Source organism: Sceloporus occidentalis, unplaced genomic scaffold, assembly GCF_023333645.1.
Source record: "Sceloporus occidentalis isolate IW3139 unplaced genomic scaffold, rSceOcc1.0.p SCAF_3, whole genome shotgun sequence".
Taxonomy (NCBI): Eukaryota; Metazoa; Chordata; class Lepidosauria; order Squamata; family Phrynosomatidae; genus Sceloporus; species Sceloporus occidentalis.
This window is the reverse complement of record NW_028316983.1, coordinates 73,477,008-73,765,365: the sequence shown is the minus strand read 5'-3', so window position 1 is coordinate 73,765,365 and position 288,358 is coordinate 73,477,008. Positions and strand designations below refer to the sequence as shown.

Sequence of the window (288,358 nt, the reverse complement as noted above, 5' to 3'; positions counted from 1 at the left end):
GTAGTCTCAAGTCCGCTGTGGCCATCGGTTCAAAGGGCTTGAGTTGGAGCGCGGACAGTACCGCCTCCAAACTCCAAGCCGGAGTCGGTACCGACACAGGAGGATACAGGTTGGCACAACCTCTGAGGAACCCCTTCACCAAGGGGTCCTTGAAGAAGGAAACCCTCCCCCCGAACTGATATTTGGCACAAATGGCAGACAAATAGCACTTGATGGATGCAAGGGATAGCCCCTCATCCAAAAGTGCCATCAAAAACTCCAGCACCACTGGAGTGGACACTTGAGCAGGAGACAAACCTTTTTGGTCCAGGAACAGGCCAAATTTCCTCCACTTGGAGGCATAGGACCGCTGGGTGGAAGGTTTCCTTGCAGCCAGGATCACCGTCCTCACCGCCTCTGGCAGGGCAGTCAGGGTTGTATCCTCCAGGCTACCAGTGGCAGGCTCTCAATGTCCGGGTGGAGAATCCTCCCGTGCTGGATCGACAGGAGGTCCGGACGAGGATCGAGGCGGAGAAAGCATCTCCTGGAAAGGTGAAGAAGGGATGCAAGCCAGGGCTGTCTCGGCCACCACGGGGTGATCAGGATCGCATGCGAGCGGTCCGTTGTCATCTTGGACACCACCCTGATGATGAGAGGGAACGGAGGGAACGCGTAGAGAAGCTCCCCCGTCCAGAGGAAGGCGAATGCGTCTCCGAGGGATCCGTCCATCGACTTCCTGGAGCAGAACTGGGGACAGTAGGTGTTCCACCTGGTCGCGAAGAGGTCGATCCGGGGAGTTCCCCACCGGTCGAAGAGGTCGCTGACCGTCTCGGGATGGAGCCTCCACTCGTGGCACACCGACGGGGATCTGCTGAGGCGGTCTGCCAGCTCGTTGTCCTCTCCCGGAAGGTGAATCGCCTGGAGGAGGATTTGTCTTCGGATGCACCAGTCCCAGATGCGGAGCGTCAAGTCGAGCAGGGTCTTGGATCTGGTGCCACCTTGTTTGTTGATGTAATACATCACGGTGGTGTTGTCCGTCCTCAGGAGGACCACCTTGCCTGTGACGGCGAACTCGAACGCCCTTAATGCCCTCTCCACTGCCAGCATCTCTAGGGCGTTGATGTGGAGGAGCTTGTCTTGGGCAGACCACTTGTCCTTGACGACCAAGTCGAGCAGGTGGGCGCCCCAGCCCTCCAGGGATGCATTGGTTGTGAGAGTCAGCTGCGACTGGGGCTGATGGAAGGGCATCCCGGTGCCGACGTTGTGGAAGTCCAGCCACCATCTCAGGAAAGCCGCTACCGGTCTCGGTACCGTGAGCCACTTTGACGGGGGGTCCTCCATCGGAGAGAAGGCGGAGAGGAACCAGGATTGCAACGGTCGGAGGCGAAGCCTTGCCCAAGGCGTGACAAACGTCGTTGATGCCATGTGGCCCAGAGCGACTTGGACATCTCTGGCCCTCACCCTTCTGTAGGAGATGCAAGGCCTGAGCGACGCCGTCAAGGCCTGGAAACGGTCTGGAGGGAGAAAGGCGGAGCATCTCTCGGAGTCGAGAATGGCCCCGATGAACTTGACCTGTCTGGTTGGTGTGAAGTGGGATTTTTCCCTGTTGACAACCAGTCCGAGGGAGTCCAAGAGGTGCAGGGCGAATGAGACTGCCTCCTGCAGTTCGGGTTGTGACTCGGCGGCAAACAGCCAGTCGTCCAGATAAGGGAAGACCATGAAGCCCTTTTGATGAAGGTATGCCACCACCGGTGCCATGCACTTTGTGAAGACCCGGGGAGCCGTGGCCAAGCCGAAGGGAAGGACGTTGTAGCGGTACGAGGTGGAGCCGACCGCGAAGGCGAGGAATCTCCGGTGGGACTCCCGGATCCCGACATGGAAATAGGCGTCCTTCAGGTCGACGGTCGCGAACCACAGGCCCTGGCGGAGCAGAGGCAGAATGGAAGCCAAGGTTACCATCCGAAAGCGACGGTATTCCAGGAACAAGTTCAATTGTCTCAAGTCCAGGATGGGCCTGATGCCCCCATCCGCTTTCGGTACCGTAAAGTACCTAGAGAAGAATGCTCTGGGACATTGGTCAGGTGGTAAAGGGGAGATGGCCCCTTTCCCAAGCAAGGTGCGCACTTCGTCGAGAAGGGTGTCCGAGGGGGGAGTGGACATGAAGGCTCCAGTTGGAGGGAGCTCTTGGAGCTCGAGGGCATAACCCCTACGGACGATGTTGAGAACCCACGAGTCCGATGTTATTGAGGCCCAGGTGTTAACAAAGGGCCTCAAAATGTCCAGAAAGAAGGGGGGTGAGAGGGAGGCGAAGTGCGCTGCGTCCCTTCAGGCTCTCTTCTTCCCCTGGTCGGTGTGCTGCCGACGGGACTTGCGGTACCGAGGCGGGAAGTTACGGCGGCCAGAGGAGGAGGAAGACTGCGAGGGGTAGCGACGTCTCTGGGAGCCCTGCTGTTGGGACTGTCGATCCCGAGGGAAGGTCCCCTGAGACTGACCTTGGGGCTGCCACGGGCGCTGACGCCTTCGAAATGGAGAAGCAGGTGCAGAGGACATGCCATGCTTCTTAGCTGCCGCCTTCATCCTGAACTTCCTGTTCAGGCGGTCGTCGGTCTCCGCATGGAAGAGTCCGGTCCCGTCGAGTGGCATATCCTCGATGGCCGCCTTGACGGTCGGGTTGAGGTCCGAGGCCCTCAACCAGGCGTGTCGCCTGAGTGCCATGGAAGCAGACATGGCCCTCCCTGCGCAGTCAGCCATATTTCTGGAAGTGGTGATGAGCCAGCTTCCGATGGAATGAGTCTCGTCCCTGACCTCGACCAGCTGCCTCTGGACGTCATCCGGGATGTCCGGGATGAGAGGGGAGATACGTTCCATGAGGGTTTGAACGTATGCCCCCATGCAGGCAGTGTAATTGCTGGCCTTTACCGCAAGGGCCGCTGCCGAGTAGGCCTTCTTGGCCAGGCCATCCACCTTTTTCACCTCCCGGTCGACAGGGGAGGTAGCCTGCTTCGGCACGAAGCTGTGTTGAGCTCCCTCAACAATAGCCGAATTGGGCCTGGGGTGGTCAGCCAACCAGGGACAGCTCGCCGGGGCGACTCTGTAGAGAGACTCCACCTTGCGGGACGAGGCAGACAGGTTGGCCGGAGAGTCCCAAGACCTTTGAACTATGGTCTGGAGAGATGGCAGCAGAGGAAGGCAGGGCGGTGTGGGCACCCGTCCGTGAACCCGGCGTTCCACCGGATCCTGAGCATCATCGTCCAGGAAAGCAAGCTCGATGTCGAGGGCCCTGGCCATCTTGACGACGTGCTCACTAAACGAACGGACGTCGTCCGACGGGGAAGCAGGCTCAGGATTGTGCATCCTCTGGGGCGACGCCGACACCGAGAGGACATCCTCTTCCTCGGATGGCACCTTGGACGGGGGCACGGGTTCGTCGTCGGAGTCCAAGTCAGAGGAGAGGACATCAACCGCTCCGACTTGGGATCTCGGATGGAGCGAGATAGGATCAGCCGAAGAGCGTGGGCGCCGTCGAGGTGGGGATGGAGGCCTCTCGAACACGGAGACGGTCGGAACCGATCTGGCCGACGTACCCTCCTGTGGGTCAGCTGGACGAGGGTTCAGTCTAGTGAACTCCCTGAGTGCCACTTCCTTCGTGACCGACATGAAGTACCGGCCCGACTGGGTGTCAAGGAACAGATCCGGTGCCTCTTGAACACGGGGCGGCTGCCCGTCGTCTTCGTCCTCGGAATGGGGAAGCGACAGTGCTCCAGACGGAAGGACAGGAGCGGTATAGTCGGTCCCGTGGACGAAGTCCATAGTGGGCTGAGGCGGAGGCGTGTCCGGTACCGGGGACCGCTGTACCTCAGGCGCAGTTTGCTCTGGAACAAGAGGAGTTGCCGGAGTGGAAGCGCGGGCCTTCTTAGAAGGAGAGCGTCTCTTGTCCTTCACCTTAGGCAAGTCAGTCCCGGCCTGCTCCCTGGAAGGCTTGGACTTCTTAGAGGCCGAGTCACGGCCCACCTTGTCGTGACGCCTCTTCTTACCCGATCTCGGGGTCTCCTCCAACGGAAAGAAAGGATTTTCCGGAAGGTCCAGGAGGAGGGCAGTCGCTCCAGATGAAGAGGGCCCTGGGGACCGTGTCATGTCCGAGGACAGGACATGGGTCGCTTCCGCAACCGAAGCCGACTCCCTCGGCTTGGAGGCGTGACGAGCCGCCTTGGATGCCTTAGAGGATGAAGGCAAGGCGAGTTGGACCTCCGTCCCGGTCCCTTTGCTCGGCTGCGAACCGTCCGGTTTCCTCGCGGATTTAGGCGCCGGTTCGGTACCCTCAGTCCCCGATGTTTTATGGGGGCGCTTGGAGGGCTTGTCGGTGGCACTGGGCGGTTTGGAGCCACGGGCCACATCGGAGGTGGTGGGAGGGACTGTCCCGGCCGGGACACACACCACGCTGGAGACGGTGGCGATCGCCGAGGTGAGCCGGGACTCACGGTTTTTCCGGGCCTGGGAAGAAAGGGACCTGCAGAGCGAGCAGGACTTGGTGTCGTGGTCCTTGCCGAGGCAGAGAAGACAAGAAGAGTGCGGGTACTGGACGGGCACCTTGCCCCCGCAGATGTCACACTTTTTAAAAGGTGCAGGCATCTTGAGAGGACGACACAGCTGAGGGAGAATCCGAGAACAAAGTCAACAGTCCGAAGTTCGAAGTTACCAGGGGCGGGAGACAAAGAATGGTCAAGAGTACAGTCCGAGGTCAAAAACGAAAGTGATTCCAAGCAAGCAAGAGCAAGCGAAAGTTCCCTGAAGCAGCTAGCGCGGCGGAAAAAAGGAACTGGGGAAAAGAGCGGGAAGGCAGGGGCCTTATAACGGGTGGGCGGAGTTACCGCCAAAAAGTTTCTATATGTTGCAAAGTGAACTTTGCCCAGTGATTCCAGAAGTTTCCGAACAGCACTGCGCAGGCGCAGTGAAACCCATTTGTATGATTCGCAGAGACCACGAAGAAGAAACCAGAAATACCAGGGATCTGGTGGATGAACTACCTTGCCCAGTCTTTATGGTGAAGTGAGAAGAAAGCATCAAGCCTGGATCCAGGGCAGATGTCACTATGGTAGAACAGTTCTTTTGGAAGCAGAGCCCATTCATGCTACAGAATGATAGCACTAGTATTCCACTTTAACTGCATCATTCTGCCCTATGCAATCCTGCGGTTTGTATTTTATGCAGGGGAATTTTGAATTCTCAATCAGAGAACTCTAATGTCCCCCATCATACTACAAATCTCAGGATTTCATAGCAGCCATAGAACCCTGGCAGTTGATATGGAATAATAGTGCTATAATTGTGTAGTGTGAATGGTCTCTTGACAACCACACAATGGACTTTATTACATGGGGGGAAATCGGGGGTTTAAACAGTGAAAACCATGTGAAAATCATGCAATCGCATTTAACATTTTTGCACACATTGCGATTAAAGAGCCATTATCCAGGGAATAAACAAGCAATAAACAAGAAATAAATAGCAACAAATAATTCATGGGACTTCCTCATGAATGATTTGTTGCTGTTTATTCCCTGTTTATTCCCGGGATAATGGCACTTTAATCAAGACATCATGTGAAAATGGTAATTGTGATTGTGCAATTTTCACATGATTTTCGCTGTTAAACCTCCCAATTTTCCCTGTGTGATAAAGTCCTATATGTACTTATCTATGTGCCCTGAAGCTGCCTGTTGACTTACAGTGACCACCATGAATTTCATAGGGTTTTCTTAGACAAGGAATACACAGAGCTTTCCTCTGAAATATAGTCTACAGCACCTGGAATTCATTGGCAGGCTTCCATCCAAGTAGTAGCCAGTGCTGCCCTGCTAAGCTTCCAAGATCAGACGGGACCTGGTGCCTTTTGGGTATTTGGGCCTTGACAATCCCATTATGAATCAAGAAGGTTTACATGGGACAGTTAATAATAAGAGAGTTAAGTCTTCCCCACCTCTTCCAACTATCTAGCTCTTCCTCATCTCTTACCTACCTCTTCCAACTATTTCTCTACCACTGTGATTCCCAAACTTTGGTCCTCTAGATGTTTTAACTTTCATTTCCCATAATTCCTGACTGATGACCAACTTGGCTAGTGCTTCTGGGAGTTGATGTCCAAAACACCTGGAGGACTAAAGTTTGGAAATCCCTGTAACAGTCTAGCACATTGCAAGCTTAGCCTAGTTTCTTAAACAACTTTTCCTATTCTTAGACTGCATTCCTGTAGTAAATCTTGGCTGCAATTCTCTATCATGGTGTACATTACGTAATTTTATGTATGCTTCGCTATATAGCAGAGGTGCCAAGAAACCTGGTTAGTGAATTATGAAGATATGTAATGGAACACCAGTAAACATGTCCCAATAAGCTTTGGGCTCTATCAATGCAGACTGGCACTCCTTAGTCAGTGTCTCAGTATACAACAGGACAAGTGTGCATGTGCATCAGTACCTCTGTGCATTGATCCAGTCTATATTGAGCACTTCCCATGTTACCTATAAGTGCAAAACAGGATTCTGGCCTTTACTTATTTTAATGCTCCTAAATCAGGGTCTTTGATCCTCAAAGCTGGGTCTGTGATGCCACAAAGAGATCCGACTCATATTCCTTTAAATCCAGAGCTCAGAAATTTTATTTATTGATTTGCATACTATCAGTGTGCCAATGCGGTGTAGTGGTTTGAGCATTGGAGTATCACTCTGGAAATCAGAGTTTGAATCCCAGATCAGCCACAAAAACCCACTATATAACTTTGGGCAAGCCAGATTCTCTCAGCCTCAGAAGATAGCAATGACAAATCCTGTCTGAAGAAACTTGCCAAGAAAACCCTGTGATAGGGTGCCATAAGTCAGAAACAACTTGAAGGCACACAGAACACACACAGAGACACACAGTACCATGTGTGCATGGCACTGTATGAAAATAAAACAATAAAAACAGACATCTCTAGCTTGGGGATTCTAGGCACTGTAGTCTAAGGCAGTAACATTTTCAACATACCCATTTCTGCAACATATTGCCGCCTTTTCTTGTTTTTTTCAGCAGAGACCACAAGTAAGCCAAGCCACTCTGGACAAGTGCCCCCTTTCACTTCTCTGCAATTGAGAGTTCCTGCATGGCAGGGGGTTGGACTGGATGGCCCTTGCAGTCTCTTCCAACTCTATGATTCTATGATCCCAACACTATCTTTCTGTTCTCCTGTTCTGCCTTTGCCAGTTTGATTAAAACCAGAGATGATCCTGGAGACTAAGCCGTCAAAGGGATGGCATGGAGGGATATTGAACTCTGTCATTCCCAAACTCTGGCCTTCCAGGTGTTTTAGACTATAGCTCCCAGAATCCCACATCATTAGCTAAGATGGCTGAGGCTTCTGGGAGCTGTAGCCCAAAACTGCTGGAGGACCAGAATTTGAGAATTACTCTAAAAGAATCAAAGCCTCAAAAGATTGGGGGCAATGTATTATTTTAAAATTGGCACAAATTTACATAAAACAAATATAACCAATTAGGGTGACCCAACTGTGAAGTTCACAAAAGGTGGGCAACACCTCCGAGTGTGATGGAGGCGTCTCCTCCTTTGGAGGTTTTAAACAGAAACAGGATGGCCAACTGTCAGGGATGCTTGGATTGTGAGTTCCTGCATGGCAGAATGGGGTTGGACTGGATGGTCTTTCAGCCTCTTCAAATCCTATGATTCTATGAACCTACCAAGAAAGAAAATCCTCCAAACCCTTGTTTTGAATGTTTGTCTCCTACTGAGTGAGCGAAGGCAGTTAACAGTGGCTGTTCTTCCAAAAGGCTGCATCCACACTGCAGAAATAATCCGGTGTGACCCCACTTGAACTGCTCTGGCATAAGGCTAGGGAATTCTGGAACTACCATGCCCAGAATTCCATAGCAGTGAGCCAGGGCAGTTAAAGTTGTATCAAACCAGATCATTTCTGCAATGCAGATGAAAGACTCTCTGGTCCAAGACACACTGCAAAAGTAATTCAGTTTGAGACCGCTTTAACTGCCCTGGTTCACTGCGGGGGAATACTGGGAACTGTAGTTTGGGGAGACATTTAGCCTTCTCTGTCAGAGAGCTCTGATGCCACAATAAACTACAAATCCCAGGATTCCCTAGGCTTGAGCCAGGGCAATTAAAGTTGTATCAACCCTGATAATTTCTGCAGTACAGATGCAAGATTTCATCTCACCATCCTGTTTGAGATTTATGGTCCAGGAGCTTGGGGCTTCTTATCCAGCCAAGGGTTTCTTCTTCCTTGGTTTGGCTTTGTCCTTTTTCACTGCTGCACCGTACTCCTGGAACTGCCTTCCAGAACATCTGTGGACTATCTCTTCACTTGCTAGTTTTAAATCTGAATGAAATACTTGCTTGATCTCTAAAGCATTCGGAACTGTATTTTAAGTTTTATAATTTTATAGTTGATTATATGTATTACAGTGTTATCCACTGGGGTTTGGTTCCAGGATCCCCTGTGGATAACAAAATCCATGGATACTCAAGTCCGGTTAAATATAACAGCATAGCAAAATGGTGTCCCTTATATCAAATGGCAAAATCAAGGTTTGCTTTTTGGAATGTATACTTTTCCGAAGTATTTTCAAGCCATGGATGCTTGAATCCGTGCATTAAAAAAAAATCTGTGGTAAGGAGGGCCGGCTGTAGCTGTGTCTTTTTAGTTTGTATTTTAACTGTGTAGCTTGCTTAATGTGGTAGAGTTTATATTTTATGACTTTTAGATGGTATGCCATGGGCAGGTTATACGCTGTTTTGATGATGCCTGTAAAGCGCCATGCAAATGTATGGAGCTCTAGAAATAAATAAATAAATAAATAAATAAATAAATAAGATTCTCAGCCTTGCTCAGGAAAGGGAGGCTCCATCACCTCTGTATCTCTGAAGCCTAAAACCTTAACACCAGGTTTGAGATTCTCCTTTGTTGTTGGGATCCTTGGTGCCTATTATAGCTTGCCTCTCCCTACAGATTGAAGTAGTTACAGTGAAAAATACAACACATAATACAACCATCACCAACATTACCCAGTCCCCCACCCCTCCAACCTCAACATAACAATCAAAACAAGTTAAAAGATAAAATAGATAAAAGAGTTTTAAAAAACATCAAATGGGAGCGGAACAAGGGGGGGCCGACGGGGCAGTCCTTTTAATGGGAGGTCAGTCTGGGAAGGCCTGCCGGAAGAGGTCCATCTCCATCGCCTTTTTAAAGGCGTCAAGAGGTTATATTCCAGCAGGTTATTCCAAATTTTTGGAGCAGCAGCTGAGGGGGTCCTCTGGGAAACTGCAGCCAACCTGGTCTTCTCCAGCCCCACATCTCAAATGCATGGGATTTCTTCCTATCTTCTCTCTGAAGTGCCCAGCTCTCACATCCATAGAGGGGAATAGGGAATACAGTGGCTTGTATGGTTCTAACTTTTGTGCTCAGTTGTCTATCTTTGCATTTGAGAATCTTCCCTAGCTCTTTCATAGCCACCCTCCCCATTCTGAATCTTAAAACAGTGGCTTGTATGATTCTAACTTTGCATATCTTTGCATTTGAGAATGCAAAGCCCCCCCCCCCCCAACCTCCTGGCCCCCCTTAGGATGCCTCTGAGAATGCAAAGCCCCCGTGGCTCCCTGCTCCTGTCTCCCAGTTCCCCCATCGCCAGCCCAACTGGGAGGCCAGTCAGGGAGGAGGAAGGGGAGAAAGAGCTGAGGCAGCCCCTTCAGCCCCACCAAGAGAAGGGGAGGCTCTTCCAAGACAGCATCTCCAAAGCTGCTCGGCAACCTCTCCTGGCTGGAGGCTGGGCTTGGGCCTCCTCCTCCTCCTCCTCCTCCCTTCCTGGGCTTAGCAACCGAGGCCGGCAGCCAGTGGCAGCTCCAGACGCCGCCACCAACCCTCTTCTCCTCCGGTCGGATCTCCGGCTCTGCAGCATCCAGGCAAGGCCTCCCCCGCCCCAGTCTCCGTGCGAACAAGGCGAGGCTGCCATTGCCATTGGCCGAGAGGGAAGGCAGGCGCAGGCAGCCATTGGCTGCAGCAGGGCGACCACTCCGAGGGCCCTGGCAACTGAGAGGAGGAGGAGGAGACCCCCCAGAAGGACCACCAGGCCCTCCTCCTTCCCGCCAGAAGGGAGGAGGGGGCTCTCTCTCCCCCCACTCGCTCTCTACTAGACAGGCATTCATTTCAGGGGCTTCTTTTTGCAAGCTGTGGACCACAAGCTCCCACTGCAGATAGCATCCCACTCGAGGCTGCTTGCCCTGCCCTGGCTCTGGGCTCTTGGGGATGGGGCTTCCCTCTTGGGGCTCCCCAGCCCCAAAAACAGCTCTGGTCCTAAGGATCTCAATCATGGAGACTCACACCTGGATGATAACAGGGGTGAGAATACAGAAACATAGGCCCAAAACACTGTGTGGAAACAGTCCAGGTTGAGGCTGCTTCTACTGCCTCCTTGGATCAATGCTAGGGGATGCTGGGAATGGTAGTTCCTGGTGGCACCAGAGCTCCAAGATGATGGTATCTTTTTATGCGCATGCAAATGTTTGGGGGGGTTTGTTTTTGTTTAATGATCCCAAACACTTCTGGTCCCAAGCCTTTCAGATCCTGGAGGCTCAAGCCTGGATTATAACACTCTTATCCTACAGCACCTGACACTCATTGGTGGTCTCCCATGCAAGTACTAGCCAAAGCCAACCCTGCTTTAGCATCCAAGATTCAACAGGATCTGGTACCTTTCGGGTATTTAAGTTGGTTTATAATAAGCAACGCATGGCAAATTCCTGCTGTTTGTAATATCACCACTGCTGCTGCCACCATCCCGATTAATCCCTGATATTATTTAATTATATGATGAAAGCTAATAAATGCATGCCAAGCCCTGTACCACGGGTTCAGACAGACCTCTCTGTCTCGTCCTCCCTCCAGCTTGGTGACTCCAGTTCCCAGGCCTGGGTTCTGTTACACTGCAGCAGAAGCAAGACCAGGAATGCAGCAAGGGGCTTTACTGAGTGGGGCAGCCACTGGCTCAGGCTTCAGAGCAAGTTCACCATGACCTAGTAAACTATAAACTGCAACACAGTTGTTAGAAAATAAAATTGGCTCCAGACACAAGAGGAGGCTTACCTTGCATCCCAAGGATATTTATTTATTTACAGTATTTAAGTGCCCCCACCTTCTCTGTGCAAGTCTTATGGAAGGTAAATAATGCTTGCCACCCAGTCCTAAGTGGAAAATTAAGATTTACACTTAGGGCCACTAGCTACGCTTCCCCATCTTCTTTCTGCGCCGGATACCAAATGACTCAATCCTGCACAGAATCTCAATTTTAACAGAGAAGGAAAGAATTTCAAAGGCTTTCATGGCCAGCTTCCATAGCTTTTTGTGGTTTTTTTGGGCTATGTGGCCATGTTCTTTATTCCTGAAGATGCCAGCCACAGATGGTGGCAAAACTCTTCTAGAACATGGCCACATAGCCCAAAACCCCCACAAAAAACTAAGAAAAGAATTTCTTATTGGAAACCGATGTTAAATAAATGTATCAATTCAATGGTTCACCCCTTTCGCTTTTCAGAGAGGATCATACTTTAACCTTGCATGTACCTTAAGATTCATCCGTTTATTTATTTGGACACACAACAGGAGAGGAATTGGGGTCCCTGTATGAGTGAAAGATGGTGTTAAATCTTCAGCTTTCTTGGGAGTTTCTGGTCTGTAAAACTCTATGGAGGGAAAAAGAACTGAAACTGAACTGCCTTGACCCAAATGATGTCTCCATTTTGCAGGCCCTTGGCATTTATAATTCCAGCTTTCTTAGGAGCTAGAACCAGGTAGAAAAAAATACTGCTAGCAATCCCAACAGGGCTAGATCCCCCTTAGAATTAAATATAAGCTTTCAGACATTTAAGTTTCACCCAGGAAAATGTTGGCTGTACCCTACAGTCTGTGCCTCTCCCCGCCTCCCAATACCTAGGAATTTGGTACAATTTTAGCTGGGTCGTCTGTACCCGTTCCAGGGACTGACTAATGAGGTAGCATTACAGGAAATGTGTCAGTCACTAATTGGCTAATAATGTTCAGGGCTTTGACAGCTGAGTTATGAAAGCACTGCAGGGGAAATGGGAGTGGGGAGGGAGAGTTATGTTTGGAAATTTCCATGCTGTCGCAGGCTCTAAAACAACTCGGCTTCTGATGTCCTCTCCCCCGAAAGAGCAAAGGCCTGGTGTGTTTTCCATTCTGGCTTCTTGGAATCTCTAAGGCCATGGCATTTCACAAAGTGTAAGGAGCTTTAAACCTATGAAGGTATGCAGGGCTTAGTAGTGTGTAGTGGGACTGATGCAGAGTCGAGCTAAACCTGAACTCAGACTTAAAGGATTGTATGTATATGTGCGTGTATATATCTATATATATATATTCAAATGGACTGGAAATGGTTCCAACAAGAAGAGCTAAACCCTTTCCGCCCAAAATTAAAAAAACCAAACCTAGTTCAAAATAAACAATTTGATGGAGTAGCCAGCCGTACATCTTAACTTGGGGGTAGGGTCAGAGAGAGATGATCTGGAGCTAAATGTAGACATAATGCGGTTTGACACCACTTTAACTGCCATGGCTCTATCCTACAGAATCCTAGGATTTGTAGTTTTGTGAGGCACCCTTTGGCAGAAAAAGCTAAAGACCTTGTAAAATGACAATTCCCAGGATTTCATAGGATGGCGCTACAGCAATTAAAGTAGTGTCAAACTGCACTGTTTCTACTGTGTAGATGCGCCCTCATTCTGTACTCCCTTCCTAATGCTGTCAGTAGATATCATTGTAGATAGTTAAGCACATAGATTGTCAACAACAATATGTTTGCATTTCGGTTGGCCCATAAAGGTATTGCTGTTCCTTGGATTGTAGATTTTGTTACATTTTGCTGCATGGCAAACACAGCTACCCCTGAATGTGTTTCCTGCATTTGAAGATACCAAATTTTGCCACAACACGGGAAATTTTAATAAAGGGACTGAGACTGAATTATTTGAGGTTTTTACCTTTGCCTTTAAGGATAAAATGTTTTCATTTGGACTACAATGGACAAGTTTTACCCATACAGCACCTAGCCTTTTTTTCCAGATGTAACAGTACAGGCCGCATCTTGAGAAATTCATTGTGCTTTGCCTAATAAATGGGAAAAATTCAGAAACACAGCTGTGTTAGTCTGAATAATATCAGTATGCAAAGGGATCTTGGAGTACCTTTGAGACTAACTGTGTAGAAGCAGAAGATTTCGTAGACATGATCTACTTCATCAGGTGGATCTGACTGCAAGCAAACTTAAAGTAACCTCAGGCTTTGCAAAGGTACAATCCAATCTTAAGATGGGGGAGGGGAAACAAGAGGGCCTCAATAAGAAACAGCTGGATGGCACTCACTCTTCACTGTGGGGGGAAATTAATATGTAACAGGGCGAATAGAGTGGAACATCTCAGAAGAAGGATAGAAAAATTGATACATAGAGGGTTGTTGTTGTAAGAGAAAACCACCTCTGTTGCTTCAAATAATAGAATGAGAATCAATGGATTCAAATTACAAGTAAAGAGATTCCTCCTAAACATTAGGAAGAACTTCTTTGCTGCAATAACTGTTTCACAATTTGGAATAGATTGCTTGGAGGGTGGCAGACTCTCTGTCTATGGAAGTCTTTACACAAAGGTTGGATGACTATCTCTTCAGTTGTGTTTTAGATGTGCATTCCTGCCTTTGCACCCCCTCCCAGTTGTAAGATTCTATGATCGTATTTTCTAGACAAGCCATTTCCTAGTTCACAATCAGGATCTAATTTTAAATTTACCCAGAGACAGAAGCAAGAGCTGTCCATAGAAACTGATAAAACCAAAACAAAAAAATTAATGCCACTTTGTTTATTCACTAACCACAGCCAGTATGAGCCAATCTATTTCAGGCCCTCCAGCTTCTGGAGCCTTGTGGCATTTTGTCCCTAGCTACACATCTTTGCTTGGTGAGTAGCAAAATATCTTGGCCAAACCATGTGAGAAAGGATTCTTCTTGGGTCCAGCTACAAGAAGATCCAAGTTCTAGTCCTCATGACAGGTTGAACACAACCTTCTTCTTCTTCTGGAAATACACACCTTTCTCTCTTGGCAAAGGCTCATCCTCAATAAATACACATCTCCCCTTCAATAAACCATTTCAGACATTACACAAAATACAACATCTATGGCATACATTCCTCTAACTTCCTGCTACCCTGCTTCCTATACATCCAAGCTACTTTCTGCTTGTCCTCAATGGTCAAACACAACTGGAAGGAGTTGTGAAATAATCACATAGGAAGCAGAGCCAACAAATTCTACTAATTCAGACAGTTGCCAAATTCCACCAGTCATAAGGTATGGCAATAACACAGACCAAATTTCCCCTTTTGTGAATTACAAGAAGGTCTAGCTAGCACCGTGGTTATTTCTTGTCAAAAGCAGAATACTGTTCATTGTTCAGAGCAAGCATTTTCACCAAAACATGAAAGATTATTTTTGCTCCTATTGGTTCTATAGCGTTTATTCACAATTTCAAGGGTTGATTATATAATTGGCTTATTAAACACATATTTCAATGGGCATGTCAATCTTTTTTTCTAAAAAGGAAACTTGACCTAAAGATGGAACATGTGCAGGTCAGTTCCTCCTGGACTCTATTCATCATTTGTAATATGATAATGAAGTAATAAATTACTAAACAACACGCCAATGTCACAAAGATCTTGTGAGACTGAGTATTCTGATCATGCATGCATAAAATGAGAAATGCCTGTGCTAATAATTTCCTTTCATTCTACAAGAAGGGCAATGCATCTTTTTTTACTTCTGTGAAGCCTGCTATGAAAACTGTGTGTTCAGCTCATTTCACTGTCACATGGCAACCACATTGACAGTCAGAGAGAAGGCAGAATGAGCAGATCCATTGCCTCTGATGTGCCAGGAATCCTGTAGACAGCGCTGTGCTGATGGTGTTACATAAGGCTGAGATGCTGCTTCAAAGGTTCCATTATTCATCAATAAATAATTGGTGAGAAACACGGTTAAGGGCACATGAAAACCTTCTCATGCCATCAACTTTTTTGCATGCAACTTCCAAGGAAATGAAAGTGTTTATAGGAGACATATTGCTCTGACTCCTGCATAGAAACTGCAAAAATACAAATGCCAGGAGCTAAGACATCACAAACAGGCTTATGTGTGAATTCAGAAGCTATGGTCCTTTGCAGTTCACACTGGGAAGGGCCTCTGCCCATTGAACTCTCCTAAGAAGTGAGTCAACTGGGAACCAATGTAAGTAGTAGTCTCCTAGGACAACAAGAAAGACTTTGTGGTACATATGCCATTCACAGCTCTGGCAGACAGTCTAGGAAAAGTTGTTATCTCTCAATCTCCTTTCCCCATCATATGTCAACATAACTGGTTTTCCTCAAAGGAAGATATGAGAACAAATGATATAAGAACATATTATCACCCATTGTGAGCTTTAAGCTTAATATTTTGTCCCTGAATATTTCAGTAAAGAGACAAACTGGCCATTCCTTAGGAATCTTTTCAATATTATGCCAAGTGGTAGCTCCATTCAGACACTGAAGTTGGGGGGGGGGCAGACATTGAAGCAAATATGCAATCCAACCAGTTTCTCAATTGCATGCTGATTTAATTCAGAGCCCATCTTACCACACATTTGCTGTCCCCTAACACTTATCTCTTGGATTCTGGCGTAAAACTTTGAAAATCCTTAGCCAAATTTTACATACAAGGCCTCATGTGATGGCTTATAACAGGGATGGGAAAACTGTGGTCCTCCAGATGTGGTACAGAAAGTTTCATCCGCCTTAGGCAGCAGTTCTGGTGAATGATAGGAGTGGCAGTCTGGCAACATCTGGAAGTTCACAAGTTATTTATCTCAGGTTTATGAAGTCTAGGCAGTATTTAACTGTGAGAGGCAACTCTCCAGTACAATACATACCTGGTAGCAAGCCCTACTGAATCCAAGATGATTCAGTTCACAGGGAACGTGTTTGAGCTTTGCATGATTAATTTTCATCTCCTGAAGATGGAATCTGCAGCAGAATTTCATCAGATCTTAAATGCTAGGAAGGGCTCAGACAACTGAAGCTCTGCCACCTCTACTTTCCAGTCCCTAGTTGTGCTGACAGAACATCAGTGTTAGAGGTGGATCAAAGTAGGCAAAGAGACATGGAGAAGATTTAATGAAAGAAGAATGTGAAGGATAGCCCCACACATACTCAGCTCTGTAGTCCTTTCATGTTCTCACTGTAGAGGACCATGGCTAGAATTCACTAAGGTAGTTAGGAATGTGTAACCTAAAGTTATGCATTTGTGTCTGATTGGTATTCATGAATCTCATGTATTCACTAGTTTTGGGAATATGTAGGGACCATGAAAATCCTCCAGTCCTCACTTACCAAGCAGCAGCCACTGCAAACAAAAGGAGCCTGTTCGCCTGTCAGTTGGGAAGCAAACGACTGGAGTTTCCATCTAGTGTGTGAGCAATCTCCAGTGTGAAGGGAAATTGTAACAGGGATCCAGATTCTGACTGTTGCACCTGAGATCGCTCATAAGAAAGGCTAGAAATGTCAGTCAGTTGCCTCCCAGGTCAGGCCACAGCTGCTGCCCAGTAGGTGAGGATTGGGGTAGGCAGGTTGGGAGACACTACTTAGCTACATAACTAAGGTGGTTACAAAGCTAAGTAAGTGATACCGAATTGCAGCCCATACTTATAATCTATATAAGATCATACCTATAATACTATTTCTTTACTATAAAGAAACTCCAGCTGCCCTCATAGCCTGTGAGCTGTGTCATGTTAATGGACTCCATCAATTCCAAATGCAGACAGGTGGTTTCATGCTGGCAGCAATTCCAGAGCTGAACTGTGTGCAATGATAGTTCAGCTCAAAGCTTGGTAAAATTCCTTTTGGGGGAAACTCAGAATCTCCTAGCCATCATGATCACTGGTTGGACCCTTATGGTTCAGCTCCATATTCAGCATTTATATGACATGCAATATTTGATTGTGTTCATTTTTTGTTTTAAAAAAGTTTCTGCAAGCAGTCTCCCAACTCCTGGAATTTGATAGAATTCAAGAATTCTGTTTCACTTTGCTCCTGGTTTCCTTTGCTTTTTGACAATGTAAGGCTCACTCTGTGCATTCACTAAAAATAGATTCCAGAGAAAATGAATTAAACCAGGGATGGTGGGATTGTTTGTTTGAACAATGTTCAAAATAGCTGACTCAGTCCAATTTCTCCTCCCGATGCTAAATTAACCATTTGTAACTCTACAGAAAAGCTAAAAGATGGTAATTGTAACATGAAAAAAATCATAGGCAACTTTGAAATGAAGCATGTTTTCTTACAATTAAAAATGACAGAGAAAACATACACAGGGCTCACCTCCTCTGGCCTTCAACACCACCTCCGGCTCCCATTCACAGATAGGAGCCTTTCCTGTTTCAAAAATAGCAAAGCCAGACAGCAACACATGGCCTGGGAGATGGGGCAGCAGCCACTTTTCATGAGTGGAGGATGCATCCACAGCTGACACACTTTCCTTGAGTTGTCTTGCAGTATCCATTTAGATGAGAGCAGGAGCTATTTTGGGGAAGCTGTAACAGCATCCATGGAGACTGCCTGTCACCTTTTTATCCATCCTCAGAAAGAAAATTGGCTTTTATTTATTAAGGGTGGTAGGGAGGGATAGCAAACAATGACAAAAAATCCCATCATTTTCTGTGATTTGGAGCTTGAATGTGGGGGAAAAAACGGTCAAGCTTCGTTGTGCTCACTACCAGCGTGGTAGTTAATTTTGAAAAGCTGGGGATCATTCCAGACACTCCCCATAGCCATATCCCCACCCTAACCCTATAGCATCCAAAAATGCAGGCAGCTCTGCTCATATCTGCCCACCCATGTGTGTATATGCAACACACACACAGTCACTATGAAAATCAAATCCCAAGCTGATGGGAGGCTTGCAAGCAAACTGAGAGGCAACAGGGATGTTGGAGATGCAGAGGAGGGATGGCAAACTGGCCAATGATGTCACTGACCCTGCTAATGAAAAAGCCCTGGTGCTTTGACTCTGCAGGGATGGATGCACTGTCTGCAATGTCAGGGCCCTTTCACACTACACAGAATTATAGAGTGCTATAATTCCACTTTAACAGCCATAGTTCCATTCTACAGGATCCTGGGCATTGTGGGTGGTTGTTGTGTGCCTCCAAGTCATATCTGGTTTACAGTGATCCTAAGGATCCTATCATGGGGTTTTCTGAGGCTGAGAGTGTGTGACTCTCCCAAGGTCACCAATTGTGTTTCCATGGCTGAGTTGGGAATTGAACCCTTAAATTGACACTTTAGGGGTTTCCTTTATAAGCAAGTAATCTCATGCTAGGCTGCCTTGGGACCTATACAATGGTACGGGAAAAGTGGAATAGTGGTATAGTGGTTTGAACATTGGAACAGGACTGGGAGACCAGGGATTGGATTGCTGCTCAGCAATAGAAACCCATTGGTTGATCTTGGGCATGTCACATATTCTCAGACCCAGACAACCCTGTGATAGGGTCTAGGGTTGCCATAAGTCAGAAACAACTTGAAGGCACACAACAGCAATATTATATTATAATATAACAAACCAGAATAACTTTTTTAAAAAATTATAAAACTTGGGTCCAGACTATTACAAAGGCTTAGCAAAGTAGAAGACGGTAGAAAAAGAGGAAAACCACCTTCCAGATAGACTCAATAAAAGCAGCCGCGGCCCTGAGTCTGATGATAGGATGGAAATCTCTCATTGATAGAGTCTCCACAGATCAAAGTCGACTTGACAACAGTTAACAACAACAACGAGGAATTTCCAGAGGACAATTATCTACATATCCCATCCAGGTTAGTATGAATCACTCTACACCCTGCTTTACCAAAGGTTCAAATGCTTGGCCTGCAAGTAGGGTAATCAGAGTATTCTCCAGTACAACAGAAGGACTATCGGAAACTGAAGATTTTTTCACTATGCTTCGGTCCACACATGGGCCCAATCCAGACAAGCAGATTAGCAAGTTTGAAGATTTGTTCTCTTGTCTATATTAACTGAATCTTGGTGTGATACCCCTGCCATCAACCTTAGAAAAGTTACCTTTTGGATAACAACTCCCAGAATCCCAGCATAGCATTTGGTATATTGCAGGGGTAGGCAACCTACGGCCCATGGGCCACATGCGGCCCGCCGAGGCCTAGGATCCGGCCCCAGCCTGGCCCTGCTGCAGATTGCTGCCGGGGCCTTTGGCTTCCCGCGCAAGCACGCGGGGCCTTTGGCCTCCGGTGCAAGCGCGCGGGGGCCTTTGCGTGCGGGGCAAGCGGCAGGCAAGGGGGGCAAGGAGGAGCAAGGGGGGGCAAGAGGTGGGCAAGGGGGGCAAAAAGGAGCAAGTGGGGGCAAGAGATGGGCAAGGGGGCTAAGAGGAGCAAGCTGGGGCAAGAGGCGGGCAAGGGGGGCAAAGAGGGGCAAGTGGGGGCAAGAGGCGGGCAAGAGGCGGGCAAGGGGGGCAAAGAGGGGCAAGTACGGGGAAGAAGCGGGCAAGGGGGGCAAAGAGGAGCAAGTGGGGGCAAGAGGCGGGCAAGGGGGGCAAGGAGGAGCAAGTGGGGGCAAGAGGCGGGCAAGGAGTAGCAAGTGGGGGCAAGAGGCAGGCAAGGGGTGGCAAGGAGGAGCAAGTGGGGGCAAGAGGCGGGCAAGGGGGGCAAGGAGGAGGAAGCGGGGGTAACAGGCCGGCAAGGGGGGCAAGGAAGAGCAAATGGGGCAAGAGGCGGGCAAGGGGGGGCAATTGTCTATAGAAGCCTCAGAAACATGCATTTATATTAAAAAAATTTAAAAATCAGCAGATTTTTTTGCGTGTCCTTTTTTTTAATTAAAAAGTGTCCTCCATTTTAAATTTTTGTCCTATATTTGTCCCGGTTTATTTATTTATTTAATTTTTATCTATCATCTATCGTCCTCCTGGTTCAGCGTCTCAGTTTTTCACAGATTTTGAATCTTGGTTGACATTTTTTCTTTCAGATACTGTCCCCTCCCTGATCTTAGGTGACTTTAACATCCACCTCGACGATCCCAAGAATTCCTCAACCTCTCGCTTCAGCTCTCTCTTAGCTTCCTTCGGTCTCCAACCCCATTCCAACTCTCCAACCCATTCCCTTGGTCACTGTCTCGACTTAGTTCTCCCCTCCAAGTGTGTCGTGTCTGACTACTTGGCTTCTGATTTCCCACTATCTGACCATCACCTACTTTCCTTTACTCTTACCTACATCCCACCTCCCCGTCATACTGTCCTTCGCCAGTTCCGTGATCTTCATTCTATTAACCTTAACCATCTCACTCAGTCCTTGGACTCATCCTTCGCTTCTCTCAATCTTGGGGACTCTGCTGACTCAGCTATGTCTTTACTGAATTCTACTCTCTCTTCAACTCTTGACAGCTTTGCCCCAGTATCTACGCGCGTGTCCTCCTCTTCTTCTATGACTAGGCCTCAGCCCTGGATCACTCCCACTGTTAGATTTCTCCGGTCCTGCTCCCGAGCAGCCGAACGTCTCTGGAGAAAGTCCAGGGAGTGGGCTGACTTTATCCATTTTAAGTTCATTCTTTTATCTTTTTCACGCACCCTGTCGATGGCAAAACAAGACTACTTCAAATCATTGATCTGCGCCAACGAGAGGCGCCCGCAGCGCTTGTTCTCCTGTTTCAACACACTGTTAAAACCCTCTCCTCCCTCTGTCTCTCCACTATTGTCTCCCTCCGACTTCGTCAACTACTTCATTACAAAGATCACTACCATTCGTTCTGAGTTAACTCTTCTTGATTTGGCTCCCACCACTAATCTCCTCGCCCCTCCTACTAATAAACTCTCTGTGTTTCCTCCTGTTTCTTTGGAAGAACTCTCTTCGCTGCTGAACTCATCCAAACCTACCACCTGTTCTCCTGACCCACTTCCTTCTCGTCTTCTAATCTCTATAGCCCCCTCTTTGTTACCCTCCCTCCTCTATATCTTTAACCTCTCTCTCTCTTCGGGTTCCTTCCCCTCAGTCTTCAAACATGCCTTAGTTTCCCCTATCCTGAAAAAACCCTCTCTTGACCCCTCTTCCTTGGCTAGCTATCGTCCAATCTCTCTTCTTCCTTTTCTCTCCAAGGTGTTGGAACGAGTCGTCTATTCACGCTGTCTTGAGTTTCTTGAAACCAACTCCATTCTGGATCCCTTCCAGTCTGGTTTTCGCCCACGGCACTCCACAGAGACGGCCCTTACTAAGATCTCAAATGATCTTTTGCGGGCCAAGGCGAATGGCCTTTATTCTATCCTTGTCCTACTCGATCTGTCTGCGGCCTTCGACACCGTGGACCACTGTCTCCTAATAGATGTACTCTCTGACCTTGGTTTCTCGGGCCTTGTTCTCGATTGGTTCACATCTTACTTGTCAGATCGATCTTTTTCAGTGGTCTCAGGTGGTCAGACCTCGTCTTCTGTCCCCTTATCTGTTGGAGTTCCTCAGGGCTCTGTTTTGGGTCCCCTTCTGTTCTCTTTATACACACTCTCCCTTGGCAAACTTATCAGTTCTTTTGGTTTCTCCTACCATCTTTACGCCGATGATACCCAGCTGTACCTTTCCACCCCTAATCTTTCACCAGAGCTAGAGCAGCAAGTGTCATCCTGTTTAACAGCTGTCTCCCACTGGATGCACCATCGGCGTCTGAAGCTCAATATGTCCAAGACTGAGCTTCTTGTTTTCCCTCCTAAGCCCACCCTTCACTATTCCTTTTCTATTTCCGTCAATAACATCTCGATCCAGCCGGTCCAGGAAGCCCGCAGTCTCGGTTTCATCTTTGACTCCTCTTTGTCATTTATCCCACAGATCCAGACTACAGCCAAAGTCTGTAGATTTTTTCTCTATAATATCGCCAAAATCCGTCCATATCTCTCAGCTTCTACCGCAAAGACACTGGTCCATGCCCTAGTGGTCTCACGACTAGACTACTGTAACCTCCTCTTGGCAGGGCTTCCCCTCTCTCATCTCCACCCATTAATTTCTGTTCAGCATTCAGCTGCACGCATTATTTCACTCGCTCGCCGTTATGATCATGTCTCCCCTCTGTTGTCTTCCCTTCACTGGCTCCCTCTTCCTTTCCGCATCAGGTACAAACTTTTGCTACTCACCTTTAAAGCCCTGCATGGGCTGGCCCCTCTTTATTTAACTGATCTTCTCTCTCCCTACATCCCTACTCGCACTCTCCGCTCTGGTAGCCAAAGTCTCCTCTCTCAACCCAGGATCTCCTCTGCCCCATCCCGGATCCGTCCCTTCTCTCTAGCTGCCCCTCATTCCTGGAACCTTCTTCCTCTGCATGCACGGCTCATCACTTCCCTAACCAGCTTTAAAGCTGAGCTGAAAACCATATTGTTTAGGGAAGCGTTCTCAGGGAATTTGTGATTGTTATCTGGCTGTCTGACAATATTTGATGTGATGTGATTTGTTTGATATTTGATGTTTTTACTCTGTTTTTTCCTTTCTATATGGTAATTTTATCTATTCCTCTTTTAATTGTTATTATCTTAGAATGTACGCCTTGGGCAGGCTTTTATTTACTTCTAATTTTACCGACTTTGTACAGCGCTGTGTATAATTACAGCGCTATAGAAATAAAGTTTAATAATAATAATAATAATAATTTAATTATTTTTTTTGGCTTCAGCCCCCCGAGTTGTCTGAGGGACAGCAACCCAGCCCCTGGGTCAAAAAGGTTGCCTACCCCTGTATTGTTTAGGGGACTCTGGGTTGTGTAATTTTGGTGCCCGATAGACAAGCCCTATGGGGCGCCCTCATCACATGCGAGGGGCAGCGCTTTCAGACGCCCCTCACACGTGACAAGGGCGTCAAAATGGCAGCGCCCTGTGTACATACGGGCGCCACCATTTTGACGTTACGGACGCCTAGTGTCCGCAAATCTTGGTGCCTTTATGACACTGCAAGTGCACCATTGGCACCTTGTGGCATCACAATGGCGCCGCAAAAATGAACCCAATTTTTTGCTGCGCAAGGAAGCCGCGTGGTTTGTCTGCTGCAGTTCCCTCGCGCAGCAAACTAGGGCGGTGGCAGACTGCCCTTTTGGGCAGTCTGTATCCCGCCATAAAAAACGTTTCCACATTCTGGCTTAATCTAATGGTAAGCCTTCCCCAAGCTGTTTGGTCAGATCATGGTTGTTTACATTCACCCATCGTCCTAGGACCAAATAAAAGAGATAACAGGAAATCCCTAATTTCCCATCTTTTGATTTTAAGGACAAATGCAAAGCAGGATGAGGGACCAGACATTTGGTTCAAATGTTCAAACAATCTGGCAAGAAGCATTCTATAATCTTCCCTCTGCACCATTTTTTTTTCTGGTGAAGATTCTGGTAAGAAATAAAACAAAGCCTCTGTTGCTTCTGAGTTTTGCATCAATGTGTTTAGCACATTAGCAATATAAGGTGACCTCAGAGGCAGAAAGAGGGAGGAGAAGTTAATGTTCCATGTTCCTGAAATGTCTTTCCTTGTGAGAATTTTCAAAAGGATAGAAGCAAAAATGACCAAAAAGCCATTTGGCACCTTAAATGCTAACACATTCTATTATATCTTGAGCTTTCCTTGATTTGTTTATCAGAGGTTGTTGGCCATAAGGGTCATCTTATACCCGAGAGAGATAGAAGCTAAAGGCTTTCCACATGCATTGTTTCATCCTACTTAGATTTTTCTATCTCTGCTGCCCTTTGAATCCATGGTCAGGAATGTCTGGAGGACTGAGTTCCTTTTTGTTGCTTTCTGGGCATCATCCAGGGTGTCCCTGCCACTCTCTATCATCTGAGGAAAGACAAACCCTCCTTGGCTCAGCTAAGATAATGCTAACATACCATCAGGCCAGCCAGAATCCTGGGCCGCAGCAGCCAAGGATCCTTTCCAATAGGGAGGAGTGTGGGTGGGCTGCATAGGTGTCAGATCCAGTCATTCACAGATTCTGGCTTCTCTAAGTATGCAGATTGTACTAAGGCATGAAGTTGTGGATGGGAGCAATGATAGGCACAGTGTGTTGGTGGGACAGTCCTCACCTTTTAAAGAGTAAATTAAAAGTCTAATTTCTAATTCTGGCTCAAAAAATTGGGCATGCAGGGATGTTACTAAAGGGTTGAATGTGTGTACAGAGAATATAGGATGGTAATATTACTAATAGCTGTAGCATGGGTAGTTGAAGAAACCAAAGCAAATGCCTATATCGCCAGACCTCTCCAGAGTGTTATGATTGTATTGAGAAATACTATAGTTCTCACTCAACTGCTTTCTAGGTCCCCTTCAAAACATATGAATTACCTTTACTGCCATCTGCTTCAGCCACTAGCCCTACTGTCAGTGTGCAAAGAACAGAATTTGCTAAAGTGGCAGAAGAAGAGGAATTCACAAAGCCCAACAGCTATGCCTTTAAATGGCTACCCACCCAGTGCAATATAATGAAATGGTGGATGGGAAGGTTGTCTGTTGCATTAATCTTGGACCATATAACCCCAAGGATCTTCCAGTTGTAAACCAAGTTACTGGGGCAAATCAGGGCAATGGGGGTAGTTCCCACATTGAACTTGCACAACAATAACTCCCTGAAGGCAGGAAAGAACTGGGCATGGGTCAAACTCCTTAAATACTTACCTTTTTAATTTGAGGACAAGTGAATGTTTATATTGACTATATAAAGCTACTTTACACTGCCAGACCACAGTTCCATTGTGGCCAGTGCTATCTGATTAGATTAGTAGCAGTTCTCCAAGTGGGACCAGGAGAAGACAGGATTCCATGATTTCTCTTTTGCATATGGAAGCCCATAGACTTTTGTCTTCATTTTTCCATTTACATCCACAGCCAATTCCCTCTCCCTTCCTTCCACTCAGTTATAAAAAATAACTCAGCACATCCAGAAGCTTTGGTTCTTTCACCCCCCCCCCCCTTCGCTCCTCAGTTGAGTATGTTCTCTGAATTTTAGAATATAAATTTTAATTTATTGGTTTGATCAAAACTGGTTGCAATAATGCCATAATGAAAGCATTTTAATTTTTAAAAAATTTGTTTCCAAAGGGATTGAGTGGAACGCCCACCAAAAAGTGCAGGAGTTCTTAAAAACTGAAGCCAAACTTGGGTAACCCACACATACACACATAGAGACTGCAGGAATAACCTCTTGCTTGAAAATTCCAGTTCCTTCTCTTAACCTGGCCAAGGACAGCCAAGGGAAGGCACTGGTTTCCAGCCAAGCCTAAGTCCATCAGCTGACTCTTGGTTCCCATTCACTCTTTCTTCTCTCCTGGACAGAAGGAGAATTGTTGGTGTCCTTTCACCAGTGCTCAGCATACTAGGAAGGCACTGCACCTGTATACATAAAGCTGCCCAACAAAGAGTAGGTGCGGACAGGGAGCCTGCTCAGGGTGGGCCAGCAAAAGCTCTGCACACTCTCCTGTTCACGTCCTGAATAGTTTTGACTCTCACTCAAGCTAGCAGGAAATGAGACTTGCAGTCATGCCAGTAGAGAGGGATTGGTGGAGATGGGTGGAGGGAGAAGGAAAAGGGAGAAAGGCTGAGAGGAACTACTATGGAACTTCTGTGCTGCAAATAACCAAGCAGAGGAATGAGATACCAAAAAGCCCCTCCAGGCGGATGTTGGCTTTGGAGTGGAAGCAATGTCAGGCCACAGCTGCTGGTGCAAAGGCAATGAGAGAAGAAAAGCACACACACATCTCCTACGTCACTGGGGACATCTGGAATTAATTGGCAGCGCCGCCTCCTGCCAAAACCCCATTTGCTGTTCAGTGAAAACACAGGCCTTTGCCCTAGGCAAAATGGCAATATAAGCAGTTTGCTTTCCAGTTGGCGGTGGAGTAGTGCCCAGTTCCCAGTCTCCTGTGCCAAGACAGACCTGCAAAACCAACATGGTTCAGGTGTAAGCTTCTGTGTCAAGCCCATGCCAGATGTGTTTGGGGGTGTTTGAAAGGGAAGGGCCTCACTGTGTTAGGAGTGACAAGACTCACTCAAGTCAGAGCACCTCCATGCCCAGATTAAATGTAGCAAAGCACACATCTCTCTCCACTCTACTGCATTTGGCTAGTACAATTTATCTTGCATGGCTGCAATCCATATTTTCCCATCAATACTGTGGGCCAGACAGGGGTGCTGAGAGGAGGGAGGGAAGGAAACTGCTCTCCAGTGGTTTGATCTTGGTTTCTGTTCCAATGAGGAAGCTATTTGAGCTGATGGGATTTGTGGTGCTTTTTTTGGGGGGGGGGGCAATATATGCATCCTTCTCAGCAGTCCCCCAAAACCAGTGCTGAGGGGGCTGTGGAACCTGGGAAGGAAGGGGAAAGGTCAGGCAACTGGATTCCAGTCTGAAATGGTGCTCCTTTGCAATTCCTCACTTTCCATGATGTAACCTCTCTCCCTTGTTTGGTTCTGGAAATGGGAAGTAAACGAATTTAACAGACATAATCATAACCTGTTAGTAAGCAAGAGCCAGAGATGAGGGAACAAAAAGGAGAATGGACTACGATTAATTATCTCTTTATTAAATAGACAACCAGGCAGAACCTCTGAATGGTACCTGAAGTTTTCACTGGCAGATGAGGACAAAAAGATCACAGAGGAAGTCGCAAAGTTTATTTTCTCTGCTATAAAAATTTGTAAAGTGATGTGCTGTGAAGGCAAGTAGTGATGTTCTCTTCCAGCTCAAACACTTATGGAAAATTGGGGTGGGTTGGATTATGAAGTGGCGAGTCTGTTAACAAAACCAGTTATAATGTATTTTACATGTTCGTTTATATCAGGGGTAGGCAACCTGCGGCCCGCGGGCCGGATGCGGCCCAGCGAGGCCTTGGGACCGGCCCCAGCCTGGTTCTGCCACCGATTGCCGCCGGGGCCTTTGGCCTCTCGCGCGCAGGGGCAAGGAGGGCAATTGTCTATAGACGCCTCAGAAACATGCATTTATATTAACATTTTTTAAAAAATCAGCAAATTTTTTTGTGTGTGTTCTCCACTTTTTTTAAAAAAAGTGTCCACTATTTGAAAATGTTGTCCTACATTTGTCCCGGTTTGTTTATTTATTTAATTTTTTAAAAAAATTATTTAATTTTTTATTTTTGGCTTCGGCCCCCCAGTTGTCTGAGGGACAGCAACCCGGCCCCCAGCTCAAAACGGTTGCCTACCCCTGGTTTATATGCTGTGTATGTACTACTCTTGTTCTTATTTAATTTGTTGCTGTTGCTGTTGTTGTTGTTTTTTATACTGCCTATGGTTTGTTAACTGAAATAAAGGCATTCATTCATTCATTCAAAAAAGAATGGAACCTGGACAGTATTTGACAAGCATGTTTTTTTAATAATTATTTTGTTCTATTGTCTTATTTCATTATGTTTTTACTGTTACAGAACCAACACGCACCTATTTACATGTCATAGGTTCTGAGTGACATAGGAATACAGGGAATGCTACCATAGTATCTAGATGTGTGGTCTTAAAATAATGCATTTCATATTCTTTTTAACTAATAACCAGTATTCTTACTGAAATATTAATACTTCCACATTATACAGCATTCTCCTCAACAGAAAAAAGTACAGAATTATTCTGAACAGGAGCACAGTGGTAAGGCCCACCCCCTTTTTAAATCTATGCTGAATGTTTCAAATTTAACCCGATGCTACAGTAAACTGACAGAACTCAAGGAATCCTTATTTCCCCGTTTGCAAGTGATCATGCCAGATCAAGTCCACCATTCTGGATCAAGTCCACCAAACATCTCTCTCTATCCATTTACTCCTGAATGGATGCTATAGGCTGGCAGAGAAAAAATAGGGGGGAAACTGCTGGGTTTAAAATTTCTGTTACCCATGTGGGGAGAGCAGGGCTCCATGGGATTATTTGCAGTTAATTTCCTTGTGTTCCTTCAAGTCATTTCTGATTTATAGAGGCCATAAGGCAAACCTATTACAGGGTTTTCTTGGCAAGATCTTTTTTCAGAAGAGATTACCTTTTGCCTGACTCTGAAAGAGTGTGACTTACCCAAGGGCTTTCCATAGCTGAGTGTGGATAGAATCATAGAATCATAGAGTTGGAAGAGACCACAAGGGCCATCCAGTTCAACCCCCTGCCATGCAGGAAATCCAAATCAAAGCATCCCTGACAGATGGCCATCCAGCCTCCGTTTGAAGACCTCCAAGGAGGGAGCCTCCACTACACTTCGAGGGAGTTTGTTCCACTGTCGAACAGCCCTTACTATCAGGAAATTCCTCCTAATGTTGAGGTGGAATCTCTTTTCCTGCAGCTTGCATCCATTGCTCCGGGTCCTGTTCTCTGGAGCAGCAGAAAACAAGCTTGCTCCCTCCTCAATATGATATCCCTTCAAGTATTTAAATAGGGCTATCATATCACCTCTTAACCTTCTCTTCTCCAGGCTAAACATCCCCAGCTCCCTGAGTCGTTCCTCATAGGGCAAGGTTTCCAGACCTTTCACCATTTTAGTCGCCCTCCTTTGGACACGCTCCAGTTTCTCAATGTCCTTTTTTAATTGTGGCGCCCAGAACTGGACACAATATTCCAGGTGGGGCCTGACCAGAGCAGAATATAGTGGAACCATTACTTCCCTTGATCTAGACAGTATACTTCTATTGATGCAGCCTAAAATTGCATTGGCCTTTTTAGCTGCCGCATCACACTGTTGACTCATGTTCAACTTCTGGTCTACTTGGACTCCTAGATCCCTTTTACATGTTGCCTCCTTAAGCCAGGTGTCCCCCATCCTATATCTGTGCATTTCATTTTTTCGCCCTAAGTGCAGTACCTTACATTTCTCTCTGTTGAAGTTCATTCTGTTAGCTTTGGCCCAGCTTTCTAGTCTATTCAGGTCATTTTGAATTTTGATCCTGTCCTCTGGAGTATTAGCTATTCCTCCTAATTTGGTGTCATCTGCAAATTTGATAAGTATTCCCCCAATTTTTTCCTCCAAGTCATTGATAAAGATGTTGAACAGTACTGGGCCCAGGACAGAGCCCTGTGGAACACCACTGGTTACTTCTCTCCAGGATGAAAAGGTGCCATTGTTGAGCACCCTTTGGGTTTGGCCGGTCAACCAATTACAAATCAATGTAACAGTTGCCTTGTCCAGCCCACATTTTACAAGCTTGTTTGCGAGAATGTCATGGGGAACCCTGTCAAAGGCCTTACTGAAATCAAGATATACTATATCCACAGCATTCCCTTCATCTACCAAGCTGGTAATTTTATCAAAGAAAGAGATTAGATTTGTCTGGCATGACTTGTTTCTCTGAAACCCATGTTGACTTTTTGTGATTATGGCCTTGCCATCTAGATGTTCACAGATTCTCTGTTTAATGATCTGCTCCAGAATCTTTCCTGGTATTTTTTTTTTAAATTTTATTATTAAAAGTACAGCTTATATGTAATATATACAATATAATACAATAATGACCACAAACAAATATAAAAGAAATCAAAAGCAAAACAGACCAACAGAAAAAAAAACCAACAAGCAAAAAACAAAAACAAAATAATAATACAAACCAAGACATACAAAAATAAACATATAATGATTAACTATACATTAAGCTCTAGTTTTATTGCTCTATTACAAGAGTTTACTCGTTACTTCTCTCTCTATTCTCTATATCCCATCTTACACCATCTCGTCTTACCTGAAACTCTCCCTTTCCATTTCCCTTCCTCTATCACTTTTCTCTCCTATCTCTCTCTCTTATCCAAAAACTCTACCTACTCTTACCTTCCTCTACACTTACTTTATCTTTCTCTTATCCTAAACAACATTCTTCTCTTCTAATCTCTAAACTCTTCGTAGATTATTTCTTCTTTTCTTCAATTCACTAGTAGCTTCTTATATAAACAAGTAATGACTTCCTGTACCAATCTTGATCCATTAATGTATGTTTTGACTTTCTGATCTTTTATCTCTTTAAAAGTGGATCCTACATTCCTTATTCTATAAACATATCATAAACAACACCCATCAATATTATTAGAGCCGTAAAAATACATATAGATAAATTCCTTTTGCTAATCTTATATTTCATCCTAGATTCTAATTTCAGGTTATAAAAACAATCGCGGTTCGACCCCATTTTTGTTCCAAAAATTTTATAACCTTGTCCCATTCTTTGTTTATTTGATTCCCTTGTCCATCTCTTAAGGCTAAAGTCAACTTATCCATTGCCATTGCTTCGTATAATTTAAACATCCAATCTTCCATTGTTGGGCAAGTCTCGTTCTTCCATTTCTGGGCATAACAAATACGTGCTATGGTTACCATATAAAATAAAATCTTTTCATCTTTCCCTGTCATTTTATTATCAAAAATACCTAACAGATATAATTCTGGATTTAAGTTTATTGATTTCCCTAAAATTTCACTAATTTGGCCATTTATCTCTCTCCAGTAATTTCTAGCTTTTTTACAAGTCCACCAAAGATGGTAAAAGGTTCCAATTTCTTTTTTACATTTCCAACACTTGTTATTATTTAATTTATAAATTTTTGCTATTTTTTCCGGTGATAAATACCAATGATAAAACATCTTATAGAAATTCTCGCGCAGTCCTTGAGAAACTGTGAATTTGAAATTATTTTTCCAAGTTTTTCCCCATTGTGATAGTTCTATGGGATGGCCTATGTACTTTGCCCACTTAATCATATGCTCTTTAATTACTTCTTCCTCCATTTCGTATTTCAATAATAATTTGTATATCTTCCCGATCGAATTATCCAGGCTATCCAACATTAATTTCCCTAGTTCTGACTTTCCTTCCTTAATCTCTACCTTTCGTTGCTTGGTGTCTTCTTTATACCTACTCATAACTTGTGAATACGCAAACCAGTTGATATTCCAACCATCATTATTTATTTTTTCCTTTGATTTCAAGTTTACAGTATCTCCATGATTTTCCAAAAGGTCTCTATATCTATACCATTTTCCTTCCCTAACCATCTCTTTTCTATAGAAGGCTTCGTGGGGTGACACCCAACCTTCTATGGTGGGGAATATCCTATTTCTATACTTATTCCAGACTTTTATTAAAGCTTTCTTAATACAATGTTCTTGAAAGGATTTGTTTTGTCTATCTTTTTCATAAATCAGGTAAGCATGCCAGCCGAAGGTCATTCCTTCTGCTTCTATCTCTAATAGATTGTTATTTTCTAAATTTACCCATTCTTTAAGCCAGATCAGACTGCATGCTTCAAAGTAAAGTTTGAAATTGGGCAGGTTTAATCCTCCTCTATCCCGTGAGTCTTGCAGTAGTTTGAATTTAATTCTAGCTTTCCTTCCTCTCCAAATGAAGTTTGCCAAATCTCTATCCCATTCTTTGAATATCTTCTCTGGGATCAAAATTGGTAACATCTGAAACAAATGTAGAATTTTTGGGAGTATCATTATTTTTATCGTGTCTATTCTGCCCATAATAGATAGATTTAATTTATTCCATCTGATCAGATTTTGTCTTATATTGGCCCATAATTTTTTGTAATTATTTTCAAAGAGATCTGTTGTTTTACTTGTTATTTGTACCCCCAAATATTTGGTTTTTTTTCCAGTTTTGATTCCGGAGATCTCTTCTAACAGCTTCTCCTCCCCTGATTTCATATTTCTAGTCATGATCATTGATTTGTTCTTATTAATTCTACACCCGGTCACTTCTCCGAAGTTCCCTAGAATTTCCATGATTTTATTAATATTATCAATTGGATCTTCGACAAAAAGAATTATATCATCCGCATAAGCCCGGATTTTATAGGTTTGGTTTTTTATTCTTGTCCCTTTAATTTTGTCATTGGATATTATTCCTTTTATCAATTCTTCCATTACTAACAAAAACAACAGCGGGGATAATGGACAACCTTGTCTAGTTCCCCTTTGTATATTGAAAAAGGATGTCTTCTCCCCATTTACTCTAATTTGAGCTTTTTGATTGTGATAATTTTTTTTAATCCAATTGATAAAGTTATTCCCTATTTTAATTTTTTCTAATAGTTTTAACAATAGCTGCCAATTGACTGAGTCGAAAGCCTTCTCCAGATCAATGAACATTATACCAATTTGTTTATCGTTTTGCTTCCCATAATATTCCAAAATGTTCAGCAAGATTCTTATGTTCTCCCTCATGTATCGTTTTGGGAGAAAGCCCCTCTGATCTTTGTCAACCCAATTATTTAAACATTTTTTAATACGTTTGGCTAAAATGAAGGTGAAAAATTTATAATCATTATTGAGCAGTGATATTGGACGGTGATTTGAGGGTTCTAAATTGTCCTTGTCTTCTTTTGGAATCAGGGTTATTTCTGCTTCTTTCCAAGAGTCCGGGAAATTACCAGTTAAAGCTTCATTCATGACTTTTTGTAGTAGACCAACCAATTCCTTTTTAAAGGTTTTATAAAACGTCACAGTTAGCCCATCGTTACCAGGGGATTTCCCAGATTTACTTTCACTTATTGCTTCCCATACTTCTACTGTAGAGATTGGCTGATTCAAAAATTCCCTTTGGTCTTCTGCTTTGGGACTCAACTCGACTGTGTCTAAAAGACCTTGAATTTTTTCCAAAGTTAGAGTTTGTTCAGTATAGAGATTTTCATAATATTTAGCAAGGACTTTTTTAATTTCTTCTTCTTGTGTAAATATTTTCCCATCAGCTCTTATACGGTTGATTGTTTTTTTCTCCCTCTCTTTCTTTAATTTGTATGCTAGCCACTTCCCTGTCTTGTTGGCATGCTCAAAATGGTTTTGTTTGGTTTCCTTTAATTTCTTCTCTATTTCTAATGTTGCTTGTATTTCTAATTGTTTACGTATGGTTTTAATTTCATTCTGAATTTTCTTATCTTTCGGAGTCTTTTGGAGCTCTCCCTCTTTCTGTTTAAGAATATCGTCCAAAATTCACAATTTTTGTTTATTTTGTTTTTGTAGTTTAATATTCTGTTGCGTAAAGAACCCTCTAATTACTGCCTTCCCGGCATCCCATACAACTGGCAGTTTAACTTCTTTATCCATGTTTTCTTTTATAAACAATTTAAACATTTCCCTAAATTCCTCTACTATTTTGTCATCCTTCAAAAGTTCCTCATTTAAAAACCATTTTTAAATTTTAACAGTTTCTTTCAAAATCAGAGTTATTGGGTTGTGGTCCGAAATTTCTCTATTAAGAATTGACATTTCTTTTACATCTTTAATTAGACTTTGTGATATCAAAAACATGTCAATTTTGGAAAAGGACTCATGGCTTTCCGAGTAGAATGTATACCCTCTATCTTTTTGGTATAGGTGTCTCCAAACTTCTATCAACCCATGGCTATCCATGAGTTCAAAGAATTGTTTAGGTAATTTACCTTGTGTTTCCTTTATCTTTTTCTCTGAAAGTCTATCAAGGTTGGGTTGGATTACACCGTTAAAATCCCCTAGAATTATAATATTTTCATATTCATAGTTTACCAATTTTTCTTGGATCTTGAGGTAGAAGGCATTTTTATTTTCTAGTGGCCCATATATACCTAGTATTAAGCATTTTTTACCTTTCCAGGTGATTTCAACACCCAGATAGTGGCCGTTTTGGTCCTTAAAAATTTCTTTAGATTCAATGTGTTCTTTCACATAAATAATCACCCCTCTTTTACTCTTATCAATAGCCGAGATATATTCTTTCCCTAATTTCCTGTTCTTAACTAGTCTTTTATCTTTATTCCTAATACGGGATTCTTGTAGACAAACCACGTCTGCTTTGTTTTTTTCTAAAAAAAGAAAAACTCTCCTTCTTTTCTGGGGTGTGTTTAATCCTTTTACATTCCATGAAAGGACTTTCATACTAAATTTCTATATACACCTTATCAATGATTCAATCACACACCAGATTATCACTATTATATAAAGAGCTTTATTTATAGAGATTTCAAATAAAATCGTTGTACAGCACCTAGTATTTAATTTGTCTGTTTGATTTAAGTGTCTAACTAGGAGTCACGTATTGGGTAGGAGAAACAGTTATCAATTGTTTAGATTACTCTAAACAGATACGGGGGACAGGGATTGTAGAGTAACAAATTTCTAATAGATGTACTTTCACCCCTCCTTTGTTGACCCCTCTCCCCCTTGTCCTTGTTTCTTGAAGTCTTCTTGTATATCATTTAAAAATTCTCTAGCCTTTGGGATCGAATTCACTTTTATTTTCTTCTGCTTCCACGTCACCTGCAGGCCTTCTATTTCATCCCATTTGAAAGGAATATTGCAATTTTTCAATTTGTCCACCAAGAAGTTGTAATCTTTTCTCCTTCTCAAAATTTTTCCGGGAATGTCTTTCAAAATCATGATTTCTTTATTATCGATTATTAATTTGGATTTAAAGCTCTGCTGTAGAATAAGATCACGAGTTTGTTTACGTACAAAGTAGGCCACTATGTCTCTCGGCAATTTCCTGGTCTTAGCTATGTGTGAATTCAATCTGTATACACGATCAAGTTCCCATGGAAATTGGGCTTCTAGTTCTTCAATAAATCTTGCAAGGATAGATGAGAGTTCTACATATAAATTTTCATTCATTTTTTCGGGTAGTCCTCGAAGTTTCAAGCAATTCTCCCTTTGTTTTAGTTGAAGTCGCAAGATCTGCTCTTGATCTTCGATTTGTTCCTTTTCCATTGCTTCAATCTTCTTTGCCATCTTACTTGATTTATCTTCTAGATCTTTCACCTTCCCTTTAGTTTTATTCATATCTTCTTCTAATCTATCCAAGCATGCCCTTATCTCTCCCAATTCTGTCTTAAATTCCCGCTTCAGGTCCTCTCCCGACTTGTATATCTCCGCATTTGTCACCGCGTTCAATCTTCTTATCTCTTCAATGAGTGTTTCATTTTGTTCAGCCAAATCAATTGGTTTTGTCAATTTTGATATTGTCTCTAGTGAAGGCCTTCTGCTCGTTGGGGCCATTACTTGTGCTGTGGCCTGAGCTGCAGCTTTCCTAGTCCCCGAAGCCATCTTTGAAATTAAACGTAAGAGAAGGGGATCAAGAATCTTATACTATATCGATGTCCAATTTATTATTAATTATCTTTTTTTAAAAAAATAATTAATTTTGAACTATAGGTATAATTAATTGGCAATGTTGTCTTGATTCCCCTTAGCTATTTACCTTTAAATTAATCAAAGGTTAATTACTGATTTTCACTTTCCTCAAATCGAAGTAAACCCACTAAATATTTATAGTCGTTTTAGTACCCAGATGGATTTCCTTACATTAATTACTCAGTTATTATTCTACAAAAAGGAAAAGTGACAGATTCAGTCAGATAAGTATTCAAAAATATCAATGTTACCTTACAGATTGGAATCAATGAATTCAGTAAATTCACCAAATTGGAATTTGCCAGGTGGGTATCCTTTAGCCTTCACAGTTTCTCAAGTCTACAAGGAGAGATAGGATCGAAAAAAAGAGAGGGGAAAAAAAATTGTACCACATTTATTAAGATTTTTGCCTATCTAACCTTCCTCACCCAAATGATTTAAATTATTACTCTTTTTGCTCCTTCCACTCTCCCTTCGATTATATACTCTTGTTATCTTAGCTGTTTAGTATCACTCACAATGAACCAGTATACAAATGTAATAGTTTTTGTAACAGTATCAGACTACCCAATTAAATTGTACAATGTTACCGTCAAATAAGCTGATACAGTAGGCAAAGAAACAAAGTATTTCCTCAGTTTCTCCCTAATGGTTCTGAGAAGGAAGATAAAACGTGGTTGAATGAGAGGTTTCTTTTGTTTTTACACGTTCTTCAAAAGCTTCTCTCCTCCACAAGTCAAAAGCAAACAAACTTAAGCAGATTAGACCGCCGCCATTTTAAGTCCTCATTCCCCACTCTATCCCAAAAGTATAAGCAAGAGGGAGTTCCAAAATGGCTCACTCCAAATGTCTATTTCCCACTGTATCTTACTTCAAATTCAGTTACCATTAATAAACAAAGGGAGGGGAAAGAAAGCGAAAAGATAAGAAGAAAAAGCCCAATGCTCCCATCAGTTCTCAAAAGTATTTTTCTTCTTGATATTGTCTCTCCTGGTCCTCTTAGTCTTTTTCAGTTCTTCTTAAATCTCCCCCCTTTGGGCACCGCTCTGATCTGGATTCACCTATCTCTTTTCTCCACCCAGGACTGAAGGGAGAAACTGCTGGATCCAAAGCGCTCGGTCCGCCGCCGCCGCTTGTCCTCCACTGGTGCTTGATATCCCGGACCTAAAGGGAGCAAAGGGTGGAAGAGAAGGAGGGGGCGGCTGGGAGGGCAAGAGAGGAAAGGAAAAAGGAAATAGCTGGGTGGGCAAAGGAGAAAGGGAAAAAGGGAACGGCTGGAAGAGCAAGGGAGGAGGGAAAAAGAAAAATGGTTGGGAAGGCAGGGAAGGGAGGGAAGAAAGAGACAACCAGGAGGGCAGGAAGGGAAAACAAACAAACTCCAAAGAATGGAAGGACCAACGAGTAAAGCAAAAGGGAAAGTCCTCCTCTGCTTTCTCCTCTCCAGCGGACCCGCCGCTCTCTCCGTAAGTTGTACAAGTCTACAGGGTTACTTCAGTTGAAAAAACTCGTTGGTTAAAGTCAGCTTCTCTTCACAGAAAGGATCCTCATGCAGAAATTTATAAAGAATTGGTAATACCTTCAATCAGGCTAGATTCTTCCAAGTCCAAAACAAAAGTGGTGGCGGCGCCTCCGTTCAAGCCGCGGCTTGAAACAGCTTTATTGTGGACGTGGCTGCTCGCAGCCCTCTCTTTCCTACCAGCGTCTGCAATTGTTTAGCTTGGCTTTTCACTTCTCTTTTCGCTGGTAGGGGGTCTTGCCGAGCCCCTCTGCCTCCCCCTTTCCTAGGAGGATCCTTTTGGGCAGAAGGTACCTCACCCCAACTGCCCCCGACTCCACAAATAGCAAGCGTCCTCCGGAGCCTTTCCTGGAGGCTGCTTCTCACGCCGCCATAACCACCGGAAGTCCAAATCTTTCCTGGTATTGATGTCAGACTAACTGGACGATAATTGTTGGGATCCTCTTTCTTCCCCTTTTTGAAGATGGGGACAACATTTGCCTTCCTCCGGTCTGCTGGGACTTCTGTTCTCCAGGAGTTTTCAAAGATTATTGCCAATGGCTCCGATATTTGCCAGTTCTTTTAATACCCTTGGATGTAGCTCATCTGGTCCTGGAGACTTAAATTCATTTAGGTTAAACAGGTATTCCTGTACTATCTCTTTACTTATTTTGTGCTGAATTTCCCCTATTCTGTCCTCTGCTCCATTATCCTCAGGTTGGGCACCCTTTGCCTTTTCTGAGAAGACTGAGGCAAAGAAAGTGTTGAGTAATTCTGCCTTTTCTCTGTCTTCTGTTAGCATTTTGCCATCTTCTCCACGCAGTGGCCCTACCGTTTCCTTCTTCTTCCTTTTGCTGCGGACATATCCAAAAAAGCCCTTTTTGTTGTTCTTAACCTCTCTAGCAAGCCTGAGTTCATTCTGTGCTTTGGCTTTTCTGACCTTATCTCTACACTTGCTAGCTATTTGTTTGAATTCCTCTTTGGTGATTTCCCCATTTTTCCATTTCTTATACATGTTCCGTTTAAAATTTAGCTGAGCTGAAAGTTCCTTAGTCATCCATCCTGGGTTCTTGCGACACCTCCCATTTTTCTTTCTCACTGGAACTGTTTTAATTTGTGCCTTCAGTATCTCCCTTTTGAGAAACTCCCATCCATCTTGAACTTCCTTCTCTTTTAGTATTCCTGACCATGAGATTACCCCCAGTATTTCTCTAAGTTTACTGAAATCCGCTCTCCTGAAGTCTAGAATGCGTGTCTGACTATGCCTGGCTTCTCCTTTCCATTGTATAACAAACTCCAGGAGAACATGGTCACTTCCACCTAAGGATCCTACCACTTGCGCTTCATTAACCAAGTCATCCTTGTTGGTTAGGATCAGATCTAAAATAGCTGATCCCCTTGTTGCCTCTTCCACCTTTTGGACCATGAAACTGTCTCCAAGGCAAGTGAGGAATTTACTAAACCTTGAGGATCTGGCTGAGTTTGACTTCCAACAAATATCAGGGTAGTTGAAGTCACCCATCACTACTACATCTCTCCTTTCTGAGTGTGTGGTCATCTGTTCTAGAAAGGCATCATCCAATTCCTCCGTCTGACTTGGGGGTCTGTAGTAGACTCCCACCATAACATCCTTGTTGTTTCCCTGCCCTTTAATTTTTATCCAGATGCTCTCCACCTGGCTTCCAGGATTGATGTCCTGGATCTCTTCACTGGTGTAAATATCTCTGACATATAGGGCTATTCCTCCTCCTTTCCTGTTTGGCCTATTTCTCTTAATAAGGTTATACCCCTCTATTTCCACATTCCAATCATGAGACTCATCCCACCAGGTTTCAGTGATGCCTATTATATCATATTTGCTTTGTTGAGGATTTGAACCCTCTTCTGCAAAGTCATATACAAAACTCATGCCACAACACCATGTTGGTTCTCAGGTATACCTTGCAGACACTTGTTTTGCTGAACATACAGAGTTTGTCATGACAAGCCACAATGGTTTGGTCATTTTGACTTGAATGTATTATAAATGCTAGGTTCCAACTTTGAGTATTGTACTAACAGGAGGAGAGAAAAAATACCTGGAAGCATGTGCAAAGTACCTTTCCCTTATTGGGAAATTAAAATTAAATTAATTACAGTATTAAACACTTCAGAACTATGCATTAAAAATACAGTGTAAAAGATAAAAAAGCTATTAAAAATAGTTGAGGTTTACCTCACATGGGTGTTTCATTTCAGATGTGCATATTATTTAGTTTTGAATTTAAATGTTTTCTGAAACATGTTGACCTACTCTTCCTTTTTGTAGTGCACCAACTCATTCCTATTCTTTTAATGTTATTTCTGCCTGTGGTACCAATTTTTCTGTTGAAGAAGTAATACCCAGGAACACATTTACTTTGTTAACTGAAGCGTAGCTGTATTTTCAGTACCAGATGACTACTTTTCCTTCCACTATCACTCCTCCAGCTTTTACCAAACTTTTATCTCTGAATTTTCATACTTGTTGAATATTACATTTTTTGCTACTTTGTTATTGTAGTTGCATGGAATTGAATTTTTATGTTATTTTAATTGAATTTTATATGAGCTGCCCCGGGGGTTAGAATAGATACAGATGCAGATATATTTAAATATAAATAATGAACAAGTGTACCTCTCCTATGAACAGCAGTTATGAGACATTTCCCTCTCCTTGCCTACCAGAAATAACCTCCAAGCTAAATACCCCTCTCACAGTCACTTAGGCCTATATATCAGTAAAAAAAACCAAAGGCAAAAATGGTCTGCACCTCACTTAATTCTCATCTCTCTACCAATAAAAGTATTGTCTGCACCTCACTTAATTCTCATCTCTCTACCAATAAAAGTATTGTCTTCTCTTGCATGCGAGAACCAAACATAATCTAATTTAATGTTCACTGACATGGTTGCATTCTCAGTCACCTATTTTTTAAATGGGTGTTAGAATTTAGTATAATTGGTAGTTTAATATCTTAAGCAGGGCAGCAGCATGCCCCAAAATGAGGGGAAAGAGAGAGAGAGAGAGAGAGAGAGATGCATATATATTAGGCTGCAGCTGCACGGCAGAAATAAACCAGTTTGACACTACTTTTATTTTAGCAGAGCTCTGGTACTACAACAAACTACACATTCCAGAATTCCATATTGAGTCATGGCAGTTAAAGTGGTGTCAAACCAGATTATTTCTGCAGTATGGATACAGCCTGAGTTACTGGTAATAAACAAGATATTCCGGTAAGGTAAAAAAAAGGACTTATTTTATTGCTACAAATAATCCATCTAGGAAAGCAGTCAGTCATCTATACTTTGGTACCAGATTCCGTAATCTTGACACTCATGAGTGGAAGAAGAAAGAGAGGCATCTCTAAGACAGAGCCTTGCATCTGCATCCATCTTGGACTCAGGAGAGGAAGGAGAGAGAATAAAGAGTCTTAAACAACTCTTCACCATTAGTAGAAAACAGGAGGAGATAGGAAGCAACCTCTTTACACTGACTGAAGGAGCAAAGAGAGATAGAGAAGTCGGGCAACAAAGGAAGTTATCTCTCTACTCCCATAGAGACAAGCATTGATGCAAATCTCCACTTCCAACATTGGGAACTGTCCTGAACCATATGGATAGCAGATAAGTAGTCAGTGGACCATGATCAACCTTTGTTAAAAGTGGGAAAATTACCTTTGGGGACTATAGCAGCAGTGGCTGTATTGTCTGGTGGATTCTGGGGTTCAGTTGTAATTTTTAAAAAGTAACTTTTCCAAGTTTTGAACTACGTAACATATACACACAGAGAAAGAGAGACTTGTACTATGGCTCCCCCAGTGGTCTACACCAATTTTTCTTAAGCTGTCTTACATAGGGGACCAGCAATTCCATACACACAAATGCCTGTGCAGTAAGGTCAAAGCCATAGCCATGTTAGTCTGGAAAATCAATATGCAAAGGCATCTTGTAGCACCTTTGCGACTAACTGAAAGAGAAAAGTTGGTAGCATGAGCTATCACATGCATCTGATGAAATTGGCTCAGGTCTCAAAGGTGCTACAAGATACCTTTGCATGCTGATTTTGCAGAGTAATACAGCTATGTCTTTAAACTTACTGGATAGGTACTCTCCAAACTCTGAGAGAAACATGTTGGCCTTTTAAAATTAATTCAAGCATCCAGAGTACTTGCTCTTCTTTCTGCCATAAATTCATATTGGATTATGCCTGCTGCATAATATAAACATCAGATATTCCTACAACGTAGTAAAACAGTTGATATAAACCTCCGGTTTAAGAAATACAGTTGGCCCTCTGTATCCGTGAATACTTTATCCACTGATTCAAGAATCCTTGGCTTGAAAATATTTTTAAAATATATAAATTCCTAAAAGCAAACCTTGTTTTTTCCGATTTATATAAGGGACACCATTTTACTATGCCATTGTATTTAATGGGACTTGTGCATCCACAGATGTTGATATCCATGCAGGGGGACCTGGACTCAAACCTCAGCAGATACCAAGGGCCGACTGTAGTCTGTTCCAAACACAGAGACCACAGAGCAGGGCCTCTAAGACAGACATCTTTATTTCAAGGACATCTTGACTTCTAGCATTATTAGAAATTAACCCAGGCTGCTGCCACACTGCAGAATTAAAGCAGTTTGACACCACATTAATTGCCATGACCTAATGCTATGAAATTATGGGATTTGTAGTTTTACAAGGTCTTTAGTCTTCTCTGCCAAAGAGTGCTGGGGCCTCACAAAACTACAAATCCCAGGATTCCATAGAATGGAGCCATGTCAGTTAAAACGGTGTCAAAATGCATTAATTCTGTAGTGTGGCAGCAGCCCAAGATTGTTGTGTGGCTCTCAAAATGGCCCTGAAACGGTTGATCCACCTGCAATGGTTCTTCTCAAAACATTTTTGTTTTGCCTTCTGTTCTCTGAACCATCAGAGGTAAAAGAACAGTGTAAACACAGCTTGCTTTTTTTAGCCTTTGCATGGGGATTCAACTGGACTAGTATTTCAGGCCACATCTGTAGTAAATGGATTGTGGACTCCAGCCATTGTTTTTATTGCAAGGGCACCAGTATCAAGAGAGTAAGAATTTGCTTGACCAAAGGTGTGGATGTGTCTTATACATGTCCTGAAGAACAACTTATCCTTCTGCTGAGCAGCCCCTAGGAAACAGGAAAATAACTCCCTAGCAGTTTAGTTCCAAGTAAATGTACCTGAAAACTGAGAGCAGGATATGCATGTGTTTGTATCTGGATTCTGGCAGGGCCAGGGAGCTGACACAGAGCTGTGGAAAAAGAAATACAAACCCAGCCCAACATAGATTGAAATCTTACACCTATTTGCATTGCCAAACCAAAGCAGTCCCAAAGCATTCGTACAGTTTCCTGAGCAGTCTAATAGCATTTGCTTCACTTTGACAAAAACAGTCCATTCTGCTTTGGAAAAACTTGCACCAGAGTTATGAAGACATGTGGAAGATTCAGGCATGTTACCCAAACGCTGGAGACCAGAGTTCAATTCCCAGATCAGACATGAAACCCACTGGGTGACCTTGGGCAAGTCACACACTCTCAGCCTCATGAGAAGGCAATAGCAAACCTCCTCTGAACAGATCTTGCCAAAATAACCCCATGATGGGTTCACCTTAGGATCACCGTAAGTCATAAACGACTTGAAGGCACACAACACACACACACAAATTGATATAGTGAACTGTTATCTTTGATGTGCTTCAGTAGTCTCAGCTGAATATGGCTGATGTTTGTTTTAATGTTCCTACTAGATTTTGCCACTAGGAATTAGATTTTCTCTCTCTCTCAAAGAACAAACTATCTCTCCATGGGCAACCACAAGATTTTTTTCTGCAGGAGGGCAAATAATACAGTTGTGTATGAAAATAATTTGTAATAACATAAATAACACAGGCTGCTCACAACCTATCTATGCATTTTCCTTATTTGCATGTGTCTGTACTCTTTGATCCTCAAGGAAACTACAAAGACTTGCAAACTGTGAGAGGACACTCCTCAGAACTTAGAATTTGACAGCATTCATGCAGAACCCAAGAAACATCAAGAACTGCAAAGGTCTATATGCAGTGAGAAACATTTTTAAAAAAAACATTTAAAAGAAGAAGGAGATGCAAGCAAACATTAATAATAAAGTATTTTGGCACCACCACCATTGTTATAACATTGAGAACTTCTTAAGACTTGTCAGGAAAAAAAGTTCCATGATCTAGATCTAGAATGATTTCTTCATCTTGGAAACATTAGTGAGCCCTCCATAGTGACAAGCACTGAGATGTGTGGGGATTATGGCGGGTTATAGACCGCCCAAAAATACATATTGAATATGTATTAGGGTTAGGAAGGGGCGGTGCTTCCGCACCCCCCTAACCCTAATACGTATTCAATACGTACAATATGGCGGCGGCCGTTCCACACGGCCTCCGCCATATTGACGTAACGGACGCTCTGCGTCCGCACGTGGCGCACCGGAAGTGACACCGCGAGTGCGCCCTTTGGCACTTGCGGCACCTCTTCCGGGGCCCGAGAAGGAGCGCGATTTCCGCGCTCCTTCCTCTGAGTGTCCGGGAGCCCCGCGGTGTGGCAGCTGCGGCTCCCGGATGCTGCAAGCGGCGGCAGCGGGACAGCGCTGCTTCTCGGCAGTATGTAACCCGCCTATATTTGGTTGTGGGAGAAGAAAGGGCTAGGTTTGAGTGGGAGTATTATAGAGGACTGATTGTTACTCATTTCACACCATTGTCAGCCCCCTTTTTCATTCACCTATCATGAAATAATATTTGTACTATTTTAATTTTAAACTTTGAACTTTTCTGTTGGTTCTGCACATTTTGTGTATGAAAAAGGTCCTAACAGTTTCTGGTAGCTTTAATACCATGGGGGCAATTTCTGCCTAAACAAGTAGACTTGGGGCCCTTTCACACTAGGACTTCATTATAAGTGCCATGGTCCAATCCTATGGAATCCTGGGATCTGCAATTTAGGGAGGGAAACTGAGAATTCTCATCCAAAGAATTAGTGACTCACCCAACTACAAAGCCCAGGATTCCATAGGATGTAGCCATGACCATAGGACACAGCCACAATGAGATCTGTAATTGTCTAACATGAAAGGACCCCAGGTCCCTGAGAACTCTATACTGTACTAGCTTTCCTTCTCTGTACTTCTCTAGGGAGCAGACCTAGTATCTGGAATGTGTTTTTCGACCCGTAGCTGATACGTTCAGTTGCCCTCCAGATTCCTTTCACCTCATATAATGGCCCTCTATCCTGTAAGAAAATGTTACCACTGTAAACCTTCCAGTAGTTCCCAACTTTGGTCTTCCAGATGATTTGGACTTCAGCTCGCATACTTCCTGACTGTTGGCCAAATCGGCTGGGGATTAGGGAGTCCAAAACAAATGGTGGAACCAAAGCTTGAGAACCATAGCTTGACCCATGCATTTTCTCACAAAACAACCAACAGCCAGGAAACTGAATAAAAACAATGGACTTACAGTTTTTGTAGAGTGCATCAGATGTTAATCTGTCTGCATTCACTATAATATATAAATATATGTTATAGAGGGGGAATCCTTCTTCCCCCACATGCTCTGACATTGACATATTTCAGTTGGTGTTGACATACCAAACAAATCACATATAAAATCACAGACATTTTCTCTTCATCTTTGCAATGGAATAAAACTGCTAAATAGTTATTGTTAGGGTCCTCCCCGCCCTGAGCAAAACCTCCTTTGCAGGCACCCTTTCTACAAACAAGGGGTGGTTATGGGGAAAGTGCCTGGATGCAAAATTATTTTGCCATGTTTATTTAAGATTCTGAAGAATTAACAGCAAAAATAATACCCTGGACTGGTTAAGGCAGGAAAAGAAGCACAGCTGAAGCTGGATCTCCACAAGTGGCTCTACCCTCTAAGCTGCCTAGTGCAGATGTTGGCAGCTGCCACACTGCAGAAATAATGCAGCTTAACACTGCTTTAACTGTTGTAGCTCCATCCTATGGAATTCTTCAATTTGTAGTTTGTTGTGGCACCAGAGATCTCTGACAAAGAAGGCTAACTATCTCACAAAACTAGAAATTCCAGAATTCCATACCACTGAACCATGGCAGTTAAAGTGGTTTCAAACTGCATTAATTCTGCAGTGTTGATGTAGCCATCAATTTTCTCCATGTTGATCCTGTGCAAGAGGACTTGGGAGGGCAAGCCCACACCAGAAATTGCGTCACCATCCCACATCTCCATTTTATAAGGTCTTGGACCTCCTTTCCCTTCTTGGTTATATATTTTTAAAATCCTGAGCTTTTATAATTTTATGTTTCAGTAAGTTTTTAAGGATAGTTTTTAATTATTATTTTTTTAAAAAAGTACAAGAGCCACAATGGCACTTTCCCTGACTAGAGCTTCAAAAGAACCCAACTCCTCTCCAAAACTAAATAAAATATATGTCAAAAGCAAACTCTGGGAGTTGATACGTGTGATTCAGCACTTGGTTGGAGGGGAAGGAGAAGGAGGCTAGAGAGGTGGACTGTTTTTAACAGTTCTGTATTTCCTGAATGTACAGACTGGGCCACTTTTGAAAGGTGTTTTGCCCCCAAGGTCCTTGAGGAATGCCTAGATCCTGTGGATTTTGAGGGGTGGAGGGATTCCTTTCTGCCAGAAAGCCTTGGGTGGAATGTGCTGACTCAGGAAGATTTTGGACAGCAGCAGCACCACCATAGAGGCACAAAAGGCTTTGGGGTTGGGGAGGGTGAAAGGGCTACTGAGTCTAATTAATGAAAGTTTTCAAATGAATATCTCTATGCCAAGAGTGGAGGAGGAGCCGCCTTGCAAGTGCCTTGAGGTTTTGGCTCTGCTGTGAAAAATGCAAGGGCTTCAGGGCTTGGCAGTGGGACCAGAGGAGAGGTGGAGGGACTCCAGGAAATAAAAAGAAAACGCAGTGGCCTTCTGACAAGATTTAGCCAATTTCAAAGTGCAGAAATTACTGAAGGATGTCTATTTTTTTTAAAAAAAAAATTGAAATAAAGCTTGCCAGACTCATGAAAGCGGTATTTGGATCCCAGTGAAAGAAGTACAAGGAAATGGATGTTTAATGCAGTCATCGTCTTTGCAGAAAAAATGTTTTCCTCCCCGCTACACAGCTCCAAACTGTGGGGACCTTCTTCAGGGTCTAATATAAATTGCTTAAACAGTAAGAAACAGAAGCCCAGTATTTGCTGCTGGAAGGCAGGAGCAACAGTTACCAGGCCGTATGCTGTTGCTATTCCACATATCTGTGTTTTGGAAGCTTGTGGTGTTTGGGTTAGCTTCTCATCCTAGTGCTTGGATTCACAACAAACAGAAGCATGGCTAGAAAAGAGTCTTTGGTGTCAGGCCCAAAGCCCCAACAGTCTGTGCACTTTGTATCTTCCAGGTTACCAGGGCAGGGGGTGGTGGTGGAGAGAATGAAACTGCTGGCTAGAGCATCTTTGGCTTTATTTACCAAAGGGAACCGGCTGGACAGTGCATTAAGTTTAACACCAGCAAGAGCTGTTTTATCCAGGTCATATACTGGTTGCTAGGAACCCTAAGGACAACTAGTATATACCCCCCCAACTGTCCTGATTTTACAGGGACAGTCCTATTTAGTCCTCTGTTGTGCTACTGTTACAGCTGCTTTTAAAATGTCCCTCTTTCCCCCTTTGTCCTCAGCTTATTTCGGTTGTCACAAACGTGAATTCAAAGTGAAAAAACAGTTTGTACTGGATTAACTCAGCAGCAGGGAGAGGACAGAAGGGGGAAGAATCTTGCCCTTTCCTGTAGACCCAGGCAAAAGCAAATGGCTGCAGCCTCTTCTAGCCTGTCCTTTTCTCATTAATTTTGCCATCTTGGCCACACTGTTCCTTGAATAGATTTTCATCCGTGAAATAGTGACGGGTATGCTAGTATATAGCACATACGGCATCTGTAACTAAATGTTGCTGCATGGCATGCTCCTTTTCAGCATGTCTGAAAAGTCTGTGGCTTCTTCTGGAATACGCCATTTCATTTTTTCTCCTACCAACATTTTCTCTGCAGCAAATGGCCACTGTTTTATGGCCAGTGAGCATGCATCATTTGCAATATGATCCCTAGTGCCTCTTACTTTCCTAAATCCAGCCTGGACATCTGTCAGTTGTCACTATATACATGGTAAAAATCTTTTTGTTCTTTGAGGACTTTTTTAATGCTTATCCTTGCCCTTATGCTTGCCGCAACTGGACAGACAAGGACTGGAAGTGCTCTCCTCGGTCATAGCTGAAGCAGGCCTCAAAGTTTGTTGGTACAGGGAGGCCTTAAACCTTAAATCCTGATTTTTACGGTCCTGTGGAGTCATGGAGTTACAATGGGCACAGGACTGAACATTGTGTCCCTTGCTCAAACAAACAACACAAGAAGTATGTGGATCCTGTCCAGGAATCTTTCCTCCACATTTATCACACCGCTTGAAGAAAGCCGAGCGCATAGCCATTCTAACTGGATGAGGGTAGCCAGAACGGAAGACAAAATCGAAGTCAGAGACGGTAATTGGCCAGTCGATTTGCAAATAGAGTCCAGTTCACAAGCTAATAGAATAGTCTTAAACAATCTGTAGTCAAATTTCTCTTAAATAATGAGCAATATCAAGAGCGAATTTCTCTCTATGTTGCTAATGCAGCGGACAAAAGGAACTAGGGAAAGAGTGGGAACGCTAGGGGCTATATAAGGATGGGCAGAGCTACCACCAAAAAGTTGCAAACGGAGTTTTGCCTAGTGATTCTAGAAGTTTTTGAGCTTTGCTGCGCAGGCGCAAAATAACCCATTTGTGTGATTCGCAGAGACCACGAAGAAGAAACATCAATACATTTAAATAGTGTCCTTCCTTTTCTTTTCAAATCTTCTAATATTTATACATTCTATCATTGCTCCAGAAAAATAACTAAAAAATTGTTTATCCACGTAATTCATATGTTAGTAAGGCTTATTCTAGTATTTATTCCAGTTTCTATTTATTTTTCTTTTAAAGTTATTTCATTCCAAACCTAAAATAATGTTAGCTCCCCATGTGTTCTTTAAGTAACGGATCAAGTCTCTCTTTAAAATTTCTAAAGATCTTTTAAAAAGTAAATGTGTTAATCTATCTGTTTTTATAAAATCATATAGTTTTATTAACCAATCATTTGTATTTGGTAATGATTTTTCTTTCCATTTAGATCTGCATAGTAGTCTGGCAGCTGTTGTCATATAAAATATTAATTTACCATATTTTTGTTCCAACTTTTCATCTGAGATCATACTTAATAAATTCATTTTGGGTCCATATCCACATTAATATTTAAAATATTTTTCATTATTTTGTTCCAGTATGTCTTTGTGTGTTTATATCTCCACCACGTATGATAAAAGGTGCCCACTTCTTTTTTACATTTCACACATACATTCTCATATTTTTATTCATCTTAGCCAATTCGTATGGAGTAAGATACCATCAGAACCTCATTGTGTAAAAGTTTTCTTTCAAATTGTAATTTAGAGTATATTTTAGTCTCTGACTATGTCTTTTCCTTGTTCTCATTTTATACATTGTCCAATATCATGGGTCCATTTTATCATATGTGATTTTATTAATTCATCTTCCATATCTAATTTCAACAACATTTTGTAAAATTTACTAATCTGATAGTTATTTTCTGATTTTATTATTTTTTCTAATTCTGGGTCTGCTTCACCAATCTTATTTAATTAGACATCCAAGATTCTGAGTGCAGCTTCCGTGCCACTTCACTTTCTAAAATTGTAGGTTCATCTTCAAATGGTTCTTACTTGAATGAAGCTATCATCTTTTCATTTCTTTTACATAGTTCTTCAGTGTATTGTTTCCATCATCTCGTTATTTCTACTTGGTCCTGTAACATGTTCCCCTGCTGATCGTATAGCATCCCCATTCTTGATGTAAATTTCCCTTTGACTTCTCAGGTTGTGCATTTTTCTTTTTCTTGCCATCTTCTATTTTTCTGCATTGATTATTGTAGTAGTTCTCTTCGCTCCTGTGCACAACTAATTGAACAGTTTCATTCAGGGTTCTGTCACTTTTTCCTTTTGCTTCTCATCTGTCCTGACAGTTTCATCTGTCATCCGTTGAGGCTTCTCTTTCTTCTTCGATGTAGACAGTGTCTTTTTGCATTCCTCCCGGAGAATTTCACTTCAGTCCAACATACTCCTGGCTCCCGATCAATTAGGCTTAATAATGCAAATCTATTTTTTTACATTATTTTTAAATTCTCCAGGGAAGTTCTTCAGTGGTTGGTTTAGTGTTCTTCTTTAGCTTTACTCTCATTTTTTATATTAGCAGTTTATGATCCATGCCACAATCTGCTTTTGGTCTTGTTTTTGCAGAGAGAATGATGCTTCTCCAAAGTCTGCTTTGAATGATGTAGTTTATTGCATTCTAAACTGGACATCAGGTGTCTATGTATACAATCACACCTTTGGTTGCTTGATGAACAAAGTGGGCCTTGTATTATATCCTTTTACTGCTCTCCTCATGATTAATATTACCACATTTCTTCTTAGATTTTAATTAGCTGAGTGACACACTATGTAATTATCTGACTCCAATTGTCTCATTCCTGTACACTTTAGCTTATTCACCCCAAGTATTGCAATATTTCTATGTACCATTTCTTGTTTTACTATGTCTAGCTTCCCCTGATTCATGCTGTTCACATTCCATGTTCCCATAATGTGTTGTGGAGCTCCAGGCTTTCATTTCATATCTGAACACATCAACAGCTGAATGCCCTTTCAGCTTGAGCCCAGCTGCATAGTGAGCCACAGCTAGGCTTGCCATATCCCGCCTGGGGGCGGGACTTTCCCAGTTTGGGGCAGGGCCACATGGTCCCACCCCAGTTTAGCCCCTCCCCTGGGACCTCCCCCCCCCCAGCAAGGCCCTGGAGGCAGCTCCAGCCCTCCCCATGGCTGTGTGCCACCCTCCCCGCCTCCCTGCCTGACTTAAGCCTAGAGAGCAGGTCTTCAAGACATCTGCCACTCAGAGCTATTGCCAGCCCACTTGGTATATATACCCTGCAAGAGGCCTTACTTTCCAGGTTACAGTGAGAGAAAGAAAAGGCCATCAATCGTTCCTGTTTCCCTGGGAGTCTAAATGCCTCATCTTTTAGATGTCTACCACTCAGTATTGTTGTAATTCTTTATCACAGGATCGTTTTTGAGGCCCTAAACACCTTTCCTTGTAATATGCAAATTTCTCCCAAAGCTGACCAATGGGAAAGAAGCAATCAGCCCTCCATTTGGGTTGGTTTTCAATGGCTTGGAAGGAAGAGATTTTGCCTTGCAAGTTGCTGGTAAATAATAGAAGGCTTTGGGGTTGCAAAAGGCTGCAGAAATAGTTTGACCCCCCCCCTTAAACATCCATGGCTCAGTGCTATGGGATTCTGGGAATTGTAGTTTCTTGTGGCACCAGAGCTCTTTTGACAAAAGGAGACTGAATGGAGGCGTTGCCTGGCTGGGGGCAGAGCCTCTTGCCAGCAGTGAGAAGGCTGCGATGATGAGGAAAAGCAGGGGCTCCTCTGGTGGTCCTGGCCACTTCCCTTGGCTCCCTCCCTCCTCCTCCTCCTCCTTCTTCTCCTCCTCCTCCTTCTCTCAGAGCTCATTCACACTCCCTGGCTTTTCTCCCCCCCCCCCCCTCTGCACTTTGAGACCCCTTTAACTGCCAAAGCTCAATGCTCTGGAATTCTGGGGTCTGTGAGGCATTTGGCCTTCTCTGTCAGAGAGCTCTGGTGCCACAATAGACTACAATTCCCAGGATTCCATAGCACTGAGCCCTGGCAGTCCAAGCAGTGTGTTTTGGACACAGAGATCCTCCAAATGAATCCAGTCCCTAGCCTTTCTATCTCTCTCACACACTGCAGGAATAATAACCCACTTTGAGACTGCTTTAACTCAGTGCTAGGGAATCCTGGGAATGCTAGTGTTTGGGAGACACTGAGACTTCTCTGTCAGTGATGGCTCTGAGGCCACAATAGACTACAATTCCCAGGATTCCCCAGCACTGAGCAGTCTCAAACTGGACCATTTCCTCAGTGTGGATGCACCTGGGGAGGAATTCTGGGCACTGCAGTTCAACTACGTTTGGAGGGTTATGGGACTCCCTGTCAGAGATAGCTCTGGGGCCACAGTGTACTACAATTCCCAGCATTCCCCAGCACTAACCCAGGACAGTTAAGTCACTCTCGAACTGGATTATTTCCTCAGTGTGGATGCAGCTTTGGTGAGGAACTCTGGGCATTTCAGTCCAGCTATGTTTTATTTCTGCAGTGTATTTTGGACCAGAGACAAGGTGACCAGGCATCCTCCTCCTTTTCCAGGACATGTCCTCTTCTGTCACATTTCAAAAGGTCCTCCATTTGGATCATGGCTAAGAAGCATGGATTTATAATTACATGGGTGTTTTTAGCTTTTATTTTTGGCCATGTCCTACATTTTTTTGCTTGGGTGCCCTACATTTTGGGGTGAGGGCATTGGTCACCTTGGTCAGAGAGCTTTCCAGGGGTTAACTGCCATTCTGCTGTGGTGCTGGAACAAACCACCATTCCCAGAATTCCATAGCATTCAGCCAAGACAGTTAATGTGGTCTCAAACCAGATTATTTCTCCAGTGTAGATGCAGCCCAAGCCTTTTGCCTCTCTTATGCCTGAGATTTCAAAGCCCAGCCTTGGCACCACAACAAACTACAAATCCCAGTATTCCATAGGATGGAGTGATGAGAGTGAAAGCAGTGTGGCAGCAGCCTAAGTATGCTTAATGCATTTCTTAACATGGTGCACCTCTTGCCTACAGAGTCTCACAAGACTTTTTTGTTGAACAACTTGTACCCATTAACTCCATTTCATGTCTCCTTTATTTAGTGGGGAGGAATACAGACAAAACAAGTCAAAATGAAGAAAAACCAAAGTCCCTTGACCAAAGGGTTTGGTTGTGGAATAAGCCTCTGAAATATGCAAGAGGCAATGTTAAAATAAAGCCATGTTCAATGCTCAAATGTATTGTTTGGAATGGGGAGAGGGGGGTGGCCAGAAAGGGAAGTCCATTTCCGTGATCTGTCTACGAATAATGTCAAAATGTCCTCCATTTTGATCATGCCTAAGAAAGATGCATTTATATGAACATTTCTAAAAAAGCCTCAATTTTTTTGTGTGTCCTCCATTTTTAAAAATGTGTCCTACATTTGAAAATGTTGTCCTGCATTTGTCCTACATTTGTCCCGGTTTGGAGGTCCTCACTTATGGCAACCCTAGCCACAGCACTACTCGTAGTTGCCCTTTCTTGTACCCCAGTAGCTTGCTGAGTACCTTCCAACCAGAAGGTACTCAGCAACCGGAAGGTACTTTGGTATCTTCTGGTGCTATCTCATTTTATTTTGCATTGTCTCATCATGGAGTTTTCATGGTAATAAACATTCAAAAGGGTTTTATTGTGCCTCCTTTTGCACAATAATAACAAGCATTAGCTATGTTACCATTACCATTGTCTCTGAGAGATCCTCCACCAGTATCACCCCGACTACTACTGCTGTACAGTAGTTGTTTGGCACATTTAGTCTGGCTCCTCGACAAAAGCTTGTCTGACATAGGAGATTCTGTTAGCAGCACTGCTGCCATCAGCTTAGCCTTTTGCCTCATAGGAGCTTACAATCACATCACCAGGGGGAAATAGTGCCATGTTGAGGGGGCTGCTTGTACCCAGTAGCCTTCTGTGGTGACAATGATGCACATTAGCCTATTATAAGTAACATTAATTGAAATGTGGTTTCTCCTTCTACACATGCGTCATTTAATGTATGATTTTTGCAGTACATCAGCCGTTATTTCTAACTGGGGCCATTACATGAGTTAGACAGTGGAGGGCACTAGAACTTTACTAGAAAGAGTAAAACAGGCACAGTAGGGCTTTTGCAGCAGAAGCAGACAGCTTGTGGGATATACTTTATTTTTCACTGGAACCCTATCGTCAAATTGGGATCAGCTGCAAAACAGCAGCTCAGGAAGGCTGACATAGAAACACAGAAGAAGGTGTGGATGAGTGGATGCTCATGTCAAGGTGTTTGTAGCACAAAACTGGAATTTGTACACAAGTACTTTCATTTGCAAATCAGCTCTATTTTTCTCCAACCTTTCTTGATTTCAGAAAACTAATTTAGGCAGAAGAAAGTCTTGTTTGTTTCTTTGTTTTGCTGCTGTTAAGACACAGGGAGCTGGAAGCCTTTGCTGATCCACTGCAAATCACCCAATGTATCTACCAGTAAATTCCACTCTATTTTCTGTCCAACTCTGATTTACAGGAACCTGCTTCAAGATACAGGTTTCAAAGTAAAACATTACTGTTTTAAAAATGAAACAAACAAATGAACACCAATACAATTAATTAAAACAAACACAAAACATTTTAAATAGCTACTTTTGTCATTCTAATATAAAGAGTTATCACTGCTATATGTTTCACTATTGTCTGTTATATGGGATTGCAGTTGGTTTTTATTAGACTTTGAGCCTGGAATATTGTCAATCAGCTCTACAGACCATTGGTGTTTTGTACATGACCTGGAATAGTATGCCACCTAGTGTCTCAGGTTTTCCAAATGACTTCATTTCTCTAGGTCAAGATGGTGAGATAATCCCACATTTGTATGATTCCCACTCCCTCACTTTTCGGTAGAATGCTAGCACTTTTCTTTTCATCATAAGACTGTTATTGGCTTAAGAAAAAAATGTATCTCTGAAAAAAGAATCTGGGCTGTAAGTAGATTAAAGTTTCCAATCAATTTTTCTTTAAGGAGACGCGGTGCCAAAAAAATAAGGGGAAGCATAATAGATGCAAAGGCAATGCTTATGCCTTTGCATCTATTATGCAGAGACCTAGTTCTAAATAGAATCCAGTTGTGACTCTGTGGCAACAATCACAGTAATCCAAAGAATAAACCAGTTTCTTTGGTAACTCAGCATATGAGAGGAGGAGATTTTGCTGTTAGTAGCATGTTGATAGCAAGCTTTGCTAAGACACTTTAGCTGTCATGGCCATGTCAAAATCCTGGGATTTCTAGACTGATGTACTTAAAGTTCTCTAGCTGAGACATCTAAATAGCTGGTCAAACTACAAATCCCGGGATTTCATAGGAAGGAGCCATGGTGGTTAAAGCAGTATCAAAGTGCTATAATTGTGCAGTGCAAAATAGATGTAAATTTCCTTTCAGCCTGTCAACATTCTAGATGAAATGAAGTGTCACAGGCAGCTGACTATCCTTCCTTCTCCAGAGTTTGGGAAAGGGATTTTTTGAACTACAACTCCCAGAACCCTGCTAGACTAAAACTCCTGTGCTAGGAAATTTTGGGAACTGTAGTTTATTTTAGCACCAGACAGAGAAGGCTAAATATCTCACAAAACTACAATTCCCAGAATTCCATAGTACTGACCCAGGGCAGTTAAAGCGGTCTCAAACTGGATTATTTCTGCAGTGTGTTTTGGACCAGAGTCAAACTGTATACAGTAAAATCAATTTAAGATAGTAACAATAAGTTAAATGGCTAAAAACATATTAAAGCATTTATAACTTAAAACCAAACAATTTAAAAACCAGTTGAAAAAAAGGATTAGAAAAAGGAATCCAGGGCCAAGCCCTTCTCCTCTTACAGTTCCTAACTCTTGTTTTTGGTTCCATTCAAAAGGAGCACCAAAGCTTTCCTGCTAGTTTCCCAGTTTTGTGGGCCAGCTGAGATATCAAAAATAAGCCAGACGTTGCTGCCAAAAGAGAGAGAAAGTAGTGGTGATTCCAAGAGGTCTGGTGAATGTCCAGGGCATCTGGACAGAGTCGGAGGCAACCATCAGTATTTGGCTCATGGTTTACAGACCATATGTCCAGAGCTTAGGAAGATGCATCTGGTCATCCTGAGCTATTGTGGCAGCTGCCACCTTGGCCTTTATATGGGCATGCCTCAGTTAATGAAGTCTCTGACAGTTAAAGGCTTCTGGACACACATGGCCATTGACCAACAGAAGACTTAACTTTTTAGACTGCTTACAAAAGATTCACTGGAAGCAAAACACATAGTGGATAAACTCATCTAATGGAGAGAGAGCTAGGGACAGAGAGAGACTAGAAGTGGATGCAGGAAATTCCCAACCCCTCTCCCAACTTGGTAGGATATAGGTTAATCCTTAGCGTTGAGGATTTCAGGGTCTCAGCCCCACTCATTCAACAGAACAACAGTCCTCATTTCGACTCCTACAGCATGATGCCTAGAGTTGCCAGTTTGAAAACTGGAGGCTGCTCCTGTTTTTTTCATTATTGTGTAGAAGAGGTAATTTGAGCAACACCTGCTGAAATTCCCTCTTCTGCACAACCTTTGAAGAAGCAGGAGCCATTTTACAGGGGGTTTTTTAGGGGTAGGAACCTATCCCCATCTTTCCATGTTATTTCTACTTCTGTTTAAGGAATGCCATGGAATAAATCTGCTTTGTTAACTGAAGTACAGTTCGCCCTCCATATCACAGGTTTATTTTTTATCCATGGATTCAAGCATCCGGTTTGAAAATATTACACAAATATAAATTCCAAAAAGCAATCCTTCATTTTGCCATTTTATATCATGGGACTTGAGCATCCACAGATTTTGGTATCCACGGAGGGGTGCAGGAACCAAACCCCAGTGGATATCAAGGGACCACTGTACACTGGTATAAGTGGCAGTAACCTTTAGCTCTTTTTCTTTCCATCTAGATTCTAACACAGTGATCTTCAGAGTGGAATAGTGCCATTTTACCATTTGGTAACCAAACAGTGCAGTACCACATTTTCTGGTGATAAAAAGAGACCTACAGCTGAGGTATCTTCCATCAGTCCTCATTACCAACTGGTAATTATGCCTCTGTGTTCCCAGGCCCAGAGAATGACTGCTGCACCCAGCCCTGCCGTTTGGAAACCGAGAGTGACAGAAGCTTGAAAAGGCTCCTGAAAGCTGCCATGAGTGATCAACAAAGTTCCCATCACAGCTCAGAATTAATGTCCATGGCATGTGGCTGCTTCACTCCTGGGCATTTGGCTAATGCTTCAAGGAAAAGCTAAAGCCAGAGTGTCCAGAATGCCATGGAAAATAAACTGTCTGAAATTAATGACAAGAAAAAATAGAACATTGAAGGAGCCCTGGAAATATGCTGTTGATGATGTGTGCCTCCAAGTCATTTTTTGACTTAAGGTGACCCTTAGGTAAACCTATCATAGGGGTGTCTTGGCAAGTTTCTTCAGAGCGGGGTTGCTATTGCATATGTTGATGCCACCCAACTTTCAAAGAGAATAAGAGAGTGTGGGAGAGAAGGAAGTGGTGGTGAAATATGGCAGAAGTACCCACTGACTCCAACACTTTCTCCAGGTGAGGAAAATTTTTTCCAAGGAAGGACAGCTGTGATTTGCTGCCTCCTCTCCATTTTCTGTGCATCTACTCCCAAATCTACCAGCAATGACATCCTTCACTATTTGATTAGAAATAAACCAGCAATGCTTTTCTAAGATCCCAGCTAGCCAGACAGCCCATCCTCATCTCTTCCCCCAGTTGAAAAATGAAACATTTATAGGAAGAGTAAATGAAAGTTATGAAAATAAGCTGCGGCATGGGATTTTGCCCCTGTCTTATCGTCTGTTTATTAGTCTGTGCCTGAAGGCAAAAGTCCTTCATAACACAGTGTGAGAAACCAATACTTGCATGATTCTTCAGAACATTCTGCTTGGATGTTTTTTTTAAAGTAGCAAATAAGAACGGGGAAATGAGGAAAAGGTTTTTTCTGGTGCTTTGGGAATGGCAGACTGTTTTGCTTCGATGATTTCCTGTCTTGACACACTCCAAGTGACGATTTGGAAAGTTGCTGGGATATGAAAGGTATGGCTTTTTAATCTGAATTATTGACCTAATTGTTCCTTTCTTTGTAATGGCTTTTGAATCTTGGGAGACTATGACTGCTTCCAGAGAACAAGGCAACAGTGGTTTCAGGTATGTGGATGTGTGTATTAATATTCTAGATGATCAACTCACATCCTACAAGCTGTTGGTGGACTGCAGGCCCCATCAACTCTACTCAATATAGTTTATTGCTTGTCCTGCCTCAGTGGTAACTGAAATGTGAGGCAGTCATTGTGACAGTAGAATTCACAACAGTTACAATATTTCAGTAAGAGAGCTGGGTTGAGGAAGGAGCAGTGTAAGCAGGAACCAGAACACACTGTGTTGTGTGTTTGTCTAGGAGGAAGTGGGTCTGTGGATACAAGCAAATGAAGCATGGGGACACTTGTAGGCAAGGAACTGGGGCAAGCTTGGGTACATTTCTATGCAATTCGCTTTCTTCCTTCTCATCTCTCTCTGCTGCTGGACTGTTGTGGACAGAATGGTCCACCCTACTGAAAAAGATGAAGGACAAACTTTCTCCATAATAGCCAAACACAACAGAATGAGACTGAGATTCCTCATAGGTCATAGGGTGACTGCTTGCCATATATGTGGCAAAGAATACCTGATGTACTTAGACCTTGCACGAGAAGATATTGGATATCAACAGAGGGATTTGCCTTCTGCCCACCGACCCATTTAGAGCAAGAGAAGAAAGAGCTAGGATACGATTCTACAACATTCTTCTTCTTCCCCCTATTCTGTCTACATGAATTTTTTGGACTGTTGGTCCACATTCTTTCAAAGGCTGGGGAAATGCGACAAACTTTCTACATATAATCAAACATAATATTTAGATTTCTAACAGGAACCATCCTCTGCCTTCCTGGGACTTCACCTTACCCCTTAAGAACATCCTGTCTCAATTCCAAGCTTCCTTGTTTAGTCCTGGTTGCCTCCCTCTCTGTTGCTGCCCATTTGCCTCCCTCCCAGGAGGTGGGATGTCCCCCCCAGTCCTGTAAAACAAGCTTCCTCTCAGCTCATGCTCTACTTCAACTGGGTTGAGGAGACTAGAGTGAAAGCCCTGGCCTTGTCTTTGAAATCCCAGCCATTTGCCACAGGAAAACAACTACTAAAAAGCATCAAACTTCCTTTCCACTTAGGAGCCAGTGCAGTATAGTGATCTGAATGCTGGAGCAGGAATCTGGATGGCCAGAGTTTGAATCCCTGCTCAGTAATGGAACCTCCTGACTAACCTTGAGCAGGTCACACTCCTTTAGCCTTAGAGGGTGGCAATGGTAAGCCAGCTCTGAATAAATGTGGCCAAAAAACTCTAAGTTACTATAAGTCCACTTGAAGGCACACAACAACTTCCTCACCACTTTCTTTCTGTCCCCCCTCCCCCCCCCCCCAAAGAATCCCCACGCCAGATATTTTGTTAACTGCCTTCGGGTCATTCTTGAATCATGGCGACCCTCTGGATGAGACATCTCCAAGACCCTCTGTCCTCCACTGTTGCTTAATTCCTGCAACCCCATAAAACCTGTGACCTCCTTCATAGAGTCCATCCATCTGCCATGTGGCCTTCCTCTCTTCTTACTTCCCTCCACCTTTCCCAGCATTATTGTCTTTTCCAATGAGTCCTTCCTTCTTATGATGTGTCCGTAGTAGGATAGCCTCAGTTTGGCATCTTGGCTTCCAGGGAGGTTTCTGGCTTGATCTGCTTTAGGACTCATTTGTTTGTCCTTTTGGCTATCCATGGGATCCTCAGCACTCTTCTCCAGCAGCACATCTCAAATGAATGGATTTTCTTCCTATCTTCTTTCTTAACTGTCCAGCTCTCACAACCATACATGGTAATAGGAAATACAGTGGCTTGTATGATTCTAACTTTTGTGCTCAGTTGTCTATCTTTGCATTTTTAGAATCTTTTCTAGTTCTTTCATAGCCACCCTCCCCATTCTTAATCTTCTTCTGATTTCCTGACAGCAGTCCCCATTTCTATCAATGTTTGATCTCAGGGATAGGAATTCCTTTACTATTTCTATTTCTTCACTGTCTAGGTTGAACTTGTGAAGGTCCTCAGTAGTCATTATTTTGGTTTTCTTTATGTTCAACATTACGCCTGCCTTTGCACTTTCCTCTTTGATCTTCCTTAGTAGGTATTCCAGGTCTGGGACGTTTTCTGCTAGTACTATGGTGTCATATAGATATCTTAGATTGTTGGTATTTCTTCCTCCTATTTTCATTCTAGGTATGCTAGCGGTTAGTATGGCATACTATGGTTAGTATGCAGGGATTGATGGACAAGCAGGCCGCCTGCTGCCAAACACCGGGAAATTTGTTGACTGATGTTATCTTGTATTCATACACAAACAATTGGGTAATGCAGCTAAAAGAGATAGGGGAAAACAACACCTGTGAATATATGAAGTGAATGTGAACTGGTCCATACCATAATAAATGAAATATAGATGGGATACTTTCAAAATTGGGGTGTGGGGATGATAGGAAAAACAAAAAGGTATGAAAATTAGTCCAGGTGGAGTAATCATGAGTCTCCAGTCAGACCCATAGTCAAGATTGTTACAAATAACTAAATTACTGCCATCTGCTCTCTTATGAGCTGTTACTACTAGTGGTTACTACAAGTATAATACCTGGGATCCTGGGATAGAGAAAAAAATCTTGAACATCTTTTTTTTTTTTTTAAAAGCATCCTAAAATTTAACTAAACTTAACCCAAACACACGTGCTCCTTTTTTGGATAGGAGCAGAAACAAAGAGAAATATCACTCCCTTTATATTAGCAATGCCACAGACTAATTTTGCGTGGTATACAAGGTTGTAAAGAGGGAAGCCAACTAAATTCCTTCAAAACTTGACACAATGCAAACTAGCATTATATAAGATCCTTAGCTGAAATAATTAACTGGAGCAACACTGGGATATGTTCTGCTATGTGATGATGTTGCACAATGATGCATTCTCAAAATCGCAAAAATTCAGCCTATATACGTCAAAGAACTAAACTTTGGCACTAGCCCTCATTCATGTGTGGCAATGCTGCCCTCTAGTGTAAGGATAAGGCATTAAGGGGAAATCTGTTGATTTCAGTAGAGATTAATTTGCCACCACACCTGTATATATAGCAACAGATCAAGGCTGCAGATACAGCATGTAAGAAGTGCACCAACAGGTCACTAGCACAGTTATAGGAATCACATGGCCCTCCAGATGGTGGACTGAAGTTCCCAGCAACATTAACCAGTATAGCCAGTGATGAATGGTGGGAGTTGTAGTCCAACATCCATGATCAGGTTGTTGCCAATTGATCTCGAGTTGATTCAACTCATGGTAACCCTGTGAATGAGACATCTCCAAGACTCCCTGTCCTCAGCTTCTCTGCTCAGGCTCAGGCCTGTGGTCTCCCTGACTGAGTCTAGTCATCTGGCACATGGTCTTCCTCTTTTTCTACTGTCTTTCATCTTTCCTAGCATTATTGTCTTTTCTAGTGATTCATTTTTCCTCATGATGTGGCCAAAGTACAACAGCCTTAGTTTAGTCATCCTGGCTTCCAGGGAGAGTTCAGGCTTGATCTCTTCAGGAACTCATTTATCTTCTTGGCTGTCCATCTCAAATGAGTTGATTTTCTTTGTATTGGCTTTTTTCACCAACCAGCTCTCACATCCATATAGTGATGAATACAATGGCTCAGTCTATCCTTACTTTATTGTTCACAGTTATGTCTTTACACTTGATGATCCTGTCCATTTCTTTCATAGCTACTCTTCCCAGTCCTAGTCTTCTGATTTCTGAATTGTATCCTAGCTCTTTCGTAACTGCAGTCTCTGTTCCAATCAATATTTGAACTATCCCCATATTAACACAGTGCTGATGGGAACACCATTGACAATAGGCAACTGCTTATTACAGAGTGCTATGCTGAACAATTTGTAGGAGCCCTCTGAGTGACGAAGTTCCTCTTCTATCACTTCTAACAGCCATAATAATTGAACATACTCACAAGATTCTCACACAATTTTTTAAATATAGAACACACGTCTTCCCTGTTTACATCTGTCTACCTGTACAATTTTCTTTAAGGTCACACTTCATGCATTATATTTTGAAGATAACAAAAATATTTTAGCACTGGAAAGTGGTTACATTTCCCAGTCCTTCCTGCATGTATTCACTAAATAAAATGTAGTTGCAGCATTGTGATCTATTGGATGTAGTCTGAGCTGAAGGTGTTCAGAAGCATAACTGTCCCACAACCAAAACCTCAATCACATCAGTTCCGGTACTTATAATAATTTTTCTTGGCAATGCAATAGAATCGACTACAGGGAAACCCAGGAATAACACATTGATTGAAGAACAGCATGACTTCCATTGCAAGAATACACAACTGAAAAGCTGAAATGCACACTGAATTCACAACTTCTCCCCCACCCCAAGATTTGAACAGCAATCCAATTAGTACAGTACTGTAATATATGTACAGTGGGCCCTTGGTATCCACTGTGCTTGGGTTTCAGGACCCTTTGTGGATACCAAAATTCGTGGATGCTCAAGCCCCATTATATACAATGGTGCAGTAAACTGGTGTGTTTTATATAAAATAGCAAAATCATGGTTTGCTTTTTGGAATTTATAACTTTTCTGGAATCTCTTCAGGCCATGGATGGTTGAATCTGTGAATCCCAAGTGTACAGTATTTACGTATGTGGATACATTTTTACTGTATGAAAAACATTATAAGATTGGTACTCAAATTTGTGCCAACAGAAAGCCAACTGAATCATGGGAATGTCAAATATGCATTAAAATACACTCCATGTACTTAATGCAGTTATTCTTTGACGATGTCCTTTCCAAGTACTTACCAGGCCTGACCCTGCTTAGCTTGGACCACAAGTTTCCAGATCTGCCAAACTGTTGGAACAATGTTCCTTTAGACTGTTTGCAAAAGCTTTCTACAGAGATTGCATCATGCTGAGTAGCACCAGGTGATGACTCTTAGCCAACTTGGTATATACCTGTAAATGCATTGAGAGTCAAGGCACCTGCGGATTGTTGTTAGTTGGTTGTAGGTACTGGTTGGTTAGAATTGATGGTTGGAATTGGTTGCATTGTTTGATAACAGATGGAGTAAGTTGATGGGAGTCTTGAGGAGTGTTTGTACATACTTCAACTACTGATAAAGAACCTTCAAGTACTTGGAAAAATATCAAGTGTCTGTTTATTCAAGTGGTCAGTGTGTTGCCAATACTTAAACTGGACTGGTACTTCCTTACTCTGCTGCTGTTAGCTACTTCTGAGTGTTTATCTCAGACAGTGCTGTAAGTTGGCATCTCTGGTGGGCCAAAGTTTTTGTTTTTGTTACTGCACATCAAGCAGGAGAGAAGAGAGCCAACACAGCCAGTGTTCATAGTGGACATTATCCTGTAGCAGATATACAGTGCCTTTCTCTAGCCATGGTGCTCCCATAACTGCATGAAATGTCTGGGATTCTGTGGCAATAAGCCATCAGTGCCAAATGACAGGAAGAAGGTTACTGTCATGAAGAGGTGGCTTGCAGTCCCTCCTTCCTCCAATGGCTGAGTTCTCAAACCTCAAAAAGCCAAGCAGAATGTCATTACCTTGTGACAGCAGCATCCAACATTAAATACAAAAGTGGCAGGCAGGCATCTCACCTGGCATTCTCTTTAGTCAGGTTTAAAAGGCCGTTTGATGTCTCAAAGTGAGAATTCTTACACACAAGCATCCAACTATGAAATACAAATTCTATAAAATGATAAAAGTCTAGAACTGTTATTTTCTGGGCCAGTTGTAGCTAGATAAATAAAGTGGATAAGTTAATTTTTATAATGGATAGCTTTGATTTCATTTCATAGTTTTTACCCAAGGTGTAACATATGTATGAGTCTTTAAAATATTTGGGGCAGGAGTGGAAGATTAGTATGATGTACAGTTATGCTGTAAGTACTGGTGCTTTTCCATTTCTAAGTTTTAAGGTATAGCAGTAATTTTATATCAATTTCATCACACCTTTCAGGTATCAGTAAAACATTTTTGACAGACATTTAAAAAATCCCTGAATATTATTTGTAGTAAAAATGTTACTACAAATTCCATTACTATAGAAATCTATGATCTGTCTATATAGTAATTCCTATGTGAAATGTGTTTTCTAAGATCATTATTTTCACCTATTTTAGGTTTCTCTTGAGGAAGAAATACCTACTGGAAAAGCACTGGGAAATGTTGAAACTGGCTTAAGAAACGTGCCTTGCAGCAATTGTTTTTGCCTTTTTAAAAATCTGTTAAATCACAGACATTGCTGTCTCCCATCCTACCGATTTCTGTCAGGTCGCTTGTTCCCAAAAGGCACAAAATTAAGAAAATGTCGAATAACCATTCTCAGGTAAGCTGAATTATTGGTTCTGCTCCCACTTCTTTCCCCGGAAATTACACTTTTCCAGAAACACAGTGCCTGAACTCAGACAGTAAAAACACTCCACAGCAATTGTTCTGTCTGCTGTAGCCTGCAAGGTGGCATAGATTCATCTTCATTAGTCCAGACACTGCCATCACTTTGTCATCAATAAGCAACCTCAAACTGTATGCATCAATTTCCTTAACCACTTGCCAATTCCAGGAGTCTCTATGCTGAACTGATTCTACAACACACATAAGGTGTATTGTACATTATGTACATAATACAACCACATAATGTGTGGTGCTTGAAATCACTTGGTATTTTTCAAAGGAGTGTGTTGACTGCTCTGTTTCCTCTCAAAATTACCACTGAACAGCTAGTTCTGTGCAATACGGAAATGGGTACCTCATCCAGGTATTGTTCCCCATGCAATAGTGTGAAGAGAGGAGGGCTGTCCTTAGGGAGAGAGGTGGCTGGTTCAGGAACATGATTGTGGGAGTCTTGAGAGATCAGGAGTAGGGCATCACCAGGGGTGTGTGGGTCACAAGCACACCCCTGGTGATGTTACTGTGCCACTGAAGCTTGCACCCAGGTGGGGAAAGAAAGAAAAGCAGAGGTGCAAGCTTCCGTGGTGGTGCTGTCAGCTCCAGGTACTCCCTCCATGCCTGTTGACGGGGGCACTATTCTTCCAAGTAGGCCAGCTGGAGTGAAGGAATGAGGTGCCAATCCTGTGGGCACTTAATAATAATACGTTTTATTTATAGACTGCTATTCCGCAATGATCATAGCGGTGTACAGTAAAAATTGCAATACAATACAATACAAAATACAAGGTGACAGTTAAAGGAGGGAGAAGTCTTGTCCTTCAGGCAATCCCTGATAGAGCTGGATCTGCGTGATCGCTCCCTCTCAGGCCAAGACTTCTCCTTGTCCACCCACTTGCATCCCCCAAACCCACCTCCACTGGCCTGTTGGCCCTCCGCCACACTGGGCTATTCACACCCTGCCTGGAGTCCCACAAGTGGAAGAGAAGGACTGTTTTTCCTGCCTTGTTTTAGCACCCTTTTGAGTTACCGCACTGGGTACGCCAACCATCGGTCAGAATTTTTTTATTTTTTAGTCCATTCATTGTATCTACTGCCAAGGTAACCCAGTTGACTTAATCTGGTACTGTGCAACTTGATCTGGGTGGGGCATCATTTGCTGATCTACTTTAGGCATACAAATAGAATAAATGAACCCCCAACATATGAAGTTGAGATATAGGTATCTACTCAATAATCATTGAATATAAGATAACAATAGTAACATTCCTTTTTCCTTTCCTTTTTTTTTTTTGGGGGGGGTGATCTACTTCAGGCAGCAAAATTAGTTGTTTACCCCTGACATGCACATTCCCATCTCATTTCAGCCCCTGCACCATCAAGGCTTGAAATCAGACAAATGGCAAGAACCTAAGTGTAAATCAACCCCCCCTCCCAAAATTTCCCAGTTTTTGAGAGACTTTGTTAGTGAAGGATGAGGTAAATATAGTAGCTTGGGGAAGAGTGGGTTTGCCTTAAAAAGCCACAGCTGTTGCAGCATAACCTGGAAGTGGAACCAAAAATCTCCCGTGTATCCTAAGGGCAGGGACAGCATTAACATGGAAAGCAGGCACGTAAGAGAACAGGGGTTCCAAGGCAATTCTGGACTAGTCTTCAGGATGCATAAGAGAGACTTGCTGGGGTCCAGTCACACTATAGCTTTATTAATATTATTACTCCACTTTAACTGCCATAGTTCCATACTGTGGAATCCTGGGGTTTGTAGTTTGGTGAGGCACTGAATTGCTCTGGCTGAGAATTGTAAAGGATCCTCCCTAAGATGCAAATCCCAGGACAGACCCATGGCTATTACAGTGAAATGACAGCACTATAAGTATTGTGATTGTTTAAGATGCAATGTTTCTTTAAAAATACACCCCCCGCCAGTCTTGTCTAAGGACACTTTTGTAAAGTAATCCTCTCCTACAGTTTATTTTTTTTATTTTTTTTTATTTTATTTTATTTTGGCAGGGGAAAAGCAATGTTAGACACTTGAGGTGTGCTTTGGATGACCTCAATGTTGGGAGTACAGCATGCATAAATATCAGTGAGGAGGCCTATTAAATGCAGTATAGTCAACCCCCACCCCCATTCTTGTCTTTGATCTAACTGGATGTTGTTCTCTTATGTAGCACTGGCATTGGGAGGATAGTGAAGGAGGACTGGAGAAAGACAGACTTTCAGCACTGGGTTGCAGAAGCATGCCTGCAAGAAACAATGCAATAAAGTCTGACCTGGGAAAGAATGAGATTCCACTCTAGGTCATCCAGCTATAGCTATATGTTCTTACATACAACAGGCAAAGTAAACAGTTGCCTCCAGAGCCCCTTACTGAGCATATGAAAAGACCAAAACAGAAAGACAAGGGGAAAGTAGATTAGCTTGCCTCACCAGCTACCCTAGCGTGTTGAAAAAGCATAGATCTCTTTGCCACCAAAATGGAAATTGTAAGAAAAGTGGAGGCTGCTGAAAGAATAAAAATCATCCCAGGATACATTTTGGAAAAAACTTTCAAATGGTCTCTAGCAGATTCAAAGTGGTTTTGTTTACTTCTGCAAGGCTTACCTGTCCTAATTGTTTCATTTCACATCTGCGTATGTTAGTTCTGAATAAAAAGTTTGCTGGAACACATCTGCTTTGTTAAATGGGGTATACTGGTGTGTGTGTGTGTGTGTGTATCAATCAATCAGACAGTACCCAGTTAAAGGTTAATGGCTAGAGGTGGCTGGAGGAGAAGCCATCTGGCTCCCTGTGGAAAGGAGATGGCTTTTTAACTGTAGGCAGAGGCTGTATGTCTTAGTAGTTTTACATACAAACAGCTGCTTTTCTTCTCTAGCAGTTTAAAAAAAACCTCTGAAGCTCATTTAAATATTATTTTAGAAAAGTGAATTCCAAGCCATTTGGAAACTGGAATGACAATTCTCATTATACCTGGAGGTAAGATTTACTGTTCATGTAGGCTGGAGTCCAGTATCCTGTTACAAGTCTCCAGGCTTTGCTTTGTGTGGAATGGCAGCTCTTCTCTCTTCACTCCTTAACAAGCTGCTGCCTCCTCACTTTTCCTGTGTGAAATGCAGGGCTGGAGTCTTCCAAATGGTATCACTGTGGAATAATCTTGGAGGTACATAATGGAGGCTCCCACACTGCCTTGTCTTCTAATTTTTCTATGTCTGCACTTATTTCTTCTGTAGAATACCCTTCCCTTGTCTATGTGTATAATCTGAAGACTGTACACCAGTGGTAAGCATAGGAAGACTGTTCCAATAAAAAGGAATCAATTATACCCATGGGTATCTTCTCAGCTTGGTAGTATGTACAATAAGACACAAAAGCAGTCATATGCTGAACTATAGTTTCCATAGAAGATACAGAATAAATTCTGGTGAGCACTCACCAAATGTAAAGTTATCAACATAAGGCCTGAACAGACAGGCCAAAATAAAGCTGCTTCAGGGCACTTTGGAGGCATGCTGTTTAAATGACACACACATCTTAAGAGGCCAGAGGCCACGCCAAAGATGCACTCCAGTCCTTAGTGTGGCCTCTGGTGTGGCTTTTGGCCTCTTAGGATACATACATCATTTAAACAGCATACCTCCAAAGCCCATAGAGAAAGAGAAAACAGCGCCCAATCCGAGATATCAAAAAGAAGTTGGCAGCAGCTGATAAATGGTTATCTATGTGAACCCACAGTGCCAAGGTCCATTAAGCTTGTCAGAAGATAAGACACTTGCCTAAAAGCAACGTGTTTTCATGGGAAAACATCAAAAGAAACAAAATTCAGTCAAGAGCTGGACACAGGTTTATGTAAAAAAATGAAGTGTATTTCAGAAGAATATTTGAACATCAACATGCAGGTACAACAAGAATAAAAATTATTGCACCTCTCTTCCGTGGTAATTGTTCAAGTTTCTAAAAACGCTTATATCCCACATCATCCTCTGCTAGCCAGGTGCTGTGTGGCACCAGCTTGAAACTGGGACCCAGCGTGAAAGCTGTGCTCGCGGTCTCCAAAATAACAAAAATCAAAACACAATTGTAAACACACACACAGCTGTAAAATCATCTACTAGAAATACGGCACCATTCTTCATGTCCAGTAAAGATAAAACTGGAGAAAGACTTCACCCCTTCCCAAAGGGAAAAAAACAAACAAACCAAAATGTAAAATGTCACACCATAATTCAGTGCTAATGAAGAAAAAAAAAATAACCCACAGGTCATTCCCCTTACCCTGGTCAATGATATGTACCCTTTTGTAGCACAATAAAGTTTTGGACATTCTTCCTTAAGGATGGGCTTTTAGCAATGCTAAAATCTAATATTTACACTAAATATCAGTCTGATGGTCTTAGATGCACCATTTAATGGTATAAAATATTGCTGAGGAATGCATCACCTGGATACTTAAAGTTTAAAGGTTCTATGAGGAAAATAAATGAATTCTAGACATACAAACTAAAATATGAGAAACTGAGAGAGCAATATGGTAAGATGGCTACATTTGCATTCTATTGAACCAGAATTTCTATTCATGCAACACAATGGTAATAAAGGGCTGAACTAGTTGTATCACTATGTATGGACTGGGTGCCTTAACTGGACTATAAACAGTCACACTGTCACCTGTATTCCTCTCAGCGTGTTAATAACATGAATTCAAATGGCCCATTACACACCACCTCCTATTAGGCTTAATGGATTTAAGTGCTCTAAACATCTTAAATTTTGCCCTCTGTAACATTATGATTGTCAGAACTTTTGCATTTAAGTGTTTAAATCTGATTTATTAACTTGGGGTTAGAATGGAACTTTCTCTAGCCATGAATTTTACTAAAGGAGGCCCAGATTTAAAGAAATCTACCAAGTAGTGGTGACAAATAAAGGCTCTTGGAGGCTAGAGGCTTCCTATCAGATAAACACATGGCAACATCTATGTAACATATTTATAATACATAAATAAATGAGGTGGCCCAATATGGTTTATTTGGCTAAACTAGAGAAACAAATCCTTTGGGTATCTATGCACATAGGTGCTACAGGGTATATCATACTATTTATCCAAAGCACTCAAATCCATACTGTGTCACAACACGGCATCTAATATTTTTCCATTATCTAAATTGGTAAGAAGTTTGAATGGCTATGCAACCCACCTATGAAAAACAATTCCCTTTTTAAAAATGAGTCTGATGTATTCACATCCCAACTGCCTTTGCCTGGAGTTCAATGCAGCAAAGTGTGAGAAAAGGCAGTTAAGACAGAGGCGTAGATGCCAATACATTAAAGTTCACTCTTCTGTGCTGTTGGCAGGATTAAGGAGGTTTGTGTATTTTGTCTGTGGGAACTTTTACTGTCGAAACTCTGAATATTGAAGTGTCAGGTCTACTATACAAGAAAATTAGTGGATCTTCTTTTACAGCTTTACAACACACACACACAGAGACAAAATTACACATGCACACGTGTGTACAGTATATATGTATACACACACACACACACACACACACACACGTAAACACAGTGGTTAATGTAAAAAGAATCCCAAATAAAAAAAATGTTGGTCCAAAACTGAAACCAAATAATTGAGAATAAGGTATAGAGTAATTTATGGGCCGGGGGGAGGGGGGACTCAGGAAGTTCAAGGAAGAAACAAAAGGTTATTGAAATGTGAGGACAGCAAATTTAACTTCCCAATCAAAAAGTACATACAGCCTTTGCAAGGCGAATCGGAGCAGCAGAAGGTTTTATATCAGAAACATGGCAGATTAATGAAGCTGCACTGTAATTAACTGTAGCACTTGCCCTAGGGAGCTATTACAGTTGCCATGTGATCACTTCTTGTCTATATAGAACAGCAGACTATACAAATTATTACATTCTCTGCTCACATACATACAGAGGGCATAGGTTCAATTCACAAGAATTATGGGGTTTGTGTAAGTAGCCACTTTTGCCTATACATTGTAATGAGGTTGAATAAAGAAAAGATATGAAATGCTTCATCTACTGCTTAGCTGTGTATATGTATACCTATTTGTCTATGTATCAGTGTAGTATTATAGATTGAGGCAGCTTTTTTAAAAAGCACTAATCGATGTTGAGTTTTCCAAAGGTTGCATAGATAACAGCATTTTAGAAACAAAATAGATGAATTAAGCAACAGAATAACAGAGAGAAATATAAATCACAGCAAATGTATCATTCATTTGTAATTAGGGGCCAGTCAATTGTAAACTTACAACTGGAAAAGTGACACAGGGGACAAGAGGATTTTTTTCTACTCACTTACAGTGGTTTGTCTTAGCCTTTTTCTGACTGATCAGTGAAGATCAGTTTCTACCAATGAAGTCAAATCAGGACTCTTTGTCAACTGTTACTTGCTTCCACCAGTAGCTAGCTATCCTGAACCACAAGATGGATGGGGATAATCTTAGAGGCTCACTTCCTCCAGTAACTTCTCAGTGAGGCAGTTCAGGATGCTACTTTACTAAGAGCTAACTGTTACCACCTGTACCACTTTAGGTAATTGCCTACTCTGAGCAAAGTAAGGCTGATAAGGCCACAAGCATTAAAAATTCTAAAAAAAAAAGTTTATGATGGAACATCGTGCTTATTTTAAACAATTTTTTTTAAAAAAATCACATGCAAAATGAAAGTTTGACATTTCACTTAACAGATTTTTTTTAAAGGAATACTGCCTCATTGCACAAATTGATATACAAGGCTCCCTTTGAAGATTACGATATGTATGAAAAAAGGCATGCAATGACAGAAAATATTTCAAGGGAGTCTGTCAAAGGCGTTGTTCTAGATCCCTGCCAATGTAAAGAAGTGACCTAAAATTTAAGTCACAATGATTAAAATTTGGAACTCAGGGTGAAAATATATCCTTCTCAAGTGAGCCTTATTTTCGAAGTGTATGTTCTCAAAAAGCTCAAAGGGAAGACAATGTACAGGAGACTCCAGAATGAGAGCATTTTTTAAAGGGTGAGGGAAGAGAACATTTGCAAACCAGTTTGTAATTTTTCTTTAAAGATACCCTGTTAAGAGGCATCAAATGACAAATGCTGTGTACAAAAATAGAATTGCAAGAATGAAAAAAGGCAAGAGTGTGAAAACACAAACCTACAAAAGATAGATGTACAGGTTTTCTGCTTTATAGTTACGTTCTATTAATGCTGTATTTCTTTCTGAATGCAGAGATGCTATGTTTTCTTTACAACATCTCCTTCTGACGACAGGTCTTTTGTCTGTAAATGACTTCCAGCATCTCTCATTTTTCCTGGCATCAGAGTAATCTCCTTTTTAGAACTCCGACAGCCATCTGGTCCAGAAGAAACCCCCATGCTCAGTTGCACAGTGCCATCTGTCTGATCTTCAGGTGGAAGTATTTGACACTTAGCCTCCAAAATTTCATTAGAACTGCCAGGGTGTGTCCCCTTTTCTGTTCCTAATGGGTAGCCTGACTTCCAGTACATTGTTGTGCCTTCTGACTTGGTGTGTGTACTACATACCTCAATGAGATCACCAATGCTGAATGTTTTGGCTGTTTCTGGATTTGAACTCTCTCTTAGTGTCTCCTCTATTCCTTGCTTGGACACACTCTTTTTCTTACAAAATAGTTTCTCTTGAGGGAACTCCTCTTTTGTTTTTTCCAGTATTCTTGAGCCAGACATGTTGGAGCTTTCTGAGCTCAACAAGTCTTTTGCATTGGTTATTAAATGAGCTGGCCAGGGGGCTTTTCCACTTTCAAGTGCGCAGGCTGGATCGCCTGTAGAACAACTTAAGTTTTTATGATTTGACTGATCTTTTTGTTTTGAAATTGCTACCCTAGGTTTTACTTGCAGTTCTTCAGAATCAGAGGATCTTTGTGCAGACATTTCGCCACTGTTTGCCCAATTCCAAATCCTGGGACTTTCTTGGGTAGATGGGTGTTCCTGTTTCTGAGGTGTATCTTTACAGTCTTTTTGGCTTAGTAGTGGAAGAGAGCTTGTGCTACTTGTGCAAGTAGAAGAAAGTGCTAACAAAGGCATAGATTTGTGAGATAATATGTAAGTGGATTCTTCAGAAGCAGATTTCTTCACTTTATCTTTGTCATGTGCCAACCCTATGCAGTCACCTTGACCAACCTGCAGGGAGCTCAGTGGTAGGCACTTCACATGCTCTGGACAATCTATGCTTTCCTGGATAATCACAGTTTTTTTAGGCTCTTTAGCATATTCGATATCACTGATTTTATTGCCTTCTACAGATATTGATGTTATTTCAGCTTTTGATGCTAACTTAATTGTTTCACAGCCACCAGGTTTTTCTGTGGGTGAAGTCCTCAAAACAATCTCAGACTGTGATTTCTCTACATCCAGTAGTGGTGTCCCTGTAATATCCTTTGGTGGTTGTTGTTTTGCCCTATTCTGCAAATTACTAGCTTTTGGTTCCTCAGGAAGGAAAGTCTCTTCCTCCATACTGTCTTTGCTTTCCAACTTGGAGGAAAGCTTCATATCCTCAGTGAACAAATCAGAAACTTGGTGGTCTCTGCTGAAGGGTGGCCTATCCACTCTTTTCCCATCTTGACTATCTTCTGACCCTTCGTCAGTTTCATCTTCAGAAGAATCCACTTCTGTGATGGCCTCTTGCTTCTGTAGAGACTCTCTTCTCTCCACCCTATCTTGCCGAATGGCCCCTAGTTTTCGGGAAGGTTTTTGGAGCATTCCCTTTTCTGCAAGTCCAACTTTACCTCCAGTTGTTTCATTAATTGATTCTTGCCAACTTTGGAGACCTGGATCTCTCTGGAGCATTTCCTTTTTGAATTCGGAATGGGAAATATCAAGACTGTGCTTGCGTGAAGAGGCCAGCTTTTTTTCTGATGAGGACAGTGAAGAGGTTAGTTTTTCAGCTGATTGAACTCTCTTCAACAGAGGGGATCTTGGTGGTTCAGCACTCTTGGGCCTTGAAATTTGTCGAACAAGAGGTGGAGAAGAGTGTAATTTTACAGGGAAAGATTGTATGATGCTTGAACTGCCAACTGAATGTCCTGGTAAAGGGGAAGGGGAGCGCTGAGGTGATGTGGACTGTGGTGTTGGTGAAGGAGTATGTGCTAGTGGTGAGAGAGGAATGTTCCCTGCAGATTTACGTCTTGGGGAGCGATACTGCCGTTGAAGCTTTGGTGCTAATCCATGCAAAGAGCTAGGCCGGATATGTCCTGAACTAGCAGGAGAGTTGGGAACACTGGAACTAGGCGAACTGCTTTGAGAGGAGTTTCCACCCACTGTAAATATCAGAAAAAGAGAACATGATACACCAAACATGCCAAAAAATTTGAAAAGCATTAGGAATTGTTATAATATGCATGTTACATGGCAGATTAATGGCCTGTTGAAACCTTGCACTGGCAGGAATCTGGTCAACAGAAAGTTATCGGGTTCCAGTTAATGACAATCTGTTCCACCCAGCAGCACTGCTGTTATAGCATGTTTGCCTGGCACTGTCTTTGCAACTCCAGAATTCAGAGTTGCATCCTGTCAGTTGTGCATACCTTTAGGAGTCCAGGAAAGTTACTTTTAAGAAAAATAGTTACAATGTTCTAGGTTTGGTTTAGGGGCCAATTATTTCAAGTCTTTCAAATTTATTTTCAGTTGCTTCTCAGGTTTCTGCTTATTAATTAATTCATTCATTTATGTAATTGAGTTATTTCTATTCTAAAACTTACATCCTGCTATTAAGAAAAGCTTTTGCTTAAGATAGTTGTCTTATATATAATTTTATATAATTTCCTTGGTAAGATACCTTGATGCAAAATTAGCCTACATACATATTCCTGCTTGTCAAATTCCATTACATAAAATACTATATAAAAATAAATGTACACCAATCCCCATTTCCCAAACATTATAGAACTGGGCTTCTTTTCAAAAATTATTAAAATATCTCTCTTCCCCTAAATTCACTGTATATGTTTACCTGGTTTCAACAATCTAATTTCCTCCTGATCCCAATACTGTCCAGATACTTCTTGCTTGTTAAGTTTATCTAATTGTTTCTATACCACATATAATTTGTGCTACTTGTGTCCCATACACTGAGGTAAATTGATTTGCATCACTCAAACTTTTTTACATCTTCTAGTGCATTCTTGAGTCACTATAAATATCCTAATAATCTATTACCTATGCCTGCTGTACACCACCATGTCTGAGAAAATACCTCAATACTACCAGATTCTACCTGAATGTGTGGACTCAGGAGTAGAACGGTAGCTCTGGGTTGGTGAACGAGGGGAGAGATTGTGAGTTGGTGAACCAGGAACACTTTCCCCAGATGATAAAGAACGGTTAAGAGAGGATAAACTTCTACTGGTATGAAGCAGAGATGCCTGCTTAGCGATTTTTCTGAACAGAGAGCTCTTCTTCTTACTGGAAAAGTAAAAAGTGAAAAATGATCATTGGTTAAAAGAAAGGAAGGAAGAACCAGATCCAAACTGGAAAGTGTCTTTCTATCTGGAATGAGACCTCGCCATTTATGGATGAGGCAGGGATTCAACAGAAATTTCTGTAAAGGGAAGTGAGGAAGACCAAAGACAATTTCTCTGATACCTCCATGTTGTTTTGAGTAATTATTAACAACTCCCACCCCAGCAGACTTTAAAGGATGCAAACAGAAGAGAAATCTGAGAAACAATGTTCTATAATTAATAACATTGCTCACCAAACTATGGATCCAACCCACAGTTCTTAAAATTGTGATTCACTTATTCTTCATAATGTTTGCTTTGTAAAAAAAAAGTATGCTGACAGAAGTTTATTTCCAACTATTATTTTGGTAACTATCATTAAGGGACAATTTAATTTTCCATGGAAAAACATCACTCACCTTTCTTGTCCATCTTTTGTTTTACTCTTTTTGTTCCTCCTTGCCATCTTTGATTTGTAGCTGGCTTTCCGAGCTGGCCCAACTTTGATTGATGTATTCTCAAAAGGTGTAGTAGATATGGATACTTTATTCCCACTCTGCCAGCAAGAAAAATACACATTCTAATATCTTTTTATTCATCCCTTCTGAGTAGCTGCACGTTAAACTAAGGGAAATGCCAGTCTATCACCGGTTGTCTTAAATTTCCCTGATTAATTCTTTTTCTCCCTTTCCAATATTTATTTTGTCTTTAGAAAACGGTGCTAGAGGCACTTCTTCGATTTCTCATCTCACTGATTAAACAACGATTCTTCTAGTTGAATGACAGATTCAGAGAGCTCTAATTTTGTGATTTTTTATTTTTCCAACATAAGCTTTGTAAGTACAGCAGGGAGTCAAGTAAATTAGAACACATCTACCACCAATAGTTTTGTGCTAGAAATTATGTAAAGGAGGTCTTTCCAAATCTAGCATTCCTATTTGCTTTTATGTTTCACATTCTTTCTTCCTCTAAAGAACTGGCACCAAACAGAAACCATATTTGTGTAAGAAGTAGAACTGTTTATTAAGATCCTAAGCAATTTTTCAGGCATTTGGTTCCAAAAGAATTTGCACCAATGCATTTCCCATGCATGTTTTACTTTTGTCAAATAACTCTGCTATGAAGAACACAAGCAAGTCGAAGAAGAAACTTGCCATGAGTCAGCTGTGATGTCATCACAACTGAATAGATTCCTATAATTCTTATTTTAATAAAAAAGTAATCCAAATTCCAAAAGCATTTCTAAAGCAAAAAGATATTGTTATTTCAGTAGTATGGAAATGCAATATCCCTGAATCAGAAATACTTATTTAAAGGAAAACACATGGAACTCCCACATAAAAGAAACAACTGCTTATTTATTGTGACAGAAATAACCAATATGGAAAGGTCCTAGGATCAATCACAGCAAAATATTGCTCACAATCTATGAAAAATATATACAGCTAAACTTAAAATTTAGAACAAAATTCAAGAAATATTTTAGGTAATATCATTTTCTATCACAATACATTACATTTTAAATCGCTGGAAACTTTAAAAACAACGTGTCCTTTCTGCCTGTTGTTATGGGAGCGTAAGCTGTTGTAGACTTAAGTCTATTTCAACAGCAGCATGGAGTGAAATGTCTAGTAAAATAACTTTATAGCTATGAGTGAACTGGTTACATATGTGAATAACAACAGAAATGCAAAAGTTGGGGGTATGATATTGAGGTGACAAGTCCAGTTTTAAGATAGTCATTGGGGAACAAAGACAGAAGGGAAGATGTTGTCTAAACCAGAATTGAGTAGATAATCATATGACTAGTGTAGGGAACTATTGGAACATAGTGTGATGGTGGCTGGAAACCAGAAAGAAGATGTGACAATCTGTCCAAGAGAGCATTCATGAGGCTGGGGTGTTAACTGGTGTTATAATATGTGTAGTGTGCCGGGAAACCATTGCCTCTCTTCAACCCACTATCAGTGGACTAGAATTTGTGAATATATTCCAATTCTGCTGTTTCTCTTTCCAACCTTCCTTTGTATGTCCCCATTACCACCAGGACTGCTCTTCAGAGGTCCATGATGAAATACTCAGGAAGACTGAAGTGTTCTATAAGTGATATTCCTAATGTGACTTATGTCCATTTATCCTCTGGCAAAGAGACTGACCTGTTTGCCCAGTGTACAGTGCTGAAGGATATTGCTGACAGAGGATTAGCAAATGAAAGTACCTCTAATATTGTGGGTGATGTTATTAGGTCCTGTGATGACATTTCTCAAGTAAACGTGTGGGCAGAGTTGGCATCTGGGTTTGTGGCAAGGTCTTGCCAACAGGTGCTTTCACTTGCTCATCCTCTTGACTCCATGCATATGATGAAGTCTACAAAGGTTTATGCTACCATCTTCTTTCTCTCAGTTTAAAAGGTGCTACAAGATCCCTTCGCATACTGATTCAGACTAACATGGCTATGTCTTTGAATTCTACCAACATAAACTAAGTTTAACAGGACTTTGTCCAAATGACTAGGAAAGCATTTTAAATTCAGGGCACCACCACTCAGAAGGCCTTTCCTCTCTACACTACAGATGATGGGGATGATAGTGAATAGAGTTGCTGAAGATCTTAAGGTACAGATAGGCATACATTTGGTACTTAATTCTTCAAGCACCCTAGGTTCAAGTTGTAAAGAATCTTTACAGGCCAAACACAGCCCTTTGAATTTAATCCAGAAATAGCCTGAAAGCCATGGCAGCTAACAAAGCACCAACTGGCATGAAAGAATCAAAACTCCAAGATCCAATTAGCAATGTAACAGTAGGCATTTACCTGGGAAATGTCTACTGTGAACTCCAGTTTCCAAAATTTCTTCAAAGGCAGCCTCCACTAACAATGTATTCCAACAATCTGCCTGGAGGTTACCAGAACATGAGTACCCATGGCTAGGTTACTTCTGTTCAGTTGGGATTGCAGCTAATTTTTCTATCTTGGCAAAAGGTTCTCTGTGCAACCTGCACTTCCAATGAGGAAAACACATCTTGGTGCAACCCCCAAGGCACCCAAGAACGCCCTTTAACTTAAGCATTAACTCAATCTTTAAGCATTAGACTTGTCACCAAAAACATGCAGTTTCTGTACCTTCAGGACCAACTCCACCACTTCAGTATGAACCAATCCATGAACAGGTTCTCCATTCACATGGGTGATCAAGTCTCCTTCTCGAAGACCTGCCTCACTAGCAGGTCCACCTTCCTCAACATGCTGTCAATAAGATATGAAAAATTGTTAATTTCAAAACAGAGGTATCTGCCATTATGAGTGTTGTTCCTTGTTTCCATACACAAAGCATTCTGGCTAGTATATACTCCAGAACATTATGTCACGAGTTGCTGCAATATTTATTGGCAGTTTAATTTCTTTGTAATTCATAATAACACTTCTTCATATCAAACTATACCACTCGTTCATCTAGCAGATACACTCTGGATCTCAGACAGAGGGCTTTCCTAATCTTTAGACCTAGGGCCCTTTAGCCAGGAACATCAGGGCTTGGACCTGAGCTCTGTTATGTAGAAAAAGAATTTGTAGTGTCCATACACTGTTATCATTTATTTTTCAATGCAAATGGTTGGAAACATTTATGAGTCAAAAATAGTTAAACAGTTGATTGCAACAAGGAAAACAACCCCAGTAATGACAGAGTTGAATTTGTGCCATGTGACATTGCTTCATTAAAGTTACACTTAAGAGTCCTTGTCAAGGTCAAATGGAATAAGGATTAGAGATATATTTATAAAAACAATTATACTACTCCACATTATTACTGTATCAGTAATAATTAGATTCAAACAATAATCTACTTATAAATGAAGAAAACTAAGTGATATCTACAGGGAAATTGGGGCATGCTTTCACATCCCTTTTCTCTTCTACCTGTGAGTTATTGCTCAATTAAAAATGGGAAACATTAGTTGTGGGGAATGGCTGAGGCAAACAACTCCATGTACTTAAAAAAGAAAGCAAATGTACAAGACAGGCTGACCGAGGACAGGGATGAAGGAGAAACAGTGCACAATAATAAGCCACTTGTATAACTCACAGCTGAGCAGAATCTCAAATCCCTAGTCAATTCAGTGAGTAGACAGTGATGCTTTAAGACATCTAATCAAGTCCAAGCAGATGTGTGAAAAATCCTAAGGGAAAGAGATGATCTGAAGCAGACCATCATTGTCAACATAGCTCAGAAGGAATTAAATGTAATTAACCTACAGGTTACAATGCTGATAGAGAACACTCCCTACACACATATACATTTATTTCCACGGAAAGGAGTCGCTATTCCTGAAGTGATTCCAAGAAGATGTCTGGGTAAAAACAGGGAATTTTATTATGCTTTGATTATTAAATGTTCCTTTAATTCCAAATCAATCTATACAACTATGTCATATAGTGACTGAGTGAAATCAAGTAAGCATAAACATACCCAGACCATGTGATGCACAGTGTAGATATCACTGTTCCCCATATAAACTCTGATGGCACGAAGTGTGAAGCCATATTTCTTCCCAGCACGGTGGATGATGATTGGTGGTTTAGGGTTCATAACAGCAGGAGAAAAATCTCGACTTGGAGATGAGTCTCTTGAAGATGGGTTGGAGGAGAGAGAATGGGGTGACATTGGACTGGCCAGTGGAGAACATGTATGATGCTCTACATGAAAAAGAAAAGGAATACCAAAATTTGAGCTATGACTTTCCCCCCTATAAAACACTTAAATTAAAAAAAAAAAAAACAGAATTTAACCAAAAGCAGTCGATCATCTGATTTTTGTCATAAGCAGTTCATGGTCTGTGCCATAATCAGCACCTGGTCTGGTTTTGGCCATGAGGATGGAGCTTCTCCATCTTCTGTTTCCAATTATGCAATCCATTTGATTTTTGTGTTGGCCATCTGGTGATGTCCATGTGTATAGTCTCCTGTCTGGTTGCATGAAGCAGGTATTTGCAATGAATAGATTACTTGCCTCACAAAATTCTATCAGATGCTCCCCTGCTTTATTTTTTTATACCTAGTCTGAATCTTCCTATTGTTTTCAATTTTTCTTTGCTGCCGACTTTAGCATTCCAATTGCCAATGATTAGCTTGAAATCCTGTGTTGCTGTGTTGTCAGAAGCCAAGGACATAATCAAGGAAGTATGCAGGAAATCAGTTACAATGGCCAAAAAGGAAGAGAGAAAACAATAGATAGCAGACAAAATAATTCACGTAGTGTAAGAAAGGTGAGAGGCAAAAGCAAAGGGAGATAGGAACAAAATTAGAAACATGAAGGCAACTGTGCAACGTCTGGTGCGCAGGGATAAGGAGAACTATTATAATGACACGTGCAAAGAAACAGAAAGCAAGAACAAAGGGGGAAGAATGAGAGACTTAGTCAAAAGAATCTGGAAAATTAAAGGGAAGTTCAAATCAAAGGCCATGATGCTCTATTACAAAAAGGGACATAATACAAGATCAAGAAAAAATAAAGAGACGTTGGAGACAATACACAGAAGAGTTATGTAAAAGAGATGAGAAAATGAATGACACATGGAATGAGGAATGATATAAAGACGAACCCCAAATTCTAAAAAGTGAAGTAGAAGCTGCAATAAGAGAAATCGCAAGGGGTAAATCACTAGATGATATCCCAACTGAATTGCTACTATGAACTAAGACAGAAGCAACTCTAGTGTTAACTAAAATTTGCCAGCAAACATGGAAAACTAAGAGGTGGCCAAGAGACTGGAAACTCTCAATATATATCCCAATCCACAAGAAAGGAGATACAAAGACTGCAGCAACTATAGGACCATAGTATTAACCTCACATGCAAGCAAAATTATGCTCAAACTTTCTGCAGCATAGACTCCAACCACACATGAAGAGAGAAATTCTAGAGATGCAATTGAGATTCAGGAAAGGAAGAGGCACCAGGGATCACATGGCAAACATACCATGGCAAAGCATTTGAATGTATAGCTCACAAAAAACTATGGCACACACTCAAAGGCCAGAAATCTGTACCAAGAACAAGAGGCCACCATCAGAACAGAATTCAGAGAAACAGAGTGGTTCCCAATAGGCAAAGGTGTCAGGCACGGTTACCACCCTATTTGTTCGACTTATAAGCTGAAAACATCAGATGAAAAGCAGAATTCGTAAATGGAATGGCAGGTGTAAAACTAAGCTCAAGAGAAAAACCTCTGACCTAGACAGCAGAGGGCACAGGTATGTTGGCAATGGAGATTTAAGCCGAAAGCTATCCAGCAGGTAGGTGGCGTGATGGCAGAAGAAGCTGACAACTGCCAGTGGTTATATGAATAGACAAATACAGAAAACAAGAGGATATGGTATACAAACACTATTTGCTCTAAAGAGATAAATGTATGCCAACATGAAGTGCAATAGACTTGTAACAATGTGAGACTTCACAAGTTGTGACAAGCCCTCAAAAAAAGATGTAATAGTAATAATAATAATAATAATAATAATAATAATACATTTTATTTGTATCCCGCCCCTCTGAGAACAATCAGGGCGGCTAACAAGTTAAAAATACAAAACATATCAAATCCATAGTACCCTCCCCGCCTTAAAAAGGTATTAAATCTAATAGAGGATTAAAACCATACAAGTTAAAACTGACCCAAAGGTCAAACAACTATCAAACTATCTATAAAGGAATCTTCAAAGTGGGAAAAGGGGCAGTGACCTGATAAAGCCAGTCAAAGCCATTATATGAAAGATTATGGCATCAACAGACAGAACCTAGAAGGCTAAAGTAGTCTAGGGCTAAGTGTCCTTTTTAACATAGTGTGAAATAGACAATCGGTGTTCAGCAAAGAGATGGTTGGGCATTACAAGCAAAGGCGGCAGGAAAAAAAGTGCCAGCACTAAAAAATGGGCAGTAGGATGTCTGGGAAGTCCATCCCGTCCAGAGAGAGCCTAATGGCATTGAGCTGGAGAAGAGCTCCCAGTAACATTTTCTGGAATTATGGTGGACTTCAGAGAGGAGGATATAGTACCTCGTCAGTCGTAACAATACGCTGACAACAAGGAATTGTGAGAAGATCACAAGATTCAATTGCTGTGACACACAACACATGCTGCATCTAAACCTAATGTTTTAGGCTACAAGCATGAAAACATGAAGTGCTTGATGAAAATGTCAGAAAAAATATAGCAGTGACTGGTCTGACGTCTAGAAGACTAGTCACACTGTTATAAAAGTAAAAGTATTCAACACTGTCAAGCTGAAAGAAATCCCCATGGGAAAGTTATTCCATACCATGATGTCCTGTAGAATTTGCACCAAGGATACCATGGCATGCCATAAATGGCCAGAACTGCAGGCAGGGGGATGAAAGAGACATCCATGAAACCCTACCGGAGAGTGTAGGAGTTCACTTGACGGGAACAAGCTAAGGAACATGCCCAGTAAGAGGTTAGATATAATAAAGATTATATCCAAGGAGACGTATACATGCGATCCGGTGGATAATCAAACAGTATACCAGGAGTGATATGGTGTAAATCCATCATGAATGAGTCATGGGGAGAAGAATTCTAGAACAGGGGAGCTGGAATAGACTTCAACAGTCACGAAGTCCAGCACCTGGTACAAGAAACCAGGCAATAGGACAGAAGCTGTACAGGCTTAGCCCAAATATCTCCAAACAGAGAGGGAGTGCCATTTATTTACGCTTTTAATCTGGAAGGGTTTTAAATTGTTGATATAGTATACCATGATGAGATTCTCTGATACAGTGTGGTATAGAAGTGTAACAGCATATTTACACTACTAAAATCTCCTGTATGCCAGTGAAAGAGAGGTAGCAATGCAAAGTCTGGACATTTTTGAATGCCTGCTGGAGCCAAAGAACTGTGCATTTGATCTGAAGACTTCGAAGACCCCTGGAAGCCTAATAATAATAATAACTTTATTAAGGCCAATTGGCCAGCATGGACCCCTGGAAGCAAAAGCATTTAAAAATAGCCGACTGCTGACCAGACTGTGCTGCTTTCTGTTTTGCCTGCTACCTATGTGTCATTTGTCCTTTCCTCCTCCTTCCATGTCAGGGAGGGTACAGAAGTGCTGCTGCCCACCATCTCTTCCTGCTATGGCCAGGAAGAGTGGTGGTATGTTAATTGGAAAGGGGGACAGCACTTCATTTTCCATCTGAAAAAGGGGAGAACTTGGGCCATACAAAACCAAAATTTTACATAAACTAGATGAATGCTAAAAACATTTCTGTAGACACATTTCTGTAACTTGTCTATGATGATCTTGGATGTATCTTGGGGGGGGGGGGGGGGAATAGGAAGAACCATACCAAAAAGCCTCTTTCCTAGATTCAAAATATTATATCAGAACAACCCCTTAATAATATGAGAAAAGAACTATAATCTTAATGGGAGATACCCCCCCCCCCCAAAAAAAAAAAAAATGAAGCCCAAGCTGCTTAGGTATCTGCCTGGCCATTATAATGATTTTCAAGGACTTGCATGATTTCCTAATTTGTAAAGTGCAGGAAATATTTATTTCAGGTATTTTCACAATGATTTTTGTTAGACAGCTGCAAGGCAAAAGGCAATAAAAATATTAAAGTGCTACACCACACCATATACAACAAAATGCAGCATGCAGCCCTGTCCCCTTTCTTCCAATGGTGCTGCATAGAACTTTCTTTACCTTTTATTTTGATAATCCTATATAACAGGAGTAAAGAACTTTAGACTTGGGTTGGCTAAATGATCAGAAAACTTGTTGCACAAATTCACTAGCTACATTTCAACACAGTATACCATGGTTTAAAGTGACTATCATGGCCCAACAGTGAACTCTTGGTATGATACCTTCCCCACAAATGGTCATGAATGCTTTCGTGTTTCATTTTGGTAACCTAGTTTTCTGTTTTGTGTAAAAAGGTATGGTGGTTTATATGCTAAAATCAACACTATAGCTGATTTAAAACAAGCCCGTATTATTATTTGATTGTAGTTTGTTTTGGAACTGACCATAGTTTAATAAAATAATAATACTAACATTTTACAAAAATGTTGAATGGCACACAAGAAGAAGAAACTTACAAAAGTGAACCCCAAATTTTGGGATGCAAAATAATAGACACTCTCAAAGCAATTGGAAAGAATTAATCACCAGGAGCAAATGACATCCCAATAGAACTGTTACAGTTCACAGACAGATTCACGTATAGTTCTAACTAAACTAAAATCTGCCAACTAATATGGAAAACAAAGCAGTGGCCCACAGACTGAAAGCACCTACCCATTAAAAAGGAGGCACAAAGGATTGTAGAAATTACAGGACCATCGCACTAATTTCCCATGCAAGCCAAATCATGCTCAAAATTCTGCAGCAAAGACTCCTACCACAGATGGAGCAAAAAATCCCAGAGGTGTAAGCAAGCTTTAGGAAAGGAAGAGGCACTAGAGATTACATTGCAAACATTGCAAACACTGCCCTGGTGGCGCAGTGGTTAAATGCCTGTACTGCAGCCATTCACTCAAAACCACAAGGTTGCGAGTTCAAGACCAGCAAAAGGGCCCAAGCTCAACTCAGGCTTGCATCCTTCCGAGGTCGCTAAAATGAGTACCCAGACTGTTGGGGGCAAATTAGCTTACTTGCTAATTAGCTTACTTGCTGTTCACCGCTATGATCCTTGGAACAGCGGTATATAAATAAAACAAATTATTATTATTATTATTATTATTATTATATTGGAGAGCACCAGGGAATTCCAAAAGAAAATCTGCATGTACTTTATTGACCATAGCAAAACCTTTGATTGCATGTGTCATGAAAAGCTATGGCTTGCCCTACCAAGAGGAATGGGAGTGTCAAAACATTTTACAGTCCTGATATCAGGACAAGAAGCTGACATCAGAACAGAATATGGAAAAACAGAATGGTTCCCAAACAGCAAAGGGGTCAAGCTAGGCAGCATATTATCACCCTATCTATTAAACATGTATGCAGAAGACAAAGTACATAGAGCAGGCTTAAACTCAGAGGCAGGAGGAGTGAAGATAGGAGGAAGGACCCTTAACAACCTAATATTCGCAGATGACACAATACATCTAGCAGAAATGAACCAAGACCTGGAACAATTACGGTACTTTAAAAGGAGGAAAGTGGCAAGATCAGATTAATGCTGAACATTAAAAAAAATAACCACAGAAGATCTATAAGAATTTACCCTAGACAATGATAAAACTGAAACAGTCTAATAATTCCTATACATTGGTTCAAATATTGATCAGAATGGAGACTGCTATCAAGAAATCAAAAAAGACTAGGATTGGGAAGGGCAACTATGAAAGAATTGAACAAGATCATAAAGTGTAAAGACATAACTCTGAACATTAAAGCGAGGATTGTCCAAGCCATTGCATTCCCCATTAGCATGTACAGGTGTGAGAGCTGGATAGGGGGAAAACCTGACAGGAAGAAAATAAACTCTTTTGAGATGTAGTGCTGGAGAAAAGTACTAGGAATACCATGGACAGTCAAGAAGACAAGCAAATGGGTTCTAGAACAGGTTAGAACTCTGTCTGGAAGCCAAGATGACTAAATTGAAGTTGCCATACTTTAGCCACATCATGATGAAAAAAGAATAATTAGAAAAGACTAGAAAAGTAGAGGCCAGAAAAAGAGAGGAAGACCACATGCCAAATGGTTAAGACTCAATCAGGGAAGACACAGACCTGGGACTGTAGGACTTGAGCAGAGATGTTGAGGACAGAGGGACTTGGGGATGTCTCATTCACAGGTTACCATGAGTCAAAGACCTTGGGGGCAGTTAACAACACTAATAATATTAATATAAAATGAAATATTATATCTCACCCCAATACTGGGACTCACAAGGAGGCTTACAAGTTTACAAATTATTAAAACCAATGCAGATTGAAAATATGCACAAACATCAGTAATTATATATAAACAATCTACAGAGTAAAAAACATTGCAAATTCATTAAAAGTCAGAATCTTAAAAGAGCAACAAAATAGTGCATCACTGAAAGCCCATTATGGTAAATTTCTAAAAGCCTAATGGAATAGGAAAGTTTTCACATGCAGGTAGGAGAGCAAGAAGGTATCAATCCTAGCCTCTCAAGGGAGGGAGTTCTAAAGTTTGGGAGCAGCCAGAGAGAAGGCTCTTTCCCTTGTTCCTACCAAACATGACTGTAAAGGGACACAGAGAACATCGTCTCCTGAAACTCATAAAGCTCAGACATACTCACATAGGCAGATATAGTCCTTCAATAACCTCAACTGGAGATATAGAACACTTTGAATTGTGCCCAGAAACAGATCAACACCCAGTGGAGCTTATGCAACAAGACGGTTATATGTTCCTTGTAGCCAGTCCCAGTTAACAATCAGACAGTAGTTCTTTGAGCCAATGGAGCTTCTGAGCACTTTTCAAAGGCAGACTCACATGCAGTGCACTATAATAGTCCAAATAGGATGTAATCAAGGTATGTGCCATCATGGACAGGTCAGATATTTCCAGAAACAGGCACTAGCTTTAACTGTGCAAATGCACTCCTGGCTGCTATTGAAACCTGGGCATCAAAGTTCAGGGAAGATTCCAAGAGAACACCCATGCTATGAACCTGCCTCTTCAGGAAAGTAACCCCATTCTACACAGGCTCAACCCCTATTCCCAAATCTGCCTTTCAGTTGTCTGGATTAAGCCCCAAGGAGCCCTGGTGGCACAGTGGTTAAATGCCTGTACTGCAGCCATTCACTCAAAACCACAAGGTTGCAAGTTCAAGACCAGCAAAAGGGCCCAAGCTCGACTCAGGCTTGCATCCTTCCGAGGTCGCTAAAATGAGTACCCAGACTGTTGGGGGCAAATTAGCTTACTTGCTAATTAGCTTACTTGCTGTTCACCGCTATGATCTTTGGAAAAGCGGTATATAAATAAAACAAACAAACAAACAAACAAACAATTTGTTTGCACTCGTCCCTACTATTACAGGTGCTGTATGAAAACCACTTCCTTGGAATTAAACTATTATTTGTAGGTAGATAAAACCTGAATCTGTAGTTTAAAATCATAGGGGTAGGGAAGACATGAGTCTTAGGCTCATGGTAGCTTCTACGTGACATAATATGCAATTGTTTACCATGTACCAACTATGGGAAACAGAATGCTAGACTAGTTAAGGTTTGATCCAAACATTTTTATGTTAAGAAATTTGGAACATAGTACTTAAAGAGTTGATCCAATACAACCTGATTTAGTTGACATAAACAGTGAATTCTGCCATAGCTTGTTTCTTGTTAACTGCTGTCAAATCAGCTTCAGCTTATGGTGATCCTATGAATGAGATACCACCATATGTCTCAGTCATCAACAACCCTGCTGAGATATTATAAATGCAGGGTCACAGTGCATAAATCACTGGAATGGATTTCAACCAAACAAGCTGTGCTTTAAGGAATTTTATTATAAAAGGGAAACAAACAATCACTGCTGCCTTGAGCAAAATAAAGATGGGATGTAAATGTAATTAATAAGAAGTTTATGTTAATTAGAATAAAACAATCATCATTAGATCAAAGTGCCCAGTATAGCCCTATATGACAAATTATTCAGAGATAGTCATGTTAGTCTGGAATATTAGTATACAAAGGGATGTTGTAGCACCTTAGAGTCTATTTGTGCAAAAGAAGTTGTAGCATAAGCTTTCAGAGACTTGGCCTACTTCCTCAGATGACAAATTATATCTTCGCTGTTAGGAAAAAGCAATTTCTGGCAGAAACAGGATGATATAAAAGCATGAGGGTTTTTTGATGCTTAAAAGTGCTCTAAAAGACTTGCACAAATGATTTTTTTTCTCATATCTTACCTGAGGGAATTAGGAGGGAGAGAGCAGTGGCTGAAGCTGACTTAATCACTTTATTGACAGGCCGTGAAGTCCGTTTTTCCCCCGACTCACCAGAGAGTAATCTATGTCGGGCTCTTCGCACTGCTAAGTCACTTGTGGCTTTAGGAGAAGTAAATTCTGGGCCCTCGTTGCTATTACTGCGAGTACGTTGCTCAGAGAAATCTGTAGTGCTCCCAGCTACAGTTTCAATTAAAATAGATTAGAACCATAGGGAATTCCTAACAGCCTGTTCCCCTGCAGGCACATACATGAAATCAAAGACAAGATTACACACAATCCAGTAGTCAACTTTTCTCAGAAGCAAACCCAGGCCCCAAAGCCTTATTTACAGATGTATTTAACTAGGGGTGATATAATCTCAACAAAATTTCCAGCATTCTCTTTGCTAGTAAAAGATGCATAATCAAACTGAAGAAAGACAATCTCCCCCAATGAATAAAACTAAGTCTACATTATTTTAGTGTGGAAAAGTAATACACGTCTGAGACATTGGGGAGAACTGATGAAACAAGTAACAGGAAGAAATGTGAACAAACAGCCCCTAAGGAGTGGGATGCAGCCACCCCTTCACCGGCCGGATCAGGGCCGCGGCCACCACACACCATGGCCCTGATCCGGCCTCTGGAGGGCAGAAAAGGAAGCCACAAAATGCAGCTCCTTTTTGTACCCTCTAAAGGGCGTCAGAGCTGCAACGGCGCAGCTTTGTAACGCCCTTTTGGCACTACATTATCTAGATGCAGTGCCAGGGCCACACCATGATACCGCGCGGCATCTAGAACATTGCACAGTGTCATGGCATGAGGGGGACGGAATCGCAGCATCCAGCATGCGGACCTTGTGTCAGTCTGCATCGAGCCTATAACTGCTATGTTAAAGGCAACAAATTGTCCACACCATCTAGATATGGGGATCTGCATTATATACTGACATTATAAGTTTAAGTATTTCTAACATGGATAACAGAAAGATAGAAAAGATTTTAATGGGTATAACATGAGACTTTTTCTGTGGAATTGTGGAATCTTGAAAAAAGTGGCTCATTCAAATAATTTCAAATATTAAAACAATATGCCTTTAAGCTTATGGACAGGGATCTAACAGGACTGGACTGTTCACTCAGCTAGAATGTAAGATCTTGTTTTTCTACTTTGTATACGGATTACTACAGGAAGATTGGCTAAATGTGAACAAGCATTATTTTAGCACAGCTTAAAGACAAGAATTCTATCACCACATGTATGTACCTGTCAGTGTTGAGCTGCTTATGTTAGAAGTAGCTGAAGAGGGTGTTTTTAGCCCATCTCCATCATCCAGCTGGAGTTCTCGTTCTACCGGTTGCTCTGGAATTGGAAGAGGAAGACTCTCCCGTGGCTGTGTGACTGGCAGCAATGTCCCATCCAATGATTTCTTTCTTCCTTCTTCCTCAGTTGAAATAGCAAAGCGGGGCATATCGAGAAGCCCAGAACAACGTCGACGGACAGTAAGTGGTGGGCTGGAGTCACTCTCTGTATGGGAGGATTCAGACACTGAGATATGTTTACGGAGTCTGTGTGGAAAGAACAGAACAAACTGCCATGAATTTATTTTTCAATGAAGTTGGAATAGTAAGATCCTTAATATTTTATAATACTTCTATAAGAACCCTTGTTCTTGATGTGCAATGACAGTAAAGTCAAATATGACAACCTATTTAGAGTAACTGAAGAAAGGGAAAGATGATAAGAGAAAATAGAAGTCAGATTAAACTTTATCCTTCTCAATGGCTGCTCCCATCCTTTGGAACTCCCTGCTGCGAGGGGCTAGGCTAGGTTAGCCCCCTCCCTGCTCTTCTTCGGAGGACAAGCAAAAACTTTTCTCTTCTTGCAGACTTTTCATATGTAACTATACCCAGGAAGGCTTCTTATTGGGTGTTTGCTTTTCTATGTTTTTAATGGTTTTATTTTTTGAATTTGTTATATTATTGTGATGTTTTAAATGTATTTTTAAATTTGTACTGTTTTTTAACTTTCTTTTGTGAGCCACCTTGTGCCTAATTTAGGAGAAAGTCAGCTTATTAAATAAATACATACATACATACATACATACATACATACATACATCCTAAAGAAACTTGTGAACAGGGCAAGAAAATCTTGTGTTTTCATTTATTAATCAGGCATAATGAAGTGTTGAGACAGGACTGACACAGGCTAGACAGAGAAGACTGGGAAACCATTTCTCAAATGGTCTAGACCTCCTAATATCATAGGCAGCTTTCTTTTACACCGAACTGAATTTCATTTCAGAAATAAAACTTACTTAGTTCTTTTTTTATTATCAAATATATACAAACCAGAAGAAAGCTGTTTTCTAAGCATCGGAAAGTGGGAGTGGAATAGAAATGAAAAGGGGAAAAAGAAGAAACAGCAGTAAATTACAAATTACATCTGTGCATGGAGACCTTTTCTATCTTTTTCAAAAGCATTTCCTACCCAAATAAGATACACAGAAGAGTCAAAGTACCTCTAGAATTTCCTTTACAAGCATATTAAACTCACATTTCAGGAGACCCAATCACCCAGCTGCGATCACGACTCTTCAGGCCACTAAGACTATCTATTCTGTCATCTTTTTCCTCACTCAGGCTACGCTTTGTGGGTGGTGGTGTTCTTCTCTCTTCATGGATTGAAAGACGTTCCATGCTACTGTATACCTACAAGGAAAATCCAACTGTGTGTTAACATGTCAAGAGGTCATTAGGAAACTATTAAATCACAGAATATTACAGAATTACAGGAAAGTGAAAACGAAAAGGAGAAAAGGGAAGAAAAAAAGAGAAACATTGGATCTGAACACCTTTCTCTGCCTCCAAGTTTCCATGTAACAAAAACATGGTGGCACCTACAACTTGTTCAGGGGAAAGGAAAGGAGCCATAGCAACAAGGATTACTATGTTCTGTTCACTATGCAAAAGTCAGCCAGATACTGCTACAAAAGGCATTTTTAATATGAAAACTGCAAGAGCTTTTAATGCTAGGGATGGCCAAGTCAGTAGCATTTTCATGTTCAAAGACAGTCTATTTTCTAAAAAATCTTAGAACATAAATTTAATCCAGATAAAATTGGGGGGAGGGGTCCTACACACTACTAACTAGTCAATCATTTGGTTAGTCAATCATTCCTCAACTGTTTTACAATGACATTTTAAATAATTCAACAGTTAACAGGAGGAGGAAAAAAGAAATCCATGTTTATAAGACTGAACTCAGCTGAGAAACTGATTTGCATATCAGGATGATGAAAACATTATTAAAAATTCACACAACAACAGGATAGTTATTAATAAATTATCTGTTGAATTGTCAGACAAGACTTTCGAAATATAATGAGCCTTTCAAATGCTGTATTATTTTTCAGTGTTGAAGATAAGGGCATGCCTATACCAGCTCATTTTGCACAATGCACCCTAATGCAGCTTGGACCTCATTCTTTGCCCAGCATTGAGTACTCAGCATTAGAACCCCTGATTGCTTTGCGTGGAAGTTCACTTCTTGTTAAAGAAGTATTAAGCTTGTCAAAATGTCCCTCCCGTATGTTTGCAAAACACTGGTTCAGTGACCCAAATTCTGATTGTTGTTCCTTGCCTCTTTCATTATCAACCTTTTCAATTTTTTAATAAAGCTGATTTTTTTTTGATCATGATGGTAATTTATTCTTTTCCAGGTTTGTCAATAAGAGCAACTTTACTCAGAATATATATACAAAGATAATACTATATTTACTCCTTAGAAGTCTTGGATTATAAGAGTTCAAGTCAGTGAGAAAATTAGCACTTATGAATTTACAAACAATTCTTTAGTTTCCCACAGATTATCAGAAATGATTTGAACTTTTCTTGTGATTTAAATTAATGTAACACTCCTAAGATTACTAGTATCATTAATAATCTATTGTAACTGCAACAGGTACCAGCACAAAGAAGGCTATATCTGTGCTGCATTGTCATAAAATACACAAAAATACATTTTGCTTTTTAAAAAATGAACAAAGAGTTACAAATACAGAAATGGTGCAGCCTTTTCACACTGTTAGTATGTTTTTAACATTACCTACTAGAGCTCAAAATCTTCTGAGGATACACATCAAATAGAATTTTGAGCTACAAATGGATCCATCACCACAGAAGATTTATCAAATGTGGCTAACAACAGTGAGCCTAAAATCACTCATGTGATAGCAAGGAAGCACTTGAGACATGGTGAAGCTTGGACGTCTCCATTTTGTTGTAAGGACTTTGTATTCTACACTCAGTTTAAATGGGAAGGTATATAACTTTGCTTAGTCAAGATGTAGTAAGTCAGGGCCCAAACAAACAGGCCAAAATAAAGCCACTTTGGGTCACTTTGGAGATATGCTGCTTAAATGACACACACATCTTAAGAGGCCAAAAGCTGCGTCAAAGCTGCGCTTCAGTCCTCAGGACTGGAGCATGGCTTTGGTGCAGCTTCCGGCCTCTTAGGACACATGCATCATTTAAACAGCATACCCCCAAAGTGACTCAAAGCAGCTTTATTTTGGTCTGTCTGTTTGGGCCCTTAGTCTTGCTGCAGCTGAAGATCCACCTACTCATGCTGTTGAATTATATTCTAGACTTCTGTCCCATCATCTTGCCCTGACATCAGATTTGTACCATTACTCACTTTACTTACTATGTTTAATACAAGAAGCTTTATGCCTGGGTCTGACCTATACTTTTAGCCTCTACACCTGTCTCCTCTCAACAGTGTACAGCTATCACTAGGAGAGGGAGCAAATTTTATGGGGGAAATGTTAATGAAGACTCTTTTAGGAATTCCAACCTAATATTTTATTTTAGAGATGTGTTGCTGAAGCTATCAATACTAAGGAATAAAGTCAAATTTTGGAAACAATTTCAATTTTTTTAAAGAACATTCTTCTAGTAGCATGGCCCAACAATACCAGTGCTGTATTTTAATCTCTTCTGAAAATGGTGACATGAATGTTCAACTGTTACCTTCTATTCTCCTTTTCTTCCTCATCAATTGAAACAATTCCAAAGAGCCCTGCTTCCATACATCTTTACAGATGCAAGCTGTGCACGTAATCTAATAGACATATTCTTTAATTATTTGACTCTGATGTCAGTCCAATCCCATCAGTTACAGTAATAAATTATGTTGAACACAGGGCCCATTTATAATGGATAGCTGTTGTGTAGGTAAAACCATTGTCTCCTAAAAAATCCAGCTTCCAAGCTAGTTAACAGACATTCATACTGTACCGAGCACATACCTTGCTAAACCTTGGTGAACATGAAGAAAACTGCCTAATTTCCACATGATCATCATCATTCGTGTCTTCTTCTTCTTCAGAATCTAAATGTTGATACCGCTCGGTACGAGCTGCAAACAAGGACACAGATTTGAGCCCAGATTGCCATTGAGATATACTAAATTGAAAGTATGATCAGATTTCCCCCCCCCCCTGAAATCCATCAGTCAGAAACGAAGAAAACAAATTGAGCTAGATTCTTGCACAGTAAGCAATTTTCTTCTTCACAATCATGTTTTTGTTTGCCTAAAGCATACAGAAGCACAGTCTCTGAAACTTCAAATTCTCACAGAAATTTAAGCAATTCTCCTGTCCGTCCACTGTGGTTATATGAAACAAAGGTGGGAAACACAGAGGCCCTGCCAGCCATTTTTGCAGCTCAGCCCCCATTAAATTTGCCACTGTGGTGGAAGCAATGGCAGTCCCATTTTAACTGAAATTATCAGCCTTGTTTATAAGTCACTTCATATTCTCAGAAGCACATTTCTTTTCTTTCTTTTTTAAGAGACAAACTGCATTTTATGTCAAAATGCTTGTTCAACTTTCAAATTACAATTGCTTTTTAGGCTTGTACAATAAACAGGCTCCTCATTGCTCTTCAAGTTTCAACCATTTTCAGGGAGAGGAACGTGGAAGCACATTTCTGCCTGTAAACAAGGTTCAAAATTAATGTGTGCCTTATTTATGGCAGGATTTCACTGCCATAGCAGCAAACTGGAAAGTACTAGTTAGGAGGGCTCATGTAATGTCTATTGGTTGCCCAACCTGATATAAAAGAAGACAACCAAGTTTCATACATAAGTATCACACATGCAGAAATCCAGTTAGCCTTGATGCAATATGTCACATTGGATTAAATTTTTCTGATGTTGTTTCCTGTCACAAACTCAAGACTGCTGTTTTAGTTACTCCTCCTTGGGTGAGTAAAATCTCTTCTCTTTTGGCTGGACTAATATTCACACTATTAAAATGTGTTTGGATAGAAATTTACTCAGTTTATCCTTGACAACAGAACAGTGGAATAAGATCAGGGGTAGGCAACCTGCGGCCCGCGGGCCGGATGCGGCCCGTCGAGGCCTTGGGACCGGCCCCAGCCTGGTCCTGCCGCTGATTGCCGCTGAGGCCGTTGGCGTCTCACGCGAGGGGCATGCTGGGGCAATTGTCTATAGAAGCCTCAGAAACATGCATTTATCTTAACATTTTTTAAAAAATCAGCAAATTTTTTCGCGTGTCCTCCATTTTTTATTTAAAAAGTGCCCTCCATTTGAAAATTTTGTCCTATATTTGTCCTGATTTATTTATTTAAAAATTATTTAATTATTTATTTTTTGGCTTCGGCCCCCTAGTTGTCTGAGGGACAGCAACCCGGCCCCCGGCTCAAAAGGGTTGCCTACCCCTGAATAAGATGGTTCAGGAAATTTGCTATACACTGTAAGAACAACTTCAAAGTGTTCTAATAACACTTACTGAAAACTGTCAAGGACATGTGCTGGAATCATAATGATGGCTTCTCTCAATACAAAATGGCTCAAGCAAAGTATGATAGATTTAGCCATAATGAGATTAATTATTCCATCAAAAGAACAGTCTCAGATTGGCTAACAAGAACAAGTTACAAAGACAATGATGATTTCTTGATATATTTTTAAATTCTTGTATTGTTACTGACTTCTCAAATCTAAGAAAACAGTTAAGGGAAAAGAAAACCAAGCAACTTATGGGGTATGATTTGCTACAGAAACTGAAATCCACTTTTTCCAGATACATATCTATTGCTGTTGGGTTAGAGAAATCCTTTTTTTTTTTTTTTTTTTTGGGGGGGGGGTGAATTTAATATCATCTGTGCAGCATGCAAAACCAATGTCCCTGCCTATTAGGTTTAGCATTAGCGAACACTTATGTCAGGGAATCTGTTCACAGATTTTATTCAAACTTCCAAAACCAGAAGGCACCAGTGCAATAGCTTCACAAAAGATGGAAACTTGCTTTTTATTCTATAATGATTCTTTAGAAGCTAATTAGCTTTACAACATTCACATTATATTTCTTATTCATTGTCCTTTTAACACTAAATTGCAAAGCATATAAGTTTTATTTTTAAATCTGTCTCAGCCAATGGCAGTTTCCCTAATTGACAGCAAACTGTGTCATTATCCTTCACACAGTACTTAATAAATATGTGAACAACATAAATCAGACCTGCCCAATGTTTTAACCCTATTCAGGAATTCCAGTCTCATGCCTTCTGCATCATGTAAGAGCAGGGATGCATCAAGTAGCCTCATCACCTGTATTACATTTTCATAGGTACAGAACTGCCATTTTCTTTGCATTGGGACTCAACCTCAGAAGCAAAAAGTCATGCATACACATAAGGTCTCCATGTAATCTAGAAAACTAATCATGCAGAGCACATAACGCACCTAAACGAGGCTTCTTGTTTCAAAAATGCAGCTTCAACAGACAGAAGACATTGTGTTAGGTGTCAAAATGTTATAGAAGTGGTGGGATTAATGAACATGTTCTGCTCTCTTCCATTTCAAAATGTAGACAATGCGTGAAGATGGAATTTCTAAACAGGCATTATGTGGGATTCTAGAATGTTATATCTTTGCAAGGAATAATGCAACACAAGAAAACGTGACAAGTTTCTTCTGTATTACAACTCATTAAAAGTTGTTCTTGCTGTATTATTTGCCATCAAGTCAACTTCAACTTCAGTTGTATCCATGAATAAGAGACCTCCAATAGCCCGTTATCAGCTGCCTTGCTCAGTTTTTGAAAACTCAGGGCCATGGATTCCTTGACTGAATCAATCCACATGTATTGTGGTCTTCTTTTTAACTGCCTTCCATTTTACCAAATATTATAGTCTTTCCCAATGAGTCACATCATTTCATGATATGTCCAAAGTATGTCAGTGTCAGTTTAGTTATCTCAGCTCTACTGAGTGTTTAGGCCCTATTTGCTCTAGGACACATTCATTTCTTTTTTTAACAGTTCATGGTATCCATAGAGCAGCACATTTTAAATGAGTTGATTTTCTTCCTGCCTGTGTTCTTCCTACCAACCTTCTTCAATGTCCTACTTTCACCACCTTATATTGAAGTGCATGGCATGTATGATTTTCACCTTGAAATGTAATAATGTATCTTTACACTCGAGCATCTTATCTATTTCGTTCACTGCTGTCCTTCCAAGTAATTAATCCTCTTCTGATTTCTCGATTATACTCTCCATTTCAATTGATGACTGAGCCAAAGTATAGAAAATCTTTAATTTGCTTTCACTGCCACTTTAAAGTTACATTAATCATCTGCAGTAATTATATGTGTTTTCTTGATATTCAACTGTAACCCTGCTTTTACACTTTCTTCCTTATCTTTCATCTACAGACATTCCAGGTCTTTGCTATTTTCTGCAAGTAGACGTATACTTCAGTTAATGAAGTATACTATGTGTTTCTAGGCTTTACTTCTTTAACAGAAACTTTGGTACCAGAAGTAGAAACTACAGAGAAAGAACTGGAATAGGTTCCTACACCATAAATAAAGAAGAGCAGTCAGTTCAACACACTTCAGCAAACTTTTTATTCAAAGCCCTAACATTACATACATAGTTCAGAGACATGTCAGTCTGGAATATCAGTATGCAAAGGGATCTTGTTGCCAAGCTTTGTGACTGTGGTGAAGATTTGTATTTGTATGGCAGCAACATTTTATATTACAGTATAGATGATGACAAAAGCCTATTGGAGGTATACCTCAGTTAATGGAGTTAACTTTAACTGTTACCAGAGATAGAAATAACATGGAAAAAATCAAGATAGATTCCTACACCACCAAAAAAAATAAATAAAAAATTCAATCCAACATGTTCTAGCAAACTTTTTATTAAAAACTAATGTTATGCACATGTGAAATGAAACAAGTAAGCCTTGCAGAAGTCAACAAACAAACAATTAAAAAAAATCTTCTAGAGAGTTTCCTCCAAAATACATCCCAGGATTTTTTTTCAACTGCCTCCATTCCTCTTATGATTTCCGTTTTGGTGGCAAAACTTACATCTGTGCTTTTTTAATATGCCAGGGTAGCTGGTGAGACAGGCTAATCTATTCCCCTTGTCTTTCTGTTTTGATCTTCACACATGCTCAGTAAGAGATTCTGGAGACAGCAATTTACCTTGTCTATTGTACATAAGCACACAGAGCTACAGCAGTGTCTCACAAAATAGAATCCCATTATTTCCCAGGCCAAGCTTTATTGCATTGTTTATTACAGACATGCTGCTGCAATCAAACACCATCCTCCCAATGCCAATACTGCAAATAAGTAAACAAAATAAAAACCTTACAACTACGGTAGATCAAAAACAAGAAAAGGGGGAAGACTGGGCTAGGCTCTTGTAAAAAGAATTTGCAAAATGGGAGCTTCTTTCCCTGAGGTTTTGTGAACCAAAGTATACCTGTAATATGGTGTCATCTGCGTATGTTAAACTATTGATGTTCCTTCACCTAATTTTTATGACTCCTTCCTTGGAGTTTAATCCTGCTATACACGTTCGGTTTAAAATTCAAGGTCTGCTCATGGTTTGTTTTCTTGAACAGGTTTGAAAACTATTCATATGCACATCTTAATGGCTGATGCTAAAATATATATTGAAAATAGCCTCTATAGTTGAACTCTACAGTCAACTCTCTTTCTTACTGTCAAAGTAGCTTGTGTCATCTTCAGATTCCAACTGTGGAATAAATTCTGCTTTTTGCCGGAGTAATCCATTCCAGTCCAAGTCCTTGAAGAACCTGTGCTGTTTCACCTCAAAAGCACTACCTGAAATGACAACATTGTGAAGAATTCTTACAATCATATTGTGGCAACCACAACCTAATGCAGTGCTTCTAAAGATATTGGTGGGGGGGAGGGTGGCAGTTCCCCCTACCCACAATGTGCCAGGGACTGGCATAAAATTTATGACCACTGGCTAAAACTGCTTCTTTCCTGGAAACTTGCCTCAAACCAGCAGCCAATGGCTCATAGACCAGCACCAGTCCATGGACCACTACTTTGGGTAGCACTAGCATAGTGGACAGAACTACACCTTAATGCATCACAGACTTGGATTGAAATCGGTTTAGCCAGGGCAAAACTACAGCTTTACTCAAACAAATAATGTGAGAAGTAGATAAAATGTTGCTATTACCTGTCATAGAAGTGGGAATCAGGGGGGGGCAACACACAGGTTGCATATAGTCCCCACCCCATTTGTTTATACAATCCCACTGGCCATTTGCCACTATCACATTTGGTAGGATGGCAACAAAAAGCTGCTTTCTAGTGTAAATTAAGAGGCATATGCAGCACTCATTATAAAGGAAAGTTGTGTTCCTGTTCCTGGGAGCATAAATCTAATTTAAAGACAGGCACACAATCCCTATGAGCTTTGATTTAAAACAGAAATGCACTGAAGAGTTGCTTTTGTTGTTGCCACACTGCTGAATTTCAATAGCATGCCACAGCCCCTGAAAGGTTCTGGGGCAATGGGAAAATGGCACTGGACTTATAGAAGGTGGTCCAAACCTGCTCTAAATAAAATAAAATTACTAAAGAATAAAGCGTGTCTTGTCACATCTTTCTGAAAATCACAAGGCAAAAACAGTGGGGTGTTTTGCCTGTTATTGTAAGTAATTAGAACTGAAGTAGTGTTGGAGGGACTTACTGTTAGTTTTCACTCTTATTATATGCTCACTGCGTATGAGAGGAGAGAAATCTCCAGGGTATGTCATGTTTAATCTCAAATATCTGAGCAAACAAATGTTTCAGAGTGCACAAGGTCTTAATAACACTGTCAACTGAAGCAAAGGAGGCAGGAGAAACAAACCAATGAATGTGACATGTTATCAAAGAGTGAAACAGCTCTGGTGTCATATACTATATACTATACTAATAAATACTGAGTTTTTAACATTAGACAACACAGAGTGGAGCTGCTGGAAGATGCAATGTTGTGATCACTGTAACAAGTTAGGAATGGCAAAAATCATGTACTGCACTCTTGTTCCACCGATGATATGCTTCTGTGCAGAATTGTTCACGCTCCTGATGGCCACTATACCATAAACAGAGGAAACATTATATAACTGAAAAGGTTAATTATTTAGTCAACAAAGGTTTCCCACTTTTAAAACAAGCTCTAATTGTATTTAAATGTTCCAAGAGACCATTTTTATAAAAATGAGTTTGTACCTGTTCCCAGTCTTTCCAAGGGATTTTGTCGGAGAAATTTACCAATGAGGTCCTGTGCATCCGGAGGTAAAGCCTCATCTCCTTCTGGCCAGCCAATTTCATCTACAGAAATCACACTTAGGTTAGACTGGGCTAAAATGCCACTCCAGTGGCTTAAACGTAACTGTGAACAGAATTTTGTTCTTAAAACAGGGCTGTCCTGCCCCTGCCCCAATGTTCTGTAACCAATAAAAGCCATTCCTGAAATTGGGAAACCTCTCATTGACAGATGGAATGAAATGAAATTTTATTTCTAGACCGCTATTCCTTGCAGATCACAGAGGTTTACAAAAACACCATCAAAACCAATACAATACATAGCCCAACAATACAAAAACCCACCCATACCATTTAAAAACAATACAAGGGAGGGCTTGTCTTCTTCAGGCAGGCAGTTGGAGTCAGCCTGCCTCTCTCCCCAAGATGGTGGAAGAAGGGAGGGCTTTTGTTCTTCAGGCAGGCAGTTGGAGCTTGCCTGCCTCTCTCCCCCCAAGATGGTGGCTGAAGGGAGGGCTTTTCTTCTTCAGGCAAGCAGTTTGGCCAGCCTGCCTCTCTCCCCCCAAGATGGTGGATAAAAACTAACTTCCAAGATCTGCTCTTTAACTCTCTCTCTCTCGATCTCCAACCGACACAATTCCCCCAGTACAGTACAGGTGCTATAAAGGAAGGGAAAACTTATAAAATGCTCCTTCCTTGGAGGTCTTTAAGCAGAGGCTGGATGGCCATCTGTTGGGGATGCTTTGATTGAGTTTCTGCATGGCAGGGGGTTGGACTGGATGGCCCTTGCGGTCTCTTCCAACTCTATGATTCTATGGGGGGGGGGGGTGTCACCATGAACTAATCAAAGTGCTTCCCACTTATTGTGTGGCTCAGTTGAATCCAAGACATAGCATTAAATATATTAAACAGGCAAAATATTCCCTCATTATACAGTGTGCCTTTGGCATCTACTGGGCTTGGTTCCAGGTCCCCCTGTGGAAACCAAAATCTGTGGATGCTCAAGTCCCATTAAATACAATGGCACAGTAAAATGCTGTCCCTTATATAAAATAGAAAAACCAAGGTTTGCTTTTTGGAATACAAAGTTACTCTTGCACGTCTATGTTTTGCTATTTCCTCTCATGTTGCTTTGTTAAAGCAAATGAAGCACATCTAACTAGCTTGCAGAATATCTGTCCTGGATAAAAAAGTAGAATACAATATATGGAAGAAAAGGTCTTGCTAAGGAAGAACCATCATGAAACAATGCTGCCTTGCTAATCTGCCTCCTCAAGTTCTGTCAGTAAATAGAGAGATGAGATAGTCCAATATACTGTACAACATATACTTGGAATTCTGAAAAAGTTCTGACAAAATCTTTCACCAAAGGCTTAAAACCTTCTCAGCCACAAGTCAAATTGGTATCCATTGGGGGCCTGCAACCACATATATATGTTTGCATGGACATTCAGTTCACATACAAACAATCTGAAAAGCAAAGAACAGCACTGATTTAACTTGTGGTTTCCATTTCCATTTATTTTTCCATCATATTTCCTTTTAATTTTTAATTTCCCTTTTTCATTGTTCTCACACACACCCTTCACTGTCTTCTCTAATGATGACTGCAAATTACTTTATCCAATTTGCTTTAAAAGACTGGGCTCTTCTTCAGTAGCAGAAGCAGTGCTCACAGGGCAGGAAGGCTAGACCCCTTGACAGTATCTGTCAGAACACCAGCTGGAAGAAAGTCTGGCTTCCATACTCAGAGGACAGTATTCAGAGGGTTCTACTGAGAGCATTACAATACATCACTAAGCTTTTACAATGGAATACATTACAATACATCACTAAGTTGTTACAATGGAAGTAGTCATTTCTATAGCCATAAAAAAGCAGCAATGAGAATCAAATGAGGGGGCTGATGAAGATCAAATGGTGGTTGAGGAATTGCTGGAGAAGAGACAATAACACAGAAAAAAGCAGTGGCAGAAGAAATGGCAGAAGCAGCAATGAAGAGGGCAAACTGTCAGGACATCACCATGGGGGAATAAGTGATAAAGGAGTATCTAAAAGGTGTACCTCTGTATTTGGAAAGGTGTGCAACCCCTAGGTTGTATACCCAGTTTAGCAGATCATGGGACAAGAAAACATAAAAACTAAACAGAACATCTAGTTCAAGAGTCTGTATGCTTCTGAATACTATTTCCTGGGTAAATAGAGAAAGAGATATTGCTTTCAGAACTTATTTATACATTCCTGAAAAGCAACTGACTTGCTACTTAGAAAGTAATTGCTGAACTAGACAGATTTTTGGTCTGTTCCAACAGGATTCTTACAGTGAGCTTGCATTCTTTTTGAAATTGGATCAGCCACATGACCATAGCTTGCAAGGTCTCATATTAAATGTGATATATGCCTGGGTTGTTACTGGCTCACCTGCCCTGATGTTTCAGATGATCTTGCAAATTTCAAGTCAGACAGTTGGCATTTTCAGGAAGAAAGCCCAACCTTTTATTCTGTTTTCCAAAATCCAATGTGTCCTTTCTTGTTGCTCTTTCAACAATTTAATTAATATTTATTATTTTTGTTGTAATTTACAGGGAACTCTTGGGAACTTGAATGTTGATTAAGTGGTCTTCGAGCCATTCAACAGATACAGACAAAACAACACTTGCTGATTCTCTACACATCATACATACCACTGATTACTTGTCCAAATAACTCTTCTGGTGTGTCACCAAAAAAAGGAACACAACCAACCAAAAACTCATACAAGATGACGCCCATGGCCCACCAGTCCACAGGCTTTCCATAACCCTGACGCAAGATCACTTCTGGGGCAATGTATTCTGGAGTCCCACAAAGCTGGAAAGAGAGGGGGGGGGGAGAAAATCTTTAATGTAGAAAGAAACCTATATATATGTTGTGCCCCACAGTGTGGCACAACACATTATGTAAATTATGTGTTTTCCTAAGAAGGCTCTGAAAACTTTGAAAACAATTTTTTTCAGATTTACAGATGAAGTTTTTTTTCAGGAAAAAAAATATATTTGTTAAGACATGTAACAAATACACACACACATACACATCTGTTTAGCCAAACCAAAGGAAGCTAAACATTGTGAAGTCGAAGGCTTTCATGGCCGGCATCCATAATTTTTGGTGTTTTTTTTTAGCTATGTGGCCATGTTCTAGACACATAGACACATAGCCTGAAAAACCCACAAAAAACTAAGCTAAACATTCATTACATACTATGAATCTGTACAACTTTACAAAAATGTTTTAAAAAGAATGATCAGGATAAATCTAACTTTACAGTCCAAATTGTACTCTGTCTCTAGTTGAATTATCAGGTACATTAAATAAATGGACCAATAATATAAGGACCTTAAATAAATTTGTTCTATTCCTGAGTCATAAATGTCACAAAACCTGTACTGAACACACTTGTTGAAGAAAAAGGTTCCGGCATACCTCAGTTAGCAAAGGTCCAAAACAGATGGGCCAAAAGAAGTGGCTTCTAGCCCCTTTGGAGGTGTTGTGTTCAGATGATCCGTGATCCCAAAGCGTCCAAAGTCGCTCAGGGATGGCAGGAGCCGGACTTTTTAGGAGCGGATATAATCCACTCCTGCCGGTGGGCCATACAGTCTCTGTGGTCCCGGCCCAAACAGGGCCAGAGTGGCTTCTGGCCACTCCTTCCGGGCCATCTGGACAGAGAACAAAGAACCTCCTTTTTATAAAGTCTTTTACACCTCCTTCTCCTTCTTGTCCTCTGTCCAGCTGAAACCTTTACAGTGCATCAATCTTAGTAGGATGGTGAAAGAGGGCTTGGTACTTTTGATGTTGAATTATAGCACTATGTCTGCAGTAAACAATGCATTAAACTTTGATCTGAGAAAGAACAGGATTCTACTTTAGTGTATTATATAGCACCTATGTGTGCCTACGTATATACAACAGGCAAGGTAAACAGCAACTGGTTCAAGAATTCTTTACTGAGTATGCATGAATAGTAAAAACAGAGAGGGAAAGGAGACAGCATATTAGCTTTCAGCATTTCAAAAACTATAGATCTACAAGTTTCACAACCAAAGTGGAACTCATAAGAAAAGTGGAGGCTAGGGAAAGAAAAAGTCATTGTTGGATTCATTTGGGTAGAAACTTTTAAGTAAGTCTCTAGAAAGTTCTAATTATTTTTGTTTATTTGTGCAAGGTTTTCTCTGATCTTGTTGTTTCATTTTTCATGGGAGAGAGGGGTGGGCCAATCCCATCAGGCCTCCCCAAAGGAACTGAGCCCTTCCCAGAAGGCATCTGGCTCCATCCTGGCTTCTGAGGGAGAGAGGGGTGGGCCAATCCCATCAGGCCTCCCCAAAGGAACTGAGCCCTTCCCAGAAGGCTTCTGGCTCCATCCTCCACTCCCTTCCCCTTTTGTGTCATGTCTTCTTAGATTGTAAGCCCGAGGGCAGGGAACCGTTTAATTAAAAGATCGTATGTACAGTGCTGTGTAAATTTACAGCACTATATAAATAAAGCTTAATAATAATAATAATAATAATAATAATAATAATAATAATATACAGCGGGCGCTCTATACGCAGCTTTCAGCTTATGCTGAAAGCCGCGCAACAAGGAAGAAATGATGTGTGTGCCCATGGCGCACGCACACCACCACACCCAACCCCATTCATTTCAATGGGCTCAAGCATACGTGGAAATTGTCTTACGCAGGGGGTCTGGAATGGATCCCCCGCATAGGACATAGGACAAAATTAACAATAGTTAATTTTGGATAAAATATATGTTGAAACATGTTGAACTGATCTTTTTTGTGTTGTAGGAACCCATCTCTGTTCTTTCTATGTTACTTCTACCTCCTAGAACTAAAATCTTCTGTTAAAGTATTAAGAACAGGAACACATTTATTTTGTTAACTGAGGCATACCTGTATGCCATTATTCACAGAGGTTTCAAAAATATAAGTTCAACTTACTTGTTTATCCAAGAATTCTCTGGTATCTTTCTCAATGTGACCTTCATACAGGTTGGTTGTCAGACTCATTAAGCCAATTTTAGAGAGACCAAAATCAGTCAGTTTGATATGACCCATTGAAGTTATAAGAAGACTGAAAGAAATGAAACACAGATCAGTTTCTGAAAAGCCAAGCAAATTACAGTGCCATCCTTTTATTGACCCTGACACTTGACAAAATGTTTACTTTAGGAGCTCACTGATACAGCAAATAAGGTCTCACAAGAGACAGAGATTTAAAACTAGATTATCCTTGGTGAGTATTTAAAGGAAGCAAGATTTCAAAAGCACACATATATAATCTTTTACTCTCTGCATTTAGTTATTATAGAGCAGACTTCTGAAGAACTAATATCATTAATTCAATTGTGACATATTTAATTCAATGTAGGCATAACTGACTTTGCCAGTGAGGGTCTCCTAATGTGTGAAAGTATGCTTCTGATGATTAATGGAGATCTAGACTCTTTAAAGACAGATTAATTTATTCAGATATATTAAGTGACAAGAAAAAAAGATTCTGTTTTTAAAATATCAAAAACGTTTCACACATCATATCTGCATCTCCAAATCCTTCAACACGATATCCTTTTTAAAAAGAGATGACGAATCAGTGGCCTGTGGTTCCTTTTGATTTGTCCTACAGTCTCTCTAATTCAGCCTTGTCAACTCCCAGTCTACAATGTGACAGTAAGATTTGGAAAGAAAATGTTAATTGGACTTAGGGCTTTATTCCCTAAGTCCAAGTGCCATCATGGGCAGGGAGTTAACTTTTTCATCCAGAGGTGAAATCTCCCCTCAGTACTACCCCCAGGAGTGTAGCCTAGGCAAAAATGTAATGCCGTTCTGAATATGAGCCCTTTTGGGAGAAGAGATATTTAAGTGTAAGGCCACTCAGGAATCTCAAAGTCATCATGAGCATCCTTATGTGGCAGGAAGATGATCCATGAAATTTCAGTGCCTATACATATACACTGAGTCAGAGTTAGTCATGCTTACAGCTGACTCACTAAAATCAATTAAATCAGTGAGACAAGGTTCACTGATTTCAGTGGGTCTCTTCTTTTAATTGATTGTATTTGGATACAACACAAAATACATTCAAAGTCTATCTGTTTTAAAATTATGTCACATGTTTAGATTGTACAGTCAACCCTCCATTTTTGCAGGGGATTCGTTCCAGACACACACACACACCCACAAAAACAAAAACTTATCAATATTCAAGACCCACTGGCTTAAATGGTGGTGCATGCCCATGAGCAAGCGTGCACCATGGGCCCACACTCCATTTAGTCACCCTCCGTTTGCCCTCCACGGATACACAAGGGGTGCGGATTTCAAATCTATGAAAACAGAGGGACAACTGTATTTTTAATACCTAGTAAAGTTTGAATATTTTTTGCTATACTGGACAATGAAAATGTTTGATACATTTTGAATGTACTCCCACTTTCAATTTAGAGCTTTTTAAATGAGATTTTTAAATATATATTTTGGGTAATCACAATATGACATCTACCATAAAGTGGCTCAGTAACAAGAACAAACACACACAAAAAATTGTTAACCTTAAAGACCGAAAATGGCACACATTGTTCCTATAACTATTTTTAGAATGGACAGCTGCAACCACAGGTCCAAACATGAGAAGCTAAAAGCGTACTTGTCAGGCTTTAGGTCACGGTGAACGATGCCATAATTGTGGAGATACTCCAGCGCCAGAACAGTTTCTGCAAAATACATCCTTGCCATATCAACAGGCAAAGCTCCAATATTCTTCAAAAGAGTTGCACAATCTCCTCCTGGTTTACAGTGAAGACAGAGCATAAGAAGATGAAGACCATTTGTACTAGTTATCTGGCAGCAGCCCAAGCTGACAAAATTCAACTTGTTATCCTGCAATCCTATACCTGTCTATTGAGATGTTAAGTACCACTGAGTTCAATTCTCTGATGTAAGTCAGAACAGGACTGCATTAGAAAGAACTTCCTGACAGTAAGAGTGCTTCAGAAATGGAACCAATTGCCTAGAGAGGTGTCCTCTTCTTTGGATGTCTTCAAAAGAGTCTGTGCTATCAGCTGGGAATGCTTTAGCTGGAGGTCCTACACTGGGCAGGGTTTAGACTTGACGGACCATGAGGCCTCTTCCAACTTTATGATTCCATGTTTTTATACTTTTAAAAACACACAAAATGCAGGCACTAAAAGACTGACATTGTACTGAGCATCCCACTTTAGAAGGACATGGGAACCCATTCTTTGCATTACATGAAGCTTCTGCAAAGTCATAAAGATCAGCTTTGTGCCAAGTACATTGGTTTGGACTATAAAGGCACAAATAGGTATTGTAAAGTTAAATCCTGATTTTAAAAGGATAAGCTCTCAAGATAAATGTAAGCCCAAAATAGACAGGCAGTAAAGTGTGGCTTCCAGCCACTCTCAGGGTGTGACGTTTAGATGACACACACACCCAGAGCAGTTGAGAGCTGCACGGAGAGCATGCCAGACTGGGGAAAGCTGGCAGGAAAAGAAGTGGAGAAATTCTGTTCTTTGCCGGTGTCCCATTTGAGATCGTGGCAGCAGCCTGGATCAGGGCCAGATGCATGCGGTCGCCATGGTCCTACACTGATCAGGGGGAGCAGCCTCTGGCCACTCCTTTTGCCCTGTCTGTTTAAGGCCATAGTTAGTAAAAAGAAAAAGTTGCAAGTCATAAGTCAGCCTGAAATAACAGTCATCTACTATTCATCAAATTACAGTATCTTCCACCAACCACTGCATTTCAGTTTCGTCTGGACTCTATTATGTTAATTTGCTTGCTTCAAAAAGTGTAAAGGTGTATGTTTCTGGATTTGTATCTGTGAACATTCTCCAACTTCTTGCCTTCCACATAACCCTCAGAGTGATATACCAATATAAAAGAATAAATACAACCATATAATCACAGAACTGTAGTACTGAAAGGTAACCCAATGATGACGTATCTTGTCCAACACACTTCCAATGCTGAAACAGGCAACTAAAGTATCCCTGACAGTGGACATTTAATCTCTATTTAAAAACCTCCTGTGAAGGACAGAATCTACCATGTTCCTAAGTAATCTGTCAAACAGCCCTTACCTTTCAGAGATTCTTCCTAATTTTTAGCCAGGACCTCCTTTCTTGTAATTTCAATATATTGATTTAGAATCTATCCTCAGGAGTAGCAGAAAAGCATCTTCCATGTGACAGCCCTTCAGACATTATAAAATAGCTATTACATTGCCTCTCAGTCTTATCTTCTCTAGGCTAAACAAACCCAACTTTTTTAACTGTTATTCGTAAGCATGGTTTTCATTCCATAATGACCAAAACCATCCCTAGTCTCAAGTTAATACCATTATGGAACCATGGGGATTTACCACTATATCCTTGTGGACAGTAATTAATGGGAATTCAGAGATTTACATAAACTGGGTGGCACAATAGGGTCCCTAAAAGGTGAGAAGACAGCATATACAATATTCAATACTTTTACCATAAAGTAACCCACTTTCATCAAAATGTAAGATTGATATTACAATCAAGGGAGCTCTGTAGTGGTAAAACAATACCTTCAACATACTCCATGACCATGCACAAGTGCCGTTTGGTTTCAAAAGAGCAGAACATGCTGACAACAAAAGGATTCTCTGCAAAAGTTAAGATGTCTCTCTCCACAAAAGCTTGCTGAATTTGATTCCTCAAAATAAGGTTCTGCTTATTGATTTTCTTCATTGCAAAGCGCTCGCGGGTAGTTCTGTGGCGCACTAAGAACACTGCACTAAGGCAACATAAGAAAATTGCATTGTGTTAGAGATGCCATGAGCATACTCCAGAGGTTCTGAATTCTAGGAATTTCTCTGAAGTTTCAATTACTGTATTTGATCAGTTCATAAAGCTACCAAAAGGCAGAAAATTAAGGACAAAAATTTATTCCATCCTCTTCCTACTGCTACTGAAGTGTTAAGTAGATACTTGAAACTTCATTTAGGATCAACAATTATTATGAGTAAGATTGATAAGTTCAAGTACCCAATTAAAATACAAATGTAAAAAGCAAAAGTTCGGTAATAAAAGAATCAGTTTTTAGAAACTAAATTATTAGTGTAATACAATTACTTATTGCTCCAAGTAAAACTTTCCACAGACATACAAAATTTCTGTCACATCTCTATATACAATTTAACTGCAAGAAGGCACACCATCCATAGTAAAATATTATTTTATTATATTTTATATTATTCCCTTCCTGTGCATTATTACGGCTAGATAAAGTCAAAAATCTTACCCATACGCCCCATTGCTAATAAGTTTAATAGTTTCAAATTCTTCTTCAGAAGGAGGTTTTTTTACTTGCACAGTGGCTCCACGGCTCTGAAAACATAAAAAATAGTTTTCACTTTCCTTTTACCATCCATTTGTCTTTTAAAATTTTATTTAAGCAATGTTGCTTTGGAATTATCTCTGAACAGAAGATATATTATTTCTAAAATATCTGTTCAATACTGTTTTGCCCTAGACCATTTAATTTTTTATTTTTTTTGCTTAAAGAAATCTAAGAAGATGGGGAGGAAGAAACACATTTACATTTCACTCTATAGGTAGGATAACAACATGGATCTTTTTCAAATTTATTACAAGTGGCTGCTCTAACAAAACTTTCAAATATAAAATAATTCTGGTTATAATTTTAGAAGATGATCTAGTCATCTTCTAAATACATTCTCATAGTATACTCAATAATATGCTGAAAGAAATTTAAAATGTATCGGTAAAACAGTATTTTTCACTGTTAAAAGTTATTTTATTCATGAACAGTTTACTAATACTTTATTAGAATTGATGCCTTTAATACACACCTGCTACTAGATTGCAGAATTAATCTTTTAATTCATTTACCTTTCCCTCAGTAGAATCATCTGTCTCTGGAGTATCTGGACTGTCATAGCTATTCAACTGGGCCATTTCTGAGGCAAAGGGAGACAGAAATAAACATTTTTAGGATGCAATGTTAAACAACCAAATTCCTTCATCCACTTGCAGTCCCACCGCCATTATGCAGCTCTCATATTCAAGTTGACTGAAGAAATCAGTATATGAAGCCAAAGTAAAAAGAAGATGGTGAATTGTATGACTTCTTAGTGGAAATTTCCCCCCAAAAGTACACTCTCAACACCGGTTGGCTCATTTTTAAAAAAAATGACTGTACAATATAAATTAATTTCTTTTTGTAGCATGTTTACAAAGTCTCTACATTTCTTCAAAGAGGATTTTTAAATATTTGGCAAATAAATGGAGTCTTTATAGATGTCCTGTTTATTTCTCAGGAATACTTTAGCTGATAAAGCAACTTGCTTTAGCTTATAGTATTCAAACTCTATATTTGGAAGAAATGTGTGATGCAGCTCCATATAACATATTCTGTAGTACCACAAACAGACTGTTCGATAATCCAATTATTTTGCTACAATTTATGCAGAGTTAGGAATGGTTTTATCCCAATTGTTCAGGTTCTATCACTGTGTTTCATCATATGCATCAAGAATTTAAATTGCTAAATGATTCCATTTTAAATACACACACACTCAAAACACATGATGCAGAAATTAATGTACATTCTTACAGGTAAGAAGGTATATTAATTTCTGCATCATGTGTTTTGGATGTGTGTCCTTTAAATGTAAACTTAATGAGTCTTTCTAGTAAAACACATAATACTTAAGTGTGCTTCTATAAATGTTAGCAAACAAACAAAATGAACAACAGGGATGTCTTAGATTCTTTAACCTACTTATGCTTTACATATAGCTTTAAAAAATAGAAAGTTCGCACCCTCCAGGGGATCCCTGGTGAGGCCCAGCTGGCAGATAATGTAACGAGGAATGTCACATTTAATGCCTTCCCCTTCCTTTGCATGGCCTTCTGCAGCTTCTAGCAGATGGTAGAACTCTTCGGGATCAAACTCCTGAAGTTCAAGGATATCAAAAGACAACAGTTAATCTGGATTTCCAAAACCAAAATATGTAACTTCATTTTAAGAATGATGAGGGTGGGGTAAAAAGTGCATAATTTAGCTTGAAAATATGCATTTATCAAATATTCACGACCAAATATCATAATTCATTGTGCACTTAGCAAAAGCACACGTATGTATAGCACTAACGTTATGTATTTTTCTACATTAGAAAAAGCATAAATCAATAAATCAACAATTCTTGGAGATTATTATATTCATTTCACCATGACTTTTTACCAGGGCATCACAGGAACAAAAAAAGAAAGATTACACATTAGAACTATGATGCTTCATATATTTTCTAGAGTAACCAAATGGACAACAATTAGATTCTCATTCTATATATTCAAAACCAGCAACAAAATCCATATATTGTCCTGATGCCAAAAAAGAAATCACATTATCTTGTGTCTTTCAGAGTCACAGTTACCCAGAAAGAAGTCTACTTCCCTCTATCCTATGGATGTGGAACAGATGTAAAAGCAGCAAGACTTTAGTGTAATCCTATCTTTGGCAAAACTACCAGTATATTCACTGCAAACAGCAACCAATAGCAAACAACAGTACTTAATCTGAAAGTATGATCAACAGGAAAGAGTAGGGATGGGATCATGAAACCATGAAAGGGTTAGGACAGGACTGATCTCCTAGGGTTCATCTTTATGTTGCTATACAATACAATATACACTATTGTATATTCCGGGCGGCTTGGAAGTGTGCAGCATATAAACACCATGCTTCCAAGCCATCCACACAGTAGTTCTAAAGGGCCATCTGTTCCAGCCCTCAGTCAGTATCACTGTTAAACCTTCTAATTAATTTGCCCTTCTAATTAATAAAACTACTAATTAATTTGCATATCTTAGAAGCCATCCACATTGCTAGAAGCGAGTAACATGTAAGAAACAATATGCAGTAAACAATTCTGTGTATTTAAAAATGCATCTACCAATCTATAACCTACACAGAAATATTATGAATGAAACCAGATACTGTTTATTGCTATTGTAAATAAATAGTAACAAGAGCTGGAAGTCTACTACTAGATTTATATTACTAAATGATAAAGTGAAACTGCCAGTGGGCCTACACAGCAAAGTAAACACCTCCAAAAAGGATAGGTAAAACAGACTGAAATCTAATGAAAGGGCTAAATAAGAGATTCTAGTTTTATATTTTGAGTCCTGTCACAACAATCTTTATAATCATAGAATCGTAGAGTTGGAAGAGATCATAAAAAGCCACTAAATCCAACCCCCTTCCATGCAGGAACACACAATCAAGGACCCCTGACAGATGGCCATCCAGCCTCTGTTTAAAGATCCCCAAAGAAGGAGTGTTCATTATACAGACTCTCAAAAACATTACTACAGTTAGCCCTCCTTATCCACAGATTTTTTATCCACGGATTCAAACATCCACAACTTGAAAGTATTCAAAAAAGGTATAAATTCCAAATAGCAAGCCTTGATTTTCCATTTCATATAAGGGGTACTATTTTGCTATGCCATTATATTTAATGGGAGTTGAGCATCCATCAATTTTGGTATCCACGGGGAATCCTGGAATCAAATCCCAGCGGATAACAAGAACCCACTGTATCTATATTCGTCTCCAATTTTTCTTCAAAAGGATTGAGAAGGAAGTTACTACATATCCAGTTTCTGATTAACTAGTTTTAACTGAAGACAAGTTTAATTTTGGTACTACCTCCAAGGACAGTAGTATTTAGATTTGGTGTGTGGCCATAACCATTACAGGTGCACACTACCTCTAATATATGAAAGAGAACAAGATCTATTTAAACACTTCAAACAACACTACAAACATCCAAGATATACTCCTTATGCTCCTCATTGAACTGTTAAGGCCTCTCTTTCTGATTTCTCTCAGTTGTAAACCCTTTCTCAGAACCTCTTTTATAATACGGACTATCAATTGGCAAAATTTGCTAGATTCCACCAAGTTTAATTTCAATCTCCCGGAACAATTCATCATTGCTACAGCTTCTCAAAGGTCCTGCTTGCTTACCAGACACTCTAGCAATCGCGCAGGCCGTGCAATTATGATCATCAACTTTTTCACCAGCTGGGTTACAAATGCCACCTCTGAGCTTTCTGATCGTTCGTGAGCCTGTAAAAAATGTGAGATTATGAAACAAAGAACTAATTTCATAAATGTAAAGTACACATGCTATTATCGTAGGTTTAATTACAGCTAATTATCAGCATAACAAACACAGCAATCAACTTGCTTATATGTTGCCAAGCTTTAACACATTCTATATATGGCAGAAGCAACATTGATAAACTCAATGAATTGAGAGGAATGCTACAAAGTTTTCAATTAACAATATCTAAATTATACTCTATTTTATAATCTTAATATTTTAGGTGTGGCTTTACATTTAGTTTTGTTGGTAATTTTTCTTCGGTTACTCCTATTACCACCTTAAAAGAGAAAGAGAAAGAAAGGGAGTGAAGGAGGGGAGGGGAGGGGAAGTTTCATTCTGTAATTGTTCTATCAGGACACTCAATGAATCGCAAGATACACAAGTATAAACTGTCGAAACGCCTGTATAGCTACATGCAAAACTCTACATATAATGTAATGATAAAAATGTTCTCTACAGATCAAGAAATCACTGGGGACAATGAGCTATGGTTGGTCCAAAATTGAATATATTCAATGAATCAATTAGACTTATCTATATATCAGTTCAATGAGTCTACTTCAGTTGGAACAAACAACTGGATTTACTCCAGTTTTTCCCTTATACTCATATATAATACTCTAACTCTCCTATGTATATTTAACCTACACAGAAGGAGGAATAAAGACTCAATTTTTCATCCTCCTTGATTAGCACTACTCTGCATTATTCTAAAGCTATTAAAGACAAGTAGAGGTATAATAATGTTAGAAGTAGAGTTCAGAGACCAGATGAGTGACAAACATTGAGTTTCTGGGTTTCTGCCAGCATGAATTTAATGAACAAATGTGCCAGCAATCAGCTAGAGTAGAACTACTTAGTAAGATTCATTTATAAAAAATAAAAATCGATATCCAAACAAGCACCAATATATTACCTGATTATTTATGGAAAAATAACTAAACTATTTAACTTGGCTCGCTTACTAGTAACACTGTGTTTTGAAAATAAGGATAATTCAGTCTTTGAATTCATATTGTAAGTGAAGGCAATGGCATATCATAGGGATGCTTTATAATCTACGCCAAAGCAATATATAGTAGTTTTCAAACAAGCAAAATGAAGAAATAAAGCAAACAATACATTTCAGAATTTGCAGTTCACCATTGAAGAAAAAAGCTGCAATTCACCATCAGCTCTAACTGATTTACCTTGGACCTTGTAATTTACATAATTAATTTGAAACAATTTATTTCCCCTCAATTCATAAACTAATTAAAACTTAACATAATTTGACAGGATATATATATATGAATGAAACATCAATATTTTAAATGTTAAAATTACTTCCATTGATCAATAGTGAAGAGTTTGCTAAAAACAACTGTTTAGGAAGTTTGTCACACAATCTAAATGTCCCAACCATATGTGAAAAAGGACTGATGCGTCTAAAACTTAACTGCCATTTTATTAGTACCTTAAAAACATTTTTTCTGTTTCAATTATGAAAAACAAAGGCAAAAATATATTTAATGATGTAATTTATACTGCAAATTTTAAATCTAAGCTAAATCAAAAATGAAAACACACAACACTGTAAGAAGAGATTACAAAAACCAAACGCAACTTGTAGCAGCCATTCAGCCATGATATCTGCCCAGCACTGCAGCTCCAGAATCCCGAATAAAATCTGTGTTACTTCTTTCTTTCTCTCACTGGATAGTCTGGACATCTCTCCACAAGTTTTGTTTAGAATACATCTCACTTTTACTGCATCTTGGATACATGGGTTATATACCGAATAGCTGCCTATCTTTCATTTCCCTTGGTATGATGCATGCCATCTCATTAGCAGCTCCAATGACAACATGCTTGTCTGAAGGTTGTGGGTGTCATTTCAGAGATTTTTCTCTCCTTAAAGGGAGGGGCTGAGGCAAGCCCAAGGGTTATGGGCTGAAGCTGCTGCCATTCCCTTATAGAAACAAAGTCGTTTTCAGTGACATACATATTGGAGGTAGAAATGGGCAATTTACAAAGCGATTCCCTTATCTGAAAGACTCATCCGTCACTAACTGTAGCCACTAGAGCGTGAAATTAAAATCGTTGTTCTCCCTTGGGGTATACCAGGACCAACATCAGTGATATTCAAGTCACAACTGTGTAATTGAGCTAATATATTGATACAGACCAAGACACCCAAATTCCACAGACAAGAAGCAAGACACCTGCACTTAAAAACAGCAGTTCTAATTAAGATTTCTGTTTGAGTGGGCTACATAAGGCTACTGTAATACATATATGAAACTCTGCACAGTAGTGTCTCCCATACAGGAACATCTACAGAAGATTTTTATCATCTTTTTAAAAAGCAAAAGCAAAATATGCATTTAAATATCTGCATTTCATTTCACTCTTTTGAGATAAATTCAATGTGCAGCTTATTTTTCCTTTTCTGAATTCCCTGTTTCTATCACATTTCAGTTTACAAGTGTAACCACACTAATCCAGTCCAGCCACAGTTAAGTGCTCTTACAGCATCCATTTGTTTTTAACTGTAAAGATGCAAGCATAAGCTCAGATGTCTCAGGGAAACCAAAGGAATTAAATGTGCTTAACTGTGAATGGGTTGTTCCCATTCTCTTCAACTATTTTAATCAAGAATATGCCTATAACACACCTTGCATAATTCCACTGATTTATAGTAACTCTGGATTTGGTGAGAGACACTTTGTTATGACAAATGACATGTCCAATAATAAAGAGTAAATTTACAGAATAAATTTGGACAGCGTTTAAGAGCAAAGAAAGGAAGAACAGAAGGGGAAAGAGTATCTTCAACAACACATTCCTGAAGCAATCTCATTTGTATTAAGGTATTTGGTACATTAGCATGTGCCTCCTAATGTATCTTACCTGTCACTACCTAATCTTTTCATGGATGTGGTGAACTGAAACCAATTTAGAAAAACGATTAAAAAATACCAACCTCCACCCCTCTCCAGCTAAATACCATTAAAGAGTAGAAAGAGAAAGTCAACTACTATCTCTACTGTCTTATATAATAATATACTAGTATTGCTATACTAAGACTACTGTATTGATATGACAAAGTATGATGTGCTTTGAACTAAATTACTTTGCTGTATGCTTGAGTTTTCCTGATTAGTTTTAAAATACATTTTACAAGTGCAGATAGCAACTGCAGCCCTCCATCTGACCTATAATTTCCATAAGCTTTAGCCATCAAAGCCAACTCTGAAGGACTGTAGTCTGAAAATATATGGAGGGCCCAGTTACCTATCCTTGCTTTAAATGGAAATACTTCTTGCTTTTATTTTATTTTGTTCTGTTTAGCTTTTATAGAAATTTAAGTCTAAAACAAAGAAACCAAATTTCTTTTACTAACTTTTTGCTGCAGGCCAAGCCTTTCTTAGTTGACCAGAACATTTTCATTATTTTGGGACAAGTTCCAAAACAGTAACTGTACCCATGAATGCAAATCCTACTATATGGAGATGGCATGGTGCTGGGAATGGACACAGGCAGACATAATGTCTTCTACTTTGTAGTAGAAAATTAATATGAGCTACTGTATGTGTGTACATGTGACTTCCAAGTTGCCTGTTAACTTATGGTGACGCCATGAACTACACAGGGTTTTCTGAGATTTCAGTAGGAAAAACATGGGTCCTAATGCCATTCTTAAGAATATATTACAGTATGAATTGAAACATATTCTTAAGAACAGCATTAAAACCCATCTTTGGCCCTCTGAAATCTGAGGCATTTGAAGGTCGGTAAATTGATTCAAGCTTAATCATGATTTCCTCTATTGCCAGTGTCTTAACCTACTTGCTCTAAATGGCTGGATGCTTCCTATCTGAAGCATGCCAATCTCAGCACACTATTCAAAAGTGTGTAAGGATTGTCACTGATATGTTATTCCATATAATTGCAACTAGGTGACAGAAAGCTGCTCTCTGAATTCAACTAGTTTTTGTAGTATATAAGGCAGTATGCTGTTGAAATACTTACATCCTGTAGGAGTTTCTCAAGGTTTTCCTGCAATTCATAAAAGTACCGAGACGTAATAAGTCCTTCACGTGATTTATCCAGGCAATCTCTGGCCAACTCAATAACTTGATGATGAATGAAACTCAGAACTCCATCTGCTAGCTGCAGTACATTCTCCGGTGCACTGGATGCAATAAACTCTGCCAATCGTTCCTCCATCTGGGCTGTGGCCTAAGACGTGTCAAAGAATAGTCACAGGCATTTACTATTAAACATCTACAGATTATAGGTTTTGTATGAATATTTTGGAATTTTGGCAACCAGAGATAAGGAGTTTTGTTCCACAATAACCAAATTCATAAATATTACAATTGTGTGACAAAGCTGAGTGATACTACGATTACCACATAAAAGATGCAGCGATTTAAGAAGGGACAAGAATTTAAAGTTACCAAAACAAACAAACAAAAACAAAACCCAAAACCCTGGTATCAAACAGGTTGAGATCTGTAAGTCAAACACCTAAAATGGCCAAAGCATACATTATATAGGAGTGCACATCTATCAGTAACAAAATGTCTTGAAGTTTTTTATTTTTACTTCAAAGAAGCCACAGGAAGCTCACATTTGAGCAGAGTAGTAGGACTAGGTGAGAAGTAGTTAATACTTCCATTCATTTAACTCTCCTTCCTTAAGAGGCTGCTTGAGAAAGAAAAGCTCATTTTTTCAATTAAGAATATTCAGGTCATATCATTTGGCTCCCTCAAACCAACAAGTGTATGGAGAAACACAATGACAGATGGATATGTGTATAAAATCTGTAAGCACATGAAAAAATTAAGATGCTGCTACAACTGTTTTTCTTACTTATAAGCATAGTGATTTACTTGGAGACTGACTTGCAACAGTAACTTTATATTCCAAAAAACAAACCTTGATTTTGCCGTTTTATATATGGGACATTATTTTATTATGCCACTGTATTTAATGGGCCTGGAATTAAACCCCAGTGGATACCAAGGACCTGCTTTAACTGCAATATCATCAAATATAGGGTACTATTTGAAATTTTCTCTCACATCCTTATTAAACTACCTTATTAAATAGACTGAAGAGATTGCTCCAAGTATTACTTCTTACCTTTGGAAACCTTTCTTTGTACACATGGTTCATCATTACTATTTCACTATCAAACGATACTGGAGAACGGCCAGGACTGCAAGGAAAAAAGTTAAGAATTTAAAATCTAATTGCTTCTCCCGAAAAAAATTTCTCTGGGATGTTAACTGGAACTGGGGAGAAAGGAAATGTCATTTCATTTCTCAAAATGTCATACTGCCACCTACTCAACTTGCACAAATATTAGTTATATTAGTGTATATGAGACCCTCAATTATTTTTACAAAAGTATCTGTGTTTATTAAATGTCAGAATTTCTAGAATGTTTTAACAACTACTTGACAGTGGTAGAAAAAGAGGCACATTTACCCACATCTAGTGGGAATGTTGTTCTCTTAATCAGTATTGGAAAGATATCATCCATACTATAAAAGATGCAATAATGAGATCCAATGTCACTCAGGCCACTTTTGAATTGCTTAACCAAGTAAGAACAACTACAACTACAAAACTCTCTATTAGTAAATCATCTTAGGAAAGCACTTAGGAACTATTACTTAAAGTGATACATTTTAAATCTTAACACAGATTAGAATTTGGAACAAATATGGTTTTCTGTTTCATCACCATATATCAGATGCTGAAACGTAATGCCATGACTCATTCTACAGCTAAGTAGCCTAGCAGGCTGAATGAGGTAAATCAGATAGAAATTACACCTACTTGTTTAAATGACTCCTCCAAATTAGAATTAAATTTTCTCCTGAATTTTGATTTTGCAAATGGTACAGCTCTTTGATGCCTCTCCTCAAAGGAGTGCCAAGAGGAAATGTGCTTTAAAGGATGTGAATAAGACATTTTTGTATGTTTGTCAGCTTTTCTGGGTTAAAATCAGGCAAAGTTATCAAATTAAAATTAAAAGATATTAATGAACACTAACATTTTCTTTGTTTTGCCTTTTCATCCTTTCACATCTGCGTTGTCTTAGTCCTGCCAGTGCACGACTAGCTCCCACATACATTGCACAGCCATGATTTACTGTAGTTCTCTCCTCATCCATCCACCAAACTTTAAGGTGAGCACAAACATTTATGCCTGCTGGAATTTTGTAAATTCTTTGGCATTGCTTTCCTTTGTTTTGTCTTTTACATCCTTTGTTACATGCCCCCAGGTTTTACCCTTGACTTAACCACAGGTCACATTTAAATCCATAATTCTGGCCCCAAATCCTGCCCTCAACTTATACATGAGGTCGACTTATAGTCAAGTATATACGGTAGTCTATTTTTTTTAATCTATGTGGCATACAAATTCTCAAAAGAAATCTGTGAGTATATTAAAGTTTCACCAGCTACACAGATTTCCGAAGAAGTCTATTCTAGTTTAGTACAGTAATCTAATTTATACAATAATTTCTTCTAAACAGTGGATGTTCTCACAGACAAGTGAAAACTAGTTAGGAAAAAATAATTTGACGTATCATAAGTAGGATCAAATGCCCACCTGAGACTGCGAGACCGGGGCCGCATTGCTGGGGAATGTCGTCCTTCCTCATCAGTGATGCTTTCTGTACTGAAATGTTTTGTCAGGAAATGAAGTTCATCTGCTGTTGGCTGATAGGGCAGTTGATGTAGCTTCTCCTGAGATGAGCAAGATGACTAAGAACAAAATATATATACAAAAGACTCCTTAATACGAGGCACGGGACTTCATATACATAACCATGGTACAATTGTCTTAATGATTTAACACGATGAAGCAGAGCTGCAAAGGTGTAAGTACTGATGCTAAGTTATGCATACATGGTCTATCATTTGTTGAGTTGCCTTCAAGTGTTGGTAAATCTCTAGAAATGTGCTATTACAGATTAATTACAGCCAGGACTTTCATATTCCCTCATATCTAAGCAAACAGAATAAATTTTAACAGCAACAGTTCTCAGAGGCATCTAGGAATAATTAAGTGACAAAACATTAAACTGATATCTATAAAATATGTGAACTAAATTATGGATAAGAAAATGTATGGCGCTTTCTGCTAATGTAAGTACATCCCCTATATCCGTGGGAGTGGTATTCATGGCTTCACTTACCCGTGATTGAAAAGAACAGGTTGCTCACCTGTAACTGTGTTTCTTCGAGTGGTCATCTGCGAATTCACACAAATGGGTTTATTCTGCGCCTGCGCAGCAATCCTCGGAAACTTCTGGAAACTCCAGGCAGAAAGCAATGTATCTTTCTGCAACTTTTTGGCAGTAGCCCCGCCCATCCATATATAAGGCCCCTGGTGGCCCGCTCCTCTTCAGTTCCGAATGAGCCGCTAACCAGTGCGGCAACAAGTGTTGTCAAGTGAGCAGACACTGAGGGGATGGATGGGCGGGTTTGTGTGAATTCGCAGATAACCACTCGAAGAAACACAGTTACAGGTGAGCAACCTGTTCTTCTTCTTCGTGGTCTCTGCGAATCACACAAATGGGTTTAGACTAGCGAGCTGTAGTCAGTGGAGGAGGGAGTGTCAATAACCAATAAATCACATAACCAATAAAGTATGTAAACCAAACAACTGTGTTATTTATTAACAGTGTAACAGGTCTATTGCATGGCAGAAAGTAACACTGCCCTCCCAAAGGCTGCATCCTGCCTGGCCCTGGCGTCCAGCCTGTAATGTCTTATGAATGTCAATGGCTGGGACCAGACAGCAGCCTTGCATACATTCTCAAGGGGAATCCCCGTCAAAAAGGCTGGGGATGTGGCTACCGCCCTAGTTGCATGGGCTCTAACCCGACCTGGCAAGGGCTTCTTGGCCAGCTCGTAGCAGAGGCGGATGGTGTTGGCCACCCATTTAGAGAACCTCTGCGGTGAGACCGGCAGCCCTCTCTTGGCTTCGGAGTAGCATACAAAGAGTCTCTCCGATCGCTTGGACGCAGCAGCTCTGCCCAAGTAGAACGCCAGTGCCCTCCGGACATCTAGGGCATGGATCTGGCGCTCAGAGTCCGTGGTTGGATTAGGAGCCAAAGTCGGCAAGACAATGTCCTGGTTGATGTGGAAAGCAGACACCACCTTGGGCAAGAAAGTAATGTCTGTACAGAGCACCACCTTGTCCTTATGGAAATGGAGGAAGGGTTGGTCCATCCTCAGGGCACACAGTTCACCAGCCCGGCGGGCTGACGTGATAGCTATCAGGAAGGCCATTTTCCAGGTCAGGAGTCTCAGGTCCGTGGTAGCCAAGGGCTCAAACGGCTTAGACACCAGCTGTGCCAGGACGGTGTCTAAACTCCACTGTGGTGAAGGGTCCGCGACAGGTGGATGCAGGTTGTTGAATCCTTTAAGGAACCTCTTTATGAGAGGGTCCCCAAACAGAGAGAGTTTGTTTTGAAACAAATAGTGTGACGAAATGGCAGCCAGGTAGCACTTGATAGAACTCAAGGAGAAACCTGCTTCTGTCAGTGTCATAAGAAAGTCCGGGACCACAGGGATGGAGACACGGGATGGTGGAATGCCCTTTGTCTGCAAAAAGGCAAGGAACCTATCCCATTTGTAGGCATAGGACCTCTGTGTAGATGGTCTTTGTGCTGCCTTGATGATATCCTGAACACCGAATGGAAGCGTGCTCAGGACCGAATCTTCCATGCCACCAATGGGAGAGACTGCATCTCGGGATGGTGGACTCGCCCGTCGTGAAGCGAGAGCAGGTCGGGCCGGTGTTCCAGTCGGAGATGCTCCTGTGCCCTCTGTAGGAGAGGAGCGAACCACGGCTGTCTGGGCCACCACGGAGTTATCAGGATTGCGTCCGTGTGGTCCGACAACATCTTCGAGATCACCCATGTGATCAGAGGAAATGGGGGAAAGGCATACAGGAGGCCTTGAGTCCACTTGAGTTGGAAGGCATCCCCTTCCGACCCGGGCTCTCTGTACCGTGAACAGAATCTCGGTGTGTGAGCATTCAACCGGGAGGCGAACAGGTCCAGGAGAGGGGGACCCCAGCGCTTGGAGAGTTGGGTCACCACTTCTGGATGCAGCCTCCATTCGTGGCAAGTGGAAGATGACCTGCTGAGTTGGTCTGCAAGGTCGTTCTGGTCACCAGGCAGATGGATGCACTGCAGCAGGATCTTGTGCTGTATGCACCACTCCCAGATTTTGTACCCCCTTGTTTGTTGAGGTAGTACATGACCGTGGTGTTGTCGGTGAGAAGAAGCACCACCTTGTTCGTGAGGACCGTCTGGAACGCTCTGAGTGCCTTTTCCACGGCAAGCATCTCTAAGATGTTGATGTGGAGAGTGGCTTCTGTCGGTGACCATTTGTCCCTTATTGTAAGGTCCAGAGTGTGGGCGCCCCATCCCTGCAGGGAGGCGTCCGTGGTCAGGGAAAGGTCCGACTGCGGGGGTAGGAATGACATTCCCACGCAGACGTTGTCGGGCTGGAGCCACCATCGAAGGGACTTCTGTACGGTCCTCAGGATGGTGAGCAGTTTGGTAGGCGTGTCTTGGACAGGGTCGAACACGGATAGGAACCAGGATTGCAGGGGCCTGAGCCTTAGCCTGGCCCACGGTGTGACGAAGGTGGTAGAGGCCAGGTGTCCCATGGCGACTTGTACCACACGAGCTTGGAAACGCCTTTGACGCAGGCAGGGCTGCAGTGATGCGCGGAGGGCCTGAAACCTTGCCTCTGGAAGGTATGCCTTCATTGACACAGAGGCCAGCATGGTTCCTATGAAGTCGATGCGCTTGGTAGGAGTCAGGTTGGACTTGTCGAAGCTGACCAGTAGTCCCAATGCTTGAAGGAGCGACAGGGCAAACTCGAATTGTTTGAGCAGAGTGTCCCTGGAAGACGCTGCGAAGAGCCAGTCGTCCAGGTATGGGAAGACTGTGATTCCCTTTTGACGCAGGTACGCCACCACAGGTGCCATGCACTTGGTGAAGACCCTTGGAGCTGTGGAAAGGCCGAAGGGAAGGACCTTGTACTGGTATGCCTGGTGTCCGACAGCGAAGGCGAGGAACCTGCGGTGGTCCTCCAGGATCGCTATGTGAAAGTAGGCATCCTTTAAGTCTAGCGTCACGAACCAGTGGCCTTCCTGTAGGAGTGGTAAGATAGAAGCAAGGGTTACCATCCTGAATTTCTTGTAAACAATAAAGTCATTGAGGGCCCGGAGATCCATTATGGGTCTAAGGCTGGAGTCTTTCTTCGGTACGGTGAAGTACCTGGAAAAGAAGCACCGGTTGAACTCAGACGGGGAGACGGGTTCAATGGCGCCTTTGTCTAGAAGAGTGCGCACTTCGTCAAGAAGGGTGTCCGAGGGGACAGTTGACACAAAAGCTCCAGTTGGTGGGAGCTCAGAGAACTCTAGGGTGTAACCCCTGCGGACGATGTTAAGTGCCCAAGAGTCTGTCGTGATGGCTGCCCAGGTGTAAAAGAAAGGGCTCAGCCTGTTGGAGGTGACGAGGTGCGCTGGAACACATCAGAACCTCTTCTTGCCCCGGCCATCCTTCTTCCTATATCCCTGTTGGTATCTGGGTTGGGAGGATTGACGCCTGTCTGGTGGGGGAGCAGGCGACCGGGAGGATCGGCCCTGAGGGTTACTGTCCTGGTGGTAAGGACGGTCCTGGGGCTGGAAGCAGTACTGGCCTCCTGGGTGCCAGGGGCGCTGACCAGGGTACCTCTGGCGGGGGGACTTGGATGGTGCGGAAGACATACCGTGCTTTCTAGCCGCGGTCTTCATCCGGTACCTGAAGCTAAGCTTCTCGTCCGTGTCCCTATTGAAGAGGCCCGAGTTGTCAAAGGGCATGTCTTCAATAGCCGCCTTCGCCTGAGGGGTGAGGTCTGAGGACCGGAGCCATGCATAGCGGCGGAGGGCTATGGAGCCAGAGAGGACCTTGGATGCACAGTCCGTGGAGTGTCTGGCGGAGATGATCTGCTGCCCAGCCATCAGGTGGATCTCATTCCTGAGAGCCGCCATCATACGCCTCCTGTCATCAGGCAAGTCAGCAATGGTGGGGTCCATCTTCTCCACCAGGAACTGGACGTAGGCCCCCATGCAAGCAGCATAGTTTGCGATCTTGGTCGAGAGCCGCCGAGGCGCAGAATTTTTTAGCCAGGCCGTCCAGCTTCTTGCTGTCTTTGTCGACAGGCGAAGACGAGGTCCTGGGAGCGAAGGTGGACTGAGCTCCTTCCACAATAGCTGAATTCAGCTTGGGATGGTTTGACAGCCGGGACGGAGCAGACGGAGTGACCCGATACAGGTTCTCGAACCTGCGCGAAGTGGACGGGATGGTGGCTGGGGCGTCCCAAGAACGCTTGGTGATCTTCTCCAGGGACGGGAGATAGGCCAGGGCTGGTGGAGCTGGAGCAGAGCCGTGGATCCTCCTTTCCACCGGGTCAAGGGCATCATCCTCCGGATGGGCAACTTCCAGCTTGAGAGCATCAGCCATCCGTATGACCCTGTCGGCAAAGGCCCGGACGTTGTCCGTGGGCGACGGGACAGATGGGCCTTCAGGCACAAACGGGGCGTCCTCATCCGAGATGGGAGACACGGAACGAGGGGAGCCCGCGGAGGTTACGACGCAGGTGGGACGGGTCAACCGGGATGAGGTACTGTCCCGTGTGCTGGTCGTGAACGAGATCCGGGAACGCCTGAAAGAGGTCCCGATCATGCTCTGCAGGGGCACGATGGTCTGCGGCCAGCGCCTCGTCAGCTTTGGTCCCCAGCGTAGCCCGGTCCCGTGTGGCAGAGCATGGCCTTCTCCTTGGTGAGGGTGAAGGAGATCTTGGCCTCAGCCTCTGAGGAGAGAGTGGAGCATCAGAGTCCTGGAGCTCTCCCTCCGATTCAGAGTCCACGGTCACAATCTGCAGGCTGTCTGCCGGTACAGAGAGGTGACTGGTGAGGAGGACTCTGGGTTCAAGCGGCACCATCTGGGAAGGGGCCAGTACTGACGGAGCCGGGGTCTTCACCAGCTCTGCGACAGGCGATGTCGACGGTACTGGCCTCGACTCAGGCAGAGGCACTGAGACTGTGCTTGGGGGCCCTTTACGGCGGCTCTTAGAAGGCGGCGAGGACGAACGAGCCCGCTTCTTGTCCCGATCGGAGCTCTTATCCCCTCTTCTCTTGGGGGCTTTGGGGGCATCCGCATCCCCAGAGGCTCCAGAGCCGCCAGGCTGGCTGAGAACCCTCTCGTATAGGGCGGCCTTGAGTGTCCCGGTCCCTGTTCTTGAGGGCTTGGGCGGACATGGCCTTGCAGTGGGCACAACTGCCCGGAACGTGTGCCTCCCCCAAGCAGAGGACACACTTATCGTGGCCGTCGGCCTTGGGGATTTTCACCCCGCACTTGGTGCATTGCTTGAAAGAGGCCATGGAAAGAGAAGTCCGTTACCAGTCCGAAGTCAAGCCGTTAAATCAGAGAAAGACATCAAGCCAAAGGGAAAGTCCGAAGAAAGGTCAAGTGAAAGTCCGAAGGTCGAATAGCCAGAGATTCCAATACACAAAGAGCAAGCGAAATGCTAGCGAAGTTCCTCGAGCTGCTTAGCGCGGCGGAATGAAGGAACTGAAGAGGAGCGGGCCACCAGGGGCCTTATATATGGGTGGGCGGGGCTACTGCCAAAAAGTTGCAGAAAGATACATTGCTTCCTGCCTGGAGATTCCAGAGGTTTCCGAGGATTGCTGCGCAGGCGCAGAATAAACCCATTTGTGTGATTCGCAGAGACCACGAAGAAGAAAATATGTTCTCTCTAGAGACTTTCTAGGTCCTCCAGCATGATTCTATGGTACACGTCCAGTAGATGTTGACAAAAGAGTCTTGCTGGAAAACCTAGAAATCTTCTCTCTAGGAATCTCTTGGTCCTCCAGCATCACTCTATGGTCAACTTTCACCAGATGCTATTAATTTCACTATGGTTTGCTATTGTTCTTGGTTTCACATTTCCATGGTAAGTCTTGGAATGTATCCCCTGCATTGTATGTGTGTGTCATACTGTACTTTAACTGAATACAAAAAAAAAAATTAAAGAATGATCCACACTAGGTATTAGAAATAGTTTTGAAGTCCTACACAAAAGAGTTAAAAAAACAATTATTGTCAACCTGCTGGGAAGGAAGGAGAAAATAATACATTTAAAACTTCAATAATTCTTAACTACTGGAAGTAAAAAGAATGGAATTTAAAGCAATTTATTATCCATGATAAAAATTAACTTACTGAAACTGTTGAACTAGGTGTGTTAGTTCCATATCCAGATGAAGGAAGGGAGGCCAGAGACCAACGGCGTCCATCTGTCCTAGAGAAAGATGCACACAGTACTACTCAGAAATGTTACTACAAGCTTTAAATAACCTATTAACAAAGTTCTCCTACACAAGTAACCCATGTGCTGTAGTTAGTGGCCAGCCATCCTTTTAAATTTCTCCCCTAAGCAGCTTTAGGTTGATTATAAAGTCATGGCAGTAATAATTATGAAGTCGAGAATCTGGTCTGTAAAACATAACACATTCCACTAAAGACATTCCACTAAAGAATTTTTTTTAATTGTTTAGAACTTCTAGAACCCAATACCCTAAAAAAATCCATTAAAATTGTTTAGAAATTCTCTATTTGTCATCATAAATTTTCAGCATCTATTTTACTATTATAGATACCACAAGATGTTCATTCAGTTCTTCAGAACTCAGAGCATTTCAGTGATGGAAGAATCTTTTGCTGAGAAACTCTGGCCAACTCCTGCCAAAAGCAGTTTTAATAAACTGGCTTATCCAGTTTATTAAAACTTATATATATATTATTTGCACAGGCAAAATATTTTTCAAAATGAAGTATAAGTTTTCTACAGAGTGATGAGGCAAAACTGATCAGGAATGTGTTACTATATTTAAAGGTATTTGTTTAATAAAATTCTGCCAGCAATTAATCAACTGTATCCAGAATCAGGAAGGTGCCTTCTCAACAAGGAAAAAAGGCCCTTTTAAACTGTCTTAATTTCATTTTATATTTTGAGGGCAATGGCATGTGTGTGCATGCATGCATGCCAAACTAGGAAAAGGGGTGGGGATAATATCTTTCAGAAGTCTTGCAGGCAGTCCCTAATGCCGTAAAGATTCCCTAAAGTGCAACAAGGAAGCAATCGTTCCCGCTTTCATAGCACTTTTCAAAACAATGCTATTTTTGTGGGAGAAGAGCATCGTGCGATAAAGTCTGTATGAAATAATCAGCAAGATAGTGCTGTGTTCAAGTATGGAAAGGGAGTGAACAGTTTGGGGAGAGTTCTGGTTTACATCTGATTTTTTGTTTGCATTCTTTGACATTGCAGCTATTATCTTAGCTATAAATTATGGGTTTCAATGTTTCTATTAAGTACTGAGAGAATCAACTACCAAGCATCTCTAAAAAGATCTCTTGAACGGCTTTTTGCATATCATCTTTATTATATTTGACATTTCATAAGAACAGTAGGAATGACTCTGTAAAACTAAACTAAGCTTCATATTTGATCATCTACATTCAGGAAAGCAATACTTCTAATTCACATTCTTCTCTCTCTTAGGATTAAGCAAAGGCATAACATACATTTAATAAGCAGTACATTCATGCTTCATGCACAGGATCACAAATATTTAAGTGTAGTGACACAATCCATGCTGTAATTAACCCCATTTAGCCAATCTTTTGAACATAAAACATCCTCAAATGCTACTGCTATTTTCTTTTGTATCTTATACTTTATATGTGACGTGTACTAAACACTGAATTGCCACTGTATGAAAGGGTATCACTGCTTAAATATTTTGAAGAAGAAAAAGGCAACTGGCTGAGACACAAAAACACAGAGGCAATTTTGGTGAATGCAAAAAGATTTCTAAAGCCTTACTACAAATTTTATACAGTTTATACTGTTTTTCGGTGTAGTTTTTACTTCCATCTTCTTTTTATTTCGTCCTGATCATTCAATTTTCTTTTTTACTTTGTTTCCCTGGAGGTAATGTAGCACCCTACTCTTCTTTGAAATTTCCATTTGATTTCTCAGATCTTGTGGAAGAGGTTTCTTGTTCTACCTTTCTTAATGTCCTCTTCTATTTCTCTGCAGTGATTTATTATAATAGTTGTCTTTGTCCCTATGCATAGGTCACTGAATAGATACATACAGGATTCTGCATCCTTTTATTTTGCATATGTCTTTAACTATTCAAATAATTTCATAAGTCATTTGATTCACTTTTTTTCTTTTTGGTTAGAGACATTGTTTTTTTGCATTCTTCCCTGATAATATAGCTGGTTTCAGTCCAGGGTTCATCTGGCTCCCTGTCCATTAGGTAAAGATAGTCCCTTGACATGAATGTCTAGTTGTAACCAACTGCAGGGGGCGGTGCTCATCTCAATTACTAAACTGAAGAGCTAGCTAGACAAAGAGGATAACTTTGGAGTCATGTGGGCAGCATGACTGTTCTGAAAGCTGTTAGCTTCCCACCAAAGTGGTACCTATTTATCTACTTGCATTTAGATGCTTTTGAACTGCTAGGTTGGCAGATGTTGGGACTAGTGACAGGAGCTCATCCCATCATGCAGCACTTGGGACTCGAACTGCCAACCTTCCGATAGTAAGAATTGGCATCTTAACCACTAAGCCACCTCATCCCTCAATTAGGCTTAATAGTGCAAAATTCCATTGAGTTCACTGGGATATATTGTTATTTTTAGCAATGCCTAAATGGGGTTTTGGCATCATATAAATTTACTGGGCCTGCAGCATGCAAAAGCATGATATTTGCATTCCATACAATATCTATATGCCTATATATCTATATAAATATATCTGCTAAAACCATTACCTGTCTGCCCTGTGTCCATGGCTATATTTAAAAAAAAACAGTTATCAGTAATAAAATCACAACCCAGTTATAAATATGTCAAATTATTATTTTATGCTTGTGAATCAACTTGAGAACTTTCATTTTTGAAGGAACAGTACAAATAAATAAAAAGGGGGGTAAATGAGACATATGGTTAGGCATCGTTTATATGCACAGCCATAATTCCAATTTATCAAAAGACTAATTTTGAGGATTGCTCATCTATGTTTTTCAGTTTAGTTTTGTTATTAGTTTAAAAACAAAGATTGGTGTCACAAAATTATCAGAGCTGAGAATGACTGAAAAACAAATCTATTTCCACAGTAAGTGATAATGGTTGCATCTCTACATATCACACAGTATTCTCTATGACACAACACATAATGTGAGAGGGAAATCTTGCACTGGGAAAAAGAATTTAGCTTAATAGTATAACACAAGAGCACATATTTTTCCTAGCACAGAATACTGTACACCCACCTTTGCCTAAGTCCTCTTGAGGATATTGGAGTTGGATGAAAGGTTAATGTGCTGTGGTTGTGGACAGGCTATCTCATGCAGAACAGCCAACTGAAGGATAACATGGGGCTGGTCTTTCAAGCAGATGGCCTTCTACCAACTTTCTATCTCCTGTGAATATTGCCTCACAGACTAGCTTTCTTAACATCTGTTGTTACCAAAATGGCCATAGCACTGTTGTGGTAGCAGCCACAAACGCAATACAATATGGCTAAGTGACTGGGCTTCTTCTTGCAGCTGCAAGCAGAAAGACAGGCAAAGTAGCTCATGGGGAAGATTCACACAGTAAACTTCAGCATGAGTAAGGGCTCTCTTTAGCAGTTCTTGAAAAAAGAAACTTGCATTGAATAGTCAGTGGGACGAAGAGTGCTAGAATTGCCCCCCCCACACACACACACACACTTTTTTTTCAGTAACCAGGTTTTTGGAGCCCTGCCTCATATGCTCCAAGCATGTTTTGGATAGCCTGGTGTGACTCCTAAGTAAAACAATTCCAAGATATTTGTCTAATATAAAAAGCGATTCTAACTTCAGTGCTCAGTTGTATGTCTTTGCTCTTCAGTATCTTTTCTAGTTCTTTCACAGCTGCCCTTCCCATTCCTAGAGTTCTTCTTGTTTCTTGACTGCAGTCTCCATTCTGGTCGATGTTTGATCATAGATAGGGGAATTCTTTAACTATTTCAATTTCCTCATTGTCTAGACTGCTTTTGTGTATTTCTTCAGTAGTCATTATTTTTGTTTTCTTTATGTTCAGCATAAAGAACCTGCCTTTACACTTTCATCTTTGACCTTCCTTATTAACTGTTCCAATTCCTGAATGTCTTCTGCTAATATTATGGTGTCGTCTGCATATCTTGTTAATGTTGCTTCCTCCTATCTTCGTTCCTCCTTTTTCTGATTCTAATTCTGCTTTTCTTATGTTTTCAGTATATAAGTTAAATAAGTAAGGTGATAGGATGCAGCCTTGCCTGACCCCTTTGCCTATTGGGAACCACTCTGTTTTCACAAATTCTGTTCTGATGGTGGCCTCTTGTCCTTGGTACAGATTCCTCATCAGGACTATCACTGTACCAAGATGCATGGCAGGACTTTGCTTTGGCATGTCTGGTGGAATTAGGGGAGAAAAACTCTAGGAACAAGGTGATAGTTCAGAGACATCTCAAGGATAAAAGGGGAAAAGTTACTTTCACAGCTCATGGTTTGAGACCAACTGGAACAAAAATATTCTTGGGCATCTTCCAGATCTACCACTGTAAGGCTTTTTAGTTTTTGGATGGCAGAAACTGAAAGAGGTGCTCCTCACATTAAAGATGTGCAGGCTGTGGCAATTTCAGATCCAGAATGGCTTCATCAGAAGTAGTGAGGATATCTAGCTGCTTAGCTGGAGGAATAGGGAAGGGGATAGTGTGGTGTCTAAGGCAAGTCAGACTATCTCTTGTGTGTCTGGGGGGTGGGTCTATTTGCAATGCTGCTGAAGGGCATTCTAAAAATAACCACACCAGTAAACCCATGAGATCCAAACATACTCTTGTTGCCAGTTAAATGTCTATTTTAGAAAGAGGCCTTGAGATTGATAGCTCTACATTTTCCCTGTGTTCTATGCAGCACCTGGCCTGTTATGAAATTAAATATAGGATGGAGAACTTGTGGCCCTCTAAATACCGTTGGTGTAGAACTTCATGATTGGCTCTGCCAGGTATAGAGGATGGTAGTTACAGTCCAACAACATCTTGAGTGATATATGTTCCTTATACATGCGTTAAAGAAACACAAAATAAAAGTCATAGTATGCTGATTTTCTTCACCTCTTTCTCTATAGTTACAATGCAACTATGTGTGGTGAACCCAACAACCCCATCTGCAAAATGCATCAAAAGGGGTGATCTGCACTGCAGAAAGGACAGGAGGAAAAGTTGTTAATTGGTTCTACCATTCCAGTAATGAATACTATAATGATAAAGGAGTAAAAGCAGCTGGAGGAAACAATTAGGAGAGGAAGAAATTAGCACACACACTCATGAAAATCACCTTCCATTGAAGGTACTTCACAAGAAAAAAGTGCTGGAAGATTTTTGCATTCTCTCTTCCCCTCCTTAGATAAATAGATTTTCCTGCATGCAAATCCTGCTGTCCCCCTGCCTTCAAACATCCCATTTCCTCGTACTGAATCACAGGTAAATAATTCGCAAATTGGTAAACAAAGCATGTGATTCAGATGACTCCCCCCTTTGGGAAATTCTCTCTTTTACAAAGATTATTCTCCTGCCCTTGTTGGTTCCCCATCTTCCTCCTCTCTCAAATTTCTTTGGAAATATGGTGAGATAAAGATTTCTTCTTTACTTGAACTATTCATTAGTTAGGTTAAGATACAGCCACTATGCATATGTAGATTCAAGCTTTATTTAAACTGCAAGCTACTTGTGTTGTTTCTGAGTCAGTTTCAGTTCTTAGAGAAGCATAAGGCCAAAACAGAGTGGCAGTAAGCACCAGGTTGGGGGGGGGGGGTCTGAGCACAGCATTTAGATGCTGCACACTTTGACGCTGCCCTCATGCCGCCAGGAAGCTGCACGGTTTATCACATATGTGGCATCTTCACAGTGTTCCAGTGGCGCAGCATTTACATGTGCTGCGCCGTCAAATAGCAAAAAAGCCATGGTGGCAAGGGCACCCTTTTTAAGCCCCATAAAGGAGCAGCATTTTGCTGCTTCTTTTGGGGTGGCAAACTGCTGGATCAGGGCCACGGTGTCTGGTTGCCGCAGCTCAAAGGGGCTGCATGACACTGTCTCTTTAGGGCCATCTGTTTCAGCCCATAGTTACACAAGGACATATTTCTGCCACTCTGCTGATTTAAAGCAAGATCTTAACATGCTGGGCTTGGATATTTTTGATATTTAAATATTTTTGTTTCCTTAACATAGCCTGAAGCTTTAGGAAACTTGAATTGCCTTACAAGAAGGTGCTGCCAAAAACACTATTATATATGGATACAGTGTAACATATAGTTAAGCAACCAGCACTTTCATCTTTTCAGATTTCAAAGCTGCCAGTCTTTCCAGGACACTGTTGTATACATCTTTATATGAAAAATTATGATCCTACATCCTGAGTTTGCCTTCAAGTCATTTCCAACTTATGGAAACCCTAAGGAAAACTTATCATGAGTTTTTTGTGGCAAGATTTGTTCAGAGGAGGTATATCACTGCCTTCCCTTGAGACGCAGAACATGTAACTTGCCCAAAGTTGAACTGGAATCGAACCCTGGTCTACTACACTGCAAAAACACAGTAAAATTTTCTCTAAGCCTACAGGTGAATAACAAGTGACTAAGATGGGGTATTTACATTTATAAAGAAAATGTTGTATTTGTATATGATGGGATGTTCCCTGAACAATTTAAAAGACTATGGCTCATTCATTTATTACTGGCTCCTCTGCTGGGTTTTTTGCCCATGAATTTGCAAAACAAACTGAAAATCTGGATTGGTCAAAACTATTTTTTAAATTGATATTGTTATTAAATTCCTTTCAAACTTCTGTAAAATAAGATTTTAACCTTCTTGCTTTAAATTACTGGAGACCACCTTGGGTCTCACTGCAGGAGAAAGGTGAGGTATAAATTCAATCAATCAATCAATCAATCAATATTTAGATAATGAAGCGTTGTTATTATGTACTTCATAAGATATCTACCAGACAATAGTGCAGTGAAACATTAAAGGAGGTATGATTCCCAAGCATTACAAAAAAATTCCAATGGAATAGTACATGAAACAGTGCTGCAAGTTATTGGAGTTGAAGATTTTGCTGTATCTTCACTCATTCATTCAAAATACATATGCAGAAAAACATATGCTCAAGGAATTCAATACAGCAGCCTACCTGGAGGCTTCTGTCCAGCTTGCTAGTTCCTGTTTAATGCAAATCAACCTGCTAGAATCTAGAGTGCTTAACTCATTATGGCTTTTGTTGTGTTTTTCAATTTTAGACTTTCAAACAATCAAAATGATGATGGGAATTAATATATAGCTCTAACTGACAGTAGTGTCTTCTCTGTTTTTAGCAACATGCCTTATTCTGCACTTAGCATATTTAATGTCATGAATGGAAAAGTTCTTTAAATGTGTAGTGCTACAAAGTAACAATAGCCATGGAAAACTAATTTTATGTGGTTATAGCTAGCCATCTAGACTGAGTGTGGAAAAATGTGATTTCGTTTTTACCCAGAAGAAAAAAATTAACATAGTATTATACTGTTTTTAGTTAAACATTTTACCACAGAATAATAGAATAACCAGCAGCAGCAACTACGGTAAATATTCCTCACTTTCACGGAAAATGTTATTCACTTGTTCATCTTGAAAGTCTGTTTACTGAAATACACCTAAGAATGCATGGCTTTCTTCATGCAGCATTCTCGGTTTGTTGGGAAAATAGCAAACAATCTACCTTCCTTGGTTGTTGCACCCAAATTCTAACATTATATGTCATTCATTTTATATTATGGCAGTTCCCACATTTATGAAGCACTATGAAATATGAAGGTGCCAAAGAGGATGGAAAAGCAAACAAGAAAAACGAGGCTTATGAGGCTTTCCTAACAAGGCAGAGTGTGGCACTATATAACAACCTGCCACATGTGTCCAATAAATGAAACAGGGTTGAACCTCACTCCTGAGATAATGCCTAAGAGCATATGAGAGCTTCCTCTTAGCCTCTTCCTCCCACTTTTAACTAGTAGTAATTGGGCTGGGCCAGGGCAAAAGCTGCTTCCATGAAGTCAGGCTGGTCACACTCTCATACCCCAAATCAGTTAGGCATAATAAAGCTGGTCCATTATTCACAAAACTTTCAGTCTACTTTCTCCATCTCACTTTCAACTATAAGGGAAAGAAATTTTGTATCCCTTCCCATATATGACCAAACCACTTTTATAAGCGTGCATAAAGGTCTTGGGTAAATAAATAACTAAACAATAAATCTCTGTGTTTTTGTTCTATCAATGCCTCAGAGTCTAAATAACAAAAATCAAGTTTAATGCTTGAGAGTCAATAATTAAGCACACAGGTCCAAACTGCTTTAAACAGCAGAAAATAAGAATCACATGCTAACCAAAACAGAAATGTGCACACATACCTGCGGGCAGGAACAAAGGAAAAGTGAGAAGGTGCATTTGGGGAAAAATTTCTGGGGCTGTCCAATGGACTTCCTCCTGTTCAAAAAAGTACAAAAAATTGACATTTGTAACTCATCCACAATGACTACTTCTTTTACAGTATTATACCTGATGGGTATCTTAACATGACATACAGCTAACATAATTTGCATGCACCATTTCCAGTAATAAGATTTTTCACATTATTTTCTACATTATTCTAAACAGCCAATCTTTCATTTTTTCTATTGGAGCAATACTGGATCCTTGCAGGATCCAAGATGTACCTGAAAATAACATAGTTTAGCTATCACACACTCTCTCTCTCTCTCTCTCTCTCTCTCTCACACACACACACAGAGTCCTCTCTAACTAATGCAGAAAGTATTCTTCCACAACAGAAGTGTAAATGCAACCTGTCAGTAGGTGAAAGGCTGTGATTAGGATAAGGGTTTGAAGAGATACGGATGTTTTCTAGTTAGCTATCAAATCTCTTCAAGCTCAATGCCAATGTTTGACATACGCATACAGGTGGAAAGAATAAAGCCATGGATGTAGTATCAATAATCATAAGAACTTCCTGACACTCTTCATGATCCATTTGATTAAAACTATCAGTCCCTCAGATCCTATTAGTATCAAACCAGCTGTCACATGGACTAGAAAATGCAAACTCTGAATTTCAAATAAAAAATGTCACATCTGGTTATGTTATGAAGAAAAATAAAAACATAAAATTAAGATCAAGCTAATTCACTATAACTAATTAGAACAACTGCAATTTTACAGCCTCTTAAATGGAATCAAATACTGTAGTAGCATTTTCTTTAATCAGTTATGCTTAACGAAAATATGTACAAATACCAGATCACAAGATAACCTTTGAAGGGTCCAACAGATCCTCACTCACTGTCTATACCAGCCAAAAAAACCAAAACTGGGTCTAAACTAATCTGATGGTTCAGACAAGATTGGGCGTGTTCAGGGTGGTATGGCGGTAGGCACAAATCTCTGAGGAAATACATTTCCCCATTCTTCCCAGTAGCATCTTGTTCCTGCAGTCAATGCACAAGGAAGCAAAAAAGAATGCTGCAACTGCTGTAACACCATATTTATTCAGGAGATTTTACCTATCATATGTTTGGACATTCAAGCTGCTATGGGGATGGTGATAGTTTTATTGCCCAAACATTTATGTAGTATTAACATTTAGCACCTGGTATTTCTTATGGTGGTTCCAGTCATTCCTGTAGGGGAAAACTTAACATGATGCAGGGATTTACCTATGACTGTTGGCTGGTGAGGCAAAGGTTCCTGTTCCCACAGTATTTAAATATATAGGAACCTGGGGGAAACTGACTCAAATTTGGAGGTTCAGTATGCTGATGAAACCCAAGTTAATATCTACCTTCTATTTAACTCCAAGGGAATAATTTTAGAGAATTCTAAACCTGTTCTGAGAGCCAGTGTTGTATAGTAGTTTGAACACTGGACTATGACTCTGGAGACCAGGGTTCAAATCTCTGCTTGGCCAAGGAAACCCACCAGATCACCGTGGATAAGTCACACTCTCTCAGCCTTAGAGGAAGGCAAAGGCAAGCCCCCTCTGGGCAAATCTTGCCAAGAAAAACCCTTTGATAGGTCTGCCTCAGGGTCACCATAAGTCAGAAATGACATGACAACACACAACAATAGAAAAAAATCCTATACTTAATGTCGGTAATGAAGTACATGAGGGTTAACAAATTACAGCTTAATCTAGAAATGACTCAGGTGTAAATCAAAAGGAAGATCAGATAATACAGATTCAAACTATGATGGATTGGGTTATAATTCTCCCAAAGATTCAGGGTTGCTGTTTGCACATACTTTTAGAGTGAGCTTTGAATCTGTTGGGACAAGAGGATTCTTGCATGGCTACACCCCACTTATACTACTGTAACATGCTCTACATGGGGTTTTCTCTGAAAAGTGTTCATAAACTTCGGGTGATATTAAATGTGGCCTCTAGACTGGTGACTGGAGATGGCTCAAAACAACAAAGTACTCCCTAGTTACAACACATTCAGGCATTCCAGGCACAGATTATGACCTAGGTCCAGGCTATTTGAAGAACCATAGTGTCCTGTATAACCATGTTTGGGCTTTGAGATCTTCAAAGAAAGCCTTTCTTCCATCCCACTACCTTCATGTCTAAGTGCAGATGCAAGAAAGATTTCTCAGTGGCCACTCCCAGACTCTGTAATTTCTTAATGCGGGAAATTAGACCGGCTCCTTCCCTGATGTTTTATGCTTTTATTTTTCGTTTTAAACATTTTATACCTTTCTTAATTTTTAAATATTATTTAATTAAAAGCAATAGCATTTACTCTTCTATACTACCTCATACTGAACTAAGCAGTCTCTAAGTGGTTTACATGGTGTAAGCCAATTGCCCCCAACAAACTGAGTAGTCATTTTACCGACCTATGAAAGGATGAAAGGCTGAGTTAAGCTTGGAGCCCCTCAGGATCGAACTCACAACTTTGTGGCTGCAGTACAGACACAGCGCCACAAGGGCTCCTTTGAGCCACTTCCCATTCAGAGGCGAAAGGAAAGATATATATTTTAAAAATGAAAAAAGGAGTTGATGCCCAGGGATTCAAAAGTCAACAAAAGAAACAGTACATGAATAGCTTCATGGAAAGCACGTTCATCAGCAGCTCATTCAAGCTGAGCTAGTGAGCAAGCTCATTTTAAGTTGCTTTAGACCAGAGCTAGTCTCAAAGGTGCTACAAGATCCCTTTCCATAAGGGTATTTTTAATTCATTTCAATCAAAAGTGACAGCACCTGGCATGCTTGGGCAGCTCTCGGAGCCCTTGAACACTGGTCCTATGAAGATTTTCACACTTGCCTGCATCGCTGGGAAATTGCCCTCCAAAAGTTGCTAAAAGGGGAAATGAGCCTCTCTGTCTGAACGCTGGAAGCGCTCATTAATCATCAAGGAAACGGAGCTCCCTCTGTAGCATCCTTCAATCGTTGCAGGGAAAGCAGGGAAGCAGGGAGATTCTTTTTGACGCAAACTTTGCGTCCAGAAGGAAAAAAAGAAATCCGAAAAACCCACAAAAAAACCATTTGCTGATCTGTTATGTTTTTCATTACCTGCATGTCCATGGAGTGGTGAATGTGGCCGTGGAAGTGTTGGAGATGTGCTGGAAGTCACAATCAAGCTCTTTCTATTACTGGTCCGGCAGCTGAAAGAAACAAAGAATTACAGATGTTTTAAAAAGGGATAGGATAGATGTATTTTATGACATTCACAGCAAGTTTTCATTTGTTAGGAAAATCTATCTATGCAGTTTCCAGATTAAAAATATATAAAGAACTCTATCAAATTATTTCTGCATTATATAAAATACAATACAGTCACCCCTCCACATTTGCAACTTTTACATTTGCGGATTTAATTGTTTGCAGATTTGATTAATATAGTCCCTCTAAGAGCGACTCCATGGCCCACTTTCGCCAGAAGTTGCACAGATGGACATAGAGATTTCTAGAGAGAACACTGCTCTAGGCATTTGTAGGTTCTCTAGCACAATTCTATGGTCAACATCCGGTGGATAATATCCACAGAGTTGCACTGCAGGACCTAGAAATTTTCTCAGGTAAAAAAAAAATTAAAAAAATATTATTATTTGTTGTGTTTCCATTTTCATGGGGGTCCTGCATACCTAATTCCAGGTAATGTGGAGAGCCCACTGTATTTGGGTGGAGAGGTTTCACTGAGTTTAACAGTTTTATTATACTGAACAGAATTTGCTGCTTTGCAAACTGTACTGTTACAGTTTTGGCTCTCTAAATCTCCATGGGGCTGCACCTAATCCTCAGAAAATGGAGGAAAGTGAGGGCCTTCCTCCTTAGTTCACGGTCCACCTATTGGATGAAAGTATGAACTTCATTAATTAAAAATAGCAAAACAGTATGTTATGAACCTAGAAACTGCTAAATTTGTCTCCCCCCAGCTACACTGATTAATAAAACCATACTAACACTAATGCAAAATGTACAATATAAACCATGTCTACACTATAGTAGACTATAACATAATTATATTTTGGCACAGAATATATTACATGACTTGGGTTTGCAGTCATGTTTCTAAAACATCAACATACTTTCCATCATATTATACAAACAGAAAGTACTGAAATTTGCAAGAATCACCAAAGAGAAGTTGAAGGCTTTCATGGCCAGCATCCATAGTTTTTTGTGGGTTTTTCGGGCTATGCGGCCATGTTCTAGAAGAGTTTCTTCCTGACGTTTCGCCAGATGCTGGCAAAACGTCAGGAAGAAACTCTTCTAGAACATGGCCGCATAGCCTGAAAAACCCACAAAAAACTATTCACCAAAGAGGTTGTTAATAATATGTTGACCATAAATCCTTAAAGTTCAAGAGAAAAGAAGAACAGTGTCTCATAATATAAAACAGGGTTCCCTAGGGAAATAAGAACAATTTACAAGGAAAGGATGAAGGCCACACTCTTCTAGAGATAATAAAACATTTATTTGAAAGGCTGGAAAGAAAGAAAAACCTGTTATTCATTTCACATTATCTCTTACTTTTTTTGTTTTTTATTAGACAGACATAAGGACAGGTTGCATACCTGTAAGGGTATTTCTTTTAGTGGATGTCTGCAAATACATACAAATGGGTTGTACTGCGTCTGTGCAGTGCTGCTCGGAAAACCTCTAGAATCACTGGGCAAAGTTTACTTTGCAACTTTTAGCAACTTTCTGGCGGTAGCTCCGCTCTTCCCTTATAAGCCCCCTGTGTTCCCGCTCTTTCCTCAGTTCAGAGATTTACGCCACGTAAGCGACATGAGAATGAGCCAATGAAGAGCAGGACACTGAGGGGAGGACAGGCGGGATTTGTATGTATTCACAGATGACCACTTGAAGAAATACCATTACAGGTATGCACCCTGTCCTTCTTCTTCGTGGTCTCTGCGAATCATACAAATGGGTTGAGACTGACAAGCTTCGGTCAGTAGTGGAGGGAGTGTCATGACACCAAAGTAAGGTTCTAATAAGCTGTGTTTATTACACAATAAAATCATTGAACAGAAAAACCGTGTCAATTGTTTTTTGTACTTCAACAAATAGTGCTTTAACCCATTCAAGTAAAAGGCACATGAACACATATTAGGTCATGCAAGACCTATGTAAACCATGGGAATGTTGTAAACAAGCCAATTTGGCAAAAAGAAACATCCATTTTCAAGAACATGTAAACAATGGAAATGCAGTGCAATCAATGTAAACTTGAAACCAACACTGCCCTCCAAAAGGCTGCATCCTGTTTGGCCCTGGTGTCCAGCCTGTAATGTTTAATGGAAGTCAATGGCTGGGACCAAACAGCAGCCTTACAGACAACCTCCAAAGGGACCCCAGTCAAGAATGCGGAGGATGCCGCTACCGCCCTAGTTGCATGGGACCGAACCCTGGCCAGGAGAGGTCTGCCCAATAGTTCATAGCAGAGATGGATGGTACCAGCCACCCACTTCGAAAGTCTCTGCGCCGACACAGGCAGTCCCTTCTTCGGTTCCGAGTAACATTGAAAAAGTCTCTCGTAACGGCTCGAACCCGCAGTTCTGTCCAAATAGAAGGCCAAAGCCCTCCGAATGTCCAAAGTATGCAGGTTGCGTTCGGCATCAGTGGTAGGGTTCGAGGCCAGGGTCGGCAAAACAATGTCCTGACACATGTGAAAGGCAGACACCACCTTAGGCAAGAAGGTAATGTCGGTACGGAGGACAACCTTGTCCTTATGGAACCTAAGGAAAGGCTGGTCCCTCCACAGGGCACAGAGTTTGCCCGCACAGCAGGCAGAGGTGATGGCCACAAGGAAGGCTGTCTTCCAAGTTAAGAGTCTCAAGTCAGTCGTAGCCATGGGTTCAAAGGGCTTGGATTGCAAGGCAGACAGCACAGCGTCCGGTCTCCAAGCAGGTGCCGGTACCGAGACTGGGGAATGAAGGTTGTTGCAACCTTTCAGGAAGCTCTTCACAAAAGGGTCTCTGAAAAAGGAAGGCTTGCCATCAAATTTGAAATGGGAACAGATGGCAGAAAGATAGCACTTGATGGAAGTGAGGCACAGCCCCAAATCCAAAACCGCCATCAGAAACTCCAGCACCACCAGTGTCGTCACTCGGGACGGAAAGAGTCCTCTCGCAGAGAGGAAAGCCAAAAACCTCTTCCATTTGGAAGCATAGGACTTCTTGGTGGCTGGTTTATGGGAAGCCAAAATCACCGTCTGTACTGAGGGAGGCAATGAGTCTAGGGATGGACCCTCCACGCCACCATTGGTAGGCTCTCGATGTATGGATGTCCTGGAGAGTGAGGCGGTCCGGACGGATCTTGAGGCAGAGAAAGTCTCTCTTGGAGAGATGAAGCAGGGACGGAAACCACGGCTGTCTTGGCCACCAGGGAGTGATCAGGATGACATGCAAGCGGTCCCTCATCATCTTAGAAACCACTGTGGTGATCAGTGGAAATGGAGGGAAAGCATAGAGCATCTCTCCTGACCAAGCGAAGCCAAACGTGTCTCTGAGGGAGTTCTTGCTGCGTATCCGTGAGCAGAAATGGGGACAGTGGCTGTTGCGAGCAGTCACAAAGAGGTCGACCCAGGGAGTTCCCCACCAACTGAAGAGGTTCTGATCATCTCGGGATGGAGCCTCCACTTGTGAGAGATGGTGGAAGACCTGCTGAGTTGGTCAGCCAAGTCATTCTCTTCCCCTGGCAAATGGACTGCTTGGAGAAGAATCTCTCTCGGGATGCACCATTCCCAGATCCGGAGCATGATGTCCAGCAGAGTCTGGGATCTGGTGCCGCCTTGTCTGAGGTAGTACATGACCATGTTATTGTCCGTCAACAATAGCACTACCTTGCCCGAGAGGCTTGTCTCAAAGGCCCTCAAAGCCTTCTCCACCACCAACATTTTGAGGGCGTTGATGTGGAGAGACTGTTCGTCTAGGGACCACTTGTCCCTGATGAGGAGACCTGACATATGGACACCCCATCCTTCCATGGAGCCGTCTGTGGTCAGAGTGACTTGAGGCTGAGGAGGAGAAAAAGGAATGCCAACGCAGACATTCCGGAAGTCGAGCCACTACTGGAGGGAGCGGGCGACAGGCCTTGAGATTGTGAGCCACTTGGATGGAGGATCCGTGAGAGCATTGAACACTGACAAGAATCATGACTGAAGGGGTCGGAACCGAAGTCTTGCCCACAGCGTCAAAAGCGTCGTTGACACCATGTGTCCCAGGGCTATTTGGATTTCTACGGCCTTCACGTGCCTGTGGGCGAGGCAAGTCCTGACCGCAGAACAGAGAGCGTGGAAACGGTCCCAAGGGAGATAGGCGATGCAGTCTTTGGAGTCAAGGACAGTCCCGATGAACCTGATCTTTGTCGACGGTGAGAGATGGGACTTGTTGAGATTGACTACGAGACCGAGAGATGCAAGAAGAGAGCAGGCGAAGGCAACATTTCTTTGCAGCTTGTCCACGGAGGGGACGGCAAAAAGCCAATCGTCGAGGTATGGAAAAACTCTGAAGCCTCTCTGATGAAGGTAGGTGATGACCAGGGCCATGCACTTGGTGAAGACTCTCGGAGCCATGGAAAGGCCGAAGGGAAGGACGTTGTAGTGGTACATGTCGGGACTGACAGCAAACGCCAGGAACCCCTGGTGACTCTCCCGAATTCCAATGTGGAAATAGGCATCCTTCAAGTCGATTGTCGCAAACCACAGGCCCTAGTGCAACAAGGGCAAAATGGATGCAAGAGTTACCATACGGAATCGACGGTAGACCAAGGAGGAAGTGAGAGATCTCAGGTCTAGAATTGGCCTGATGCCCCCATTAGATTTGGGCACCGCAAAGTATCTGGAGAAAAAACATGTAGGGGCCAGTGAAGGATCAATAGGCGAGATTGCGCCTTTGTCTAAAAGAGTGCATACTTCATCGAGAAGGGTGTTTGAGGGGTGTGTTGAAATAACAGCTCCAGTTGGAGGGAGTTCTTCGAACTCTAGGGCATAACCCCTGTAGACAATGTCCAGGACCCAAGAGTCAGAAATCACAGAGGCCCAGGTGTTATAGAAAGGCCTGGGGATGTTCAAAAAGGAAGAGGGAGTGACGGAGCACGCAAGAACACTTCAGGTTCTCTTCTTGCCCTGGTTGTTATCCTGCTTGTGGCTCTTGCGGTACCGAGCAGGGGGCTGGCAACGGCCAGAAGAAGAAGAGGACTGGAATGGGTACCGCTGCTTCTGGTGTTCCTGATGCTGGTAAGGGCAGTCCTGGTGGAAAAGCCTCTGACCCTGGGGATACCACTGCCGTTGACGCTTTCAGAATGGTGCTTGTGATGGAGTCAACATACCTTGTTTCTTTGCCGCAGCTTCCACCTGGTATCTGAAGTTTAGCCGGTCGTCAGTCTCCTTGTTAAATAGGCCCGTGTCGTCAAAGGGTATATCTTTGATTGTAGCTTTGGCGTTTGGATTTAAATCCGAGGAGCAGAGCCAGGCATGTCTCCTAACAGTGACGGCTGCGGCCATGGCCTTGGCAGAGCAATCTGTGGAATGGCGAGCTGAGGGAATCAGCCAGCCGCCGATAGAATGTGCCTCATCCCTCACCTCCATGATGACACGCTGGCAGTCCTTGAGGACATCAGGGATAATAGGGGAGATCTTCTCCATTAGACATTGAATAAAGGCCCCCATGCAGGCATTATAGTTTGCCACCTTGAGCCCAAGGACAGAAGAGGAATAAACCTTTTTTGGCCAGTCCATCTATCTACATAGCCTCACGGTCAGCTGGGGAAGTAGATGTCTTTGGGGTGAAAGACTGCTGGGAGCCCTCCACGATAGCAGAGTTTTGCTTCGGATGAGACAGCAACCATGAAGACTGGGATGGTGTAATCCGATATAGGGATTCGATCTTTCTATTGGCAGGCATCAAAGCAGCGGGAACATCCCAGGAACGCTTCGCAATATTCTCAAGAGATGGCAACAACGGGATCAAAGGCAGGGTCAGTACCTTGCCATGGATTCATCGTTCTATGGGGTCAGTGGCATTGTCCTCCAACTGGGTAACTTGGATGTCCAGTGTGTTAGCCATCTTAATGACGTGCTCTGAAAAGGAGCATACATCGTCAGTGGGGGAGGCTGCACCCAGTTGGAATAACTCTTGCGGGGACTGGGGGGGGCGACCTCATCAGAGAAATCAACCTGGGAAGCATGAGGGTCCCCTCTCTGTGAGCCTTCATGGTTGGATTCGGAAGAGTCAGGGTCTAGGACTATCTGGGCATCAGAATGAGTCTGAGTGGCCATGGCAACCAAGCGAGGAGTTGGGACCAATAGAGGAACCGAAACAGCTGGTGGAGAAGAACGAGACCTGACAACCGACCTTGGTGTTGAAATGAAAGGCACAGCAGCTTTAGGGCCCAGGCGGCTCTGGACGACTTCCCTACTGACAGCAAGAAAATATATGTCTGCCTCACTATCATAGTAATAGTCAGGCTCTTCATGGTGGGAATGATGGACCTCGGTTCCACGGGAGCGAGAGTGGTGAAGCTCGAGTTTGTGATGAATCTCTGCCTCATGAACCTGAACCTGGGGAACTGGAGTCGGCGATCTGCGACGCAGAGAGTGATCAGAGGAACCAGCATCTTGATCAGAGGAAAGATGGATGACCATAGTAGGTGGTGGAGAAGTCACCGAGACCGGAACAGCCGATGAACGGGCTCGAGGAGAGAGTGGGGTGGAAACCTCTCATCTGGGTACCGAAGGTAAACCCTGGGCTCTTGAGGAAGACTGAGCGGCATCAGGCAACCTGGTACAGGTCTTCTTGTGGGATGAACTCTCTGTGGACTTGGAATGGGACCATTCATTTCTTTGAATGGTCCCGAGAAGAGTCTCCTCCATCCAGAGGCTTATCCTTCTTGGGCGAGCCCTGAGTAGCGCCTTCACCCGAATCCGAAGCTTTAGGCCTCTTCTTGGAGGACTTCAAGTTGGAGTCCACAAGGGAGCTCGGGTCCTTGACCTGGGCCGACTCTTTGACGGAGCTGGAAGATGCGGATTTAGTCTTATCCTTGTCCTTAGGCTGGCAAGCTCCGTCGGTCCCATCACCTTTGCCGGGGTCAGAAATGTTGGCACTTGGCTCAGTGGAGGAGCTCTGGGCCACAGAACCAGCAGTGGCTGGTACCAACACCACCGCTGCAGGTGTCGAGGCGGAACGGACGGTAGGCAAGGGTTTAAGGTCCCCTTGATAAATTGTGGCCATCAAGCGGAAGTCGTGGTTTTTCCTGGCCTACGAGGTCAGCAAATTTCACAAGGCACAAGCCTTGGGGTTATGGTTCTCTCCACAGCAAAGAAGGCAGGAGGAGCAAGGATCCTGTGCGGGGATCTTACCACCGCAGACATCGCACTTCTTAAATGGTGCCAGAGACATGTCGAGCCAAATCAGAGTCCGTTAGAAGAGTCATTTGGAATGCAGCCAAGGTCAACAAAAGAATGGGGAGGTCCGATCTAGAGTAGTCAAGACAGTCCAAAGATTAAGCACACGAAGAATCAGATTTGAGAATGGTCAACAGTCCGAAGTCAAAGCCAGTGAAAGAGCAAGCAAGCAGAAGCGAAGTTCCTTAGGCAGCTAACACGGCAGAAAGAAGGAACTGGTGAAAGAGCAGTAATGCAGGGGGCTTATAAGGAATGGGAGGAGCTACCACCAAAAAGTTGCTAAAAGTTGCAAAGTAAACTTTGCCCAGTGATTCTAGAGGTTTTCCAAGCAGCACTGCACAGGCACAGTACAACCCATTTGTATGATTCGCAGACACCACGAAGAAGAAATATGAATATCAAAAAACAGTAACAGTCTAAAACAATAAAATAAAGACAGCCAAGATTCAAGCTAAACAAATACTTCATTACAACACTTTAAGCCAAAGAGAGATATTCAGGTAGGATGGGGTATCAAAATCATGAAAAAAGGAGAAAAAAAGGAATGTTCCAGAACAAAATGAAATGTTAATTTAACTATTTTCTATCCCTTCATCTGCAGACCCTATAGATGCATAAATGTGATGCTGGGATGATAAACACATGTAAAAGAAATGCACTTTGAAAACTTTACTAATCATTACTGATCTTCTATGTCTCTAGATGTTTTTATTCTAAGGCTAGCTCCCAGTACTGCTGTGGAGAGTCATTAACCATCATTAATGATTATTCAGTTTCAAATGCTCTTGAGAATGACTTTTTGGATAACTCATATATTGCTCATGCTGTGCACTAGTCCCATTTCTCCTGAGGGATTATCCCTCTGCCAATCAGCCAGCAAACACAGTATGGACAGGGAAAATAATTGGGGTCCCACCCAGGGCCCTACACAAAATGAAGACTAGGGATGGAAAGGGTAGCTATGAAAGGACTAGACAGAATCCTAAAGAGCAAAGATGTGCAACTGAGCACTAAAGTTAGAATCGTTCAAACCACTGTATTCCCTATCATCATACATGGATGTGAGAGCTGGACAGTGAAGAAGGCAGATAAGAGGAAAATCAATGTATTTGAAATATGGTGCTGGAGAATAGTGTTGAGAATACCATGGACAGCTAAAAGGACAAATAAATGGGTCCTTGAGTGGATAGCCAGAAATTTCCTTGGAAGCCAAGATGATCAAATTGAGATTGTCGTACTTTGGCCACATCATGAGAAAGCATGACTCTTAGAAAAAACAATAATGCTAGGAAAGGTAGAGGGCAATAGAAAGAGAGGAAGATCACATGCAAGATGGATAGACTCTATCAGGGAGGTCATAGGCATGGATTTGAAAGAACTAAGCAGACTAGTGGAGGACAGGGAGTATTGTAGATGCCTCCATCGACAGGGTTGCCATGAGTCAGGACAGACTCAGCAGTTAGCAACCATCACTTTGGGACTTGATCCAAGGGCCAATAATGGGATTTTTATCAACTTGGTATTGGTGATGAGTGTTTGCCTTTTTCACTTTTGCAAGAACAGTTTAAATTCCCTTTATCATATAAATGGCAATATCTTCAACTCAAAACATTTCTTACAATCCAGATTTGGCCCTGCAGCTCTCTTCTGTTATCTGTAAATAAATATGACAAGCGAGGTTTAATAGAGAACTGGAAAATCCAGTTCTCACTTAACGAAGGCCATCTGTTTTAATATCTATAATTAATACAGTATGTCAGTAGATCTCTGTCTAGGGCCCTGTACGGACCGGCCTAAAAGGCTGGCCTGGGGGCAGAGTCAGGGTGTCATGTCCAGACTCCACCCCCAGGGCACCATGATGCCATGCGTCACTCCATATGGTGTGCAGCATCATGATGCTCCTCTGGCACTGTCCATATGACAAAGCGCCGAAGGAGCACCATATATAAGCGCTGCTGTGGCTATGGCACCCTTTGGAGGGTGCAAAAAGGAGCCGCTTTTTGCGGCTCTTTTTACACCCTCCAAAGGCCAGATTGGGGCCGCGGCGTGAGGTTGCATGAGGTCTGTCGAGCCCCTAAGTCTTATACAGCAGAAACTGCTCTTTGGGGTATATTGGTCACTACAATGTCTATTCAAGAAAGTGCTTTCTAAATCAGCATGTAATACTACATGTCATTGTAGATGTAATACTACTAATGCCTCCTTAATGTATATGTTTTGGAGTTGTGCCATAGTAGCTACATTTGAGAGAAAGTCATTGCACAAGTAAATTTGGTTTTGGAAAGTTCCTGAATATTCAGAGTTCTGCATATTTTTTAAAATTATTTCCCTGTTCTTTGGAAATTAAGAAATAGCCACTGAAAGCGGGTTTTTGCACCCTTTTGACTGCTAAAAGATACTTCATTAATGGGAAGATAATTTATCTTCACCTGTGATCGAGTGGATAGAAGATCTAAAATGTTTGAAAGAATGATATATAGATGGAATTTACAAATTAACATTTGGACATTTGATCAGCTTTTATAGAAACCTATAACTGATGTGGTTATTTTTACTTTTTTGTATTTTAATTTTTTGGCTTATGTTATACTGGAACATTATTGTATGTAACTGATATCCCATTTTAATGTAATTTTTTAAAAGTTGCACTATAAGGGAGACAATTAATTCAAAATGAGATTGCTACGTAAGATGTCTTGTTTTAGCCTCCTCTGATAAATTCTCAGTTTACAGCACACATCCACAAAGTCAAGAAAATGTATTGCATGAAAGCCTGCAGAACAAAGTTAAGGAGCAAGATGAGAGCAGTGAAGCACAGACAGAGTCAAATGGTGAAACTGACAGTTATGCCAAAATTCAGTTTGCTGAATACAAAATGAAAAAAATTAATTGGTCAAACATGAGTTTTAATGTAGACCTATTCCAGTGAAAGCTACAAAAAGAAAAGTGGCCAAATACACACATCCTTTAACTGTCTTCTCACTAGATACTGTCAGTCCCCATCACAATTGCTCACTCTGCTCATCTCGACAGATAAAAAGCAAGCCTTCTACTAGGGAAATAATTCCTAGAAGTCATTTTTCCTATGGGAAAGGAAAGAAAGGGGTTAGAGAGGAAGCTGTGTTCAGAACTCATTTTACCTGCTGTCCTTCTTGGAGAGAAGTGACCAGTGGGGTCCCACAGGGGTCTGATCTGGGCCCAGTGCTATTCAACATCTTTATCAATGACTTGGATGACAGAACTGGGGGCATACTTATCAAATTTGCAGATGACACCAAATTAGGAGGAGTAGCTAATACCCCAGAGGACAGGATCAAGATTCAAAATGACCTTGATAGATTGGAAAGGTGGACCAAGACTAACAAAATGAATTGCCATATGGAGAAATGTAAGGTACTGCACTTAGGATGGAAAAATTAAATGGGGGACACCTGGCTGAATGAAACCACGTGTGAAAGGGATCTGGGAGTTCAAGTAGACCACAAATTGAACATGAGTCAATAGTGCAATGCGGCAGCTAACAAGGCCAATGCGATTTTAGGCTGCATCAATAGAAGTGTAGTGACTAGATCAAGGGAAGTAATAGTTCCATTCTGGTCAGGCCCCACCTGGAATATTGTGTCCAGTTCTGGGCATCACAATTTATTTTATTTTTTAAATAAAAACCATCTTTATTATTAAAATTATCCACAAACATACAAATACATTTATACATACATTTATACGTATCAGTCATACATTCTTTAACCACTTTAATTATGCATATCAATCAAACTGAACAATTGAAAAAATTGTCTTCTTCCTTCTCTCGTTCCTTACTGTCCTTACATACATGCAATCCTTCCACTTAAAACCTTCCCAAGTTCTTTCTTCCATTTACTCTCTCTCTCTCTCCTCTCCTTCTTCAGCTTTCCTATCTTCCTACTTACACCTACTTTTCTCGCTTACTTAAACCAATATTGGTGCTCTTGGACATCTCAGCGGCTTTCGATACCATAGACCATGGTATCCTTCTGGGGCGCCTGGCTGAGGTGGGAGTCGGGGGCACTGCGCTCCAGTGGTTCCGCTCCTACCTCTCTGGGAGGTCCCAGATGGTGCAGCTGGGGGACGTGTGCTCCAGCGAGCGGGCCCTTAATACTGGGGTCCCTCAAGGAGCCATTTTGTCCCCCATGCTATTTAACATTTACATGAAACCGCTGGGAGAGATCATCCGGAGATATGGGGCGCGGGGTTATCAGTACGCTGATGACACCCAAATCATTTTCTCTATGTCTCCGACTGATGCAGTGACCAGGGATGGCGTCTCTCCTCTCGTGGCTTGTCTGGAGTCAGTAATGGGCTGGATGAGGGAAAACCGACTCAAGCTTAATCCAGAAAAAACGGAGGTACTAGTGATAGGTTCCCCTGGACCAGGAATGACGGTGGTTCCACCTGTCCTGAATGGGGTCACGCTCCCCGTGAAGGACTCCGTGCGCAGTCTGGGGGTGCTTCTTGACTCTTCCCTTCACCTGACTGCTCAGGTGAATGCGACGGTCAAGAGTACCTGTTATCAGCTTCGGCTGATTCGCCAGCTGCGCCCATACCTGGCTCAGAGGGACCTTGAAACTGTTGTACATGCTCTGGTAACTTCGAGATTGGATTTCTGTAACGTACTCTACATGGGGCAACCCTTATACCAAACTCGGAAGCTGCAACTGGTGCAGAACATGGCAGCACGACTGGTCACTGGTGCTTCCAGGACCAGTCATATAACACCCGTGCTTAAAGATCTCCATTGGCTGCCCATTCGCTTCCGAGCGCAATATAAGGCGTTGGTTATCACCTATAAAGCCCTAAATGGCTTGGGCCCAGGATTCCTGGAGGACCGCCTCTCCCCGTACATTCCGCCTCGCACCCTCAGAACATCTGGGCAGCAACTCCTGAAGGTGCCTGGGGCTAGGTTGGCTGCTACTGCCAGAAGATCCTTTTCCACAGCTGCCCCAGCCCTCTGGAATACGTTGCCCATGGAGCTCCGCTCATCTACCACCCTGGCCCAATTTAGGAAGGGTTTAAAAACCTTCCTATTTAATCAGGCATTCCCCGACTAAACATCCTGTGGGCCTCCCTCCTCTCTCGTGGCCGTGAGGTTGGGCTTAGGGGTTTTTTTATTGTTTTTAAGGATTGTTGTTGTTGTTAATGTGTGTTTTTAACTTTGTATCTTGTTTGCACTTTGGTGCATTTTGTTAGCCGCCCTGATCATTTGGAAGGGCGGGGTATAAATAATTTTTTTTTTTTTATTATTATACTACCCCCTCCTTCGACTCTTCTTTATCTAACTCTATTTCATCTTCAATTTCAAAAACCTCTCATCTCATCCATACCGACTTCCTTCCTGCCAATTTGCTGTCTATCATTGTACCTACTTGTCTTTCTTACATCTACTTCTTTTTCATAGTGGATCCAACTACCCATAGTTCTTTCAAATTATTAGATCCTTATTGATCTCAGTCTAGCTTTCCTTCATTCCAAATTTATTACTGCTACTTTACCCCATCTCTGTTTTAAGAACTTGATAACCTCTCCCCACTCTTCTATCACTTGTTTCTTCGATCTATCTCTCATAACTTGTGTAAGTATATCCATCTCTATTCCTTCATATAATTTCATTAACAAATCCTCAATTGTTGGACAGGTTTCATTTTTCCATTTTTGTGCAAAACAAATTCTAGCTAAAGTCACCATTTAATACATTTTTTTTGTTTTTTTATTTATATACCGCTATTCCAAAGATCATAGCAGTGAACAGCAAGTAAGCTAATTAGCAAGTAAGCTAATTTTCCCCCAACAGTCTGGGTACTCATTTTAGCGACCTCGGAAGGATGCAAGCCTGAGTCGAGCTTGGGCCCTTTGCTGGTCTTGAACTCGCAACCTTGTGGTTTTGAGTAAATGACTGCAGTACAGGCATTTAACCACTGCGCCACCAGGGCTCCTTAATACATAATTTTCTCCCCTTCCCCTTTTATATCCTCCTCAAATATTCCTAACAGATAACATTCTTCTTTAGAATTATATTGATTTGTTCATTTATTGTCTTCCAATAGTTCTTTGCCCATTTGCATGTCCACCAGAAGTGATAGAAAGTTCCAACTTCTTTTTTACATTTCCAACATAAATTCTTTTTGGTTTTATAAATCTTTGAATTTTTTTCAGGTGTGAGGTACCATTGGAAAAAATTTTTATAAAAGCTGAGAGACTGTGAGCTTGAAATTATTTCTCCAGACCTTTTCCCATTGTGTCATTTGAATTACATGTCCAAAATTTTTAGCTCATTTCACCATTTGATCTTTCACCACCTCATCCTCCATTTCAAATTTCAGCAGTACTTTATATAATTTCCCTATCAATTTATCTTTCTCTTCTATTAATTTTTTTTCTATTTCTGATTTTTCCTGATTTAGTTCTATTCCATAAGTTTTGATATCCTCCAAAAATCTTCCATGAATCTGTCTGTGGGCCAATTAATATTCCATCCTTCTTCATTTAATTTTTCTTTGGTTTTAGTTCTATTTTGTTTCCTATCTTATTTAATATATCTTTGTATGTATACCATTTCTCTTCTCTCACCATTTCCCTCCTATAAAAGGCTTCTTGAGGAGACGCCCAATCCTTTATTTTCGGTATTATCCTTTTTTTATATATTTATCCCAACCTCTAATTAGTGCTTTCCTTATGCAATGATTTTAAAAAGCTTTATTTTGTTTGTCCTTCTCATAAACTAGTTACGCATGCCATCCGAATGTTGTCCCATCACCCTCTAATTCTAGTAATTTGTCGTCCTCTAACATGACCCAATCCTTAATCCATAACAGGCAACAAGCTTCAAAATACAATTTTAAATTTGAGAGATTTAATCCACCTCTTTCTCGTGTATCTTGTAAAACGTTAAATTTAACTCGACTTCTTACCTCTCCAAATAAATTGTGATAAATCTTTATCCTATTGTTTAAATATTTTGTCTGATGATATTATTGGTAGGGTTTGAAATTAAAAAAGGATCTTTGGTAGTACAAACATTTTAATGGCAGATATTCTATCCATTATTGTTAAGTTTAATTTATTCCATTTAATCAGATCTTTCTTAATATTATTCCATACTTTTTATAGTTATTTTCATATAATTCACAACAGTTTTTTGTGTAATTTGTAGCCCCAAATATCCGACTTTTCTCCCTACTTTAATTCCGACGTCTTCTTCCAGTTGTTTGTTTTCTGCCTCTCTCATATTTTTTGTCAAAATAACTGATTTATTTTTGTTGATTTTACATCCCGTTGATTCCCAAAAATTTTCCAGAATTTCTAAAATCTTTTTGTCATTTTCTATTGGGTCATCTACAAGTAATATTAGGTAATCAGCAAAGGCTCTAATCTTGTAGTTATATTTCTTAATTTTTACACCTTTTATTTGGGTTTCTCCCTTTATTTCTTTTATTAATAGCTCTATAATTAATAGGAACAGGAGTGGAGGGGCATCCTTGTCTTGTTCCTCATTGTATTTCTATACATTTTGTTTTCTCTCCATTGATTCTAATTTGGGCTTTTTGATTGCTATATATTTTCTCTATCCAACTGGTGAAATAATTCCCTATATTGATTTTCTTTAACAATCCCGTTAATGTGAACCAATTAACTGAATAGAAGGCTTTCTCTAAGTCCAAAAAAATAACCCTAATTTTTTATCATTATGTCTTTCATGGTACTCTATAATGTCAATTAATTAACTGGGCACCACAATTTTAAAAGGATGTTGAAAAACTGGAGCATGTCCAAAGGAAGGTGAAGGGTCTGGAAACCATGTCCTATGAGAAAGAACTTAGGGAGCTGGGGATGTTTAGCCTGGAGAAGAGAAGGTTAAGAGGTGATATGATAGCGCTGTTTAAATACTTGAAGGGATGTCATATTGAGGAGGGAGCAAGCTTGTTTTCTGTTGCTCCAGAGACTAGGACCCGGAGCAATGGATGCAAGCTCCAGGAAAAGAGATTCCACCTCAACATTAGGAGGAACTTCCTGACAGTAAAGACTGTTCAACAGTGGAACAAACTCCCTCAGAGTGTAATGGAGTCTCCTTCCTTGGAGGTCTTTAAACAAAGTCTGGATGGCCATCTGTCGGGGATGCTTTGATTTAGATTTCCTGCATGGCAGGGGATTGGACAGGATGGCCCTTGCGGTCTCTTCCAACTCTATGATTCTATTATTATTATTAACCTTTATTTATAAAGCGCTGTAAATTTACACAGCGCTGTACATACAATCTTTTTTAATTAGACGGTTCCCTACCCTCAGGCTTACAATCAAAAAAGACATGACACAAAAGGAGAAGGGAGTGGTGGTGGGGACAGGGAACAGGTCCAGCAGTTCTTCTCTACCTTCGAAGCCTGGACCAAGGGAGATGGACTGGAGGGAGGGCTTAGCTTCTTAATGGATGGTTAAAAGGAGGTATCCGGGGTCAGAGAGGGGCTCACCCCTGGGAATGCTTCTCTAAACAATATAGTCTTTAACTCAGTTTTGAAACTGGGTAGAGAAGTGAAGAGGTGTGCACGTGGTGGAAGATGGTTCCAGGAGTAAGGGGCAGCAAGTGAGAAGGGATGAATCCGGGAGGGGGCAGTGGCAAACCTATGCTGGGATAGGAGACTTGCAGCTGAATGCTGGACAGAGATTAAAAGGAGGTGTGAGAGAGGAAACCCTGTCAGAAGAAGCTTACAATAATCTAGTTGCGATACCACTAGGGCATGGACCAGAGTCTTGGCAGTAGAGGCTGAGAGGAATGGACGGATCTTGGCAATGTTGTGGAGAAAGAATCTAAAGGCCTTGGCAGTGGCCTGGATCTGGGAAATAAACGACAGAGAAGAGTAAAAAATGAAGCCAAGGCTGCGGGCTTGATGTACCGGCTGAATAGAAGTGTCGTCGATAGAAACAGAAAAGAAATATTGAAGGGTGGGGGTTTAGGTGGAAAGACAAGAAGCTCATTCTTAGACATGTTGAGCTTCAAGTGCCGAAGCCGCATCCACTGAGAGATGGCAGTCAGACAAGAAGAAACTTGCTGTTCAAGCCCCATCGAAAGGTCAGGGGTGGAGGGATACAGCTGAGTGTCATCAGCATACAGATAGGAGAAACCAAAAGAACTGATGAGTTTACCTAGGGAAAGTGTGTATAGAGAGAACAGAAGGGTACCCAAGACAGAGCCTTGGGGAACTCCAACAGATAGGGGAACAGAGGACGAAGTCTGACCATCTGTGACCACTGCAAAATATCTATCTGACAAGTAAGATTTAAACCAGTCGAGAGCAGAGTTGGAGAACCCAAGGTCAGAAAGTAGATCAACCAGGAGACTGTGATCCACAGTGTCGAAGGCTGCAGACAAATCAAGAAGAATGAGAATAGAGGCCGTTCATCTTGGCCCGCAAGAGATCGTTTGAGATCTTGGTGAGGGCTGTCTCTATGATTCTAGATCTTCTTCCACCTGTGTTCACACCTCCCTGAGTTGTGAAGTGGAAAATCCTCCCTCAAAGATCTGCATCTTTCTTGGTTATCTACTGCCAAGCCATATATTAGAACATATGAAATATACTAGATATTGTCTGTAAGTATAACTCCTGTCACTGCCACATAGTTAATTCCAAAGCGGAATGCATATAATATATATTAGGTTAAATATGCACTCTACCAAAAAAATTTTAACCTCCAAAACACATAGCCACCTACAGATCAGTAACTATGTTTCAAGTTGACAGAGGGTGGGGAGATACAAACTTATAGTATGCATTTATATAATTAAGCAGAGATAACCATGCAGTAAGTAAAAATAGTGTGTGTTACATGTGCTTAAGAGTTCCCAATGTGTTCTTTGAACTCAACACTGCAGAACACTGGCCTCAGATATTGTACCAGGATAGCATGCTTCAGCTCTTTGATTGCAGCAGATTACTAAGGTAAAGTATGAGAAACTTATAGGTGGAAGGAAAAGCAAATATGCATATGTTGTGATATAGGGCAATGTTGCCTCCAATATTTTCAAGCTAAGAACTTTTTCATCATCAGAGCATAGTTTACTGACCATTTTTAGCCATACTTTTATTAACTGTTCTCAGTATTTAGGAAAGGGATAGGCAACTGTGGAGGGACAATTTTTGAACCTAAGATCTCTGCCCAAAGGCTGCACTTGAAACATCTAGACTCACTGGATTCTGCCAGTTAGGGCTGCCATTTCTAGCATTTTAAAGAGGACTAATGGCAGGGGTTTTTAATAGAAACAGGCACCTACCATTCACTCCAAAATTAATAATTGGGTGGTTGGGGACTTTGGGGGTCCTAGGAATGCTTCAGGAGATATAAAAGTGGAGGTCAGAGGCTGATATTGCTTAAGGCTACTTTCCCCATCCTTGATTTAAAACAATGATTTCACTTGTTAATATTTTCAATGGGAAAGCTGTAGTTTTTAAAATCGTTCAAGTTAGCTATCTTTAATGAGATGGTCTTCCTTTAAAAATCAAAGATTAGAAAGTTCTCTACATCACTTCTCTCAAGACTCTTTGAATCAGCAACAATCTGATTGTACTAGCTGCTAATGTCAGCTGTACATATCTGACCAATCTTGCTTCAACAACATATAACATCAGTTCTTTGGTACATAATTGATGAGGATGTCCCCATTCCCCTTTCTTCAGTTTACTAGATGATAAAAAGGGAATAACTCCCAATTTCCCCTAAATTCTTGACAATTTAAACGTAAAAAGGACCTCAAGGTAATGTCTTCTTCTGATAGTTTATAGCATCCTAAGTAAATTAAATCTAGTTCTTTCCTCAGTTTTAAAATACATGGAGACAGATTCTCCCTGTTCCACAGCCTACATCACTGCTTCTTATGGTATTTGATATGGAGGGGCCATCAACTGATTTGTGCCCATTGACTACAACTGTTTCTTTCCTGGAAACATGCCATGGACCAGCAGCCAAAAATTCACAGATGAGCACCAGTCCACCACCAACTGGAGCAGCACTAATGTACATGACAAAAACTTTAAAGAAAATAAAATATTGTATCTGTGTAATAATGAGAGTTCAGAGAACAATTTCTTTATAAACTCATCACTGGGGGGCTAGCATCATCAAGCACTTAGGTGAATAGATTTTTGAAGTTAAATATGCATCTTCATCAGGATCTGTCAAACTGTACAATTTGTCCTTAAAGCCAGTGCAGCCCATACGCATCGTGTCTCATCTATGCATAGAAGGAAATATTTCCACATGCTCCAGGGAACTGGTGAAAGGGTGTCTTAAGATGTCAGGATTTATGTGCAAGCATTGTGACACAATACACTTCAAGTCCAAATAACTAGGACTTCCGCTCCACCCCACTCTTTTAAACCATATCTATCCAATTCTACCGCAATGCTATAGTAAATTCCAACTTTAACTATGAATGGTCTCTTCTATTCCCCTCAGCATGAAGGACAAAATCTTCATTACTAGTTTTATAAACTATTCCACCTCTTAGGAAGGATCTGTCTTAACACTATTCATAGACATTTTCTTTATGAGAAATAGTTTTGGAGATGCAAACAAGTATTTTAAATTTTTCTTCACTAAGCTGAAAAATACACAAGTCTAAAATTGACATGTTAATGAAAAGTACCAGCTGCACAGCAACATTAACTAGATATGGAAGTTATAGCTTTAATTATAGTAATTTGGAGATGGAAGCAATTTTGCAAGCAATCGTACCACTGACAACAGGAATAATTAAGTCCTTCAAAATAGATAACAAGCAAGCAAGCATCCTGTATAAAACTGTCTTTCCATGTTCAGTAACATTTTAAGAAAATATCTGTCCTGGAACAAATGAAATTGTTTGTGTTCACCAATGCTACATGTTTGCTATTATCTATAACATCCTGTCACAGAATGTTGTATGTACACTTTACTGATTTCTCTCCCATATTGTGAGCAAAGTAATACTATTAAAGATACACATTCTGTGACACCATGGAATTCACCGCTAATGAAAGCCTATCTGAGCTCAAGCCTAATGAGCTTAAGAAAACACTGAAAATCATTACTATTCATCCAGGGCTTCACAGAACGTGTGCAATTTTGCTGCAGATGTATTATGTTTGAAGACAGTATTCTAATTTAAGGTGTCTTTGCTGTATAATTATTGTATAATTATTGTCATTTGGCTTTTAGGCACTGCTCTGTTGAGTTGACCAGCATATAGATTTAGCCAGCATGAATCAATTAACTATTTAAGAGCAGTTTATTCACTGTGATAATCTAACAATATATGAAGAGTCCTACTGCTGTACTCAGATGTGGTAGGGCTATTGTTCTCACTCTCACTTCTCAAATCATTCTCTATATTATGTATTAGTTTATTAATTTCTACCATATTATCCCTAGTCATGAAATAACCCCCAATACTTCTGTCTTTCTTAAAAGAAAGTGTTTTTGTCATTTTATTACTCTATTCTAGCTCTTCAATAGCTTCTTTCTCTTTTTGAGATGAGGTGCTAAGATTGCATTAGACAACAGAAAACTGATCAACATCTAGGACATCTCCAACCCACTCCCTCAGAAATTCACTTCTAAGTGTCCAGTCAGAAAGGGAGCTAGAAGTCCAAGTAGACTACAAGATGAACATGAGTCAACAGTGTGATGCAGCAGCTAAAAAGGCCAATGCAATTTTAGGCTGCATCAATAAAAGTATAGTCTCTAGATCAAGAGAAGAAATAGTGTCACTATATTCTGCTTTGGCCAGGCCCCACCTGGAATATTGTGTCCAGTTCTAGGCACCACAATTCAAAAAGGACATTGAGAAACTGGAGCCATGTGTCCAAAGGAGGACAACTAAAATGGTGAAGGGTCTGGAAAACATGTCCTATGAGGAACGACTTAGGGAGCTGGGGATGTTTAGCCTGGAGAAGAGAAGGTTAAGAGGTGATATGATAGCCCTGTTTAAATATTTGAAGGGATGTCATATTGAGGAGGGAGCAAGCTTGTTTTCTGCTGCTCCAGAGAACAGAACCCTGAACAATGGATGCAAGCTACAGGGAAAGAGATTCCACCTCAACATTAGGAAGAACTTCCTGACAGTAAGGGCTGTTCGACAGTGGAATACACTCCCTCGGAGTGTGGTGGAGTCTCCTTCTTTGGAGGTCTTTAAGCAGGGGCTGGATGGCCATCTGTTAGGGATGCTTTGATTGAGAGTTCCTGCATGGCAGGGGGTTGGACTGGATGGTCCTTGTGGTCTCTTCCAACTCTACGATTCTATGATTCTATGAGAACTCTATAGTCATAGAGGAAACAGCCAGCAGACTATATTTACTCAGCCTGACCTTTTCAACTGAAAGCACTACCAGCCACTGTAAATAACAGACTGAATACCAATATGCAATAAAGTATACTGGGAGAGGCACTAACCCAATTTAAGACATCTTAAATATCCACAATTCCATATTTCTCAATCTTCTCTTTCCATTCTTTTTAATAATTGCTAGTCAACAAAATAACTTTTTGTAAAAGAGAGAGAGAGAGAGATGCTATCACAATTTATTCTCTCAATTTGTGATTTACTGACACCAGTTCTTATACTCATCTACATATAAAGAATGGATGGCTATCTAGTATGTCCAAAAGGTCCCACCCTAATCATATTCTCTGTTTTAATTAAATTACAAATCCTTCAGGGCATAAACCTGCTATATTAATTAAAATTAATGGTTATTAATTATTAAATTTATTAACAGCCAAATGTTTCCTCTTTCTTTGTATCTTCAGAAAGACTTCCTTTAATAAAAAAAGGAAGTCTGTCATTTTAAACAGTTGAAGTGATTTTTCTTCAACTGAAAACTGACAGATATAGAGATCTCCCTAACATCCTCTTTTTTTCAAGACAGGTACCAACATTTTTTGTTATAAGCATACTTCCCAAACCCATCCTATGGTGCTAGGATCAATACGCAACAAATAGTACAAGGTGCTAGGGCACTGATGGCTACTGCAATTGGTAATACGGTAAGTAAGGAAGAAAGCATTATCTCACAGAACGAAGGAGAAATTACTCTAACTGCACCACAATGCCTCTGTTTACAACTGTGAACTGTTTCCATTACTCCTTCCAACCATGCAATGTTTTCCATGACTCAGTGAACCTGTCCATTATATTTCATCCACACCACATGTGTATTTCCTCCCAATTAAAAACTGGTGCAGAGAATAAAATGGGGGGGGGGGGGAGAGAACTGAAGTAATATCACTATGACAAAACTGGAAAATTTCAATATAGCTTCCAATTATAAATAAATGTGATAGATAAGAAGTAGTGAAAAGCATTCAGAAAATTCAGGTGTCTTAAAGAGCTACCGCCAGACTGTTAACAGCAGCAGATTACAGAGACCATACAAAGCCCCTGTTGAAACAGCTTCATTGGCTGCCAGTTTGTTTCCAGGCACAATTCAAGGTGCTGGTTATTACCTATAAAGCCCTACATGGCTCAGGTCCACACTATTTGGCAGACAGTTTCTCCTGGTATGAACCGACCCAGACTCTGAGATCCTCTGGGGAAGCCCTTCTCTCCATCACAAACACGAGAGAAGGCCTTCTTGGTGGCTGTCCCTAGACTCTGGAACTCCCTGCCCAGGGAGATCAGAATGGCTCCCTCCTTGATGGCCTTCCACTGGCAGGTGAAGACCTACCTGTTCACACAGGTGTTTAAGGAATTGCTATAAGGACAGGCTGGGATGCTGGACCAGTATAAAAATTGTTTTTAATGTATATTTTTTTAAAATGTTTTTAATTGTGCTGTTTTTTAATGCTGTGAAGTCGCTCTGAGTCCTAGTCCTGGGAAAAGAGTGGTAGGTAGGTAGGTAGGTAGGTAGGTAGGTAAATAAATAAATAAATAAATAAATAAGCAAGCAAGCAAGCAAGCAAGCAAGCAAGCAAGCAAGCAAAGAACTGTATGCCCACTTCCAAGCATACTAATATTACCTATTTTGTGATGTAGCATTTTATTTTTATTTTTAAAACTGAACCTTGTGCACTCAATTAGTAAAATCAAACATCTCATTTCTTAGAGTTGTGTGGCACTACAGTTTGCCCTTTTTTCCACCAAAAGCATTCTTTAAAAATCGACTGACATATACCTAACTATCCCAATTATTCATATAACACTGGCAATCCATTGGGCTGCCAGTGGAGGAATATATTAAAGTTTCTTTGGAATACTAGCGCACAAATACTCACACTGTATGCAAAAATTAACTGTACTAAATAGAACTTTGCATGCAGGGCAATTTTTTTTTGGTTTACAATGTAACATTTCTTTTGTAAGTCAAATATCAACTCCATCTCTGAGATCCTGTTCCCACATGGAAGAGAGGTTTCATCATATGTCCAAGTAAATAGGGTACATCAAATTGAGCAATGCCATAAGCAAGCTCAGGATTACTTCTCAATTCATTGATATCTGCAAGCTAACTACAGTCCTGAGCTAAATTCTTCCTTTCTGTTTTGATTAAAGGAGGGATAGTAGATCTCTAGATCGGTACACTGTTATGGGGCACTGGCAATAATTGTTTTTCAATGAGGACCTGCACCATGGAAATTTCATCTTCTGGATGAGTGCTGCTAAAGGGGGGGGGGGCTTCTCTAGGATGGTGCCATGTGCCGCTATAATTGTTTGATTAAATATTCTTCTTCCTTCTGTAATCCTAAATTTCTAACATTACCAGTTTATACATCTTTATTTAATTGATTTTTTCTTATTATTTTACGAATTTCTTGTTCTATTTCCTTCCAAAATCTTTGTAATTTGCAATACTCCCACCACATATGGATACACAATATGTTCTTTTACTTACACACCTATGGCACAAGTAGATGATATATACCTAATACCTAATACATTCTAATACCTAATACATTCATCTGTTGTTCTCTAACCTTGCTATTTTTAGTATTTTTAATTTCTTGTATCCAAGGCTGGATGATGACTACTTCTTCTTCTTCTTCTTCTTCTTCTTCTTCTTCTTAAGCTTTATTTATAAATTTATACAGCGCTTTACATACAATCAGTTAAAAATAGAATAAAATAAAATAAGCCTGCTAATAGCATTCCATAAAAATAATTTAACATAATACACATATTAACATTAAATAATAAAATAGAGCAGGTCACAAATAAAAAATAAACCTACAGGGCTCCTCTTCTTCAAGCTAGGCCTGATAGAGTTGGGCCTGGCTTTTCACTCCCTCCCAGGCCGGATGATGTTCGTATAGATGAATTTTAGCAATTTTAAAGCATTTTAGGATTTCTGTCTTTTTATTCACAAGAAAGTGCATGTGGTCCCTATTTGGATCAACACCCTCCATGGCATATACATTTTACACCACCCTAGTCAACATTCTCCATGGAGCATTTTAAAAAGAGAAACAAGGGGAGTTTTTAAAAGAAAGACCTTAAACTCCACGCTATGTAATTAACGGATTGTGTTAATTCAGAGTGGTAAAATAGAAGTACGTAGCTATAATCTTGTGTTAATTCTACAATGATCTTTCTGCATGTAACAGCAAAAATGAAACCTCCCATTCAGAGTCAACTATCACTGAAGGGAATGGCTGTAGGTTTTCTGGAGTGATTTGGTAGGCTGGTGCAGGAGGCATGATGTTCATTTGATCTTGCAAAATTAATCTTGTGAAAGAAAGGAAGGATACAACAGAATGAGGGAAATGGAGGAATTCAGACTGGGAACTATGAGCCTTCCCAATGTTGTTGGACTGTAGGTCCCAGCATTCTGCCCCACTACCTATGCTGGGCAGGGGCTGCAGGGATTTGCAGTCCAGCATCATCCCAGGTCCACATGATTCCCACTCATGAAATAATTAAAGTGTCTTTCCACTTGCACAACCCAAATTCAAACCATTCCGTTTTATTTATTATTAAATACTAAAAAAAAAAATTTGGGGGGGGGGGGTTCAGGCTATGTGGCTGTGTCCTGGAGGAATTTATTCATGATGTTTCACCAGCATCTGTAGCTGGCATCTTCAGAGAATGGTGGTATGGAAATAAGTGGGGTATATATACTGTGTGAACCTTGGTTGAGAGGAAGTGATTTACATGTTAATCTGTGTGTTGGTCTGTTGTTGAATGGCAAGGCCTCAGAGTGTCTATTTAATTAGTAATCCATTGTCTGTAGGGAATAGACACCCTGAGGTAGTGTTGACGAATGCATGGCACACGTGCCGTCTGTAGCACATGAAAACATCCGAGAGGGCACGTGGAAGGAGGGATAGTAAAGCATGCATGAGGCTGGGCCGGCTCCTTGCTGAGGCCAGTTCTCCCATGGAAAACCACAACAAGGAGGGATGATGTGTAGCCCTTCTGGGTGGAAGCCCACCCCTTCCAGGCAGAAATCCCACCCCGTGAGCATAGTCTGCTGGGGGATGCCATTACCTCCTCCTCCTGCCAGACTTTGGAAGGGGTTGTTGTGTGCCTTCAAGTCATTTCTGGTAATCTTATCAGGGGGGTTTCTTGATAAGCTTCTGGCTGAGAGTGTGTGTGACTTTGGGCTGTGGGTATGTGTTGTGTGCCTTCAGGTCATTTCTGAAGACCTTATCATGGGGTTTTCTTGGCAAGGTTCATCTGAGGGGGTTTGGCATTGCTGTCTTCTGAGGCTGAGAGAGTAAGACTTTGGAGTGTGGGTGTGTGTTCTGTACCTTCAAGTTGTTTCTGGCGATCCTATCATGGAGTTTTCTTTGCAAGGTTCATCAGAGGTGGTTTGCCATTGCCTTCCTCTGAGGCTGAGAGAGTGTGACTTGCCCAAGGCCTCCCAGTGGCCAACTAAGGCCTGTTACAGACAGCCAAAATAAAGCTGCTTCGAGTCACAGTGGAAGTATGGTGTTTCAATGATGCATGTGTCTTAAGAGTCCAGAAGTCGCACCAAAGCCACGCTCCAGCCCTAAGGACTAGAGCGTGGCTTTGGTGTAGCTTCTGGACTCTTAGGACGCATGCATCATTGAAACACCATACCTCCACTGTGACTCGAAGCAGCTTTATTTTGGCTGTCTGTAACAGGCCTAAGTTTCATCAGAACAGGTTTCCCATTGCCTTTCTCTGAGACTGAGAGAGTGTGACTTGCCCAAGGTCACCCAGTGAGTTTCATGGCCAAGCTGGGATTCAAGCCCTGATCTCCAGAGTTGCATGCCCAAACCGCTAGCTCTCTTTGTTCTTGTGCTGTACATTCTGTGCATTACTATTCCAGGTGGGGCGACTAAATGCTTGTTGTTGTGTGCCTCCAAGTCGTTTCCAACTCATCAGCCCAGAGTACTCTCCTCCGAGCGCCAGTTCCTGGAGACCCTAAAGTGAAACTATCATGATGCAAGCTTTGTCAGAGGGGGGTTTCCATTGCCATCCTCTTAGGTTGAGAGAGTGTGACTTGTGTGTATGTTGTGCCTTTAAGTTGTTTCCGACTTATGGAAACCCTAAGGTGAAACTATCATGGAGTTTTCTTGGCAAGTTTCATCAGAGGATGGTTTGCTATTGCTAGCCTGAGGCTAACAGAGTGTGCCTTTGATTTATTTTATTTTTTTTTTGGAAGTTCTGCCCCCGGAAGGCAGAAGACCCGCCCCCAGAAGTCCCACTCTCTGAAAGGCAGAAGTCCTGCCCCCCAAAAGTCCCACCCTTGGCACCTGGTGACACCAGGTGCAGGAATGACACTAGGTTTGGGCACTCTAGAAGGTTTGCCATCCCTGCCCTGAGGCCTTGCCATTCAACAACAAGCCAACACACATATTCACCATTCACATCAAGCTTGATATCCTGGCTAATAAATCAACATGCACTCACACTGCCTCTTCTGTACTACTTCGCTTATCTCATTGCAGAAACTGTGAAAATATCATCTTGAGAATTTAATCATTTGCACATGTGAGAAGATGTTTTTCTGCACGTCCCTTACAGTTCTGATCAGTTCCTACTTTTGCAGTTTTGGGGATGGGTATGAAGATATCACACTTTAAATTAGTGTTTAAAACTGTTCTGATGTTTAATCATTTATGATTTTAATGGTTTTATTATTTTGGTTTATTTCAAGTGACAATTTTATCATTTAACCTTTCTTTACAAATGTTAGGAGCCTTGAGCCCTTTTTTTCTTTTTAGTGGAGAAAATAAACATATACCAAATAAAATCAGGATTTAGCACTTCTATGTATTTTGGCATTACATGTGACCTCAGAACTATTATCAAATGATTCTGAACTAGATAGGATTCATAAGTGAACTTCAAGCCTTGTTTAAAGCTCATTTCTGATCCAATCTTATTCAGAAATATTTAGCCACAACTTCTTCTTACGTGCAAACAGGGAAATAAGGAAACAGTGCTTAAGTGATGACATGCAGCTTCCTTTTCTAGTTACACAAGTGAACAGTTTGTGTACTCATATATATCCTGGCTTATTATGCCAAGATCTCTGGTGTCTTGTGTAGATAGTATTTTATGTGCTATAAAATAACACAGAAAATAACGTCAGTTATACAGTAATTTTCCAGATGCCAGAAGACTGCACTAGATTGTTGGAGAGATGTCCACTGAATTAATAACAATAGAGTACGTCTTAGACTGTAAAATCATTGTCCATTATAGGATCAAACCTGATTTTAAAATGCATTACGTATCATCTAATCACTCCAGTTTGAAAACTCAGTACTTTGCAAGCTGATGTCCAAAGGGTTTTTCATCCATTCTTTCCTTATGAGATGGTAATATAAAAACATGGAAGCGTGCCAAAGCCATTGTAAAAAACAACAGCCCTAGCAAATTTATCTCATGTCATATTACGCTAGAGGTTATTTGATACCAAAGGATAAGAGAAGACAGTTTCTGTATTGAACTACATAATTTATACTCTTTTGGCATTGAGACAGTCTTATTCTAAACCATGACACAATATTGGTTGAGTGGCAGATAGAAAACATGGAGGAGATATTTTTAATTGTAAACAAGCTGCACCAATTCTTTTAAATTTATAGCATGCTGTTGTTGTTGCTGTGTGCCTTCAAGCTGTTCAATTTATGGCAACCCAAAGGCAAACCTATCATGGGATTTTCTGAGGCTAAGTATATGTGACTCACCCAAGGTCAACCTATGAGTCTCCATCAGTCACTCTCCCTCTATATGAGAATTGAAATTAATATGGAGAGTGTTTCTCAAATGTATCTGGACTAAAGATACTTTCTGCAGACTGATCCTATGCAAAAATATTAAGTAGAACTCCCCCAAATCGCTTTGGACTGGGTTCTATATCTGAGAAATTAAAGGGCAGAATGCATAAAATTTAAGGACATAAGAAGTAGGCATTAAAGTTATTTCCATGTCAAGACTGGACGGATCTTCTCAGAGGTGTAGTAACTGCACAATCTATATTGGAACATAATTTTTCCATTCTTAAAGAGTAAATACTAAGCTGAGATACCCACATAGAGTAAACAGGTTTTTGTTTGTTGTGTCCCTTCAAATTGTTTCCAACTTATGGTGACCCTAAGGCAAACCTAGCACTGGGTATTCTGGGGCTGAGTATGATTTGTCCAAGATTACCCATTGGATTTCCAAAGCTGAGCAGGGAATCAAACACTGATCTCTAGAGTCACAGTCCAATGCTCAAGCCAATACACCACACTGGCTCTCTATGGCATACTAGGACCTGCTTTTTCTTCGCAGACATATCACATACTGAATTCCTCTCAATACAGGATTCTTGGGTTTTTTAAAACAATTATGTCAGGCTACTGTCCTTTTTGTTGCAAAGCTCTTACTCACAACCTGTTAGCTTCATAGCCAAAGTCAAGTTGGTTTCTATCTATATATTGAAAGCTCGTAGAAGGGGGACTGCTAGGAATGGTTCTATCATCAATTTTCAAAGGAATATTCTTTTTGCTAGATTTTCTAAAAGTATCAGACTCAAAGGATATAGGATAAGTCAATTTGTTTAGAGGCAAAAATGTTTTAATGACAGGTAATAGTGAATATTTGGAATAATTTATTTAAACTAAAGGGAAAGATCTAAATCTTATGACACGTTTGTAACCATTTTGTATATCTAACAACAAATGATCATGTTAGAACTGTTGTAGGCTCCCTTCAGTAAAGTCTCTAAACATACATTTTTGCTTAAGGGTCAAACTATGGTTCTAAGTAACAGATTTCCAAAGCCTTTGCCAAGTTCAAAGCACTGAGGTTTAAAAAGTTAAAGAGCTCTAGACTGCTATCTCATCAGTCTTAATGGAAAATGTGATGGTACTTATCAAAACATTTTGTAATCATTAACTGTGCTCTGTTGCTTCTTTCTTAAACAGTTCAAGCATGTAAGTAGTACAGTTTTAACATGATATACTTGTTCATGCTCTGAACCATTTGCATGAACTTATAACATTTCCTATCTCTTCACACAGGCATCATTAAACTTTAAATCCACAGGAAAATGCGTGAACCACCAGATTACGAAGCTAATTAACTTGCTGAAATGACACATTTAAGTCCCTATTTTGACATGTTAGCACATATGTTAAGCAGCTTGAAGGTCTACATTAAAAATGCACTCTGAGATGTTACTACAAACTAAGAAAAAGTCATTTTGAAACAGAGATTACACCATCTCTCATCTGAGATTTAATGCAGGGCTAGCATCCTAACTGTTGATTAACTTGAGCAAAAAATAAGATATTTATGGATGTCCTTTTTTCTTATGAAAGAGAAAACTACATCTTCATTTATCTTGTGTTTTTTAGATAAAAAATATCTAAGCAGTTCTGTACAATTTTAATACACATAATTAAAAACATCTGTCTATACAACCACATTTCTCATGATGAGCTTTGATCCCTGTATACTCTCAATCACTGGGAATAAACAGATCCAGAAAACATTTTTTGCAAGATTTTGCTTCTTAAAATTCTTTGATTACCTTTTAGATCGTCTCAACATGCTTGTTTCTGGCAGCGAGAAATTGGAAAGCACTGTCCAGAAGGAGTCAGACATGATCTTTGTAAACGTTCATTGCCAGGAAAAACACTGCACAATCAAGCCATGAGCAATAAATAAGAGACCAAGAAAATCACCGACAGAGCCAATGCAAATTCCCTGTAGACCTTGCAGGCTGTTCCATTAATGCGAGTGAGACAAGCAGGCAGGAATAGGGAGGCTGGGAAGCTGCTGCTGCTGCATTCAGTGTCTCTGCTGTCTATTGATTTCATCTATGCCTGCCTTTCTACCTTTTTCTACCTAGAAAGGCGTTCACAGAATAACACTGAGTATCCCAAGGAAACCTAATAGCAAGGCTAGCATTTTGTTTTTAAAAATCATTTTATTCAAGCTTGTTAATTTATTCCTTTTGTTTGAAGCATGAGTGGAGAATATTCAGCTCCCCAGCTATTCTGGACTTCAGCGCCCAGAATCCTTTGGCATTAGTAATGATGGATGGGGATGATGGGAGTTGAAGTCCAAAATATGTAGAGGGCTGAAGATTCCCCATTGTTGTTAACAGGAAATATCAGACAAAGTTAAATCGCTTTGCACAAAATTTAACTTCTTACTCTTAATGTGCAGCTGAAATAAAGCCTACTCATATTAAATGTACTTTAGCCCACGTCATTCTTTGTTAATCTTTGCATGCCTCAGCTCACTGCCAGTACCTGTACTAGCTTATCAACAGTAGTTAGTATTATTTACATTATAATTAAATTAATGCAGGTCTAAAATCAGTCTAAAAGTAACATCCAGTACACAACACAAATACAGAAATCCCTAACATAGCAAATAAAACAACATCAATTGTATTAAAACTATAAGATAATAAATAAATAAAAATGTACATCATAAAAATAGTAAAATATTACAAAACTTACTCCAGAATAAAAAAAAACACTCTCCAACCCAAAACAAACATTACATAAGCAAACAATAAAAGTCAGGTGATAGTTAATATCTAAATGTCTGGGAGGGTAAGGTTTTTTTTTAATCTGGCACCCTCCCCAAAAAAAACAACATCAACATGAGGAATAAATGTATTAAAGAAAACAGAGCTATTGCAGAAAAGGGCAGTTTTTTAGTTCTCTATCCTGAACTTCTCCCAGAAGGGATAGGAAGAGAAAGATCTATGATATTGGCCTCAAGTAACCGGTAGGTTCACATAGGGTCTGAAACATATAGGGTTTTATCGATATAAAGCAACACTATGAATGTGGCCCTGAAATGAACTGGCAACTAGTACAAACTGGATTTATATATTCACATTGCGTGCTGTGCACTTTCATGTTTCCAACTTATGGCAACCTGAAGGCAACCCCATTATGGGATTTTCTTTGCGAGATTTGTTCAGGAAGCGCTTAGCATTGTCTTTATCTGAGCCTGAGAGACTGTGACTCGCCCAAGGTCCCCCAGTGGGTTTCCACAGCTGAATAGAGGTTTAAACGATTGTCTCCTGGGGTCTCAGTCCCAACACTCAAATCACTACAGCATGCTGGCTTAATCCTATCCAACAACTAGTCAATAAATTCTTCACTGACAGCAGTTTTTGAACTAGCTAACCTAACATAAAATAAGTCCCCATACAAAGCAAACATGGTACACAACTCCGGAACAGAGATACAGTGGGCCCCTGGTATCTGCTGGAGCTTGGTTTCAGGACCCCCTGTGGATACCAAAATCCGTGGACACGTCAGTCCTGTTATATACAATGGCATAGTAAATATATAAAATGGCAAAACCAAGATTTGCCTTTTTCAAATTTTTAAAGTACTGTATTCTCAACTCATGGATGGTTGAATCTGTGAATGCAGAATCCATGGATACAGAATTATTTATTTCATTTTTATGCCGCCTTTCTCCCAGAATTTATCTTGTGGATCACAAGATAAAATTTTTAAAAACTTTACAACAAAAATTTAAAAACAATTAAAATAACCTACTTAAAGTAGTATGTACTAAAACAGACTATACTTCCAAGATGTCTCAGTCATGGAACAAAAAGTCATTCCATTCATTCATTCGTTCAGAGTATTTATATCCACTTCTCCTCAGAGCACTTTACAAATTGTTAATTAGACAGTTTCCTGTCCTCAGGCTTATAATCTAAAAAAGACATGACACAAAAGGAGACGGGAATGGTAGCAGTGAAGGGGATCATGTCCAGAGGATACTGCTGGTTCTTCTCTCCCTCTGAGGCCAGGGCAGTGGCAATTGGAATGGAGAGAGGGCCCTTCATTTCTTATCTGGGCTAGGCATGGTGGGGCTGAATCTGCCCCTTTTCTCCCTCTGAGGCCACAATGGTGGTGGTTAGAATGAAGTGGTTTTCTTCTACCTCTGAGCTAGACATAGTGGAGCTTTGCCTGCTCCTTCTCTCCTGCCGAGGACAGGGCGGTGACAGTTGAAATGGAGGGAGGGCGCTTCATCTGGCTCTGGGCTAGGCATGGTAGTGTTCCAGTCAAATGCAAGAAGCAAAGTTCTATTCAGTAGGCTGAGACTAACGTCCATAAAAATTAAAAATGTTCTTACTGATGGAAGAAGAAATACACAGACGCACACACACACACACACTGAAGGCATAATAGCACTCTTCCAATGAAAAGCTATTCAGCTCTAGGATGTTCTAAACCAGGGGTAGGCAACCTTTTTGAGCCGGGGGCCAGGTTGCTGTCCCTCAGACAACTGGGGGGCCAAAGCCAAAAAATAAATAATTAAATAATATGGGACATTTTCAAATGTAGGGCACGTTTTTAAAAATGGAGGACATGCGAAAAAATTTGATGACTTTTTAAAAATGTTAATATAAATGCAAGTTTCTTAGGCATGATCAAAATGGAGGACATTTGGGCCTCAGAAACTGGCTGATATCAATATCACCATCACCATCATCATCATCACTATCATTGTTAAAGCAGACCTTTTAGCATTAAAAGCACCAAAAATACACAGAAATGCACTTTGGAAAGTCACACTGTCTCACCTTCAGAAAGAGTGAGTGCATGTCTCAGAAACTGACTGATATCATCATCATCATCACCACTATCATTGTTAAAACAAAGCAGACCTGTAGAAATGGAATGGAAATCCTCCTCCTCCTCCTGCTCCTTCCTTCCTCCCCCCTCCTTCATCCTCCTCCTCTTCCTCCCTCCCCCTTCCTTCCTTCCTTCCTTCCTTCCTTCCTTCCTTCTTCCCTCCTCCTCCTCTTCCTCCTCCTCTTCCCCCACCCCCTTTCTTCCCTGCCCGTGGCTGTCTGGCAGCCGCGGGAAGGGAGGGAAGGAGGAGGAGGACCCCCGCCCCCTTCCTGCCCTTCCCGAAGGGGAACAGGCAGGGCCAAGGAGCCTCGCTGAAGCGGGGCTCCTTGGCCCTGTCCGCCCGCCCGCTGGCGGAAGGGACCAGGCAGGGCCAAGGAGCCTCACTGAAGCGAGGCTCCTTGGCCCTGCCTGTCCGCCGGCTGAGGGCCGCTCACGTGCGAGGCCTTTGACCTCTCGCGCAAGGGCGCGGGGCCTTTGACCTCTCGTGCAAGAGGCCAAAGGCCCCACGCGAGAGGCTCAGTCCTGCCGCCGATTGCCACCGGCGCAGGGCCTTCGGCAATCGGTGGCAGGACCGGGCTCGGGCCGGTCCCAAGGCCTCGCCGGGCCGGATGTGGCCCGCGGGCCGGGGGTTGCCGACCCCTGTTCTAAACATTGCACTGGGCAGGCACAAGCTCATTTCTGTGAGTCACACAGAGACCCTGAATAACCTATCCTGAAACATGGCTGAAATCTATAAAGTCAGTCTTATTCAAGAGTGCTGTGTACAGGCAGTGGGAACTTCCTCTCTCCCCAGGAGCTGCAGTTTGGCTCCCAGAATGAGTGGCAGGCAAATAATATCACTTCTGGTTTTGATTTTAAAGCAAACAATACATTTGGAGAATTTAATAGTCATGCTTTTGTGGTTGTTTTTTGACAAATTCTGCCCCCAAAATTGGCCAAGTTTTTAAATAGGATTGGGGGGGGGGGGGGGCTGTGGTCTCCTCAGAGAGGTGTCAATGGCTATAAAACAGGAATACATAGGCTGCATGTGATATTTTCTCTATCACTGCTCTAAAGCCTTGTCCAGGCAAGATACCTGTTAAAATAGTTGCTGTCTCTTTCATGTTTCCTGGGATCAATCCCCTTTACAAATAAGAACTTGTTACCTCTCTGCCCTAGTTGGCTGTCATATCCCCTGCTAGAAAAAGGCATGGTTCCAACAAACAAGTGGTTGCAAAACCCATGCAAATATATAGTCCATGTCCTTAACTGAACTGACAAAGTAATCCAATAAAACTAAATGAGCATTCTGGATATTCATGAGACTGATTACCTAAAACAAAGAGTCAAAGTCCTGATGAAAGAAAGCAAGTTTATCTTCAACATGCCTAAGCAAATAAATATTCAATGACAGACCAAAGCTTCTTTTTACATTTCCTATTAACACTGATCTCACTCTTAAATGATGAAAACTGTATTTGACGATTACAATTTTATGCTTGCTATTAAAATATCCTGGTATTATTCTTCCATTTTATACTTTTCTAAAGTGTTATAACTTTTTTAATAATGAAAAAATATCAACAGTCTCCTGATTTCATTTTTTCTAATGCTATATCAGATATAACAACCATCCAATTATGGCCGAGATCACAGGCACATCTATCTAGTGGGAAATCCCATTGATTGTTCAAGAGGAATTATCTGAAATTCAGGTGAAAAAGTTTTCTATTGTGTGTACATCTTAAACTCTTTTAAAATTTTTATTTCAGTAAACTAGCAAGTCACAATTAATTAAGAGATCAAAACCAAGGTATTCAGGGATTAGCGTTCTAACCTGTTGTTTTCGTTAGCTCATCTTTCAGGTTCTCAATATTACACTTGCCTAAGGTATATATTAGATTATACGGAAATAAATTATTTCATTTTCAAATTGGTATAATGACTGATTGTCCTGTCAAACGTGTACATATTCTACTCAAGCGGGAAAATCACCAACATCAGCAGCTATATGCCTTTTACTATGACAGTTTATAAAGAAAATCAATTAATTTTAATTTTTTTGAAATGTAAAATATACTTTACAATGCAATTAAAGATCAAAATGTAAGAAAGGTAGAAAATTTCTATATGAAGCATACTGTCATTACTGATTACCCAGACTAAATGTTTTGCCTTTATATAAAAAAACAAAAACAAAATCAGTTGCAAATTTAAAGTTGCCGCAATCATCATAGATCTTGTGTGAGCATGAAATACAAAACTACCACCCCAAGCAACCTATTATTCAAAAAAATAATTGTCCTATTGTTGAGCTGCACAGTGGAAAGAGTGATAAAGACCAAGCTGCTGGCTGAGCGAAGAAAATGGTACCAAATATAAATGTGACAGTAGATAAAATCATTTAATAAACCATATAATTTATATTAGAATTTCAAGATCAATTTTTGATGAAAGAAGATCATATACAAGCATTGCTAGAATGGTTATGAAAGGTATTGGCAACATTTTCATTCAGCATTTTTATCTCTGTTTCTAATGTTGGCATCTTTTTATGCTCTTCTAAATATGAAATCTGATATAGCAGGTGAATATATGAGATTACAATATTAAAATAGCTGGGACTTAACTCACATGTTCCAATGTAGGAACATAAAGACATCATTCCTATAAATGTTGATAAGTAAGTCCCATTTGTATTACTTCCCTGAAATGGAGTAAATGGATACATAAAGCAAAGCGTTGTATCAGCAGCCAGCTTAGGTCCTATGCAGTGAGAAAGATGAGGAAATAAACAAATAAATAAATGTAAATATGGATTCTGGACTCTGGTGGACCTTAAATTCTTACTATAAAAGGGTGATCTGTATCTGTCTATACTAGGCTTGCACAGCATATGACCCGTGGGCCACTTTCTGCCCACCAAAATATAGCCTACAGCACCTGGGAGTCGTTGGAGCTCTCCCATCCAAGTACTAACTAGAGCTGATTCTGCCTTTTACCAGCCAGCAAAAATGCACAATAAGTACATTTGTCTTCCAAATTTATGAAAGCATCCAAAATATTTAGATTGTTAACTAAGGCAAGCAGACATTTGGTTCACACAGTGAACTGACATTGCTATGTGAATCAGAGAGCACTGCATAAAAACACTCTCAATATAATGAGCACATATATGTCCATGTGCATTTTACTGACTTCTTCATATAAAATATTTTATTCTAATTCAAAGAGTGGGATCTGTTTTGAGCAAATCAGACCTTTGAGAAATTGGAACATTTACATAAGAATATTTTTCCCAAGATATAGTGTATCACAATAAATACACAATAATAATCATTTTCACAAATCTGCAAAAATAAAAACATAATGGTCCTACCAGATTTTTTCTTTTCTTTCCCCTTCCTCCTTTTTATGCCACAAGAACTAACTTGACTACTTCTTTGAAGAAGAAAAAGACCAGACCAAATGTCTGGGGCACAGACAGTCAGAACATCAGCCAGATGAAACTTTGCCTTTTTATTTGTTGAAGGATCAGTATTTTTCAATGGTATTAAGCATCAAATATGTATTAAATGGCTTTCCAGCACAGCTTAAATTAGAAGTATGGGAGCAGAGGTTCAGCCTAATTCATTTCATTTTTAGAGCTGATCTAGCTAAAACTGGGATGAATCGGGGTGGGGGTTTATGGGTTTATAAAACACTTCATTATCCATTATCATTTCCGCTGAAAATCAGGCATTGCTTCCAAATGAACATGTATCTATAAAAAGTATATAAAATAAATTGCATATTAAAAGTGAACCCAAAATTTTCACTTCCGCTTTCTATTGAAAGAGGTTTTATATATCTAATTGTACTGCAGGTACACACTAATGAACAATGGTGGCCATGCTGAAGAAGATCTTCTAGGTATAGTTGATACCTCTGTCTTTTAAATTTATTCCAAAATTTCACTATCATTCATAAAGCTTCATTATATATGTGCATAACAAGGATGTGCAAATATCACTAGAAATAACACTTGGGTTTTTTAATGCTGTAAGAGCAACCATAAAATGCTTCCTGAAAGCAGAGAAAGAAGGGGAATTGAACTGTCAAAAAGCAGCTGTAGGAGGCAAAAACAAACAAACAAACAAACAAACCTGCACCCGCCTGCCAAAGCCTATGGTTCTCCAGACATTTTTCAGCTGCCAAGATTTTCACCCCTTGCATTCAAATGAATGGAGAATTCACATCATTCACTTGAATATGACATAGGTGCTCTGCTCAAAACCAGTTAGAGCAGAAAGGAGCCCAGTGACCCCTCATGAACCTTTCAGATAACAGGTTCTGAAGTCAGGGAGGCTAGTTCTCCTTCATCTCATTTTGGCAGAGCATTTTTCTGCTATGCAAGTCAATGGGGAAAATTAATCATTCACTTGAATAGTTTAGTTCACTGTTTCTCAGGCTATCTGACGCAGGGGGACCGGCATTTCCCTCCCACACCCAATGCACCGAAAATTAGCACTAAATTTGCACCCAAATCATTTGGTAAAATTGTTCCTTCCTTTCTTTAAAATTTCCCAGGGACTGGCACTGGCTCAAGGACCACCAAATCCAAGTAGTACTGATTTACTGGGCATCTCAGTAAAACCTTATGAGTACAATGGAAGCCAAAGGCTCTGCTTTTGACCAGCCAGCTGTATTACAGTTCTATCTATTTGATTTCTCAAACAGCAATCAATAGTGTATTTTTACAAATAAGCATATTCATTCACCAACTAAATATTAATACCATTTTAAAGCATGGTATTTTAAATTTTAAAACAACATTCATTGTTTGAATGTTAACTAAACTAAGGGACGAAACAGACACATCCTTTGCAGCAGCTTAGGGTGTGTCATTTAGATGCTGCATGCCCCCAAGCCACCAGGAAGCTGCTGAGAAGTCGCCCATCTGACCACACTGTGGGCAGCTTTGCGGAGCTCCATTGGTGCAGCATTTAGATGCTGTATGCTAAAAAGTGGCAGCAGCAGCAGCAGCAGAAAAACGGGCTTTTTGCTGGCTCAAAAAGGAGCAGCTTTTTGGCACTTCTTTTTGAACCAGCAAAACACTGGATTGGGGGTGTGACATCTATCTATCTATCTATCTATCTATCTATCTATCTATCTATCTATTTTATTTGTATGCCGCTTTTCCAAAGATCAAAGCGGTTTACAGTCGATAAAACCAAGTACATAAAACCAAGTACATCTCATAAAAATCCACATTATAAATATACAATATATAACACTAAAAACTACAACACAATCATTCAAAGGGTAAAGAATCGATGGCAACAGAATACACAGCTTCATTCTTCAGGGGGGAAGGCTTGACAAAAGAGAAGGGTTTTCAATCTCTTTTTAAATGTTTCTAGAGGGGTCGTCAGACGGAGCGCCTCGGAAAGATTATTTCACATCTGCGGGGCCGCTACTGAAAAGGCCTTTTGGGAAGTGGAGACATATTTGGATGAAGGGACTTCCAACAGATTCTTCCCAGATGTTCTGAGTGTGCGGGGCGGATTATATGGGGGGATGCGGTCCCTCAAGTAACTCGGGCCCAAGCCATATAGGGCTTTATAGGTAATAACCAACACCTTGTATTGCGCTTGGAAGCGAATGGGCAGCCAGTAAAGATTTTTCAGAATGGGTGTTATATGGTCAAACCTAGATGCCCCGGTGACCAGTCTGGCTGCCATATTTTGTACTAACTGTAGCTTCTGAGCTTGGTACATGGGTAGCCCCATGTAGAGCGCATTACAAAAATCTAAGCAAGAGGTTACCAGAGCATGTACCACAGTTTCAAGGTCCCTTTGGCCCAGGTAGGGTCACAGTTGGCTTATCAACTGAAGTTGATAGCAAGCACTTCTGACCGTCACATCTACTTGAGATGTCAACTGCAGAGACAAGTCCAGAAGTACTCCTAAACTGCGAACTTCATCTTTCAGGGGAAGTGTGACCCCATTCAGGACAGGTTTCCTTTCCCGGGCCTGGGGAACCTGTCACCAGTACTTCCATATTCTCTGGATTCAGACTGAGTTTGTTTTCCCTCATTCAGCCCATTTCCGACTCCAGGCAGGCATTCAGAGGAGAGACGCCATCCTTAGTCACTGCATCAGTCGGAGAGACAAAAAAGCATATTTGGGTGTCATCAGCATACTGATAACACCGCGCCCCGTGTCTCCAGATGATCTCTCCCAACGGTTTCATGTAAATGTTAAATAAAGTGGGGGACAGAATCGCTCCCTGAGGGACACCAGATGTCAGTTCCCTCTTAGAGGAGCAAGTGTCCCGCAACTGCACCATCTGGAATCTGCCCGAGAGGTAGGAACGGAACCACTGGAATGCAGTGCCCCCGATGCCCAACTCTCTCAGGCGTTCCAGAAGGATACCGTGGTCAATGGTATCGAAACCCGCTGAGATGTCCAAAAGCACCAACAAGGTCACACTTCCCCTGTCGATGCCCAAACAGAGATCATCGACTAAGGCGACCATGGCAGTCTCAACTCCATATCCCGCTCTGAAGCCAGTTTGAAATGATACGTTCAAAGGGTCGGCGTGAAGCCATCTCTTCCAGCCGGTCTGTTTCAGCTCGAAGATTCCCAGGGTACCTACAGTATTTACAGCTAAGTACACTAATTCTTATCCCTTAATTTCATATAATTACTCTAATTACAGCTGATACATTTCATGTTATATGAAACTGAAATATATGTTTAGCTTATTTTTCCAAAAGAAAAAATTCAGATACTCATTGACAGAACTCTGTATTGAAAACTGTATGCAACAATAAGCATGTTAAATCCATATATTTAAAGCTGTATCATTCTTTATCTCTGACAGCAATCTTTTCAATATGCAACACTATGATGGGAATCCAGATAGAAACAGCAATGTGAGATCCAAAAAACTAGTGAAAATACACAGATTACACCAATCATATACACATATTATATGATTATTCCTGTCCTTCTATAATATTATTGTCTTTTTGTGCTATCATGATTCATCTAATGATTTATGAATAAAGTAATTACATTCATTCAGGTATGGTCAACCTGCCACCTGAGCACTCCTGTGACCAAAAACAGTGACATTGCTACTGATGGCTCAGGAACAAGTTTCTCTTAGTGATTTCTAATCTACTTGGCATTCATTTCCTAAAAAAACAAGCCTACTCTCAGTTTTATTATTCTATGTTCCTGTTGGTCTCCTTCCTTTTGAAAGGACCATTCTCTCTCACTATCTCAAACCTGCTACCTCTAATTCTTCCATAGATCCCTATTAACCTGGTTTGTACCACTATTATTCAAAGTAAGTCCTGCATATATCTCCCATCTACTTCACTCAGCAAAATCTCACAGCTTTTTTTTATCCCTCATCTGCATATTTTCTCACCTTTCAGTTCACTGGTGCAGTGGAACTTTTCCATCTTTATGTGCCTTAACATTCTCATGAAGTTTCTTTCAAAGCTTCTGTTTCTCTACACATTTGCTAACCATATGAGAGCCGCTTATCAGTAAAGCAGATCCCACATAACTAAGTGAATGCCTAAACAACCCAAACATGTAATGAGGCCTTTTGCATAGGTGTTTGTCAGAAAACTAGCAAAGCAGAAGGAAGATAGACACAATTCTCTGTACCATGTGGACTGATTAATGAGACCTTCTTCCAGCTGCATGGGGTATGGTTATGTATTTAGTAGATTCTACACTGTATTTTCAATATAAAACTGAGGGCAACATATATTAAAAGGAACACATACAAGCAGACAGACAGACAGACAGACAGACAGACAGACAGACAGACAGACAGACACACACATACACCTTAATATTCAAATAGAAAGTCAGTCACTATGTACTGCGGTGGACATAACACATAGCAAAGCACACCACCACTTAGAAAAACTCAATGGCACTAGCAAAAGCTACCAGGAACTGCAAATAGTCAAGAAATCACTTTGTGCAAACAGAGCAGTCATTAAACTAGTGTGACTCTAGTGCCTAACTGTAAACTAAGTCAATTATTTTAATAATTTTTAATGTCTAATAATTTTTATTCAATAACCATCACAATAAAGAAATCGTACAATCAATCCCATATTGATCCAATCCCATCACATAGCGATACAATCAATACCATCATTTCATGTCTCCACCATATCACCTCCTCCACCCTACTTCCCCAACATCTTTCATCCTCCTTCATGCCTTCCTTCTCCTTCAAAATCTACTCCTACAAACACATACCAACACACTCCTACAAACACATACAAACTCCTACAAATACATTTAAAAAAGGGAAGTGATGTTTTGATGAGAGGAAGAAGGAGTAAGAGAAAGAGTAAACCAAGTCAATTATTGACATATTTAAATATACTGCCTCCAGTAATTTTAAACTATTTTACAATTCTTACATTAATTGACCAATACATCTGAGGAATATAATTTCTAAGCAAATCCAGTCTCCTTAAAGCTGGGGCCTTCTTTTGCCAACACTGTAACAAGAGAACCCAGTGAGGGATGCTAGCACCTGTTTGTCCACACAGAAAGGGTGACTGTGCCAAAACTAGAGCAGAGAAGAAACCTATACAAACATTTGTGGAAGAACACTGACAAATTAAGTTAATGTCATCTGTGGACATTTTATTCCTTAAGGAGTTAAAGAAGCTGTGCTTTCTCATCCTGTGGGTGTTAAGAGTGCAGCACTGTCAGATATAACTTTACAGGATGAACTTTGATTGCTAGTCAACAACAAGAATGATTAACTGGTATCCAAGTAAATATAACAACAACAAAGAATGATATCACTAGCTCAAGAGGCAGAAGCAACAATTTTCACATTTTTAATTGGAGAATGATACTCTAAGATAAACCTATGTAATTATAAACTTTGTCTTATTCACTGAAATTGGGAAAAGTTACTTTTTGGACTATCATTCCCAGAATCCATTGACCATGCTGGCTGGGGTATTCTGAAAGTTGTAGTCTGAAAAGAAACATTCCCAATCCCCTTACACTAGATAGTCAGAACGTCTGAAATTCTAAAAGACATAACCATTAATAAAGGTGAAGCAGAAATGTGTATCAAGACTATATAACACAGTGTTTCTATAATAAGCATTACTTGCTGACATATCTTACAAATGAACCTTTCAAATATTTCTACTACAAGTAGTATTCTACGTAACAAATATTCATTTGTCTGTGGAGAACATATAATACAACCCACTTTACAAAAAAAAAACCTTCATACCCCATTTGTTAGAAGTTCATAATGCAGTACTGAGATTTTTAAACAGATAAACAGAAAATACTAAATGAACACATCTTGGACATTTTTCCAAACCAAATATTGCAACATATACATGAACTCTAGGACACAGCCCTTTCAATGCCATCATTTTACTGTGATGCAGTGCTTGTTCAAATGAACATATGGTTTCTCTCTAAATTATTTCAGTCATAGTTTAAGCATGAGATGTAAGAGTTACCGTGTATACGCGGCTATAAGTCAATATTGTGTATGCAGATCTGTGGGTCCAAATTATGAGTTTTGATATGACCCATGGATAGGTCATGGGTAAAACTTAGGGGCATGAAACAAAGGATCTAAAGGATGAAGCAAAGGGAAATGATACCAAAAACTTACAAAATTCAAGCAGGCATAACTGCTTGTGCTCATGCTATTGGCTGGATGAATGAGAAAGTATTGGGGAGGGGGGATCAGTACTTCCAAGACTGATTATGCTGCCTTTCACCAGGGAGTGGTTCCCTTTTAAATAAGAATTAAAGTATAGTATGTACATTGACTCATGGATGAGTTGACTCAGGGTCAATATTTTACTATTTTGGGCCAATTTTTTGAGTAAAATTTCTAGGCTTATACATAAGTATATACAGTATTATCTTGCTCAAGGGTTTCAAAAACGATTAAAACCTACACAATAGTTATGTTACTACTTTTTAAGACCACTCAATAACTGAAGTTCTCTGGATGTTGTGCAAAGTAAAAACAAAAATTCAAAATAGCAATAAAAGAGCAAACAAGTCAGATAAAAGCACAATAAAACCAGCAGGAGCACATAATGAAACTTAAGGTAAAACCAATAGTAGAGATAAAAGAGTGCAGATACCTAAAACCAATAAAAACTATTCCTAGGAACATATAAGTCAATACAAAAAAAAGTTATTCATCTGATGTAGAAAAGGCCATAATGGATACAGCTGGAGAAACTTTTGAGATATATATTCTTAACGTTGGGTGCTACTGCTGAAAATATCACCAAACATGTCCCTTTTGGCCTGCACAAGGGCTATGACCTAAGATTATATTTAAGTAACTCTGGAAGGATGGCCACTCTCCAAGATTTAGACACCTTGTTTAAGCTAACAAAAATTCCAATACTATTTTAAAAATACAGGCCCATATATAACGTGTTGAAAGCACCAAATGAGTGGTTTAAAAAGAATGAACCTCCTTCCTGACAAAAGAGAACACTCACATGTGAAGCTATTTTCACTCCTATCACATCTCACCATACTGTATTCATCTTCCAGGCACTAGCCAAACTATGAATATCCCTTTTTGAATGCAACTGCATTCGTACCCTCCAAGCTTCATACTTCAACACTAACAATAAGATGAGTGAATGTGCATATCTGTTTGTATTGTCACACTATATACATGTGTAGTACCTTGTTTAACTAATCAGGAAGGCTTGAGAAAGGTTTTTTAAAAAAAAAATACCAACAGATAGACTCAAAACTTAATTTTCTAAACACTCCAGGCAGTTCTGAATTGACAAATGAAAAGAAATTATTATTGAGATTCTAACTCACGTTTTAAAATTAGAATACACACATGAAGGGATTTTGGGCTCAGTGCCATTTGTTTTAGAAAGATAGTCAATTAAAAGAAAGTAGACTCAAGATTCATTTTTATTTGCCAAAGGAAATGGCAGTATCTATTTGGGGTGCAGAGGAAGGAACTGGCATGACTTTGCTATAGCCAACTTTCACAAAGATCTATATTTTTATTCACTTTCCTCAAATCTGGAAGTACTGAATTGAGCAAAGTTGCTAAGTCACTTAAAGGAGATATGGAGTCAGCCCAAAACGTTTTGCTGCCTGAGATGGAGGTAACACACCATTTTTCTTCACTGAACATGACAGTAGCAGGCTAACTTAGGGCTCAAACAGATTGACCAAAAGATCCACCATCAGGCTGTGTTGGGGACATGGCGTTTTGACACCACATGTCCCAAAACCATGCTGAGGCCACATCTTCCCCAAAGAACTGGGCCAAAAAGGAAGTGCTAAAATACCACTCTTTTTGCTAGACCAGTTCAAAACTGTTGCGGCAGCCCGGATCAGGGCTGGGTGTGTGCAGTTGTCATGGCCCCGGTGAAATCAGTGCCAGCGCAGCCATGGACCAGACTTTCCAGCCCATTTGCATGGCCCCTTAGAGACAGTTACACACATGGCATTTACAGTCCCTTGGCACCACTTCCTTGTCATTCCACCAGATGTATGCTTGCTATCCACACAAAGAAATGTTACACCATGTGGCAGAATGCATCATTTGATCAGAGCAACCCTGGCACAATATGTGCTGTATGGCCTAGGTTTTCTTCCTCTCCACCTGACCCATCAATCTGAGGTTGTGACACACTGGGAGAAGATGACTAGGCTAGAGCGATTTAAAGTGGTTGTTCGCAGGTGGATCCCATCATGCAAGTCATTGGCTGCCTGCAGCAACATTCCAGAAAAGAAACAGTTGAAGCCAATGGTCACAAATATGCTGCAGTTCCCTGGTACGTTAAGAAAACATTGCTTACACACCCATCAAGTAGCCTCAAAAATAATGAATTAGGCAACACTCCATATAGGCTGGGGTGGGGGGAAGCAAGCATTGTAAACTCTGGAGGAACAGCAAGGATCTGCCAAATAATAAACCACTTAGTTCTGCCTTATGGTACAGACCAGCCTTGGATTGGTTCTTCAAAAAGAAAAGCAGTTGAAAAATGGTAGTCATGACTACAGATAAAATGCATTCCTAAAAAATAAGCTAGGAAGGACTCACATGAAACCAGTTGAGTCAAGTAGGGAAATAGAGGGCTGCTGTTTCAACTTCACAAGCAAGTGACTGAAAAATCCTTCATTACAGTATTTCTACACTTCTGAATCACTGTTATTTCTATATTTAAATTGTTTAGTTATTCAGATATGTCAAAATTTTGAACACTATCGAGATACATCTGAAAGTGTGGAAAGCTGCCCTTGATCCAGGTAGAAAGTTAGGCAGGACTACATTAAACAGACATTCCTGATTTAAACTTCTCCTTACCTCCACTGAAGTGGATTGCTGTGGCAGGGGCTACCAGGGTTGCTCTGAGGATGTGGGTTGAGGTAAAATGCTAGAGAAGTAGCAAGGGCACAATCAGCACTAAGTGGGTTTTTAAGATGTTGTAGACCTGGAGCAGATGTAGGAGAGAAGACATGCTGATGCACATCACTTCCTCGGCAGTAGGAGAGGAAAGGAGAGGAGATTCTGACAAAGTACCATAATAGAAACACAGTAAGTTTCAAAAGTATCCTGTTAAGCACTTTTTTTAATTTAAGAAAGCAGAAACAAATTGTAGCTTGCAAAGAACCCAGTCCTAAACATATGTACCAAAAAAAATAAGTGATTTTACAGTTCTGATCCTGATTAGAGGCTACACATTTTAAATACAAAAAGTACAGATAATTGCCAACAGTCTTCAATCAGTACATGTATATCATACGAACAATCCCTAACAAAATTGATAAAAATATCAGTTGCTAATCTCTGTATGGACAATGAATATGCAATTACAAACTTGTGAAAACTAATTTTCCATTTTATCATTTTACAGCCCACTAACATTCAGTGTCATTTGAAGAGATGGATCACAATCTGCAAGAGCTTCATCTGCAACTGGGGCCTTCCCAGTGTTTCGTAAAGGGAAGAAAATATCCAGTGCCTCTGCTATGGCAGTGGTTGCTTGCAGTCTGTAGCTACAGTTTTTATTTTGAATATGTTTGTTTCTCATATGCAAGAATCTTAGACTATACTTAGGTTTCTAAAACTCAATACTATATATTTGAAGTGTCTGAAACCATATATTAATGGAAACAATTTAAGGTATGAGCAGACACTTAAATACTGACCTCAACAATTTAGTTATATTAAACATTTAACTGGTATCATAAGCTCAACAAATATAAATAATTAACAGAAAATAAATCCAAAATGAACTATATTTACTTTTACCAATGAGTGTAAAATACAATACTTAGGCTTTCCTAATATATTTTTATTATATCTTAAATTTAATGTTATCCATTTTATAAGATAACATTTTATTTTGAAGATGTTTGTTTCTCATATGCAAGAATCTTAAGACTATACATAAGTTTTTAAAACTCAGTACTATATATTTGAAGTGTCTGTATTTAATATATAGGATAAATTTGTGAATATTTCCTCTAAAAAACTAAATGAAAATAAGGATTGGTTCCAGTAGAAACTATTTTCTTTACTGATTCTATGTAAGCCACTCTAGGAGCATTTTTCTGGCTGAAGAGCAATAATAAATCTATTTAGACTCATTTTATATTACATTACTTCATTCTGACAGGTTAAGTAATCAATGGAAATCTATTTCCCAAAATAATTCTTACTGGATCCGTAGAGACGGGGCTCCAAATCTCTCCCTTCTTCGTTTCATCATTTCAATGGGTGAAAAATTAGATTTTATTCAATGAATATAAAACTTAAAGCCAGAAAAGTAAGTGCAATTAAATCCAATAGTGAGCTTGTTGCGTAGTCTTAATGTCATCCATAGATATGGTGCATTCAAATGCAGTCCAGATCTACCTGACCGATTGTGTCAGAAGGCTTTTTTTAAAAAAGAAGTCTTCCTTATTTCTGATATCCAGAAAAAACAAAACTGTAGCCAACCAGCATGAAGTCTACAACTGAGAAGCCAAAGATAGAGACCAAACCATTTTGTCACACAGCCTACAATCTACTATCCCTCACATCTACCATCCCTCACAGTTATAGTACAGCAAATCACTGACTAACATTTGTTCACTTCAGAGAGCCACAAGAAAAACAGAAACCCAGAGGGAGAAAGGGAGCATGAGCAAAAACTTTGGCAGAAGCCTCACATACCAACATGAAAGCTCACACTGCAAAAGTAGTACATAGTCACTGCTCTGACCCAGAGACCAACGAAAGCTGGGAGCAGCTGCTATTTGCTGTTGGGGGGGGGGGGATTCAATATTTAATTTTAGGATGTTATACAAGAGAAGTATATAATACTTTCTTCCATATCCTGGGATTTTAAAAATTGTATTATTAATCTAGATAGTACATAAACACAAGATAGAAAACTTTCCAGGGGGGCAACATCCTATAGAATAAACTCAGAGACAAAGTGGCAAACAATACAGGGGGTCAAATGCTAGATATTTAACATACTGAGCTGATAAACTCCTAATAGAGATATCTTCCTCCATAAAGAATTACTAATTCATTTTCACTATCAAACAGTCAAATTTCTTGTTACTTATCATATGTTGTTCCTCAGCAATATCTTCAAGCCCACAATTGGCAGAAATAAAATTAACACACTTTTGTTCCTAGCTGCCCTCCTCCAAAACCTGTAGGCTACTCTTGCTTTTATTTTATTTTTTTAAGAGAAAGAAACGATCTACTTGTTCACGTCTCAAATATTATTTCTAAAATTTAAAGGGTATCTTTAAAAATACATAGCTAACTGCTATAAGACATTGGTCTATGTAAAAAAGGCAACTAAGTAGTCTACAGCAATTTTAAAAATATAGTCACAGAGAATAGGGTGTTTTTATGCGACGGTCAAGAGCACTTGTTATCAGCTTCGGCTTATTCGCCAGCTGCGCCCATACCTGGCCCAGAGGGATCTTGAAACAGTGGTACACGCTCTGGTAACCTCTAGATTGGATTTCTGCAATGCGCTCTACATGGGGCAACCTCTATACCATACTCGGAAGCTACAGCTGGTCCAGAATATGGCAGCCAGGTTGGTCACTGGTACTTCCAGGGCCAGCCACATTACACCTGTGCTTAAAAACTTGCACTGGCTGCCAATTCGCTTCCGGGCACAGTATAAGGTGTTGGTGATGACCTATAAAGCCCTACATGGCTTGGGCCCAGGATACTTGAAGGATCGCCTCTCCCCATACATTCCGCCCCGCACCCTCAGAACATCTGGGCAGCAATTACTTAGGGTTCCAGGGGCCAGACTTACCTCCACGTCAAGGAGGACGTATTCCATCGCTGCCCCGGCCCTTTGGAACACGCTGCCCACAGAGCTCCGCTCGGCTACCTCTCTGGCCCAGTTTAGAAGGGACTTGAAGACCTTCTTATTTCGATCGGCATTCCCTGTTTAAAAGCCCCTGATGGCCTCCTCCTCTTTTGCCGGCAAGATGGCTGGCTGACTAAGTTTTTACTTTGTTTTAATATTGTATCGCACTTATTGTATGTGTTTTTAACATGTTGTACACCGCCCTGATCTACGGAAGGGCGGTATAAAAATAAAATTTTTATTTTATTATTATTATTATTTAAAAAAACAATTCATAGGATTAGTAAGAGTATAGCATTACAATATGTTCAGATCAGACCCAGCAATAATATCCAATAATAAAACAAAAAATATTTTTAAAACTTGAAAAATTATACTTAAACTTCACTTTAAAGCATAGTGATATTTTGCCTCAAAAGATCCAGTTGCTTAAAGAGTTTATTGTAAAACAAAACCCACAATATTGCCACAAAGCAAAGCAAAACCCTTAAGGGTGATATGCTCTGAAATCTTGCTTATTTTATTCAAAAGTAAATTACTGCAACAAAATGATTATAAAGAAAAAAACATATCAACAAAGCACTCTGCATTTTTGTCATACTCAAAAGAAACAGTGAAAATAGTACAGTACAATAGAAAAATCAACCACTCAGAACTAACAATGACTAGATTTCTCAGCAGTAGCCTCAGACAAAAAATTCTAAGCACATCCAAAATCCACTTCTCTGCACACAACATTGATCATGATGATGATCCACACAGAAACACAAAAATAGGATTACAGAGATATTCTGCAGTTCTAGCTCTACATTTACAGGTGGAAAATGAATCAAATGGTTAAGACTATGAATTCAAAATTGGAAGAAGAGAATAAAAACACTTATCCTGTTTCAGCAACACTGCATATATTTTTTAAAAAGTAAATCAAATAGCTAAAATCACAAGTATCTCTGAAATCTGTCAAATTCATTATAAAATTAAAAATTACAGTCAGTGGAGAACCAATGTAATTATGCTTAATAATGTACAGTCATAATGTAGCTTATTTAAACTTTCACAATTGGAAAAGGGAATTCATTCATTAAAAATAACCACAAGTGGCTAGTTATTTGTTACTAATTACATCCCAGTTCTGTTTCAAACTATATACGCAAACTTCTTAAAAATGAAAATACAGCAATATTCTCCAGAACAAAATCTTTGGAGATAAAATCTGGTGGGGATCTGATTTATAAACTCTCTCATTGCTGAGAGAAAAATGTGTGATTTAAAAAAAAATACAGTGCACCATGTCATACGCATGCGCACATATGCTGGAAGCCATGCGAGACAAAAACCTGGTGCACCCCGGAAGAAGTAATGGGTCTCATGCCGTGCTGTACACTCCACACCACACTGCGGGCACGAGCCCCATTACTTCTAATGGGGCTCAAGCATACACATTTTTTCACTAAAGTGGGGTGGGGGGTCCAGAACAGATCCTCACGCAAGGGAAGGGTGCACTGTATGTAAAATGAGCTGTTTTATCACAGGCATACATGCATAGATGTGGTGCTGGAAGAGAACCGTACAGTCACCATGGATTGCCAAAAAGACAAATAAATGGGTCCAGGAGCAAATCAAGCCAAAACTCTCCTTAGAAGCCAAGATGACTAAACTGAGAGTGTACTTTGGACATATTCATTAGAAAAGACAAAAATGCTTGGCGAGTAGAAGGCAGTAGGAAAACAGGAAGATCACATTACAGATGGATAGACCAATCAAGGCAGCCATAGTCTGCAAGACCTGAGCAAGGCTGTTTCTAACAGAATGACTTGGCTGTTTCTCACTCTTAGGATTGCCATTATGTTGAAATTGACTTGACAGGAATGAACAACAAATAGGAGTGTACTACACAGCTGTTAAACTTGCTGAAAACTTTAGAACCTATTAGCTTTTTACTTTAAAGAGATAACTATGTTTCCCTCCCTACTTCCCATCCCTACTCACCCTCCCCACTTTGAAAAGTAAGGACAGGAGACCCAAACCAGATTGGGACATCAGCATTTGCAGGGGAACTTTGACACTTTGTCCTGCATTATATTCCTTATTCACTCTCAGCTCTACAGTGCTAGCAATCTGAATTGCCAAAACGGACAGAATGACATGAATGGACTCGGTTTTAGCAAGGCAAATGGCAAGTGCAGTGGGCCCTCAATCCAGACTAGGACAGCCTCAAGGGTAAATGTTTCAAGTTTTTCTACCACTCATTCTATTATACAGCTAGGTCCCCTACATTCAGTTTGGGGTAATGAGGAAAGCTATATCTTTAAAGTAATACTGATTCTAAAAAGGGAAAGAGATACATATAACTCTGGATCTTTTAAAATATATGTTACTTCAGTATCTAAAGTTGTGTCCCCAGAGATGATTTTGATATCATTTGGTATTTTGTGTCCGTAGTTTAGCCCTATGTAGTCTTGTGCATGTCTGCATGATGTTGCTATGCAGTATTCCAATAATATATACTTCTTGATCAAAAGATCCAACATTTTTAGATGAATTTATAGAAGTGGCAAAAATAACTCATTAGGCACCAGAAGCTATCTGAAAGATTTAAAGAATGCTCAGTAAACATCTGTGAAAACAAGGTCAGAGTCAGAAAAAAAGCTGACAAACATAGCAGACATAAGAGAAGTTAATGGATTAACAGAGGAGTCAGTACTTTTCAACTGTAGAACTACAGCAACAATATACTGTACTGGTTACCAGCACTCTGCATTCATCAGTCCTCCTAACACTAAACAGAAATTACAAACATTCACCAAAGCTATAAGTTATGGGATCACTTTATATTACACATATATTACACATGGTTAAACAAACCATAAGCACTGTGTGTGATATTCACAGACAAATTAGCAAGATTCTCTTCAGTAAACTGGTAAACAACACCATCCTTAGCAAGAAGGAATGTGACAATTATTCGGGGTAACTTTGGCCCAAAACACATGGGCCAAAGAAGCTGCTTCCAGCCAAATTGGAGACATACCATTTAAACGACACACATCTCCAATGCAGCCAAAAGCTCTGGTGTTTTAGACCAGAGAAGAAATGAGCCAGAATAATCTGGCTCCTGGTGGCACAGTTGGGGTTCACCAGCGGCAACCTGTTTTCAGAGCAGGCTGTCCTCCAGTCGATCTCAACCCATGGTGACCCTGTGGATGAGTTATCTGTAAGACTCCCTGTCCTCCACTGTTCTGCTTAGTTCCAGTAAACTCATACCCATGACCTCCTTAATAGAGTCCATCCATCTAGCATGTGGCCATCCTCTCTTTCTGCTTCCCTCCACCTTTCCTTGATCATGCAATTGGAAAGGCGGGATATAAATAAAAATTATTATTATTATTATTATTTCCTAGCATTACTGTTTTTATTTCAGTTAATCATGGCTTCTCATGATGTGTCCAAATTACAACATCCACAGTTTTGTCATCTTAGCTTCCAGGGAGATTTCTGGCTTGATCTGTTCTAGGAACCATTTGTTTGTCTTCTTGGGTGTATACAGAATCTTCAGTACTCTCCTCCAGCACCACATCTCAAATGAATTTATTTTCTTCCTGTCTTCTTTCTTCACTGTCCAGCTTTCACATCCATACATGGTAATAGGGAACACAATGGCTTGTATGATTTCAACTTTTTATGCCCAGCTGTTTATCTTTGCATTTTAGGATCTTTAGAGATTATCATGCTACACTCTTAAAGCATTGCTATTCCACTTTAACTGCTCTGGCTGCCTCCAGTTGCATTCTGGGACTTGCAGTTTAGGAGTGGGCATTTAGAACATTCAGCCAGAAATGTCTTAGGACTCACTGAACTACAAAATCCAAAATGAAACAGGAGGCAGCCAGAGAAGTTAAAGTAGAATAGTAACGCTTTAAGTGTGTAATCCAATAATCTCCTAAATCTATTTCTTAATTGTCTAGGTTGAATTTGTACAGATTCTCTGTGGTCATTATTTTTGTTTTCTTTATGTTCAACTATAAGTCTACCTTTGCACTTTCTTCCTTGACCTTCCAGGGGCTAGACTATCCTCTACAACGAGGAGGTCATATACCACCGCCGCCCCGGCCCTCTGGAATACGCTGCCCATAGAGCTCCGCTCGGCCACCTCCCTGGCCCAGTTTAGGAGGGAGTTAAAAACCTTCCTATTTCGTTTAGCATTCCCCGAAGTAAGTTCCAGTTAGCCTTCCCCCCCTTCGACGGCAATTGGCAGCTGGCTGATGGGGTTTTAATTTTGGTTTTAATATGGTTGTATTTTAATATGTATTTGTGTATTGGTTTCTGTATTATTAATTTGTTGTTCACCGCCCTGATCTTTGGAAGGGCGGTATACAAATAAAATTTTTATTTATTTTATTTATTTATTGTTCCAGGTCTGTGAGGTTTTATGCTAGTGGTTTGGTGTTTCTGCGTAACTCAGATTGCAGATTTTCTTTCCTCCTATTTTCACTCCTTCTTCTGTGTCCAAGCCTGCTTTTTTTACAATATGTTCTGTATATAAGTTGGGTAGAGCAGGGACATAGCCAAGGGGGGGGGTTCTTGGGGTCCCGACCCCCCCTTCCATTAGAAAAATGAATGGTGTGTGCTGCTGCGCCGCCACACCCAAGCCCCATTATATTGGTGGCACTTAGTCTGGACCCCCCCCCTTCCTAAAATCCTAGCTACGTCCCTGGGTAGAGTGATAAGATGCAGCCTTGTATGAACCCTTTGCAGGTGGGAACCATTCTTTTTCTCTGTGTTGTGTTTTGACAGTAGCCTCTTGTCCTGAGAACAGATTCCTCATCAGGACTCTCAGATGTGTTGGCACTCCCATGTACCAAGTCCTGAATCAGCACCTCCTAGCTTTGTGGAAACAGACAGTTATTTTCAGATCTCCTCTTTTTTTTAAGAACCTCTCTCATTGCCTAAGTGAGCAATTTAGTTAAAGTATTATCACTCTAAACCAGCAGTTTCCAACTTGTGCTCCGTGGAGCCCTTAGGGCTCCACATGCACTTCACACGTAAATGAAAGAAATAAACTTTGAATGAAATTAAAGAATAAGAAACAAAAATTAGAATCAAAATAAGAAAACCATTAACTTGTAAGACATAGGGCTCCGCCATAAAAATTGATTCTAAAAAGGGCTCCGTGAGTCAAAAAGGTTAGGAACCCCTTTTCACACACCATGATACACGAAAAACTCTTATTACTTTAATATTGCATTATGTACATTTAATCCTATTGACACTTCAGTTAAGGGGAGAGGTTCCTTTTAGTCCATAGTGCCTTGCCTCATGGTGTTAGGAAATGGAACAAATGAAATAAAACAACCACAGTGAATCATAGAATCCTAGAGTTGGAAGAGACTACAAGGGCCATCCAGTCCAACCCCCTGCCATGCAGGAAATCAAAGCATCCCCGACAGATGGCCATCCAGCCTCTGTTTGAAGTCCTCTAAGGAAGGAGACTCCACTACACTCCGAGGGAGTTTGTTCCCCTGTCAAACAGCCCTTACTGTCAGGAAGTTCCTCCTAATGTTGAGGTGGAATCTCTTTTTCTGCAGTTTGTGTCCCTTGTTCTGCGTTCTAGTCTCTGGAGCAGCAGAAAACAAGCTTGCTCCCTCTTCAATATGACATCCCTTCAAATATTTAAACAGGGCTATCATATCACCTCTTAACCTTCTCTTCTCCAGGCTAAACATCCCCAGCTCCCTAAGGCATTCCTCATAGTTGCCCTCCTTTGGACACGCTCCAGTTTCTCAACATCCTTTTTGCATTGTGGTGCCCAGAACTGGACACAGTATTCCAGGTGAGGCCAGACCAAAGCAGAATAGAGTGGCACTATTACTTCCCTTGATCTAGACAATATACTTCTATTAATGCAGCCTAAAATCGCATTGGCCTTGTTAGCTGCCATATCACACTGTTGACTCATGTTCAACTTGTGGTCTACTTGGACACCTAGATCCCTTTCACACATAGTTTCATTCAGCCAGGTGTCCCCCATCCTATATCTGTGCATTTCATTTTTCCGTTGTAAGTGCAGTACCTTACATTTCTCCATGTTTCAATTTCATTTGGCCCAGTTTTCTAGTCTGTTCAGGTCATTTTGAATCTTGATCCTGTCCTCTGGGGTATTAGCTACTCCTCCTAATTTGGTGTCATCTGCAAATTTGATATGTATGCCCCCAATTTTGTCCTCCAAGTCATTGATAAAGATGTTGAATTAGCACTGGGCCCAGGACAGACCCCTTGGTTTGTCATCCCAGGGCCCCCCGTGGGCACCAAACTGTGTGGATGCTCAAGTCCCATTAAATACAATGGTGTAGTAAAATGGTGTCCCTTATATAAAATGGTAAAATTAAGGTTTGCTTTTTAAACTGATATATTTTTTAAAATATTTTCAAACTGTGGATTGTTGAATCTGTGGCTAAGGAATCCGTAGATACGGAAGGCCAACTGTACATTGTGAGAAGCCCTAACTATGTTACTATCATAAGAGTCAATTCAAGAATGCTAGTGCAACCTCTGATGCAATGGTTCACTGTAGAAAGCAAAGGTTCAGCCAGAACACTGCTCTTTCCACTTGTAACTCAATGACACTTGTCTGCAGATAGCTCTATTGGGGTGGAGATACTTCACTATCTAATAATGAGACTTGAGAGTACCCCATGAAAGGTAGATACGCAGGGGACTAAGGCCTCTTGCACATCTTCCTATTCCCTCATCTCACGCAAAAAGACAGGGAGGGACTTCCATATTGAGCTAGTTTTATTGAAGAGAACACAGAAAGTTGCCTTGATGCAGGCCTTCCCTTACCAACTGTCAATATTGACTTGAAGAAATTCTCCATACTCTCAAGAAAGGTGTGCTCTGATGAGCTTTGCTATCCTCCTTGACCAGAAGTGACTGTCAAATTTCAGATGTCAAACTTGACCCAGATGAGAAGATTCTCCTAGCTGTTGAATCATGCACCCAGTGAAGAGTGAAACAAGTTTTCACAAGAATCAAAGTAATTTTAATGGATTAAGATTTCAGTCTACAGCAACATGTGAAAAGTACAGCACATTCAGTCTATAGCAACATGTGAAAAGTACAGCACACTCACGTAACATCAAATATGCCAGTCAATGTTTCTAAAATTCTTTATTTTATTAAAATGTAACTGCAGCAAAATGTAACTGCATCAACTTTAATTCAATGTTAAAGTTCAGTCCCAGCTTTTTTATTTTCCTTTCTTCCCAAAAGTTTATATCTAGGTTCTAATTTTTTAGATTCCAATATATCTTCTTCACGTCTTCTAACAGGAGACTGCTCAAAAGGTTATACCAACACTGCTTTAATCTCAATCTATCATCTTCCTTCAGTGTGTGTGTGTGTGTTTTATATACACAGGAACCTACAAATCCAGTTATATTCCTTCTCTGATTTTTTCCTCTGCACTTAGAGCAGGGCTCGAAAGAGGATGGCAAGGCCATAAACAAGAAATCCAGGTCAAAGATGATAAAGACAAAGCAGACAAACCACAGAAGAGTAGTTGTAGAAGAATGATCTAGGTCGGAAATTAAAAGTAGGAGAGAGAACACTGAAATAACACTGCAGAAAGTGCTCACTGCTGTAGCAGAAGCAAAGGAACTGAGAACATGCAGTCAGGCCAGCCTATATATGAGAGGAGAGAGGGATGGTGGTACCACCAAAACATTACCTCTACTGCTATAGAAGCTCCAGAAGATTCACTGCACAGGTGCAGAGATCCCCTTTTGTGTGAGGTCACAGACACCATGAAGAAGAATGAGTTGCCAGCTTGCCAAAAGCAAGCTGACGCAGCTCTCTAGGAAGCATGACAGAAACCGCAATGCTAGTATGTTATTTCCACTGCAGTTTTCATGTGAATAAAAAATAGCAGGACTCCCTTCTGGGAAGCATGAAAGAAACTCCCTTTGTTTCTTACTTTCCATATACCACAATGATTCTGTCTCTCTTCCAAAGTTTCTGTGTATATGTATGTGTTGATGGGTATCTGTATGCTCAGAGAAATCTCAAGGTTTTTAGGAATGTAATTTTAAAAACAAACATATATCAACGAAATGAGAGCAACCTCCAGCCAAAACAAAAAACAAAACAAAAACATATCCTGTGGATAAGCTACTGTGCCAGCTGGGAAAGATACTGGACAAGAAAATGATCACAGCAGATTACCTCTGTATACTCACTTCAAAGCATTTCCATACCTTTCTTTTATCAGAAACATACTGGACAACCATTCACTTTTATTATTTGTCTGAAGAAAAGCTTAACACAAGTCAGCACAAAAGAAATACATTTTCCCTAGATCTGTTACTAGCAGGACTTTTACTACTCTACATGGATTCTTTAGGTGTTCCAGTTTTTCATGTTGGTGTCCAAAGCATTATTTCTCCAATACACTTCCAGTAACCACAACCCATACCTTTATAATAAGTTAGCGTCCCTTTGGTACGAGGTTGGGGGGGGGGGGGACCTGTACTATGGAAGCTGAAAGAGATGACAATAATATAGTATAGCTCATAGCTAATGAGGACAAAAAGGTGTGAACTATCAATTGTTATAGGAGAACTGAGAAAGTTAGGGCACCCAGGAGATAGCCAAGTGAACAAAGAGGCATAAGCTGGCAGTCTAGACACTCAAGTGCATAAAGCCTGCAGAATCCACCAACACAGAGGCAAGTGGGAGGGGTCCCACTGGTCATACAAGACAGGGATATATTGAAACCTAAGAGAGACACTGGCAAAATTTATTTCAATATTAGAAATTCAAGCCACTTCCTTTTTTTAAAAAAAGAAAACCAATGCAGGGGCACATAAGAATTCAGATCATGGTTTTCAATTATAACATACTTTTTCATTCTCATTCTAGGATTAGGCAGAAGATTCACTTTCTTCTCAATAATCCAACTAGAAAGAGAGTTTTATGTTACCACTGAAAAACCATATTGGCCTGTAATCCTAAAATCATGAATCAGCATGAAATATCTTTCCTACTAAAATTAAGGTGCATAAAGTACATAACAATGTAAATGCTACAATTATGAAAGTCTGCCTTGCTTCCTATTCCATCACACCATATATGGTTGTGGACAGTGATAATGTGCAGCAGTACTTATTTATGTTATTTATATAACAATGGACAAAGATTTATGCCGTATGCTTCATCTTCTCTTCCTACAAAACATCTTAAAGGCTCTAAACCATCATTTTTTATAGTTCTAGTTGATATTAAGAAAAGAGGAAAAAGGTTATACTTACAAACTTCCTCTTCTAGGGAGACTAAGTTCCTTCTGGGAGAAAAAAAACAAAGAGGAAATTAGTAAACAGATGAGAAGTATGTGGTTAGCAAGAATATATAAATACGCTGAAACATAACATTATTCAGATTTTCAGAGCCTGCTTTTGTGCAGGTAACTGCACTATGATTCCATCACCTCCACTCTAAATGTAACAATTGCCTATTAGATTTTTACAACCAAGTTGCAATTCCAGGGCTACAAGAAATAAGGATTGCTAAGAACAGCTCACCTCTGGTTCAGTTGTAATGGACAAAGGTGGGAACTCAATATCCTCAATATACATTTTATTTCCTACCGCTGAGATATATCAATATCCAAACTATGTCAGAGAATGTAACTGCCCTAGTACAGCTTGCACTGTGTTCATGGCTGTTTATAGTTACATCATTAGACCAGCCGTGTATCACAAAGGGGATACATTTCTATATAGCCTAAATCCCGTCTTCACATATATGCTTGTGGGAGATGAGATTAGCTTTTCTATAACCAAGAAAGAGATCTTGGGCTTGTGGTGGACAAATTGATGAAAATATCACTTTAATGTGTGACTGATGTGAAAATAGGCAAAAACCATGTTGGGCATAAACAGAAAAAGAGGTAAAAATAAAACACTACAGTGGAACCTCGCCATAGGCGGGCGCGCCATATGCGGCCTTGAGCATATGTGCTCAAGCTGTGGCACGCGCGCGCGGGGCGGAGCGTCCCATTCAGTTGAATGGGCGCGCACGCCCGTTGCGCCCTGCGCACCACCGTGCACGAGCCCCATTGTTTACAATGGGGCTCGAGCATAGGCGGAAATCGCCATACGCGGCGGGATCCGGAACTGATCCCCCGCGTATGGCGAGGTTCCACTGTACTTCTCCTGTATGACTCTATGACATAGTCATATACAGAATACTCTGTAAAGTCCTGGTCAATGTACTTCAAAACAGAATGTTATTGAGCTACAAAAAATACCATGAAGAACAACCAATCCGTCAATCAGGAGGCTAAAACTACTTCCCTAAGAAGGAAGGTTACCACATTCAGCGGTGGATAGAGACATTTTCCTCCCACTGTCATAATATTAAACTTGATGCCACCACTAAAGCTGATCAGTGGGAGATTTACAACAGATAAAAAGAAGTACAGTACTGTATCACAAGCACATAGTACAACAGTGGTATTCATTAGTTCAAGATATGTGGTGTGTGCAGTAACAGCTACCAACTTGGAAGATTTTAAAAGGATATTCAACAAATTCATGGCTGTCTACAGCTAGTACTATAATAATCATGTACTTTGATTGTATTCCCTTTTGCAACAGGGGCAGAAAACATCTGTATATCATTCACATTGGATCATAAATGGAAAAGTGTTATTGGACTCATGTATTGCTTTTCAGCTTCCCAAATTGTCTTCTCTGGAAACAGAATACTGGACTATATCAACTTTTTGTCTGATCCAGCAAGACTCTTGTGTTAATGTCAGTCATTCCAAAATACATGTTCAAAAACCCCAGTATTAACTTTTAAAAGGCAGGGAAAATCTATACAGTTTACACAGACTGTCCACATACAGTTCATGTTATAAAAAACCCAGGAGGCCATTATAGCTCTGCTTTAGCATTTTTAGTGATGAGCAGTTCATTCTGGCCATGAGTTAAGATTTCAGATTTTTTTTAAAAAAAACCTTTTAAACAGATATTGCTGCTCTGTCAGTTATATGTCACTGCTTTATTTAAATGTGACTTTATTTGCTTGTGTAAACCCCCTTGGTGGCTTTTTGGCTGAAAGACATTGGAGTTTATCAAATGGGAGGAATTTCTCTTAAATTCGAATGAAAAGAATGTGGGGCCAGAACGCATTCACTTAAAGTCGCTAGTTTAGCGCAATTACGTGAATGCGCATTACATTCAAACTGGCTTCCCACTGCCCAAAAATAGCATGCCGTTGCCCCAATTTGTATGTGGCATACAAATTTTTTTATAAATTAAAAATATTACCACGTAATAACATGAAACCACATGACTGCATTCGGACTGACTTCCCATTGTCCGAATTTGCATGTAGTGGGTTATCACGCAATAATGTTGAACCTCATGATTGCATTCAGATTGCCATCGGATTATACTTCCAATTTCCCTTGTCTGATAAACTCCATTAGAAAAATAATCTACAGCATAGTCTAACTTAGGAATCTTAAGGACTCTTTTACATCAAAGTGTCAATATTCCTAAGTGCTATATCCACCAACATAATCTGTTAATATGCTTTTTTTCCTATTTAAGATCAATATTTTTAATGTTTATGCTGTAAATATAATATTGCACCACTAGATGGTATCATTACCCTCTTTGGCAATCTTAGCTCAACTATGGGTTTTGTATTTTTTTCCTGAACCAATGTGGCTATCTTTGTTCTTTATAAAAAAAATAATGTTCAAATCTACTCATGTTTAAAACATTTACTTGGAAAGACCAATTTTAATGTTTCATTAATCCTTGGGGGGGAGTAGCTGTCTATTTAAAGTCTGACACCTCTGACAGTTTTGATTACAACAGTGCTGCTGTTTCCCCCCTCCTTTTAGCTAATACGGCTCCTAGATTAGTATTTAACTCTTTCTTTGACCAGCCTTCAGCAAAGGCATGTCACAACAAACTACAGCTGACTGATCTTGGCAAGCAAGAATGGCCGGTCAGCTAAATTAGACTGCCAGAAAAAAAGAACTCTAGTAGATTTTTAAGAGGCTGTGTTAATGAATTCTGAATGGAATCTTGAAAGGTTTCTCCCTTCTCCTCTCCCTTCCCTTCTTTACAACAAGTACTTACTACAAAAACACCCAAGCTCATCTGGTACTAGAAGCTAAGAAGGGTCAGGTTTGTTACCAGGTATCACTGTTAACAGGAAAGAATCCTGCCTAAGCAGTATAGCCCGCCCGCCCCCCCATCAGAGTTTTGCATAACTGTGTGGGGAAGACCAGTGGTCTTACTGAGTCTTTGTTCCTACTGCAAATGGTGGGAGGGGGGATGCTGTCATACCTTTTCAATTCTTTCTGCTGCTACTCTCTCCAATCTCCTGTGCTATCTTGCTTCCTCCCTGCACTATTTGCCCCTCAAGCCCTCCTATATGCTCTTCCTACAATTCTGCAAAGGTAACAGTGGAATACCTACTATCTTAGGTTTCACCTCTCCTACTGAGAATATTCCTTTCACAAACCTCCCAGTCAATATGTTCTTGTGCCACTTAATTCCAACAGTACATTGAAAGTTTAGTAACAGGAAAGGTTGGCTCTGAAGAGCAGTTAACTGATAGGATGAGAGAAGGCAGAGTGCTTTTTTAATCTCCCTTTTACTACCTTCAGACTTTCTCCATTCCCAAGCCACACTTGAAACTATTCCCTCTCTCTGAACCAGAAAAGGAGGGGAGGACCTCTCTGATTTCTTTCAAACAATAAGAAAACAATAACACAAGTCTGGTGGAACATGGGGACTGCAGTGGGTACCTTTCCAGGAAAAGGTATCTGATCACAGCACATAGCCAGATACCCCTCAGGTTCATCATCACCATCTCACTTTCTTTTTTTTTATTTATTTATTAAAAAAATATTCACACAACAAACATATATCCATAAATTGCATCATTTCCTAAGTCGTTCCCGGTTTTTGTAATATCGTTCTTACAATTTTCATTCCTCCTTGCCTTATTTCACCTTCTTCCCTTTTAACAATTCCATACTGTTCTTCCCTTTTTCTTCACCCTCTCTTCCATGATTACTATCCCCCCTTTTTTGTCAACCATTCTGATCTTATTTTAGCTTAATCTTGTTTTTTAACACCCATTCCTTTTCCAGGAAATCATCTAATATTTTCCAATTGTCGGTCTTTTCTTTTTTTCCTTTTAATAACGTAGTCAGTCTGTCCATTTCTTTTAAATCCATTATTTTCAACATCCATTCATCTATGTCAGGTATTATCTCTTTCTTCCAACTTTTTGCTACCATCGTTCTGGCTCCAGTAATCAAGTACAGAATAATCTTCCAATATTTTTTTTTCTACCACTTTTCCCAGAGAGGAGGTCATATTTAACAAGTATAACTCTGGTGTCCTTGGAAATTCTATTTTCAACATCTTTTGGATCATGCTATGTATTTTTTTCCAAAAAATCTTAATTTGTGGGCATAGCCACCACATATGATAGTACAAACCCTTTTCTTTTTTACATTTCCAGCATTTGTCCTTGCCCAGTTTGTACATTTTTGCTATTTTTACCGGCATGAGATACCATCTGTTGAAAACTTTTACATAATTTTCCTTAAGGCTCTGTGCTACTGTAAAATTAGCTGTTTTTTCCCACGAATCTTCCCAATCCTCCAAACTGATTGTATGACCGACCTCTTGAGCCCATTTTGTCATATTATCTGTTACCCTTTCACTTTCCAAATCCCATGTCAACAAAAGTTTATATAGCTTAGCTATTTTTCCTTTGTCTTTATCCCAAATTAATTTGTCTATCTCGTTTTCCCTTTTTTCAAACCCTTCATTCTCTATATCCTGTTTAAATTTCGATTTTAATTGTAGGTATCCAAACCAATGTATATTTTTTCCATTTTGCATTAACTCCTCTTTTGATTTTATGTCAAATTCACCTCTTCCGTTTATTTTTAACAAGTCCTTATATCTAAGCCAATCCGTGTTTCTTTCCCACCTACTGAAAAAGGCCTCCTGCGTTGATATCCACAACGGAATTTTTTGATAATATCTCCTCTTTACTATATTCCATATTTTAAACAGTGGTTTCCTAATAACATGTTGAACAAAGTCCATATTGGCTCGATGTTTCTGGTCCCACAAATATGCGTGCCAGCCGAATCTATTATTACATGATTCAATATTTAACAGTTTAAAATTATCTGCTTTAATCCAATCAAATATCCATATTAGACCACACGCCCAAAAATAAATTTTTAAATCTGGAAGAGCGCATCCACCTTTCCTATTCTCTTTTTTTAAGGTTAGATATTTAATTCTGGCCTTTTTTCCTTTCCACAAAAAAATTTTTATGTCCTTATTCCATTCTGCAAATACAGCTTCTTTTGTTAATTAATCACCATCTCACTTTCGAGTCACTGAATGGTAGAGGGGAGCCCTGTAGTAAATAATGGTGAAATAGGAGGGTGACAGAAGTACCACTGAATCAGACAGAAAATCTAGCTCAGCATTATCTAATTTACTGGAAGTAGCTCCAAAATACTTCAAACAGGAATTCTTCCCAGATCTACATGGTGTATGTGGTTGTGCTTATACATCCTTTCCAATTTATGGTGACCATAAGGTGAACCTATCACTGAGATTTCTTGGCAAGATTTGTTCTCTTTGCTCTCCTTTGAGGCTAAGAAAACCTGATCTGCCCAAGATCACCCAGTGGGATTTCATGGCCAAGTGGGAGTTTTGAACACTGGTCTCTAAAGTTGTAGTCTAATGTTCAAATCACTACACCACGCTGGCTCTCACATGGCACTACCTGGGACCTTTTGCTTTACGCTTATCATAATTTCCATATTTGCCTCCTTATATTGGAGGAAAGGCAGGATATAAGAAAATAAAGTAAAATAATAATAATAATTCTTTTTGAAAGTTTTGATGGCCTCCTGCAAAGGTAAAGAAAAATTTCACTCAGTTTGGGACACCTTCTTTCCTTCTAAAACCAAGAAGTCTTCTGGTCTGCTTTAAAAGCTCAGTCCACAGGGGAACAATTTTTGCTTTGAAGGTCAATCTATCAGTAGATAATAACAGGGCCTCAGCATTTAAAGGTAGAATAGGGTAAGGGGATTCTTGATCACCAAATATCCTTCCCTACAGCATAATGACCTGGCAAATCTGCCCTGGATGTTAGTTTATTTGGAAAAGGGGAAGAAGAGCACTAGAACTTTTCTTTATATAGCTTTCTTTATACAACACACTATGATTAATATAGTAGCTGAAGTAACTCTTCTCTTCCCATCAGATGTCACTTGAGAAAAGCTTGGCAATAACTCACACAGCTATGCACTCATAACTATCAACAGGAATCACAGCAGGGAAATTAGTATGCCAGCCAAACTAATGAAGCCTGTTTGGAAACTACTTATTAATGGTATTCCAGGCTTGCAGCATTCTGGTTTAACTGTATGTAGTTCATATACAGGTGTGGGTTTGTTTGTTTTTTGCCATCTTACAAAATGTTTCCAGACATTAATGTAAAAATGGCAACCCAATAAAGTATACTGCCAAACTGTAACCCTTCTATTTGATCTAGTTTTTGCCCACAGCAGTAATTCCTCCCAGTTCAATAAATCTCTTACTAAATGTTCCCATTACATTTAATGTTTTGCATCACATAAAACTCAACCCACAAAAACAACAGAGGAAAACCAAAGTACAGTAAAATGAAGAGTAAAATTTTAGTTGATTTAGTTGTCACAATACAAACGTTTTATGAAATGGTTGTAAGTACTTTATAAAGATGGTGAACAAACTGCTATGATTTCATTTTAATAGCTTCCCATTTTACCTGAAAAAAGTAAAATGTTCAAGTCTTATAACTTTTTTTTATTTAATATGTACTTTCTAATTCAGAAGATGTTATTCTTTCTAGCTGCTTTTTCCAACCCTGAGTCTGGACACCATAGATTGCAGTCATAGGTTACTTTTTGGATGGGAATCGTTTTTTGCAATGAAAAACTGTAATAATTCCTCCGCAATTCTTTGTAAAATTTATAAAGTTATTATCATCATTGTATTAATTCTTGTGAAAACTCTTTTGACATAGTTCGCCAAGTTTAACATACTGTATATTCTCACTTCACCCAATACTGAAACAGTTGCTCCTCTGGTGGCTAATTCCAATTGACACTTATTTTTTTTCTACATCTTAGTCCCTGCTGCTCTTATTTTCACTTTCCTATCTTCATTTTTCAATATGGCTGTGGTGCCATGTAAGCACTCATGTGTTCACAGCAGAAAGATACATAATGTCATCCACAACTGCATTAGTCACAACAGTGTTTTCATGAAAATGTTAAAAAGAAAAATGGAACCCTTCAGGACACTAAAAGCTGACAATCACTGAGATAAGTGGCAGTCTCCCAACTTGATCATCTGAAATTATCTATCCATGCAGGAAAGAAACAAATGAAATACAGTTCCACTAAGCAAGAAAGAATATCATCCAAAAGAATATCATGGCTCCAGGGAAGTGAACAACGACACTCCCCCATACTTTTCCTGAAACAATCTATAATCACAAAAGACGCAGTTATTATGGTAAAACCTGGTTAAAATCATGTCAGAAAATCAGCTAATCTTAAAAAACAAAAACAAAATAGTTTTGTTTACTATTCACCTAAAAAGTAAAGGAAACCCTAAAATTGGGTTTGATTTTAAGTTTAAAAAATGTATTTGAGCACTGAATATCAACTAAACCATACAACATTTATAAAGCTGTCTTTCATTTAATATACAAAGTAAAGAAGTTAGTCATCTCCAAAGTTTCTTGAAGATTGATCTACGTTGAAACTACTATTCTCACTAACTCAGGGACTAGATTTCCAAGCCAAATACTGAACGACTACGTCCCTGTGACACTAACATTATCACTTTTCTTCTCCTGTACGCTATGGCAGATCTTGAAGAAGACAGCATTTATATATGCTACCGTATTGATGGCAGCCTGTTTAACTTAAGCCGCCTGAGGGCTCACACTAAGACTCTAGACCATGAGCTGCTTTTTGCTGACGATGCTGCCCTCATTGCCCATACGGAAGCAGCTCTGCAGCGCCTAACATCTTGTTTTGCTACAGCTGCAGAGCTCTTTAGGCTGGAAGTCAGTCTGAAGAAAATGGAAGTTCTCTACCAGCCGGCACCACAGGAGGAACACTACCATCCCCACATCACTGTAGGCAAATCTGTGCTCAAGTCCGTCCAGCAGTTCACCTACTTGGGAAGCATCATCTCCTCAGACGCCAAGATAAATAAAGAGACTGATCACAGACTAGCAAAGGCATATAGTGCATTCGGAAGGCTTCACAAAAGAGTCTGGAGTAACAAACACTTGAGGCGAAGCACAAAAATCAGTGTGTATAGAGCCATTGTACTGTCTATTCTCTTTTATGGGTCTGAAACATGGGTCACCTATTGCCAACACCTACGACTCCTTGAACGCTTTCATCAGCACTGTTTACGCACAATTCTAAATATACACTGGACTGACTATGTGACAAATGTTGCTGTCCTTGAGCAAGCAGGGATCACTAGCATTGAGGCCATGCTATTGAGGACACAGCTGCGCTGGGCAGGACACGGTTCTAGGATGAAGGACCATCGCCTCCCAAAAATAGTATTCTACAGTGAACTTGCCACGGGTCAGCGTAAGAGGAGCACCCCTAAGAAGAGATAGAAGGACTCCCTGAAACAACATCTCAGGCTTGGCCAAATTGATCACCAACAATGGTCCGCCCTGGCCTCACATCAGGAGGCTTGGAGATGCACTATCCATGATGCTGCAGCCTTTTTTGAAAGCTCACGCCGAATGAGTCTCAAAGAGAAACAACGCAGAAAGAACCACAAGCCACATCACCCAAGGAGACTTTCTGCTGTGCTTTCTGCAACCGGACTTGTTTATCTTGGATTGGCCTTTTTAGTCATCAATGTGCTTGTAGAAAGCACGGGATGAGTCCTTCCTGGATCTTCATTCGCGAAGAAAAGCCAGAGAAACAGTTTTTTAAAACATCTTTTGCCTGAAGAGGCCAGCAGAGCTTTGAAAACTTGCATGTGTTTTGTAAATTTTAGTTGGCCATTGCTCTTTTGTGGATTTTAAATTTGTCTAGACAGTGGGTCCTTGGTATCCCCTGGAGTTTGGTTCCAGCCCCCCCCCCCGCCCCCCATGGATACCAAAATCTGGGGATGCTCTAGGTTCATTATGTACAGTGGCTTAATAAAATAGCTTCCCTTTCTCAGAAAAAAAGGCAAAATCAAGGTTTGCTTTTTGGATTTTCTTTAACATTTTCAAGCTGTGAATAGCTGAATCCATCAATGCAGAATCCATGGATATGGAGGGCTGACTGTGTTCAGCCAATAATATATTTCTCTCTTGACAAAACCCTGCTTTTTAGGCAAAGTTCCACAGAATATCAATTGGTACCTCCCTGATTTACTGCCCACATTTTCAAACAGAGTTAAGAAAGAGTCTTTAATATTCTAAGGGTGGACTATTGTATTATTTACACAATTTATTCAACATTAGAAGGAATCCAAATCAATAATATCTTTTTAAGAATAATTTTGTATCCAATAATTAGGATCAACAAACTAGAGGCAGAGCCATTAGTGGAGTAGCACCTTTCAGCCTCCTTTTTTAAGCTGCAACTCCTCCATCTCCTTCAAAACTTCATGAGAGATTTCCATAATACCAATAAAGAACCACATTGGGAACATGAAAAATCATCGAAAATCAAGGAACATAGTCCCTGTATAATCAGAAGTGCCTTCCGGTCATATTATCACTCTACCAGATTTAAGCCGTCAATGGAAATCTCTATTATGGTACTTATTCTAATATCATAAAATATCTTTATCAAATAAAGTCTCCATCATTTAGTGACCACATTAAACAATTGCCAAATGTTCTTATTACTATATGGGAGATACCGTAAATCATCAATGCCTTAAAACTAAATAATGTACCAGGTTTACAAGGACTATGAGCTGAAATGTATAAGAAGGTATCTTTTGAAGAATATATTTATTACTAATACTCATACTAAGGCAGCTTACAGCATTTTAAACTACAACAAAACAGATAACACATAACTGAAGGTGGCTAATGTTGTATATATAGATTTCCTCTAGATCTCAGCTGCCACTGTGCTTTTGAATCTCTGTGCCATGGCAGAACTCAGAGCAAAGATAAGGTACAGAGAATAAAAATGTTAATCACTCAGACACTGTTTTTAAAAACTGCAAAATTTCAAATCAGTAGCCAACAATTAATGCAACAACACACACAAAGGATTTTGAATTTGTATTGGCATTCTCACATGCCTATGGCATATATATGTGTGTGTGTGTGTCCATGTGCGTGTCCATGGCTTCCACGCCACCCGACGCATCTGAGTAAGTAGACTGAAGTCTACGAAAGCTCATGTTGCCAAATTCTTTATTTCAATTAGTCTCAAAGGTGCTACAAGATCTCTCTACAGACTGATTCTAGAGACTAACATGGCTGTATCTTTGAATTAATACAACAGAAAATGTTGCACATCAAATGCGGTGTGTTTCCACACTGAAATGGAAAATATTACAGCCAGCTATTCACATCCGCGGGGGTTCAGTTCCAGACCCCCACCCCCAGGAATAGCAAAACCTGTGGGACCACAAGTCCTGTTCTTTCCAATAGTGGCATGAAGTGCATGCAACCACACTGGCACAGCTATATGTGTGCACCGCCTTTGGGGAGAATGGGGCGGCACCATCCACGGATGGCAAGCCTATGAAAGAAGAGAGCAGACTGTATCAATATAATCTATAGAAACATATCAAAAGAATTATCCTACCAGAACCTGTATATAGTCAAACCTCTGCATCCGCAGGGGATCCATTCAGGACCCCTGCCCCACGGATACCAAAATCCATGCATGCTCAAGTCCTGTTTTTCTTAATGGCAGTGCAATGTGCATGCACACACTACCACAACCATGTGCACATGTAGCCATCAAGAAAAACGGGTGCTTGCTGTCTGCATATGGCAAGTCTGCCAATACGGAGGGTGGACTATATATATATAATTTTGCTTGCAAATAGTATCATTGATTAATGAATACAACTGATCACAGAAAATATCGCTGATCTATAAATTCCTACCATCTGACCCATGGGCTAACAGACTCCCTAGTCGAGCTGACACAGCTAGTCTCGGAACTGGTGTTGGAGTCTCCCAGACTTCTTGTTCTGGGGGACCTCAACATCCCTTTCAAGGCTGGCTCACAAAATCTGACGGGTGCAGCTCGGGAGTTCATGGCTTCCATGACAGCCACGGGCCTGTCCCAGTTAGTCTTGGGCCCAACGTATTGCGCAGGTAATACGCTCATTCCCGTCTTTGGTACGGATTGGGAGAATCTGTGGGCAGAGGTATGTAGTACCTCTGCCTTGTCATGGACGGACCATTTCCTGATCGAGGTCCGACTTAAGGCAACTACCCAAATCCCCCCTCCTGGGGGTGGAGGACCTATTAGGATGGTCCACCCTCGAAGGCTGATGGAACCCAAAAGGTTCCAAGAAGCCTTAGAGGGGTTTATGGTTGGATTTGACGGCGATTCTGTTGATGCCCTGACTAACATCTGGGATAATGATCTCTCCAGGGCTATACACAGTATTGCTCCTAAGCATCCTTTCCAGCCCACTTCTAATAACAAACCCTGGTATACGGAAGATCTCCGGGAAATGAAGGGGGCTGCACAACAACTAGAGCGCAGCTGGTGGAGACACCAGCGCTTATCCGACAAGACACTCCAGGAGGCTCTTTTGAAGTCTTATGGAGTGGCAATAGGTGCAGCAAAGAACTCCTTCTATGCTGCACGTATTGCGTCTGCAGAGTCACGTTCAGCAGAGCTGTTCAGGGTGGTTAGGGAACTGACTCAGCTTCCTCCCACTCTGAACCCTATTTTAGAACCAACTAAGGCCTGCTGTGATGATTTTTACAACTTCTTTGCAGATAAAATCTCTCGGATAAGGGCTGATCTCAACGCTGGCGCTGCATCAGAAACAATAGAAGAGGTGTCCAGAGCTTCCGTGGACTCTGTTAAAATGGATCACTTTGAGTTTGTGCATACTGATGAAGTGGACAAGCTTCTTGGAAGTGTAAGGAAGACAACATACTCTCTCAATCCCTGCCCTTCTTGGCTGACCGCCCAGGGTGGCGATGCGGTAACATCATTATTGCGGCGCATAATTAACGCATCATTCAGGGAGGGAAAATTTCCATCTAGTTTAAAACTAGCGATAGTCAAACCTCTACTTAAAAAAACCTCCCTTGACCCCCTGATAAGGAACAACTATAGGCCGGTCTCATTATTGCCTTTCTTAGGCAAGGTGATCGAGAGAGCAGTTGCCTACCAGCTCTAATCTGGGTTGGAGGAAACCAATTATCTGGACCCATTTCAAACTGGCTTCAGAGGGGGATTTGGAATTGAGACTGCCATGGTCGTCTTAGTCGATGATCTCCGTCTGGGCATTGACAGAGGAAGTGTGACCTTGTTGGTGCTTTTGGACATCTCAGCGGCTTTCGATACCATTGACCATGCTATCCTTCTGGAACTCCTAAGGGAGTTCGGTATCGGGGGCACTGCGCTCCAGTGGTTCCATTCCTACCTCTCGGGCAGATTCCAGATGGTGCAGTTGGGGGACACTTGCTCCTCTCAGAGGGAAGTTACATCTGGTGTCCCTCAGGGAGCTATCTTGTCCCCCACTTTGTTTAACATTTACATGAAACCGCTGGGAGAGATCATCTGGAGACACGGGGCGCGGTGTTATCAGTATGCTGATGACACCCAAATATGCTTTTCTGTCTCTCCAACTGATGCAGTGACTAAGGATGGAGTCTCCCCTTTGAACGCCTGCCTGGAGTCGGTAATGGGCTGGATGAGGGAAAACAAACTCAGTCTGAATCCAGAGAAAACGGAAGTGCTTGTGATAGGTTCCCCAGGCCCGGGGAAGGAAGTTTATCCACCTGTCCTGAATGGGGTCACACTTCCCCTGTAGAACGAAGTTCACAGCTTAGGAGTACTTCTGGACTCGTCTCTGCAGTTGACATCTCAAATAGATGCGACGGTCAGAAGTGCTTGCTATCAAATAGATGTGACGGTCAGAAGTGCTTGCTATCAATTTCGGTTGATACCCCAACTGCAACCCTACCTGGGCCAAAGGGACCTTGAAACTGTGGTACACGCTCTGGTAACCTCTCGTCTAGATTTCTGTAATGCGCTCTACATAGGACTACTCTTGTACCAAGCCCGGAAGCTTCAGCTAGTACAAAACATGGCAGCAAGATTGGTCACCGGTCACCAGTGCATCCAAGTTTGACCATATAACACCTAGTCTGAAAGATCTCCACTGGCTGCCTATTCACTTCTGAGCACAATACAAGGTGTTGGTTATTACCTATAAAGCCCTATACGGCTTGGGCCCGAGTTACCTGAGGGACCGCATCTCCCCATATAATCCGCCCCGCACACTCAGGACGTCCGGGAAGAACTCGTTGGAAATTCCATCTTCCAAACATGTTTCTTCATCCCGGATGGCCTATTCAGTGGCGGCCCCACAAATTTGGAATGGTCTCCCCGAGGAGCTCCATCTTGTGACCTCCCTGGCAACATTTTTAAAAAGGCTCAAAACCTTCCTCTTTTGTCAAGCCTTCCCCCCTGTAAAATGAAGCTGTGTATTCCCATTCCCATCGATTCTCTGCCTTACCCTGTTGAATTATTGTGTTCAGATTTTGTATAATTTGTATTAGTGGATTTTATCTATTTTTATGAGATGTTTTTAATGGTTTTTATATGGTCTAAACCGCTTTGATCTATGGAAAAACGGTATACAAATAAAATGTATTATTATTATTATTATTATTATTATTATTATTATTTGGCTTCTTAATTAATCCATAAGCACCAGTGACCACAATCCAGACACCATTTTTCAGACAAAAAATACTGGCTGATAGGAGATTTGAACCCTTATCTCCAAAGTTGTAATCAAACCACTACACCACACTGGCTCTCAACATGAGGCTTTTATTTTCAAGCAGCTATTGCCTAGGAAATGAAAAACCCTGCGCTTCTATCTGCCACAGGTCCATTTCCCTTTGCTTCCTGTTCCATGAGCACATGAGCTTAGTGAAATCATTCATCGGTTTGTTAGGCTCTACTGTTCTCATTTCCCAACTTATCTCGTATATTTATTTGTACTATATTTTATGCCCATGTCTTAGTCTATCATTTTTAGCTGATTAGAAATTGAAATTGTTCAAGATATTTCAAATAAAAATATAGAAAAGTCATTCATGCATTTTTTAGTCCTTCACTTGGAACTACAATGCTTACTGGATTTTAAAAAATGTAGAATTCTGCTGAAATGGGAAATTTTAATCAGACCATGAAATGTATTTCCTGGTGTTAAAGTGAAAACTAAATTGTAGGAGTATCATCAATGAAGGTGAAATATAAAATGTTAAACACTTCATTCTATGCCAGGTCAAACTCAGTGGATTAACTGAGAGAACACAAGGGCAAAATGTTTACAAATCCATGTAAGTCTTCTACTATATGGAAGGTGAGGGGAACAACTTTTATCTTGGAAAGGCACATTATCTGCTTTTATTTGTTGAGAATGGGGTGGGGGGAGGCTTTTTATGCAAAGAGGTCACAAGCTCAACATCAATTTTTATCTTGGTGTACGTATTTTCCAGCATATAAGGTGACGGGGGGTATAAGACGACCCCCCAAGTTGCCCACTGACAGCATCCTTGGCCTTCCCTGAGGGGGTCTTGTACTGGCTGGAGGGGGCCTCTCTGGAGGCCTGAGAGGATCCGCGGTGACTGAGCTCTCGCCGCCATTTTTTCCCAAAAGGCAGCGGCGGGGAAGCGGCTCCAGAGCCGGCCGGGCTGAGGAAAAGAGCTGGCCCCTTACTCCTAGGCGCTGCCACCGCCGCTGCCAGGGATCCTCCGATCCTTCAGCAGCTTCAGAAGTCCTCCGCGGAAGCCGCCGCCGCCACCACCCGGAATCCTCCGCTCCTCCAGCAGCTTCCACTGAGGACTTCTGAAGCCTCTGGAGGATCGGAGGATCCCTGGCAGCGGCGGCGGCACCGCCGAGGAGCAAAGGGTCAGCTCTTTTCCTTGGAGCCGCTTCCCCGCTGCCGCCTTTTGGAAAAAAGAGCCCAGCCACTGCAGACCCTCTCAGGCCTCCAGAGAGGCCCCCTCCAGCCGGCCCGAGTGCCTGCTGGCTGGGAGAGGACCTAGCAAGGACCCCAGAGACAGGGAGGTGGCTATGCCATTCGCCTGTCTCTGGGGTAAAAATCCGGCGCATAAGGCAGACTTAAAGAGTCACCTTATACGCCGGAAAATACGATAGCTTAATTATTGAGTTGAAAGGCATATCCAGCTATATAAATAAACAAGTTGGAAATGTCTAGCAAATCAAAACACTGGGGAGCAGCACTTGTTAAAAAGCACTACATATGATGCACCTCAACCCTTGTCACAGGAGGCATTAAGAGAGAGAGAAAACTCAGGCAGAAATAGAATACTGAGGCACAGTATGAAGAGCACAAGTCAACGAGTAGTTGCCTTCTGGCATATCAACAGCTTTTACCCTTCCATTAAAATATAGATAATTAGCTCAAAAACCAAATAAGCTAAAACATTTTCAAGAACGTTAGTCAAAATTATATTCATTAAGCTTAGCTGCAAAAGCACTGTGCAGTCCTTGTCTTAGCTGCAGAATCTTATTTTGAGACTGTCTAATTTCAAACTTAAGTACAGGGGACACTGTGAGTTGGTCCAGCCACCACATTCTTCTCCTCCACCACATTCACTTGCCTTGGTTATGAAATGCAGCCACTCTTAATTCCTATGTTTGTGCATAGCACACTAATGTAGATGAAATATTATCTTCATAGGGAACTGAGTTGAAATTATTTATGAACTGCTTGCTTATTGACAGCTCTAAAACTTGTCTGCATAATTTTTGTATGTCCACCCAAGGCCAATACTACCATTAGGTATAGTGAGGCAGTAGCCTCAGACAGCAAATTCTGAGGAGCCAAGGAGAGTAATACATACATAACAAAACCTGCCTTCTGCATGTAAAGCTAACTTACTGCACTGAAATGTAATAAAGACAGCCAGCCAGTATGGTCAACTTGAAGCAGCTAGACTGCTCACTGGAATTCCTTTCAAATATCATGTAACACCAGTTTGGAAGGAATCGCACTGGCAGCTAATACATTTCTGTTCTGAATGTAAGGTTCCAGCAATAACATTTAAAGTTCTAAATGGCTTGGGGCTTTGATATTTGTGGGAGTGCATCTCTCTATATATGCCTGTCCAAGAATTGAGACCTATTGGAGGGGCCCTCCTCCATGCCTCATCAATAGGGGAAATATAATGTAGGAGGACATGAGAGAAGCCCTTTTCTGCACTGGCATCCCAGTTGTGGAATTCTTCCCCTGGAAACCCGACTGGCACCACCTCTGGAATCATTTTACCACCAGTTAAAACCTGGCTTTTTATTAAAACCTTCAGGCCAAACTGATTTTATTCAGGCTATACATGTTTTATGTTTTTATTATTCAAAATAGTTTTAACCAGTTTTAAACTGTTTTTAAATTGAGAAACTATTTAATATGCTTTTAAATGTTCTTAAACCTTTGTAATTACAGTGAGCCCTCAGTATATGCAGGGGCTTCCAGGACCTGCTGGAGATATCAAAAATCACAGATGTGCATGCTAATATTTAAAATCTAATGATTTAATGATCTACTCTTGCTTTCTCCCTTCACACCACAAAGTCTTAATCAGCTTTTAAATCCCTGGATCTCGCCCTCCCCACCACCCTGCTGCTGCAGCCTTCATTCCTACCCTGGAATCACTCTTCTTGGCCTGCCTGCTGTTGATCACAGGCTTTTTAGAATTTTGTTCACTGTTGCTCAAATCTTTGGTTCTGACCCTTTCTTTGCCAGGGTCCTTTACAAACTTGGTCTTGATTAGATGCTAGAATTGTTCATTGAAGGAGCTGGAAACAGCAGCAGCATTTTTGGTTCTGAAGAGTGAATCAATGGAAGGTGACAATTTTGGAAACAGAATACATCACAGTACCAAAACAATGTTAGTTCCATTAGCTCAACTATACACAAGGCAAAAAATTATTTATTAGGATATCTAAACTTTAAGAATGAAAATATAAATCTTAGCCACACAGACATTTAAATGGAAAATTCCAGTGTACACTCATTATGGAAATCAGATACAATCCTAAATGAACTTGAAAAGAAAATCTGTTTCAGTAGCATGACATCTGGATGTGTGACCTACGTAAAGGAGGTGATTTGGTTGACATTCTGCCTGTCTAAGCACTATGCACAACTGTTATATTCTTAATACATGTTTTATATTTTCATTTTTATCCAAATTTCAGCAAATCACAAGATACAGAATCATAGATTTCATAGAACAAGTTAAACCCCAGAACCAAAAAAACCATAATTATGTCACTAAATATTTCAAAGGCTGAGGCTCATCATTGCTAGTTTGTATTTTTCTATATAATCAGACTCGAGAATAATCACTAAAGCTCTGCAATATGTCGCCATTTCCACCTAACGTTTTACATAATCTTGCAGAATTGTAATACTTAGCTGTAGGGACATTAACATGCTTTTGCTATTAGATTTAATTTAAACTGTCATGGTAACTTAATACATTTGCTTTGTAGTAAATTCAGTTTTCAACAAATTCACCAATTCTATTGAATAGTTTAACATGAAATTTGATATGGCACGTCAACCGTGTTTACCTACTTATATATTTTGTTTATTTAAAATATTTATTAATTACGTTTCTGATGGTCACGGCTCCTAAAGTAATATACAATAAATATATTGTCATTCTGATTGTCAGATAAAATAATACAATTTTGATTGCCGTCAAAAGGCTGGAGCCAAACTTACTTCCTCAAGAGGAAGGTTCACAACTGAGGTGTTGCTACGAAAAAAGCCACGTCCCTCAGGAAACTCAGTCTCTAGGGCCTCTGCTAAGTAACTCAAAACTCAAGCAGATGGGAAAGCCTTTCAGCTATCTTGGTCTCAAGCAACTATCTATATTATACTTCTAAAACAATATACCAATATGGGGTGATGAACCTTTCTGTTTCCTCGTCTTACCTTTTCATACACAAATGAACCAGACATGAGGAGTAAGCTATAGGACAAAGGGTTCATTCTCCCATACAGTGAATTTTTATGTAGAAATTTGGGATTTTTCTTCATACATGGATAGAGCAGACACGTGAATCAGCAGATGTGACTCTACGAAATCTAACTTAGACAAAATGCACCAGAAAAGGAGCAATAGTCCATAAAAATTAGTTTTCAGTAATTACTAGAGATTAAGTTGAACAGAAGCCTTAAGTGATAAAAGCATTGGATGCCCTAGTAGGTGGGGATGTAGGATTGTAGCACAACCACATTGACCAAGTGTGTATACCTAAAAGCAGGTGCTGAAGAGAGAACAAGAATCCTGTTGAAATATCATCCACTCTATTGCTGAGCAGTCTCTTGCGCATGGTACTCTACATACTAAGATCTTGGAGTTCTTGTTTACATTATCAGGGGAACTGAACATTCTCATTCAGACTATCTAGTCAGACTGGGATTTTATGGAGCCCTGGTGGCGCAGTGGTTAAATGCCTGTACTGCAGCCATTCACTCACAACCACAAGGTTGCGAGTTCAAGACCAGCAAAGGGCCCAAGCTCGACTCAGGCTTGCATCCTTCCGAGGTCGCTAAAATGATTACCCAGACTGTTGGGGGCAAATTAGCTTACTTGCTAATTAGCTTACTTGCTGTTCACCGCTATGATCTTTGGAATAGCGGTATATAAATAAAACAAATTATTATTATTATTATTATTATTATTATTATTATTATTATGGTCTATACTCAGTTAACCCACTCAGTCACTTCAGTGTGCTCCACAAGGGCCTGATTTTGAACACAGCATGGAAATCTCAAAATACTACATGTCAAGCTATTTATTGTAGATAGTTATAGTGATAATGAAACTGCTAAGTTATAATAAATATACTCATCTATATCTTGGCACAATTCAAAGTACTAGCTATGACATGCAAAGAATTAGATTTCTGAGGTTGAGATGGTGTTTCTATGGTCAAGCAGGGATTTGAACTGTGGTCTCCAGAGTCACATTCCAATGCTCAAACCATATTACATCATATTGGCTATCTGAACAGTGTTTCCTTGAATATAATTTAATGAGGGTCAGTATGATACGGTTGCTCAAGTACTGGACTATCACTTGGAAAAACCAAGCCCTATTCACCACTGAGCTAAAAAATTACTAGGTGACCTCTTACTGTATCACCAATCTGATCTATCTAAGAGGTATATGGTAAAGATAATGCAGGGACAAGAGCCACCTATACAAGTTCTTTTCATGCTATCTCATACTGTGGGATGAGCCATTTGCCCCCCTTAGGGTTCATTACCAACTGGCTACAACTGTGTCTTTCCTTCCTGGTAACTCTCAAGCAACTTGGTCAACATAGTAAGCAAGAACATCTGGCTAATTTTTCTTTTATAAAAAAATATTTTGGTAAATGAAAAACTGCTTGTCACATTAACATTGTATACACGTTAACACCCTTGGAAATCATGCCTGTAGGAAACATAGGGAAATTATGCTAATACTTTTCACAGGTGTGTGGGTTTGCTTAGAGTTGTTTGACATAAGATAGTTTTCACACATGGGTACATATAATAGGATGCTATCATGCATGAGAATTTAACAATAGATTCTGCGGCAATCGCAGGAGATGTCATGAATAATGGTTTTCACATAATAATAATTAATAATTTGTTTTATTCATATACCGCTATTCCAAAGATCATAGCGGTGAACAGCAAGTAAGCTAATTAGCAAGTAAGCTAATTTGCCCCCCAACAGTCTGGGTACTCATTTTAGCGACCTCGGAAGGATGCAAGCCTGAGTCAAGCTTGGGCCCTTTTGCTGGTCTTGAACTCGCAACCTTGTGGTTTTGAGTGAATGGCTGCAGTACAGGCATTTAACCACTGCGCCACCAGGGCTCCTATACATGCAACTGCATGAAAGCAGATACTTTCAATTTTCACAAAAGCTTTGCATGGTTCAAAATTATTTCTCCTGCATTTATGGATATAGTTAGACATGAAACTCCCACCCATCCTCCACCACCAAAACATGAAATAATGTAGTTATCACACTTCACACAAACATGGTGGGGGGGGACTATGAGGAGACTCTCAAAACGCTTCTGTTTTGATAGATTACTCTCATTTAGGATTATGAGTGGGGCCCAAAATGCCCCTTGTTTAAGAAGAAGTGCAACAGATTTTCATGTAAAAGATTCATCCAGTGGAGGCTTGTGCTGGAGATGGAAAGATATTTCCACCAATTCTCCTTTTCCTCATCTTCAACCTGTAAACTATCCAGAAGACTACACAATGCTCCAAGGCAGCTTTTCATGGGAGAACAGAGGACAGCAGCATCTCTCACCTCTCTTTCTTCAACAGTGCGTCCATTTTTTTTCTTTTTCAATCCTGTTATCTTCTACTTCATTGCAGCCAGCTCTCACACTATTATCTCTCTGCCTCCCAACCTAAAAATTAGTTGCAGCCACATTGATTCAGATCATACTAACCTATCCCCATCGTTTTGGGATACATGGGGAAGGAGGAGAACAGGCAAAAAGTATGGTTGGCTACATGGCTAACTTCCCAATCTTACTTTGTCCATGCATGATTCCCAAATGGAGCAGCCCAGGTTTCAAGTCAATCTAATTGGAAACTCAGCACCCTTGAAGGAAAGAGTATAAACTAGAAATGCAACCTGTAACTCCCTGCCAATGGTAAGGTCTCTCTCTGCTAGGTATCAACCCTTCAGTAAAGGTGAGAGGCAGTTTGCAGCTAGCACTACTCTGTTCCAAATCTATTCCAGTCAATAAATGGTATTGCCAGCTGTAAGCCAGAACAATTCAGGAAAAAAGTAAGCTGGCAGAGATCTGCTCTTTATTTTCTTAATTTTTTTAAAGTACAGCTGTGAAATTGTTTCTGCTCAAAAAACCTAGCCCATGTACTACCACAACAAACAGAACAGCAGGCCTAGTCTCCATTTTCGAAAAAGTTTTTGATGATCTTCCCTTTCTACTGCATCCTTCCTCCTTTTGTAGCACAAAGGGTAACAGTGGAGGGAGGGGCAGGAAATATCAGGCTCTCTGTCCTTTCAGGTACCACAAAGGTCCCAGTGGTCCCATATTAGTAGGTCCCATATTAGTAGGCAGCAATGAGGAGTCTGTTTCCTAGGGTAGCCTACTCAAAACTATTTTTTACAACTCTTTGGGGACAGGAAAAAACACACAACCCATCATTTGGTTAGCTGCTTGTAAGGATAACAGAATGACTCCCTATTAAAGGTGAATACTGTTACTGATTTTTGTTTGTTTGTTTATTGAAATATTTATACTCCACTTTGTATCAAAAAAAATCTCAAGGTATCTTAGAAATACAATTCAAAGGTTAAACAGTTTAGAATAATACAAATAACCTAAATAAGCTAACATAATAATGGGCTAAAAACAGATTTAAAAGATTTTAAAGTTTTTAAAACTAGGTACAAAACTACTGTACTTGGGATGAATTAATGAGGTCCAAAGGCCTTGATGCCAAAATGTTTTCACCTGGTGCCTAAATGAAATGAGGCATCAAGTTTTCACTAAATGAAATTAGTGTTGGAATCAACCAGACCTCCACAGGTAGGGCATTCCACAGTTGGAGTACCATAGATGAGAAGGCCCTCTTCCACATCCCAACATAGTGTATTGACCTCAATAGTGGAACACAGAGGAGGGTTCCCCTAGCAGACCTTAATCTTCAGGAAGGCACATGTGTGGGGAAATGTTCTCTGAGGTTTCAAGGTCCCAAGCCATTTAGAGCTTTAAATGTCATCACATGAACTGTGTAACAAACACTTAAAGTCAATCATCATGGTGAAGTTATTCTATGAAATGGACAATTTCATGCACTCCCCCCCCCCCCAAAGTAGTACTCGACAAAGACAGATGACACAGGGTATAAATAGGTACTAGAGCTTTGTTTGAGAAGCATTCCTTAATGAGCTCAAGCATAAGAGTATTTATAATGATAAGATGGCGCTAGTGCCTGCTGTTGCATTTTTCTGTTTCCCAGTTGGGCTTACTTTGTTTGCATTTTGTTTTGTGCTTAGTTTGATTCTCTGGGGAGGATTAATAGTTCTATTCTTTATCATCACAATCTTTGGTTCCCTTTACTATCTCATTCTGCGATTGCCATTTGTCTGCTCTTTAGCACAAATTATTTTTCTGCTCTCTTCACCTTCAGTGAAGGCACATCCGCTTTCCTCGCCTTCAGTGCAGCCTGTCTAGCAAGAAAGCATTTCTGCCTGAATATGGAAGACACGATGCAATTTACCTGCTTTTATTTTAGAAATGGGGTAAGTATCCATAACAATTAGTCACCATATTTTAATAAAGAAAAGAGGCGTTCTGCTAATAAATGATGATTTCACTCAGCCTGTTGTAAACTGGGAATTTACTTAACTGTGCACAGCTAGATATCTTCAGGTGTAAGATGATGCAAGGAAGTATCGACAGCCACTGGTAAACATTACAAATTAGAAGGGAACATCTGAAGGGATCAATTAATATTTATTTTAAAGTTTCCAAATTTGAAGACAGTAATGATAGAACATCAAGATCATCTTCAAGCAATAAACCAACAGTTTATTCTTTCTGGGATCAGACAATAATAGCATAAGCTTCTTTCTGTAGAATACAGTTATATAACTCTGTTTAACATCAACCCTTTTATTTATTATTGCCTTTTAATTTCCCATTGAAACAGTGCCACTTCAAAAGCTGTTTTCTACATTGCATTCATTTAACCAGTGTTTGCATTCCTTGGAATATAGGCTAATTTTTTACAGGGTAAGTGTGATGTAATGGTTTGAGTGTTGGATTATGGGTCTGGAGACCAGGGTTCAATTCCCGGCTTGGCTATGAAACCCACTAGGTGGGCAAGTCATATGCCTTCACTCTCAGGGGAAGGCAATGACAAATCTCCTCTGAACAAATCTTGCCAAGAAAACTCCATGATAAGTGTTCTTAGGGTCACCATAAGTAGGAAATGACTTGAAAGCATAACAACAACAGCAGCAAAAGATTATAGCTAGGATCCAAGAAGGTATCTGAAAGGTACCTAAGGGAATACATGTGGCCAACAGACATTTTTCATGAAGAACAGAGAGTATGCCCAATCTCAAATTCTTTATCAATGTTCTCAGTTTCAAAAATGATTTGCTATGTTGCTTTTTGCTTTGCTAAGATGTTGCTTTTTGAAAAGCTGAAGCCCAAAGCTTCTCTGTATACACATTCACTTAGTTGCACAATTCTTATGGATCTTGGACCTAAGGATCTTGTTCCTAAAGACCGTGATCTCATAACAGGTACTCTGACAAGTCTTCTCAAATTTGGACCAGATTGGCATGTTTTACCTCAACACCTACCAAAATGTTCCTGATGCAAAAACATGGAGACTTCTTGTGGAATCCATTGTCCTCTGCCTACAAAGAGGCCTATAGCCTCACAGGAGACATACTGAATTGCAAAAGAGAAGTCCTCGTTGATATGCAAATGGACTTTACATTTCCTGGACTTTGCTCAATTGTCGCATGGCCAGTGGAAGAGGGGCCAGCCTGCTAAAGATAAGCTCCCCATACCATCTTAACTAAGGACAGAAACAAGGATATAACAAGGTGGGTCTCCTCTGCGAGTCCATTCCATAGGGCAGCTATACTGAATGCCTTTTGGGAAGTAGGAACACGTTTGGATGCTGGTATCTCCAAGTTCTTCCCACTTGTTCTAAGAGTGCGGGGCGGATTGTATAGGGTGATGCGTTCCCGTTATACACACTGATTCAAATTATAGCCTTTAAATTATACTGCTTCCTTTTGCCAAAGAATGCATCTATCCTACACAGCTGCAGCAATGTGAAGTTGCAGGCTTTCACAGCTGGAATCCATAGGTTTTTTTTTTTTTTTTTTTTTTGGTGGGCTTTTTGGGTTATATGGCCATGTTCTGGAAGAGTTTATTCCTGACGTTTCACCAGCATCTGTGGCTGGCATCTTCAGAGAAGATTACAGCAGTTTAACATCATTTTAACTATTATGATTCCATACTACAGAATCCTGGGAATTATACTTTGGTAAAGTACTCTGAATTCCCAGCTAGCAAGCTATAATACTAGTTCAGAGGAGCACACCAAATTCCACAACTGAATTATGAATATCAGAATTGCCAAGGTCTGACTGCAGCTTCCCCTTGGTAGTAAGGGAATTTTGCCACCCATTAACTTTAGACTATAATAGACTTGATTAATTAAAATTAATCCATTCAAAAAGCAAAATAATCATGAAGATCATACATCTAAGATTCCATTCATATCCATGCCAAGTTTCAGGCGCTCAGGTTCCAGTACCTTGGAGCTTTGGCAGCAACCACAGATAACGAGGTGTGCATACATTCTCTATTATTACTATAGATTTCTAAACCACCTTTGATTTCAAATTCCCTACACAGCAGTTTAAGTATGCCAAAATAACACAGAGTAAAGGGAACTGAAATAGCTATTTCGCCCCCTGAGATTTTTAACAGTAATTCATTTTCAGAAAAACCTATGAGCCCTCCAAAATCTCTCCCAAAGAGGGGGCTGCCATAACATGGTAGTCTGATTGGCTAAAGCAGAACAAACACGAAGGCTACAGGGAAGGGTGAATTAAATGGTGACACTAAAGTAGCAGTAGAAAACAGAAGTCTCTATCTCACATGCTACTGACATTTCAAACAATGGGGACACTCAAAGCAGAGCCTCAGAAAAAGATTATCACTGAATATATACAAACAAAAGGAATTTGATTTTCTTTAAAATACTGAACCAAATCAAAGTTACAATTACAAATTACATCATTCCATAAATAGCTACTATGTTTAGAAATAAGCAATATAAGAAAGTCTTATTAATGCTAAAAGTAACAAAGGTAATCTGTCCTAGACATTAACAAGCCAGTTACTTAAAATGTGTCCTTAAGCCTTCTGTGCTAAAGCAATTATGTCTACTAGCAATGCAGATGCTGGAAAAAGGGCAAAAAAGGATCAGTACAGAATCCATTATTACATTCCTGCAATGCTAATCTCAATGCTATACTTATTTGAGCTCTAAAGATATTAAAGCAGCAGAACTGCATTTGTCTGACCATAATTCCATATAACCAGTGTCTGCATTTCTATATCCAATAGCTCTATCCTCATAATTCATATCTGAATTCAAGTTTATGTGTTTTATAAGGATGTTAACATTTTAATAAAGCAATGAAAAATACCTTCAGAATCAAATTTCAATGTGATATAAAGACGTACCACAAACTTTTATTGTTTTTGCTGCAACAAAAATTTATATCAAAAATAAGTACACATTTAAATAATCAAATCTGTGCAGTTTTAACAATTCTAGACTCTACACTGACTATGTAGAGACAGTGTACACCAGTCCATTCTATTGAAGATTTCTATCTAGCAGACATTCATACAAGGGGTATCTAGTAGTATACCAAAAAATGAGCCTTGTTTTGTACAGAACATCCTTCTAGTTCAACAAAGGAAATCCAAGACTTTTATAAAGTGCAGCAATGTCTTAAATCCAGTCTCCAGTTATGGGAGATTTCTTAGCAATTATCTGTCAAAGTACTTTCTACTAATTTCTTAATAAGTCAGCCCCAGAAAATTACTTTTTATACTACTGAAATTTTGTGCCTCTGTGAGGCAGTCTTCTCTCTCCTTTTGCACATATGCATTCACAAAGATCTATGTCCAAGTGTGTTCACTGAAACCAAACTGCAGTTGTTCAGCAAAGAGGAAAAATTAAGCTTTTATGGTAATACTGTACTACTAATTGAAAGTTTGGATGTAAATAAATCAGAACTTGCTTCAGTAGTGCTAAATGAAAAATGCTCACCATGGCTAACAATCTCTGGTCTCATGAAGGTATAACATAAACAATTTCCTAACCATGAGATTGGGAGTGTCTTATAGATGTGCTCGCTTCTGCTTTTTCTGCTTAGTGTTAAGTAAGGTCTGCACTACTAGCTCTAATCATGGCTGGCCATTAAACCAGGATTAAAATTAACCTGTAAGCACTTTCTGCACATATAACATTTGTGGACCTGATTGTTTTTAGGATTGCATAGCATAACTGCTAACTGCTCACTCATATAAATAAGGAAGAAAAAATTTAAATCACCATCAGCAATTTATTAAAACCTATTTACATTTTCAGTCAGGAGACACTTTTTTCAGATGCTGACTTGTATACCTTGCCCCTTCAGTTGGGAGACAGGGTGAGTCAGGATGCAGCATAAGGTATTTTCAATTTCTTTTTCCTCCTATCCTGATTCTCTCATCTAGTATGACATTACCCAAAAGGTTTGTTTTCATTTAGTTTGCCATGCTGAAGATATAACAACTAGTATACATAAACAAACAATACAAATGAAGTATTTGACATAAAAAGAGCAAGATGTATTTATCAAGATTCATGGCAAATCAATACATTCTCAGGGCTGCTAATTTACATTTATTGTATTTCCTTCTGATGGCAATCTGCAGGACATGTTTTTTCCCCTCAGTCACTCCCACTGGTGTTATATTCCACCCCACATTATGGCAAGCTTTAACAGAAATGATTTTATTATACCACTCCATCACCTGTCTGAACTTAATCAAGCAAAACATTGTTTTCTGAAACACTACTGTATTCGCCCATCCTCAAGGGACATGACTCATGCTAGTCCCTTTGAAAGAAATATAGCAGCCTAGCATGCCCAATTTATTACAGTACAGTTTAGAAATGAGCAGTTGTCACTATCCAACTGGAAAAATGTTACTTTCTTACAAGTGATTAAAGAAATTAAATTTCTTTTTCACAACAGCTGAATCCAGGGTTTTTCTTAACAAATATACAGAGAACTGAGCCTTGAACACAGAATAGTGTGTGTCTTTAGGCCAAAATTGGTTAAATCTTGATCTCTGAGTAACCAGCAGTGGGACTTAAAAATCCTTCTCATTTATGACAGAAAACATGGTATTTTTAATATCACAGTTTGCATTAAGCTGTGTATAAACCATATTTCTTTGATAATATATCAATAATATCGTATCTCAGAAAGTTAGGATGGATAACAAGCAACAGTTCAGTTAAATAGTTGACTTAAGCATCCGCAGTTGCAACCTGTGTGCACAGAGAAAGGTCATGCTGCTTCTGAAACAGAATTGGGCTATATTTGAGTTTCAAAGAATGCCTTATTATGTCCATGAAATTACAACTATTTAAGTGGGTGTTTTTGTTAAGAGGCATTTTAGTCAGTCTCCAAGACTGTGAAAGGACACTGGCTATGGGGATAAGAGACGAGTTCTTTAATGTAATTATCAGCATTTGAATAATCAATGAATAATGAAATCTCTCTTTTCCTTATGTCTCCTTATTTTTGTGTACCTCTTTGTCAAGGCAAATTCCTCCTTTCTTATTTTCTTCCCTGTTCTGACCCCTGTCAACCTCCTGGCAGAAGGCAATGGGACGGGGAGATTAAAGATTCCCTGATGTACAGTAGTATCACTCCCTCTCAGCCTCTAACAAGATCCTATATCTCATCTATTGAAGGCGTTCCATCTTAACAAAGGATCTCACATATCATAACAATCTAATCCCCTTTAGCTCCATAAATCCAGAGCCATTTAATCAGGACATAAAAATCTAATACAGTTGGCCCTCCATATCCACAGATTCTTTATTCAACCATCCCACTTTGAAAATATTTTTAAAAAACATAAATTCCCAAAAGCAAACCTTGATGTTGCCTTTTTATATAAGGGACACCATTTTACTACACAACTGTTTTTAATGAGATTTGAACATCCACAGAATTTGATATTCACCGGGGGGGGGGGGGATGTCCTGGAACCAAACCCCTGTGGCTATCAAGGGCCAATTGTACTATGATTTTTATAAAAGATTTAATAATCAGTAGGTAAAATGGCCCCACTGAGTGTGCTAAAAACAAACCCTAAAACATGAACATGGTGTTTTAATATAAATTCTACAAGAATTTATAGTCATGGATAGGTCAGACCACTCTCTTACGGAAATAACATGGAAGTTATGATTACATCTCAAAAAGAGAGCTACTGAGCAATTTCAAAGAAGAGAAAAAGAAGACTTATGATTAAATTCACCTGAGCAAAAAGAACTATGGGCCCAAACAGACAGGGCAATATAAAGCTGCTTTGGATCACTTTGGAGGTATGCTGTTTAAATGACACACACATCTTAAGAGGCCTGAAGCTGCAGCAAAGCTGTGTTCCACTCCTTAGGACTGGAGCATGGCTTTGGCGCAGCTTCTGGACTCTTAGAATGCATGCATCATTTAAACAATATACCACCAAAGTGACCCGAAGCAGCTTTATTTTGGCCTGTCTGTTTGGGCCCTATATTAAAAATGAAGCTTAAGTAATGTAGTTCATAGGTTTGATACATAATTTTATCACAAAATACAAATGTAAACAAGCTCATTTATTTCTTTAACTTCCTGGTACTACAATCAACGGCCTAATTCTTCCATTTTAACATAATGCTTTTAATGAGAAGCCTCCATGTGAAGGTTATCTTATTATTCCAAGCACAACAACATTATATCTAATTTCTTTTACATTACATCTAGTTTCATGAAATATGCCAGATACCCTTCTTCATTCTAAACCTCATCTTACTAAAAAGCCAAATAACATTATGAGAAGAAGTCATTCAGAAAGAAGCATCTGGTGTCCTCAAGTAATCTGATTGCAAAGGAGCAAAAACCATCTGCAAAATGAGTCACTATGCAGCTGGATAAAAAATAAAACAAAATAAACTGAAGAATGTTGCCTTTCCACAATCACCTGAACTCTTAATTTATGGCTGTCCATGTCCATCTCTATCCAAACTCATCTGCCTATTTCTCATAAAAGCAACAATGGCTACCATTGATGTACATTCACAATGAAAGCATTAGCTGAAGGGGAAAAATAAAGCATACTGCCTAAGAAGTAAAAAACTATCTTCTTTTTTTATTCAGAGAATTAAATATACACAGGCCACAGCAAATCACAAAATATGAGTCAGCAATGTGATGTTATTGTATAGAATTCCAAAAGAATTATACTAACGACAACAAAAGAACATTTATATCTCCATAAATCTACTATTTACCACTAGCAAAGTAAAAGCTGGAGCCGGTCTTTTGTTTATTGTCCCTGCCTACAGGAGCAAATAGGAGGAACTAAACCCAGAATACAGGAGGTTAGGACCCTGTCTGCTGGGAAACAACAATGCAATATATGTCTAATTATGTAGAATTATTCCTAAGGAGAAGACAACAGTCAATAACAAATATAACAACTTGATTTACAATAAAATAATGTATCCCAATTGTGGAAAAGCATATTCAATAAGCAATTAGGAAGTTAAGATAAAGAATAGCTGAAAGATGGTAGTTATGACATCCTCAAAGCACTGCACAACAGCCTCCTCTTGAAGATCCAGTGTTGCTGACACTGGTTTCATTCTGCTGCTAAGCCAAATCATGGCTTTTAATTAAGATCTGTCAAGTCTAATTTATCTTTTCCAAATGTACATGTATATGGTTTAAAAAATTTTAAATCTGATTTAGCTTGTTCAATTGCTTAATATATTTTTCGTCTGTTGAAATTCTTTTTATTGTTTTAAATTCTATGTAGTTTTAAAAAGTTTAAATCAATTTTGTTTGTATATTTCCCTGAGATATCAGGATAAAGAGCAGGATGGTACTAACAACTCTGTTGTTATACTGAACCTGCCAGTCTCCTTGGAATATCATTGAACCACAGCTTGCAATGTTGAGTTTGAAAATTAATTTGATAGTATTAGAAACTGGAAGATTAATATAGTATCTCTCTCTGTTTCTCTCAATACACACATACACACAAATAATTGAGATAGTTTAATTTATGTATAAATTCATAATTTAATTCATTATCAATTAATACTGCTTCATTTGTTATTTGCAATATTGATTCTGTGAACATACTATGGAATTTACAGAGAATGGTGTGAAGGTTATCACTACTGACCCCTAAAGGCACATTTTGTTAATGTTTTTTTCAAAAGTGTTATTTCAGCTGCTTTCAAAGTTGAATTATTTAACCTGGCATTCTTCCACCCAGATGGACTGCAAAATATCATAACGTAAACTAAAGATAGAGGGAAGCCAATCTGTCTAGAACCTGTCAAATTGGGAAAGGCTATCCTAAAACATCAGCGTCTCATCTTACAGCTTCTTCAATTAAATGTTGTTACTCAACTGTATCTCTTTCCTCTTCTTTCCACCCTTAGCCAACATGTACACTGTTCATTCTCTTTTTAAACACTTTGGTAAAGTATATATCGGAAGGAAGTTAAATATTAGTAAGGAGTGATAATTTTTTTATTTAAAGAACAATGATCTGCTACAAGTGCAACTGTAAATGGCTGTCTACAAAGATCAGTCAATGAATCAAAGGTGAAGAATCCTTAATACAAGTAATATTTCTGGTGCCTCTCAGAATATGGAGAATGTTTTTGTACAGAACTAAATCAATGGAGACTAACAAAATGAAATGATATTGGTACGCCTTCATTTTGTTATCTGTTTCACGTAACACTTGAAATGTTTTTAGCAAAGGATCAGGAAGGAAGTGAGGTAGCCCAGGAAGTGCTGAATACATTATCATTACAGCAGCCCAAAACATCTTCTTCTATGTCTATGATTCAAAACCTCCTAACTTTTGTTCTTCTCACCTAAGAAAAACAGGTTTGTTAGTAACGGATGTAGTGTACTTCACTGAATTCAGCAGGACTTACCTCCAAGGAGGCAGATTGCATGATTTTAGCTAGCTGAATCTTTTGGATTTAAACTAACAGCTTCAACTTTTGCAAATCCTCGTAACATGTGATATAATGAAGCAGTGATAGGTAGAAAGCAGAATGTGTGAGGAGTGGGGATGATTAGAGGTAGAAACAAAGAGGAGGAAGAGTGTGTGTGTGTGTGTGTGTGTGGAAAACATTTCAGTTATCCAATGGCCCAGAACAGAATGAGCAAGAAACACACTAAAAGAGAAGAAGTTGTTAAATCATTAATCTGTTGGATTCTTCTCCAAGTACAGTCATCCCTTCCAATTTGTGGGGGATCTGTCCTGGACACACACAAAACCCACAAATTGGAAAACTGCAAATATTCAAGCCCCCATTGAAAATAACGACAGCGTACTCCCAGGCGTGTGCCATTTTATCCCTCCTGGCTTCCCATCCACAAAAATTCGAGACACGAACAGGGAGTCAGCAAATCCGGAGGGACGACTGTAATTATATATAGAATAAGACACATCAAATCAGAAAAAAACTGAGGAGAATTTAAAAGAATCATAATCCCCACAACAACTTCAACACCTTTCAGACAGAAGGTAGGGAGAAAGACACCAGTTTTCAGCCATAAAAGATGTGGTATTCTGAAAAACCTCTAGTTGCCTGGGGGACTCTTGCTGAGCAAACAAATCACACACACATAATTCAGGGCAAAGCTTTATCACTTTTCTTGTTTTCAAACTCCATTAGGGAGTGGATAGATTACAACAAGCCTTCCAGCACAAATTTATGTGATGCGTTTCCTCAAATCCTAATCCTTTTTATCCTGGGACCCCTCTTTTTTTACTGAATGGAAGAGAGAAAGCTATGCAACTCTTTAATGAATTCTAACAACCTATATTAATTAGTTTCTTAATACGTAGGTTCGATTTCAAAGTAAATCAGAAAATCTATAGAATTTAGCCAGGTTGGAAAGGAATCAGCAAAGTAATGATTCCATAAATTCTATGTTTTCTCCGAAGCATAAGGATAAGTAAAAAACCCATGTGGATTGCAGCATGGGCTTATCTGAGAGTTACAAGCCACTCTTTCTGAAAGTACACTAAGGAGGTTATATGACAGTTGGAAGGGGTATCTTTTGAAAACAATCTATAATGGGAATCAGTAACATTTGGGAAACATACTAATATTATGAATAAGCATCTGTGAAACATATTCAGGGGTAGCCATTTTGGCCATGTAGCAAAGTACAACAACATCCAAAATCCACAAAACATTTACACCTTTAATCAGCCAACCAAAACACATAAAATCCATGATGCAAGCTTTTGAAACCACTGGCTTCGACTTCATGTAAAACCACTTCTTTTGGCTACTAAACCATACCATGAGCAGGATTAGGCCAGATTGACAACTGGAGACCCAAGAGGGGATTTTTAAGATATCACGTAAAAGTAATCACTTTCAGTTCCTTTAAACTAAAAGGGAGGAATGACAGCAACAAGACTGAGACAACTGATGCCTCTAGGCATCAGTTTCGATAAGCAAAATGCATGCTGTCCTGCTGTTAGTAGCTCCTTCTCAATAAAGTGACAAGTGAGATTTCTTACATTATGGAAATGGATACCAGAGCAAATTATAAAAAGTCAGCTTTGTAGCATACTGCCAGCATATTATTCTGCCAAGAGGGAAAACTGGTTTCTGCTGTAGAGTTGGGACTTCTGGCATAGACATGGCTGCATCTGTATGATATTAATAGGAGTGGTATATCCTGTGCCTCTAAGGGCTGTAAGGAAGATACAAGTAATTATTCTTAGGTAGTTCCAATACATTTTACCTAAGAAACTGTTAGCTATTCACTACCTCTGTACTGAGAAAAAATAACTAAATCCATCATGCTAGCACAATTATGACAGAGTAAAATAAAGAAGAATAGAAATAAACTATGATGTACTTAGCTATTCGGCATCACCAAAATACTGATAGATAGTTCTGCCAGTAATCTTTGTTTTTTTTAAAAAAAAAACAATAAAGATAAATTAAGAGCAAACAAAACTGGTTGTTGACTTCAAGTCATTTCCAACTTAAGATGACTATAAAGCAAACATACCACCGTTTTCTTGGCAAGATTTGTTCAGAGGGGATTTGCAAATAACAATCAGAATAGCCTTAACTATGTTTCAAGGCTATAGGAAAAAAACACTTTAAAAGAGAGCTTGCCTGCTAGCCCCTGTAATTATTTGTCAGCTAAGTAGGAAGGTATGTAATTGCTCCCACAAAGTAGAGTTGAATGGCAAAGGGCATATCATTCACTTTGTAGGTACTCTTCTCACTCAGGAAACCAGTTCTTCTAATACAAAGACAAAAATTAGCAAGAACCAGAAAGGAACCATTTGTTTCTTTGATGTTTCAATGACTTTACATATTCCTCTCAAAACCAGACATTTTTAACAAAGAAAGGAAGTGACTGAATTCACTGAATTAAATGCCATGCCCTTGACATCCACAGTTCACCATTACAATGTCAACAGAAAGAGTGATTTCAATGTGACATGTATTCAAGCACAATTTGGGCCTATAATGTTACTGGTGACCACAGTATAGTCAGTGTCTCCATAACACCATACTTTTGAAATATTTAAGTGCTCTTGCAGTGTCTCAGTTCCCATTCTCCACTAATGTTAAAATACTCAATACTCTAGGGAAAAACTCACATAACCATACTGAATTTTGAAATAAAAATAAAGCATAGCACAGAAAGGCAATTCAACCCCACCCCCACCCCCACCCCAAACACACACCTCTCTCTCCGTCGTGTGGCAAGATTTCACCTTTCCTCATTCTCTACTACTCAACACTGTTGTTTTTAAAGTTCTTTTCTAGGCTGAATATTCTCTCTGCCTAGTAAAGGAGTATCCACTTATCCTTTCAGGCAAGGGTCAAAATCCAACATACCAGGAAGCCCTAGTTAGTTTGAACTACTATAAAAGCTAATGTCAAAACAAGCAACCTATTGCAATCCTATGGATATTTATTTGTTTGGAAGCAAGCCACACTGCATTAAGTGGGGTTTATTCTCAGGCCAGTGTACACAGAATAAGTCTTAACTATTATCAAAGTAGTCTTAATCATTATTTTTTAAAAATAAGATGAACTCTAACTAAAGAACAAAGGGCTATGGGGAGGAAGAACATAATCCCACAATACAGCCCTAATCCTTTAACTACAGTTTAAAGAATGGAACCCATTATATGTGCACCAGTCCATGCAGAACTGGTTATGGTGATTTGGTACTGAATCAATTTAAACAATAGCTACACTGAAATAGCATTTTAAGGACATGTTCATTTAAATTATCTACCAAATATCCTTAACATTAAGATTATCTGAAATTTGCATCAACTAAATTATAAATTACTCTAATGGGCTAAAACAGCAAATAGAAGGACTCCTTCCAGTTTCAGAAAAGATGTAATCTAGTGAAAGCTCTTACCAGAAAAAAAAAGGAGTGGGGAAGGCCAGTTTTATTAATTCATTTTTAAAGAAACCATGACATTCAATTGACTACTTAGAAGAGTTTCTAACTCTCTCTAACTTAAATTTTCAGGTCAAGTCTGTCCTAATTCACACTATATGTTATCAAAAGGAGTAACACTTAGGAGAATTCTCCATTATAAGAATAACATATATGTTTACAAATGTCTCTGAATTTAAAGTAATACATATTAAAGCTATGATATTATATTTTTATTGTATTATTAATTTTAAAATATTTATTTAAAATATTAACATTTCTAGATAAAACTGCATAAACATGAGAAGATTTTATTGAACTAAATCATGATTTACTGGACTTTATACTACCTGTATTTTCTCAGGTTTCTACAGAAATGTTAACAGAGATCATAATTAAAATATCCTGCTCAAATATTACATCTGTTAAGACTTACATATTAAGGGGGGAGCACAATTTTGTAATAATTTAGTTGGCTAACTCTGTAATTTCAGATTGTCAGTCTGACAGCAATTAAATCAGCCTTCTCTCATCAACAGAAAAAAGCAACTGCTAGTTAACTAAATATGGTTCCACTTTTGGTACATTATAATTTAACTATACTTTAACCATAATTTAACATTTAACTATATCCCATAGATCAAATGTGTGATTTTTTTATGTTGGTTTCTGGAAATTAGACACTCGTTTTAGATAGGATGAGATTAAATAAAAGATAAATAATGCAACTTGAAATAAGCTTTTAAAAATTCTGTAACAGAATGTCTTGAGCATTTCACTACCACTTTAAATTTAAACCTATTTCAACACCAGAAAGACAATTTTATAATCTTCACAGTATTCTAAACTCATCTCAGCAGGGGATTACTAATTAGATTTGTTTCTTACCTGTAAACCTCTCCTTCGCAGAATGCTTGAATCATCCATATTTTCAACTCTTCGTTACTTATGTTATCAAAATCTTCCAATGGTCTGTTTCTCACTTATATTATTTTCTCCCCCTTTTCAGTGTTTTCGTCTTTGAAAATAAAGAAAAAATATCTGCCTCTATTATGAAGAACAAGCTGACAGTGCCTGTGATCAGCTCTGTGTGTGTGTGTGTGTGTGTGTATAAAATCTGCTTCCTTATTGACATTGTCACAACACAGTCAAGTAGCCATGGCAAATGGAAATCTAGGTTTCAGAACATAGATGTTTTCATTCTCACACACATTTGTATACAGGTTAAACACCCAGGAATGCAAGCATAAAGGAAAATGCCATAAGCAATCAATTCATATTTTCTCCTTACTTGGATCAAATTGATCTGCCACACAAGCTCACTAAATTACAGCAGCTGCATATATTTTACAATAACCTTCTGAACACAAATCTTACTTCCTTGAAAATGCAGTGCCTTGATTCACTTTGTTAAAAAGTCCTTCAGCAGTTCAAACAAATGTAAAAATTCAACATTCATAAAGAGATTTCATTATGTTCAACATGAAGAATTCCTTTATCCTTTGTACAGACAAAGCAGATGTCAGAGTCTTCAGATATAGTAGCATTTTCTTTTGTTTCTGCTGTCTCAAGTATGCTGGCCTCCTTCTTCCCTGAATGTAGTAGGCATGATAATTTTTCTTTTAGTTCTATGCTAAGAGGTAACTACTCCTTTTATGTACTAAGAATCTGAAACACGTGTCTAGTATTCTGAATACGTAACAATTCATTCATTGGCAGAACTATTAATCACTGACAAAGCTGTCTCAAAGAAATCCTTCCATTTGATATCCCATGGTTAAGTGGTATGCATATTCCTACAGATGCACTCCTACTCTGTATTATGGTTTAAACTCCACCCCGTTACTTCCCAAAGAGCCTAGTCCAAAGTATCTCTACACAAGAAATAAAAAATTCATTTTAAAATACAAAGAAATTATATTTACAAAAACAAGAGTTAGGTTAATCAGAAGAAAAAAATATTCAAGCAAAATAAAAGGGCATGGCAAAATACAATGTGAGTAAGAATTTCACAGAGCTTCACCCTGCACAGGAATCTTAAAAAGCAAACTTGTCTACAAAGAAAAATTGTGAGCTAAACCATTAAAAATATCACAGTTACCTTGCAAGGCAACACATTACACCTTCTGATCAAGTCATGAAACAAAAAAAGACAACTTTCTTTCCTCCATGCTTCAGTGGGACATTTAACAAAAATCATCAGGTATCACATATAAATCTAAATACTTTTAAAACTATTACATTGAATTATTCCATCTTTTAAAAAGTATAATGGCCACAAGATGAGACAGACTTCAACTTACTACAGCCTACCAGCTCTTCAAATAAGCATCACTTCCTTTCAATGCAGCTGTCACCAAAGATTATTTCAGTCAGATTTTGTTAGCTGGTACTTAAAAGGAGATGGATTATTACATATTTCAGCCAGTCTCTTTGCTAAGTGACTTGAAGTCACACGAGCTAACTATTCCATTAGAAAGTGACGGAAAAACAAACAAAGCTTAGTACCATTCACTAGCACCAATCTGATTTGCCATAGAACCGCTGTAGGCTGGGGAGGGGGGGTTCCTAACAAACCCTCAGCTTGCCAGCATCTCCTTCCATCTGCCGTTTTAAACAAGTGAATGCTGAATTAGATCTACTGATTCTTTGTGAGCCACCCAACAGAGGAACTAACTGCAAGCGGGCTGATCAGGCAGCTGATTTGCATAAACCACCATACAATGCAGAACCAGTGCACGACAGAAAACAACTCTGCCAGCTCATTGATTTTAAAGCAACAGCTTCTCCTCCTCTATCCAAAGAAACCAAGAGGAATAACAGCAATAAGATTTGTCCTACGTAAACATAGTGCATGTTCCACACCTCAAAGGAATTCAAAAATGGAAGAAAGTACAGTACAACCTCGTTTTAAAGTGTTGCCTCCTGATAACACATGATTGCTTTCACAAAGCACAGCATGAGTTCCCATTTCTCTCCATATATGCTTGAATATTCACTTAAATCAAATATTCATTTTCAGTGAAAAAAATTAATCTGTGAAACAAATCATAGTGTGATCTAATTATTCTTAGGAAGACAAAACAGTGACCATTTACAACTGGACAATCTGTGCCATTAAAGGAAACAATCTAAGTGTAAATTCTTAATTGTCATAAATGTCAAAATTTGTTTAGCCACCATGAGTTCCTATGTCAGGAGAAAGACTGGATGTTAAGTAAATAAATAAATGTGAATGTTAATATTTTTTCTGATCGTCTATTTCTGCTTTAAAACCTAATTTTTACACTTTGCTATTTATTTGCCATGGCTACTCCTATTATTAATAGTATCCATGTGGGATATGTTCCCAGACTTGGCAGATAACTAAAATTGCAGATAAGGGTGAACCCTGTATTTTAACTGGAATTTGACCAAGGAGTTATGCTGGAGGACCTCCAGATGCCTAGAGTCTCTCTAGGCATCTGGAGGTCCTCCAGCTCAACTCCAAGGTCAACTTTCACTGGTGGCTGACCACAGAGTCACATTAGAGAACCTCCACATGCCTAGAGAGACCTCTTATTCCTGACACAGGTAAATGAAAGTGCAGTTACAGATCCTACCGATAGAGGAGGTCATAATGTATTATTATTAGTATTAGCAGTAGCAGCAACGTGCAATGACACCTGCAGAAAACAGACACAGTAATGAAAAGGAACCATTATATCAATTAAGGAATTTCTCGTGTAACACAGTTAAAACTATCGTGCATGCCATACATCAGACGAAGTGGACTGGCACCTATGAAAGCATATGTTAGAATTTCTTGCTTTCAGTTAGTCTCAAAGGTGCTACAGCATTTTCTTTTATCTTTATAAGATGAAACAGATTAACATGGCTATGTCTTTGAACAGTTAAAAACAAGCATTCTTTCTTAATTTTATCTACCTCACAACACTTTATTCCTCAGCATCTTGTAAATTTGGTTCCCAAAAGATTCCAATTTCTGCTAACAAAAGATTTAATTATTACAAAGAATAAACCATGCAATTCAATGTTAACTATTTAAAATACTGAAAAGTAGTATGTATGTGTATAGACAAATAAACTGGGAACCATCATCCAAGAGATTCCTTGAACCAATGTAAGGAACTTTTACTGATCAAGATGTCATACACACAATTCTAGCCAATTCTCAGCTCTCACCATGTGAATATATATGTGAGTATCTTTGGAGAATACAGAGAGTTGTAGCAACAAGAGAAAACAGAATTCTAGTCTTCTTGTTCTTGCTTCCAAATCCAGTGTTACCTGTGCTTTATAAGATTTCCAAGCTATTATGCATCGTATTCAGAACTAAAGAAAGCTAGAGATGAGGTTATCTAATTTAATCAAAAATTAGTTTGTCTGTATTTTGATTTCATGTAATACAGGTTACTATAAACATAGGCAATATGAAACTCATTATACAAGACATACCACTGCAGTTAGAATTTTTATCCTGATAAATCTACTGTACAATATGGATATACTTGCCATAGGTTTAATATTGCCGCTATGCACATTTTGAACCCCCCCCCAAAAAAGACATTATGAAATTAATAATAATAATAATAATAATAATACATTTTATTTATAAACCGCTATTCCAATTAGATCATAGCGGTGTACAAAAAAGATCAATACACAGAGCAACACAAAATACAATAAACAATATACAATACATAGTTAAAACCACTAAAACATTACACATTAAAACCACTAAAACAAGACCAGGCCAGCTAAAATACTTGAAGATATTTCACATTATAAGGGAAGGACTGCATTAACAAGGGACGTCGGGGAAGGCATGGTGAAATAAAAAGGTCTTCAATCTCTTTTTAAATTAGGATTATCTATCAAAGAAAAAAAATCTGAATATAAATTCGCCATCACTTCTTTCAGTTCTAAGCAATGAAGGTTCCTCCCTCTTTGGGACACCATACAAAAATATTTTAAGATGAAAGCATTTTTGTAGACTAGAAAAAGACAACAGCAATAATGCTGCAGGACAACAAATATATTGATATTGTCTATTTTGTGCTCCTAGAGAGGAGTCATTTGATGATTCAAGCTTCCATTACTGCTGAGTACTGTCAAAATGGTTCATAAGGCTTTTAGTGTATGGCAAAGCTACTGCTGAAACTGCATTCTGGATTTCCAATACTATCTGAGAAAACTATTCATCTGACAAAACTTTTCTGAACCCCGTACGTCTGACTAAAACTTCAGTCAAAACTATTATCCAATCAACATTCTTCTAAAGAGAGTTTGCAATATACAACCTCTGGAAAAACTATATATAGAAGTCAATATTTTCCCCTCAACCACACTGTACTACTAATAATGCAAGCATGCAAATTGTACAGAACTCTCCATGAAGCAGAAGATAAAGACAGCTAATTCACAATTTTTAATATGTTTTGTTAAGTGTTTCTGAGCACTGTTTTGCAGAAGAGAAGAATAAACATGTAATAAACAGTAACAATGCTGTGAACATAACAAAGAAGTCAAAGCTTCTTCAAGTCACTTTTGTACACACAATTAACATATTAGCCAACAAGTTCAACAATATCACAGAATATAATCAGCTAAGGCTTCCAAGTCATTATAATTCTCAATTAGCAAGAGGATATTCCCTTTAAAAGATCAATATTATACTATTTTACAATCTAATCTACCTTTTAAATGAAACTCTTTCTTACTTTTTTCCCCAATTCTAACAGAAGAACTCCTAGCAGTTACATAGCAAGCACAAGGAGAAATGTTTTGTTCAGAGCAAGATGGATAAACTCAAAATCTGTTCTGCATTTATATTCATTAATATGCTGAGTAACAATATTTCCTAGCATCCAGTGGTTCAAATGAGTGCACACAAGTCACCATGTGTATATGAGGTACTCTATGCACTCTTGGTTAGCATAATTATCCTATTCTAAATTAAACTTAATGGCCATCCAGAACTGTGAAGGAAGGACAAAAGATATTTGCGTAAATACAGTGCTAAAATATTTCAAACCTCTTCATCAGGATGCATTATAGTCAGATATATTGTGTTTCCAACAAAACTAAGCCTTTATTCCAGATATACTGCTCAAGAAGCTTTAGGACTTGTGGGCAAATCTTGAAATATAAATCCAGTATAAAAATATATTGGTGCAACATCAGAGACATGTCAGCAAAACACTAAAGTGAGGTATCTCTTTAACAGGGATTAATAACCTTTTGCCCCCAGATATTTTGGCCTGCAACATCCATCACACCCACTCAGCACTGGTGAAGAATGGTGAAGAATTGTGACAGTTGTAGTCTAAAATACTGGGAAAGATCCTCCACCACTGCTATAGTTAGCACAATTTGGTTGGAGTATCTAATCTGGGGTGACGACAGGGACAAAACAGGAAGGAAAAGACTTCTGCCAAATTCTTAAAATTATTCCACAAGGGAGGGGGAATCACTGCCTCCCCCTCCATTTTATAATGATAGCACAGACCCTAGACTAACACAACATTCAGTTATAGCACAGATCAACAGTATATATACCCATGTCAAGAAAAGCATAAATCAGATTGCAGGGTACACAGCACAAGCCTTTCCTAGCCCTATACAGAGTACTCAACTACACAGAAGGGAACAGCCATGGTGTTAAAATACTGCATGAATATCCTGGACTCAGGACACAGAGAAAGAACATATGTCTTTCAAGAAACTCCTCACCCTGAGCTCTTCCCAGGACTCCAGACTCAACTTCCACAAGCCAAGATGCAAGGCCAAAGCACCCTATACAGATGAGCAAAGGAAATGAAAATCTATATGTACTTTAAAAGTGTATGCTGAAAATCACACCCATGTTCCACAAATGTCCTTCACTCATGGTCCCAGTCTGGATCTCTACTTCCAGATCCTTTCATGGGGGCAGAAGGCCTCCTCTCATTTTCCCCCCACCAAGAAGCCCATTCTGGGTTGTTGCTTCCCCATCACCACTAGTGGTGCAGATACCCAAGCACATGTTTGGTTGCAATGGGGCACTGCTAGCCCACTGGCAGCACAGAAGCTGTAATCTTAAATAGCCACACAAGGATTCAGTAGTGAAAGGGGCTAAGGTTAACAGGAGGAGGCTTTGGTGGCAAATAAAGAACTGAATGGGACACATACAGCCCAGGGGCTATACATTCATGCATTACAATATTTAGGTGTTGCTGCTTTTAAGACAGTGAAAAAATACTTCCCAATCAGACACGTATGTTGTCTATTCATAAAATAAATTAATACTACAGTGAAATAATGCATTTTAAGAATATATATATATTTTTTCCCATATAAAATTACCATACTGTGGTTGAATGTCTGCCATCACTGTTCACAAGAGACATGGTGAACTCCCTTTTGGTGAATGGCAGCCAAAGGTACTATCAAGACAAACACTCAGGGGCATCTTCATCCTGCAGGATCAAAAGCTGATACATGGAGCAGGGCAAGCAAACAACAGAGAGTGCTTCACTGCATCCCCCTAGCAGGGAAAGGGTAAAATACTGTCTCACCTAGAACACAGAGCTGGAGAAGAAATGTTAAGTCAAGAGTTTTGAGACAGCATTATCTTCATTGCTTCCTCACTTATTCTGCATGCAAGTCCATGCTCTGCAGCTGTTGACCATTGTTTATTACTGTGTTTCACCTCTCTACAGGCAACTCTCGTACAGCAGCTGAGTACAGAACCATCCACATGCCCAGCACCCTTATGACTACAAGAGATGCTCAGAACAAGATCAGGAGTAAAATCAACATGTTTATTCCAGACCGGCTCCTGTAACCCCATTATTGACAGTTGTGTAAGCCAGAGGAAATATACCCAGCAATGGGGACCACCACACTTGCTAGAACTGTCATAGGCTCAGGTTAGATGAAAAGGCTGGCAAAGTCCTTAATGTGTTTCTTTTAGAAGCTACACTGTTTCTTCAAATAAAAGCGTTCATCTTCCCACAGCTTTGTGACTACAGTTCTCTTTTTCCCAACCTATCTTCTCAATTCAGCTAGTCTTATGGGAATAATGAACAGGGATGGAGATTTCATGGCCTTTTCTGCCACCTGGGTTCAATATCCTGTGAGGGTGAAGGGACAAGCATCTTGGAGCCCACTAACAGAGCAGCCCCTATTGCTATAGAAAATGAGATAGCCAACTGAAGAAATGAAGAAAATATGTATCCCTGGGCCAATAAGCAAGCTGGCCAGACCAGCAAACCAGCGCAGGAGGCTGGATATGTGTTGCTGAAGAAAGAATTAACATGTCAATAACAGCCAGCCAATGGAATCAAGATGAAAAGCTCTCTCTCCTTAAGAAGTGCTTTTTCAAACTCCTCCCAGTCTTGTCCAATGGATGGCCACAGCTAAGGCCAAACGTGGGATCACCTGCAAGACTATTTCTATTGTAACAGCTGGGATTCCTTCTACAACATTTGTGCTTCTTACTGTAAACCACTGGGACTGTATATGTCAACTGCAAATATCAAATATTCCATGGTATTTCTGCTTCCTCTCAACTCCTCCAGATGAATGGAATGGCGTCTAGCTCCCTGAGGTGGTATACTACAGTAGCTGTGTGTCTCCTTGACTGCTTGTAATGGAGAAAGGGAAAGATGTTGTCATGGCAGCAATTGTCCAACATTATGAATGAATTAATTGCTTCCATGACAGACTGACACACTGGTGTAGTTGACATGTTTCTTCATGCTTTGTGGGAGCTGGCAGCACTTCCGATGTGGCCGCAATTTTCACTGGGTCTGTTTCTTCTGTTTTTACTTTTTCATGGGGACTACCTAGGATCCCAATTACATTTTGCTGATGTAAGAGGGATATTAATGTAACAGAAGCATAGGATTCCCAAACTCTCACCCAATAGACACCTCAATGGTCAGGGACATAGCTTGTTCTCCTTGATCGCCTATTTGCTTTACTGCATTTACAAGCAGACCTGTATAGTATTTGGAACTGAAGTGAAAACCATGTTTGGATGTCATATTAAGTCATAGTTTACTGTGACAGGAAGAAGTCAAAAACTTCCAGTCTCACACACACACTCCCCCTTCAATGCAAAGAGGATGTCACAAATTTTCACTTTCATTTTTTAAATTGTAGTTTACTATTATTTCTAAATGTTACTATGGCAAGTCTTAACTTTAAAGATGACATCTTCATACTCCAAGTTGCAAACTGGCCTGTCTTAACTAAAACACAATAAACATTAGTTGTAGTTAGGTTTAGACCAGTGGTTCCCAACCTGTGGGTTGGGACCCCTTTGGGGGTCAAATGACCCTTTCGTGGGGGTTGCCTAAGACCATTGGAAAACACCTATTAAATTACAGTTATGAAGTAGCAGCAAAAATAATTTCATGGGTTTGGGTCACCACAACATGAGGAACTGTATTAAAGGGTCGCAGCATTAGGAAGGTTGGGAACCACTGGTTTAGACAAAACAAGCTATGAAATCAAAAATGAGAGCAAAAGCTTCCAAACTCCTCTTTGCAGTTAACTCTGGGGGAGGGGAAGGAAGGAACAGTAAATGTGAGTCCAAAGCAAACATAATGATAATGATTTGCCATGGTGTCTGAAAGATAACTACTGTGTCCTCTAACTACCCTCTTCTTACCTGAATTCAGTTTTCATCAACCTGGTGTTCTCCAAATGTTTTAGATCACAGCTCCCTCTATTCCTGACCACTGATCTTGGTTGCTAGCCTAAAACATCTGAAGAATACCAAGTCTAGTAAATGCATTAGTTTAATTCAGAGTATTTGGGGCCAGGTTATTATCAAATACTTCTGAGAAGAGCAATGGAGGATAGGGGGGCTTGGAGCAGTCTCACCCACAGGGTTATCACGAGTCAGGGTCAACTCAAGGGCAGTTAGCAACAATGAATTGATAAGGTAGAAACAGAAGAAATTTAGTATTAGCCCACTTTTTTTCAACATAAGAAAGGGGGAATGCAAACAAGCACTCTGTAAGATACACAGACTTAAAATGTAGGTATCTGAAAGAAACCAAAGGTTGATAATAAGAAAAGGTATTTTGTTCTTTTCAAAACTAGGTTCTCTGATAGAAAAATTATAGGTAATGGAGAAGTCACAGGAAAATAACTAAAAATGACATTTTTCAAAGAAGTAGTTGTGTTAGCCTTTTGCAGCATAAAAAGGAGTAACAACGAAGAGAAAGGAAAAAAAGAAACGTAGTTTCTACATGAGCTTTCATGGATTTAAACCCCATTCTTCAGATACAGTACCAAATACTGCTCAGTACTGCATCCAAAAAAGTGGATTTATATCCACGACAGCTCATGCAAAAATAAAAACCACTTAGTCTTAAAGGTGCTGCCATTTTTACCCTCTCTTTTCATTCCTTCTAAAAAATGGCAGGTAATAAAAACACAATAATTAAAACAAGTAGCATTCAATCCACAGGATTCCTTCTCTGTGGCAGTTATAGTTCTGTGTGGCTATAAAGCCTGTATATCCTGTTTCAAGCTGTAAATGGGAACATAAATAACAGGGGATCAGGACTAGTCACATCAAGCCTTTGTTGACTACTCACATTAAAACTCATAGTTTGCAGCTATGTTAAAAATTGATGGAAAAAATGTTAAATAAACATTCAAATGCTTTTTTCAACTCCCACCAATACCTTTCATTCAAAGAGTCTGGGGGGGATCGATATTTACAGATATTTATGGATATTCGTGTAATCATGATGGAACTGACAAGGCACACTATAAGTCAGTATATATAACAAGGTAATGCTCAATTATCAAGGCTACTATAATTTAAAATGTGACATATTTATCCTTAAAGCTAGACAATGTGGAATAGGGCTCTGAAACATCTGCTCTTCACCAATTTAAGTGCTCATTTGTTTTACACTGACCTAGAAATCAGAACCATCTTAACCAAAAGCCAATTAGATAATGGTCCCCCCCCCCAGCTTGTATAATACTAATTTAATGTATCTGGTACTTAAAGGCAAAGCAATAAATCAAAGGTGTGTAGTCTGGTTCTTTCTCAATATGAATCCAAAATAAAGTAAAAAAATTTTTAAAGTATTAGGCCCAACATGCTAACCAAAACTTTAAACAAAAGTCATGTAAAACTAGTCTCTAAAAAACTGCACTGCCTGTTAATATACTGTACTCCCAGTCTGAATTCAAGGCACTGGTAACAATACTTAAACCCCCTAACAGCTTGGTACTTAATGTCAGAAGAAGCAGTTCTATCTATCTATCTATCTATCTATCTATCTATCTATCTATCTATCTATCCATCCATCCATCCATCCACACACACACAAGAACTGAGGTATGCTGGAAGAATCAATGAACTGTGGGAGGAAGTAGGAGAGGACCAACTTTGCTGCAACACACTGCTTACAAAATAATGCCCTAATGGCATTAAAGTTGGTTTCATTACAGCACCAAGTAGAGACAAGGTTATCTATTAAAGCTTTTAGAGTCTCATTGCTTTCTCCAGTTGTACATGCACATAGTTTTTCACTTAACTTGTTTTAAATTGTCATATAGTTTGATGTCCATTTGTTGACTGCTGAACTTCTTTAACCATTTTAAAAATTTTAAACTGTTTACTGTATGCCACCCTAAGATGTTTTGATATAGGATGGGATATAAGTATATATATTTTTAAAATAGACTTTTGCTCAGTGTAGTTGTACTTGCACAGAGACAACTCATTCCTTCTTTCACCTGCAGCCTCTTATATTTATTGGAAAGTGATTCTACAAGGTTCCGGGAACCCTAGAACACCATGGATACTATTAACTCTAAAGGGAAATTGACAAAAATTATACCATCCACTTCTTCCATCCTAGATCCTGAATCCATACACACACGAAAGGCAGCTTTCTACTTGCAAGTAGTAGTACAAGGATTCCATTTCCTCAGCTGACTTAATGACCTGGCTGGCAAGACAGGATTTGTGGCAAATCCCAGCATGCACTAACTTTCCCAACTATCTTAATAACTTATGCAAATGAACGGTGTCCTCCAGTTTACTACAAGATGCCAATATCTCCCTCATACTGCAGTCCATATTAATATGTTCTTTATTCACTGGTCAATTCCAAAATTCTGCCAGCAATGAAAAGATAACACTTTTTAAAATGTAGTGTAAATAATTAAAAGAATTATTATATCTCACCATTTTCATGTTTATTGTTTATCCCTCCATCAAACAAGAACATATTAAATCCACTGAATTTGGCACAGTGTCCGGGCATTTCACAACACAGTATTATACTGACTACTGCCTTAAGTCTCTGAATAAATCTTGAAATATGAGAATAATCAGAACAAATATTTGCATGAAGAAAAAAAGAGAACTATCACAATTATCTCAAAGACTGATGAAAGCAGAAAGTTTTTAATTTCCAGGTGTCCTCTGGCTACCACCAGGAGTACAAAATATTTTTGCAGATTAAAAAAAAGCTTGCTCCTAGCACCAACACTGCATACAAACTTCTTTACCATAAAGGTGCACTAGTATATCCACTTTCCTCATCCTCATTGCCACTATGTATCCAAGTTGACAACATGATGATCTCTTTCAGAAGGGAGGGGTAAATGTGAGCAATGAACCAGGTACCAAGACTTGAGCAGTATTCAAATATCTATCAAACAGGGCATACATGGAAAAAGTCACCTCTCTAACTTTGTCTTAGCAACACAACTGAAGCACATGCTGCACTTAAAAAGATGATGTAATAATAGATCTCTGACTGGATTATATACTAAATTAATTAAAGCCACTAAATCCATTTATCTATTCAACTGAAAATCAAAATAATGTTTGAGCACTCTCAAACAATTATTATGTCAATATCCTCCCTCCCTCAAACTATTGTTGTTTGGCCAGAGGCAAAAAACATATAATGATAGATGCTCTGATAACCTCTCATTTAGAATACTGTGTTGTAATATATTAAACTGTATGTGGGGTTGCTTTCTGAAATAGTTTAGAAACTTCAGCTGATAAAAAAGGGCATCAAAACTTTAAACACAAGACTAGAGGAGCATATTATACAAGCGCTTTATACAAGTGCTTTATAATTTCCAGTAGCATCCAGTCAGTTTCCAGACCTGTGTAATAATTTTCAAAATATTAGGTTCAGTTAATAATTGTGGCAGAAGAAAGCTGGAATCTTTTATTGTGCTTACTATTAGTACATTTATTGTGTGCTTGTTAGTATGTATTAATGTTTGTCGGTATAAGTAATAATTGGATGTTTGTTTCTTCCTTTTTCCTTTTTTGCATTGGTGTGTATCTATTTTTAATATTTTTTTAATTAAAAATTTAAAACTGGCAAACAGCATTCACTCCTTCTTCTTCCTCTTCATCTTGCTGAGAGTACAGTCAGCCCTCCTTATATGTGGATTTGTCATGCGCAGATTTGAGCATACGCGCATGGCAAACCCGGAAGTTGTCCCCAATGCCGGCATGTGTGCACGTGTGTTGCCATTAGGGTCAAAAGTCCCTCTCCTCCCTTCCTCTTTCCCTCCATTCCTCCTTCCCTCCCTGCTTCCCTCCCTCTTTCTCTCCCTACAGTACTTACCTTCTCCTCGCGACTGCCGCCACAGGAAAGTCCGGGTGGTGGTGTTGGAGGCCAAGAGGCTTCCAGGCTTCCACCCGGCCCTTCTGCAGTGGCAGCGGCTGTGGCGCGGAAGCCGTGCCTGCAAGGAGGCCAGGAGGCCAAGCCTCGGTCCTCCTAACTGCCACCACCTCTGCAGAAGGGCCGGGTGGTGGCTTGGAAGCCTCTTGGCCTCCAACACCACCACCTGGCTTTTCCCGCAGCGGCAGCGACGACGAGGAGGCGGTGGCAACGAGAAGGTAAGTACTGTAGGGAGGGAGGGAAAGAGGACTGGGACTTTTTTCCCCAATGGCGGCGCGTGCACAATTTATTATTATTTTAACAAACAGTCTGAATGATACATGAATAGTGTACATGGTAGTGAAGGTGGGGGCAGTAAAAAGATGCCATGTCAACATGACAGTTTCCAGGTAAACTGGATTTCTACCATCTTCAAGTTAACAGATATATTATGAGCTCTGCAACCATTTGGGGAGGGGACCCAGGATCGGGAAGCCAACTTTACCCTAGAGGTCAACAGTAACAGCCTGCATGCCACTCTCCCTACGTTCCATGGATTAAGTTGTACACTAATGTTTTAAATACCAAATAGATTAATGATGATTACACTAATTAAATGATTTCTATTCTCCATGTTGCTGCTGCTGTTGTGTGTCTTCAAGTATTGGCAACTTGTATATGGCTCATTTAGAATCTACATATATTACTAATCCAGATAACAATCCTTTTCACAAATATTTTCAATATTATGGAAGCTATATAGATGATATTTTTGTGTTTTTTTCTGATTGTTCAAAAGTTGGTGATTTCTTTACCTGGATTAACTCTGTGAGTCAGCATATTAAATTTTCATGCCAGTCCAATATCCAGCATATCTCTTTTTTAGATGTTGAGGTTTATATTCATAATCATAAGATTGGAGTCCGTAATTTCCACAAGGCAACGGACCATAATTCTATGCTACATTTCTCTAGTTGTCACCCCAACCATTTGAAAAAAAACTTACCATATTCTCAATTCTTAAGATTAAAAAGGAATTCTTCCATCAACACCCATTATGAAATGGCAGCTGACCAGTATCAATTAGATTTACAGGATAGAGCTTTTCCTCCTCGTGTAGTTCAACATGCTAGAAACAGAGCTTCCCTCAAGGATCGTTCCACATTGTTTCTTCCGTCGAACAGAACAACTGATAACAGGATTATAGGCTCCTTCACCTTCACTCACGCTGCCCATCACATCAAACATATCATACAAAAACATTGGCATATGGTTCGGAATATTCCAGGCTGTTTACAGAAACCCATTATAGCCTTTCGAAGAACTAGAAATCTCAAGGACTCTTTAGTGCATACAGATTTTTATGAACAGGCTCAAGAGACATTTCATGTTAGAGGACATCACAGATGTGGCCATTGTAGCTGTTGCAAACAATCTTTGAACATAAAATCCTTTATCCATCCCACATCTAAGGAATGTTATGAATTAAGATCATTTACTAATTGTAACTCGTTAAATGTCATTTATGTGATTTTATGCCCTTGTCAGAAGATTTATGTAGGACAAACTTCGAGACCACTTAGGACTAGAATATCCGAGCATAAAAGTACCATCCGGAATAAATTTTTGGATACCCCATTGGTCACACATTGGTCACAATTACATCATTCCCCAGAATCCCTAAAATTCTTTGTAATTGAACAAGTCAGGTTTGGTCCTTTTTATAATGGTAACAAACACACTAAACTATTACAAAGAGAATCATTTTGGATTCATAAGTTAGCATCGTATATACCCAAGGGTCTAAATGAACGTTTAGATTTGAGTTCCTTTTTATGAAATTGTTTAAATTTAATTGTTAAATTGCACTGCATACACCAGAGACAGTTGTTAATATGGGAAGGAGGCCAGGTAAATAACATATAGCTATACTGTGCTTGTAATGTATCTGTAATGTGACAGAAATAGTTGTTTACCTTATAATTATTATACATGTTATAGTATTTGTATATATAACATTGAGATTCAGTACATTCAGCTGTGGTTCAAGCTTACTTTATGGGAAACTAAGCATATTATATTTCTAGAAGATATACCTTTAAGGAAATTGAATGGAGCAGGCAATCACCTGCAGCCCATTGATTAGGTAGAGTATATTATAACATACTATTCCTGTAAACTGGTACCAGCATTCTTCTTATTATTGAAGCCAAGTTGTTGAATGTTGTGGATAAGCTACATTGGTTTAATCCTGGAATTTTATATTACAATTGTATTCTATGGTGTATCTTGTTATTGATGGTAATTAATGTATTAATTATTGTTAACCTTGTGTATTTAGAAGAATGGAACGCATAACTTACAATATTCATCCGGCAAAATAACTCAAAAATGCTGATGAAGACTTCTGTAGAGTCGAAACGGCCACAGAGTACTCTGGAGGTAGCCGTCTTAATACTGTGAATACTGAATACAACTGGAATACCACCAGTAAAGAACTGTGCTACGAGTAAAACTACAGGTTCCAACTTCATGTGTTGTTTCTTCAAGTACCATCTATGAGTGCTTTCTAGACTGTGAATTATTCATGGTGTTGATGCAGTAGAAATATATTCACTGCCAACACTGTAGACATTGTTTACATGGACTTCAATTACCCTGATTTGTCATATGCATATTGTTGATTGTAGTTTACCATTGTGTCTTGTCATTTTGTATACAGTATTGTATATTTTGAAAATAAGACATGTTTAAGCAGTAATAGATATCATTTGTTGTTCCCCTTTTTTCTATACTGTTGAAGTGTAAGCTTGCTGCTCGTTTTTTGGACTTGCACAAGGTCACCAAGTGGGTTTCATGTCATGTTAGTGACAATGACTTATTATATTTACTGCCTCAAACATCAATGGCTGGGTCGGGGGAGAGAACTAAGAGTCTAAAAGGTGATCAACTTCCAGGAACATGCACTCTATGCTGCCACAGCATGATCAAATTTATCACTGTCATAGCAGCAACATCAAAAGAACTCTACATGTTCCTCTTGGAAGAAGGCACGAAGGGAATGAGCAACAGATGACCTTTGGGGAGGATTATTAAATGAAAATAATGTGCATACTCCTCACACACTTTAAAGAGATATCATGCTTTTCCTGATGATGTAACATCAGTAAGCAACAAGAAGATTCAAAATTGGGCATGCTGTTGATAATATATGTAGTATATGTTTGTCATTATGTTCCATATATATTTTGGATGCAGCGACTATTTGGTTAAATATTTGGGGGAAAATATGATTTCTCCTGTTATGGTTTGTTTCAAATATTGAAATGCTAGTATTCATTTTAAGGTATACTGTGCTGACCACTGTAGTTAACATACATTCTGAATAATTGAAGTGGAAACAAAGTCAATAAAGCAATAAAATAATTATAATTGTTCAAGAATAAGCTATACAGTACTTTATTCTTCCAGAACAATACATTTACAATGAAGGTTAAAGCTAACAGTAACCTTACACTGTTGTTGCTGTTTGCTAATACATTTAAAAGCTTCTTGCCAATATTTTAGTGAAATATACAATACTCATGTGAGTTAACAGTAATGCAAATAATCACAAAACTGACAGTGCACTGTTCATTTCCTGATAGAATTCTCCATTATCAGTTTTACGGGCTAGGTGAAAGTGATGATATTTTATGGTCAAGGTAGAACAGGACAAATACAAAATACTGTATATCAGACTGTATCAGCTGTTTCATTAACACCACAATCCTGACAGTGGAACACAATCCCTCAAAGTGTGATGGAGTCTCCTTCCTTGGAGGTCTTTAAACAGAGACTGGATAGCCATCTGTCGGGGATGCTTTGATTGTGATTTCCTGCATGGCAGGGGGTTGCATCCACACATAGTTATGGGAATACAATGGACTGGAGAAGTCTAACTTCAATGTTCAGTTGTATATCTTTACTCTTTAGAATCTTGTCCAGTTCGTCGATGGCTGCCATTCCCATTCCCATTCCTAGTCTTCTTCTTGTTTTTTGACTGCAGCCTCTGTTCTGATCAATGTTTGATCCACAGTACCACAAGCCTTTAAAATTTTTGACTTCCTCATTATCTATATTATATATATTATGACTCTGCCACTTTTATTGGTTTTGTTATGTAATTTTAAATTCTATACTGTTTAATTGTCTTATAAGGGGGGATATTTTGTATATATGGATGTATTTTAACTCTTGTGAGCCGCTTTGATTATTTTTAACAAAAAGTGGAATAGAAATAAAAGTTTTATTTTTATTTTATTTTAGAACCTCTCTGGTCATTCTTTTCAATTTTTTTTTCTGTTCAGTAGTAAGCCTACCTTTGCACTTTCTTCCCTGACCTTCCTTAGTAATTGTTTCAAGTCTATATTTTCCACTAGTACTATTCACATCTTAGTTTGTTGACTTTCCTTCCTCCTATCTTCAGTCCTCCTCCTTCGGTTTCCAAACCTGCTCTTTGTATATTATATGTTCTGCATACAGGTTGAACAAGTAGGGTGAAAGGATGCAACCTTGCCTGACCCCTTCACTATAAGAGAACTTCTATCCCACAACTGCTGCCCACATTAGGAGGTGTTTACAAAAGTCTTATGGCAGTCCAAGTAAATGAAGTCTACAGAACCAGTCATATCAATGCTTTTATTAACATTTTCAAAAAACTCTATATTGATTCTTCTTCAACAGGCCTTGCTCTTCTATATGCTTCACAAGTGCAGTTTTATTTTAGATAACTTTCCACCAATTGATCAGATCAGGCATTAAGTTAATTAACCTTTTCTTCCCCCTTCCCCCCATCAGTTTTAGAACTGGTGGTACACTGGCTACTTTCCATTCTTCCTTGTAAAGAGGATGATCTTAAGAACATGTTACACTGTTACGTATGTATTTTAGTCAGAGGATCAGCAATTTGATTTTTGAATTCTTAAAGAACTCAACAGATGCCATCTCAACTTGGTGACTTGATTATTTGAAATTTGTCAATAAGGTATAGAATTTCTTCTCCTACAACCACTATTTGCTTCAGCTCTCCTCCTCACCTGAAAATATCGGATAAAGCACCGGTATATGCCTTATTAAAAAATTTAAATAATGACCACAGAAGATCGACAAGAATTCACCCTAGACAATGAGAAAATTGAAATAATGCCTTTACCTTGGTGCAAATACTGGTCAAATCGAGACTGCAGTCAGGAAATCATAAGACGACTAGGATTGGGAAAGGCAGCTATGAAAAGAACTGGATAAGATCATCAAGTGTAAACCCCATTCTCTGCGGCCTCATTCTATAGAACTCTGAACACTAAATTAAGTACAGTGGACCCTTGTTATATGCTGGGATTTGGTTCTATGATTCCCCCATGTATAACAAAATCAGTGTATGCTCAAGTCCCATTAAATATAATGACATAACAAAATGGTGTCTCTTATTTAAAAAAATGGAGAATCAAGGTTTGATATTTGAAATGTATACTTTTTTTGAACTTTTTCAAACCGTGGATGCTTGAATCCGTGTACAAAAAATTTGTGTATAAGAAGGGCCGACTGTACACAGTCCGTCCTCGCTTTACGCGGGGGATCCGTTCCGGATCCCTCCGCGTAAGGCGAATTCCGCTTATGCTCGAGCCCCATTGGAAACAATGGGGTTCGTGCACGGCGGCGTGGGCGCGCACGGGGCGCAACGGGCACGCGCACCCATTCAATTGAATGGGACGCGCCGCCCCTTCTGCCTCGCACGCGCCCCACGGCTTGAGCACGTATGCTCAAGGCCGCATATGGCGCGGGCGCGCTGTAGTCCAAGCCATTGCACTCCCCATCAGCATGTATGGATGTGAAAGCTGAACAGTGAAAAAAGTGGATAGGAAGAAAATCAAGTCATTTGAGATAGGATGCTGGAGAAGAGTACTGAGAATACCATGGACAGCCAAGAAGACAAACAAATAGGTTGTAAAACAGATCAAGCCTGAACGCTCTCTGGAAGCCAAGATGATTAAATTGAGGCTGTTGTACTTTGGCTACATCTTGAGGAAAAATGAATAATTAGAAAGACAATGATACTAGGAAAGGTGGAAGACAGTAGAAAGGAAGAAGACCACATGCCACATGGTTAGACTCAATCAAGGCAGACATGGGCCTGGGTCTGCAGGACCTCAGCAGAGAAGTTGAGTATAGGGGGACTTGGAGATGTCTACAGGGTTGCCGACTCAAAGTCAACTTTAGAGCAGTTAGCAACAACAGAAACAATCTGCCTTACCTCTTCAGCAGCAAAGGCAGATGAAAAGAATTTATTTAGATTCTCCATGACCTCCTTAACCTCATTCAAAACTTTCAATTCATTGATTCATTGTCATCCAGTGGTCCAACTGCCTCTTTGGCTCCTGATATACTGGAATAATTTTATATTGTTCCTCTTGATTCTATTAGCAATATGTTTCTCAGAACCTTAATTTGCATCTTCAATTGTCTGTTTGAATTTCTTTTGTGCAAGTCTGCATTCTTTTTAAGTTTGCCTCAAATGGACAAGACTTCCATATTTATCATTTTTGTTCCGGACAGTTAAAAACACTTTAATATTTAATTTAATACTTAAATATTTAAACAGAAGGAATTATTTGTTGTCCCTTTTAAAATTTTAGAGTACAGAAAGTACTATCACATCATGATTAGATCACTTAAACAGAATGATTTACTGAAGTCAGCCTCATGCTTGCTAAATGGTAATTGGCTTATTTAGTAAAAAGCTGAATACAAGTGGGAATGTGCTATGCCTTGAAGGGAGTTCTAGACATGTGGAAACAGGCCTCCTCAGATTGCCTTTAAGCAGTTCCTTCCACAGAATGGGCAGGGAATGTGAGTACCCACAACAGCAGATTTTGCTGCACTAAAGAGAAGAATTACTGACCATCCTCCACACCAGAATACCAATAACCCAAAAGAGCCAAAGGACAGCACACAGGGGAAACTTGTAGTTATATAGTCTTGCAAGCCACACTGAGGTCAGTTTTAATAAAAGATAAAACTAGAAGATATGCTAATAAAGCAATTAAAAATCTAAAACTAATTTAAAACAGCCACAAAACAAAGCTAAAATAAAGACAACAGCACATATCAGAAAAGTAAGAATCTAAAAAGCATTCACTGATACTGAAAACCAAAATACTTAAAAAAAAACCACTAGAAAAAAACTAAGTACCTTAGGCACATGTATCAACTTCTCATTCCTTCAGTTTCTTGCTTTCTCTCATACACACAAAAGGAAGGTCAAAAAGTGGTAAATTCATCATAATACTCAGATCTATAAATATAACTCAGGTACATCCAAGAGTTCACATGTGTCCCCCCCAGACGTTTGGCATCTTAATACTTAGAAAAGATCACCATGCTTTATCAGAAAGTTGGAGAAGTAATTTGACTATCTGCACAACCAGCTGCTGTTTGAGTGAGAGAAGACCAAATGTCTTTTGGGTAAATACATCCTGGTATCTGTAATATACCCAGATGCCACTTACAAAGATTTAGTATAAAACATATTGTTCTACCTTCCTTCCTATATGACTGCTAGCCAGATTCTCTCACCTTTTGAAAATGATTGTCATTTAATTTTCATTTGTTTACAAATTCAAACCCTGGTACCTCCCCTTACAAGGGTTAGGTAACAGGTGACGGGAAAACATCTATCTGAGACACCAAAGACAAAGGCATTCTGGGCAGGTCTAGCTCCACTTGCCAAGAACTTTTGTAATGTAGTGCTGCCTGAGTAGACCATATTGCAGGCTAGATGGACAAATGGCTTAATCTGATATGGTATAGCAGCTTTGTAATAAATGCTAAAATACAGACATAGGACAGCATGTTCAAAGCGCAAAACATCAAGCCTACAATATTACTCATGTTTAAATTTTACAGAAACAGTCAAAAGAAACGCCTATGTGCTACCTGATTAGTCTAAGTCTCATTTTCATTATTTTCATAAAATGTTCACTTGAATTGTATACACAGTGGACCCTGGGGTTTGGTTCCAAGATCCCCCATGGATAACAAAATCCGTGGATGCTCAAGTCACATTAAATATAATGACATAGCAAAATGGTATTCCTTATAAAAAATGGAAAAGCAAGGTTTGGTATTTGAAATTTATACTTTTTTTTAACATTTTCAAACCATAGATGCTTGAATCTGTGTATAAGAAATCCATGTATAAGAAGGGCCGACTGTATAATATAGCAATCCTTATTTCTGCCAAATAATGTGATGTTTCAGAAAATCCTTGGTTAAGTAAATATGATTTAAAATTTCAACCCTCTTAATAAAAACACCTCTGCAGTCTTTTCCTTAACTGCAGACAAATTTGTTTATTGTGTATATGCAACGTTTCTAAACAAAATGTCAACCCAAGGCAACTTGTATTGGGTCCCAATCCATTTTGAAGCCCTGCCCAATTCAAAGTTTTGTTCTTGATCTTCAGCCTATTATTGTTAATAATAATAATAATAATAATAACAACAACAACAGAAATGATCTTCTCTTCCCATATGTATGTACCTGTTTTCCTGTAAGTAACAACAGACACTTTGGACATATCCACATTGCTCCCACCCTGTTTTCACAAACTGAAATTGGAATCTGAAAATAATTTCCCACCCAAATTTATACTAATTTAAATCTACTAAAACAACCAGTATATCTTGAGTTGCAACACTTGTTATTTCCATTCTTATTTACACATGATCCTAAACTGGGGAGTCAGTGTCACTGGAAACAGAGGTACATGCTTCTTGAGTAAAATGTGCATAGCACTGGCACTACTAAGCAACCAAAATAAATTACTGTGTGCTCTTTGGGATACATATTTATAAGTCACAAGACAAAGAAGTGTTATTGGAGTTTAATAGCAGAATTTCCAATCTGGCAAATCAGCAAGCTTTCCAACATTTACACTATGTCAGAACTCTAACTTCAATAAAGAAAGAAAGAAAAGGCGTGGCAAATTTCCCTTTGTGAAGCTGGGTAGAACCAGTCAATCTCACCTCATGGAATGATGAGGGAGGAGGTCTATGTGGGAAAGGATATACAGTGGACCCTTGTTATACGCTGGGGTTTGGTTCCAAGATCCCCCGTGTATAACAAAATCTGTGTATGCTCAAGTCCCATTAAATATAATGACATAGCAAAATGGTGTCCCTAATAAAAAATGGAACATCAAGGTAAATTTATACTTTTTTGGAACATTTTCAAACCGTGTATGCTTGAATCCGTGTATAAGAAGGGCCGACTGTAATCTACAAGGTATTCTGTAAAGCAGTTGGTTAGGGCTAGTCATAGAGTTAAGGCTATTAGAAAGAAAGGGATCTGAATAGGGTTTAGGGGTCGAAAATGGGAAAAGAGTTCAGGAAGAAGTGTTGCCTTGTCTGAAATGCAGGCATTGCTATGTACTTTCTCAGGAACCAAAAAAAGCCTTGTCATTTATTTCAGTTGTTATATAATAGACCTGTACTGTTTTTATTTTCTACTTCTATGTCTGAATGTTTTGATTTAATAATTGACAAAGAAAACTATCGTAGTCGTGCTTTAACCCACCAAGACATCCACTTGTCCAGTATAGTGGTCACCTTGAGGCCAAGTGCCAGATCCAAGGATCTTAAAGATAAAAGGACAAGGCAAATGATGATGCCCAAAAGTTGGAACTATGGGACTAACATGGAGAAAAGCTCAATCACACCTTTCTAATCTTAAATATTTTACCTAGAATTCATTCCCATTGAACTTAGTAGACCAAATTCTGAGTAGAGATGGATAGCACTGAAATATAAACATGTATCATTTAAAAATACAGAGACCATATTGTCACCTTAGTTTTCCAAACTCTTATTTTGTTTCCTATTACTGGATTTTCAAATAAACAACAGCAAAAGAATACTAAACTTCTTAAAGACAACTAGAACTGCAGGGCTGTAGTATATATTTGTTTATTAAGTGTATATGCAACATTTCTAAACAAAATGCTAACCCAAGGCAGCACATCAACAGAATAAAGATTAAAACAGCAAAATAAAAAGAGCAAGCTATAATCAGGCCCATAAAATATTCATGCTATGAGGACACATCTTTCATCCTACTGAATGTACGTTCAGAATAGTTCTTTATAAACTATTTTCAAGACAGAAGAAAAAGAATCTTGCTTGCCCAGCACTCTCCAGTAGTTTCTCACTTTACACTCACAATAGGGCTGCTGTCAGAAAGAAAGCACAGCCTATGTGCCAAAATCAATTCAACAAGCTCTTGGACAGAGCAAAAAACAAAACAAAAAAGACACAACACATAGCATTTGAAGATAATGAGAACTGCAATCATTCCAGCTGACACCAGATGACTACCAATGATCATAAGGCAAGTTCCATGCATTTATATTTGGTTATGTAGCCATAAACTGACATGCTTCAAAATATATGGCAAGGATTCTAGTTCTGCTCAATATGAAAAAAATTGCATCAGCTGCTGAGGAACCCTTCCCTAAATGGGAGAAGCATACTGAGAGAAAATCAGATTTCACAAAAAAGCTTTAATGTTTTTTGCAAAGCAGAACACGGCCAAACACTGTATTAAATGGCATGATGTACCAACTTAAAAATATTTCAGCATTTCGCATCACTTAATAATCAAGTCACAATAATCACTGAATAATCAAGTTACAATAATCACTGTGTATTTTTATACCCGAGGATTCCCACTATAAATTACTATTCCTACCACAATCATTTCCCAAGTTAACATAGAATAATAAACTATTAGCTACTACCACACTCTGGGTATTCTGTCACTGGGCACAATTACCTTCCATATAATTATCACCACACAAATAACTGTGTGTAAAATCCCATTTTCAAGCATATTATTTTAAACATCCCTATAAAATAAAATATTAATTTACATTTTGAACTAAATGTTATCATCCCCCCATACCCATTGCTCTTCACAAAAATCTGGTATATTTTTACAGCAAAACTGTTCAGATGTATTTCTGTGAGAGCTGCAACTGTGATTTAAAGTCACAGGGAACTTCTTCAGATGTTGCAAATGCTATCCTCATTTTTTAATGTAGCCAATTTTCTTCAAATTGCTAGAAACTGGAAGGGGGTGGTACTTTTCGCTGTTGTTTTAATTTAGGCATTGCAAGTTAGGACTCTATTACAAATGAAGGGATAATCAGGTTGAGTACTTTGCTAACACTGTAATTTTACTGTATAATAATTTTACTTCTTTGGCAGCTGTCTATGCTCTTTTCCCTGCTTCACCAAGGACAGGAAATGTTTATTTTTTATCTCTGGAATTGTCCTATCTGCTTCTCCCCCATGTCCTTGCCACTTACTTATGAAGTGGCCAACTGCTTTATTATTTGGCTCTGCTTCTATTGCTTCTTTTACTCATTTAATAGGGTTTTTCTTATCTGCCTACCATCTTACCAAAATTACTGTAAAAGCAGTAAAGCATAATTGACATTTTACAATAATTTGCAAAACAGACACCCAAATCAAGGGCTACCATATTTTCTACTAGGATTGAATGAGTATCATTCAATCCTTTGTAAACTCAAGATTAAACTGTCCATAATACAGTATACGACAGGCTGATCTCAGCACTCTGGAAAGTTCAGCTGGTCTACAACACAGCAGGTTGACCTTACTGGCATGGATCATAAAGTTCACAGTGACATTGTCCCTGTACTAAACTGGCTGCTTGTTTTACTGGCACAATTCAAGGTGCTGGTTTTGACCAATCACACCTTGGCTCTGCATAAACAAGACATCCTTTGTACCTTTTGAAACAGTTAACACTAAATGAAATTATCGTCTTTACCATTACCATTTGTGAATATAGTTCAAATGGCAAGTGCATAGAAAACAGCATTCTTTGTGGTTACTCCAGTATTTGAAAATACCATCAGAAGCAGAGTGTGCACAACTTCTGAAAAAGCTGTAAAACTTGCTTGCTTTGGTCTTGCATTCAAAATGCTGTGATTACTACCCTTAAGGTTTCTTGTGTGGAAACTGAACTTAATGAAAAAACAAATGAAAGTATGCTGCCACTTTTAAATTATCAGGCATTTAAATATATTTATACTCCCCAGCAATGCCTCCCACAATGCTGTTGTTGTTGTTGTTGTTTGACTTACAGTGACCCTAAAGCGAACATACAGAATATTCTCAAGTCTTTGGACTTCCGAATTAGCAAAACTTCCCCAGTAGATGGCACCAAAGGATAATGTTTATATCACTTGTGAATATACAATTGCCATGGTTTGTATCTTCAAGGCCTTTCAGTAATACATACATACATACATACAGAAATATTCTTGCATTTCCTGCAAGAGAGTAACATGCCACACTCCAGAACAGTGGTCCCCAAACTGTGCTCTTTAAGAGATGTTGGGCTTCAGCTCCCAGAAGCCTCAACCATGTTGGTCAGCAGTCCAAAATCCCTTAAAGAGCACAGTTTGGGGACTACTGCTGTCGAAGAAAACAGGTTTGGTGCACAAAATGGATCATACTGGTGTGTGTGTGTGTGTGTGTGTTAAATCCAGTTTTTCATTTAAACCAGAACTGTCATCATCACCATCATCATATCATCATCATCGTTGTCATTTCTTATCTGTCTCTCCCCATGGATCAAGGTGCCGAACAATAACAGTTTTTAAAGATTCTCAGAAGCAACCAAAATCTGCTCTACTCGTGCTTTTTTATTTTGATTCAGATTGCCAAAAAAAATTTCTGTTGTAGAAAACATACTATACAAACTATTACTTGTGTCTTACATATTTATTGAACAGCCAAACTATCTAAAGTTTTGCTACTGAATGTATATATAAAAACATGAGTTGTGTGTGTGTGTGTATATATATATATTTCATGTATAAGTCTAGAAATTTTAGTTAAAAAATTGACCCCAAAAACCAGTCAACCTATCCAGGGATCAATGTTAGTACTGTATTTTAACTCTTATTTTAAAAAAGGAACCATCCCCTGGTGAAAGGCAAGAGTATAATCTGCCTTGGAAGCACTAACCCCACTCCATTCTCTCATCCATCTAGCTTTTAGGATGAGCACAAACAGTTATGCCTGATGGAATTTTGTTAAGTTCTTTGGCACTGTTTTCCTTTGTTTCTTTCTTTACATTCTTTGTTATGTGGCCCTAAATTTCACCTTTGATTTATCCACGGGTCATAGCAAAATCCATAATTTTAGCCCCAAAACCTGCCCTTGACTTATACATGAGCTCAACCTATAATTGAGTATATACAGTAGTTTTCGCTGGTCACAAATGGAATTTGTATCTTAAAAATAATACCATGCATGTATACATTATTTTAAAAATCTTTCAAGTATGGACACAGCATGTAATGTTAAGTTGAAAAATTATATTGATAATGTTAAATGTTAGAAATTGGGAAATTAATTTATTACCACCAACACTAATAATTGAATTTGTTTAATTAGAGTTGACATTAATTAACCAACTCATTGTCAAGACCATTCTTTATGGAGAATAGCATGCAAGTTGTCACAGCTGACCTGTTACTGGCATCTTCAAAAGTGCTCTTTTTTGTCATTTTAAAGTGGTTTGCCACAGCCTGTACTCCCCCTTCCCCCCCCCCGGGATGAAAAACAAAACTTATAATAGAGTTGTTGCCTGGGAATTGTGGGAAGTTCAGTATATATCAAAACATAAAGGAAATATAAAGGATTAGAAATTCTGCCCTAAAAGACGGGATCTCATCTTTCAACCAATTCAAATAAATCTGGCCACTGATCTGTTACCTTCCCGCTGAGGTGGTACCTATTTAACTACTTGTATTCGCATGCTTTCAAACTGCTAGGCTGGCAGAAGCTGGGAGTAGCAACAGGAGCCCACCCCATCATGCAGCACTCAGGCCTGAAACTGCCAACCTTCTGATCTTACAATCGTCTTTACCACTAAACCACCGCATCCCAGATTGATCTGTAATCCTCATTTTTTTCTACCTCCTACTCTCACAAATATTTACACTTGTCCATCAAATGATTTGGTTACTGAATGTTGATAAGGAGCGATATTAAGGGTTTACAAAGAAATACACTCGGCCCTCGGGTTACGAAATTAATCCGTTCCGCCGCCATTTTCGTAACCCGGAAGGCTTCGTAAGCCGAGAAAGCCATAGGCGCTAATGAAGAGAAGCCGCGATTTGGTGCGAAATAGCGCCGAAAAGCACCAAAAGGTTATTCGTAACCCGGAATAACCTTCGTAACCCGGAAATACTTTTTATTTTTTATTTTTTTCGTAACCCGGAAATTTCGTATCCCGGCGCATTCGTATCCCGAGGTAAGAGTGTATGTACTTATTTTAGCTAGATCCACTGCAAATGCAGCTATTAATTTATGTATTTATTTTATATCCCACCTTTCTCCCAACACTGTATTCAAGACAGCATACAACACTAAAAACAATTTTTAAAAACTCTTCATACAAAACATAATGCACAATTAAACTCAACTTCAAATTAAAAAAAAAACACAAGCTAAAACCTACATTTAAAAGAACATTATAAAATACAAACACTGCACTTGCCCATTAAAGCTGTTTGTTGCAACTTATTAAAAAGTTATTTATTTGCCACCAGAAAGAAAACAGCCAGGGGGCCAAAAGGACTTTCTGGAGAATGGAATTCCACAATTTGGGTGCAACCAACTAAAAAGCTATTTTTTATGTCTCTACGAAATGTACCCAGCTGAACTGAAAGAAAGCTTTCCCCTGCAGATCTTAAGAGCACAGGCATATAAGAAAATATGGTTTTTCAAACAGTCTGGAACCAAGCCATGTAGAGCCTTAACAGTCATAGCCAACACTCTAAATTCTGCTCAGAAATCAATTGACAGTCAGTAGAATTATTTCTGCAATGGGATTATATGCCACCTATCTATAACCCCAATCAGCAAGCTGGTTGTAGCATTTTGGACCAGGTGAAGTATAACAGCAGCCCTATGTATAGTGTGTTATATTATTCCAAACAGGATGTGATCAAGGCATGCGTCACTGCAGCCGGAGCTGACATCTCAAGGAATAGGCACAGCTGGTACGTGAGTTTTGGCTATACAAATGCAAGCCTCACCACAGGTGAAACAGGGTATCCAGGCTCAGATCTAAATTCAGAAGCATGACCAAACCAATATTTCAGGAGGAGTGAAGCCCCATCCAACACAGGCTTAATCCCTATTTCTGAATCTTCTTTTCGACTTACCAAAATTACTTCTGTCATTTCTGGACTGAGCTTCAATTTGTTTGCCCTCATCCAATCCAATACTGAAAACAGACATTGGTTCAGTACAGAGAAAGCTTTCTTGGAATTAGATAAAAAAGAGAGACAGAGTTGTATGTTATCAGCATATTGGTTACACCCAGCTTCTAAACTCCATATAACCTCTTCCAGCAGTTTCACGTACAGGTTAAATAGAATGGTGCACAAAAACTGAGCCCTGAGGAACCCTGCAGGCCAATGGTCATGGGGTCATGCAGAAACCTGCAATACCACCTCCTGAGTTTGCCCTTCCAAGAAGGAGTGGAACCACTGCAGAACAGTGCCCCTAGTCTCATCCCAGAGAGGTAGCGCAGAAGATACTATGGTTGTTACAGAAAGCAAAAACAACAGGGCACACTCGACCTGTTCAGTTCCCTGCACAGGTCATTCACCAAACTGACAAAAGCATTGACCATGGTATCCTTCTGGGTTGCCTTTCTAGGATGAGGCTTAAGGGCACTGTTTTAGAGTAGCTTCAGTCCTTCTTAGAGGGGTGAACTCAGAAGACTGTGCTGGGGGACGCTTGTTCAACACCCTGGCCACTAGCTTGTGATGTCCCTCAGGGCTCAGTTCTGTCCCCCATTCTGTTCAATATCTACATGAAACCGCTGGGAGAGGTCATCTGGAGTATTGGGGTTTTGTGACACCAGTATGCTGATGACAACCAACTCAATCTTTCCTTTCCATCTGAGCCTGGATGCCCAGGTTTTGGCTGTAGTCAGAAGTGCAGTTGCACTAACTGCTCACATTCCTTGAGAAGTCAGATCTGGCCACGGTGACATCCTCTTTGGACTACTGTAATGAGCTTTATGTGGGGCTGCCCTTAGAAACTGTTCAGAAACTTCAGCGGGTTCAAAATGCTGTGGACATGCTGTTGACTGAGACTGGCTACAGGGATCATGTGACTACCTTGCTGAAATAGTTGCACTGGCTACTGGTCCATTTCTGGGCAGAATTCAAGGTGCTGGTTTTAACCTTTAAAGCCCTAACCAGCTTGGGTCCAGACTATCTGAAATCTCCTTATACAAGCCAGCCAGAATGCTAAGATCAGGAGGGGAGGGCTTTCTCTCAGTCCCACCACCTTTGCTGGTGCGGTTGCCAAGGACTCAGGAGAGAGCCTTCTCCTTGAGTGCTCCCAGACTGTGAGATTCCCTGCCATGGGAGGTCAAGTTGGCCCCCTCCCTGTTCTCTTTTAACCAGCCACTGAAGACATTTTTATTTAGTCACGTATTTGGTGGTTGAATTTTACTTCTGTTGTCCTGTGTTCTGTAAATGCTTTCTTTATTTTAACTATGCATTTTTAATTTGTGTTTTAATATTAATAATATTTAATTATTTTTAACTTTTGTAATTAATATTTTTGCTTCTTATTGTAACCCGCCTTGAATTCCATTATGAGGAAAAAGTGGGATATAATTCCTTGAAATAAGTAAGCAAATAAAATATTTGTCTAGCTATCGTCCGATTTCTCTTCTTCCTTTTCTTCCTAAGGTTTTGGAATGGGTTGTTTATTCTCGCTGTCTTGAATTTCTTGAAGCCAACTCCATCCTCGATCCCTTTCAGTCTGGTTTCTGCCCAAGGCATTCTACTGAGACAGCTCTCACTAAGATTTCGAATGACCTTTTACAGGCCAAGGCTAATGGCCTTTACTCTGTTCTCATCCTTCTTGATTTGTCTGCTGCCTTTGACACTGTTGATCACTGTCTTCTAGTTGATATACTTTCTGATCTTGGGTTCTCAGACTCTGTTCTCGACTGGTTTAGATCTTACTTGTCTGGCAGATCTTTTGCAGTAGTTGCAGGGGGCCAGACTTCTTCTCCTGTTCCCTTATCTGTTGGAGTTCCCCAGGGCTCTGTTCTGGGTACCCTTCTGTTTTCTCTCTACACACTGTCCTTAGGAAAACTCATTAGCGCTCTTGGCTTTTCCTACCATCTGTATGCTGATGACACCCAGCTGTATCTTTCCACCCCTGACCTTTCTCCAAGGCTTGAACAGCAAGTTTCATCTTGCCTCACAGCTGTCTCGCAGTGGATGCACCATCGGTGTTTGAAGCTCAACATGTCCAAGACTGAACTTCTTGTCTTTCCTCCTAAGCCCACCCTTCAACACTCCTTTTCTGTCTCTGTGGACAACATTTCTATTCAACCCGTCCAGCAAGCCCGCAGTCTTTGTTTTATCTTTGACTCTTCTCTGTCATGTATCCCTCAGATCCAGACCACAGCCAAGGCTTGTAGATTCTTTTTGTACAATATTGCCAAAATCCGACCATATCTCTCCGCCTCTACTGCCAAGATCCTAGTTCATGCCCTAGTGATCTCACGACTTGATTACTGTAATGTACTCCTGGCTGGGCTTCCTCTTTCTCACCTCCATCCTTTAATCTCTGTTCAGCATTCAGCTGCATGCATTATCACTTCCACCCACTGCGCTGACCACATCTCTCCTGTGTTGGCATCCCTTCACTGGCTCCCCCTCCCTTTCCGCATTCAGTATAAGCTCCTGCTGTCGACATTTAAAGCCCTCCATGGACTGGCCCCTCCTTACTTATCAGACCTTCTTTCTCCTCACCTTCCCACCAGGGCCCTCCGTTCTGGTAGTCAAGGTCTGCTGTCCCAGCCCAGGATTTCCTCTGCCCCATCCCGGATTCGCCCCTTTTCACTTGCTGCCCCTCACTCCTGGAACCTTCTTCCCCCACAAGCAAGAACCATCACTTCTTTAACTAGCTTCAAAACAGAGTTGAAAACCATCCTGTTCAGAGAAGCCTTCCCAGGCATTGCATAATTGTTGCTTACTATTTGATGTTCTTTTGGTGCCTGTTTATCAAACCATTTCCTGTATTGCTATGTACTGTATATGCATTATCCTACTTGAGAGTATGTCTTTTCCCTGGAAAATGATTAACCATCCATTAGGAAGCCAAGCCCTCCCTCCAGTCCATCTGCCTTGGTCCAGGCCTCGGAGGTAGAAAGGAACTGCTGGACCTCTTACCCTTTCCCTCCACCACTCCCTTCTCCTTCTGTGTCATGTCTTTTTAGATTGTAAGCCCGAGGGCAGGGATCCGTCTAGCTAAAAAGATTGCATGTACAGCTCTGTGTAAATTTACAGCACTTCATAAATAAAGGTTAATAATAATAATAATAATAATACAGTCCAGAGTTTAACATCAATTATGAAAATCTGAAATATAGCCAGTTACTTCCAAGAAAGTCCACTGTACACAGTCACTACTCCACATGAAAGATTTTCCACTGTATACTAAAGAATGCTCACACACACATAAAATGGTTTCCACATTGTATCCCGTTCTCTGGATTTCCTAAGTTCTCTGTGGGTAGTGCACCAAAAGTTCAAGAATCTATGCACTAACTGATTAATAGTGTGACATGATTAAAATCACATCTTTAATTTCTTTAAGCCTAATCCTATCTGCTAGGTTTTGGAAGAGAGTGAGGAATTACAAAACAAATTGAGATATTTGAAACAGACGCATTTTGAGCAGGCTAACAAGCCAGGTCGATGGCTTTCATATAGATTAAAAAAACAAAGAGAAAGAAATATAATATCAGAAATAATGACGAAAGAGAAACTAATTACTACTGATCCAAAAAAGATAAAAAAAGAGTTTCAAGATTTCTACACTTCATTATACAGTGACAGTACAACTTCCAAAGATGAAATTATAGAATATTTAAAGAAAGCAAATCTGAAAATATTTACTCCTCAACAAAGAAGTTTATTAAATAGTCCAATAACTACGGCTGAAATTACAGAAGCCATCAAAAAGGGGGAAAAAAGGAAGTCTCCTGGACCAGACGGATTTCCCATTGAATACTACCAAAATTTTGAAGAACAATTATTGCTCCCACTTAAGGCCACAATGAATGCAATTGGAAAACAAAAATATCCCATGACTTGGCAACAAGCAAACATCACTCTTCTGTTGAAAGAAAATAGAGACCCTAAAGATGTCCAAAATTACAGACCGATATCCTTACTGAACACGGACTACAAGCTGTTCACCACAATCCTGTCAGAAAGGTTTAAAAAAGTACTTTCAGAATGGATCCATGAAGATCAAGCTGGATTTCTGCCAAAGAGACATTTAAAAGATAACATACGTACTATTTTGAATTCTACTGAATATTATGAAAAACATAGTGAAAAGGAGCTAGCATTGATATTCATGGACCTCGAGAAAGCCTTCGACAACATTAGTTGGACAACGTTATTCACTATGTTGGAAAAGCTGGAGGTTGGGGCACAATTCCAGAAATGGATTCAGGTAATATATAAAGAACAAAGGGCGAAATAATAAACAACAGTAAATCTGAAGAATTTGAAATAAAACGGGGAACGAGACAAGGTTGCCCTCTGTCCCCATTATTGTTTATATTTGTATAGGAAATGTTGAATAACAGAGTTAGGTTGGAGGAACAGATTCAAGGTTTAAAAATTAAGAAAACTGACTATAAAATGAGGTTATTTGCCGACGACGTGGTTTATATCCTGGAAAACCCCCGTAACAGTAATCAGACGTTAATTAACCTTGTACAAGAATTTGAAAAAGCTTCGGGGCTCAAAGTGAACAAGGACAAAACCAATATGCTGACGAAAAATATGGACGATGTGGCTATTAAGAATTTGGAAGAACTTTCGGGATTCAGAACAGCAAAAAAAGGAAAATATCTAGGAATAACGATAACCAATAGGAATACAGATTTATTCCATAACAATTATGAGGAAACGTGGAGGAACATCAAACAAGACCTTGTTAAATGGGGGAATATTCAGTTATCTCTTTTGGGGAAGATTGCAGTTATTCAAATGAATGTGCTTCCAAAAATTTTGTTTAAATTTCAAACTATTCCGATCTTGCATTCTTTTAAACCTTTGGATATGTGGCAAAATGATATAATGAAATTTGTCTGGAATAAAAAGAAGGCCAGAATCGGAAAGAAAATAATGTGTGATGAGAAAAGTAGGGGGGGGGGGCCTGGGACTCCCAAATTTGAAAATCTATTATTTTGAATCTATATTGCTGTGGTTAATAGAATGGATCCTCTTAGAAAACGAGTATATATTGAATTTAGAAGGAGATGGATTAAGATTTGGGTTTCATGGGTACCTATTTTACAATAAAGATAAAATCCATAGAGAATGTAAAAACCATATTATAATTAGATCATTGTTGAAGGTGTGGGACAAATTAAAATTGAGACTATGTAATCAAATAGCTCACAGCTGCTCTCCACACGAAGCCTTTTTTGGGAGGGAAGGTATACCCAAGCAAAAATGGCTAAGATACGCAGATTTAATTAACGTAACACAAGACTCAATAAAATTCAAAACAATGGAAGAGTTACAAAGTTTAGACATCTCATGCCACTGGTATTTGTATATGCAACTAAAAGCAAGATGGAAAGTTGATAAACTACAACCAGGCATATGTAACAAGAGAAATGAATGGGAAGAGATAATGGGGAAAGGAAAGAAAAATGCTATCGCCAGATTTTATAAAATGATTCTGAGCTGGGATACGGAGGAGGAGGTAATCAGACGTAGTATGATCTTATGGGCACAGAATGTGGGTTATAACATAGCATATAAAAAATGGGAGAATATTTGGACCAAAGGTCTTAAATATACTAGCAATCAGAATTTAAAGGAGAACATATATAAAATGACATATAGATGGCATCTCTCTCCGCAAAGAATCTCCTTGATGTTCAAAGGTAGCAAACCAGAGTGTTGGAAATGCTCTAAAGTAACAGGATCTTACTACCATGTATGGTGGACGTGCAGGGTGGCAAAACAATATTGGCTAAAGGTGCATAATATTATAACTAGAGAACTAAATATTCAAATCTCTTTTCTTCCTGAAACATATTTGTTGGGTATGATCGATTCAGAATTGCAGAAACAACATGGTAAATTAATTTTTTATCTTCTTACCTGTGCTAGAATTTCATTTGCTACATTTTGGAAATCTGATCAGACGCCATCCATGGAAAAGTGGATAATGAAAGTATTTGAAATGGCAGAAATGGATAAGATGACTTGTTGGATGAGGGAAAAAAGTGAAGAATCCATTAAAAAAGAATGGGAACCCTTTTACAAATTTATAGAAAGAAAATGGAAAAATATCGTGATTTTGAGTTAATTATGTAATATGACACTTAGTAAGTGGTGAGATACAGTAATGTGATAACTTCAGAAATCAGAATTCAATTTGAATTTGTATCTCTAAAATATGAATGTATATAGAACAATGAAATTGAATTTAAGTTCCTCAAAATTAGGTTGTAGGTCGCCTACATAGTCCTCTATGTTTGAAGTAGTTTTATAAGGTAAAAATGGCTTACAAATAATAAGACAAAAAAAAAATCTACTCCAGAAAACTGGATTATATAACTTGGGTACCTTGTGTAGAAAAACAATTAAGTATTAAACCAAGTATAGGCTCTTAACATCTCTGGTAATATGCTCATATAGTTTTACTCGCTTAAGGGAAACTTCAGGGTAGAAGATTGTTCAAAAATTTACATGATAAGAAATCTAGGGGTGAAAATTGGATTGAACAAACGGGATATTTTGTGAGGGAAACATTTGAACTACATGCAACATAAAAACAATGGAAAATTGATACATTGTACAGAGATCCAGACAGTCGGAAGGCGTAGTATATGTTAAATGTATTTTATTAATGTTAAATGTATAATGATGAAGAGGAGTGAGGTATATACTGTCTAGGTAAATGTATATTTAATGTGAAAGTATTATAAAGTGTACGTGGCTCTTTTGTGCTGTTGTTTTTGTTCATTTGTTTGTTTTTGTCCCTTGTATGTGTTTAAAACTTTGAAAACAATAAATTAAAAAAAAAATCACATCTTTAAAGTTGAACCAACTCCATCCTACTCTCTCCAAATTATAGCTTGCTATACTTCATAGTCAATTTAACTATTTAACTAACCTGCATTTAAAGACAAACTTAAGACCATTAAAACTACAGCCATTCAGTGAGGCTTGTACTATCCAACAGAATAAATCCTGAATGTAAAATAAGTAAGTGTAAGCAAGTTCTGGAATATATTAGGTACCATGAAGAATACTAAGGGTACTGTAAAATAAAGCCATTTCATATTGCACTCCTGACTCTTTGGGAGTCTGCGTCTAAAAGTGTGTAAAAGAATTAGTCAGCCTGTTGCATGCACCACACACAAGGATTTATGGACCTCACAATGGTGGATTCCCGTTACTGGTACGCCTCAGAAAACAAAGTAATTTGATTTCTAGGCATTACCTTTCTAACAAAAAAATGGTTCCAGAAGCAGAAATAACATAGAAAGAATAGGGAGAGGTTCCGACAACACAAAAGAGCAGTTCAATGTGTTTTACCAAACTGTTTATTCAAAACTAACACCATGGATATGAACACCCAAATTAGGTAAGTCTTGCACAAGTGGTCAAAAACATTTTGAACCACATGAAGGCTGCTTGCAAAAGGAATATCAAGGAATATCAAGTACCAGCCTCCACCTGTTTATGATTTACATTTTGGTGGCTGAATTTATAGATTCAGGCTTTTTAAAAAAAAACATTCAGGCATATCTGCTTGCCCCTTTTCTCACTATTGTTCCTGTCACATATTCTCACTTAGGGATTCTGGATGCAGCTGCTGTTTACTTTGCCTGTTGTAGGTGCGCACGCGCGCGCGCGCGCGCACACACACACACACACAGAGCTACAGCAGGATTGACTGCAGCAAAATCCCATTCTATCCCAATCCAACTTTATTGCATTACTTACTGCAGACATGCTATGTTTCTCCAGCCCTCTTTCATCATCACCTAATGTGGATACTTAAAAATTTCCAACCAGATGGAGAACGAGGAGTAAAGGGGTAGGAGTGTGTAAAAACACTACGCAAAAAGGAGGTTCTTTGTCAGAGGATTTGTTAAATGAAGTATGCCTGTACTAGTTCCATCTCTCCACATTACAAACTGGGGAGCAGAGAAACTCATTTCTCATTAATACCTAGGGATCACAGAACTATCATCCATGCATGGAAGTGAGGCCTCCATAATGCAGATGAAGGCCTTCTCAATGCTTCCAACTCTGACAAGTAACAGAAATAGAGAGATATGTCTAGTAAGGTTTTATTCACAGCACAAAGGGCAAAGGACGGTGACTGCTTTGCATCAAATTAAGTTCTAGGCTTCCCAGGGCCTAATGCAGACTTAAAACTAGACTAATTTTTTAAGCAATAGGCATACTGGAAAATTAAGCTGAATATTATTAAATATAACTCATGTCTATTAGCAACAATGCTCATCTATACAAGTAAAGAGCCAGAACAGACCGGCTCTAAAAGCCAACTTCCCGTTGACTTGGGAGCATTGTGTTTATATGCCACAAGCCCCCAAAATGTTTTGAAGCTGGTTGGCTGCTGACACGGAAGCTTTGACGGCATTGCAGCACAGGTGAAAAGCTGGCTTTTAGCTGCTCCTTTGTTTTGGTGGCTTGAAAGTAAATTGGGGTCGCAACATGCTGTTGCCACAGCCCCAATACACCTTCAGAAGGCCAGGCGATTTGTTCTGCCCCTAAGACTTGCTCCTCTATGCTCAATTCAACATATAATTTAAAGGATTTTTTGTGCCCCATGACTCTTCAATCTATTTCCAGTGAAATAAAATGAGCATTAACTAGAAGTAAAGGTAATGTATACCTGGAAATAAAAACACTGAAGAAATACAGTGATGAAAGGAATCTAAAAGCAAGTCACCATGTCTTTTTTTAAGCTACTTTTAAAAAACCTGTAAAATACAAAAAAGACATACCAAACCTGCAGTTAGTGATGGAGCAGACTGTCCCAATGACTGGTTCCTCATGCGAACCAAATTTGATGATTCTCCAGATGGTTGCCATGCTGACTGTCCTACACCACTGTGCATGCTAGTGGATAAAGGAAGCAACTGCTTTCCTTTAAGGAGGAAAAAAAATCAAAATTCATTTTACTGGCCAGATTTTTAATTTGTAATATAATAGCACAACTCTATAGTAATATGAGTAAGAAACAAAGCCACGTGGTCCATGACCAAAATCTAAAAACATGGTTGGGTAATACTTTCATTGGAGCACTAAAATATCATAACATTAGTAAATAGACTATAAATCTTCATCAGTATGCAGGATGCGGGAAGGCAGACACATCCCAGTCAGCCTGGCAAGATGTTGAGACCCTTGATCTGTGGTTTCAACATCTATCCAGCTTGATTTTTGGACTTTTCTGTGCTTCCTCCCTCAGCCTGAACCTGATGAACAGTTTTGTAGGTCTCAAGAGCACACTAATGAAATTCAAAGTATAATATTCTCTTATAAAATGTATGCATCTACCCTGGATAATAACAGTTTTTAAAGAAATGTTACGATCAGTTTTAAAGAACAAATCCTCACCCATTCCAGGGGAAACCAGACTTGACGCTCAGTTACTGCGTTCCTACTATGTGTAATCAGTTAGTATGATTTGAAGAGGGAAAAATTACCTGACAAACAGCTCGCCAAACTACCCCTCCGAAGTTTGCAGTCATCTTGACTCAGTTGACGATGGAGCTTACTTTTCCCAGTTGATGAACAGATATCAGGATTACTGAGCTTTCGGCAGCGCAAAGAAATGGGTTCTACTACAACATCCTGAAACAACAATAAAAAACCAGTGAACGTAAGTCAGATTAAAACAGAAATGGCAATTTATTTACACACTACTTTGTGTATAAATCCTCATACTTACTCTACTTTTAAATATGTTTGCTCAAAACAAACACTATTGAATATAGTGTAACTTAGCTCATGATAAGTATGACTGCATGCCTTGGATTCTCAGTTATTACTAGCATGCAAATTACTGTCAAATGATGTTATCGTAAGTATTTTGTGATGTACCCAATGCTCACCCATCTGTAAGTTACAGTCTAACAAGAACTAGGAAGTTTCCCTGTTCAGAAAATCTGTGCTGACATTAAATTTCTCATTTAATCAAAAATAGGTTTCTATCTTTGTAACAGGACACATTCTACTCATACTATTCAGTTACCGTATACTAGAGGACAAGCTGTAAGTACAACTCACTCAAAATAAAACCACTCATATTTCAAGTTATTTTCATGCTAATTTCACATCTGCAAATTTATCGCAAGTAAAATGCAATCACACACACTGTAAGTATACTACAAATGTATTTTGAACATGAGCAAATTAAAGCATTACACAAAAACTGTTAGTCATTCCTTCAATACAAAAGCTCTACAATTTACAAAATAACATAAATATGTATCTAAGTTAATTATAAAAAAAAATGGTTAAAGAACGTTTTAAAATTAGAATTGATTTCATTTCAGCCCAAGAGATAGAACACATTTGCAGTGTTTCTTAGTGTACATTATACAAAACACTGGGCTGATTTCAGGATGAATGCAACCAAATGCATGCCAAAAATACACCAAACAACAGACAGCAGCCTATACAACAATGCAGATACCTAGAAGTGTAGATAAGTGCCATGGTATCTTTTAATTTCATTGTACATGAGCAGGTTCACTGGTACCACCAGCAGTCTGCCATGATCATTTTTCTAGGGAAATCAATTTTACACAGTAAATTTAGCTGTTACAGTATTTCAAAACACAAACCAGGTACGTGAAAGCCCAACCCAGACACACAAAGCACTTCACCCACCAATCTAACACTTCATTTTGCAAGATCAGTTGAGGAAAGGAAATGTACTATTCATTTCAAATATTTTTAGTGAGAATGGGACAAGAAGTAGAAATGCCTACATTCTTTCTAAATGACATCTAAATCTATTATGGTCAGAATGTATACCTGTTTAGTTCAGGAAGCACTAAAAGCACCAAACAGGTACCAACCATAATGGGGGGAATGAAAGACACCATCTATTTTTAATCACTATAGGACACATATTCACTGATAAAACCCATATTGATATAAAAACCTGTGCAATTACTTCATACAGTGAATGACAGAATACAGGCAACCATCTGACTTTTAGCTTGCCTCTTCAGAGTTGATTTTGACAACATACTTGGACTTCATTACTGATTTTCTGCAGTGCTCTTACAAGAATGCACTGAGGCAAAGATTTCAACTGAGATATAAACTGGCAGTTTTACCTACAATAATTTGCAGCCTTTTTAATTCATTAAACATTAACCAGGCATTTAATAAACACTATTGCTTTGATTTCATCTTTTTCAGGTTGGTTTTTTTAGCTTTATTTTCCTCATATATTCATTATAATATTTCAATAGTGTTATTTGTATTATTATAATTGTAAGTTTTCCAGGAGATATAACTGTGGTGTATATAGATGTTGTTAATGAAAAAACTGGGGTGTCCTTTAGGAACTACAAATTAAACCCTCCTTTCGGTTACACTTCTAAGAGAAATTAGAGGTGTGGGTACCTGAATCAAGGTCATTCCCTAGTGAAACTGCAACTCTGAAATGCAAGAAAACATTGTTTTTCTCAATGAGACTTTTAAATATAAATTTGGAAATCCTTCTCAGTAAATATCCTGATTTGATCTTAAGAGAAGCTTTGAACATTATGATCAAATATTTATACCCTTGACAGCACAATCCTACAAATTAATTCAAACATCTTACTTCCTAGCATAGGTCTAGGACTGCAGCCTTAGGGTCAAAACAGACCAGCAGTAAGAACTGGCTTGGGGGCAGCATGGGCCTGTGGCATTTAGGTGACACACACCCTGTTGATGCACCCAATCCGGTGTCACACCACTCACCCAAACAGACAGTGGGCAGCATTGTGGCACTTTGGCAGCACGGCGTTCAGACGCTACACGCTGCAGGAACGCAGAAGAGCCAAAACCATAGTGGAAAGGGTGGCTTTTTCCACCCCAAAAAGGAGCAGCATCAGGGCTGGATGAGGTTGCCATGGCCCCGATCCATTGCTCAGAGGGACGGTGTCAAGCCACACCTTTAGGGCCATCTGTAACGGCCAGTAGTTGCATAAAATACACAACCATACAAATTAATTCAAACAACTTACTTCCTAGTGTATGTGTACAACTGCAGCTTTAGTTGCAAAAAGTATACAATCCTACACATTAATTCAAACTGGACTTACTTCCTAGTGTATGATTTGGACTGCCGTTATAGTTGCATAAAAAACTGATGTAAAACACATAAATGAATCAGTATGAATCAATAATAGCAATTTATATTATATCTGCCTACAAGAATATGGTATATGCAGTGGACTCTTGTTATACGCTGGGGTTTGGCTCCAAGATCCCCCGTTTATAACAAAATACGTGTATGCTCAAGTCCCATTAATTATAATGAAATAGCAAAATGGTGTCTGTTATAAAAAATGGAAAATTAAGGTTTGATATTTGAAATTTATACTTTTTTGGAATATTTTCAGACCGTGGATGCTTGAATCTGTGTATAAAAATCCGTGTATAAGAAGAGCCGACTGTACAGGTGTTCTCCATATTTTCAGAAAACCCCCATCATTTTATATACCAAAAAAACTAAAAAAAAATGAAGTATAATATGCATATTAACTTACAGCACTGAAACAAATGAAAGATGCATATTTTGCAAAATCTTAATTTATGTGACTACAATATACCTTGAATGATGTGTTATTTCTTAATATGAAGCATTAGTATTGTTCTTTCCAGAGTCTTTCATTTTATTTTAAGAAATATTGGCTCTTTTTCTCCCCTTTTTTTACAGCTGCACATTCCGGTATGTAGAACTCATTTTCTATTATAACCATAGTTTAAGAGAAGGAGAAGCTAGTGTCAGGAGTTGAAAATGTACCTTCCCTGCCATAAAACGTTGGGAAGGTTATATGATAACCAATCACATAGAAACAGCTATTGCAGAGACATAGTGATTTCGGCCACAGGTAGAGAACTAACTGGTGAGGAGGCAGGCATGACTCAAGTCTGTTGAAGGTTGTTCCTTGAGAGAGGAATATGGCTAGAAAGGCAAAGAAGGAGTGATGTGGGAAAGAGAGGGATAAATGTGCTTTTTAATTGTACGGAATGAAAATTGATCCTGCCTTGAATCTGAAATTGTGTGCAGTTTAATTGGGCAATACTAATGCTTGCTGTTTAGTTCTGACAATTTATGTCTCCAGACTGGATCTACAGTTACTGTATAAAGGTTTCCTGAGTTTTAACTACTGAAGCACGACTATCTGAACTTGGTACCTGCTAGATTTGATGGGCAGAAATTAGATGGAACAATAAAAAGTAGTCCACTACTCCAATTATGTGAACAGACTTGATGCCTGCAAAATCCTGATTCCATTTGAGACAAAATATTGGTATGTTTGCCCAATTCTAGTGTGAGGTTAAAACCTACTGTACTCAACTATAAGCTGCTTATAAAGCTCCTAAACTAAGTGCCCACCCTTCTTTGTAGCCAGTGATCTTTAAACAGCTATTGAGGCAAAGGCAAGGACACACACACAGAGGGAGAGAGAGAATGCTTGAGTACCCTCGACCTATCCACAGGTCATATCAAAATCCACAATGTTGGCCCCACAACCTGCCCTCGACGTATACATAAGACTGATTTATAGACGAGTATATACAGTATACAGCCTGACTCAGTGTTAAACAAGCTATTGGGGGAGAGGTATTTTGATATAAATACAGATAATTTACGTTTCAGTAACATTTTCCTACAAAAAGATTTATTCAAGTGATATTATTATTTAGCATACTCTCCAACATTTCACAGATAAAAACAGCATACATGGCCACGCAACATGAGAGTGTGGTAGATGGGGAAAATATGAATGAGGAAATATATAAAACCTAAGACAGGCTGCAGCAGATTGCTTTTGCCTAAATATACTGGAAAGAGCAATATTCCATTTTCTCCTCACCCGCAGTCGAGTCAATTGAGTGCAAACCACTTCTGCACGCTGAAATCAGTTTGAAGCAGCAGATGTAATCCAAGGACAAAAGGGAGAAATGGGAGAACGAGGAGGAGAGAGAAATTGGGACATTTTAAAAGCAGGTGAGAATGTGGGACAGCAGAAGGCAAATCAGAACTGCTTCTGCCAAATGGGAACTGTTGGGGGTTATGATTTAGGTAGTTAATAATACTTAGTGTTTGTGTTCTTGAATGCTCAAAGTGTTTCATGTGCATATCAACATTGCAGCGTAGATACTATATTACACAATACCACAGCACACTGTTGTAGTGCTATTATTCCACTTTTGCTACTACAACTGCCTCCTATGGAATCCTGGAATTTGCAGTTTAGGGAGGGACATTTAGAATTCTCAGCCAGAGAGCTCTTGGGCCTCACTAATCTACACACCCCAGATTCCCACAGGAAGTAGCCATGACAGCACAAGTGCAATAACAGTGCTATAACAATCCAGTACAGTATTAACTTCATAATGCAGATAAGGAGCAGCCTCCCAACAACCAGGTACTTTGCTCATGGGAAACGCAAGACCTAAACAGAGACTTCTAAATTAATTTCTTAATCTGTTAATCATTAAACTACATCAGACAGCAAAAATAGACACAGGAATTATCTTTGGAAAACAATAGAACAGCAAGAATGTTAAAGGGATGGAACCAATGATACAACTCCACAGAGTCATGAATTTGGCATTCATTTGGTTCTCACCTACAACAGATTGTAATTGTCCCAAGTAAGTATCTGAGTGCCCAAATTCACTCATCATTATCTGTGGGGAATCACCACAATAGCTCTTAATGGATAGAAAAAAACAATGTTGCATTTCCTGCAGGTTCTGCATCATATTAAATGATAGTTTAATGGCAGTGGCACATGTCCCTCATCCAAATCCAGATAAGCACAACATCAGTCAGGAGAGAGCAGTTAACAGCAGCAGCAATGGTGAAGAATAAGGAGGAAAATAATGGATGAATAGATGAGATGGTGCACAACCATCCCTAAACATGTACGCTCATCCCTCCACAATCACTGGTGTTAGGGGCACAGGACTCCCATGAATGTGGAAAAACGCAAATAACATAAACACTATATTTTTAACTAAGATAACACCTCTCTAGGAATCTCTAGGTCCTTCAGTGCAACTCTGTGGTCAACATCTGCCAGACACTGACCAAAGAATTGCACTGGAAGAACTATGAATGCCTAGTGGAGTGTTCTCTCTAGGAATTTCAGTCTAGGTCCTTCAGTGCGACTTTTTGCTAAAGCTGACCATAGAGTTGCACTGGAGGACCTAGATATTCCTAGAGAGAACATATTAATAAAATCTGTGAATAATCAAATCTGCAAAAGTTAAAGGCACAAATGTGGAGGGACACGTGTACTTGTAAGACTAAGTTAAAGTTGCATTTTTGCTTAGAATGTGCAAGAATTACTGTATATACTCATGTATAAGTCTAGAAATTTCGGTTAAAAAATTGACCCAAAAAAACCTGAGTTGACTTATCCATGGGTCAATGTAAGTACTGTGTGTGTGTGTGTGTGTGTGTGTGTGTGTGTATGGTTTAAAGTACAGCACTTACATTGACCTGTGGATAAGGTGACTAAATGCATGCTAGATGGATGGACTCTGCTGGAATTTTGTAAGTTCTTTGGTATCATTTTCCTTTGCTACATCCTTTACATCCTTTGCTACATGCCCCTAAATTTTGTCCTCGACATATCCATAGGTCGTACCAAAATCCAAAATTTTTGCCCCAAAACCTGCTCTTGACTTATAGTCAAGTGTATACAGTACCTAGTTGTACGTATACACTTGCCATTAAAATCAACTTCAAACTATGAAGCACTGAAATTCATATACCAACACCTGAAAGGTGAACGACTCAGCAGAGGAGGAGGAGGACAACAGTGGTGGAGAATCCTCTTCTCTTTCTCCCGTCATCCTCCTCGTCCTCTGGGAAGAAAGAAAGAATCAAGAAAGTGAAGAAGTGGAGAAGGAAAGAAAGAAGGGAGGGAGTGTATGAGGAAGAAAAGAAAGAAGGGAGGGAGGAAAGAAGGAAGGAAGGAAGAAAAGAAAGAAAAAGAGGGAGGGAGGGAAAGGAAGAAGGGAGGAAGGGAGGAAAGAAAGAAGCAAGGAAATGAAGGAAGGAAGGAAAGGAGGGAGGCAGGAAGAAAAGAAGGAAGCAGGGAAAGAAAGAAAGAAAGAAAGAAAGAAAGAAAGAAAGAAAGGAGGGAGGGAGGGAGGGAGGGAACAAGTGAATAATAAAAGAAGGAAAGGAGGGAGGGAGGGAGGGAGAGAGGAAAGAAGGAAGCAGGGAAAGAAAGATAGAAAGGAGGAAGTAAAGAAGGAAGCAGGGAAAGAAAGAAATGAGGAAGGGAGGGAGGAAGGGAGGAAGGGAGGGGATGCCTTGCTCCTTGGTAGGGTGACTAGACTTTCCCTCCTTTTCCCAGACATGTCCCCCATCTTAGCCTTCCTGTCCAGGAGGAGGGATTCCACAATGTCCTCTATTTTGAGCATGGCTAAGAAGTATGGATTTGCATTTTGCTTCCAGCTTTTATTTGGTCATGCCCCATTTTTAATGTCCTACATTTCACCTAAATGTCCTACATTTCGCCTAAAACTGTTGGTGGCCCGAACAACCTTAGCCGATCTTAATTTCGGCCCCTACCTTCTTCCAAGTTGGGCACCCCTGAGTTACTATAATATTTAGTGGGGTTGTGAACAAATGTTTCAACAGGTAAATTAAACTCTATCACTACGGATGCAATTCTAAACTAAACGCAAATCACAACCATAAAATGAAATGTACACATTTAAGACATGCTCTGGAACAGGAGCAAGTTGTTTAAGAATATTCATAGCTGTCATTACACCTAAAAAGTTACAATGTTTATTTTTCACCAGTGACTATGAAGTTTATCCAATTCATTTCAAATTTGGAGTACAGAGCTGTAAAGAAATGTCTACACATGGCGAATCTAAGATTTGCTTTAGAAAAGATTGGCAATGGTGAAGTATTTTCCACTTATTATGGAAAATGGCAAAATACCAAGAGCTGTAATTTACTGCCAAAGCAATTTCTACACAGGGCTGAGAGGAATTTTTGTTGGTTCACTTTTCATTTAAAAAAAAAAACAATCACATTTTAAGAGTTTGCTCCAGAAAAACAGTATCCAGAGAGAAAAAAGGTATTTTCTGTTAGAAAGTGGCAACCTCTACCAAAACTCTTCCTAAAAGAAAAGGAGAGATCCCTGTAGTTTCACCTAACTTTGCTAATTACTGTATGCACTCATGTATAAATCTAGAAATTTTAGTCAAAAAATTGACCCCAAAAAATCTGAGTCGACTTATCCACAAGTCAATGTATTTGATATTTTAGCATTCATAGAATCATAGAGTTGGACGAGACCACAAGGGCCAGTCCAACCCCCTGCCATGCAGGAACTCTCAATCAAAGCATCCCCGACAGGTGGCCATCTAGCTTCTGTTAACAAACTTCCAAAAAAAGGAGACTCATTGAGTTCAGATCTATTTCTATTTTCTACATCTTTTATACAAGATGAATCTCCCTTATCCGAAATGTTTTGGATCAGAAGTATTTTGAATTCTGGAACACTTGCATATACATCTGAGCATCGACGGGGGAAGCGTGTCCCTGCTGGTGCTCTTGGACATCTCAGCGGCTTTCGATACCATAGACCATGGTATCCTTCTGGGACGCCTGGCAGAGGTGGGGATCGGGGGCACTGCGCTCCAGTGGTTCCGCTCCTACCTCTCCGGGAGGTCCCAGATGGTGCAGCTGGGAGACGTGTGCTCCGACGAGAGGCCCCTTAAAACCGGGGTCCCTCAAGGGGCCATTCTGTCTCCCATGCTATTTAACATTTACATGAAACCGCTGGGAGAGATCATCCGGAGACATGGGGCGCGGGTTTATCAGTACGCTGATGATACCCAAATCATTTTCTCTATGTCTCCGACTGATGCAGTGACTGAGGATGGCGTCTCTCCTCTCGTGGCCTGTCTAGAGTCAGTAATGGGCTGGATGAGGGAAAACCGACTCAAGCTGAATCCAGAGAAAACGGAGGTACTAGTGATAGGTCCCCCTGGTCCAGGAATGGCGGTGGTTCCACCTGTCCTGAACGGGGTCACGCTCCCTGTGAAGGACTCCGTGCGCAGTCTGGGAGTGCTCCTTGACTCGTCGCTTCACCTGACTGCTCAGGTGAATGCGACGGTCAAGAGCACCTGTTATCAGCTTCGGCTGATCCGCCAGCTGCGCCCATACCTGGCCCAGAGGGACCTAGAAACTGTTGTACATGCTCTGGTAACTTCGAGATTGGATTTCTGCAATGCACTCTACATGGGGCAACCCTTATACCAAACTCGGAAGCTGCAAATGGTGCAGAACATGGCGGCCCGGCTGGTCATTGGTGTTCCCAGGACCAGCCATATAACACCGGTCTTAAAAGATCTCCATTGGCTGCCCATTCGCTTCCGAGCTCAATATAAGGTGTTGGTAATTACCTATAAAGCCCTAAATGGCTTGGGCCCAGGATACCTAAAGGACCGCCTCTCCTCGTACATTCCGCCTCGCACCCTCAGAACGACTGGGCAGCAGCTACTGAAGGTGCCTGGGGCTAGGCTAGCCTCCACTTCTCAGAGGACGTTTTCCATATTATTATTTACATCATGAGACCCAGGTCTAAACACAAAATTCATTTATGTTTCATATACACCTTATACACATAACTTTTGAAGGCGATTTGATACAATATTTTTAATACTTTTGTGCATGAAACCAAGTACATTGAACCATTAAACTACACATAGAACATTTATTATATCTTGAGTTATGGAATTTTTTTTCTTCCTTTTTCTTTTCCTCCTTCTTTTGTGTGTGTGTGCGTGTGTGCATATCTATCTGTCTATATAAAATCTCTAATAAAATATTATTAAAAATACAGAACCATCAGGAAACAAAGGTATCATTATCTCAGCCATCCATGTGGACAATCTGTGGTTGTCTGGCATGATTGTTTTTTAAGAGAGAAGAAACATCAGAATCAGTTGAGGGACCATGAAGTGGACCATCTAGGGATGAGACTGTATTCTGCTGGTGTTTTTTTAAAACTCTCCTCCAGCATCATCTGCCTCATTAACAAGGTTTTTTGCTACTCCTGCAAGTTCATCTGCCCTGGATGCAATCGCGGCCATGAGCCACTGCTTGCAGGTGATGTCCACCTTCTTTTCCAGATGCTGATTCTTTTTGCCCTTAGGAAGCTAGAGGGGGCAATGGCTGTGGGGTTCTTTCCAGAGCTGCTCGCTCAATCTGCAGTCACCAGGAAACTCGCTCCTGGGGAGGGAGGGCAAGAGAACAGCCCTGACACTGCCAGAGTTAAGTGAATTAAGAACCAGGCTCTGGCAGTGGAAGCAGCAGGGAGAGGAGAGGGACTTTTTTGGTGTGGGGCTCTCTTCTAGGCCATGGCTTTAGATGGTCACCAGCAGCCATTATTGCCACATCCTGTGCTAGACTTCAGCTGAAGGTGGTGATGTAGAAGCAGCAGCAGCAACCACTTCATCTGCTGCCTATGCAAAGTTTGGCCCCGAACTCGGCCACAGCATCTCCTTTTCTGCCTCCACTGCTGCCCTGTCATGTCGGTGCTCCGAAAAAGCCACCAGAGCTGGTGCCACAACAAACTACAATTACCAGAATTCCACAGCACTGAGTTATGGTAGTTAAAATGATGTAAAGCCAGGTTATTTCTGCAGTGTGAATGCACCCCTTGATAGTTTTTCACCATCCTAGCAAGTATTTAAGCTTTTCTATTTGGTGTTTTCTTGGATTTGTGTAAAACTGTGTAATTTTTTTTAACCTAGTGTTCTGTTCTCCATTTTCAATGTTTTATTATCTGAGTACAGCAGTATTCTTTTACTGTTTCTTCATCTGAGTACGGCAGTATTCTTTTATTGTTTCTTCGTCCTTCATTCCTTTGTTGCTACCTTATCTCTTCTGAGACAGCAAGGACCAAATATAAATATTTCCTCCTTGACTGGTATACAGATGAAAATATCACTGAGGCCCAAAGCAGACGGGCCAAATAAAACACCCTCCAGGCACTTTGGGGACGTGGTGTTCAAATGATGTATGTCCCTGAAGCAGCCAGAAGCTAATGAAGCCGCTCCTGTCAGGAGCCCATTCTGTACCATGGCAGTGGCCAGCTTTGAGATTATGGTGTCCAGTCACTGAAGTCCCAGAGTGATCGTGGCTGGAGCAGCCATGGATCACTCCATTTGGTCTGTCTGCTTCGCCCCAAAGTTAGTGATTTCTTGGCTGAATAATATAAATATATACCATATTTATAAAATTCTTTAAAAGGATTCACAATATGTAGTACCTATCTATCAGTACTATTTACAATTGTTAAATAATACAGTACTTCCACAACCAAAGCCAACATATCTATTCTCAATATCAGCAATATTGCTGGCAAAAAACATCAGGGGAAAGTTAACCAGAGATTGGTCACTGTGAGAAACAGGTTGCTGGACATGACAGGATTTTGGTCTGACCCTCCAGGGCTCTTTAGTTCTTAAAAATAGTTGCATGAATGCAGTCATACTTCTATTGTCTGCCATATATTATCTCATTCTTCAGATGGAAACCCTGTGTGCAAGACATGCAGGTTCTCTTTTTGAGCATAGCAACATATGGAAGAAAGAAGACGTCCAAGTTGTAAATGTGTGTGAAGCTGCTCTCAGCATTTGTAACCGCCAGTCTCAGACAATACCTTTTGGTCCAGAAAGGTAATATTTCTTAATTATAGAAACTATCTATTTTATTTATTTATTTATTTAATATCCCGCTCTTTTTCCCCAGGACTGGGACTCAGAGCGGCTTCACAGCATTAAAAAAACCGGTACAATTAAAAACATTTTTTAAAAAAGACGTACAGTACATTAAAATGATTATCTAGCCACCTTAACCTTTGTTGTTTACTGATTACAGGTCAAAGTACAAAAACTAGTCTATAGCACTACATCATCATTGCAAGTATTCACCAGAAAAACTATATTAATATTGTTTGAGCTATAGTTCCCTAGTGGTTCTTAAAATTAATACTATGAGACAGAACATACAACTCAAAAATCCATCTGGACCTATTTGGAAGTCTGAATCTTTGTCAATCAATCCAGCTGTCTCAGTTATTATAACCAATGACAACCTCTTCAGTGGATGTAAAAACATGAAGTTTTTAGGTATGCTTGTTTGCACTGGTACTCATGCTACAGAAGTGCAGGATCCCATGTTCTTCTAGCAACATGTGAAACAGCTTTAATTGACTTGCATGCTTAGCAAGTCAATGTAGTATTCTGAAAAGAAGTATACTGGGCTGTTCCATTTTCTGTTTCTACACACCCAGCAATGACTCCTATCTGATAACTGGTGAAACACCTTACTGATGAGGCATGAGAGTGACCACAACTAGATGCACACATTAAACCAGTTACTGTAAAGCATTTGGTGGTCTTTAGCATCAAGCCATAGTGAACAATAGTGACAACCAGCAGGGTTTATGCAATATGAATGCAGTACTGGTTATAACAGCTCTCTGTTCTAATCTATTCATATTTATTTGTATGATGTTGTCAGCTCCTGAGTCCCTTCTGTATCAGTGCACAGTGTTCCTCTTTCAAGAGAGTAGATCCTAAGAAATGGGGTGTACTACTCTTTACTATGGCGCATCTCAAGTCAACAGACAGGACACTGAAGGAAAGATGACAACCCAGAGAAGCCTTTAAAAAGCCAAACCCTACAAATGAGTGTCTGTAGCCCAGGTATCCGTAATACGGCTCCCGCCAGGATGCATGATTTTGTGGGTGCTCCAAGGGCAGTAGAAAGACGCTGCCAAGCCAAGGTGGTTATTGCCTTTTTGATGGAATCTTACTTGATCCAAGAAAGCCTGTTTTCTGTACACACTCATATGTATTCTGATAAAAGCACTGAGAAGTCTCATGACTATGCAGGAGCAGAGCAGAGCAGTGGGTGACAGGAAGTTTTGGAGGGTCGCCATGAGTTGGGGCCGATGCCAAGGCAGTTAACAACAAACACGTCTCTTCCTACAGAGGAGCATGGGGGATCTCCCGCTGACAGCCTCACTAGGGTTGGTGTCACCCCTATTGACCTGCTCCTATATTACACACATACAGAATCCTTAGTAATGTTTTTGGTACTAATTTTATTCATAAATCGTAATTCCCATATATCAATGGATCTAATGGTAATAGCTGTGACATAAACAACTGGCAAAACTAAAAAATATTTTTAAATTACAGTATCATACACACACAAAAAAGTGTGTACAGCTACATACCAGATTACCACACTACACTCTTATACAGTGCTACCTCGGGTTACGAAATTAATTCGTTCCGTGGCGCCGTTCGTAACCCGATAAATTTCGCAACCCGAAAAGGCGCTGGAAAGCTGCTGGAAAGCCGCTAGCCGCGCTTCACATTTAAATTTCGCGCCGAAAATTTTTTCGTAACCCGAAAAAATCTTCGTAAGCCGGAACAGTTTTTTTAAATCTAACTTTTTCGTACCCCAGAAATTTCGTAAAGCGGTGAATTCGTATGCCGGGGTACCACTGTATGCTGCTATTCCACTTTAACTGCTCTGGCTGCCTCCTGAGGTTTGCAGCTTAGGGAGGGGAGATTAAGAATTCTCAGCCAAAGAGCCCTTCTGCCTCACCGAACTACAAACCCCAGAATGCACCAGGAGGCAGCCAGAGCAGTTAAAGTGCAATAGGAGCGCCATAACAGTGTATTGCAGTGATGTGGCAAGTGGGATATGATGTCCATTAATGAGTCCAGTTCTTCCATGAAGCCTTTACTCACACTAAAGGAAAACTGAACTCTTTCTTCCGCCAAAGCAGTGGCCGCCAAACTGTGCCCTTTAAGAGATTCTTTTGGACTTCAGCTCCCAGAAGCCTCAGCCACATCGACCCATAGCCTGGGATTCTGGGAACCGAAGTCCAGAAACCCCTTAAAGAGCAGAGTTTGGGGACCGCTGCAGTAAACGATGTGGCAACCCAGCCCCTTTCACGCAGTCCAAGTGAACATTTGCTAAAAGGCGATGCTTTAAAATGTACGTATTTTTAATTTTTTAAGAAGGATTCAGCAGATGGAGCCGTATCAGTCTCTAGCAGCGGTCCCCAGACTGAGCTCTTTGGGGGATTTTTGGAGATAGGCTCCCAGGATCCCCGGCTGTTGGCCAACGTGGCTGAGGCTTCTGGGAGCTGAAGTCCAAAACCAAATCTCTCAAAGGGCTCCTTGGGGACGGCTGCTTCAGCGGAGGAAGGGGCTTACTCTTATTTTATTTTTAATTATTCATGTTTATTTTTAAAGGAAGAGCCTGGGGCCTCTCTGCTCCCCTTGAACCACGCAGCCTTTAAAAGAGAGGCAGAGAGAGAGGGTGGCGATGATATTTATATTAAGACGGACCTAGAAATGAGAGGCGCCTGAGGAGCAGCGGTGCCACCTGGCTGCGGCCCTCACCACCTTCATTCCGGAGGCTCCCAAACACACAGCTACTAGACCTGTCCTCCACATTCTCCAGGGCCAGGGCCACGGGACGATGCTCAATGGGGACAAAAGCACCGTGTTTTTACCCGAGAGGCGCCCTCTCTGGGGATCTCGCGGTGCTCCAGGGCCACTCTGGGGCCAGCATCTGCCAGGCATGGCCATAGGACTCCTCTGGAGGAGCATCCTCTCTAGGTCTTTCGGTGCAGCTTTCAGTTAAAGTTGACCATAGAGTTGCGCCGGAGGACCCAGACATTCCTAGAGAGAAGGTATTAACCCGACCCGCAAACGGGGGGACGAGTGCAGACACAGACAGACACAGGACCCTGCGTACCTTTTCGGGCGGCTCCCTGCAGGCGGCGCTGCCCCCGCGCCCGCCCTCCCCAGCGTCCATGGAGAGCCGGGGATGCTGCTCCATCCTCCGCGGGGCCGGGAGCGCCGAGGGCCCCGCTTTCTCCCCTCGGGAGCGGCCCTTCCTCATGGTGAGGGCGATGGCTCAGCCATGACTGACGCGGAGAGCCTCCTCAGGCGCCTCCAGCCCTGAGAGCCAACATCGCCGCGCTCGAGTCGCGTCAGGGGCACAGCCGCGGCGGGCACTGCGGCAGCCACGCCCCCGACGATGATGACGACAACGCCACGTATCGCGAGAGGAGGAGCCTCGTACGTGCGAGGGAGCTTGTTGAGGGCGGGGCCACAGCAGCGGAGTGGGCGTGGCGAAGGAAAAAGGAAGGCGCTTGAGAGGAAAAACGCGATTGAAAGAGGCGGGGCTTGTTCTGGCCCATCATGCTTTGCGTTGAGGGCGGGGCCACAGGAAAGTGGGCGTGGCGAAGAAAAAAGGAAGGCACTTGAGAGGAAAAACGCGATTAAAAGAGGCGGGGTTTGCTGTGGCCCCATCATGCTTTGCGCGCAGAACCATAGCACGCGAGGAAGGGGGTCGATGGGGGCGGGCAACAGCAACAGAGTGGGCGTGGCGAAGACAAAGGAGGCGCTTCAGAAGGAAAACACGATTAAAAAGGGGCGGGGCTTGCCCTGGCGCGCAAAGCATGATGGGGCCAGAAAAAGCCCCGCCCTTTTATCAAGTTTTTTTCTCTCAATTCGTCCCTTTTTCTTCGCCACTCCCACTCCGCTGTGGCCCCGCCCTTAACGGCCTCCTCCCTCTTGTTCTGTGGTCTATAAGTGGGAAGTAGCCCAGTTCGACACCTCTTAAACCCCCGTGGCGCAGTGAATTCTGGGATTTGTAGGCTGAGGAATTAATGGCCCTCCTCGGCACTGCCACGGTTCAATGCTGTGGAGATCTGGGAATTGTAGTTTTGTGACAAATTTAGCCTTCTAACAAATTGTAAGCCGCTCTGATAGCCTTGGCTGAAGAGCGGCGTATCAATAAATATTATTATTATTATTATTATTATTATTATTATTATTATTATTATTATTATCTGTCAGCGAGAGAGAGAAAGCTCTGGGTCCACAATGAACCACGATTCCCAGAGTTCCATAGTAGTATACTGAGGCATGGCAGTTAACATGTTGAGATTGTAAACCTGAGGCCAGGGAAATGTCTACTTGTCTAACTAATCTCTGAAAAGTGCCATGTAAATCTATGGCAATAGATCTGTCTCATGTTAGTTCCACTGAAGTAAAATACAATAAAGTGGCGTCAAACTGGGTTGTTTCTTCAGTGAGGACATTTAGCCTTCTCTGTCAGAAAATGCTGGTGCCACAATAATAAACTATGGCCTGTTACAGACAGCCAAAATAAAGCTGCTTCGGGTCACATTGGAGGTATGCTGTTTAAATGATGCATGCATCCTAAGAGTCCAGAAGTCGCACCTACGCCATGCTCCCTGGAGTGTGGCTTCTGGACTCTTAGGACGCATGCATCGTTGAAACACCATACCTCCACTGTGACTCGAAGCAGCTTTATTTTGGCTGTCTGTAACAGGCCAGTAATTCCCTGAGTTCCCTAGTAGGGAGCCATGGCAGTCAAGTGGTCTCAAACTGGGTTATTTCTTCAGTGCAGATGTAGCTTCTGATACGTTGGCTGGAGGAGGACTTAGGGTTGCCATAATTGTCCACTAAAACCCAGGACAAAATGTAGGACAAAATCTAGACCAAACTGTAGGACAACTGCAGGACAAAACTCAGCCCAAAATGTAGGACATTTAAGGGTTTTAGTGGACAATTATGGCAACCGTAGCGGAGGTGCGTGCCTCCTTAATAGTGGCCTGTTGATTTCTTTCAGGCTTTTTCCTTCTTACTATATTTAATTTAATCCACCTCTACTCCCTTAGTTGCTAAAAAAAACCAAAGAAATTTGAAAGTGGATTTAAACTAAAGAGCAAGCAGAGCTATAATGCTAGTCACTACGCTGGGATCCAACCAGAATGTCTACTTTCATCCGTTATATACATCTCTAAAGAATGAACAGGAAAGCCAAACACATCATGTCACCAATCAAATAGCAACAGTGTTCTAGTAATGAAGGGTGTTCTCTGGGAGTTCCTGCATGGCAGGATGGGGCTGGACTGGATGGCCCTCGCGGTCTCTTCCAACTCTACGACTCTATGAAAGAAACCTAATCTGATTTAAACGTTAACAGATAGATGGGACCAGCATAATGGGATTTATTTAATGGCATCTACTTCTTCTTAGTTAATCAATAACCTTTCTTCTCTGCTAGTCTGAGCTAAAAGGCATTTTTCAGAAGTAGCCATGTAATATTCAGGAATCATTTTCTAATTTCAGTATCTAGCCTTGGGCCAGCCAAAATGTAAACAGGATTTCTCTATGTTGTAGTCATTCCGGCGATACAGTATTTACATTATAAATGTTAAATAAACTGGGGTCCAAAACGCGCTGCAGAAATAATCCACTTTGAGACTGCTTTAACTGCCCTGGCTCAGTGCTAGGAAATCCTGGGAATTGTACTTAGAGAAGACTAGATGTCTCACAAAACTATACAGTTCCCAGAATTCCCTAGCACTGAGCCATGGCAGTTAAAGCGGCCTCAGACTGGATTATTTCTGCAGTGTGTGTTCTGGACCTCTGGTTTTTAACACCAAGGTGTATACTCTTCACAAGAATCTTTATTCTTAAAGGTTTTGCTGAAGGTAATTGCCAGGATTCATTCCAAAACATATCCAGAAACTGGCAGGGATTTTAGCCTATGCATTGCTCAGATAGCGTCACTATCAAACTGAGCAACCCTTGAGCCACCCTGTTCCTTCCTTCAGTTTTGCAATGTTTTGTGGTCAGTTTGTTCTCCCAAACACGAGTCAAAAAGTCAAAGCAGATAGGAAATCTTATCTTACCCAGGTACTTGCATAATCCCCCCTCATTAAAGTATTTAGGCCTTATGTTTTGCTTCCAAAAAGATCAAAGCGGTTTACAAAATAACATAAAAATACATAATACACATAAACGATTTACATAAGCAAATAAATAAAATACCTAAACAGTACATAACATATACAAACTAAAATTCCATAATATGCCCTTTACTCTCTGTTTTGGTGAAAATTGAAAGAATGGAAAAGAAAAATAAAACTGAAAACAGGGAATCAAGTGTTGTGTGTTTGTTCTTTTTTTCCCTGAAAAAAAAATTCAAATTCTATAGAATTTTTGATCAAGCCTCCTAAAATTTAAAAGCAGAGCAAGGGTTTTTTGTACTTTGTTGCTTTGCGTCAAACATAGGGAAACCATAGTTTCCTGTCAAATATTAATGGCTTGACCCAGTTTTGAAAGTCATGTTAACTTGTAGCTGGCAAACAGACAGTAACAAAACTAGACTCAGCTATTTTTTAAATGATTTAAATTAGTTTCCAGGGGGGAAAAATACTTCCAGATTCACAGAATACCTTGGCTGACATTACCTTCTTAAAAGCCTGGAATCTGAAATAAAGAAAACTTTTAAAAAATGTAAAATTGCCAATGCAATTGTTAAATGCTACTAGTAGGCTGCAATAATTATTGACACTTTGAGCAGTACTCATTGTTGTGAATTTATAGAAGTCCTTTTTATTTTATTCAGATACATCATTGATATGACAAGTGCAGAACTATGCACACTTACATGGATTTGTGATTGGTTGATTGGCCGAACCCAAAGGATGCTCAAGAATGGCTCCTTTTCATCCTGGAGAGAAGTGACCAGTGGGGTCCCACAGGGCTCTGTCCTGGGCCCAGTGCTATTCAACATCTTTATCAATGACTTGGAGGACAAAATTGGGGGCATACTTATCAAATTTGCAGATGACACCAAATTAGGAGGAGTAGCTAATACCCCAGAGGACAACTCCAGAACGACCTGAATAGACTAGAAAGCTGGGTCAAAGCTAACAAAATGAATTTCAACACAGAGAAATGCAAACTTAGGGAGGAAAAATTAAATGCAGATATAGGATGGGTGACACCTGGCTAAAAAAAACTATGTGTCAAAGGGATCTGAGCGTCCAAGTAGACCACAAATTGAACATGAGTCAACAGTGTGATGCAGCAGCTAACAAAGCCAATGCAATTTTAGGCTGCATGAATAGAAGTATAGTGTCTAGACTCTAGATCAAGGGGAGTAATAGTTCCACTCTATTCTGCTCTGGTCAGGCCCCACCTGGAATACTGTGTCCATTTCTGGGCACCACAATTTAAAAGGGATGTTGAGAAACTGGAGCATGTCCAAAGAAGGACAACCTAAATGGTGAAGGGTCTGGAAACCATGCCCTATGAGGAACGACTTAGGGAGCTGGGGATGTTTAGCCTGGAGAAGAGGAGGTTAAGGGGTGATACTTGAAGGGATGTCACATTGAGGAGGGAGCTAGCTTGTTTTCTGCTGCTCCAGAGACTAGGACCCAGAACAATGTGTGCAAGCTCCAGGAAAAGAGATTGCACCCCAACATTAGGAGGAACTTCCTGACAGTAGGGGCTGTTCGACAGTGGAACACACTCCTTCCTCGGAGTGTAGTGGAGTCTCCTTCCTTAGAAGTCTTCAAACAGAGGCTGGATGGTCATCTGTCAGGGATGCTTTGATTGAGATTTCCTGCATGGCAGAATGGGATGGCCCTTGCGGTCTCTTCCAACTCTATGATTCTAATATGTCTTGCCAACCTCAGTTTCCATTTCCAGATATCCAAGTGAATGGTTTTAAATTAATTGTCAATACATCACATAAAATTGACAGTACACTCATCCCTCCATATTTGCAGATTTGATATTTGCGGCTTTGATTATTCATGGATTTGCTTGATGTGTTCTCTCTAGGAGCTATGACTCTATGTTTCTATGAATATCTGGGTCCTCCAGTGCAACTCTATGGTCAACTTTAGCTAAAAGTTGCATTAAAAGACCTAGAGATTCCTAGAGAGAATACTCTACTAAGCATTTGTAGCTCCTCCAGTGCAGTTCTATGGTCAGTATCTGTCGGACGTTAACCACAGAGTTGCACTGGAGGGCCTAGAGATTCCTAAAGATGTGTCCTCTAAGCTAAAAACATGGTGCTTTTGTTATTTGCTGTTTTTCCATATTCACGGGGGTCTTGTGTCCCTAACCCTAACAAATATTGAGGGACAAGTGTAGTCGATAAAGTACAATCGTCCCTCCCTATCTACAGATTTTTTTACCTACATATTCAACTGCAGCTTGAAAATGTGTGCGTGTGTGTGTGTGTTATCTATGGATTCAACCATTCACGGCTTGACTATATACCAAAAAGCAAATCTTAATTTTTCCATTTTATATATGCAACATCATTTTATTATGCCATTGTATTTAATAAGACTTGAGCATCCATGGGTTTTGTTATCCATGGGGGCTGGAATAACCCCCATAGGATAGCAAGGGCCCAGTGAAGGGTGGGGTATAAATACCATAAATAAATAATAAATAAATAATATTTCACATTTTAAACTTACACAGCTCTGGTCATAGCCCATTGACCTGGACAGGTCAAACAACCAGTTGGAAGAAAGTAATCTTGAAGGAAGAAAATCCCATAGTTTCTGGACACTGCCATGAGGGCTCTTCTCTTAGCTGCTAAGATTAATATGTGGCAAAATGGTCTGGCTTTCATACGCCCTTGTACTTTCTTCTGTACAAAGCTGTGTTTTGAATGAAGGAGAAGACAACTTTTCAGGCCTGTTCTAGAGGCTTCTGACTGGTGATTGCTAGAGACAGGATGCTGAACTAGATTGCAGACCGTTCCAAAATCCAGCAAGGAAGGTTAGTCAACCTCCCTACTGGAACTGACCCTAAGATAAGTCTGTTAGCTTTGCAATTGCAAAAGGTCAGGGAACTTTTCTTCACAGACAAACTGTGAGCTCGTGATGACAGACAATATAGAGAGAGACAGAGGAAAGAAAGGATAGCAGCCTTTTGGTTTCCAGCCTGTCTCCAAGTGAAAGAGTATTCCAGCAAAGGGGTAAGCAATCAGTTTAAATTATCTTGATTTGTCTTACTTTATTTACAACCAAAAAAGTTAGGGGGAGGGATATATGGTATAGATGAACCTTGTTCCTGCATCCTTGCTTGTACAAATCTTACTACTTATTCTTTGGAATGATGTTCACCCTGAGGACAGAAACTCCCCGTTTAAGGGAACGTACATTGTTTTTTATCCTTCTTTGCCCCACAAGTTCTTATTGTTAAAGGGGGAAAAACACATTTAATGTCATTTTTGTTTTGCCCCAATGTTGTATAAAATGGGGTGCATCAAATGTGATACAGTATTGCATCAACTCAGTATTATATAAAATCAGGTTAATTTCTTATCATTCATCAGCCATTGCAAGCTGCATTGCAGGGGGTTAAATCTATTCACACACTGACAAGCTGGCTTTGCCTTCCTCTTAAAATATTATTAGCTGGGACTTTCATCTGTGATATAGTATTTTGTTTCCCTGCAAGTCAGAATAAAATGGAGACTCTTGGTGCCATGGAGATCCCCATACATGTGTGAGGAGTCTAGTGATAACTGATCCCTTAGAAAGGAAAAAGGGGAGGGGGAAGGCAAGTGATGTATGTGCTCCAAGATTACTAGACAAGACAGCACATGGGCAGAAATCCATGAAATGACAGTGCATTTTTAGGCAGTAGGATTTTTGTGGTGCGTTTTTATGCAATGTGATATGCATAAACTATAGTCTATAGAAGTAATTTCTAGCAAAGATGAAACTGTGACAGATGTGGGGCAGGGATTAATGTGGCTGTGTACTCAAAGCTAAATAATCACAGGCAGCAGATTGGTGCCTACAACACCCAATCTTTGCTACAGATTTTCAATTACACTATGGAAAAAGTATCATCTGTGACACAACTAAATGGGGTGCAAGTCACAGCTGGTGATGCTGCTACTCTCAATATCTCATCCCTCCCCTAAAAACTTTGCATAGTGCTCACCTTTTATCAGCTGAAGCCTTCCTGGTGTTGTGTCCTAGAACAGAGAGCAAATTTAAATTAGGAGCCTGGCTGCCTGTCCTATCTGCACCATACTGCCTGAGATGATCAAATCCAAAATCTTGCCAGAGGCAGTGCACAAATCCAGGATCTAATTCTGAAACTGGGCTCCTACATTAAGTGTGCCTGCACAATCAGAGTGTTAGGCATACAGGCTAGGATGAATCTTCCTGGCTTCCTTCACCATTTCATGGTTCATCTAGGGTGGCAAAAAAGAAATGAGTTCATTATGCTAGCTAGCTGATTTTCTTCTAATTACCCAATGATAATAATGTAGCCATCTTGTACATTAATTCTTTCTCTCTTAAGCACATAGTGAAGAGGGCAAAGGGAACATTTTTTCTTGTATTTGGATTATAACGTGCTATGTTTTAATATAATTTATATCTGACATTTGTCATTAAACTTGCTTCTGATCCTGAATTCAAAGCCATGTTAGTTTGTAGAATCAGTATGTAGAGAGATCTTGTAGCACCTTTGAGACTAAGTGAAAGAAAGAAGTTGGCAGCATGAGCTTTCTTAGACTTCAGTCTACTTCCTCAGATGCTTTTGGTGAAGTGGAAATCCAGTTTTAACAATGGCTGTTT

The 288,358-nt window shown here is 40.2% G+C and overlaps 1 protein-coding gene across 6 annotated transcripts; it reads right to left on the bottom strand.

Annotated features, from left to right (window-relative positions):
• Window positions 1-64,515: 64,515 nt before the first annotated feature.
• LOC149316225 (microtubule-associated serine/threonine-protein kinase 2-like) lies at window positions 64,516-280,956 on the bottom strand. 6 transcript variants are annotated; one of them, XM_089515054.1, is made up of 31 exons: window positions 280,663-280,956; window positions 266,297-266,444; window positions 265,592-265,734; window positions 193,346-193,377; window positions 181,013-181,216; window positions 136,240-136,331; window positions 133,079-133,154; window positions 127,406-127,426; window positions 124,785-124,863; window positions 118,103-118,257; window positions 116,621-116,696; window positions 115,502-115,711; window positions 111,346-111,447; window positions 109,131-109,263; window positions 108,198-108,265; window positions 107,587-107,672; window positions 106,871-107,079; window positions 104,945-105,083; window positions 103,240-103,372; window positions 100,946-101,111; window positions 98,226-98,327; window positions 96,690-96,812; window positions 91,945-92,054; window positions 89,190-89,344; window positions 87,897-88,198; window positions 86,614-86,829; window positions 78,174-78,400; window positions 76,829-76,951; window positions 74,125-74,261; window positions 73,480-73,667; window positions 64,516-72,523 (listed from the first exon to the last, which is right to left on the bottom strand). In XM_089515054.1, exons 1-31 carry the CDS (start codon window positions 280,807-280,809, stop codon window positions 70,464-70,466), a joined length of 6,162 nt encoding a protein of 2,053 aa, XP_089371180.1. In that variant the 5' UTR covers window positions 280,810-280,956; the 3' UTR covers window positions 64,516-70,463. The 6 variants fall into 6 exon arrangements, with proteins under 6 accessions (XP_089371180.1, XP_089371175.1, XP_089371176.1 ...); XM_089515049.1 differs by lacking the exon at window positions 181,013-181,216 and having other exon boundaries at window positions 280,663-280,954; XM_089515050.1 differs by lacking the exons at window positions 127,406-127,426; window positions 181,013-181,216 and having other exon boundaries at window positions 280,663-280,954.
• Window positions 280,957-288,358: the final 7,402 nt, after the last annotated feature.

What these genes read in the sequence shown, in the direction of transcription:
- LOC149316225 (XM_089515054.1), bottom strand. Translation starts at nt 280,809, where the DNA reads ATGAGGAAGGGCCGCTCCCGAGGGGAGAAAGCGGGGCCCTCGGCGCTC. An exon ending in GTTCACCAAGGTTTAGCAAG is followed by an intron (nt 89,345 to 91,944) that starts GTATGTGCTCGG and finishes TTTTCCTTGTAG; the next exon opens with GTATACAGTAGCATGGAACG. An exon ending in CTGTGCATCACATGGTCTGG is followed by an intron (nt 76,952 to 78,173) that starts GTATGTTTATGC and finishes TCTTATTGACAG; the next exon opens with CATGTTGAGGAAGGTGGACC.